This window comes from Podarcis liolepis (genome assembly GCF_965112155.1).
Source record: "Podarcis liolepis genome assembly, chromosome: 1".
Classification (NCBI taxonomy): domain Eukaryota; kingdom Metazoa; phylum Chordata; class Lepidosauria; order Squamata; family Lacertidae; genus Podarcis; species Podarcis liolepis.
Window position 1 is genome coordinate 90,343,860 of NC_139554.1, and position 286,156 is coordinate 90,630,015.

Genomic DNA, 286,156 nt, shown 5'->3' on the forward strand with positions numbered 1-286,156 from the left:
GACTGCCGCTGTAGCTGCAAAACTAAAGGGGAGGGTGACATTAATCTCTTAGAATCATAGAATCTTTATTCAGCAAAGAGAGAGTTACCCATGGAATAGTGAGGAAATGAAATTGTATAAATTGGCAATGTGTGGATCTGACTCGCCAGATGCAGTAAATTCCAAGCCCACTTTTCATGTTCTGAGTTTTATGAGCTATATCACAAGCCGGGGAAGAACTGCTGCATCTGGACAAAAGCAACATTGGATATCTGTGGAGTGCTGGTGGGGGGTGGAGGTATATAAATAATACATTCCCCCAGCACATGACATCCATTCAAAGAATTGGGCTGTGACTGAACTGAGCTGTTAACATCTGGCTGAACTGCTAATGACCCTAATGGGAATCCAAGTGTTGCAAACCCACCTGTGTATTGCAAACAATATATTTATGAAGCACATTGCAAAACAATCACAGTCATGTCATAAAACAAAACAGTCAAGCCTAAACCCCTTCCCTCAAACCCGGTCCCTGTCTTGGGACACACCCCAGAGCTACATTCTTGCCTCACCCCCATCTCCTGTGCACCAAGTACACAAGCCCACCTGTCAGTAGCCAGAACGGAAACCCTCTTTCCCTTTTGCCAAGCATGCAGAGGTCACCAGCACAATTTAAAGGGTGGAGAGAGGAGCCAAGTCCTGCACAGTGAAGCAAGTGCAACAATTATGTGGGAGGGAAACCTTGGAAAAACAAACTACCTGTCTCTAAGCCTCCAATCTTTTCAGACCCAGAACCCACATGTAACCCAAACATGCATTTCTTAAGCTTTTACCATTTATTTGCATGGTGGTAATGCTGCTGTCGAGATTCACCTTGGATCAGGGCAGACGACTCATTAACTTTCTGGTAAAGCTTCTGATCATATGGACTGGACCAGTCCTATCATTAGGCAGACTGAGGCAGTTGCCTCAGGTGGCAGATTTACATAGGCAGGGAGCGATGTTGGCAGGGATGGAAGAATCTATCAGTTTTTATTTCTCTTGGTTTCTCATTTTTCTATCATAAGTTCAGTTCTACACATTTCTAAATCATTTTTGGGGGTGGGGTGGAGAATTAAGTTATTGTGAAAATTTGTCAGCCTTCTAGATTAATATTAATCTGTATATGCCTAACCTGTACATTTTGGGCATGTATTTTCCCCCTAATACATTTGTTGTGTGTTCCTTCACTAGTATGTGGGTTCTTATGCACATTGCCCCTAACAAGTGCATTTTCACGCACATTATTTGGTTGGAAGACTGCATTGCAGATTTCAGAGAAGTGTGACAGAGAACTGCATTTCATTTTGCCTATTCAGGAAGTTCGGTTTTGGTGGGTTTATAGTAAAATGTGAACCACACTGAGTTTATGCCCCATCCCGCTGTGTGCCCCATGTCCCATAAGCTAGTTTTCAGGTGCAGTGGAGAAACAGATCCCATTACCAGTGCTGGCAGAGAATTAAACTGGCAGCCCAGTTAGCTTTTGTGAATGGAATGGGGGAGGACTCAATCTTGTCAGCCCTCCAGTCAGAGTTTTTAGCTTTTGCATCCTTCCTAGACAACATTTCTTTCTCTAACAGATACACGTAGCCATAAAGGTACATCCTAGGGGAGGGTCCAGATCAGGATGCTCAGAATGGTCCACTGTTAACCTGGCTTCTGATTGGCTCCAGCAAATCTCACAAGTGGTCAACACACATTGATACATAGATTGAGGGTGGCCACAAGTCCTGCTTTACTGAGGACAGCTCTTTCTTTGAAGGGCTGCCAGACAGCGGGCAATCCTTTCCTTAAAGAACTGTCCAGTCCAGGTTTGGTTTAAAGATGAAGAACTATGAGATGACACAGGAGGGGCAGTGAAGTTGTCCATCAACAGGCTGAGGTCACCTGGTCAGTCTTGGCAAGATGTATTGCATTTCTATTTAATTATAGTAATTTATAATTTTGCATCAATACATATAAGATGATTTTGTGAAAATCTGTGTCCTCTTTCATCCTTTCTGAGTGACCAACTTCATGTTCAGGCCTTCAATCTGAGATGTCCATATCAATGAAACTTACAAGAATATCTTCATGTGCTAATTGCTGCCTCTGAAGTCATACTTTTCTTTTGACACAGGGAAAGATGCATGTTGTTTGTTTATTGCTGTAACACTTATGTTTTCTGCAAACAACATTTCATTTATTTTTCAAAATACAGTACACTTTTGGAATATTTTGTCTTCTCCACTAGGTGGCAGATTATCATAGTACCTTGACTATTAGACTCTGAAACGTCCAATTAATACAACCATTTCACGAGTGTAAAGGTAAGAAAGTAAAAACAAAAGTGGAGTGGCTTAGCAAACAACATTTTAATCCAAGTAAATCAAATTCCCAGGCTCAAGTTAATTGAGAACTAAGCATCACTGCATTTATGTCAGTATTCATCCTTCTCTCTCTCTCTCTCTCTCTCACTCACACACACACACACACACACACACACACACCTCCATTTACCTAGGAAATACTGAAATATATACATACACTGAAATATATATATGCTGGAGTTACATTTTGGAGATAGTGCATAAAGCCAAAATGGTGTAAAGTCAAAACACAATGGGTGCAATGGTGGGTGAGATTGCCAAAGGTTTTATTATTATTATTATTCCTTGATGTTCCTCTCCTGCTGCTCCTGAAGGATGCCACGGTTGATGGTATCGAAAGGTGCTGAGAGTTGAGGAGAATTAACAGGGACACATTTCCCCTGTTTCTCTCTCGCAACAGAGGTCATCATATAAGGGGCCCAAAACAGTTTCTGTCCCTAAACCCTGATTGAAATGGATCTAGAAAACCAATTTCCTCCAAGAGTGCCTGGATCTGATCATGTTTTATCATGCATATTTTATGTAAGTCTTGTGTACATTTTGTAAGAAGTTGTGGTATAAATGAAATAATAATCGCAACAACAACAACATATTTATGTTTCACCAGTGGTCATGGAATAGTTCCAACATTTGTTTTACATAGGACCACATTGTAGCAATCAGAGTATGTTTCAGAATATACTACTAGTGGTATTTGGCCATGTAGCAAACTAAGCAAATGAGAGCAATAACTTGGATCATTCGTTTGCTGCTCTGGCCTGTAGGAGTCATTCCATTCTGCAGAGGGAATCATATGTTTCCCAAGTGTGGCATCCACAGGCTTTCCCTCGCTAAAGTCATGTCCCTTATAGCTTTGTGGGTTAATTGACAGTGATTTATCATCACTCCCATGACAGGATAGAATTCCTCTCGTCTTTTGATGGCCGGGTAATGAATTTAACAGTTTGCAAGGAGGCTAATTAGAATCTCTTTACAGCTTAATTGATCTCCGTTGCTATTAATATGCTATGGAGGCTGTAACAAAGTCTTTCGGGACAGAAGATGTAACGTAACAGACCAACACCCTCAGCTGAATGGAGAGCAGCTCTTGTGTCAGAATTGGGAAACTCTCAGTTTTTTATGCGTTGCACAGTTGTGAACCATCCTGGAAAGTGTTCTCAAAGGCTGGTATATAAAATAATTTTTTTTAATTGTGTGTGTGTGTGTATATATACACACAAACATAGATATATCACAAACATACAAACTTTATGAAGGAAAGGTCCCAAAATAGACACAAAGGAGACCACAGAGGAACAGGATGGAAGAATAGACAGCAGTAATCAGGAGAACACTTATTTCTCCCAGTTTCACTTTCACTTAAGGGAGAGTCACATGGAACACACACACACACACACACACACACACACACACACGGTAAAGCATAGCAGTTCAGCCAGCGTGCCATTTCCCTTATCAGTTATAATGGTTCTTATAGGAAGGAAGAAATTCAAAATGCAACTTTTAAGAATAATAACCCTAGAGTACATTCACATGTGAATAATGTAATCACATCGGCTGAGGTATTCATCCCACAGGATGGGGACCTTGTCACATGGTAACGGTCTCTATGCCACATGGGCATGTCTGAAGGGGGCCTCATTTAAGAGGATTAAACGCTGACACACGGAACATAGCACTGAAAATATGCATCTACAGTTACCTCATTGGTTTTGCATGCCTGTTGTTTTTATGTTTTCTGGGGTGGCATCCACACCATACATGTGCTTTAAATTAAAAAAGAACCATGGTAACTGTAGTTTACCTTTCAGAAGTCTACAATTCCAAGCACTCTTAACAAACTACAGTTCCCAGGATTCTTTGAGGGAAGCCATGCACTTTAAATATGCTTTAAACATATGATATGGATGTGAGAAAAGTGAGGATTTGGCTTTCTTGGATACAGAGTTTAATTATTCTTAAGTTGACGTAGAGAATGAGTGGGCGAAATTATAGTATGTGAGGGTGTGTGTTTTTTAAGTTGGCTTCCAAAAATTCATGAAATGCATTTATGTAACATAATTATAGGAAAAAGAAAAACACAAAGGGCCATGACATACAATTCTGTTTTACATAATTGAAATTTAGGTTAGACTGGCAGCTGTGCTTGAGGTTTATTTGGGAACAGCAGTCTAAGGATGTTTTCACACGTGAAACTTAAATCAGCTCATGCTTCAATCAGCTTGGGAAGTCTTCTGTTGGCAGAACACTGATTCACATTACAAAGCACCACTCTTGCCACATCAACAATGATTGGAAGATTACAATAATGCTTTAATAAATAACCAGCAGCGGGAAGGGGTTTCAAAGGTGAGTTCAGCCTCATACATAGACACAAAGTTGAGCAAAAACAGGGCAGGCAAGGGACAGCCAAACATGAATCCCTTAGGGTAGTGCTTCATAAAAGGAATATTGGACAAAACTCTGGCAGGAAATGAAAGTTTTCTGTAAAGCAGCACTAGTTTGAAAGCAACAAGCAGGCACTTGAACTGTCATCAAAAATATTTAGGTACCCACAGGAGCATCTATTAAAACTCAAGACAATGGAATAAGAACAAAACCAAGAGAGAAATATTAGACATGCACAGCCAACACATTACAGCTTCTCCTTCCTGACAATAACCCAAAATGTCATTTGCTGATGGAAAAATGGGTTATCATAAAAGGAACTCCAGAAATGACCTGACACCACAATCCCAGCCTTCTGTATCACAAGTTGGTGAGAAATGGCTTCTTTACTGCCTAACAATTCAAGGAATAATGACCTAGCCATGTTCCACTGTGTATTGGGGCCAAGAGAGAGATATATTCTTGCAGGGAGCAACAAATAAGAACAAACGCTCATGAACAGCAAAGATGCGTAAATCCTCCAGCACACCAGAGAATTCCCATGTTGTGACAGAAGCAATCTATAAACAATATAACCAATCTGAAATATATTAGACATGATTGCAAACATTATTTGTCTCCTTGGCAGAGACAAGTGGAACTCTGATTGGCAGAGGTGCGTTAAGGGCAAAAATAAGTAGGTGACAAGGGGCTTCCTCGTGTTTACTGGGCATTGATCCTTGTTGCTTCAAGGAGAACTGGGAGATGGAGTATTGGGCTGAAGGGAGCTTCTTCTGTAAGCACAGCAGTTCCTCAATGAGAGCTAGTGTAATGCAATAGCTAAGAGCCAGGAAGGTCTGGTTCATATCTTCTATTGTGAATTCTATAGGTTGTCTTAGGCATGCTACTAACAACCAGGTGGGCAGGGTGTAAATAATAAAATTGTTATTATTATAACATTGCAATTATTTACATGTCTGTTCAGATGTAACAACTGGGCTATAGATGCTGAACCACTGGGTTCAATAGGGCTTACTCCATCTCCTAGAAAGTGGGTGTAGGAATGATGGCATTCTCATTCTCATTCTCTTCTACCTCCAGTATAATAAATAGATAGATAGATAGATAGATAGATAGATAGATAGATAGATGATAATAATAATAATGATGATGATGATGAGATAACAATATTTTTCCTTTAAGAGTTGTTGTAAGGAACGTCTGTGAAAGAAACACTCTAAAGCAGAGTTGGATAGAAGATAGACTGGGTTCACTAGACGATCACTAGACATCCTGCAATAAATCAGCAAGAGTTTCTGAATTCCAATTGTTTTACAACAGCAGTCAGGAAACACATTCCCACCTCCCGCCCCCCACATGGCAAATTAGGCTGTTAGAATCTTTGGATCAGTATGCAAGGAAAGTGAAGAATTGTATACAAAGATCATTTCATACAACTGGAACCTGCAACACGATGTTGCAGTGTGGAGTGCTCCTGTTCACACCCTCTCCAGGGCATTCTATCCCATTACCCCTCATCCCTGGTTCCCATCCCCCTGCTCCAACCACCAGCCAGTATCCCATGATCACTGTCCTTTGACTGTTTGGGGCCTCCCCTTTTAGTCTACCCCGTCCCTTTACTTCAACTTCTGGTATTTTTGCAAACCTAGGGATTCCCTATATCTTGCAAATGCATTCCTTTTGTGAGTGGATGGTGCCATTTGGGGTACACAATGATCTACACTCAGAGAACCGAGTTTGTTATTGGTGTAGAGGATGCTGAGTTTCAGAGTACTGCTTGAATTGAATATGCAAAAATATACTGGCTAAAGGCTGACTTATGCCATGATTGCCTTGTCTCTAGGACTGGATTCACATGACGCACACAGAATTGTTTGGGGCATTTCCAAGCATTGCTGGCCCTCAGAGAAGTATGGCACTGGTGGAAGATCCACATGTTGACCATGGTTTTAACTATGGAAAGGCATCATACAAATAAAATGATGGTGATTGTGATAATGGTGGTGGTGGTGGTGGTGGTGAAAATGGAAGACCCTACAGGAATAATCTCTCCCAAACGTGCATCATTAGCATAAAGGGTAATATATGTCCTCAGTTAAACATTGCATAACTAAATAACAAAGCAGGTTCTGCATCTCTTTAAAGTTTTGTCTTCAGCTGGTGTGTCTGGACCCAAAAGAGCAGAAGTAGAGCCCTGCAGGATCAGACCAAAGCCAACCAGAGTCTTCTGGGAAGTTCACAGGAGGGACCTGAGCACAATAGCCCTCTCCCACTTTTATTCTCTAGTATCTGGCATTTGGAGGTCTCCTGCCAATTCTGGAGCTACTATACAGCCATTGTGACTAGTAGCCATGGATAGCTAGATCCTCCACGAATTTGTCTAATTCCATTTTAAAGCCATCCAAGATGGCCACAACCATTACATCTTTTGGGAATGAATTTGACAGTTTAAGTAAACTCTGTGTGAATAAGTACTTCCTCTTGTCTTTGCTGAATCTGTCACCATTCAGCTTTATGGGATGATTTGGGATTCTAATTCTATGGAAGAGAGTTTTTTTAAAAAAAAAATTCCTCAATTTACTTTATCCATTTCATTCACCTCAGTCATGTGTTCCTGAACGTTGCAGCCTTTCGTCACAGCGGAGTTGCTCCAACCTCCTGATAATTTGAGTTGACCTTTTCTGCCCTTTTCCACTCTACAATTACCCTTTTGCAGTCTATTGCAGTTCACAATAACCACACTATCACCATACAAATATATGGTTAAAAAAATTAAGAGGTGGGTAAGACTAAATATGGTTCCCAAGTCAGATAAGCTTCTACACACACACACACACACCAGCAGGGACATTTTGAAAATTATGTAAAATTATTATTATATTGAATTATTGGGGGGGGGGTTAAGAAAAGGTTTGTGAAAGGCTCCCCACCACCAGCAGAAACTGTACTTGTAGCAAAATAGATTTTTCTTGAGAATATCACAGTATGTATGCCTGCTCCATCATTCTGTCTGATCCTCCTATGCCAATATCCCTGTGACAAGCCTGCTTTAAGTCTACCTAAAAGGGTGGGGTATATTTGTTCTCTTAACAGCTTCCTTATCTCGGTCATATTCCAACTACAGTAGCAAAGTATGTTTAGATTAGTCTACCAAAGGTAAATGTTGTTTTCTCTCTCTCTCCAATATTTAAATTACACAGATAGATATCAAACTTTCCCACCCAAGGCCACATTCCTTCTGTACACCATGCATCATCCCCAGTATGAGGGAAGGCATTCAATATCACACACTTCTGGTTGTTTAGCCAGCGCAAGCATTTGGGCTTGCTAGATGGAATGGTTCCCCCTCTTCTCCCCACTGACGTTCTTCTGACTGTCCCCAAACCAATTTTGAGGTGGGGGGGCACAGAGAAGAAGGAGAAAAGCCCCATTGCTCAAATGGAAGTATAATACCCTTCCTCAATCAGGCACAAACCACATCCTACTCTAAGGGATATGAGCTAATGCTTCTTTCAAACCTACCGTATTTTTTGCTCTATAAGACTCACCTTTTCCCTCCTAAAAAGTAAGGGGAAATGTGTGTGCGTCTTATGGGGCGAATGCAGGCTGCACAGCTATCACAGAAGCCAGAACAGCAAGAGGGATTGCTGCTTTCACTGCGCAGCAATCCCTCTTGCTGTTCTGGCTTCTGAGATTCAGAATTTTTTTCTTCTTGTTTTCCTCCTCCAAAAGCTAGGTTCGTCTTGTGGTCTGGTGCGTCTTATAGAGCAAAAAATACGGTGATTTATTTTGGGGTGAAGGGTTCCTTTGGGTACCAAGGAAGGTCTCTGCAGGAACATGTGTGCCCACAGCTGCCACCCTGGCAGAGGAGAAGGCTAAAGAAACTACTCATTTTTTAAAAAAAAACAACAAAAAAACACCCAAAAGGTCTGAGTTAAACAGGCTCCCTGCTTTTTTCCTACACAGAAGGGTGGGATGTGCATGCATGGAAAAATAAATAAAATAGAAACAAGCCCCTTGGAATGAAGTAAACATAAAGAGGAAACAACCGTGCTCAGATATTGTTCTTGGCTGTGAATGTACACGCATCCCTTCCGACTCTAGCATTCCGCATGGACAGTATTGGTTGCCGGTTGAGTATTTGTAATGTGGAATGGGAGCTTCATTTATGTGACAGCTTTGGTTTCATGAGGGTCTGCCCAAATGAACAGGCAGCTCCGGAGCTTAGGACCAGCATTCTACCACTGACAGCCATCCAGCTCCAAGTAAGTGGTGAAGCTGAAACTAACCTCTGTATGGGATACTATACCACATCCATATTGCCCAAACAGTACATCTGTTGTGAGGGGTGGGAACTTAACAGCTGCAGTTTCCCAGCATTTTGGAACTTGAGTGAATGTGGGAAACCATTAACACTACAGGTAAGACAAAAGCAGTTTTAATTTGTTGGTTAAATTGAACACTATATGGCAGGGACTATGTAAGTGGTTGGTTTTTTTATTTTCTTCGTTTTAGCCTTCTAAAATATTTGGTAATCGCTTGAGCCATGGAATAATGGCATAATGGTTGTATATACTTTTATTTTCTCCCTTGTGTTGTTTGCAATCCGATAAATACTTCATTTACAATTTACAATTTTATTTTAAATACACTGGAAATGATGTCTCTAGTCTGTCAATGGCCCCCCTCTGGTCATGTTTAGTTTCTAAATGTGTGTGTGTGTGTGTGTGTGTGTGTGTGTGTGTAACACACACATACAAACACAAACTTATGGCCAGAGAATTCAGCTGCTGTTTTATTTCCTTTCCAGTCCTATGAAAATACAAATTTAAAGAAAAAGGAGAGGCGGGAACAATGTTCCCCTGGAAGCAAATATGCCATTGCACAATATGGAAATGCTTCATTTATCCCCAGAACTGTGTCCTCAGTCAATGGAGCAAGCGGAGGTACAAATGGTCCCATTTACCACTTTTGGGGGCCTCTGGTTATCTGCGTTTTGTCATAAGAGTAAAAGAAGAGCCCAGCTGGATCAGATCAAAGGCCCACCTAGTCCAGTGATCCAGATGCCAATGAGAAGCCCACAAACAAGGCCGGAGTACAAGAACTCTCTCCTCACTTGTGAACCCCAGCAGCTGGCATTATTGATATGCACACTGCCTTCCAACACTAGAGGTAGAACATAGCCATCCTGGCTAGTAGTCACTGATAGGCCTCCATGAGTTTTTGTCATCCCCCTTTAAATTCACTTTAGAGTTGGCAGCTATCGCTCCATTTCCAGTGGTTATTTTCATAGTTTTAACTATTGCTGTGTGAAGAAGTACTGCATTTCATTTGTTCTGAATGTCTCACCATTCAGCTTCATTGGAGGACAATGGATTCTAGCATTATGAGAGAGGGATTTAAAAAAATCACTAGACCCAATCACTAGGCATATTCATAGATCCAGTGCGACTCATGCAATACGTTGGCGATTAATATACACAGAACAATAAGTTATACACTCTTTATCAAACTTCTGAGAAAAATACAAAGCATTAAACAAAGCCACAGAGACTTGCGAACTACCCAACCTAAGATGAACTTATAATGTCTGGTTTCAATAGATTTTTCAAATGCTTAACTCAGTCTTTTAGATAAGTTCATGGAAATACCAACAAAAGGTAAGTGCGGTGTTATTCACAATACCGAGAGATGCTAGTGGAGTTGTAGATAGATGTTAATGAAGTTGTAGACGACAGGATGCTGGCGTTTTGCACCTGTTTCGCCCTGGCAGTCCAAGTAATCAAGAGGCCACTGTTCATCCCCAATGGGGCCCTTTTACTGGGGTTTGCAGGTAGCACACTCCCAAGATGGTTTTCTGGGCTTCTTCAGTGGTCTAATCTCAAAGTCTTGATACGTATATTGATATTCAATCTTATAGAGAATACTCTTTCTTAGCTTAAGCTTACGAGACTGATTTGCTTAGCATATTCCTAGATCCAGGCAGAATTTTATATATATATACATTTCCAGTATGATGTCTTTGTCAAAGAATGTTGACCAACACTCTTTGGTCAAGATAACTCACACTACCAGCCCAAATTGTTGGAGGGTGTGTGGAGGTCTAGGTAGTACATTTTACCACATGTAATGGACCTACCCAATGACTGAGAAGTTTTGGTAGAAGTTTTTTCGGGAGCTCCAATTAATTACAGGGCAGCTGTTGACAACATATACACTTATGGCACTGTTGCCCATTTTGGATGATGGAGGCAAATAGATGCTTTATAAGAGTTCATCAGCTTCCTTAAAATATATATATGGCCCATTTGGTGGTAGCATCCAACTGGGAATTAGTAACAGTTAATTTGGTGAAGGAGTGGTATTCTTAGATTTGATTGGTGGCCTTATGGGAAAACTTACTTTTCAACTGAGGGAAAGGAAGAATCCAAGGAGAAGAAAAATATGTTTTATGTGAAATTGTGTTGTTTTATTAAATATAATTCAGTCAAAGAGCATGATTGGCTTCCTCTGATGCGGCTTTATGGAGTGATATTATAATAGGCTGACTGAGTTAATTCTGTCGTCTTTTTATTGCTTGGCTAGCTGATTATTTCTGTGATGGTTCCCTGATGGCTTCACACAGTATTTATTTGTTTGAGTGTTACAGATTGTATATTTGTGGGAGATTTTCTGATGTCTGCTTGTTTAGCTCTTATGTCTGCTGTAACCAAATGTATATGTGTATATGCTCCGAGTTTATAGTGTGTGTGTGTGTGTGTGTGTGTGTGTGTTTGTTTGCTTGTTTTTTGTTGATATGAAAAGTCTTAATAAGCTGTTCTTAAAAACAAAAAAAGCATGCATATTCATTGGTTTGTAAGGGATTGGAAAGGATTCTAAACCAGCTTGGCCAGCGCTTGTCCTTCTTTAGGAAGACATGCCCCATAGTTGGAAAGTTCAAACTCCCCAGTATGTATGTTTGTTAGCCAGTGTGAATTACTAATGGAGTTAAATTAAGGATTGAGGACCTGTGACCATCCAGATGTTGTTGGACTTCATCTGCATGTAGACCCAGCCAGCATGGTCAGTAGTCAGGGATGACAGAATTGTAGCCCAAAAACATCTGGAGGGCCACAAGTTTCCCATCCCTAGGCTACAGGGATGTGAAACAGGGTCTCGCACTAGCAGACCATGCATCTGTTGAACAGGTAAAGGTAAAAGTAAAGGGACCCCTGACCATTAGGTCCAGCCGTGGCCGACTCTGGGGTTGTGGCACTCATCTCGCTTTATTGGCCGAGGGAGCCGGCGTACAGCTTCTGGGTCATGTGGCCAGCATGACTAAGCCGCTTCTGGCGAACCAGAGCAGCACACGGAAACGCCGTTTACCTTCCCGCCGGAGCGGTACCTATTTATCTACTTGCACTTTCATGTCCTTTCGAACTGCTAGGTTGGCAGGAGGTTGAACAGTTAGACTACAATATATTTCAAAAACTGAAGACCCACTTGGGAGCATTAATGTGCTGAAATGGTCTTTAAAACACAACACATCATCAGGCCTCATTCATAGTAGAAACTAAACTGAATATTTTTTTAATGGTTCTGAGTATGAAACATCATGGCTGCAGTTCAGCTTAATTTACTTGCTCTAGCTTGAGAGACATCCACAGCAATAGGAAAATCAGAATTTTACAGAAAAGAAGGTAACAGTTAACAGGGGGTGTGGTGATCTGGGGGCTGAAAACAGGAGATCTGGATCACATTTAGATGTTGGTCCCAAAGCATACCCTGAAGGCACATGACGCAGCAATTTTGCTGAAGTCAATAGAAGTGGCTGGTGAAAAGGGGTGGCCCTCAGGAACTGGCAGTGCAACAGGGGAGGGGCAATGGTACGGTTTGGTCTCACTGTCAGAAGCACCAGATTGGGTGCATTAGCAAAGCCAATCGGCTCCAACCTCACAGTATATGGCTGTGACCCCAATGTTGGGGGCCAGGTCTGTAGCAGCACCCCTCCCCTCAAGCCACTCCTAAAAGATAAACAGTTTGGAGCCCCGTCAATGCCTGGACAAAAAACTGCTTTGAGCAATATGATGGGGGGAAATAGACAGGGTCTAAACGAAATAAATAAAAGGTTATGAATTTTGCCATATTCGAAATAGTGGGTGTCCGATGCCCTTCAGACTCTGATATCCACATTTGTACTCCAATTGAATTTATTTCATCAAATCACAGGGTGTGTACATTATATACCTTTAAAGCACATTCAAAGCACATTTATCCTCCCCCCGAAAAAAATAATAATATGTGCACTGTAGTTTGTTACGGGTTTCTGGAAGTTGTAACTCTGTAAGAGGGAAACTATAGTGCCCAGTATTCTTTTAGGGAAAGCATGTGCTTTGAACATGCTTTACAGGTGTCCGCAGTCATAAATGACATCTAGTCCAATCCCTGCTGATGCAGGAAATCCACTGCAACTTCAGCATCCCTCTTAGGTGACCATCTTAGAAACATCTAACAAAGAAGTCTGTTGCACCGTTGGACAGTTCCTTCTCTCAGGTAGTAAATTCTTCTTCCTATTGAGCCAAAAACCCTCTTTCTTGTAATTTGACTCAGTGGTTCAGGTCATACCCTTGAGAACAAGAGGAAATAACTTTGTTCCCATCCAAATATTTGAAGATGGCTATCATATCACTTCTTGGTATTCACTCCAGAGTCTGAAATGTCAATATGCTGTGGTTGAACTACACGTTGGAGATGTTGGCTTCAGAGATTAACAGGTAGGGAAATTTGTTGAGAGTGGGTGATTTTAGGAAGGAGCTGGTGGGTTGGGGATCTTGATAGGTTGTTTTTAATACAGATAAATAATACCAAACAAACTTTAAAAACAATGGAGTGGATTGAATTCAATTATATAATAATATTATAACAATGCTAACCTGATGCATCCCCTTTCCATCTTTGTTTTAACCTGGCACTGAATGATAAATAATAGAATCCTGATTAACTGGTAATGGTTAATGAGGGGCAATGGTTAATCAGAATCTTGGAAGAAGAAAGTGGTTCTCCATTTTGGGAACTGTAATTTTGGGTGCTGCTGTTGATTTGGAGCAAAAACTGATTTGGGACTACTTGTTACTATATGCTCATGCTTCTTACTTGCTCAACCTGTACAGCTGTAAATAAACACCATAAACATCAATTGATCTCACACTAGGCACTGATACTGTAAAACAACCCCAAGCTTTCTCACTGCTTAGGAAAACACAACATGATATAAAATCCTATTATAAATTGCAGATTTTGAAAATAACAGTAACAATAATGTGTTACCTGGATGGGAATCAGTACCTTCATCTTTGATCTCAACACTAACATTTCTAATTCAATAGTTCACATCCAACTCAGAAGGCACGGCACTTAGGTTTAAAACAGTTTGATCCAGTTTACAAGAAATAAGATAGAAGTTAAAAGTGAGAAATTTAAAATCTGAAGGGAGGTGGATTTATCTGTCAATAAAATCATTTTCCTCCTATCAATAATTTTTTTCTTCTAAAAAAAAAGAGTGAGTGATGAATGGTTGATTGAAATGGCAAGATCTGTTGCTCGCTTCTTTTTCAGTTCTGACACTCTTTCTCTGATGCCTGCTTGTCTCTAGTCCTCAAAACTTTATCTGCAAATGCTTCAGGTCTAATGCTCTTTGCAGCAGCGTTAGACTAGAGGGAGGGGGAACATGGCAGCTCAAGGCTTGCCCAGCCTCATTCCCATGGCACTAAACTATGGCCTAGGATTCTTGCAATAGAAAAGCAACCATCACAACAACTTTGAAGCTTTTAAATAATCCCTAGAATGAAGCCAGGTCAGCCTGACAATTTAATGAAGCTTGATTTTAATAGTTGCATGGCAATGTATATTTTCAACAACAACAACAACAAAATCCAGTGGGAGACTTCCATGTGTGCAGCCTTTGGGGGAGCGTGTTATCTAAAACTGGTCCCAGGTGATCATAGGTAAACTCATTTTACATACCTAATCAGGCTCAGTACAAATGCCTTCAGTGGTCAGCACCACTGCAAAAATGAATGAAGTCCACTGAAGGGAACTTTGGACATGTATGGCATCTTTTCGCCTCCACACGATAACCAGGCTCTAAGTGCCTGAGATCAGATAGAAGATAGTGAGTTGATTTGATCCATCTTCTTTGATCTGCTTCTGCCTCACATACTTCTGTCTTCAAAGTAATTATGTAAGAGTCATTCCCTATGGCCACTTCAGTTCAGTAAGTATGGTAGCTTGGAAGAGCAGGTTAACTCTAGAAAAGTGGCCTTTTTATGTGTGCTTTCCATCCGCAGTACGAAATATGGCTTGGGTTTCCCATGCTATGCTGTGACAGTGCATCATAAAGAAATTCCACACAGTGAAGCTGCAGCAGAAATAGCACAGCAAATTGTCACCATCTGCAGCCTCTATAGAAGCATAGAATTGTGGAGTTGGAAGGGATCCCGGGGGTCATTTAGTCTGCCCCCTGCAAGGCAGGAATCCTGCCCACATCTGACCCTAGGTGGGCTAAAACCACAACCTTCTGGTTAACAGCCAGACACACTGACCCATTGCGCTACTTGATGTAGGATAATTAGTTTAGCCCATGTTGAGCTCACATTGAATTAGAATAATAAAATCAAAGAGCTGGAGGGGACCACAAGGATCTTCCAGTCTAACCGCCTACCTGCACAAGACATTTGCTGTCTCAGTATCCCCGATAGGAAGCCCTCCAGCCTCTGTACAAAATCTAATGAAGGACAGTCCACCCCTTTCTGAGGCAGTCTGTTCCGCTGTTGGAAAACAAATTTGCTCTATCATCTGACTCATCTTACTATCTTCACGTAGGTGAAGCTGCACTATCTTCACGTAAGTGAAGCTGCACAGGTACACAACAAACTGGTTAAAGCTTTGCACAACTGCAGCATGTGTCAGAATAGCCATGCTTCCACCAGTGACGTTGATGGACCATCTCCACTGGGCTGTGATGTGTCTGTGCATTCAAATCAAAGACCACTTTATTGGTCACCACCTGAAAGTGTTAATCTGGCTCCTCAGTTGCTCACCATTTCCCACTAGTGGCAGAAATCTCCATGAATCAGTTTGATATGGTTTGGGCGCTGCACATCTTTGAGAATCTTTGGGGTGAGCTTTCCATATGGACTGGCCTTGGATTGCATCAGGGGGATGAGGCATCTTTTTCAGTCCACAGGCAACATCAGCCCCTGGGCAATCTTGGGGTGGGAGCACATGCCAGTAGATAGTGGACCAGAAGCAAAAAGTGAGTGGGGCTGAGGCAAAAAGTGGGAGGATGAGTCTTTCTGACTTACTTTTGTACACTAGGACACCTTCCAGCTACACAAGTCAAAGGTTTATACAGTTGTGTGTGTGTGTGTGTGTGTGTGTTGTTGTTGTTGTTGTTGTTGTTTGTTGTTTAGTCATTTAGTCGTGTCCGACTCTTCGTGACCCCATGGACCAGAGCACGCCAGGCACTTCTGTCTTCCACTGCCTCCCGCAGTTTAGTCAAACTCATGCTGGTAGCTTCAAGAACACTGTCCAACCATCTCGCCCTCTGTCGTCCCCTTCTCCTTGTGCCCTCCATCTTTCCCAACATCAGGGTCTTTTCCAGGGAGTCTTCTCTAGGGGTACTCTAATTTCCCTACTCATTGAAATGCTGCCCCTCAATGAGGCCAAACTTAGATACACAAAATGTTTAGGGGTGTGTGTACCCCTGCGTGTGTGTCCCCCCAAAAAGCACTGGGTTTATATACACCCACCACACACACATCCTCCAGCTAGCAAGAAAAATGCATTTATCGCAGGTCAAGCCAGGCAAAAGCACTTAAGGAAGGACTGTTCAGGGTGTGGCCTGGGGATGAGGAGAGACAGAGGCACCAGAAGGGACACATTTGGCTGCAAACCTGAGGTTCCCCATCTCCGGATTGCATGTTAATTACCCATGCCAACACCACTGGCTCATGACTGGGAAATTCTGCTTTGATGAGAGTATGGAATAACGGGATCAGCCACTCCTCATGGAAGGCCAATTCACACATTCCGCGTGGTGTTCCAGCAGCACAGACATTTTACTACCAAAGGTCAAGATAACACACACACACCCTTCATTCCTTGTATAGAAACTGAATGGATTGGTATTTGACTCTTGAATTGTAGAGCGGGGGAAGCTTCAGAAAAGGAGTACAAAAATGATATGGGCTAGAGCTATGAGGAAATGATACAAAATGTGTGGGCTTTTTAGGAGAAGGACAGTAAAGCAGAGGTGTACTGCTTTACTCTCCTTCTCCTAAATGGTGTACAAGACTATTCAGTTTGGAGAAAGTGGGTAGAGTTTTTCTCCCTGTCTCATAACACTTGAACCTGGCGCCACTAGCTGAAACCGAATGTTGGAAGATTCTGGACAGGCAAAAGGTGTAAAGTTAAAGTATGGAATTCCCCCTGCTGCCACTGCCCAAGACAGGCTGGCCACCACATCGGATGACTTTAAAAGGGTTTTAGACAAAAGCATAGAGGATAAGCCTATAAATGGCTTGTAGCCATGATAGCTATGTCCTCCTTCAGGTGCCAGAGGCAGTATCATTCTGAATACCAATTGCTGGGCTCCCCATAGGCCATCTGTAAGGTCAGGATGCTGAAGTAGATGGGCCATTGGCCTGATCCAGCTGGGCTTACTTTCATCTGATGTTCTCCTCTCACTTCAGAAATGGAGGCGGAACAGCATCCTCCACCATAATTGCAGGTGCAGGGTAAGCAATGTGGCACACATGGAATTGCCATCTGGCAGAAGGGAGTACATGGGAGTCAGAAGGAATGGCTGGGCAGGTGGTGGTAGTGTTGAGAAACAGTGGCAAACAGACTCCCCCCATCCCACACCAGCATTCTGGCTCTGACTGAGCCAGCTGCCCCACTGTGCCTAACGGGAGGGCCTGCCCTGCACAGAATTCATTTCAGCAGCCACTGTGCCACTACAGGCATGCACCACTTGGTCAGTCTGTTCCCCTTCACATGTTACTCCATGGTGGGCTCCCAAGTAGCCAGAGCTAATACCTACTTGGGCAGGACCCTTCCTGACACAGGAGCTAAAATGTGTGCCTGTTTATGGGTTGTGTGCACACGAAGTCTCCAGCTGTGTGTGCTTAACACTCATCACCTGCATCCCTTAGGAGAGATCAACCTGCCCAGCTGTGATCACCTCTCTGCTCCTTCCAATCCAACCCCACTAGCTGCGTCCCGCTTCCAACTTCGGTTATGTGGAAAAGGAAAAAGTAAAAGCGGAAGGAGAGAGAGAGAGAGAGAGAGAGAGAGAGAGATCCCAGCCTTTCTGGAACAGCTCATGGTGCAATTGACGAAGGGCGGGGAGAAACAGGAGGCGCAGGCGTGGATTAGAATGAAAACAGATCAGTCAATGGATTTGGACTCCGGAGATCATCTGACTTGAGTTAACAAACCCCAACTGGATTTCGAAGTGTGGGAGAGAGAGAGGAAAAGTTTCTTTCCCCCCTCCACCTCCTCTTTCTTTTTTAACTTTCCTCCACTGGCGGCGGCGGCGGTAGTGGTGGGGGAAAGCAAGAACCCTCCGCTCTCGCGCGCTCTCCTCCCCCTGCTGCGTTCCTTAATTTCTCCCCGAGCGTGCGCGTCCGGGGATGTCCTACGCTGGGATGATGGATGGCAGGAGGGCAGAAACGCGGCGGCAGCCGAAGAAGCGCCCAGCACTTTTTTGAACTCTCCCTCTCTCCCTTTCCCGGACGATCCTCAATGAGCCTGCGAGAAGGAGGAGGAGAAGGAGAAAGGGGAAGCTTGCGCTCCAGCCGGGATTTTTGGTAGCGGCAGCAGCAGCAGCACCATCAACAGCAGCAACTCCCGCTTTTCAAGAAGGGGTAGAAAAACGACGCACAAAAGGACTGCAAGCGGCAACAACCCTCCCTCCCTCCCTCTCCCCAAGCTCTGAAGTGGACGATGGGGCGCTGGATTCGCAGCCCTCTCCTGGAGCCGGAGCAGCCACTGGCCCTGTGAAAAAGCAAACAAACTTCTCTTTGGGTAAAGTTGCTTCCCTCCGTTTCCCTCCCCCTCCCCACCCCCACATTTTGGAATGCTTTGGGATTCTAAAGAGAGGTGACTGTCCTTCAAGTGTCGATTGCCCTCCCCCCCCCACCCGTTAAAGTGTGCTTGTTTGCGTCTTGGAGCAGACGAGGGGGGTCCGCGCGCTCTTTCCCGCCGCCGCCCCCCCCCTTGGTGGGTGTGACGGTAAAAGTTGGTAACAGGCGGATCGGTACTGCTGTGGATTGATTGATCTGAAGCAGGAAACCTGCGCACGTGTGTCCTCTCTCTCTCTCTCTCTCTCTCTCTCTCTCTCTCTCTCTCTCTCTGTGTGTGTGTGTGTGTGTGTGTGTGTGTGTGAGAGAGAGAGAGAGAGAGAGAGAGATGCATTTTCAGGAACTGTGGCAGTGCCTTGACTTTCCTGCTACAACTAGGCAGGAGGGGAGGAGCAGCAGCAGATGAGAGATTGACCAACGTTCGGCTTGGAATGTTGGGAGAATTCCTCCCCCACGGGGGTGCGTGGGTGGTGGGGAAGGTGGGGGCTGCCCCAATACTAGTGAGGCTGCCGCTCCTTCTGGGGAGATCCGTGCTGCTTTCTCTCCGCATCCCCCCCAACCTGTGTGTATCTGTTGATTTGAAATCTCCCATGTCCGCGGAAGACGGGCGCGGGGGTGCCTGGGTGGGAGACAGTTCCTTCCACAAGAAGCGGCTTTCCTTGCCCTGCTCCACTCCCTGCAGCTTCCACCCACGCGCCCCAACTTTCCAGGAGTTTGGCGGACATGTGACGGGCGGTGTTGGTTGCTTTTCCCCGCTGCACACCTTTTGGACTTCAAAGCGTGGCGCGGATATTTCATAGCGGTATCTTACGCATAAGCCAGATATCCTACGTTCATCTACCCCCCCCCTCTCTCTCTGTGTATACCAATCCCGCAGGGATGCGTGTATAGGCATTTTCCAGAAACAAGACGGTAACCTGGCGCGGGCTGTGAGCCTGCGATTATAGCGGGGAGTGAGTGATCACTTATTTGAAACTTAAATTTTGGTGTGCGCGCCATTCCCTAAAATCTTTTACAGGGAGAGATGGAGAGGCTCCTGGGTTTGACTTAACTCCTCGCAATTGTCTCCCTCTGGCCACTTATCCACCCCCCCCCCCACTTTCCCAAAGCAATCTTTCGGCAAGTATATTTGCGAAGGAATTTCAAAAATCCACCCTGCAACTTGATCCCTGTGTGATGGGGAGCGGCATGGAGTGAGCTGGGCGCCAATCCTATTAAGGATTTGGAGAGCTGAAGGGGTGCTTACCCCCCCTCCAAGAACTCAAAGGCTTGAAGACAATTGTGGAAGGAGGGAGGGAATAGTTTCTTCTTGTTTTCCTTGTTACCCCCTCCCCAAAAGAAATCCTCCACACATACTAAATTGCTGTCATTTGTTGAGATTTTCCAGGTGCACCTTTGCCTAAAATAGTTACCTGAGTTTCAAACTATTATGCTTGTGTGTGTTCAGATTCTGGCATTGAAGATGTGTTGTTTGGCCTGTGGAACACTTTCCATCCAAGTTGCACGGGCAGTCAGTGTAGAGGTTTTCAGGCAGCATGATAAATAATATAGCCAATAACAACTTTGGAAAGGGTGGAAAAAATGCAGAAGTTTCACATAGGCTATCTCTGGGGTGGGGTTGGAATACAGGGGCCCTTTGGAGCTGTAGCACTCAACCAGATAGGTGCTGAGGATCTGCAATGTTCTTGCTGCTTATGGTCCATGAGAGTGTAAAGTTGTTAGGATATTCCTCAGTGTAACTCACTGAGAGCACAAGACTACTTTTAAAAGACTGTTGGTCACCTTTTATTGCAAGTGCCACAAAAATAACATTGCACTGGCCCATCAAAACACCACTCTTAAGGGGTGTAGAGACTGGCAAGATAAGTCTTCAATTGTAGGGGGATTCTAGCTTTGTGTGTGGCTGTATGAGGGGGAGATACCTATGGCCAAGATCCTCACAAAGAGAAGCACTCTAAATGCATAGGGCATTTGTCTTGTACTGAGAGGTGTGGTGCAACCCAATACATGTTTACTTGAAAGTTAAGTCCCGCTGTGTTCAGTTAGTTTTACTTCCAGAGAAATGTATGTGTAGAACAGCAGCTTAGCAGCACAATCCTATGCATTTTTACTCAGAAGTAAATGAAGTTGTATCCGATGAGAGCTTTGGCTGGATTGTGCCAATTAAATACAAGTAAAATGCAAATGCATAAAGTAATACATTGGTTCCTTACTCTTAAAAAAAAAAAATCGACAATGCACATAGTCTGTTATGATCTCTCTTATTTTATGTAGTTTTTCAAAACCTGCACATATTGGGGTACCCTTTCCACAGCTGAAGCGTTTTGAAGTTTATGTATTATTGACTGTTACAGATAAAAAGAGCAGTTGTAAAACTTTCTCTCCTTTTTATGCAATAGAGGTCTCTGGGGATGTCCAAGAATTTGAAAGTAAACGTTGCACTCGCATGCTGCATAAAATAGCATTTAAACAAATATTGTATTGGCATGTCCCACGGACCCAGTGCCAAAAAAGTAGAGTAAATAAACGGCGAAATCCAAAATATACAGACGTGGAAAAGACTGATTTCTTGCAAAGACTTACTGATTTGATCTGTTTGTTCTAGCTACCTTAGATTTAAGAGAGAACCTTAAGGGGGGGGATTAAAAACAAATTTACGTACCTTTTGCTGCAAGGAAAACAAATTGTGCTGCCTAATTTGACCTGGAAAAGGAAATCTTTTAGATATATAGTACATCATTTACAGCTTTGTAAAATGCATGTTGATTGTTGCATATTGCTCAAGCAGTAGTCGTTGGGGTTTTGTATTAATATATCTATATATATCTTGATATTTGCCTGGAGTTATTTATATTTTGTTCAGAGTGCCAGGAAACTTTGACACCTGTCAAACTTTGACTTGCCCTCAACATAAATGGCATATTGAGTATAACTTCACATCTGGTTTTATATATATATATATATATATATATATATATATATATATAATCTCTAACAAATTACCCACAGTGGAACTTTTTGTGGGGCAATTAAAAAATAAGGCATAAGGCAAGTTTCCAATTTGAAAACCCACCCATAATTTTGAAAAGACAGAAAATCAACTTATACTGAACTGTTTCTCTTTGGTGAACTTTTCAATCCTCTGGGGTGTGTTTGTAAAAGAGATAATCTTTAAAGCAAGGTGTGGGGGAAGATTCACTTGATGCTGAATCCTGTTGTTGCCTTAAGCGCATAACTTTGAAGTGCCCAGAAATGTAACCACTGTACTGCATAGGAAAACATATCCCGGGGACTCTTTCCAACTTCCTTTTAATGTCTTTATTTCTTCATGCCTCAAAAGGGTTGTAGGTTTGGGCGTATTCATATGGATAAAAAATGGTTGCAGCTGGACATTTGTGTATATGGTATGTGCGCTGAAGGCTGGGACATAACACTTAGTTAAATCTGATGATTTAAAAGTGATCATTCTGATTTAAATCTAGAGGCAACTTGGAGGATATTTCCCATCTTATTATGAAAAGCTGTGCGGGCATATGCTAAGCAACTGGTGTCAAATTCGTAGCCTGTTTTATGTGGGAAGAATCTTGAGAAGCATCCTTATTTGAGCCAACTGGTGCCATTTTAGAAAGGGTGGGGTGTAAATGTTTAAAATAAACCAGGCTAGAATTTATATCTGCCTTTAATGTGACAAAGTTTGAAATGCTATCATAAATGATTGCAGAAATCAATTGCCTTTTGTTCATGCTAAACAAAATTTGAACAGCAACAAACGGTATAGAATATACTTTTTGTCAATATAAATTGGAATGAAATATTTGAGATACTTGACAGTATTTCCCCCCTTAATTCAGATTTCTTAAAATTATTTAGTTAGTTGTTTAAAAAGCACCTGACGGTGGGTTGGGTACCGTATGTGGGTAAACTCAAAGGAGGCATCTGTCCGCTGACTTATAATCAAACATGGCACAGGTAAAGGGAAGAAGACATTTATTCTGAAAAGCAGAGCCAAAATAAAGAAGTAGGTTTTAAGCCACTGGAAGAAAAGGTAAAGGTGACAGCAGCAGAGATGAAGCTGCATAGCTGGTTCAGTCCGGCCTTTTAAAACCTGAGATGTGCAGCCCAATCTATGCACGGCTGTTTGAAAGTAAGTAATCTGAATTCAATGTGGCTTAGTCCCAAGAAGTCATGGATAGGACTGCAGCCTTGCAGCCCAATCCTATACTTCTTTACTCAGACATCCTACTATGAGGGGTGTTACTCTCAATAAAGAGTGTATACAGCTGCAATCAAAGGAAATCACTCATAAAGATGGTAAAATAATGTTGTGCTTTTACAGTACTTTATTTTAAAATACTCAATTTCTGGCCCGGCATACTGCATTGCCACATTGTTACCAGTGCCTCATTGCTATTTAGGATCAGGATGTTAGGAAAAAGGCTGTTCCAAGGCATTCTAACTTTAGATTATTTTGGGGTTTGATAGCGTCTTAGAATCACCCTTCACACATTCCAAGGTGCATCTTTTACACAGACAATCTCTTTCCCAAGCACATAAGCGTTTTGTAGAAAAGTGAATAGACATTGCTACCCCTTGCTCCCTCAACTCCTGGTGGCCTACTGTAAGCCAGTTGTTTGCTCTGCATCCTGAAAGATACACAAATCCTTCAAGCTTTTTGTGCTCTCAGAAGTGCCTTGTTCACAATGGAGTTTCCAGTACGGATTAGCGAAGAAAGCAAATTCAGCCAGCAATCACACACAAAACTCTATATTTATTTGTGTAGCAAACACCCATCCATTGCTGTCCTTAGAATGAGTACACTTAACAGTCTTACTCAAGTTGAAGTAGAGGGCTAAAAGGAGAAAGAGGTGATTTTGAATGGTTTGGGGTTTTTTTTGTTTTTTTAAATACTCTTATTCCCTAAATACAGCTTCTCTAACACTTCTCTGGACTGTTTGCACTTGAGCTACTTGTTCTGTTATCTGAATTTCTATGAATGAAGTTGACTGCACTGCAGTGTGTTAATTTACTTGAGCAGTGTTTGACATACACTTGAAAGCAGGGTAAATATAGAAAAGAACTGGGGTTTATTTTGTTAGCATTTCGAAGGAAAAGCAGCAACCCAAAATTGAATCTTGAGAGTTAATTACTTCCTTTAGCCACACTGCCACAGTGCAAAAACATCTTATTTAATGGTCTTTGGTTAGATACCTGCACACTTTGTGAATTCCCATTGGACACTTACAGATCTTATATAGGGCAATCATGAAAGCTCGGAACCTATGGCTGCCTATGTAGAACTCAAGGGTAAATTGCTGGAGATGATCTCTTCACTTTATTTGGAATACCCAATGAATGGGGAGCCAACAATAATAACAGTTTGGATAATTAACAAAAACTCTGTGTTTTGTCCAGAAATCCACTTGAAGTATACCAGAGTTAAAAGCTTTATTGGAACCTGAAGGAATGGCAGGAAAATGTCCCTGAATCTGTTAATCCTGATGCAGTTGTTAGGGCTTTCCATAAATAAATGAAAAAGTGCTAGGAACTGGAAAACAATGAGCCCAAATTGCAACTGAAAAAGAGGGGCCTGATAATACAATCCTATGCATGTCTACTCAGAAAAGGTCCCGTTGAATTTGATAGGACTTTTCTTCAACCTTAGTTGGTCACCAGGATCTGTACATACTAGGCATCTGGACCTCAATCCAGAGTCTACCAATGATGGTTAGAAGCTTTGTTTCCACACACCACGTCCCACTCCTTCCCTTCCTTATTTATTATATTTTTTAAAAACTGGCCATTACTATTTAAGTTCTTAAGAACTTGAAGCAAAATAATACAGGCCAGAGTACTAGACACTTGCTGCTGTGTATCATTTCTGTTCCTTTCCCACTTTCAAGGTCTGAAAGGGCATTTAAAAGAAGCCTTAGCCCAGCTCGAGACTTTTCTCCCTGTTCCCTGCTAGAAAGGGGGAGAAATAGAGAACCCACATTAATTTTGTGCATCTGGGAGGATAAGCTTTTAAAGCAGGCTCTGGCGTTTTTGGGTTAACTTGAATAGGTTAATGTTTAAAAAAAAGAGGGGGGTGGACACATTGGTGGGGAGTGGGTTTTAACTGAGTACCCAATCCCATTCATTCATTAGCATAAGAAAACCAGTTTTAGTGCATTTACTATTGTATTGAGTGAAGAGTTCCAACAGTCAGGAGGAGAAAGAAAGTGAAAAGCTGCAAAGAAATGATGGGCTATTCAGATTATTCAGCAAGCCCCCCTCCTCCCCAGCTCCGGTCATCTGCCTTCGAGATCGGGGAATCGGGGATCTCACTTTTATCTCCCCCCTTCACTTTCGCCTTTCTTTTGCCTTTTTCACACGTTCACTTTTGTCAAGGTTTATTGATCACGTTTTTTTCTTCTCCGCAAATCTGTGGAAAATTTAATGAACCAAAAACAACAGTGACATAAAAGGAACTTTTAGCACCAGGGCTCTGAATTCATTCTCTCTCTCTCTCTCTCTCTCTCTCTCTCTCTCTCTCTCCACATTTCAGCTAGAATTCTGCCTCTCCTCCTCATTGTGTAGTTACTGTAGGAACATACAGTAGAAACTGGGGGAAACAGCTGCACTGGTAACTGTTCATTGGGGGGGGGAAGTTTGTATAATGCGTGTGACCTGACAGAAAGCCCAATTATGAATGCCTTTCTCCTTTGATACCTTTGTGAGGGTCAGATGCTAGACACTGCTCCTGCTCCTGCTCACAGGACTGCATCTGATAAAGTATTTCCTTTGAGGGGAGAATGAAGCCCATTAGTTGCCTGGCATTTCAACCCAAGTCGCAATGATTGCGGATTACCAGTCCTTATTTACAGCTCCCTCAATTGTTTTAGTGGCCTGCTCTTTGCTCGGCCCACATCTGCCCTGCCTCTGTGCTGTCTTGGCGTGTTTTATGATGCAAATGTTTTTTTGTTGCTTTACAAATAGTTTCAGTATCTGGATGATCTCAGGTGGCGTAGCTGAAAAGCAGCTTCTTTTCTCCCAGTTGGACTCAAACCCTGTAATTAAGCGGGGCTTCCAGGGTGATTATATATTTGGTTCCAGTACCCTTTCGGAGCAATTTCCCTTTAGGAAACCAGTTGAACTTTCGGCTCATTAGGATTCGCTTGTGGTTAATCTGAAAGGCTTTGGACAATAGCAATTCTTAGCCCTCCTTCTCCACCCTACTGCCTTTTCTCTTGATTGCATGAGTACCAGAATAGCGGGGAAATGGAACTGAGCATATTTGTGACAAACCACATTAAGATGCATTCACCTGGATATACTGTAGTTCTCTTGGAGCTGTTATCTTGCTTGTTTCACAATAACTTCTGAATTCTTGTTTAACTTCTTACTGTGCTTGGTCTTATACGCTGTCTCCCCAAATGTGAATGTATATATTCCACTTGCATACAAGCACATATACTCCTACTGTTACAGATCTAAGCTAGTGAATGCTGGAGAGTGCAGCTGTCTGTCAACATTTGCTTCTGCCTCTCTGAGAAGTCTTTTCAAGCATTCACAAAATTCACATGGGGTTGCCTACATAAGGGACGGGTAACCTGTGGCCCTCCATATGTTGTTGGACCTCAACTCTCAACAACTTCAGCCAACATGGTCCCTGTTCGGATGATTGGAGCAAGTATTTGAAGGGCCACAGATTTCTTCATCCTTAGTCCACATTCACATGTTACCAGTTTTTTTACATTCACTCTCATATTAGTCAGTTTTCCAGCTGGATTTTTTTTAAAAAAATGAAACAAAGGGAGAATACAGGAGCCCAGGAAGCTGACTTATACAGAGTCAGAACAATTAGTCCAGCAGTTTTCCAAGGTTTCAGGCAGGAGACATTTCAAGCTCTTTCTGGAGAGGCTGGGGATTAAACCAGAGACTGTATGTGAAACAGGTAGCTAAGAATGGAATGAAGGAATATACTATAGTGGTACCTTGGGTTACAGATGCTTCAGGTTACAGACTCCGCTAGCCCAGAAATAGTACCTCAGGTTAAGAACTTTGCTTCAGGATGAGAACAGAAATCATGTGCCGGTGGTGCAGCAGCAGCGGGAGGCCCCATTAGCTAAAGTGGTACCTCAGGTTAAGAACAGTTTCAGGTTAAGAATGGACCTCCAGAACGAATTAAGTTCTTAACCCGAGGTACCACTGTATTCATTGATGAGCATATGTTGGGGACGGACAAAGGATATAAATCTCTTTACAATGGCCCCACTTCTTAGCTTCCCAGGAGCATCTGGTTGGCTACTGTTGGAATTACCGTGATGGGCCAATAGGTTACCCTTTGGTCTGGTCTAAAAAGGGAATAATTACTATGGACCATAACTTCTTAAGATAAGGGTTTGAAGCCAGAGGCTTCAGAGGTTCAACTTTAAAACCTACATCAATGGTAACAATTACTTTCAATCCATTCATGAGTGGGGCTAGGATTCTTCCCTGGAACAAATGCATAGCAAGAGAACTGGTACTAGCAAACAAAGCTTTCACCACAGATCAGACTAAGGATGGTGGAATCACACCACCATTTTATGAGTGTTTGTGTGTTATTTGCATTGATATTGTATGGCAAATTGAACACCCTTCCCCAGGGAACTTTGCTTAACTAACCTGTCTTGTTAATGGTCCAGGATATGTCAAGACCAGGATAGCCAACATGGCAGTATCCAGATGTGGATGGACAATTCCCATCTTCCCTGGCCATTGGCCATGTTGTCTGCTGGGAATTTATTTAATTGAGCACCTGAACCAAGCCTGAAGTTCAAACATGGACTGTGGTGGGAAAGAGGAGCTAGGAAGCTGGCCCAATTTACTGCACCAGAAGCTCAAATTTCCTGATCAATTCACAGTTACCTCACTACCTAACCACTATATAAATGATGCTGGGGAAAGAACAAAGATTTTAATTTCATAATCACTTTGTTCAGTATTTCAGTATTTCCCTCCTTCCCCCGAGGCCTCAAAAGGTGGCTGTCAAAAGAAACTGAATGTTCTACAGGGCTAGACAAGTGCTGAAGTTGAAAATGAAAAGAAAATGCTCTTTTGCCTGTATGTGTGGAAAGGAAAAGAGGCTAGAGCTCAAGGAGTAGAGCAGACGCTTTGTATGCAGAAGGTTCTGAGGACAATCCAGTTAACAAGAGAATGAGCAGTCCCTGCAAAGCCATGGCTAGATAGAGTAGACCTCTGATCACCATATCAGATGCTAGAAGTCATTATTTACCTAGATTAATTAGGCTATTAATGATGGCTTTTTAGGAGACACCTCTTCCTCTCATAGAGCTACAATTCTCAGAGTGGTTTAATTAGTCAGTCCTCCTTCCCGGAGAACTCTGGGAATTGCTGCTTTTTGTCACTAGGGGCTGGGGTCCTTAACAACACTCAGAATTCTGAGCAAATTTTTTAAAGTGGTTTGATACTGCTTTAAATGTAAAGTGGAGATGGGGGCATTGGATTCTATGGATGAATGTAAATGCCTTTTTTCATCATCCTGCATCTGCCCTTAATATTTATTTTTCTGCATTCATCTGTGAAAGGAGGCGTGGGATCAAGCCCACAGGCCTCACCCCTCACTTGCCAAACTTTTACCCAAACGCAAGCAGAGCCTAAGGGCAAGCTGCGTGAGTGTAGGCTCTCCTTAGAGGTTCAGGTGAACACTCTCAAGTGGTGCCAGCAGGCATGATCTTGCTCTCTCAGTATTCATCTTCTACATGAATGAAGATATGGCCCTGTAGCAAATGGTTCTTTGTACCTCCTGCATGGCAGTTCGAGGCATTCAGAGATGTGGTCAGTCTTCACTAATGGCCTATTTGGATCATTTTTTCACCACATAGACTGATGACAAAAAATGTAGGGGTAGTCAAGTAAGTTTTACTCAGAGTAGATGCACTGAAATTAATAGACCTAACCTAGTTGCGCTTATTACTTTAAATGGATATACTTTGACTAAAACTTACTTAAGCGTGTCCTTTGTTGTGCTTTTGTAGTGCTGTACATGAAAGTCATCAGAACCGGTAATGAGTGATTTGATTGACTGATGTTTATTTCTGAAGTTCAGGGCAGTTTATGTGGAGAGGCCATCTCCCAGTCCCATCCAGAGACCTTTGATGCTGAAACAATAAGACTGTTCAGAGACAGCCATGCGTTCAGCTAAAGCAGCAGTAGGCAGGGCTTTTTTTCAGCCAGAACTCAGTTCTGGAACCTTTCAGGTGGGCGCCATTGCCATTATAAGAGCAAGGGAGGCGTTCATGGTGAGTTCTGGCACCTCTTTTTCTAGAAAAATAACACTGCCGGTAGATGACCATGTTTCTTGGGCATCATTCACCTTCGGCAAGGTGCATGGGCGCAACCAAAAGAGGGTAAGGCCACAAGGCACTTTCCTATGCACTCTTGCATGCATGCACACACACACACACACACACACACACACACACACAGGCCACAGAGAGCCCCTGATGTAGCAAGTTAGTCTCCCCATGTTAAAGCATGAAGGGGAGCAGGATTAGATCCACTAGTCTTTCCTCCCTGAAGTCTTGGCATTAGTCCTCTCAGTGATGAGTGTACAGCTGCTAGGCTGTGGTGCATTGGCACAATGGCAAGTGGGCACGATTCTGCTGGATTCACTGAGTGCATGGGAAGCATTCATGTAGATAGCCCTAATGATTGGTCTCATATGCTCACAGACCATACTCTCTTTAGATTGATCGCAAATATTGCATAACACTAAAAAAACCCAAAAAACCCACTAATTTTATTAGGCTTTTATGCTGAAAAGTAGTTTGATGTCACAAATGAAAAAACATTCAAATAGCCATTCCACTTACCCCCACTCTACATGAAAAGAAACCACATTAATTAACACACACACACACACACACACACACACACACACGGAGTAATCTGTGGGGCTTTATTACAGCCCTCCTCTTCTTTTTCTTGGTAGCTGAGAAAAAAGAAAACCCTGTTGATTAAGGACATATCTGTTAAAAGAACATCAGTTTTAAAAGACTGCGGTTCCTTTTCAGAGGGACCCTTAGCGAGCCCTTTTTGTGTGCGGAGGACAATGCAATAAGTCAGACGGGACTTTTTGAGCTGCATCTGTAAGGAACTGTAAGGGCCCCTGAAGTACACTTGTGTTAAGTTGAATTGATTGAGATTTAATGGCCGTTAGTGGCTATGAATGGTAATGATTTTCTTGAGTGTCTTCAGTGCGCTTGACATTAATAACTGGTGGACTTGTATATGTGCATGAACCAACTGCATGATTTACTTATAGAGATGCTTTCGCCCACCCTCCTTTTTCATAATTTAGTTGTTTTGATGGTTTGTTGCGTGTGTTTTTTGTAAAAAACAACAACAACATTGGCTTCAAGGAGCATGTACATCTTGTCAATTTAATTTTGTCCTCTTGATATTTCACCCGCTTTCCAGCATAAATCAAGCCATTATATAGCCGGGTGTGATGAATTTGTTTTACATGCCATCGTGAATTAATGTTATGCAAATGGAAGCTTTACAGGTACCATGATTTACTTAATAACAAGTTCCAATATTTAGGCTCATTCATTTTGTTTTGAAGGTTTATAGGTTGTATGCGTGTGTGCCTATGCGTGTGTGTGTTTGCACACAGGTACATAATTACTTTTTCAAATGTGAGATTTGTTTGTGTTTGGTGTGTAAGCCCATATTGATGGTTGTGAATCATGGTTGCAACATGCTTTGCCTACCAAGGCATTTCAAAGAGAATATTCAAATACTGTGTGTGGGTTTGAGAGAGAGAGAGAAATGGCACCCGTGATTATTTTAGGTAACATTATGAAGAGGCGTCTCTTGTATATCATTTGAAGCTTTTCTTGTAGGTCACTTAGGTAAACAGCAGATTTTTATTCTTCTTTACTCACCATGAAGGCTAGCCTAAGACAATCCATGGAAGTGCCATATATTCAGAATGCTTTGAAAAATCTGCAAGAGCTCTAAGAATCTCAGTCCAAGGGTGGGTTGTCTATATTATTGCAGATTTTCCAACTGATCATACCCCCACCTGTTCTTACTCAAGGTTAAGGACAGTGGAGAGTGACACCTGACACATAAATACACCTCAAATTGCTGAAGATGAGAATAAATTTTTAGCTTTGCTTTCAAAAAATTGAGGTCTTGCAAATCCAATGATTGACAGTCTTTCAGTCTGTCATTTTCCTTCTCCAGGTATACAGACACAAGGCACCTTGGCTTGATACATTGGTCGTGTTTGGGCTTGTGACAATATATTCTGGTCTTGATATTTCAGTGGCCTCAGGCTCAAGGTTTTAAGTCTGGTTCTCCCTGTCCATCTAGTATTAAGTCTGTGACAGTTTCTAAAACTTGCAATAAAGTTAAGAATACAAATAAAGTGAACAGTTTGTAAAATTCAGGACAAGAGTCCAAATCAGTCAGCAACTTGACCAATAGAAGCCCAAGGAAAATGACTGAGGGTTGTCTAACAACACATCTTACCATGTGCTCTGCTTTTGAATGCAGCATTTGTTCCAGGCGATTTGAGCAGAAATGGATCCCCGTGCATTTTGTCTGCTGTTAACACATCAACATTGGGCGCATGTGATTATGAATCATACCTATCATCCAGATGCTCTGGAGGCTTGTCTGGACCTGGAACAGGCAAATGCAAACTGGATGCTGGGGGGATACTTGTAGAGCAGGATACTGTAATAAGGCAGGATGGGTGATCACTAAATAGCCTTAAAAGTTATACAATAGATTTAATCAAACAATAAGCAAAAGAACATACAAAACTTGTGAGGGGGAGGGAGTTGCACCGTTGGAAACTGGCTATTTGTGTGCAAAAGGGAGAGTATAGGAAAACTGGCAGTTCTTAAATACAGCAAAATATTGCTTATCCGTCTAATCCAAACACTTCCTTGTTCTTTATGGACACACTTCACTGCAAACTGTCCTGCTTTATGAACCCTCTTTTGGACATCCCGTTGTAGCAGACAAACTTCATGTTCTGCCCGCTCTCTCCCTCTCCCTCACACACCCCAAGGACATCAGGGATTTCTATTGCAACTTGTTTTGCCCTTCACCTCCGAGGTGACTACCCTAGAGTAGATGTAGTGCCTTATTTTCTTCCGCTGCGTGTCATTACTTGCTAAATTAAAAGCTGTGTTTCCTATACCTTCTGGGTGTACTAAAACCACCCATCCTTAAGAACGGTTGTGTAACTCTTGCTGTGTATGGGCTGGAGGAGCGCTCAACCCCTGGTGGAGAAGTTCAAACAAAGTGCATTGCTGCAGGGGCCGCTGCTTTTATTGGCCAGCTTATGCTCAATGTCACACCTTCTTTGTTCCTTTTTATATCAGTTGCGTGATACCATCACACAGGGACGTGGTGGGCACCCTGTGCTGCTTCGCCATCTATTTCCTCCTGGCGATTACTCTCTCCTAAGCATATTTGCATCAAAGACACAAGTTGGCATTTTTAGGTTGCAAAACTGCAGCGTATGGCATCCCCATCTTCTCACCGGCTAACTACATGACAAATTAGGGGTGTCATGTTATCGCATTATTTGTCCTCCATTGAGTTCTGCTTTGGCATTATGTTTATTCTGGGCAACAAATGATTCCTAAAGGGCTCATGATCTAAGGAATGAATGCACAATTTCCTGCACTTACAGGTAATTGAGGGTCTCGGAGGAATCCCGGGGAACTTAATTCATTATCAACTGATAATACTTTCTAGAGTCAGTATGCCCAGGTAGGTCTTAGGTGCATCATTACAAATGCATCCCAGTAATCACTCGAAAGAGTTCAAACAACTGCTGAGTTGGAGGCATCTGGGAAACATGTGGGATCATTGCTGGGCTTAGGCTGGCACCATCCAAAGAGCAATGAGAGAAGCTCTCAGGTGCAGTGAAATAGCATCCCGCCATACACTTGTCATCAGGGCCACCGGAACCCTAGATTTCTATATACTCAGTGGGAAACTGATTTTATTTTAAAGAGAATCATGGAAGCTGAATAAACCATATTTTTAGTGCATTTGTGAGCTTCTCTCTTCTGATCTGATGCCTGTTCTCCTTTTGTCCAGTATTTGCATTGATGCCATTTGTAAGAAGAACCTGCACTTCTTTCAAGATGCTATCTATATGTGTGATTGAAACAGCTCAAAGTCTGAGCACAATTGCGGAGGGCATATAAACACTAATAAGAGATACCGTAATTGATTTTCAGACCCTGTTAAGACTTAGTGACTTAAAATACAAGTTACTTCAGGGGCAACTGCTGGTCTTGCAACCACAAGTAAATTTAGAGGTGCCATTTGTGAGAATGGGCACCTGTGCCTCCGTAGGGATACTGTCTTCATCAACACAATCATGGGAATGAACTTGTTCAGCAGGATGGAAAGCCCCCATGAGGATGTTCTGACACCAATTCCACATCTAAATCCTTTTTTTAAAAATCTCATTAGATGAAATCAGAAATTTTAAGCATATCTATGTACAGTTCTCAGATGTGCCCCATAACAGACCCTAAATTTAGCCCCCCTCCCCTCTTTTTGACTACATGAGGTTTTTATCTTCTGTCAAAATTCACAGTATTCTGTATTGAATTACGTGTTTATTAATGGGTAAATAAAAACCTCATTCGAAAAGCCTCGGACTTGAAAAGTGCTCATAGCTTCCAAGTGTTGTTAAATCAGAACGTCTTCACCCAGCTTCCCTTCATTTGCTTACTGCCTACATTATGTCTCTTGGTTTCTCACACCACCAAGAGCTCCCCAGTCCTCACTAACTTCTTTAGACCTGCCCGTGCAGCATTGTCTTTTCAGATGAACCTGCCAGCCTTCAAATCAGCCAAAGATCCTCAGTCCTGCAGCCTATCGTTAAGGACTCATGTGGCAGAAGCAGCACATGTTCAGGTTGTGTTTTTGATTAACTCCTCGGCATTTCTCAGAATGCCCTTGTAGAACATTCCTCCAGGATGGCAAAGGCCAGTGTGGATTATGTATGTAGTATGTCAGTCAACGTCAGTTGCCTCTGACACATCCACAACTTTACACAGTATTGACTTCTGATTTGGATAAACTGGAGTTCTGTAGAAAGAAGAAGAAGAGGAGGAGGAGGAGGAGTTTGGATTTGATATCCCGCCTTTCACTCCCTTTAAGGAGTCTCAAAGCGGCTAACATTCTCCTTTCCCTTCCTCCCCCACAACAAACACTCTGTGAGGTGAGTGGGGCTGAGAGACTTCAAAGAAGTGTGAGTAGCCCAAGGTCACCCAGCAGATGCATGTGGAGGAGCGGAGACGCGAACCCGGTTCCCCAGATTACGAGACTACCGCTCTTAACCACTACACCACACTGGCTCTGTGAAAATGAGGTTTTTATTCAGAGACGCCCTTTCCAGCTAGACAACAAGCTATTCCCAGAACTCCAGGATAATTTGAGAAAGGTCTCTAATGCAGAGTGAGGAAGTGCTGATTGGAACTGGAACTAGGGAGAGGCCTGGTGGGGTCATGTGGGTGGGAAACTGTCATGTGGGTGAGACTCTTGGATTTGTGCAAGCACACAATGAATGAACTTGCATACCTGGGAGAACCAAATGGGACAACTGAGGTTTTAAATGTGCATGTCGGAAAATAGGGTACTATTAAACTGTCCCATTATACCTTTTGTAACTTTATCATGCTGGGCACGCTGTGCATATCAAAGCCACCTGAGCAGTGCTCTTTCCCCCCTCCCCTCCCCACTTCCTCAAGTTCTGATGACATCTGCTAGTGACAGATGCTTTTTGATAAAGCCATCAGATCAACATGCCTTTGGAGATACCAGGCAGGCAGGTCTCCATGTTGGTACTTGCAGACTAGAGAGGGATCCAAGAGTCTTTCTTTAATCACCTTCTCAAGTAGAGAATTAAGCTCTGCGTTTCAATGGCTGTGGTGCCAAAAGGCTTCTTACGACAAGATCTAACATAGTCCCTGTGTCTTCTTTTCTTCTCGTTTTAAAGAGCCCGTTTCATTTTAATTATGTGAAAAAAGGAACTGGAGCATAAACTCAAATGAGAACAATGACTAATATCATATATGGTACATAAACTTGGATTTTATAGCCCTTCCCTTCAAATGTTATTTGGAGCTTTTCGGCTCCAGCGTTTGTGATGATTTCTCAAATCAAAACCAGAAATCCGAACTTTTGCCAGACCACAGGCTCCTTAGCGCCAGACTTGGGAGACAAGCACCACATGTTTTGGTATGATTTGAAAGCGGAACATGTGTTATTTTTAACCCTCCCCCTTCCCTTCCCATTCCAGCTGCATAATCCCTTCCCCTGCTAATCCAACAGATTAGCTTCAGTGAAAGCATTGATGATTTTTAACAACCCACTCCTGAGCTGCAATGGAAAGCAGCCTCCGTGCAAGGGACTGTTAGCCTGATTGTATGATATCCCATCAATTGCTCAGGTAAAGATGAAAACTCTCTGTTGGGTTTTCAATCTGCCTTGAGCAGGACGGAGCCTCTTCTGCTATTAATCAGAATGGCGTCAGATTCATGTGGGAGCCCATATTGTGATTTAAGATCAAGAACTCCCAGAGAACTAAATGCATATTATAATTTTCTCTTATGGGATATAATTTGTTCCAGTTTGGCTTTAGATCTGCTGTACTATTGTTTTCTAAGTTCCATGTGAATGTTGCAGTTGGAACAACTATATTGTAGCCCTTGAGGCTGGAATCCTATACACACTGACCTGGCAGTAAGGGCCCTTTGCACCCAGTGGGGCTTCCTTCTGAGTAGGCAAGTAGAGGATTGTCCTGCCCATTGAACTCAGTGGGGATTACTTCTGAACAGGCTTGTCTAGGCTTGCAGTAACAGTATCTGAGGTGTTCATAAAAGGCGCAGGTTGTGTCTTGAGATACTTCTCTACCCACCCACCCCTGTTACTCCATCTGTTGTGAAATAATTTAAAAAAAACCCTAAATACTCAGAAATCCTTTAATATCTCCAGACCCAAAATTTATCCTGAAGCAATGTGGTTACAAAATGCTTCTGCCTAACTTGTACAACAAGGCAAAAGCTTTATATTTTTATGCCAGCATTAAACCCATGCTGAATATTCTCATTTTAGGGCATAAACTGGAAATTTTGGTGGGAGAAACCACCAAAATTGTTCCTGAGGGGAACAAAAACTTAATTTTTCTCAATCCAGTTTACTTCCATTACTCCCCTCTTCTGTGCTGTTGGGGCTTCCTTGTGAGTTAGTCACATGAGTGATTCTACCAAGAGGAGGTCATGCAGTACATAAGATGACATCACACAGTTATGTAACCAGTCAGGTTTGTTTACATGATGATGTCACTGTTGGCAAGTGGGCAAGTCAGAATGAGGTCAAGTAAATTAATAAGCAAAAAAAGGGGGGGAGGCGTTAAAAAATCCCCATGCAAGTAAAATGCTTTTTAGTATTCCCAATGACGTTCCTGAAAACTGAGTAGTTTTGGCTTAGCTTTCACCAATATCGCTGTAGCTTAGAGACCAGTGGCTAAGAACTTTTGTCTGTCACACCTTACTAGTGTTGGGCATCAGACAGTGGGCAACAGTGCCTGCTTCATGTTAGTAAATAATTATAGGCCTGTGGGGGCCAAGTCCCGCCCCCCCCCAATATGTAGTTTGGGCACAAAGGGCAAATGTCATATGTTCTCAGGGAAACAACAAGCGTGCAAAAAGACTGTGATATGTGGCAAGAGGTGGGAGAGAGGAGGGGAAATCTACCAATGTTCTGTGAAAAAAATGGTGGGAGATGCAGTAAACCCCAAGGCTGAGCACTCTTGGTGGAATTTCACTCTGTTGGATGCCCAAGCTGAACCTGCTGGGCATCCATCGTAGATGATCTCATTCCTTAGCAATGTCAGTCTGGTGCAACCGCTTTCGCACAGCGAGCAATTGTTTAAATTGTGGTTTTACAACTCATGAACTATTTTAAGGACTGTCCCAGTAATATTTGTTCAGATCACTTAATTAAAGCTAACATGTAGCAGGACTTTTCTTTTTAATTATTATTTTTACATGATGGAAAAAGCGGCTAGAGATTTATGACAGGCCAGGTGTTGGAGATATTCCAGGTCAGGTTATGAGCTTACATTATGTGCTGTTCTTTTTATTTTTATATGGCCATTAAGCAGTTGCTTAATAAGCAGGTAAGTAATGTAATGAACTGTGTGTGGATCGAAACCTGCACCTGGGGGTTTCATGGCTCTCTTGGTCCACTTTACACATTTGGGGCATTAATAATCGGAATTTTCCTTAGGGCAAATCAGTACCCGGGAATGACTAGGAGTGCATGAAAAGTTGGTTGTGCTTCAGCCTTATCAGTATCAATGGGGCAGGTTAGTAATGATCAACTTAAACCCTATTTAGTTGGATATATGAAACTGCCTTGTACTCTATCAGACCACTGGTCCATCTAGCCCAGGATTGTCAACTTTGACTAGTAAGAAGCTCTCCAGAATTTCCAGCAGAGGTTCTTTCCCATCCCTTGCTACCTGTTTTAAGTTGTCAATTTCCAGTCTGCAGCAACTTCACATTTGTTCCTTCATGAATCCATTCTGTCTCCTTTTTAGCACCTCTGTTTTTCTTTTTAAAAATGCACAAAAATTCACATGAGTTTTGTACATATTTGCAAGCAATGCCCTCCCCACAAAATTCACATTTTATATGCTTTTTCAGTACTTTTTTGAGCTGAGAACTGCAAAAATCAAGGGATAATTGTGTTCTGCTCTAGGAGATGTGGATCAGGTTCATTCACTTAAATATGCAGACTGAAAACAATCCTCAGGCATCTGTAGCTGTAGTCCTCTTCCTAATTTCAATGTGCCCTAAATGTGACTAACTTTCTTGGAATCAAAGCCAAAATGTTTTAGTGAGAATGATAATTAGTTTCGTGACAAAACTTGCAACACTACTAGACATTTATTTTTTTGTTAAGCACACAAATATCTTTCCAAATTCTGCTTCTGGATGACTTTTTGAAGACCAGACATCTTCTTTCAGCTAGTTTGGAGCCATTTCATATTAATAACTATAAAGAAATCATCACTGTAATTAATAAGAGACAAGTAATAAGCCAACACCCTAAAATTTGAGAGAAGTTCAAAAAATCTGGATCCATTTGCACTCAGAAACAGGATTTTTCTTTTCTTTGCGCTTGCTCAAAGCAAGATAGCACATGTCTTATCAGGAATCCACTTTAAAATATTATTTGACTTTAGGGACTTTGGTTAGAATCCAGGATTATTTTCCCCATCAAAAGTCTGCAGAGACACAGACAGACCTAAGCACTCTTGCTGTTGACACTTCAGAGCAGATTTCCTGCCAAAGGCTAATGTATTGCTATCAATATTATGCACTGTTGAGACTTAAAATAATCGGCGGCATTGTGCAGTGGGACTTTTTGTCTTAACGTAGATATATGAAAGGGCATGTCAAATATTGTACATTACTGGCTTCCTTACACTGGCTCTACATAAGCTGGTGAGAACTGCCCACTGGAATAGACCATAAGAGAAGCTTCTCTAGGCTCACCTAGTCCAGCAACTTGTTCTCATGGTGGCCAACCACATGTTTATGAGAAGCCTGCAAGCAGCATCCGTTACCCTGCGTCAATCAGCAGCCATTCAGGATTTCATGGATAGCCAAAGAATGCGCTGAGAAGCTACTATGAACAGCACACAGCTATAGTAATGCCTTGCTTGCGTTACAAAGCTTGTTCAGAGTCCTAAGACTGGGCATGTCTACCATTCTCTAGTCTACCCACTCCTAAAAGCTCCCTGTTTGACCTCTATGTAACCTTACATATGTAACCTTCCTGAAAATGTGCCACCTGACAGTCATTGTATGGGCTGTTACCCCCTCATGCAGTACATGACTTTGACCATATATGACCACTCATTATTTACAGTGCCAACAGAGCTGCTAAATATGGCATTTAACTGTGGCTTCCCTGCTCCCTCCTAATAAAAAGATTCTCTCTGAGTAGGGGAAATAACAGATGTTGATTGATATCCCGTGCAAATGTGTGTGTGTTTATCCTGTAAATACACAGGCATGGAAACTTCCTTACCATGCTTTCCCAATGGAAACCCTTGCATGTTTCCTTTGCCCTTTACTTCAGACAATATCATGCACATCTTTTCCTCGATGCAGCTGAAAGTAACATATGAAGTGACCTCAGCAGAGCAAGTAACACAGATTTCTAAGTGAAGGCGGGAGACAGCATGTGTGGTAAAGCACAGGCAAAGCACTGAAGTAGACAACGTATTTAAAACCCATTATGGAAGACAGTTTTAGCTGTGGATCTAATTTGTGATCTAAGCCAGCCGACACTTTCATGTTTGTTTGCCTGTCTCCCCCCACCTTTCTTTTCATGGAAGAGCCTGAATTACTGGTGTGGATGTTAAGAGCTACGGCTGCATTTGTTTCTCTAATTACATGAATCTCCACCATCCAGCTTGTGCAGAAGATAAACTACCATTTTGCCAGAGATGCTGTAGCTTGATTTAGATCCCTCTTTTTGCCTCATTTCCTCAGTTGAGGTTTTCAAGATATGGAAAAGCAAGGTGCGATCTAGGAGGCACACTTTGGGGCTTCCTGGAATCCAAGAAAGCAGCTCTTCCCTTTGGCCTGCACAAAGGATGTTTTAAAAGGACTGGCAAGGGGTTATGGGCATCCTGTAAGAGAGTGAGCCTTTGACCTCAGTTTGCATTTCAAGTGGAGCGAAAGGATATTGAAGCAATGGGGGTTTCTGAAGCAAAAGTGAAGGTACTGCATTGTAGGTTTCATAAAAGACGTGGGGCTTGTTTGTCCCCATTTCTTTGAAGCAAAGTGGAAGATTCCTTAGTCTGAACAAAGAGCAGAATGGCCCTCTTTGATTCCTCTTTGCTCCAAAAGTGCCAACTGAACTAAACTCAAAATGGCAACGGTAGAATACCCCAGTGGCCAGAAGTGCAAGATCTGAAACCTTGAAAGGCCCAGATCATTATGTGGCTGAAACTTTTTATAAAGGTGAGGAGGGGAAAAAGCAAACTCTTGGGTTCCTTTTTTTTTAAAAAAACTTTTACCACCAAGTTCTTCTCTTTTTCTCCAATGTCATGAAATCCTCATTTCATTAGTGATTGTAGTTTACTACCCTTGTTCTCCTGACTACCTCAGGCCAAATGAAGAAAAGAGGCGCCAAGCTTAAACTGAGAAAAGGTGTTGATTGTCCTTTATGATTACATTTTTATCCCACCTTTACTCCAAGCAGCCAAGGTGGCGTACATGGTGCTTCCCTATACTGCTTTGTCCTCACAACAACCCAGTGAGGTAGGCTAGGTTGAGGGATTGTGACTGACCCAAGGCCACCCAGTGAGCTTCATGGCTAAGCGGGAGTTTGAAGCCTGGTCTCCCATGCCCTGGTCCAAACACTCTAACCACTACACTAACCACAACATCAATGGAAGTTGGCAAGAAAAAGCCTGAGTGAGCCAGAAGAGTATTTGACCACTAGGACCATGTGTAGAGCAGTGGTTTTCCAGCTGCGTGCTGTAGAATAAATGTGCTTTGAAGTTGCGATAGGGGGGTCATATGTCCTGTTTTACAGAGGATGGTCCTCTATTTGCAGGTGCCCTCTATTTGAGGACTGTTCAGTCCAAGTCTGGTATAAACAAGGAACCTATGAAGGGAGAGTGAGCAGGAACCTTGAAGTTGCCCATCAACAGTTACAGGCAGCTGGTCAGCAGATAGAGCAAGTACAGAAGTCATCTGGTGACTTCTTCACTGTAATATGACACATTGTATTTTTTTTCTATTTAAATTGTTTCTAAATTTGCATCTATACATAAAAATAATATGCAAATTTTATGCAATTTGTTTCCATTTTTTGGCCTCTTTTTGTGGTGCAAAACTGGGCACCATAATTTGAGGGAACCTTGAGAAATCCATCAATTAAAAGCTCTTGGTATGTCCCTTTTCCAGTGAGCTTTGTTTGGAAGAATGGCTGGTGCAGAGGCAATTAAGAATGAGGTGCCCTACAGGCAAGACTACCTACCCATTGTCTCTGTGCATGAGTCACTGTCCGGGGTATGCCTCTTTCCCGTTTTTGTGTGTGAGTCAAGTGTGCCTCCAATTTTAATTCCAAGCAGCAGCATGCCTCTGTTTAGGGAACACTCTGTTGTATACAATGGAATCATGCTCTGGGAGGGACTTAAGCAGCATCTGGAGAAGCATCTGGCAGGCAAGCTTTAAGTAAGGGATGGGGAATGCACAGCCCACAGGCCAGATCCAGCCTGGGAAGCAATTTTGTCTGGCTCCTAATGAAGCTCAAGTTTTAATCAAGATGTGAAAAGTGTTGTCTGCATTTTCACCCCGCAAAGAAAAGAAAAGAAAAAAATCTTTTTTAAAAGTTTGTGAGAGATTCAATCAAGTTCATGCACTAATCGTACATCTCCCTGTGATTTTGTGTGCAAGGCTGACATTATGGTAGAGCTTGACTTCTCATTTAAAGGCTGCATTGTGCAGCAAAGACTCTCTTAGTCCCTGGACCACTGTCCAAAGAGCCAAGTGACTCTTGGCTGGACAGCAGTTGGTCGCTTTTGATTTCTCAGTGCTTTGGCCAATTGGAGGGCCATGTTAGCAGAGGTGAAAAACAGTGCACACATTTGACCCACAGAGATTGGCAAGCCTGAAAGAACATGTCTGACCTCCAAAATTACAGCCAATTATAAATGGTTTATTGATTTGTTTTATGTTTTGCTTTCCTCAACTGCTTCTGTGGTTTTTAAAGAAAATATAGCTATATTGATGGAAATGTTGTTTGTTATTTTTAAATGGGCTGTAACTTGGTTTCTGGAAAAGTGGCATGTAAATATTAAATCAAATTGCCTATCTGGCTCAGCTCAAAATGGCGAACACGTTAGCCTATGCCTTGCCATAAAACTACGTGGGGAATGGAGTGTGGTTGTCCCACTTGTATTTGCCACCCTTTGCTTTGTTTTGATTTTGGGGAGGTCTAATAATAGGATTTTATAAGGTATAGCTAGGTCAGCAGTTCTCAGAGTGGTTGTAGCCTGGTGGCCACAAGTATAGTCAAAGTAAGATCATGGTGGCCACAATTCTGAAAGATGATGTGTTTTCTGTATGCCTGTAATGGGACATTCTTGGTGTTTGGAAGCTTGTGGATTTTGCCACAACCTGATAACTATCAGTTTGTAGTAAGAGGTTGGCTTTTTCATGGGCGGCACCAGTGTTGTGGAATCCTCTCCCTGCTGAAATATGAGAGCCCTGTTGGTATTGACATTCTCCTGGCTCCCGAGGGTACACACCTGCTTACACAAGCATCCCCCTGATCTCCTGACATGAAGTGCCTGTTTTAATTGTTGTTTTAACTGTTATACCGTTTTAATGGGCTTGTTTATTATGCCTTTTAATTATGGATGTTTTACTGATGTGATGAAATCGTTTTACTATATATTTTAATTATGGGTAGCTATATTTTTATAATTGGTTTTATACTTTTGGTTTATTTTTTGATGTTAGCTGTTACTTGTTTGGGAATTGCCTTGGTATTTTTTCTCTAAATGAAAGGTTGTATATAAATCCTAATAATAATGTTATGAGTTTGTGGGTGCCGGCACAATCCTAGCAAGTGTTAAAAGCTATTCAAGCCAGGCTAGCGTCCTAATGAGGTAACCGTCTGGGTGATGGACCAATAAGAGAACAAGAGGGAGGGGCAGCAAGTTAACTCCTTCTGAAACTACAACCCATTCTCTTCACTCCATTAATTTGGATGAGATGGGAGAACAGGGGAATACACTGAATACGGGGTGCCAGGGTGTTCCTCACAAGGGTATTTCCCAGTTGTAGCTAATTCTTTTGCCTGTAAGTCAATAGACCAAATGAAGTCCTCTGAAGATCAGGGGGAAAGGTTTGACATTTGCACGAAATGCCCCTGGTGAGCACATTTGAGAAATCACCATCAAGGTTTGAAAGTAGAAGTAAAGATTCGTTTACCCCCATTGAGTTTCCTAGTTGCAAACTCCCAGCACATTGAAATGCCAGCTAAAGTGACTTGTGAGTTGAGGAGACAACCAGGAACAGCTCACCTGGTGGGGTGGAATTGCAGCAATACCCTCCCATCAGAAGCGCCATTTCTGCTTACCAGGAGGAGGAGGACAGTTAGGAGTTGCAAGATTGGGGCTGCATGGATGTCCTGGTGGAACCAGTCTGGTGCTCTTACTGGTGCATCCATGCAGCTCTGATCTCAGTGCTGCCACATTCCTCCTCCTCCTCGTAAACAGCAGTAATGCTTCTGCTAGAAAGCTATTGCAACTCTACCCCACCAGGTGAACCACAATCCAGTAACAGCTGGGAGTAAGTACAATTCAGCTCCTAGGAACTTACCTCTGAGCAGACATGTATTAGGATTGTTATGTAGGTTGTGTTGAAAACTATGGGCTTTAATTTAGTCATGGTCATCGTGTTCCAACAATTTCAGTCCACAGATAACCTTTTAGCTGGACTGGAGCGCCTACCAACAACTCAGATGTGTGATTAATGGGATGCTCTTGAGAATAAAGCGCTGAAGAATTCAGCACAGATACCATATCCTGGCTCACATCAGATTATTATCTATTTAACACTGACATGATTCCTTATTTGGCAGTGTTATTCATGTTAGAAAGTTCCACCCCCTGAGTAAAATATTCATGAAACTATTCAGATGTCCAAGTATGATGTGTATCCAGACCTCCCTTGTTCTGAGTAAGATTTTTTTTCCTTCTCCCCCTTCTTCCTGTGGTTTAGACATTATGAAGCCTGAAACCAGTTTAAGCCAAACTTTATGATGTGAAAATTAAGTTTTCTCTTGTAAGCTGCAGTTTGTCAAAACAACAGCATGCATTCCAAGCCAGGGCTGCAATTTGGCAGGCTAGGAAGAGTTCTCCCTCTCCTGCTGAATATCTCTACAAAATGGAAACCTGGTCTCTTAGCTCTTTGTCAGTTTTGATGCATTCCCCTCAACAGCTGGGATCAGCTTCTTGCCATTTCCCCTTTTGGAATTGTGACTCACTGCTTTAACACTGGCCGGTTATCACACAGGATCCTTCCCTGCTTCAAAGCTCCTCTCTTTTGGCTAAAGTCTTTGGGATCTGTTCAAGGACTTTGTGTGTCTCCCAAACAGATTAGATTAGAACATGGTTGCCTTTTGTATCATGGCGGCCAACCCCAAATATTACAAATAGTCATGAATCAGGCACTTTAAGATGATTCATTCAGCTTTTCAGTGGTGTAATATTTTTTTAATAAACAATTATTATTAATTCTTCATTATAGTTTGACTTGCACTTCCAAAATAAAAAGAAAATGCTGCAGAGTCATGAGGTTCTATCAGTGATCATAAAAACTAGTCTTGCTTGACTTAGGCTCCATCTGCACTATACTTTTTAAGCAGTATGATAGCCCTCTAAACAGTCATGCCTTCCCCTAAAGTTTATTAAGGGTGTTGAGAGGCACCAGGAAGGTCTCATTCTCCACACAGAACTTCAGTTTCCAGATAGAATGATCATCAGAATGCTCTGTGAAACATAACTCTGTGAGAATAGAGCAGTATCCTAAGAATTCTCAGGGCCCTTAAGAAACTACAGTTCCCAGGATTCTTAGGGGGAAGCCATGACAGTTTAAAGTGCTATGGTACTGCTTAAACCATAGGAAGGAATGGTACATTTGTAGAATCATTCAGTGAATAACATCCATGGGCACTGGGTAGAGAATTGTGTAAGGGCATCAGAGTGCCAGTTCTTTGCAAGCTCAATTTGCCAGGGTGTGATTGAATCCCACCGGCAAAATAACAACAGTCTGGAAGCCCCCTCAGCCTGGATCCAACCCAACATATTTCACATCACACTGGAAACTGTAGTATCGCACAACGTGGGAACAGCAGAAACCACAATTTTTACAAGGAACCGCTGCATTCCCATTTGTGCCCTTTGCCATATGCTTAAATATTTTACAGTAGAGTTAGAAAATGGTCTATTGTGCGTTTAGGGAAAGTTACAGGCTTAGCCAGATGAGCTGTCAGCAAAGTCCTCTGTTATTAACATTTCATTGAGACCTGGGAGAAACATGCTATGTCATGTGTAGGAATGAATTACAGGCTGTGGGGCTCAGCAACATGCAAGTTACAGTAGCTTCGTGGTGCTGTTTTACCTTCTTACTATTGTGCGAGGGTTCAGAAGTTCACTGGTTGTGCAGTTTGTGGGGCGAGGGGGGGGGGCGGAGGAGAGAAGAAGGAGAAGTCTGGTCTGACTTATTTGTCCTGTTAATAATGATGTCTGGAGCAGAATAACCCCTGGTGAACTTGTATCCTCCAGCCCAGCTGCAGCTCTTCAACAAAGACCCATCACTAAATCCAGGAAATGGACTGGCGTGTGGGTGAGTTAATGACTCCACAATCACACCCTTTCGACTGTTCCTGAGGGGATGGGGCTCATCCGTTATAGATCACCTGCAAACAAGTGTGTGTGTGTGTGTGTGTGTTGTATAAGGTGTGTGGGGAGATTCGTCAAAGTTTGTACACATCACTTTTAAAAACATTCCCTTCCTGTTTGGCTATTGTGGAATTTTCTTATTCTTTGATATTTATTCTGTTTACAAGCTCAAAGCAAACAGCTGTATATTTTCCGGAAGGCTATATTTATAGACATAAGAGGACTGCACATACTTTAAAGGAAGCTAATACCAATTTTCAACATCAGCATTTACCTGGAACACTGGGGGTAAATTTCCTTCTCTTTGATGATTCTCAAATATTTAGCTTCTGGTTGCCCATGTAACTGCATCTACACAGTACACACATACCCCTCCCGCAACATAGAATTATGGGAACTATAGTTTACCCCTCACATAACTACAATTCCCACCACCCTTAACAAACTACAGTCCCTACAATTCTTGTGGGAAGGTGCTTTAATCATATGGGGGTGTATGCAGCCCATGGCACCATCTTTTCTAGCTCTTCTCTCTCTTGGTATGCCTGCTCTCCTATACTGACGAAGATTGAAGGAAGTGTATGCTGAGAGGTTGGCTTGGACAACAGTAACTGGATTTATTCTGGCAGAGAAGAAGCTTCTTTTCAGTGTTTGGGAGGGAGGAATATTAGTATTGTTGACTCAAAAATGCCAAAGGATTATGGTCAGTTGTTTCCCTCCTGGGGGGAATGCAGTGAATACCAGAAATGGGTTTCATGGTGGGGAGCTTAATTGGTTTTTGCTTCACCTATCACAGAGTTTCTTAAAATTCCTTCTTCCTTCCTCTAATAAAGCTTAGAATCTCTTCCTTGGCATCTTAACAATGTTTTTTTTTTTAAAGAATGCTCTTGATTCCTGCCCTGTCAGTCAAAGACTGGCCCACCTATTTCTGGTGATTAACTTGTGCTAGTTCTGTGTGGGCCAACTTGTATTAAATCAGTGGTTCACAAACTGGTCTTTGATAGGTGCCTAGGATGTTAGTGTGCTACATTTGATTCAATCAGGGATGGGGAACCTATGGCCCACCAGGCGCCAGTTAGCACTGCTTAATAGCCAAGGATGATGGAAGCTGTAATCCAACATCTGGAGGGCTCACTGGTTCCCCATCCCTGGAACCTGATCATCTTCTTGGAGGTAGAGGATGACTAGACACTTTGCTGCACTACACTACCTGGTCTTCCTTCTGACCCTCCCTCATCCCAGTTGCAACTTGGCTGGGGTCAGGAAAAGGCCTCCTTTCCATCTCCCAAACATCTAAAATCCCATTTTTATCTCATCCTTCTTCCAAGTAGACCAGGGTCACACCTAGAACACGAGTTCACCTGGGAAATAGTGATGGGCCCAGAGTCATCCAAGGAGAGCTTCATGGCCTAGCTGGACACCATGGACAAGCGGCTGCCACTCTAAAGCATTCACAGCAGGCGTTGTAGGCATCTGCTGCCATCTTGGGATGTGGTTCAGTGGCAGAGTGTCTTCTGTGTGGAAGGTCCCAGGTTCAATCTCTGACATCTCCAAGTAGGGCTGGAAAAACCTGGAGGGCCACTGCTGGTCAGCATAGACAGTACTTAGCTAAATGGACCATTAGTCTGACTCAGTAGAAGGTAGTTTCTTATACAAATAACTAGTGGCGGAGCAAAAAGGTGTCAGCAGTGGATTTATTTCCAGAAAGTCTGCCTTTAATCTCCCACCCCAAAGAGCAAGCTTTTAAAATAACCTAGTAATTAGAACTCAGGGCAGAAAAGGGTTTCATGTTGGAGTGATTCCCAATACCCACACCTGTATCTGCATTATATCACGTCAAATTCTTTACTGAATGATGTTTCCTGCCTTGTCACCTTTATCCCAGATTAATGAATCACTTTAGCAGATCAGCTTAGCGCTGAACTGAGCTCAAAGGCCATATCGGCTTTGAGTCACGCAGGGGCCTGTGCCTCTCTTGGTAGGAGATGCGCTTTGCCGTTGCTGATACTTGATCCACTGCGTTTCATGCCCTGCCACCAGTTTTCCCTCTCCTCCTCCCTTTCTAGATATTAGTGTGTGATTCACCTTGAATGTTCCATGAGCGGCTTTGCAGGGAGCCTCAAGTATGGAAGTGGCACTGGTACTGGAAAATCTCGGCACCTTGTAATTAATTCAGAGACGAAAGGAAATGGTTTTGTGACAGCTAAATGGAGACCAAGGAATGTGATGTAATGAAAGATAAGTTTAAGTGGGCTGAATCAGAGTTTGTGGAATATTTAGTGCTTTGGGGTAAGATGGATGGTGTGTAAAGAAAGCACTTTGGGGAGTCCAACTCTACCACAGATTTTTTAAAAAGCAACCTGACATGGGGGTATGGTACAAAAACTGCAAATGGCCAGTTAATTACAGTATAACCTGAATTAGTCAAAGTAGGGCCAAAAGATACCCAGGAAAATTGTTTTACTAAAACACTTTAACCCTAGGCTGGAATTTACAATTCACTGGTTCTGGCCCAAAAATCGTTAAGTTTCTCCCAACAATGCTGAAAGATTGGCATCACTGCCTCTTGGCGGGGGGGAGTAGCTCTAAGCAATTTAGCCCTCAAGTACCTTAAGGATGCAGGTGGCACTGTGGGTTAAACCACAGAGTCTAGGACTTGCCGATCAGAAGGTCAGTGGTTCGAATCCCCGCAATGGGGTGAGCTCGGTCCCTGCTCCTGCCAACCTAGCAGTTGAAAAGCACGTCAGACTGCAAGTAGATAAATAGGCACCGCTCCAGCGGGAAGGTAAACGGTGTTTCCGTGCACTGCTCTGTTTCGCCAGAAGCGGCTTAGTCATGCTGGCCACATGACCCGGAAGCTGTACACCAGCTCCCTCGGCCAATAAAGCGAGATGAGCTCCGCAACCCCAGAGTCGGCCATGACTGGACCTAATGGTCAGGGGTCCCTTTACCTTTCTACCTTAAGGACCACCTGGTTCTTTAGGCTCCACCTAAAACACTAAGATTTTCTTATGGGGTACTTTTGGTGGTTCCTTCCCCCTGCCCCTGAGGTTCAAGAAGGTGCGATGGCCACCAGCTTAGATGACTGAAAGAGGATGAGGCAAATTCATGGAGGATAAGGCTATTGACAACTCCTAGCAGCAATGGCTATGCTCTCCGTCCACTGCAGCAGTATGCCTCTGAATGCTAGTGGCTGGGAATCACAAGTGAGCAGAGTGCTGCTGCGCTCAGGTCCTGCTTGCAAGCTTCTCATAGACATCTGGTTGGCCATAGTGAGAAGAGGATGCTGAACTATTGGCCTGATCCAGCAGGCTCCTCTTATGTTCTTAACACATGCTGTCTTAGAAGCAGCTCATTTGCTGCATTGTTATTTTTATTTTTTGTCCTAGGACAACACAGCATCTAGACCAGGAATGGCCAATCGGTGGCCCTCCAGATGTTACTGGGTGACAAATCCCATCATCTTTGGCCATTGGTCATGCTGGATGGGGCTGATGAGAGGTGAATAATACCTGTAGGGCCACCCCTGCTCCAGGTTTTCCTCAATGGGATATGGTCTGTTGTGCTACATAAGAGAGGACAGCATCAGTATTTCTAGGAATATAAAAATGATACTGTTGGGATATGTATAATGCAAAATTACAGGAGATGTGGTTTCTTTTCCTAGCCTTGATTTCAGATGTTCCAAGAACCTCTGTTTTTGATTTGCCTGCTTTCCCAGCAGAGATCTTGCAGTGTGGTTTGCTTTGGTCTAGCAAACACTGGTTTCAATGTAGCAACTTGACCCTCGGCGATGTGTTATCACAATTGCTAAAAAGAAAATTGTTCAGGAAGATTCCCTTAAGAAATGACACGTGCAGGCGCAAACACATATTTACAAGCCCACACACTCCACAGGTAGATTGTGAAAATGTTTGATTGCTAAGCAACATCCCCTGCACACCTGAGATAACAATTGTGTATTGGTTAACCAGTCCTACACAACTTCAGTTGTGTATTGTGTGTATTGTGTTAGGTCAGGCATAGGCAAACTTGGCCCTCCAGATGTTTTGGGACTACAACTCCCACCATCCCTGACCACTGGTCCTGTTAGCTAGGGATGAGGGGAGTTGTAGTCCCAAAACATCTGGAGGGCCGAGTTTGCCTATGCTTGTGTTAGGTGCTTGGTATTACTCTGGGGACTGGCATCAGGTTTGAGAGGGGCTCTGAGCAAGCCCTTACATATCACTCCAAAGTGGGAATGGGTGGCATGTAAGGGCAGGAACAGAGAAGCAGGGCAACTCCAGACATCTGGCAGTCCTTCCATGGTAATGCTGATGGGGCAGCTGCAGCCATCACCATCTTCATTTCCTCAGAATGTCTCTGGGCTCTGACATAGTGTGCAACACAAGGCTTGGAGGAACTAGGTAGTAATGAAGATGGCAGCTTCAGCCACCATCTATGGCGATTCTCTTCTCAGTGCTGGACCCTGAATATCTGAAACAAGGAAGAGGAAAAGGAAGGAAGGTCAGCACCACCTGCATTGGGTCCTGGCATTTGACCAACTTAGTCATGAGCAGACTTCAGGCCGGGTTACTCGGTTTGCATGCAGCAAACCTTAGGCTTTGAGAGCCCCTAAAAAAACCTGAGCCAGGGTCCCCAGTTGCACTTACACAATCTCTGTTTGAGATGAAAAGAAGGCTGTTTTCTGCTTCTTCAACTTAACCCCTTCATTGGGTTAACAAATCTGAGAAAGTTCCAAAGCTGCTACCCCATGGCAACAGTCCATATAAATATTTCCAGGGGTGCCAAGTGAGCGGAGGGCCAGCCCCCCCCCCAGATATTTTAAATTAAGGGGCCGGGCCCTCTCAGAGTTCTGCACTGGCTGTGTGCACACACACTGGGGGGTGTGCTCATGTAATGCGGGCAAAGCCACAGGGTGTCTGCATGACACGTCAGCATGCCCCGCAACATGCACACATGACATCAGCACATTCCGCGGCGTGCTGAAGTCACATGGCCCTGGCACCCTCAATTTTTATATATTATTTATTTATTAAATCGATTGAAGGGGGCAAGACAGTGCAATATTTGTTTTCCTTTTCTTTCCTTTTCTTTTTTTGCCAGTTATTTGTATTTCTGTTTCACTTCCACTTTCCCCATCTGTGTCTGCTGCTGCTTCACTCTTTCAGGCACCCGTAAAAGACAAGGCAGGCTGCTTTTTGAGTTCATCAGCTTTAGCTTCCTGTGATTGAATCTGCTGCAATTTAATTTTAATTGAGACACACACTGCTTAAACAGGTGCAAGACAGCTCCAGCTCATGCTAATTAATTTTCCTCCAAAAAATGACAACATTTAATAATTATATTCCACATCATTTACATTAGGTATACAAGGTTTAACTCTGGAAATAGTTTTAAAAGGGCATCAGCTGTGAAAGAGTAATATTGCTGTGACTAGATAGGATCTTTATTATGATAGGACTTGTACAGTGTATTTGGTACTAGTTGAGACATCTTGCACGCTACAGGTATAGGTATGTTCCGGGTTCCCAGTGCCCACTCAATCAACACAAAAGGGGAGCTTTTTAGCCACCGAGAAGAAGGCATCTTTGTGCTCATTGGAGCTAATCAGAGTGAAAGGACACATCAGACAGTCACTGAGGATTGGCTCCTAGGGTCACTCTGGAGAAGGTGCAGAGGAAAGTGTGGTGTTCCAGCCAGGTTCCTCTTACCAGAACTTCTCATGAGTGGAGCCCAGCTAACATGTAAGAGGTCACCAAGCAAGTGATGTGGTGCACCTCTCTCCCCTATGCAGGTTGCAGTTTTGCCCTCCGGGATGTGTATCTCCTCTTTTCCCCTCCTCAATCTGGCCAAAAGGGTTCTCTGGGCCCACCAAAACACACTCTGAAAAAGGGTGAAGTAGGATCACAGCAGGATCACACCAAAATTAACCAAGTTGCAGACTTGAAGAAATAAGGCAAGCAAAGAAGGAGGCCTGTGGGCTTCCTTGGGGAGGTTTTCCCAAAGATATTGGCTCACCAGAGAAAAGGCCTTGTTTATGAGTAAGACTTTTGAGAGCTCAGTGGTGTGAGAAAGCCTAAAGCAGAGGCGGAGCTAGCTGCGCTGGCACATGCTGTGCCCCCAGGAGTGGGGCCATGGGGGTGGGGCGAGTGTCCCAGGGGGTGAGACACCCGGGGCGGGGCGGAGTAAGCCACCCATGGCGGGCTGCTTCCTAGGTGGGGGGGGTGGGGGGGAGCCGTGCCACTTTGCCAGCAACCTTCCTCCCTTCCCTCTTCCTTTTGACAGCTCGGGGGAGGCACCCCCCCGGAAGCAGCCTGGGAATGGGGGGCAATGGCACGCCACCCGTGACTCCCAGGCCTCCCCTGAGCTGTCAAAATGAAGGGGGGAAGGTCGCCAGCAAGCGCATGGCTCGGGGTAGGCTTGGGAGTTGCGGGTAGGTGGCATGCCGAATGTCACCCCCTCTCTGTGATGACACCCAGTGCGGACCGTCCCCCGCCCCCTTCCTCTGCTCCGGCTTAAAGTATACGCATGTGGTGCAGAAGTTCTGACTCGTACTTCCCCCAAGGTGAATGTAGCCCACTAGCGACGTGCATTAGCCCAGTAGAACTTTAGGAAGTCCCTTCAGTTTTCTTCCTGCCTGAGACTGCAAATAAGAGAGCTTGTCAACCTGGTAACATAACTGGAAGGCTGCACTTGACCTGGGAGTTCACAGGTTGCACAATCCCATCCTAAAACTGTTCCCTAATCAGTTACAAATAAAGTTGCAGCAAATATGTGGCACTGGCTGTAATTCCAACAGCTTGTTAATGAGACTTCACAGAAGTCACACAGTCCCTTCCAACTGTGAAATATCTGTTTTTACTATTCTTATTGTCCCCTCTAGAATGCAGGATGAAATGTCTCATCGGCCAAAGAGGCTCCCTGGGTATTTGACTGGTATGAGGTAAAATGAAGACTAAATGAGGAAGGAGGGAGGGGGCTCAGCTAGTTTGCAATACTGTTATAATGACTTGGGATCAGATGCCAAATGGCTTCTAGCCAACTTTGCTTTAAGTTGGAAAAATGCCCTCTAGGGCTGTTGTTCTGGGTTTTTGTTTGAACAAGGGTATGTATTTATGTGTGAGGGGTGCAATGGAAATACTGACAGAACTCCTAGCCTCAGAACAGAACAGCTCATGAGGTGAACAGATCCAATTACATAATGGGCCAAATTGAGATATTTTATGAGGGATAATTCTCTGGCCCAATACTCTCCTTTTATGTGCAAGTAAGTGAAGGCACCTGTGTGCGTTTGCTTCTTGAACAATTCTACTGAAAAATAAGCTTTTGGAGCTTATGAAATATGGTGTAATGGACCTCTCCGGCTCCTTCTCTTCTTCCTCCCACTTCTAGACAATTCCTGCTACATCCTCTTCTCTTTTTCCTATGTTAAAACTTTTGTTCAAGCAAAGAATCATCTCTTATTAAGAATACTGAACCCTCCTCTTCGTTGGCTTTCCTACCAGTCCGCTCTTCCCCCATCACTTGATGCCTCAGAACAGCTGTGATAAAATCACCTTTCCCTCCCATTGCTGTAATAATTGTGTAAGATTCATCCATCACAAGATCCCATACTGATTGTGGCTCCCCAGTCATAGATCTTCTCATCCAGGTCAATCTTCTTGCAGTTAGGACTTTCAAGCAGAAGTAGAGCCATTCATGAGGACACAGGAATGTGCTTTGCTGGGTGATGGAAGGTGACTCGGGGGTCTTGGGAGAATCCTCTTCAGTCGTTCCTCAGGTTGCGAACGCTGCGGGTTGCGCGTTTTTGGGTTACGAACTGCTCCGAACCCAAAAGTACCAGAACGGGTTACTTCCAGGTTTCGGTGCTTGTGCATGCGCAGAAGCACCAAATCGCACCACACGCATCACATCACACACAATACTCTGCGCTATGTTCTCTGGGGGAGAGCAGGATTGAGGCCTGAGTGCTGAAAGATTTTCTTATGAAGAAACTCTGTTGAGGCATTTATTAACTAATGCATAATCTATATTAAAAACTAGCTTACGGTCCACTGCTATGATGAGCCACGACTTCTGATGGCCCTGAACAACCTTCCCCATTCATATGTTTTTGTCTTCTATGATTGCCCAGTTTCTCTTGAGGCCATTGGTTCAACATCTCTGATGTCACATAAAGTTTGTATTGGTACATGTGGGAAAGGGCACATTTATAAATGTAGTGTAGTGAAAAGCTTTCTATAACAAATTTAGTATTTTGGGTGGGAAATGGATGGGAATGGTGACTTCTGCTTACTGTCTGGAAGTGATGAGCAAACTTTTTCTTTCATAAGCACAATTTGCCATTGGGAAGCGGAAAAGGTGCAACTCATTTGTCCCATGCTTTTAAAAACAGTGCTTGATTCCTGTCCCAATTCCTGATAGGCAGGGTGCATGGCGATCTGACAGCATTTCACTGACTGCAATCTTAAGCTCATTCAGAATGGAATCAATAAGCCCCCTATGCATGTGCGCACACACTCGGCACATGTTGACAATTGCACAGCAGTTAAAATAATGTCAGCACTTCGGTTTGAGGAAACACACACACACACACACACACACACACACACACACACACGTTTTATACCTGATGGGTGTTCACTTAGGTTGACAAAGTTGCTATTATGCAGCCCCTTGTCGTGGGAATCCTATTAGTGTCAGTAAAACTCCTCTGGGGCAAATGGTTCCATTTCCAAGATGCAGGGAAATCCTTCAGTCCATAGCCCTGAGCAGGTATTCTAGGCAGTTTTGCACAAGCCGAGCAATAAGAGAGAATCCTCCGTTGCCTCTTGTCATAATAATGTAGAGCTTAATGGGAGGTTGGTAATAATGATGCATGGTTTCAGAGGCTAGCTTGCACAGCTTGATGGTAGGAATCCTCTTAAAAGCACACATTATATTAACCATATAAATAAATGAACAAACACCAAAGAGCCTGCCCTCCCTATGAATCCCTGCTGGTCTGCTCCCTCAAACAGTAACATAGTGTGGTTGCCATTCACCCACTGCTACACCCAGAACATGGAAAGCAGGGGGGAAAGCTGTGGCTTCTGGGGTGGGGTGGGGAAGCACCAACCACCGTGGGTTACAGGCAGAGTATATTCACCACCACCACTAAGTGAATTGCTGACTTCCTCCTTTAGTTGTACCACAGATTGCTGCCCTTTCCCTCAGAGAGCTGAAAAGTTTTACATCTGTTGAAAGAGAGCAGGATCATGCAAGTTCCTCATCTCCGTGGTTTTCCCAGACTTTACCCAATCCCCTCAAGTTTCAGAGGTGTTAGCATATGGTGCCTTTGCTATCTAGAAAGCTAGATTCCTGCTGTATTTTGGAAATGAAAGCCAAGGTTCTCCAGAAAGTGTGTATAGGTGACAAATATATGGTCCACTTCACCATTCCAAACCAACAGTGAAAGTTGCTCACAAGGTACCATTGCATAAGACTGGGAGATGTATCAGGAAGGGACTTATATCTCCCAAAGAGCAATATACAAATGTCTTCAGAATACACTCAAGCTTGGCTTCCTGTAGGCACCAGAGAGGAAGGAATTTCATACCTGGGATCTATTGTAGGGAACATTTTCTATATGTGGCATGCCAGTGGTCTTTGATACATCATTTTTGATGTGTCCTAGGCAACACACTGCTGTATCTCTTCAAGGCATCTTGACCTCAGTTCCAAGAAACACACCAGCAACCTTGGCTATCTCTGCTTTGACAGTTGTTCAGCTTGAAAGAATTTTGCAGGGGAAGAATCTTTTATGATTAAGGCATACTTCTAAAAGTACAAGTGTGACTTTGTTTTTCCCCGTGTTCCATCACAAAAAGGCCCTTTCCTGCCTCCCTGTTCTCCCTCCTCCCCAACAACCTCTCACCTCTTCCCAAGAAGGGAACAAAGAAACTCCAAAAAGAGAAGCAAAAGTTGTCCCCCCTCCCACCTTCCAAGCCTGCAAGTCTAGGCAAGGACCTTGGCCTAATCTGTGTCTGTCTCTTGAGCCTCTTTATGTCTGCTCATAGGTTGAGATGATTTATTGCTATAGGTTCAAATCAGCATGTGAAATATAATTTAAGATCACAGCTTAATGCCAGCTTCTCAATGGTAGTTGCTGACTCAAGCTTAAGGCGACTTTTCGTTTGTTCTTGGTTGCTTATTCACATAAACGTGCAGATCAATATATGGCTCTGATATTTGCGTAAGAACTCCTCTACTTTCTAGACATCATGCCTTTCACCCCATTATTCAATATTTGTATTCTTTATACATGCAAAAGCTTACATCCTCCTCAGTTACAGTTGCTGTATTGCTTCCTGGAGGAGACTGTCATTGTATACCTTTGAATTTCTTGATGAATCTTCCCTCTCTGAGCCAATCATCCTGCACCTCTCCTGTCTGCTGTAGTGAGTAGTACATCAGGATTGCTGCAAAGAGGGATTGGACTAAAGCACTAAGCTTCAATGCAGTGCATGATTCAAGGTATAGCCTCGCTTTGGCATACAGCTAATTCCAGCAGTCCTTACACCGCAAAGTAGAGGGCAGATGGATTGTGGGAATCAGTTTATGTGTCCATACAGATGTCCACAATGGACTCCACATATGGTTTCCACTTTAAGTCTCCATTTTGGACATTCTCCACACATAGAAGCTATGTAGAATGCTTCTTTCAAGCCTAATTTCATCAGATGGAAAGGCAATGGGGGTGATCTTGTGGGCATCCACAGGAAGCCTCTGTGGGCACATGTGTGGCTGTGGGTGCCATATTGGAGAACCCTTTGCAACATCATACATCCACTGACTTACCTTGTTTACTGTTGTGAGAGACAGATGAGTCAATGAGCATTGAATACTTTACCTTCTTAAATAACAAAGGCTGTAGCTTTCAAACAAATCCCAAAGAAGTCAATGAGAACCTTCAGCATACATAAGCATGGTGAGGGTTCAGGGGTGTTGTTGTTGTTTTTTATAAAAAAAATGGTACCTAAATTTTCTAAGTTAGTTTAGCCATCTATAAACTTCACTGATAAGGTGTTTGGAAATAAACACTGACAGGTTTACCTGAAGCCATGTGGTCAGTCCCACCATCTCAATCTCTAAATTTTAATTTAATACCTAAATTTCCCAAGTTAAGAACAGTTTTCTATGAGTTTCAAAATCAGCAATATGGGAATAAGCAATGACCACTGAAGCCCATGTGGCTAGCCACTCTCCCACCTAATCAAATTTGATAACACAGTATTTCTGGGATTAGGCATTAGAAAATCCCAAATCACAGCATTTTCCATACTAATCTCCTTGCCAGTCAAACATACTCCAGCACAATGCCTTAATTGTTTTATTTTGCATGAGGAAAAGACCCTGCTGGAGGTTGTCATTCTTCATATAGGACTATTGTGCTGGTCACCATAGGCTGATCCTTTCTCCATCTCAGCATTGCAAGTACACTTTGCTGTTAATATGTAAATAGAAAAAAGAGTCCTGTTTTGAGGAACCCAGTAGACGTTGCTAAGAGAAATCTGTGAGGTACGATTCTGTTACATTGTACCAAGTTAGATTTGTTTTTACTTCTGCAGTGTAGCTGGCATTGCACAGAAGAGTGAGATGAAGAAACGGATTTGGTTCTGGAACAGGATCTTACGAGTTGCAAAAGATAGCACAGCAGTCACTGTGTTGAGTCAGTGTTAAAACACTTGGCTGGAACTTTGTTTTATTCATAGGAAGCTAGAGAAGTATGGCAAGGCCATTTCCTCTTATAAATAGCCCCTGGAAGAGAGCAGATGAAACAGAGACGCCTCATCCTTTCATTTAATTTTTCAATGAAAATGCTGTTTTGGCATCACTGAGAGTTATAGCTAAAACAAAAATTCCCTATTTATTATACTTTTTAATAAATCCACATTGGAGGAAGGAACATTAGTCTTGATACAAGGTACGATGAGCTAAAAAAAATCACAGAATGTTCACATGTCTTGAAAAAGCTAGATAAAGTTGGCCTGGAATATGTCATATTTTCCAAAATTCACATGAAATTATTGTCAACATGACCTAATCACTGTAGGAATATAATACCCCAAACCATGGTCTAAAGAACAAGCCCTCCATAGTTTGGAGAATTATACGGATGCAGCCAGTGTATGCTGGTTGAAACAGAAACTCATGGATTCATCCATGCCTAAGCATAGCTTTGTTAAAACTTTGTCTCTACGAAAAAGGGACTGTTACTGAGGGATGGGCAGTGTCAGACTAGCTGTACTTCAGCAATAATTAAATTGGTTCTGATTTTGTGTCTATGCTGTGTTTCAGATATCATGGTTCTGTACACTGCTTAGAATATTTTTCATGAATGGGCAGTATGAGAATATTGTAAACAAATAAAAGACTCCTTTAGCAGGCAGCACATGCTGTTTTGGACAAATCCAAATGACATGCATTCCTCCTAGGATGCTTGTTGCTCCCTAAACTTGTGATTTGTTTCCGTGCTCAGAAAACAGTTCTGGCCATTATGCACAGACCAAGTGGGATGTGCTTAACACTCTTTTGTTTTCCTCAGAACGTGATTCCGAGTTGTTTTCTTTGAAATCCCGTTGGGATATCTCTCTTTCATTATATATAATGCAGCTGTTAAAATAGCTGGAGTCATCCAGGGCAAATCATAAAGCAGTTTCCTTATTGAGATCTCGGGCATTTCTGAATATTTTAGCATCACAACAGATTTATATATTGCAGCTCCAAAATGCCACAATCACTCTTGGTGTCAAGATCAAGTGCCTAGCTTTCTTCCTGCAGAGAAAGTTATGCAGTTGAGCAGGATTGGTAATGTGGTTAAGACTTTTTTTAAATTTTGAGTAATGACTGAGGAAAGGGTTGTGTCTGAATACCACACAAGGTCTTCTGCTAAGTAGCTACTTCTGAATTACCTTTACTAGTAAATAAAATGAAGCTTCCTTTTTGATTCCCCCCCCCCATGCTAAATGGCTCTCTGTAGGCATAATCCATCAGTGGGTTTATAAATTATGTTTTACATATAGCAGTGGAAAAACTTGAGGACTGAGTGCATAAAAAGCAATGTGTGGGTAGGAGGAGGGATGTTAGAAAGGTTTTTTTTTTGTTTTAAATAAAACTCCCTCATTAAAAAGATACATTTGGCATCCTCAGAAATGTAGACTGTGGTCTGATTTTGCAAAAGACAACTTTGTACATTCTTCATTAACAGAGAAATTTAGTCACTGTAATGATTGATAATAAAGCTGCCTTAGTATTTTTATTAATAAAGCCATCACAAATTTAGCGTCAAGATGTCAGGCAAGATGAACAATTTTAAAGTCATTTGATGCGTCCTGCCATGAAAAGGAGAAATGGAAAATCCTTGACACGTCAGCTGTGTCTCATCGAAATCTGCATGCTTGTCATGGTGCCACCAATTGTGGGGTTGGGAGGCTTCATCAAACAGTTGGCATGTATTCCTTCTCCCAGTATAAAGAAAGCAAAGCAAGACATGTGTCCAGAATTTGGGGGAGGGAACCTGGTTGTGTGCAGGCTTGTTGTCCTGGGTAGCATTCTGCCGACAGGTGGACTTTGTTTCAATCAGTTGGTCAGGGAAGCCTATGGAAGTTTCAGTGAGCAGAATTACAGCGGTACCTCGGGTTAAGTAGTTAATTCGTTCCGGAGGTCCGTTTTTAACCTGAAACTGTTCTTTACCTGAAGCACCACTTTAGCTAATGGGGCCTCCTGCTGCTGCCATGCCGCCGGAGCACGATTTCTGTTCTCATCCTGAAGCAAAGTTCTTAACCCAAGGTAATATTCTGGGTGAGTGGAGTCTGTAACCTGAAGCCTATTTAACTTAAAGCGTATATAACCCGAGGTACCACTGTATATGATTATCTGAAATCTGAACTCCCATTCTATTCCTTAAGAGACTCTGACATGGATTTGATAGTATTGTTTAGCAAAAAATAATCTCTCACAAATATATCAACGCCACCTCCTCTTCCTCTTTCAGGCCGGTATTATAAAGTATAATAAATAATTATAGCTTTGGTCAGGATGCTAAAAATTGACTCTTTAAAAAATTGACAGCATAAGCAGGCAACAAACATCTTGACTGATTTTGATATTTCCAAAAGTAATTTCTGAAGCTCCCATTCTTGATATGGTTTTGTGATGAGTGAAATATCAAGGATAATTTCAGTGACACAAACAGGAATGTGGAAGGCCTCCGTGACTGGCTGCTTTCCTTCAGATTGCAGAGTGGCTCAACTTGAGGCTCATTGCAGCTGGGTCACTCCTTGGCCCATCGCTCTAATTACTTTCAGTTATTGCTTCTTCGATGGGGCTTGGCTGTCAGTTGGGAAGAACTTTTGGTCATTACTGACTTGCTGACCCCATGACCTAGAGGTGAAAGACCGTGTATTCCCTTTCTAATTCGCTCAGTCAGCCAGTACCCTTAAATCAGCAAATAATTATAGACTTATGTATACTAAGTCGCTTAAATCCCAAAGATTAGGCGACTACATTCTTTATATATATATTTCCTTTCAGTCTAGCACTTGAGAAGGATTTAACTGTTAAATGCAAATATTTAATAATCACTTTATTATTTCTTGATTCACATACCCTGCGCACACTTGCTAAAGTCAGTAAAGACATTTATTCATTTTTGTTTTTTAAAAAACTACCTCACCTCTTTCTCAGAAGAGACTCAAGAGGGCTAACAAAGGATAATGCAAACAGATTAAAATTGTTCTGTTTGTTTTATAACACCAGAAAAACCAGAAGTATATACTCCAATTAATAACTAATTAACAATAGCACTAACAAATAATTCTGCCTATGTGTTAGTAGCTCTGAGCAATCAATTCTTTATGGCCCAACCTTGATGGTTTGATTTTCTTCTTATTCAGCATGACTTGAAATAAACTCATTTAGGACTAAACTGAAAGATGCTGCTCTAAGGCAATCTTGCATCCCCTACAGCAGCAGTTGGGGGGTGAATCCTGGCAATCACTTGATGGTGAAGGACTTGAAGAAACACAATTGGGGCTGCAGCTCAGTGGTAGAGCATCTGCTTTGCCTTCTGAAGGTCCCAGGTTGCATCTGCAGCATCTTCAGGTAGGACTAGTCATGACAGCAGCCTGGAACCTGCAGGGTAGACAATACTGGACTAGGCGGATGAATGGTCTGATTCAGTATAAGGCAGCTTCTGATGCTCTGGGGCTTGAGATCATTATGCAAGGATTCACCTACCCTGTATCAGCTCTCACTTCTTTTCAATTTCCTCCTACAACAAAAAACAAAGAAATGGAAGTAGGAGGTGAATAAATTTCTTAAGAACCGTATCTTGTATGTTCAGCATACTAACCACAAATATAGAAGAAGGATGTCATTTAGACAAATATTCAGCTGAGAAGCTTGTGCAATCGTATTTCTGCGCCAACATCTTACGGCTTGTTTAGAAGAGCTGATATCTTTTCATTTGGAGGTTAGAATGGCCTCTATGAAGGCTTGCTAATTGTTTAGGAACTAATATCCAGGTGTTAACTCTTTGGATCTTTTTAGGGGTTTTTTGTTGTGGGTATACCAGAAACCACAGAAGATTGCAAAGCCGTGTCATCTTTTTATTGTGCTCTCAGGTTTTGCATCTCTTGACAGTGAAAGTCTCACTTATTCCGAGTTACTTTGTGTGCTTTCCAGGAAGCATAATGAGTTCCAGTCCTAAGGATGTCTAATGTACTACTGATGTCCTTGGCTAAAATGTGACTCTTAAGAGTCGTGTGTGAAAAAGGGGGTGAAATGCATGATCCATTTTTAATAAGAAAAAGACTCTTCTTTATCTCTTCAATATAAGAAAGAGTGAAGTGTTTAACAAATTTGAAGACATGCACGGTTCCTTTGTGATCATGAGTTTTTGATTAAGGAAATCAGGACAACTCCGCCTTGCTTAGTATATAGTGAATTACTTTGCTTTTTTTAATACAATATTTATTAATCTTTCCATTTTAACAATCCAATAAAAACCACATTAAAACATTCCAAATTATAATACAATCAAAAAAGCAAAATATTCAATGCCAAATTATATATATTTTGGGTGACTTCCCATGCTCTGAAGTTCGGGGGGTGATGATCTAATCTCATACTGCATTTCTTAATTAGTGCAAATAGCCCAAATAAAACATTTCCTATGTTGATCCTTCATTTTATAGTGAATTACTTTGAGTGGTGTGTTTGTTGCTGCTCAGTTGGTAGCTTTTTTTCCTGTTCATGCCAGAAAGGAAGTTAGAACCTCTATGGCATCCACTTTGTGAGCACTCTCTTGCAACTTCACTGAAGTCTTTGTAGTTGGTACAAACTTTGGTAATGAATATGTCCTGTGCTCCTCATACTATTGATTGGGGGAATAAAAGGTAATGACAGCAGAGTATGTTAACCAAAGAGAATATTTAGAAAGCAATGCATAGCAAAATGCTTTTGGACTCATACTATCATGCCTGAAGTCATAACTTTCTGTAGGAGTCCAGCATTCTACAATTCTACCTCGGGTTAAGAACTTAATTTGTTCTGGAGGTCCGTTCTTAACCTGAAACTGTTCTTAACCTGAAGCACCACTTTAGCTAATGGGGCCTCCTGCTGCTGCTGCCACGCCGCCGCCACGCGATTTCTGTTCTCATCCTGAAGCAAAGTTTTTAACCTGAGGTACTATTTCTGGGTTAGAGGAGTCTATAACCTGAAGTTTCTGTAACCTGAAGCATCCGTAACCCGAGGTACCACTGTATAAGTTCTTTCGAAGTGTAGTTCCTTATAGCTAGTCTTTTTCTGTCTTTCAAATTGTACAGTGCTGGTAGCTGCCTCGGTATTGTCAGTGGGGATATTCCCATGTCCTGCCCCTGCTTGAACCTGGATACTGTCTCTTTTGAGGTTTACATCATGGTTGCTATTTTAATATTTGCAGAAGCAGCATCATTAGGCAAGAAGAAGAAGCTTTCATCTGGCCCAGGAAGGTTCTCCTTCAGAAAAGTGCAGAGAGTCCACGTCTGGCAGCCACTCTCAATAAGTGGCCTCAGAGATCACTCTAAGCCTCTTATTTACTTGGTGGATGTGCATGTGTCTGTTAAAATAAAGAAATACATTGAGGATTCCAGGGAGGCAGTATCCCCCACCTGAGAGACCCATGAGTATACTCAAGAAGTTAAATTGCCATTTCTGTTGTGTGTGTGTAAGGTTGTGTTTTCTGGGCAGGATTCACCAGAGGACTCCCATTCCACCTGTGCAGGGGGGCTTCACCCTGCCCACTCTCCACCCCCTCACGTCTCTTGAAATTGACTCTGAGGGGTTTGGGAAAATTCCCAGAACAGCACACAGTGGGAGGAGAGGCAGGACCAAGCTGGAATGCTTGTGCAGATGAAACATTTGTAATAGCGTGACATTGAATTCCACCCCATGTTGAGATGCAGAAAATTTTTTCACATTGTATAATAATTTAGTACTGCCATCTCTCTCATATGCTGAAATGTATAAGGCGTGAGGATCCAGCCAAAGTTAAGCAAATTTGTCCTGTCAGGGTTGGCCAGCCCATGAAGCAGGGTGAGGCAATTGCTTCAGGTGGCAGATCTGCCCAGCTGCAATGGATTTGCTACACCACTGCATCCCCACTCACCACTGTCTGTCTCATTTTACTCCCCTGGCTGCCTCATGTGTGCATATATACAGCAGCATTTTTAGTTTTGCCTAGTGTGGTAAAACGTCCTAGGCTGTGTCCTGTTCATTCAGTGGGAAAGTTAAAGTACAGCCTCAGTTGAATTATAAGATCTAAAATGCTTAAAGTTGGCAGAATCATGTGCATTGTTGTTCTCCCTTTAAAGTATAATAAAAATAACAAAACAAACCGACAGTAAATTTTATTTAAGCTCAAAATCAGTGGACGTGGTTTCCCAGAAGTGTATTTTCTTTACTAATATCATTAATTCCTGCAATTTTATGCAATTGCTATGGCTGCGGAAAGCTTTGAGAATGGACAATTTTCAAAGAATCCCCATTGAAGGATCTAAAATGTTTTAAGATTCTTAAGTGATGTTACCTATGCAATTTTTAATAAATAGTCCAGACCAAAAGCTTTTTCTTTTTACCTTGGCTGCTGGCGCACAAGGCAACTTTAGATTTACAAAAGTAATTTTTTTTTTTTACTGTTGGCAGGAAGTCAACTCTAAATTATTATTATTATTTTAAAGTTGAAAGCTTGGCACTTTTGGGGATTCGTGCTCTTTCTGGTAATAATTACAATAGCTTAACGAAGACTTGGTGAGCAATTAAACAGATCTATGAATGTTTGTGTTTTTAATTATTTTTTGGAATGGGATCAATCGTCCTCCATGAATCCAATTTTTTTGCATCTTTCACAGAAGAAATGTCTGAACTGCTATTTTTTTTCTTTGTTTTTAAGGACTGGGGAGCTGGAATATGTATGTCTAAGATGGAAACATCCACCTCAACTGCTGCTGGAAAGAAAGAAGGGAAAAATGCCCTTCTGGAAGGCAATGGTTTTAATGAAACAACGAAGAAAACAACTCCTTTAGGAGCAGCAGCAGCAGTGACACAAGGAGGTACTTTTTTCGTTGTTGTTTTGTTTCCCACACTTTGAAAGCAACAGGGGCTCTTTTTCATTAGACTGTTAGGTTTTAATATGAACAGAGGCATATGTTCATGTGTGAATATGCTGAGTTTATTGGGGCTCTTGGTCTTAGAAAGTTAAAGCAACTGGAAGTTGACAGACTGCAGATCCCATGCCTTCACAGAGAGTATATGTTTAACGAAGCAACCTGGACCTGTTTTGAGACGCATGTGGCTTTTGCATTCAAATTAACTCTAGAGATAGTACTGATTGTCAGTTGTTGCTGTTTCCTGGATGCCTGTGTGGAATGAACAGAGTAATTCATCTTCAGGAGGGGAATGCAAAATGTTCTGTCTTCCAGCAGAGAACACTATAATTTACAGGTTTTGTGGTTTATTTTGCTATTGTCCTGTCCTGTCCTGTCCTGCAGCAAAAATCGAACCATTCACCCAAACAGCTGATTGTTGTTTAATTTAGGTGTGTGTGTGTTTTTTTTAAAGTTATAGTTAATATAAAAGCATAAAAGGAATTCAGATCATGATGGCCCCATGCTGACTAACGTGAATCAGAAAGAATATGGGGAAAGGGGCTAGCCTGAAAGGACTAAAGACTCTTATTAACAGAGGATGATATCCAAAAGATCCATTGAGGTTAGTCCATTGATTTAAATGGCTCAACTCTGAGTATGACTTACATCAAGGGGCTCACATTCCCTTAGGAGCAATTTTCCACAGGCTGCATAGAAATAGTTGTCGTAGCAAAAGTGAGTGTAGCCAGGCACACAACTCTCCACCTTCCATCCTGGCAAGCAAAAGATACTATGACACTTGAAGGATACATTCCAGCCAGGTAAAACGATTTGAGGGGAATGCAAAGCAGGGCCAGTAATGGTTCTGGCCCAAAAAGAGGGCATAGCCTGGGCAGAGTACGGAGGGCCGGTCTGAGAGGTCTGGGGGGCTACATTTGGCCCATGGGCCTCATTAATTGGGTATCTCCCAGAGAAACCTAACTCTAGTAAAAATGGGGTTTTGCAAACCGGAACTGCCTGGGAATATGCTACGGATTGCTCACTGAACCCTACATTTGTGTATAGCTGACTGGGAACTTGTTGGTATTTGCTGTTGTAAGAGAGAATCACACACAGCAAAATCAGAGAACGGTTGCTTGCTCTGGTTAGACACCAACCACTCCTTGTTTTCCTTGCATGGGACAGAATGACCTCTCACAGCAGGAAATGAAGGAACAAATTAGCTGAGACTTGACCGGTGGAATGTGACAAGTGGCATTTCCAGCTATATAAACTTTTTCAGCTGATTTTTGGCCTTTCAAAAATATTTCTCATTGCTGGACAAGACTGTGTTTCAGAATATATCTTTGCCTCATTCTTTTGACACTACATAGTCCCCTGAACAGAAGAATGTAGGAAAAGTTCCCCACCTCCCTTGCCATCAGCTTTCTTTGTTTTCTTGGCTATTTGGTAGATAACATGGGCTTGCCAGGGGAAGTGAGAAAGTTTCCCATCTCTTTCTTTATAACTACTTACAATTTCAAAAGGTGTAAGTCTATATTTCACCTGTTGAAAAAGAAACCTCCCAGTTGTTGTTTTTCTGTGAAAGCATCAAATATGCAGGACAACGGTTAAGGGGTGGGCAGTGGGGAAAATCTTTTAGAGATCACTGACAAAACAGAACAACAGCAAATGTTACTCATAAGCTCTGGAAAGAACTTTATTGAGAGATGTCTCAAATACAAGATAAAACCATTAAAACCAGCCACACAACTGTACACCATGGGTTTACTCAACATAGTTCTAAGGCGAATGTTCCATCAATGCAAGGATTTCTCCTTGTGTAGCAGAAAGTTTTTCCCCTACGTTACCTGTCCCCTGAATCTGTTCTGGGGTTCCTCCCGTCCTCTGGAGCAGATTTGTGGACAGCGCAGGGGACAAGCAGAGGTGGGAAAAGGAAGGGAATCACCTTGCACTAGCACAAAACATTTGCATAATACCAACCCATATTTTTGAACAACCACATAATACTGCTATGGTACAACAGTGCTGTGCTTACCACCCACTGCCCTAAGGGAAAGCAAGGCCCAGCTCATGATGCTTTATATTGGTATAAAAGCACTGAAATGTTTAGTGTGGATTATAAAATGACAGCTTAAAATTTCAGGTACAGTGGTACCTCGGGTTAAGAACTTAATTCGTTCCGGAGGTCTGTTCTTAACCTGAAACTGTTCTTAACCTGAAGCACCACTTTAGCTAATGGGGCCTCCTGCTGCAGCTGCGCAATTTTTGTTCTCATCCTGAAGCAAAGTTCTTAACCTGAGGTACTATTTCTGGGTTAGCGGAGTCTGTAACCTGAAGCCTCTGTAACCCGAGGTACCACTGTAATTGGAAGTTTAGAAACAGTAGCGTCAAAACACCGATTATGATGGCCGTCAGTCAGCAACATTTCCCAGATCTTAGTTGAGGGCTGTAATATGCCTGAGAGACTCTCACCAAAAGAAGTCAAGAAGAATGACATCTGATATTGCAGAAAGCATTGCTAGCCCTGCCAATATGGTTCTAGGCTTCAAACTTACTTTGAAAGCCATTTGAAAAGGATCGCTATGTCATACTCACCAGTATCTGGTTGGTATTTAGTAGTATTTGATGGCTAATATGTAGTAGTAATCAGTATTTGACAGTTCATATGTGAATTCTGTCAAGCTCAAAACAATCAAGAGATACCATATTAAAAGCATTTATATTTTGAAGTAAAAGAAGAATCATATTCAAAATATAAATTTGAAATTGAAATACCTTGTTTTAAAATCTGGCTGGTCAAATTAGAAAATTCAATGAATGTTGAACGTTTGTAAATATTTGTTTCAGCTCTTAATTGAAAGTGTCAAGTGCCTTATCGTTAACAGTATGCCCCCCCCGAACCCCACAATAATGCACACCCCTCATGACACAAATACCAGCTTGGAGAATTGATGGTGTTTACGTTGGCAGCATTTCCCCCCTGATGTCTAGCTCTGTCAAGACTAATTTTAGCATTTCTAAAGCTGGGTAAAAATATGGCCTCATTACTTTGATGTCAGAGCATGGTTTACTATTAGTATATTCTGGGGTTTATCATTTTAGTCATGTTTAACACGGCTACAGGAGGCATGCACTATTAAATCTGGCTTATTTTACATTCCTGTCCAGGATTATTTATTTGGAACAATTTCCTCTCTATCAAAAGACACAGCTAATGCTGAGTTTTAATGTGTTATTTACACACAAAATAACCTATTTACAACTTGGTATCTGCCGGAGGGAGAATGAATGGGCTGGTGCTCCCTCCATTCTGTTCTATCGGAGTTTAACAATCTGGATTGCTAATAGAACCATTTATCATGGGGTGGTAATTTATTTTATGTTAGTTGCATAGGTCTCACTGCCTCTGATCTATGGAAATACTTCGTGTATAATGAAGTCCAACAAGTCATTTGGTGTAAACATGGGAAAGCCAAGGTTGGAGCCAGTGAAAACCAAGATGTACTCTTTACCCTAGGTAATATTTCTCAGAAATTAATGCCTTGGTTGATTAAATAAAAACCCATCACCTTGCACATGTGCTTTTAAGTACAGAACTGTTGGAATGGAATATTGTACAGGGTACATTAATGCTGCAGAACGAAGAATATTCTGTGTGGGTTTTTTTTTAATTTGAGGCTCCAATAGACTACTTCTTCAGATCAAGGGTCTAAAAGCCTGTTGTAGATGAGGTCAAGAAAGCATTTTCTCCCATGTCCAATTGATTTGATATCCCAATTGAGTTGATATCCAATGGCATGCCAACGCCCCCTAATAAAATATTTGAGGGGGCTGGGCCCTCCGAAAGTTGATGGAGATTGTGTGCTGGATATTATATGCATTGGCTGACTTCAGATGCACCATCACTGAGTGGACTGGATGACCAGCATGCCAGTTGGGCAGTGGGAACAGGCACCTCCTAACTCAGCTGCATACAGTGGGTCTGATCTGCCAAAATTATTGTCCAAACCTTTCCCTTTGCTGGGCTGAACAATCAGCCCACAGAAATGGAGTGGGTACCCTAGGAGACTCTGAACACTAACATTGCCTGAGGGGAGGCTGTACATTTCAGGGGGACAGACAAGCTTTATTTCAGAAAACCTTGCCCACCATTACCAAGCTTCTCATCAATGAACCCCTAATGTGCTTCTAAGGAATTATCTAGTTTTGTGGGACACACAGTTGCAAAATGGCTGCAGTAAACTCTCAAAGAGCTCTAAAATTATACCCAATGATAAACAGACCAAGAGAGACACTTAGAATCACCTGTTCAGCCTCAGTGATACAGTTGGGGCTAGAAGGAAGCAGCTTTTCCCACTCTGATTCCCAAGCAGTCTATGTAAGCAACACAGATTGAATCGTCCCCCCAAAAGTCATGAGGATTGACAAGATAGATAGGTGGGTCAGCCATGAGCATGGGAAAGAGAAGGTAGAAGGAAAGGAGAATCCCAGCAGACCTCATATAAACAAACCAATAAAAATGTCAACTGTGTGTGTGTTCCTTAGAATTAAAGGAATAAGAAAATAGAAACTGCCACTTAAAGTCGCCTAACCTATCCTCCTTGGCAAGCCAGTGACGGCTCTAGAGAATTGTTTGCCTGGTTTCGCCAGAAAAGAGCAGCAGAAGAGATACTTATATATTGCAAATTACTTCAAATTCTAGGCCTCTAAAATTCTTTTCTCCTTAAGCTGTTTTCTGTTGGAGTAGATTGGAATGTGTTAGCCTGAGAAAACTGTGTGAATAAAGTATTCAGATCTCTCCACAGGGTTCACATTGACTAACATTGTTCAGGCCATCTCCTGGCCTTTCCCCCGACCATCTTTAGGTTCCTGAGACCTCTAATAAGCAATGTATGCCATCTAAATTCATTTTTCTCTTATTTTTTCTTATGATGGGACAGCCCAGAGAACCAGGGACTAGGACAAACTACTGAATCAGGTGCTCCCTACCTCCTGCCCTGCCTCTCCCCTGAGAAAATTTCTTCCTCCTACCTCAGTCAAGGTGTCAGTGCAAACATTAATTCAGGTTAACCAGGCTTTCGGAACTAGCTAAAGATCTGCTTTAATTGCAGCACTTGATTGGTTTTAACAATGAATCCCTTAACTGCACTGCAGAGGAAATTCATTCTAGCAAAGGAGCACTCAGTCTCGTGGCTTGTTCCTAAACTCTTAAACGTAGTTAAGGGAACCCCAGAGTTAACATCGGCACAGGTTCTTTCCCCAATTAACTGCATAACAGATGTAGCTAATCATGGCACACTGTAGAACAGAGGAAATGGCTACAAATTTAGACCAATTCCTCTGGTGTTGAAGTCATGGAAACAGACTGTAGTGAGAATGCAGGATAAGGAGATACACTTTGTGAATTATTGGCAGGCAGATGAAATGTTGTTTGAAGCTATCTATGTGGCTGTAAAGTGGTTTAACTGATACCCATCCTAGGTGCATCTCTGAAGGCTGAACAGAAATTTCCATGGCCTTACTAAATGCCTTTTCCATCCATCGTCTCTGTTGCTTTTAGTATGTCCATCAGCAGCAACATCCTAAAGTGAAGTTCATTCTGTATGACGCATATTGCAAAACATGCCCTTGGCAATTTGGAAATGGACACTCCTAAAAAAAGGTGTGTGAAGTCTTGTTCCATGGCCTAAGACACATTCAAAATGTATGATTTCCACTCTAAGGGTTTATAATCTGCAACTGTGCATTGACGTGTACTGGATTGCCATAGACATGATGAAGCGTTCAGCCTCCCAGTGGAAGAGAAGCAGATGCCAACACTCTATGGATCTTGGCTGGGTGTGAAGACATTTTTATTTCAGCATGAATGGGGGGGGCATTAATTTTATTTGATTGCACATAATACTTTCTTGTTGTACCTATGATGTTGTCATGTATTTTAGTTTGTTAGAGATTGTAGATGATTCATAAAATGTTGTAAGTTACAGAAATGTTGTAAGTTAAAGAAATAAATTAGAAAAGTGTGGTGTGGAGAAGTGCTATGGCTGCCATATGTCCGGAATACTGCAGCCGCAAGCAAAAAAAAAAAAAAAAAGCTCAACAACTTCTTTTCTGTCCAGAATTTCACTTTTTGAAATATGGCAACCCTAGGATAGACAGAAGTTTTTCTCCTTCTCTTATAAGACTAGAAATGGGGACATGTGATGAAACGGAATGTTGGAAGATCCCAGAAAGGCAGAGGGAAGTTTTACCTCCATTGTCAGAGACAGTATGCCTGAGTACCAGTTGCTAGGAAAAGCAAGTGAGGAGATTGCTGATGTGCTCAGGTTCTGCATCTGCTTGGCCACTGGGAGAACAACATGCTGAACTAGGTGGGCCTTTGGCCTGATTCAGCAGGTTTCTTCTGATATTTTTATTTTTTTACTGCCAGGAGAATTCCATTAACAGGTAATGTAGAAGAGGGAAGAGTGTACAGTCATACCTCTTGTTACGTTCGCTTCAGGTTACGTCTTTTCAGGTTGCGACCCGGAAGTACCAGAAAAGGTTACTTCTGGGTTTTGCCACTTGTGCATGCGCAGACGTGCACAATGACATCACGCGCATGCGCAGAAGCGGTGAAATGCGACCCTCGCATGGGCAGATGCGGGTTGCGTTCTTTTCAGGTTGCAAACCAGGCTCCAGAACAGGTCCCATTCACAACCAGAGGTACCACTGTAATAAGAATGAGTGAGCAGTGAATTTTGCTGTAGATCTATCCTATCTAATAACTACAGTATAGACTTGGGGGGTTCCTTTTCCTTTGCAATTAATCTGAGGGCTTCTAGACCTTGTGAGTCTTTCTTGGTAGAGCACATACTTGTCACATGTAATGTCCTAGGTTCAGTCCCTTCCATCTCCAGTTATTGGATGTTAGGTAACAGAGCTGGCGAAGATCTCTGTCGAAGAACACACAAACCTTCCATCAAATGGAGTATGCAGTATTGAACTACCGTAGGTCAGGGGTCAGCAAACTTTTTCAGCAGGGGGCCAGTCCACTGTTCCTCAGACCTTGTGGGGGGCTGGACTATATGGGGGGGGGGAATGAACGAATTCCTATGCCCCACAGAGATGCATTTTAAATAAAAGCACACATTCTACTCATGTAAAAACACGCTGATTCCCGGACCGTCCACGAGCCGGATTTAGAAGGCTATTGGGCTGGATCTGGCCCCTGAGCCTTAGTTTGCCTACTCATGAACTAGGTTGTTCTTCACCAGCATGGTACCCTTTCAGGTGTATTGCACTGCAACTCCCATCAACCCCAGCCAGCATGGTCAAGGATGAAGAAAGTTGCAGTGCAAAGCATCTGACACACACCACATGGGGGGATACTGAACATACGTTAAGACAGCTCACATAATTATATTAATTATGACAAAATCAAAATAGGAAGAGCTCTCACCAACCCTCACCCATGCTATTTCAGCAATACCCCTGGCTGAACATATGAGCTGGAGGCAATTTTATTGAGGACCAGTGAAAGAATCTTATATGGCAAGTTGGTCCTGTTAAAACATCTTCATCTTAAAAAATCACAGGTTACCATGTCCTGGATATCCCGCCCCCCACCTTTAAAGAAAACAGATGCTTTTGTTTTAGTCAGTTTTGCTTCACTGAAGTTTACTACGTTTCTTAGTCTGCAATCCTAAACCCACTTACCTGAATGCAGTAGGACTTACTTCTTAGTAGACACGGGGGCAGATTCAACAAAACCAGTTGCACTGGCAGGAGGTCATCGCAATAAGTCCCACTTCCACCCATGGTTAGGATTCGCACTGTATGTTAAGTTCAAAGTTCAGTTTGGTTTCTAAGAGCGGAACTTAATGGTTTAAAGCATTTTCAGAGGCAGCCCTTCTACAAGCTACAAGTCTTGCAAAACCTGAGCTCCTGGATAAAGTACAGCTCCTTGTAAGACCACAGCTCCTTTGCAAGTTAAGTAGAATAAACTCTCTGAAACCACAATTTCAGGGTTGGGATTTGAGCAAGAATATGGCTTGCTATTCTTTTGGAAGGGCAATTCTGTTATTTCTGTACCGGTAGAGTATAGTCACTGATTACTCCCTTGGATTTTCTCCAGCTGTACCATAATGTTACTTAAGGACTGCTCCAGATGTTCAGAATTTCTTCAGTCTCCAGAACTCTGAAGTTGATGTTATGCAGCAGGACAACTCGGGGGCTCTTTGAGATTAAACGTGGATAAAGAAGATTGACTGTGGAAGTTGCCACAGTTTAAAGAAATTATGGGTGCCTGCCCATACACTGTGTTCTCCATAGCATGTGAAAGGCATACATGTATTTATTGGGTATGGAGGCCTAGGACCAAGTGCCAGTTTGCAAGATGTGTTTGGCATCCCTTTTTACCTGCTGTCAAGTATCAGCATGTAGGTAAATGAAATGTCTTATCTGCTAGTTTTTGTTCCATGTGATGCAGACCTTAACATCCACCACCCTATCTACAGATGGATAACTCCCATGCATGGAATAAATATTTTAAGGCAAAGTTTGAATGAGCTGTAAGACTTGTATTCCCCCCTCCCCCTTTAAACAGTGAATCTTTATTCGGGGGGGGGGGGAGAGAATCAATAGGGACTTAGTGGGTTTCCCCTTCTCCTATTTAAAGGCTGCAGCAGATAAAAATAACCCGAGCTGAAGGAAGGCCGCTAACACAAAATAAATAATTACATTATGGAAAAGGCCTGGAGAGATTGCTTGTGTAAATCACTTTTAAACGAGAACAAGCTCCAGATAAAATCCATTCTTTTATCACACAGATTAAGTCTTTTCCCTTTGACGCTAAATAATTGATAGGGTTTGGCAGAGCGTTCCACAGCTGCCTTTGCGGAGCAGTGGGACTGCTCTCGGGGTCAGGCGAGTGGCAAAGAAGAATGCTCTTAAGAAACGCTGCGCTTCCACTACTGACACCTAGAAATGGGGCTTGAATTCCCCACCCTCCTTAAAGAATGGCCGCCGTGCCTTGAAAAGACAGTGGAGCGCCAACAGAGCAAAGGGATGATTGTGCTACTTCCTTGACACCTAACGGCAAAGCCTGAGGTGGATTTGGTGTGGTTCTTTTTACCTAGTGTGTGAGTTTAATTAAGCACAGTGTAACACCTTGCATAGATTTTGTATTTCGTGTTTCTATTAATGTCGTACCATGTGATCTCTCTCTCTCTCTCTCTCTCTGCTTAATGTGGCTCTAGACAAGGACTTGTGGGACCCTCACTTCAAGGTCAGAACACTTGAGAGGATTTATTGAGAATAAATGCAAGTAAGCCCCTCCCACCCGCCGGCACTTTCCAGTTTCAAAAGTGGCCAGCGTTAACCATTACACAAGCCACACTCCTTCCACTGCCACTGCTTTTGCTACCACTGTCTTCATCGCAGCAGTGTGGAAACAAATAACTGAGCAACAAGTCCCAATAAGGGGAGCTTTTCTGACACAACAAAAACTCGTACAGCTGCTACACAGCTCTGTAACTTTGACCCCTTTGCAGTCAACTATTCCAAAGTGAGTGCTCACACGCGATACACCAGTTGCCAAAGTGTGGCAGAAAGGAGTTTGCACGGATCTATCTAGGCCTTTGGCCCTCTAGATGTTGGTGGACTGCATCTCCCACCATCCCTGGCCATTGACATGCTTGCCAGCACTGATGGAAGTTGTAGTTCAGCAACATCTATAGGGCCAAAAGTTTCTCATACCATCTCTAGGCCCAGATAATTCTCATTCTTTCCCAGGTCCTGCTTTCTGTCTTCTCTGGTTAGAAGCCTACACAGACAACTGAGCTACACTGGGGATTTATTTTTTTTACCTCCCATCAGGTGCAAATGTGTTGTAAAATGAGTGGCAGAATGGAAAGTAAAATGGTAATCAGTATACACCCTGCTTCCCCCAACAAACATTCATTTCAGCTTTAGGTAACTCTTTCTCAAAACACCAGATGGTCTTGGTTGTCCTCTAAGCAAAACCTAAGCATTGTTGCCTACAACTGATGGCAAGTGTTTCCTGTAAGACAGAAGGTATTGGGGCCTTCCTGCATCAGAGTCAGAAAGCAGCTCTGGGATTTTTGTGACAGACCCTGTTCCTGGGACAAGTGGGAGAAGAAATAAAAGAAAATTCCAGCTCTGACCACTGGCAGAGTCCGCCTTTCTCTCTCCACTCAGTAACTACAACCCCATCCTTCACACATCTGAGGTTATGGCGAAAGGCTCACAGGCCAGGAATGCCTCAGCAACCTCATTTTACAAATAAGGTGATGCTGTGAGCGATGTGATATTAAATACTCTTTCTGCAAAGAACCAGGTTGACTGAAGAGCCCCTTGTCCCAGTACAGTGGTACCTCGGGTTACATACGCTTCAGGTTACACACTCCGCTAACCCAGAAATAGTGCTTCAGGTTAAGAACTTTCCTTCAGGATAAGAACAGAAATCGGTCTCCAGCAACGTGGCGGCAGCAGGAGGCTCCATTAGCTAAAGTGGTGCTTCAGGTTAAGAACAGTTTCAGGTTAAGAACGGACCTCCGGAACAAATTAAGTACTTAACCCAAGGTACCACTGTAATAATTTCCTAAGGGTGGGTGGAATGATTGACACTTCAGTGCATAACATTTTCTCAAAATGGGGAGGGTGGAGAAGAATTTGGTAGACCAACCTTTGCCAGCCTTGTGCCCTCCAGATGCACTGCCTGGGGCCGTTGGGAGTTGTGGTCCAGAACTTCTGGAGCAGGGGTCAGCAAACTTTTTCAGCAGGGGGCCCGTCCACTGTCCCTCAGACCTTGTGGGGGGCCGGACTATATTTTGAAAAATATATATGAACGAATTCCTATGCCCCACAAATAACCCAGAGATGGATTTTAAATAAAAGCACACATTCTACTCATACAAAAACTCCAGAGCAGGCCCCACAAATAAGCCAGAGAGGCATTTTAAATAAATGGACACATTCTACTCATGTAAAACACACTGATTCCTGGACCGTCTGTGGGCCGGATTGAGAAGGCGATAGGCCTTAGTTTGCCTATCCATGTTCTGGAGGTTGGTGAAGGCTGATATATGTAAAGGCTGAATGATCCTGAAAGTTTTAGAAAACTGGCAGGAGGCGCCCCGTGATCTGGTTCAGTGGAGGCTCTGAGGCGCCTCGTGGCTGTCTGATTGGCGGGCTGCTTATTTATGTAAACAGCTTCAAAACTTTTTAGCATCTTTCTGTTTTCACAGAGTTCCAAGGGGAATTCTGAGCAGGCATTCTCCAAGTAACATCCTGAGGAGATCAGAATGCTGTTTGTAAAAGAGCTTTTCAGTCTGGCGATCCACAACATTTATTCCAAAAGAAGCTTTCTGCCACATGAATTTACTCCCTGCTCTGAAACAGATCCAAGAAATGCTGCTCAGAGCAGATGCGTTTCTAAATAAACAGCTAAAGTCAAGGTTTTGATAACTTCCTTTGTATCACTATAGAAGTCCAAATGTGGAGTTTAAAAACAAAGCATGCCGTACTGGGGGGGGGCGGGCAGTAGAGGGCTTTTTTTTCTCCCTCTCCCCTTCCCTTGAAGCTTTCACCCTCTTTCTGTTGTGCTGAAGACTAAATGGACTAAAAGGTCATAGAAAGTTAAAACCAGACGTTAGATATTTCTGCACATAATTAAATTATCCGAGCCTAGCTTATGTCTAAAAGGCCCAATGCTGTAAGTGGCTTCGTAGTTTCAGATCGGTTTGTAGACATAAAGGAAATGTCAAATCATAACGATGAAAGAGGTCAAAAGTCATGTAATCCAAAACATACGCGCCACCACTGAAACCAGAGATCCACAGAGCTCTGGATCAGGCTCCTTAGATAACAATGTGCTGCAAACAACCAGTAAGCAAGCTTAGAATCAGGGCCCCAACCCAATGCAGAAATACGTTTTAAGCCCAACTGAAACCAATGGGATTTAAGCGCCTTTAATTCTGCTTTGGCATTTGGCCAGATTCTCTATTAATCTGTGTGTTCTGGAGGAGTGAATAAAGGGAACAGACTGCATTTCTACTTGCCTTTATATTCCTTCAACAATGTGCCTCTAGCTACAGTCAGGTAAAGCATTCTGAGGTAGGCAGGGCTTTACTTCATCTTTTGAATGTGTAAGTTTAAACTAGATCTGTTGAGTGTCCACGAGTCCCAGCTTCTCGGAACTAATTTTTCAATGTAAAATGCAAAGGTTAGGTTTAAATATTCATCAGAACAGTCCTGACACCCATAATCCATGCAACTGGGGAAGGGTTAGAATGCAATGGAAGACCTTTGCTGGTCAGGGTCAATACTACTGTGCAGGCTCCCATTTCACTAGAGTGGTGTGAGCTGTTGGCAGCCTGGTGCTACAGATGGTAGGTAGACAGTGTAGAGCTGGGCCAACCAAGGATCATTTAGATTAGGGCTTCCCAAACTTGGGTCTCCAGCTGTTTTTGGACTACAACTCCCATCATCCCTAGTTAGCAGGACCAGTGTTCAGGGATGATGGGAATTGTAGTCCAAAACTGCTCAGGACAGAAGTTTGGGAAACCCTGCTTTAGATCCTCAGCTTGCCCAGCTCCTGGAAAGGAGCCTGATCTCAGTCTGCCTCTGCTGCATCAGCCTGGAACTGGTTCATCAAAAATCAAATACTGTCTCCCAGCCACACCATCTTCTATCCTGGCTGGTGCAAATGGCAGCGCGGCTCCATTCAGCCCTGTTGTTCCTTGAGTTAGGATTGCTTCCTTAGATTAGGCAATTATCTAAGAATTACAATGGTTCTGAGAACGATTTTGCCCTTAGTTACTTTGTACTGCTAGTTTCATTCACAGATAACTGGAGTGAATTTGTGTGCCATCATATTTTACGTAGGCTCAACCTGTTTTAACCAAAGTGAGCAACATAATACAAATTGGTCGGTATCCTGTTTTTGCCAATGGGGACTTGATTCCTCCCACTGTTTATTCAGGTAACATGTTGCATCTTGGCGCTGCTATTCATCTTTGCTTCCTTTCGCATACAAGGAGGAATACACTGAGACAGCTTGCTTGCTAGAACAGTACTTGGCACAGGAACTTACCTCTCTAATGCTGGCCTGTAATTAGAGCCACTGGTGCTCTCTCCAAAGTGTTAGCAGCTGGAGAAAGTAGCAAAACAAAACAACACAAAGGTGATGATTTTGCTAAGTGTTGTTTTTTATTGGTGTGTGTATGTGGGCTTTCGTGAAAGTATTATGACGTACTCTCTCTCTAGTAAACTTTCCTCCTTTCCAGAAGTTTGCTTTGGGAAAGGAATCAAACTGCATTTGGATCAAACATTGGTGATACTTGTTGTGTTACTTTTTGCAGCTGCAGGATGTGAAGCCTGTTGATTTTCCTGTGTCATCTGTATGCACATGAAAATGTCTTTTTATATATAAAAAAGAAAAGTACAAAAAAGTGCTGTTGGCTCTCTGACAGACTCTTGGTTGTTCAGTCAGGCTCACAATTCGCCAAGCTGAGTGAAATCAAAAGCACTGTTCTGCGTTAACAAAATATGTGTTTTTTTTAGTTAGTTAGTTAGTTGTGATCCACCTTTCCACAAAATGGTACAGAAGGTGGCTAACAATAACAACACTTCCTGTCTGACTTTCCGGACAAATCACATATAATAAGTTTCCAAAGGCCAATCGTGGGATCAGAACAGTGGAACATGTAGCTCTCTTAACACCAGTTTGTTTCCAGTTGTATCATTAATATGAACACTATAAGAGCAAGAAAGATCTGTTGACCTCAACAACAGCAGATGACCAGAACTAAAGGCAGCACATAAGGTCCCTGTATGGAGTTGTACTTGACGCCTAAGAATTTTTTCTGTAGAGAAGCTCAGCTCCCAGGTTTTGCTTTGGTGGTTTAATTATATACCTGACATTAAAGCTAGGTTCACCAAATGATTTGCTGAGGTTCCTGAATATAGGCAAACCCGGATGAGCATATGGTTTTGGGGTCAAAACCACATATGACTTTAGCTTTTAAATGAGGCAGCATTTAGTGGTTGAACGTGAGTTTTTAGTGGTTAGACAGTCTGAGCAAATGCATTAAGGTGAGCATGTTACTTTGAGGGAGAGATGTTCAGAAGGTCAGACCATGTTCACCTTTTGCCAACTCTTTTCAAAGCCAAGTATGAACAGCAGCACTTGATACTTTATCTTTCCATAAGGACAAGGACCTGACAGTATTATCCTCCCCTCTCCCCAGAAGACATCTGACAGATTTCATCATTTAAACAATGCCAAGATTTAAGTAGGCCTTAATCCATATTTGAGGATCCTGGAAGAAAGGGCATGCTGCAATGCTGCCACTACTAGTACTGCCCCTATTACAAATATTGTTAATAATTGCTAACACATAATTATGAAAGACCACCTGCATCCATACACACCTGTCTTAGCTTTATGCACTGCCCTCTGATCCTGTGTTAGGCTAACAAGTACCAAGGACAGGACCTTTTCAGTGATGGCCCCGCACTTAAGGCTCACACTTCCTCAGGAAATATGACTGAGGAACATAGGGGTGTTTGGATTTTTTAAAAGAAACTTTCAAGCACTTTTTAAAGCACTTTTATTTCAGTCAGCCTCTTACTAATTGCTGTTGCATTTATTAATTTCTGCTACGGTTCAGTTTTAAGGGATGATAATGTGGTTTTCATTTGATGGTTATTTTATAATTTTTTAGCACCATTATTCTACTTTATGAAATTTTGTACATGACCTTGAAGGAGCAATTGTGTCCAAAAAGGCAGTGTATCAGTCACATAAGTAATAAATGTGTAAGTGGCCCAGGATGGAAGTATCCTGGGAAGCAAGTCTGGGCATCAGATTTTCCAGGGCGAGCTTCTCTCAAGTCACTTACTCCCAGAATCAAGAGATGGAAGGTTGTTTGTAATGAGCACCACAGATTCTTCCACAGGGGAGTGCTCCAGTTTAAAGCCTCATTTTCAAATACTCAGTTAATGCATTAATTAGGACAGTTGTCTGAATGATTGCATTCAGTTCCACAGATAAACAATATTTATAACGAACTGTTTGAATGGAGCAGGACAAAGTGTGCTAAGGCCAATTTGATGGCTGCCTTTTATAGAACCAGCTACTAAAACAGTGCCTAAGCAACATCTGGAAGGCAACAGATTGTCACAGAGTCACTAACATCTGAATCAAACCAAATTTATTGCTGGTTGCTAAAAATATATAGAGGAAAGTAAAAGTTCCAAGCATTAACTATGTGCATTGTAAAGATAAGTAACGGCTGCTATAAGATCACTTTAAAAAATTCCCTTTGGGACATGAAAGAGGTCTTTGAAGGGAGCAAGTTTTAATGCAGAAATGTTTGTGTCATAAATATATATTTGAGATGGACGGAGTGGGGAAAATATTGTTCTTATTAAAGTGAGGATGGGTTTCCTTTTATGATAGGCAGTAACAGCTCTTTAACCTATGTATCATTCCAACAAGCTAGCCTGGGCATTAGAGTTTTCCAGAAGGCCCCATGTCTCTTGTTTCCATCATAGCAAAACTACAAAGTCAGTTACTAAGATGCTTTTCTGTACATTATGCTTTGATATAACCAAAATTTTGCTTACAGGGTATGAAGCTTATTTTGCTTACAGGGTATGAAGTCTTGAATCACTAAGTATTTCAGTTTATTATTATAAAAGGTGTGTGCATGTGATGTATTTGAATATTTGTGTGAAAAAGCAATAAGCATGCATAAGGACATATTTCAAGTGCACAAAGGTTATCTCATGTATTATCTCAGCTTTAATCTTTACAAGAGCCCTGCAAAATAGATCAGTATTAATATCTCTACTTCTGGAAACGTAGCTGCTATGCTCAGCGTAATTACAGTGGTACCTCAGGTTACGTATCCCTTTAGATACATAATCTTCGGGTTGCGAATGCGGCAAACACGGAAGTGTATACTTCCAGGTTTCGTCATACGTGTGCACACAGAAAGGCGCTTCTGGTTACAGACTTTTCAGGATACGGCCGGGCCTCCGGAATGGATCCCGTCCATAACCAGAGGTACCACTGTATATTGTTAGCAAAGAGCAGTAACAGATCTATTGATTTCTGCCTGTGTCATTTTCCCTTCATGAAGAGGACGCTAGGGAAAATAATATTGCAATCTGATCATAGACAATGATCCATTCCTCTATGGTCTTATGTATCCAGCAAACAAGCCAGAGAATGGAGGGGGGGAGCCACATTGGAGCAAAAAATATACAGAGAGCTATATCCACCGAAATAGGAAATGTGAACACACAAATTGAAGAGGAAGAAAGATCACCCTAAAAACAGACTATCAAAAGATATGAGCTGTATATACTGTTACAGAGGGAATCTTTCCAGCTGTTTATATTAAACTCTGTTCAACCCAGTGGACCCACTGAAAAAATATATCTTAATTATTTGCTTAAATGCAAGTATTTGCAGGATCAGTTATTCATATACTTGCAGGATCAGGACAATATCACTCCTTAGAGTTATAAGGGTGGCAACTTCTGCAGTATCTTTAGCCCAGTCCTTATGAAAGTTGCAGCATTGATAGTAGGTAGTCATCCTACACTGTAGAACTTACTGACTAGTAAATACCTTAGAATAACTTTGTGTTTTGGATTTTAACTCCCTGATTATTGTTTATTTGTTCTGATAACCTTTCTTTCATTCTTCAAATCATCTCTTCGGTGGTCTGTATTCTGCAGCCTCCCTAGGTGCCCACTTTTACTGGGGGGGGGGAGACAATGAACATTCTCATTTGGTCTCAGTGTGTGACTTCAGGGAAGTGCTGGCAGCTGGATGGAGGCAGCTGGCAGCCAGAGGTTCCTCACGCCCACTGTAAATCATACCCATAAAACTGCAGTCTGTGCTCATGGTCAGATCATGCCATCTAAACATGTCTGAAAGGACTCAAGTGGGTTCATTCCAGAGCTCATGCCCCTGTTTGGTTAGAACCAGAAACATGCAGAGAAAACAGAAAGGGAACAAGAGAGAGGCAGAAGCTACCACTGGATCCTGCCCATAGGAAAGGCTACAGAGCAATAACACGGAAAAGCCAATTTACTGGCGTGGTTTCTAAGTATATGTTTTCAAAATCTGTTTGTGACTAAAAGGATTTTTAAAGAGGATGTCATCTGCTTACGCTGTAACTTCTGTGTGGCCTGCAAGTGGTTTCAGATTCTTAGCCAAAACCAAGTAATCTCTCCTCAAGGAAAATTTAAAAGTATGCTCATGTTGCAAAGAGTCTCAGATTGAAATGACATTTGTTCTCCCTGCCCTGTTCTCTTGCATGATCATGGCACTTTTTTGTTGTTTGTTTTTTGTAGACCTTGCAGAGCTGTGGTGTGTCTCTTGGATAGCATTCTAGAACCATGATGTTATGATTTGCACTTAGCTCAGATAAAATATAGACTTCACCAGATTGTTTCCCCCCAAAGTGCTAATGGAAGAAAATGCCCAGATATATGTTATGTTTTGGAACGTAACAGGGTGCTTGTAAAAAACAACAACCCAACCCCCCCCCCCCCATAATATTTCACATCAGAAAAATAACAGAATGGGGCAAACTTTCTAAAAGGAATGAACATAAAGATAAAGTTGAAATTTATGATAGTAAGGCAGATTTCCAGTGTAAAGCTTTGATGCAGGGATGGGGAAGCTGTGGCCCCTCAGATGTTGTTGGGCTTCCATCATCCTTGGTCAGTTGCCATGCTGGCTGGGGTTGATGGGGACTGGTCCAACCACATCTGGAGGGCCACAGCTTCCCCATCCCTACTTAATGCCTAATCCGCCTTCATACCAACAAGTTTATACATCTTGTTTGGGTTGACTAACACATTTAGGTACTTGTTATATATTCATATTATAAAAATCACAGCACCTAGTGGGCTCTGGTTGCTATTTGGACCTTTGATTCTAAATATTTTAGTAAATAAATTTCTCCACAGAACATTGTCTTTTCTCAGAACCTAGTTATGAGATCTTTGTAATGTTCTGTTTTGGGGCTGCACAGCAAGGAACAGGCACACTCTGAGATTGCTGAGGAACAAAGAATGCTTTACTTTGGGACATTTTACATAGTTCTGGTATCACTAGAAGAAGAAGAAGAAGAGTTTGGATTTGATATCCCGCCTTTCACTCCCTTTAAGGAGTCTCAAAGCGGCTAACATTCTCCTTTCCCTTCCTCCCCCACAACAAACACTCTGTGAGGTGAGTAGGGCTGAGAGACTTCAGAGAAGTGTGACTAGCCCAAGGTCACCCAGCAGCTGCATGTGGAGGAGCTGAGACGTGAACCCGGTTCCCCAGATTACGAGACTACCACTCTTAACCACTACACCACACTGGCTCTCAACAAGTGACATTAACTGTAACAGCACTTGCTTTACAACTACCAGATCCCATATATTACAGTCTCTTCACTTCCTTAATCTGGAGGTTGGTTCTGCTTGTAAATCTAGACAACTTGTCTCCTCCAGTAGCTTCATCAGTGGAAGCCCATCCATTTCAATTGAGCTTCAACCACTGTATTATTATTATTTTATTTATTGAATTTATATACCGCCCTATACCCAGGGGTATTTGAAGGTTGCAATAGGGTTTTTTGGGAGGGGGGGGAGAGTAAGAGTTTTCTTGTTCAGGGATTTCCCTGATTTATTTCCCTGTTTCATTGTAAGCAGAGCATATACTTTTATGACAGGGAGGAATATGGAAATCTTTAATCTGGAAGCTTTTCTAATATCTTCCCACATATTCGCTCCCACGGGAGGCAGTGATGGTCATCAGCCTAGATTAGAGGATAAGGAGAGGGCTATCAATGACTGCTAGACATGATGGCTGTGCCCACAGAAGGGGAGAGACCTCTTGTGCTTGAATCCTGCTTGCACAGGCATCTGGTTGGCCACTGTGATAACAGGATTCTGGACTAGATGGGCCATTGGCCTGATCCAGGAGGCTCTTCTTAGGTTCTTGCGTTCACAGTTATTGAAAGCTAAGAAAATGGGCTGGTCCACAAAGAACAAACCAACCAAACTAGTCTCCTTAATATGACAAGGTTTGCAAATGGATGTCCCATCCCATATTCTTCCCAAATGACTCAAGTTATTTATATTCCAGGTGTATCACTTTTTCAAAAGCTGTAGTTTTGCCTGTGTAATCTTTTCGGTATGCCATGTAATCCCCAGAGTTAATGAGTTCTGCAGGGATGCACCACGGTGGCTAAAGATCATTTACCTGAATTGCTTTTTAATTTCTAGAATGTGAAGTCACTTGTGCAGCAGTATAATTATAATATAATTTACAGCAATCCTGAATCTATAAATTTAGTCATAATGGGGCAGTGGAGGAGGGTGAAAAAATCCCCCTTTATTAAATTATCTCACATTCTGAGGTTGATGTTCCAAGAACTTGACAATAAAGTGAGGGCAGTAGGAGGGATGGAGAGGCATTCCTTTAGAAATCCTGCGTAATAAATCATTCCATGCAGCCAAAGAGCTTTTGCAGTGTGGCTGACAATGCAAAGAAACAAATGTTGCAAAGAACTCAATCCACACATCCATATTGAGGTAATACATAGAAATTACAGCAATGATTGGGTGAAGGTCCAGACATGGTTGGGGAACCCTTAAACAGTGTGAAGGGTGGTGCAGGGGGAAGCTGGAAGTCAAGAACTGCACCCCCCATCTGTTACATTAGTGGACTTCTCTACCAGATCAAAAGCCATTCTACAAGAGGAATCATAGCATTTGATCTCAGTGGCTGTTGAGTAGTGTGGGAACGATGACGTAAATGCTACCTATGACAAACTCACTGGGCATTCACCCACAGTAGATCTGTTTCCAGAATTGCACAAATCAGACAAACTTCACATATACATCCTGGCGCACCATGCTAGGTCTCCACAAAGGCTCTGGTGTATGCCAGTGATCTCATGTCAGGACCTGGAGCTTAGTGGAGGGCGGGTAAGCAGTTTCCTAAAATGTTATCACTGCACATCATGCTTACATAGCTCATGGTGCCAAGAGGAACTAACAAAAATACCACAGGCATGTGCCTGTAGACTCCCTCCCTTGAAAGTAACATGTCTGAAATGAAGGTATGGCAGCTCAGCAGTGCATGATGCCTGATGGCAATTTCACCTGAGCAGCGCTTCAGGAATTGAGCCATGAGTGCCCACACAAGTGAACAATGCATTCTCTGGCTGCTTTAGGAAGGACTGGCATTGCCGCCTGCTCCTACGAAGACAGGACTTTGTGGCTATGGCTGTGAACAAGAAAGATCATGACGGCAACAGAAATGTTTAATTGCACGTTCTAATACCAAGCACAGGTGGTACGTGCCAACAAATGAGGTCAAACTGGGTCACTGGGAAACAGGAAGAATTGGCATGATGAAGCAAACTCTGAATACTGAAAACTTCTTTTAAAAAGACCCAGAGAAGGCAGATTGCGCACACCTATATATGTACCTGCGTGCACACAATCTATGGATGTTTGAGCACACTCACTAGCCACATAATGTTGCAGGGGGGAGGTACCAGTATGGGGTGGCCTTCTCTGCTTGGAAGGAAAACGAGTTGAAACCCCAAAGAGCAGCACTCCTGTTAGGAGGTGAGGATACCCTCTAATATTTTCCTTGCAGCTATTAAGGAAGACCTTAGATGAATTCACTATGTTGCCTTTTTGATTTGTCATTCAGCTTTGAGCTTTCTTAGATGTCAAGGCAAATGAAAGAAGCTAATCTTGTGGCTCTGCAGAGTACAACAAGGGCACGTTCCTACACCAAAGCACAGCAGGCAGTTGCCTAGGGCAGCAAAAAAGGTTTAATGAATGTGGCCAAAGCAGGCTGTGCCTTTTCCGGTATGTCTAGAGAAGCAAAACTATACAGCCAACACTGGCTGCTGATGACTCTTTGGCATCTGTTCCTTATTCAGCTCTTTACAACAAGAGACCAGTGTTGGAGATGCCACAAACCTCACTCATCCTGGAATTTTGAAGCCTGATCCCTTGTTAAATAGAGACTTGGACTTCTGTTGATGTTTTTCTTGCTTGATGATACTTTGGTAGAACATTTGTTTCTACTCCCCCACTGTTACTTTGCAGAGTCGCCAACTCCTGGCCCTGAAGGATGTACCTGGACCACGAATAAGTTAATATGGTGCTGCTTTCCCCCATCACTTCAGTTCTTTTGCTGAATGTGCTGCACCTGTTGAACTTCTCCCACCTTATACCTAAAAGGGAGATGTCTTTTATTAGAATTTGATACAGTTTGCCAATAAAGGTCTGGTTGGCTGGGGAGGAGGAGTCCTCTGTTTTTGCAGAAGACTGTACTAAGTGTTGGCAAATTCCAAAAAAGAGAAGCTTTCTACAAGAGACAACAAAAGCCAGTGTGATGTAGTGTTTAAAACATTGGATTAGGAATGGGCAGATCCAAGTTCAAATCCCCATCTCAAAGTTAATTAATTTGCTGCCTGGGGCAAAATGGCTCTCCTATTCCATGTGCAAAAGCTGACTCAGTTGGTAGCTGAATCTTATTTCAACACTGGCAACAGGACAGCATCCTCCACTGTACCATAGGAGGATATCTAGGAAAGTGTAGGTCATACTATCCCTGTCCACCAACACCTCACCACTGTTCCCCACCATCCCGCATATGCAGCCTGAGAAGGTTGTCTCACTCTGCCAAATGGTAGAGCCGGCCCTGGTTGCGATGATAATATGAACGGGAGAACAACGTACACTGATGTGGCTACTTTGAGAAAGGCTGGGATAAAATGATGCTTGCGATCATTCACACTTATACCAGCATTATATGTACTAGTTTAATTCTCATGATTTTCCTAAAGAATCTTGGAAATTTGTAGGTTTTTTGGAGAGCGGATTGCCTTCACTCCCTGTATGAAAAGTGTAAACATACTTGCCTCTTTACTCCCCTGCGTACATGCTCCATAATCTCTGAGCATTGGCCATGCTGACTGGGAGGGCCACAGATCCCCCACTCTCTGTACAGAATGCTGATGCTGGTTTCTGCATTTCTTGGAATCTGGAGAATTTAGTGAAACTGCTACAGTTCTTAACAGGCACTTAACAAAAATTGCAATAGGATCCTGTGGGATCCTGTGAACCTTTGCATCAACCCTCTTTGGAATTCTAACAAAACACACACTGGTGAAACTGTTACATCTCTCTTTCAGGACAAGCAAGAGGCCAGATAATTCAAACACACTTATATGCCGTCCCTTCATTTGTTACATCTCTTCCTTGTTTTTGTTACCCTCTATTCATCTCACAGGAAGGAACTGCGCTTCAGTGTACATTTTTGTTTTTCAAAAGCCGTGCCCACCTTAAAACTCAACAGCATTTATTTTTCCTTTTAACCACAGCTACACCCATGATTTCATTGTTTTGAAACGAAATCACTTTGTTGTATTTGAGAAGGATTATGCTCTAGCATGAGCTCATGAGGGCATATGTAGAAATACCAATTAAATCCTCTCCCAGTCTTAAGGGCCTCAGCAGCATGGGTGAGGTTTGTCAAGTCCACTTCTGCTTTTTGAGAGAAGTAGCATTTTTACCCAGGTGTTGTCATTTGTACTAATAATGAGAGACCTGTTAAACTAATGAGACCTTTAATGTTATGAAGCAGGATTTATATTAGCCTTTCCCAAGCTGATGCTCTACAGATGTTTTAGACTCCCAACTTCCATCAACATTGACCAGCACGGCCTAGAGTCAGAGATGATGAGAGTTATAATCCAAAACTTCTGGAGGGCACCAGAAGGACAGCTGCTTTAGATGGACAGAATGTGGAGATGTTCAGCGGTATATTACCATTTGGTTGTGATACAGATTTAGTGTTGCCAATTTCATAACTATTGTTAAGAAATCTAGAGCAAACCAGGGTCTTGTGCTGGTTTAGGGTTACTTCTGCAGTAACAACAGCCACTATCAGTGATACTAACCAGGGGACTGATCAATGGTCTGGTCTCTGCAACCTCTTAAATTTGACCCTCTTGTGCAGAACTTCCCCTGTGTATCAGTTCTCCTGCCCCCCTTTTTGGGTGGTGGTGGGTTAAACGGGTGCATATGGGGCATTAGGGTATACTGCAAAGTACAATGGTGTCAGAACCCCAGACAACCATCTTAATTTTCAATTTTTTGTGCCCCTAGTCCTTTAAGTATCCAGCAACACCTCTGAATTGTATTTACCAATTATACCTAGTCCTTTGAATTATCATATGTTAGGGTTTGTTTGTTTGTTTGTTTGTTTGTTTGTTTGTTTGTTTTAAAGGTACTCTTTTCAGACAAAATAATTGAAAAATTCCTTCCAGTGTTACCTTAGAGACCAACTAAGTTAGTTATTGGTATGAGCTTTCGTGTGCATGCACACTTCTTCAGATACTATTCTTTTCAGACAGACTTTTTTGTTCCGACCTGAATAAGAAGTGCAGGACTTCAGAAAAAGACTCTGAGGCAATCTATTACATCTCGATAGCCATGTGTGACAGCAAACTCCAAAGCCAAAAGTGCTGGCAATGCATGAAGACTACCCATACTTTCTAATGGCTCTATTGCATCGCTGCAAGTTATGCTTAAAGTTATGCTTAAACTAGAAGTGCATAAGCAATAATGAGAGTCAGGGAATGCAAGTCTGCAATTTTTATAAAGGATCACTGAAAATAACCTGCAGCTCGCTGAACTATTAACAATGACCAAATAGTTTATTCAGAAGCAATGGCATGGAGTTGTTAGTGAGAATGAAAACTAGGCTCATTCATTTTGGTTTTCATATTCATTTAACCTCTAAGTGCTATACCTTCTGATCCACCAACATTTAGAATAAACGATTCATTATTTTTTTTAATTGTGTATGCCAGAATGCTGAAAAATGTAATAAAACTGATGATGATGGGGGAGAGGGTCAGGAGACAGGATTTAATAAAAGACCAAAAGTGATTCACTGATTTTAAAAAATGAAAGTCCCATTCCTCTCGAACCAGGCAGAAATTACTGCATGCCGCCAGCCTTTGAAATGAAGCCTGCCTTGCTTCCTTAACGTCCAGATGGGGAATTCCAAGGGTTTAGCCTAATCCAGGCAAATCTGAAATCTAACCCTGTTGGGAGGAAACAATGTGGGAAACAGATTCATATTGAGATCTGCTTTTGTGCCTTAAAAAGTGATTAAGATAAACTGTTGAGTGTCCTTCAATAGAGTTTGCAAACTCAACAGTGCTTATATTTCAGTTTGGTCACAGCCCCTGAAATATCAGATGGAGCTGATCTGGTTACACTGCTAATAGTACCATCTCCCCCACCACAATCTAATACTCATTGTTGAAAATGCTGTTGATTTAGATTTGCAGATCATAGAATTACAGAATTATAGAGTCGGAAGGTACTCCAACGGTCATCTAGTCCAGCCCCCTGCAATGCAAGAATCTTCCCTCCCCCCGGCGTGAGGCTGAAACACAGGACCCTGAGATTAAGAGTCTCATGCTCTGCCAACTGAGCTATCTTGACCTAATTCCAACCCCTGCTATGTTACTTCAACCTTATCAATCCCTTCTGAGATACGATGGGAGCAAGTCCTCCTCCTTAACCATTGCAACACTGATGTGGCCATCCCGTGGCAATTTGCATTACAAATGGACAAGCACAAAACATTTTGCTTTCTAAAGTGTTTATACTGCAACTCACTGAAGCACAAATCGGCAGCCAACAGGTTGAATGGGGACGGGCACAGGTTCCCCATTCTCTTTATACCTTTTTTTAAAAAAAGACATGGGAGATGTCTTTAAAGGGATGTTGTAGTTTTAAAAAAATCTAAATCAAGTTAGTGTAAGCTATCTATTAATTTCAAAAATGGTAGCTCCAGTTTCCTGGTAGTATAAGACTCTTTATCTCGGGGTTGAATGAAATATTAATTGCACATCTAAAGAATGGTTTTAATTGTTTTTAGAGTTTGTTGGAATGGTTTTAATTGTTTTTAGAATTAGTATCATAATTTTATTCTGTTGTGTTCCATTTGGATGTTCGAACCCCACATTGGGTGGAAGATCCCTGCATTGCAGGGGGCTGGACCAGATGACCCTCATGGTCCCTTCCAACTCTACAGTTCTACGAACTGAAGCGTTGGATATGTACTTAAATATCTTAGTTTAGATGGGCCATTGGTCTGATCCAGCAGGCTCTTTCAGTGTTAATGCAGCACACATGGTTCTCTCCTCTAACAACATCTGCTCCTCATGCTACCTAATGGTAAGGCCAAGCCTGTCTCCGCACAATCAGTGACCCTACCTTCCCAGTTGTGCAGAGAGAGGTCTCCCCCTGTACACCTTTACGTACAGGGGCTCTCAATAGATGCTCTAATGAATGTGAATAGGTGTGGGGAGAGTCCACTGGTGCTGCAGTAGCACTTCTCTCACCCCCCTGCACATCTGTCGAACCCAGTTAAGAGTGTCTCTAAGGAGCTATTATGTGTGCTGTTCTCAACTAGTTCCTGTTCTGTGTGACACTCAATGAACGAAAATCAATGATAGGAGAGTGGCGTTTTATGAAGCAGTTCAGCAGTGTCACAACTCCATGATGAGGCTAGCGGTGTCTGCCACAAAAGAGCTATGCATACACAGTACACAAAGAGTTGAACAGTAAGTGGCAGAGAGCTTTAAAAATATTTCTTGTACACTGTTTACTGAGCCAGCGAGAGCAGGGGGAGACTGAAGGGCCAACTAACTTCTCTTGCCCTCTTGACTCCCCTCTGACCGTCTAACTTCTCACAAATGATTTTTAAAAAAGAAAAACATGGTGTGATTTGCTTGCCAAATCTTATAGCTACATTGGGATCAGTAGACATTTATTTTTTTAAAACATTTCTATACATTAAAAAAATAAATTCCAGACTCTTCACAAACACTAGAATAAAATTTGAATAAAATCAACACATAGCAAGCCATAAATACAGCAACACCCACAATAAGGATTACATATAGTGATTTCACTGTAAGTCTGCTTTTGTTCTGTTTGGATGCAGACTCCAATTATATTGCCTGCAGACAAATATGTAAGCCTCCTGTTAATGTTAATGCCTTTCCTACCATTTTTTAACGGAAAGTGGTTTCATGAGATGTTCAGTCTATCCACCCACCCCAAGCTGGTGGTCCAAATGGAATCTCAAGCAGAATATGAGGACTGGTTTCCCTCTATGCTATATTTGCACTAGTCTGCTATCACACTATTTTCATTGACTGTTTCCCAAGGTTCTAAAGGTGGGAGGGGGGGTAGGAAGAAAAAATGGGGAGATTTGTCTGTAGCAAATGACTGTGGTATGATTAAGGGAAGGTTTTGGTGTTGGGAAAGAAGGGTTTCTCTCTGTGTTAATCCTCCAATGACAGGGGGAAAGGCAGATGGAATTGGTGAAGGGGCAGGCGAAATATGTGTGAGAATATGGGAAGTAGGGAGGAAGATAGGTTTGTGTGTGTGTGTGTGTGTGAGAGAGAGAGAGAGAGAGAGAGAGAGAGAGAGAGAGAGAGTGTTTTAGGACATGTGATGGGGGAGAAGAAATCTGGAGAGGAGCTGGAATTGGGGGGAGGTGGAAATGGATGGGGTTAAAGGGGGCACTCGTAGTGCTGTGGAGGAGAAGAGGGGCCATTGGGAGAAATCAACAGGAATAGGCCAGAGATGAGCGCCGCAACCCCAGAGTCGGTCACGACTGAACCTAATGGTCAGGGGTCTCTTTACCTTTACATATGTGCAAAGGAGAGTGGAAAGGAGGAGAAAGTAGGAAAAAGTGAGTGCTGGTGATAATGATGTGTGTCATAAAGGGAGGGCTGCAGAATAAGGGAAAGGAGTCAGCATGGAAATGGAGGTGTTTGTACAAGGGGGACTTGAGAAAAAAGGACCCTTGAGAAAAAGGGTGAAGATGAAGATGGGGGTGTGAGAAAGGAAGGAGAGGAAAGTGTGGGTGCAAAGGGGGAATGCAGAATAGCAGGTGGCGGCGGCTTCATAAATGGGCAGAAGGTGAAAAGGGTGCTCAGTAGGTATAATGTGTGGGAGGAGGTAACTGGGATGTGTGTGGCCTGTATGTCCGTGTGGGGTTGTGAAAAAGGAGGGTGAGGAAGAGACATGGGGATGGGGTGCAAAGGTGAAGGTGAAAATGGGCGCAAAGGGGGATTGCAGAATAGAACAGAGAAGTAGCTTCAAAAAAACAGAATTGGAATTTGACAAGGGGGTTCATGAGGTGGGAAGTGGGGGGGTGTGAGAGAGAAAAGCAAGCAGGTGACAGAGTCCTGCCTAGTAAAGACCATACAAACAGAGTAAAAACGAATGATCACAGCCAACAGTTACATATACAATAGTTACAAATCTATTTAATCCTTGTCACTCTTATCTTTATTACCCCGGATAATTAGGGCTGCCTGCAGGTGGTAGAAATGTCTGTCAGTTTGTGTTCTGCAATTTTGCAGTCTGCAGTATTAAAAGCCTTTGCAACAGCTGCGCAACCCCAGCTGTACCACCATGGAAATCCAACGCTTAACCTAATTAGACTGGAATGCTTAGATTTAAATTGGTTATGGTCCCACATACTTCAGTGGGAGCAAATCAGTTTAAACCTGAGGGTTAACTGGATGCTGACTTGATTAAGAAAGGCAGAACTTATGGATATGGTAAACCCAATGCAGAAATAGCCCCAAACAAATTTTATCTGTATAATTCTTTATTAAAATATTCTTAGAATGCGTGTTTCCTGGGAAGATCGTTCCATAAGCAGGGGGGCCACCACTGAAAAGGCCCACTCTCATTTTGCCACCCTCCAGAACATCCATGAAGGGGACACACGAAGAAGGGCCTCAGATGATGATCTTGGGGTCCTGGTTGGTTCATGTGGGGTGAGATGATCCTTGAGGCATATTTCCCAACTGTCTCTACTTTTCAGAAAATAATGTTGTCAGCTTATTGGTTTATACAACCAGCCTTTATTGCCTCACCAATATCACATCACACTTTGGGCTGTTGAATTGTTATGTATTTAAATAAACAGTTGCATGTATCAATCTTTTTTCCTCAGAGAGCCTATAACAAAGTTCTGCTTCCAACCAAGGCAAATTAAGCACTGGCAAATTGAAAGCCAGATTTTATTTTCCCTCTGAAATAAAATTTTCATTTTTACATATAAATTAGCATATGCATATTTTATGCAAATTTGTGCTGTGGGCCTATGTTACGTTCCCTGCCCTGAAGACTCTTCCATTGGTGGAAACCAAGGACCTGCACCCGGAATTACCCAGAATTATGCTGTCAGTTTCAACTGGATTCTGCTGACCCACACCTCACACATTTCAGCTGGAGATGTGCTGGCACCATGCTTTGAAACTAGAGCATCCTGCTGCTATGGAGCCTTTAGAAACTTCCCTTAAATGCTGGAATGTTTTCAGAAAATAAAATGAGCAGCATTGCTTGTGCACGCACTGTAAAAACATGTCATGGTTCTTTGAAGAGCATCTGTGTACCACATTGCTCACATTCCTATGTATGCTTTATTTTCTTATATTAAGGACTTGATTTGCACAGAAGGCTGCATAGTAGCCATTTGCATTTAATATGCTTCCACAGAATCCATCTTATTCCCACAGTACATGGTTTATATGGCTGGTTCTTTCATCTGGAGAACCCGCTTGGCTGGAAGGCGTTCAGGTTCACAGAGTTCCGAATTTTGCAGAGCAGAATCCCACCCCTTGCATAGTAAGAACTTCAGAATGCAACCTGCTATTTGTTCTATACAAGATTTGTTTCACTTGCAGTTGTACATCTTGCTCATCAATTGCTGCGGGATCATTGAAATCAAATCCTTATGAAGAAGACTTTAGGCTTTCCATGAAAAGTCAGCTTAGCGGTTTTATTAGTTGTTTTCTACCACGAATGACTCCTATAAAGTTCATACTTCCTTTTCTTCTTTAGGTGGAGGAGGGTGGGGAACTGGGAATCAAATATATATTCCAGAATATATCATTCCAGGGTGTAATACTTTAGAACTCACCAAAGGGACTCATTTTTCAGGATTACGATCCACATAAAATTGGAAATCAACACCAGCCTCTTCAGAAGCTATTCATGCAGACTTCCATCTGATGGATAAGAATTCATCATTAAAGTTAGTGTAAGGGGGGGGCATATTACCACCTGTGAGGACATCACCTCTGAGTGCAAAACAGTGTAAGTGGAGGTGTTGGAAATAAAATGTTGTAGTAGGATAAAACATCCCTCTCCACAACCATTTGCACCATGCCTGAATCTCTTCTTTTAAAAAATAAATAAATAAAGCCTTTCAGCTTTTACAAGGTTTATAGAGCTACGAACAACAAGAAAATCCAACAGCCAATAAAAGAACAACTGAGGTCTAGAGCTTTCCACAGCTCTGACATGTACCGTTCATGCCATGAATGAATGCAACAAACAGCAGCCCTTCCAAACAGCCCCCGTCTCCAATGCTGTGGATTTGTTCTACCCACCTCTGAAGCACATGGCAATTTAATGTAGACCAGAGTTGAAATACTAGGTACCTATTTCTGCCTAGTCTGACTCATCATCAAAGCAGCAGAGCTGTTGGCCTGGTGATGCTGGAACTGGAGAAGTACTGCAACCTAAACAAAATAAAGAGCTAGAGGCTGCAAGTGGGGGAAACCACCCTCTGACCTGACTTGGCAAATCCCTCTGTAAGAAACCTCTCTCCCCACCACCGCCACAGCTTAAGCCACAAGGCCTCCCAGACTCAAAAGCAAGAGCAGTGTTACGAGAACACTCGGTTGTTGTTTCCTTTCAACGTGATCCAAGTGGGACCATAAAAAAATGCAGATTATAGCTAAAAACTAAAGCATAATGTAATTTCAATTTTGCTTTGCTGTCAGCTTGCCTATTATGACCTTTTACACTGCATACTTGCAGTCTGAGGTTATGTTTGCCATATTGGCATAGATTTCTGGCAGTATGTCATCCATTCTCCATTGATCTGGGAGTCAATTGTGTTCACTAAATGTTACTGTATGCCAAGAAGCCATACCTGTGAGCTTTCGGGTGTAGTATTTATTCTCACAATGAGGACTAGACTTTCCATATTGCTACTTTGAGCTGAAGTACAAAGGGATGAAGAGTGGCCAGCCAATCAGGACTACTTTGTAATATGACTACTGTAGGTCAGCTGGTAGCTCAGAGTCAGAGCTGATATTGGCCAAGAACCCTTTTTCAGCAAACTGTAACCTTCCTCTGACGATCAATATTTATCAGTTCATCCTGGCAGGTTTAGGAAGATGAGTGTTGGAATGGAATGGAAAGGAAAGTTTAACTTCATAAACCTTTTCAGCACCATTGATGACAGTTGCCTCATGGGGCATAAGAGTTTCCTGGATCAAGTCAATGGCCCATCTAGTCCAGCATCAGCATCTTCTCACAGTTGCCAACCGGATGCCTGTGTGAAACCAGCAAATAGGACATGAACACAAGAGCACTCTCCCCCGACTCTCATGATTTCCAACAAGGATCTAGGAGTCTTGGTTGACCATAAACTTGACATGAGCCAACAGTGTGACGCGGCAGCTAAAAAAGCCAATGCAATTCTGGGCTGCATCAATAGGAGTATAGCATCTAGATCAAGGGAAGTAATAGTGCCACTGTATTCTGCTCTGGTCAGACCTCACCTGGAGTACTGTGTCCAGTTCTGGGCACCACAATTCAAGAAGGACACTGACAAACTGGAACGTGTCCAGAGGAGGGCAACCAAAATGGTCAAAGGTCTGGAAATGATGCCTTATGAGGAACGGCTAAGGGAGCTGGGCATGTTTAGGCTGGAGAAGAGGAGGTTAAGGGGTGATATGATAGCCATGTTCAAATATATAAAAGGATGTCACATAGAGGAGGGAGAAAGGTTGTTTTCTGCTGCTCCAGAGAAGCGGACACGGAGCAATGGATCCAAACTACAAGAAAGAAGATTCCACCTAAACATTAGGAAGAACTTCCTGACAGTAAGAGCTGTTTGACAGTGGAATTTGCTGCCAAGGAGTGTGGTGGAGTTTCCTTCTTTGGAGGTCTTTAAGCAGAGGCTTGACAACCATATGTCAGGAGTGCTCTGATGGGGTTTCCTGCTTGGCAGGGGGTTGGACTCGATGGCCCTTGTGGTCTCTTCCAACTCTATGATTCTATTCTATTCTGACTATGGAGGCAGAGCATAGCCATAATAAGTAGTAGCCATTAATAGCTTTATCTTCCGCAAAATAGCCTTATCCTCCATGATAAGCTTTCTGACTTCACTTGTGGTGTTTTGACCCTTTTTGGTCTCTGTGGTCTTGGACTTGACTACATGTATCCTGATAGGCAAAAACTGAGTAAAAGGAGGAGATGAACCGACAGTTAATGTATCAATATATGACACCTGAATTTCAACATGTACCCCAAGTATATCCGTTCAGCCATGAATTATACTTGGAATACACGTTGAATTCAATTATCTTGTTCATAACAAGAAGTTTAGATGTGGAAGTTCCTTATTTAGACTTGCTTACACTGGCTTGGGATTATTCTTGGTAGTCTTAATGAGATATCTAGCTGCTGGGCATTGCAAAAACTTGTGCACTTGCAATACCACTTACAGCAGGTAAGCTAGCCAACCTAACAGAGTTGTTCCCCTGCACATTCTGGAGTCAAGGTTTTTTGACCCAATAGTTTTCATATTAAGAATTCTTTTACACTGTCAAAGATATTACCGATAGCAAATATTCTTATAAACAAGAAAATTAACACAGTGAGAAGCCAAAGGAATCATCTACTCTGGTTTGTGGAACTACGGCTCACAGTGATCTGCTCCTGAGACTGGTTTGCTGAGTGCTTAAAAAATATGCTTGGCAGAAAATAAGTTCTCAGGTAGGACCGGCCTGAGGCTGATTTGGCCATGTACTATTTGGCCAAGATTGCTCATCTATGCTGGAAGTGGAAAGAGGGAAGAAAATGTTTTTTTATGCTGTTACAACGAAAATCACAATTGCAATGAACATCTGATGTAATACTTCTAGCTCAAACCTCCAGATGCACATCATTGCAATCCAATTTTCCAAACGTTCTTCAGTGCTGGGATGTGTCTGTATCCTTTAGCTAATTTTATTTAAAGCAGCTCTGGCCAGAAACTAGCAAGATCTGTTTGGCTTGCAACTGCATTGCCTTGTAGGTCCTCTTTTTAGTGTAAAAAAGGAGGAACTGAAAGAATCAGTGGGTGTTGTTTATCTCGTATTTCCTGGAGATGTTTATACAGGGCAGGTCGCCATTGCTTTTGCGCATAAGATCCAAAGAGCAGCAGGTTTTACTAACCAGAGGAAAGTAATATGAATAATGCAGTATTCTCTGTATATTTACTGACAATGTCTAGGCAACTCCCACCAGTCCATTTAAGGAATAAAAGAAGAGGCTTTGAGTTTCTTCCTCTTTGCAGCTTGTTGTAATTCAGGTGCTAGAGCAACTTGCAGACTTCTCTCATATGTTAGTGAAGCTCCAACCTTTGTCGTAATTCAGCTATGACTGGACCACAGCACCTGGACCTCCAGATTTTCCACCTCATTCATTGCGATATTTGCCACCTTCCTTCGGGATATCAATTCCCAAGTTGTAATGCATCCAAGTTGCGAAAACAGAGAGCAGCTGCAACCTCAGTGCAAGCCGCTAGCTTAATGGCTTCTTCACAGAGTATAAGCAGTTACTGGATAGCTAAATGCTTCTTACATTTGCAGTAGCAGTGGGCACTAACAACACTGAAACCTTGCAAGAAAACCTAAAGGAGAAAGTTCCTGTGATGGGAAACACTGATCTAATTGGTTGATTCCAGAGTATTTGCCTGAGCTCCTTCTGCTGTTTGGCCCATCTTTTTTCTTGTCGGCTTTCAAGTCTCATTTTTCTTTTCAGCCAGAATATTGTCCTTTTACCATACCCTCTCTCTCTTTCATATACCTCCTCGCATGTTGTCATTTATTCTCTTAATTGTGTGAAGCATTTTAGTCTTCAGTTTGCATGGAGGAAACACTTGCCAAATAAAGTTTGTGTCGTATATGTGACATTGTGGTCTGTAATTTGTATTTCCTTTGCCGTAAAACTCCCAAGATTTATTCAGATAAGGAAGGCATGTTGCCTAGCAGAATTATTAATATCAAGTAGACACTGCAATTTGTTTTTTTATGAGTTCCCCTTGCCAATCCCTCTTTATTACTTCTCTAGCTCCCTGGTGATACGGAATGCCTGATTAATTGCATTGTGAGTATTGTAGATATCTGTCCAGTCTATAGTAGTGAGAAGCAGTTTAGACAGATCATTGCCAAACATTTATTGCCCTGACTAGCCAGCTCCTGGTGGAAAAACTCTGGGGGACACCCCCCCGCCACCGCCCCCACCACCTCTGCAGCTTTCCCTCTCCTTTTAATTTCCCTTAAATATTCTGTATTTCTGAAATGGTCTTAGGTGGCATGACGAGTTGGGAATGTGATGGCCCATAGAGCTCATTGCTATGGCATGCTGAAGCAACTTTTGTTTCCTGGGGCATTCTTATGACTTGGTGACCCTGACGGTACCCCCGCTAAGGCCTCTGATCCCTGTTCTTTGTTAATGCGGTCGGGGAAGTCATTAAAATTAAAGTCATATAACTGTAATGAAAAGGTTATTTCCTCCTCATGCAAGTTAAGCTCTATTCACTCTTCCTTTTGTCCTCTCTATGTAGAAGCTTCATTATTTGCCTGACCACAGAGGAATTGGGGGGGGGGGAGTGGAGGGAGGGAGGGAAAGAGGAGGAGGAAAAGGAGTGAGGGACTGGACGGGATAGGATGTTTTTTGAGAGGCAGATATTCTGGCATGAGCTATTTCACCACAATCATATTTTGTCAATTTTTATTGATGAACAGTACCTAATTCAATATAGATCTGTGGGTCAAGCTCAGGTAGTAACAACGGGGACTGCATCTGTTGTTGAAAAGACCCCTTTCTGCCCCCCACTTTCCCATCTGAATGTTTTAACGATTTCTCTTAGAAGACATACTCTTTGACACAGAAGAGGGGACAACTAGGCATGAACAGGAGTCCTTGTTTCCTTCTGTCTAGATCAGCAATACATACCACATACAATTCACAAATACCTAGAAGCAAAACAAAATCATAGATGTTATTATCCAGCTCTCTGGCTGTCAGTTTAATGTCCAAAAGTCTGAAGCATGGAGCTGTTTTCTCCCCTGTGAGCCATGGGAAGGATTCAGAAATCACTAGCAGATGGGTAAACCAGGGTCATAGGAATTTGGAATACAAAGAGGGATTAGGACTTTGTCCTGCTGTTGGCCTCTGAGATGGTCCAGACACAAAGTTGAAATGTGTTTCCATTCCAGGGAAGGCTTCGGTGGCACAGCTGTACCAGGCCTGCAAAGAATTCTCCATAAATGGAAGCTGGCATGGGAAACCATCAGGAGCAAGAGCCGTTAAGGGCACTGCCAGCCTGTCACTATTTTGTGGGAGGGATTCAAGGGTATACTGAGAAATATAGGTTTGCACAAGTAGAGTAGAGCCCTCTGACGACCTAACACTACAAATTCATTTTTATAGGCTTTTTGCAGTTAGGAATGTGATGGGGAAATGCATGGAAAAGTGTAGAATGAACAAATGATTAATGAGAAGATGTATAAGAACCCCCACTAGCAAATGAGAATGAATTCTCATTGTCGTATAAGCTCCCTGCAAACAGATCAGAATGAGCGCTCAATAACTAGGTCATCTGGAGGAGTCCCTCAAAGATGGATAATGAGGTAGGGAGCATCAGAAGGAGGGATTCACTCTCTTTAGGTATCAAGGAATAAAACCAGAATAGTTTGGTATTAGCTTTTCTTCCAGATCCCACAAGCCAGGGTGACCCAGGTGGAGAGGCAAGCAGCCACAGCTGTGGAAGTCTTGTGCAACATTTAAGTTGGTGTTATTGACAAATGGTTTGTCAATCCTGGGTTTGTCAATAGGTCTCCAATTCAAGCAATACAAAGTTTAAGCATGCCCCATATTAATATAACCAGTCATTTATCAAGCAGTGGGGTATCTTCAGAGCTATAAGCTATTTTCCTGTAATGTTTGGTTTGCTCCGTGTTGCCTGTTTTGCCCAAATGACTTGTAATGTGCACCCCGGAATGATCACCAAAAATCTTCATTAGACCAGAAGGTTATCTCTGAATGCCTGGTTCTGTGATTTTTCTGGCTGTTGTTTTGAAGTCTGCTCCCTTATGAGAAAGTGGTAACTTCTGATGACAAAAAAGTGGTGTTGAAAGTGTTGAAACAGACAGTCATAAAGCAATCTTGTCGCCCCTTGTAAAAATATGCAGTAAGCACAACAACACAATATTCCCGAAGTCAAGGTCTCCTTTACGTTAGTGAGTGTGCTGTTCCTAAAGCTTTAGCTAGCCTAATAAATGATTCATAATAGCCACACCTTTGTGCACAGACATCCACTTGATGTTCAGTCCATCCTGCTACATCAAGAAGGCGTGTGCATGTGCTCTACAGTTCCAGTTCAGCCACATCTTCCCAGTAACTGTAACAGAGTGAGAGGCGTTGGGGTAACAAATGAGAAGTCAGAGAAAAGGTTTCTCTCCTGCCTCTTAAAAGTGCAAATTAGCAATGCTCCTTTGTACTTTCTGTATAGCCAGAGCAAGATGCAAGCTCATGAGAATTGGGATTTTGGAGGGGAGGCGGCAGCTCAGCTTATCCTCGGAGAATTCTAAAAGTTATGGAAAGTAACCCTTCTGTTTCCCCTACTGCCTTGAAAAGCACATGACAGGATTTTCAGCAAATAGATTTGCCAGATAAGGCTGTTGCCAAACTCCAACTGTCTGTTTCATTCCCCTCCTCTGCTGCCATTACGGTCATCTAATAGGCAAAGTGTTTTGGGATCTGTACAAAACACGGGAGCTGTTTTACAACCCACAGTGAGCAAATACAACAGAGATGAAACAGGAAATCTGTAGGTATACCCATGGCAGGAAATATGAGGCAATCCTGGTTGTTAATGAATCCTCCTGATATCACTGGGAGATGAAAAAGGAAAAAGCATATTCCACCAACCTGATGCCCACTGGGTGTTTTGGACTACAATTCCCATCAGCCCCAACCATAGCTAATAGTCAGTAATAGCTTGGAGAGCACCAGTTTGGGGAATGCTGTTCTACAATTTGACCAGACAAAGCCCAGCCCCGTGATCATTTCCTGAACGAAACGTCCTCCAGGCAAGCGTACACAGGATTTTGTCTTACAGTGCAATCCCATAGAGGGTGACTCAGAAGTCCCACTGAGTTCAGTGGGGTTTACTTCCAGTTAAGTGGCTGTAGGATTGTCAGCTGTATCAATGCACAGGGACACATTTTCCCACAGCGTTTTTGAAGGGCATGTGAGAGAACTTTTGCCAGGTTGGAGGGCTGAATTCTGAAATGCTCCTCTGTTGCTTTTCTCCATCTATTTATTCATTCATGAATTGTAAGCATAATATAGTTTTACAAGGACAGGTATAGAAAAGTCATTAGAGACTGCCATGCATAAGAGGCATAGCTCAGACTTAGGTGCTTCCAGTTTAAAACCAAAAACAATTTTCAACTACGGAAAGTATATATAATTTTTTTCTTCCTTGCAAGACCAATCACAAACTTTTGAAGCATGAAATGATTTTCACTGGCCCTTGGCAATAAGATTCTTCCCCCTGATACTGTCTTTTTCTGAAATGGCTATAATATTTTGCAAGTATTGCATGAAAGCCTCCTTTGCAGTCCCACCTAACATTCTTCTTACTGACTGATGGTGTATTGGTTTTGAAAAGTAAACCAATAGTGATTGTGAAGTAGCGATCAAATAAGTCATTCTGGGATGATGTGTCTTAAGTGGTAAAACAAAAACAAAAAACCAGAAGGGGAAAGGTTTGCAACTGATCCGGTGTGACATCCAAAAATAGTGAAGATTCTATAAAATCCTTGTTAAATTAAATTGAACATTGAACATTTATTTTTGTGCATAATTAAATATTCATCTTGCAAGTTTGGAGCCTACCTTTCAAACCTTTCAATTTTACTTCCTTTTTAAAATATATTATTCAGCCTTCCTGGTGGCACTTGGATGGGGAACCTGTGGCTCTCCAGAGGCTGTTGGACTCCAACTCCCATTAGCCCCAGACAGAATGGCCAATGGCTTGGGATAATGGGAGTTGTAGTCTAACATAGTCATGGATTTCTCATCCCTTCTTTTGTCTCAGGTGAGTTATAAAATAAGTGTGTATCTTGCTCCCTTGACATTTGGTGGTCTCCCCGTCCCATCCCACCGCTCCTTCCAGAAGCCTCATGTGTTTCTCTGTGTGGGATTTTCACAAACGAAATACACCTGTGAAAGAGGAGTATTGTGGCAAATGCACTTTACCTCCCCTTCCAAAAATGGGGAAGAAAAGTCAGAGAACCAGAATTTGAAGTCTGATGTGCCTGACACTTCATTTTGTTAGTGAAAACTTTGAATTTGTTATTTATATAGCACCATGAGGGTACTCTGGCACCATACAAAAAAAAAAAAACAACACACAAGAGAGTAATGGCTGGTCCAGATGATCATCTGTCTATTGTGATGATAGCACTTATTACAAATTCCAAAAGCAGTTGTCTTGCAAGCTACTAAGATGCAATGTGGTGCAACCACCCATGACTTTGATGCTGACCATCTGAATTGCCCAAAGCAGGGTAGACGAGATCTAGTTTTATTAATTCCTGATACAGGTGGTAATTCCTTATTCAAGTGGTGTCATCAATAATACCATAAAGACCACTGCGTCTTGTTTATTTCAGTAGCCCAATGGGCCAATTGGCTTGAAATGTGTAAGAGATTGCAGGGCTAGTCCCCAGGTGCTAAGCATTTCTTGGCGATCCTGTAGTTAGTCAATCACCAGGGTAATGCGATACCCCCTCTACTTGCAATTCAAAGTGAGATTCGTTGGGCAAAGCCTTTGTTGTCTTGTCTTATAATGAACCTTTTTCTTCCTGGCCTGGATTTGGTGCTAATCTTCACACCGTCAAGCCAGCCCTGATTGGTGGGAGTTTGCAAAGGGCCCCTTTTGTTCTCGTTGAGTATCTAACCTCTAAATCTATTTAATACTCTTTCCGTGGTTGTCCATCATTATGACACATGATTTTCCAAAGGATTTACTATTAGTTAGCGGCACGGGGCTTTCTCCCTGGGGTAGCAGCTCCATGCAGTGAAGAAAATGCATGTTCAATGTAGCAATTTGTCTTTTTTATATATTTATTATAAGAGTAAATGAGTTATCATGGGGGGACTTCAATATTATTGCAAATTAGGTGCTACAAACTGAGCTGCACACATTTGTTATGTCTCTAGACATACGCAGCTTGCATAGTCGCTCAAAAATCAGCCGTTGTGAGCAGTGTAGGTCCCTTCCTCAGAAACTATGCAGGTATCTGTGGAGTGGTGTTCATTTTTAAACCTGTCAGAGCTCCAAATAGGGGAGGAACAGGGTTTATAGAATCACAGAAGGGAAACCGAGAGTTATCTAGCCCAACCCCCAGCAACGCGGGAATATCAACTAAATCATACATGACAGATGGCTATCCAACCCCTGTTTAAAAACCTCCAAGGAAGGAGAGTCCAGCACTTCTTGTGGGAGTCTGTTCCACTGTTGAACAGCACTTACTGTCAGAAAGTTCTTCCTGATGTGTAGTCAGAATCTCCTTTCTTGTAAATTGAATCCTTCGGTTTGGGTGCTGGCTTCCGGAGCAGGAGAAAACAAGCTTGTTCCATCCCCCGTGTGACAGCCCTTTAGATATTTGAAGTTGGCTATCATGTCTCCTCTCAGTCTTCTCTTTTCCAAACTAAACATACCCAACTTTTCCTCATAAGGCTTCATTTCCAGACCCTTTTTAATCTTGGTCAGTGAGAGTACACTAATGTACATCATGCTGTCTTATCATCATGGTTTTATTAATTCTTTTCTGCTTTGCACCTTCTCCAAATGATCCACTCTTAATTGTCATGATTATTTTCTTTCTTTCTTCAAGTGGTCTGCATTCCTCTTATCTTTTTCAGCATTATTGTTTTCAGTACAAGAGGACAGTTGCCAGTTCCAGATGGTTAAAAGGGTAACCACTATCTAGTGTTGGCAGTGATGAAGGCAACCTACAGTATTTAAACCAGTCAACTGGAAACATTTGCTTGCACCAGTGCATTCAGTAATAACATTAGTTCACCCTGAACTCATCACTTTATGACTCTGGCATCAGGTGATACTATGCATGTGTGAAGGAACCATCATGGATCAAACAGAGAAGACAAGAATCTACTTCTACATCGCCTCATACACAATGACTGGAATCCAGTTTGTGGTCTTGCACTCAGGTAAGGGCTTTTGATCCAGTGGAAACATCTGCAGATAGAACAGGAGAAGTGGTTTTTGTTGATTTTCCTTCCAGCCTCCACCCCAGACTACTTTTTCATCCTGTTCTGTAGAGTTCCCCAATAATCAGGAGCTGGTTTTCAGGGAAAGAAGAAAGGGGAACTGAGAAAAATTACTTCTCCGTGTCTTCTATTAGTGGACATCTTCACTAGACCAAAAGAGCACTAATTGGATTCCACCCAATGCCTATCAGTCAAATCAGTTAAAACGCTTAGTTGTGACAAATCAAATGATGGAAAAGCATGTGATGCATGTGCATATGTAAACTAGCCCTAAGTACCACTCATTATTTGGGCAGTATTCAACTACCACATCCCATCAGTGCAAGGAGGAGCGGAGGATAATACTCTGTTGCACAAGTAAAAATCCTTGCACTGACAGAATATTGAGGTAGCACTATGTTGGATTCAACTCTTTACTAATTGTTTTCTGATATTCTAGGAGTCCTTGAGCTGGTTTCGAGCTAGCCACAATAACACCCCCTTGTTTCAGGTGGTATATTGCTATCTGACAAAAATCTGGAGTGTATCGAGATTTCCCTCTTGCTCTTATTCCTCAATTACATCCATCTTTCAGAACTCTGCATTTTATCCATCTCTTTTGAAATACATATCTTCTTATTTAGTCCACTTCCTCGCCATTAAATATAAAAACTGATTAATATTTTGCATGGGAGAAGGCATTTAGTGGAACTGAAATCTGTTGGGTCTCTCAAGCAATAGACTGATTCATTGGAAAAGCCCACTTCTTCTTGTCTATTTCACTCTCCTCCTCCTTCTTTTCCTTTTCCTTTTTTAAAGCCTGGGTATCGTATCTCATATTTCATGTAACACTACTTACATTTATCATAGATGACCTGTATCATTTGTACTTGTTTTTTATTGTCTCCTGACGTGCATTGTTTTCTCAGCGTTGAAATATAGTGCATGTAATGAGGTAGCTATCTCTTCAGATATAGTCAATCAGTTCATGAAAGATGCTTCTGTAAGCCTTGGACTATTTTTTTTAAAAAAGCCAGCGTTTTGTCAGGTCTTGTTCTACAAGGACTACATTAAACACACACACACACATAAATACAAATCTACCTTTTTGTAGCCAAAGAACACAACTTTTGCAAAACTTAGGCTGCTCTAAACACATGTAGTAGAGGGTCCCCTCTCTGCTGTGTTTTGGGGGGGTTCTCCTGACTAGTGCCAGCATGAACACTGACGCTGGTGGCTTCTGCCTGGCCACCCCTTGGATGGGTGCACTGGTATTCTCTTTGCTGGTGAGGCTTGCCTGCCAGTCACAGCTTCCTTACAATGGAGGCTGGCAGCAACAGTCAGGAAATAGGGACACCCCACCTCATCCAAACTTCCTCCAACATGGCGAGAAGCAGAGGTGTTAGATTGCTCTTCCTGCCCTACTGAGCACAGTCTTACTTCTGAGTAAGCATGCATAGGATGGCTCTGTTAGCGTGTCTGTTCTGAACACGATGAATTTGAGCTGCAATGTTTGTAATTTCAGCTGCACCTAAAATTAGTATGTCTTTATTTCAGTTAAAGGAGCAAGAAATAGAAAACATAGCCTGCTGGTTTGTTTTGGATTTGGGGATTGATTTCATTTTGCACAGTTGTGGGACACTGTGGCCAGAGCCATGCACTTCTGAGGTCCACTGATTTCAGTGGAACTGTTACTCCTGAAGACTGCCCAGAAGCTGAAGTTTAGGACCCAGATACATAAAACAACACGTACCAGCTCATGTTCTAAGATCAGCAGAGGGGATGCTACTTCTCAGCAGGCATTTATCTTTATTTAATTTCTGTACTGTGCTTCATCTGAAGAGCTCAGGGTGGTTTATATTATAAAAACACAAAAATATATAGCATAATAACAATAACACCACCTGGCCTGACTAGTACGTGGAGACATGGGACAGGACCTTCTCTGTGACTGTGCTTGATTGTGGAATTCCATCCTAGAGGTGGTATGTCTGTTCCTTATATTGTTCACTTTCAGATGTCAGGTGAAGGCATGTCTCTTCTCCTAGGCATTTGGGAGATGGATCTGAATCCAGCAGTGTCAATATTGTGCTGTTGTACTATATTGGCCATTTAAGTTGTTTAGCTTCAAATCTTTTAATTGTTGTAAATGTTTTTTCTGAATTGTGCAGTGCCATAGGCTCCTCTTGGAGGAAGGGTGACATCATCATCATCATCATTCATTTGTTGTTGTTTTTCTACATTTTGTTCATTCTTTCAACAATTATTATCAATAACCAACAAGACTCCAATACAAATTCACTCCATATCACAATATTATGCAAATAAATGCAAATTAGCACATTACAATTTTTCTTCTAAAAATATTCAAAATTGGCTTTTGCAGGAGGAAATTATTTTCATGACAATATTGCACAAAGGGCAACCAATTTCCCCAGAATTTATTTCTCTATGCATTTGCCATTCTTGCTCTGAAATAAGATTTTTATTTTTTATTTTGCCATTAGAGTCAAATCCTACTCTTTATTAAGCCATTACTTCCAGTGAGGGAGCAATGTAACTTTCCATAAAATATACCATACCGCACTGGTCCAAAGGTCTCTTCCTTTGGCTGAATTACCACTCGGGTTGCTTTTCCCCTTTTAGGGCAGTGCAGTTCTGAAGATGGGGAGAGGGATAAGGAAGCTGCATTTGTCACATTCTTCTATTGACACAAGATGATGGATACGGCATAGCTGAATAAAGCAGTTGATGCTGAAGTGACAGGATTGATATGTTCAGTAAGAGGAGCTTCAAAGAGCAGCAGCCGGGAAGAAAAATGAAAGGGCAGCGAACAGCCTTGAAAGGCGGCTCTATAGTATTGTTTCAGTATTGTTTCAGCTGAGATCTTAAGAAGGCAAAGGCTCGCAGGCCCAGAGAAAGAGAGTGAGTTTGTACAGTCTGTCAACCTCCCAGTACTAGCATGTGAAACACCTCTGCGGCTTTTATTTCCCAGTGGGATAGGGACTAAACTGCAGTACACAGGGCCTAAGACTGCAGCTGCCGGCAGTGTTAGCTCAGTTGCTGCTTCTCTGTTGCAAGGCACCTCCAAGACAAGAAGGGGGCATTTTGTGGCACAGAAGCAGCAGTTATATAGAACCCCTCTCAGCCAAGAGGCTGCATTCCCTCTGGTTGAGGCCAGAGGGGGAAATGGGCAGAGCACCTTTCTGTGTAGCCTACATTTTAACCACACCAAAGTCAGGGGGTTGTGCACACATACACACGCATACACGCGCACACAGAGGTGTCAACTTGTGAGGGAGATTGGGGGCTGACGTTGCGCACGTGGCGCTGTGGCATTGGAGGAGCCAGGGAGTGGGACACAACAGCAACACAGCTTCAATGGCCAGCGGCTCCTTGTTGTTGTCCTTCTGCTGCTGCCACCTTCTGCGACAGGCCCTGATTTTTTTTAACATTGGATGGCCAGCCCTCCCCCCAAATATTAGCCCCCCCAAAAAAAGGGTTGGGCCCCCAGGAGTTGACGCCCATGCACATAAACCTCGCTTCACCCTCCATCCAGGCAAGAAAGAGGCATTGCCACAGTTAAGGACACTTTCCAGCTAGGCAATTTTTTTCAAAGAGGGTTGTCTCTACCATTGCACCATCACCACTTTATGCTGCCACACCCCTGTTGAGAGGTAAGCAGCTTGGCACCACCCCACTGCGCTGGCTTCTGCTGGATGACGGGCTTTCCAGAGGATGATGGACTAGATGTCCTTTGGTCTCACCAAGCAAAGTTATTCTTGTGCTGTCAAGTAATTATTCTACTTCTCATTCCTTACCTTCCATTAGACCAGTGGTGGCCAAACTTGGCCCTCCAGCTGTTTTGGGGCTACAGTTCCCATCATCCCTGACCACTGGTCCTGTTAGCTAGGGATGATGGGAGTTGTAGTCCAAAAACGCCTGGAGGGCCAAGTTTGGCCACCACTGCCTTAGACTCAACATTTAAACAGGAAACTTTCTCAAAAACACTTCTTTTTAGAATGGTCATTTGGACCCAGGGTTTTTAAAAATTATTTTCATAATGTGAAAGGCAGGGAAAGTATATTTGTTCCCCCAAGGAGTTTAGGCTCACACTGTGAGGTTGCCCACCCTAGCCATAATCCTCACATAGTACAGTCAAACCTCGGTTGTCAAACGTAATCCGTTCTGGAAGCCCATTCAGTTTACGAAATGTTCAACAACCGAGGCACAGCTTCCAATTGGCTGCAGGAGCTTCCTGCACTCAAGCAGAAGCCACATTGGATGTTTGGCTTCTGAAGAACATTCAGAAACCAGAGCATTTACTTCCGGGTTTTCGGCCTTCAGGACCCTAAACTTTCCAAAATGGAGGTTTTTGGGATCCGAGGTTTGACTGTAACTTCTATAGTTGAATGGGGATTCGACCCTTGTTTTCTCATACATCTAAAGCCCAACCATCTAGTCACTGCACCACATTTTGCTGACTCTTTTACTGGAAAAAATAATCTGTTGCATATAAGTTATTGCTAGATAATTTGAAGGTTGTGGGTTAAGCAATCACAAAAGAGCACTGCTCATTCAAAACATTGATCTTTAAGTTGAAGGGACTGACTGACTCTCACATAATTACTGCTCTCAAATACTCTCAAGTATTTCTCTAGACTGTCTAAAGGCCAATGTTGTTCAGTTCTGTAAGTAATTTATCAGTCAGTTGTAATTAAAAGGTTTTGCTCTTCATTTATGGCAACTCATTTTGCAATGTTGAACCTATCTTTTTGTCAGTAGATCAAACAAAATCTGTCACATATTATACAATAGGCTCTATGTAGCCACTTCCCCCCATTCTGAAATCCACTTTGTGGATATATACTTTGCCCTTAAATAATTACATTTTCTTAATTTCTTTTAACTTGTTCATACTGCTTACTGTGGAGGTTGTGATATTATTGATCTTAAAGGAATTACTCTATATAGCAAAGTAAGGGGAGAATAAAAAACTGAAATACCATATTGTAATTTCTTTACCAAATGTCTTAATTTGTAAAATATGCAGTAACAATTTAATTCCTGTGGTTATTGTGAAAGTATTAGGAACTCCCAGCATTCTATATTATCCCAGTCTGTTATTTCATCCTTTGTAATGGACAAAACATGAAGAGCTGCCTTCAGTCAACCCAATATGTTGCTGGGAAGCACCTGAAATAATAGAGTGGTTCTTTAGACATAAATGGCTTTTCATTCAGGTTCCTGACTTTCCAGAGAAATCTGATACTCTGCTTATAATTAGCAGCAAGGAATGTTGCCCCATAATCAGTTTGTCACTCTGAAGTCCACTTAGCTTTCTGAACAAAGGGAATATTCATCACTGTGAAAACACTTTGCAGTTTGATGTGAATTGCTCAAAACAAATGTTATTGTACAATAAAGGATCATCCCCAACTACAAATAAAGTATCCCCACTATCATCACCAAGATGACCAAATAGAAATGTGTCCTATTTATGGTTTCAGGAAGGCAGATAATAGGAAGTGTAGGACCATGCATATTTGGTTTCTAGTGTAGTGAACATGATTTAATATATAACCAGTTCTCAGAATACAGAAACTGTTGGCTTAAAAATAACTCTACAGTTCCTGTATATTCACATTTATATCGGTGGGCTAAAAATATGGTATATACATTAATATTATACATCTGCATCTAAGGTGGGGGTTATTACTAGCTTAAAATGTTTAGAGCTCAAATTACTGGCGTCTTGTTTATAATGCAAGTTAGTGTGGTTCAGTGGGTAGAGCATGAATGGGGAAGCTGTGGCTATGCAGATGTTGTTGGACTACAAGCCCATCATCCCTGGACCCATTATCCAAAAGCCATGCAGGCTGAGGCTGATGGAAGTTAGAGTTCAACATAATCTGAAGGGTCATAGGTTCCTTATCCCCAGGGCAGAGGGCCATGCTTAAATGTGGAAGCACAGCCCCCCAGAAAAACCCTGTGCTTCTGGTTGTAGCAAATATGTTCAAAGGGGAATTGTCATGGATTCCCAAGCTTTATATGCCCGTCCAGCAAAAGTAAGTAGTGTAACAGCTAGAAGGTTGGGCTTCTGGATGGGCTGCACTGGGCAACATCTGAAGTAGGGTGGCCACATGCAGGGTAGAGCCCAGTATTTGAACAGCTGTCAGAGGACAGTCCTCTATTTGAGGGAATCCTCTACTTGAAGGGCCAACAGGTCTGGTCTAGGTCTGCTTTAAAGGTAAAGAACCACCTGGGCAGCAGACTGAGCAAGTATGAAACACACCTTGTAACAGTCTTCCTCGCTATGATGAAATGTATTTCTGTTCTTTTTAAAAAAATTATCAGTTGGCATCTATGCATATAAATCAGCATGTGGAAATGTTTTGCAAAGCTCCGTCATTTACTCTCCTATTTTTGGTGGTACATTCCCCCTCAGTCTCTCAAAGGGAGTGGTGGATACCCATATGTGTAAGTGTCTGGCCTTACTTTTGAGGCTTAGCTGGCTGCTCTCAGCCTCATTTTTCTGTCTGAGAAACAGCAGTTATAGCAACCTACTTTACCCAATGTTCTGAGGATAAGCTCCTTCTTCTTCTTTAGTTCTTAGAATATTAATAATATAAATTCCCTTGCAACATAGAAATTGCTGTATCATTTTCGTGTTTCAGATTATCCCTTTACCTTTCTGTCTCTTCAAAAGGCAGCAAATAGAGATTTTGGGAGCTTTTTCACCCTATGAAAGAGAGAGCTTCAATAGGTCATACATATTCCATTTTCTTTGGACCAGATCCAGGCTGTCTAGTCTGCTTTCACGAAGGTTATGCCCCTAGGCATGGATTTTACTGACTGGCATGTGGAATATGCATTCTTGCTTTTAATCACACCCTCCTCTCACTTCAAGTTGCCTTGTGCAATCACACCCCAAGGCCTCATGCTATTTTCTGGAACATTTGTTAGCCAGACCTAGTAATGATTCTCTTGTCATAGCAAGTTTGCTGGAAACAGAAAAGAAACAGGAAATTAATTTACTGTCCGTTTTTTTCTGAACTTCAGAAAGTTGCGGCCCTGTAGATCTCACGTGGCATTTAATTTGGATTGTGGAGGACTGTTTATTCATTTTTGTCACCCTTACATATCTAGGCAGACCTTTACAACCCATCTAGTAAAATCATTAGTAGTAATAGTAGTAGTAGTAGTAGTAGTAGTAGTAGTAGTAGTATTTATTGCTATATCACTTAATGCCCAGATGGCTTCTAAGTGGTTTACAAAACATATAAACCAGTTCCACAACATAGTTAAAATACAGAAGTGTTGAAAAAATAAGCCAAAATTAAAATACACACTTAAACAACCCCAGTAGAACTTTAAAATATAAATAACCATGATAAAATATGTTATGGAGCACATTACTCAAGCATGGACACCCGTGTTCCTTCCCAGTTTGGGGAATGGGGAGGTTATTATACCTGCCTATTAACCTGCATTTGATTTCCTGGATCTCAAGTTCTACATGCCCAACAGAGAGGGATGCCTTCACTGTTGGAGGCAGTTTGCAGTTTCTGAATACCAGTTCCTGGAAACCAGAAGAGGGGAGAGTGCTCTTCAGCTTGGGTCCTCCTTAGGGGTTCCCATAAGCATTTGATTGGTCACTGGAAGAACAGGGTGCTGGGCTAGATGGCCCACTGGCTTGATCCTGCAAGGGGTCTTCCTGTTGGCTATTTTCAAGTGTTCACTGGAAACATAAAGTCTGGGTGACACGGGTGTGTCTTTCTGTACTTGTGTACACAGAGTGGAGAGCCAAAACCCTGTGAAGATTCTCAGGTGAATATAATAAACAGGTTTGTAAAGAAGTTGTTGTGTGCACCCTCTACATGTTTGCTGAAGGAAATGCCAGTGTGACAGTCATACTGATCTGATAGTCTAGCTTTCTCCAACCTAGAATCTTCCAGTTGTTGTTGGACTCCAACTCCCATGATCCCTGACTATTGTCCACGCTGGCTGGTGGTTCTGATGGGAGTTGGTGTCCCAACAATAACTGAAGGGACTTGCCATTTGGACTACTAGATGTTGGTCTGGTCCTACTGTGGGTGTTGGGCATGCAGAATTTGCATGACTAGCCCACTCGGGGGGAAGAACTCCATCTGAGAGCACTGTTACCAGACAGAATACTTTAGTCAATGGGAAGTGCTTGGTGATTCATTTTCTCCAGGACCTCTCCGCACACCACATGCAAACAAGATGAAATTCCCTCTACCCCCATCGCTTTGGAGAATAAAAGAACTTAATTGCGCTGAGGTTTAAGGGGTGTGTGTGGCTAATTTCACAATCTCCTTTGACTTTGAAAGCTCCCTTCCACTTTGTTCAGATCTTCGTGGCTTTCACCCAGAGACTTAGCTCTCATTCCAAAAGCATCCTTTTAATTAAGATCCATCTCCCACATAAACAAGAATCCCCTCCTCCTCCTCTCTTAAAGCCCAAATTAAAACAAAGCCTAATTTCATTTCTGTGTTTCATCTGGTCACCCCTCCTTCAGTTCAGTTTATGGCTTTGGTTTCGTGATTTACTTCAGGGGGGGATGTTGCAATTATTCTCATATTCCTCAGACATGTGATGCTGGGAGGCAATGTGAAGCAAAGCAAGGGAAAGGAGATCTTTCTGTTACAGGAAAATGGCGCCAGGTTTTGTCCTTTTGAAACTGGCATCGTGTGCAGAGCACTTAAAAGCAGTGCATCATAGCGGAGGTGTTGTGGGGTTCAAAAATTTCTATACGCAACCAGGGTTAATAGATCTGCAAAAACAGTTTTAATGGGAAGTGTCACATTAAATGGTCTGCATTTTGCACACAGAGAGACACACACATAGTGCACATTTGATTAGCAAAGTACAAGGACAATAGTTTAATAATAGAGCACATGCTTTTCGTGCAAGAAGACTGGTGTTTCTAGATAGGGCTGTGAAAGACCCTGGAGGTTGAAGACCCTGGAGAGTCACTGCCAGTCAGGGTAGACCAGGGTGGAGAACCAGTGGCCATCCAGATGTTGTTAAACTACAATCTAGCAACATCTGGAGGCCCATGGCTTCCTCACCCCAGTGTAGGCAGCAGTGCTTTAGATCAGGGATGAGGAACCTCAGGCCCGGGGCCAAAAGTGATGCTCCAGGCCTCCATCTGGCACTTGGAACTCCCCTTATGCCACACACCCCTCTCCAGGTTGCATCTCTTACCAGCCCTGCTTTGTCTGTTTTCAGGGGAAGACATGCAACACTTTGTAATGCCTCACTCCATCTTGAATGATAAATTTACTCAAGAAGCCAAGAAGAGGTGAAACTTCCATGGAGATTGGCTGTAGCTTAGTGGCTGAGCATCTGTTTTGCGTTCAGTAGGTCCTGGCATCTTCAGGGAGAGAACCTATTCTGAAATCCAGGAGAACAGCTGTCTATCTGTGTAGTCAATACTAAATATGATGGATCAATGGCTTCACTTTGTATAAGGTTACTTCCTATATTCCCAGTGACCTCCCTGTTTTTCATGACACAGAAAAGGACTATTGCAAATCAGTGATTTCCTGTGTTCTGATTCTGTCTCAGCATACCTGCCTCCAAACCCTGTTTGACTATTCAGTTCCACACTCTTGAATTCCTCTTTATTGCTTAGCAGAACTTAGCCATCACTTCAGCTATTTAGTTCTTGATTCAGTATGCTTTCTTAACAATGCCTCCTGCTTCCTAGGTCACGACTGAAGTTCTGCTACTCTTCGGCATGGAACATGTAAAAAAGGAAATAGTATTAAATTCTTCCCCCCTAAAAATGTTTTATCTCCACATTCTTTATTCATCTGCACTTTGCACACTTTCCCACAGCAGTAAAATGTACTGTAATGATCACCAGGTTTCCTGAATCTGAGACCACCAATTCGTGTCTCCCTGCTCAACGTGATAATGAAATCAAAATGGTTCTGTCTGAGGAGCTCTGCAACACAATAGTCATAGCTCTGCAAGCATTGCCTCCTTATTAGCTACATGGTTGAAAAGATGACACAGATGAAGTACTTGAATACTCCCCTTCATCATTTGAACCTCCTTTCAGGCTGCAACTGGTTCCAATATGTTTTTGGTGGGTGGGAGACATGAGCATAGCCAGGGGGGCAGCTGCCCCCCCCCCCCCAGATCAAGCAAAACAATAGAAATACTTAACTAATTGACCCATCAAGTCAGTTCTGCTCCCCCTAACAAAAGTCTCCCCCCTCAACAAAAATCCTGGCTACGCCCATCGTGGGGGATGTTCTTTTTAAACTCCGCTTTTAACTTGGACTCCTTTAGAATATCTCCTTGAAAGGGTTTCAAATTGGGATGCAGTTGCCTAGGTACTACTGCGACTAATTATATTAGTATACTATTATAATTGGGTTGATTGCCCTTGTGATTGTTATCATTTATAGCAACTGCATTTGTTAGCATCTCAATGTGTCCCTGGGTTGAAGAGCCCAAGCACTCGGCAATATAATGTGCTGCCTGATATTCAGCCGCCGTCCTGGTGTTGTTAAAGGATTCTGCGTCCAAAGAGAAAATAAAAAGGCGGATGTGTCAAAAGCCCCTTTCAGGTGTTCACTGCAAAACACAGAACGGATCTTTTGTGGGAACGTGCAGGGTTGACTGCCCCCTGGAGTGGGAAACAGATGTGCAGGCAATGCTGCCAGCATGATCCGCCAAGTCTAAAGTGGGCTACAAATGGTTTAGACTTGGTGGATCACTGGCTTTTGGGCTTCATTGGGCATTGCACATCTCCTACTACTTTTGCACTCTAAAGAGCTCAGAATGTGGCTGAGAGTCTTGTCAGCCTTTACCAAAGGTGTCATGGGCTTTGAAGACACTCGAACTCAGGACGCAAGGGAGAAACGTGCTAGGAGGAAGGCACGCTTGTCAAATCCACACCGTGATCAACTCCCGTCTGGAAACCAATGTCCCCACTGTGGAAGGACTTGCGGATCCAGAACTGGCCTCCATAGTCACTTACAGACTCATTGTTAAAACCGTGTTTATGGAAGACAATCTTACTCGGCTACGAGTGATCACCAAAGAAGAAGAAGAAGCTGACGATTGCTGCATTCATTACCAAGGTCTGCTGTACCACATTTTTATGCTATGTAATTGTGGAATAGGCAACATTTGGTTACATTTACTCTAGGACATGAATATGTCAAGAGGGTTTGATTTTTTTCTTTCATCAGTGGTACCTCCTCCCTACAAAAAAAGGGGCAAAAAAAGAAACATTGTTGGTCTCTCTGAATATCTTTTTTTTTTTAAAGCCTGCTGTTTGAGGCTAGCTCTGAGTCAACTTTTTACCGTTTACTTTGGAGCATTTCAAAGGGAGCACACACACCAGAACAAGACTGAAGGAGAAGTTTGAATGTGTACACAACAATCATTATTGAGGAAGTCCTTCTCCTTGGGAGTACATTATTCCTAAGCAGCATCGCTGTTTGCCTTGTTTTGTCTAGTCCACAATTTGCATTCACTTGATGGATTGCCAGGGTCGGAGGTGCAGCGCTTGGAAATGCTGAAGTGCCGTCTCAGCAAACTCTTAAGAGGAAGGGAACACTGATACAAGCCTTTGCCCAAACTCTTGAATCTTCTTAGGCTGTGCTAGATCAATATGACAGTTTGCTAAGAAGCCTGGACACACATGCATAAGTGCGTTCTGCTGGATTACCTGGCGTGTGATTCAGAAGGCAGCCGGCCACTGCCAAGGGCTCATTCACCTGCAGAGCCGCTAAGGCCATATATATAGCTACTGCCTGCTAGTTATCAAAAGCCTTCAGAGATTTACAGCGGCCGCATAAGAGAGAGGACACAAAATGGACAATGGGTATTCTGTAATTATTTATAGGAAACCCACTGAGAGAGCATTTCAGAGCACCAGGGAAGTACCTTGGGTGACCTTATGCTAACTAATTAAAACAGCACAATTTAAAACAGAAGTGGGGAGAGGGTTTGGGGGTTTTTTTTGCTATTAGAGGCTGCATTTCCTTGGACAATGATTGTTGGAGGATTCCAATCCTTTTTCCTGGAATCCTTATCCCCAACTGGTAGTGTAGGGCATGGGTAGGCAAACTAAGGCCCGGGGGCCGGATACGGCCCAACCGCCTTCTAAATCCGGCCCGCGGATTGTCCGGGAATCAGTGTGTTTTTACATGAGTAGAATGTGTGCTTTTATTTAAAATGTATCTCTGGGTTATTTGTGGGGCCTGCCTGGTGTTTTTACATGAGTAGAATGTGTGCTTTTATTTAAAATGCATCTGTGGGTTATTTGTGGGGCATAGGAATTTGTTCATTTTTATTTTTATTTTCAAAATATAGTCCAGCCCCCAAAAGGTCTGAGGGACAGTGGACCGCCCCCCCGCTGAAAAGGTTTGCTGACCCCTGGTGTAGGGGCCATATAGCTGTGGCAGGTTAGCTTCAATGGAACTTCAGGATCCTTGAAAATACTCTATTTTTTTCCTAATTCATGGTGATTTCGCTCAAAAGTGCCCACAAGCGCATTGTGACAGTATTACGTTAACACAAGTCGCAAGCCGCCACCTATGGCTCCCCATGGAGTTGGTTTTCGATATCTTACTTAAAACTTTGAATAACTCCAGTGAAACATTTCCTCTGCAACCATATAGGCAGTCACATGCACACTATACATTTGAAGCACATGGCCTCCATTAAAGAATCCTGGGAACTGTAGTCGTAGTCATCCTGTCCCCTCCCCCACTCCAATTTCCAGCACCCTTAACAAGAATTATTTCAGGGGAGCCATATGCTTTAAATGCGTGGTGCATGTGATCAGGGTCCTACTAAACTTATGCCTTGATCTACATTCAAGGTTTTTGGTGGAGTTTTTCTCTTACCATTTATGTGCTAATACTTAAGTATTAAGGAAAGTGCTTTGAGCTCTGTTGGGGGGGGGGATGTGCGTAGACAGAAAGAGAGACCGAAAACTCTTCATCAGACATAGCTCTTTTAGATGCTAGCAGTCTTTCTTAGCCCAGCAGCAGAGAAGCTACCTCTTTCCTATTCCTAACACTCTTCAGCAAATACTTCGGCATTTATGTGACTTTGTGGGCATTTGGCATGAAATATTTGGGGGCACCGTAAAAACCATTCCGCATTGTATCAGCCCTGCCAAGGTCTAAGCACATGTTGAATAAATTTTGAGGTGGTGGCTGCGGTGTATGTACCTTGGCTATCATACATGTGCTTGCTTTTGCTTTTTTAACGTTTTATATCTCTGAGGAGGGTACCAGCTGTGGAGAATAGCTCTCCTTCCATATGGCAGGAGGAATTTGAAAAGTTGTTTTAAATCATGGCTGCCTGCCTGTGGCTGAGTTCGCAAGGAGGCATTTTCAATCAGAGGTCAGGGCTGTGGTCAAACTTCTACAGTTGTTGTTTTTTCTCCTTTTTTTAGTTTGCTGTAATTTTCCCTCAGACCATGCCCTCCGTCAGGCTCAAAAGTATCCAGACACTCTCTGCACCTAACCTTTCAGGGCCTTTTAGAAAACTGTCACATTTTCCATTTGAACTTGCAGCTAGACTGTGGATGAAGAAGCAGTATCGTGTGTGTGTGTGTGTGTGTGTGTGTGTGTACGTACGCACTCAGCTGAGCTGAGCTGATAAATATTTTGTCCTATAAGCCCCTCTCACCTATCGTGTCCTTCAAAATATAATTGCAAAGAGATTTTTTTTTGTACCAGAATTCTTCAGCATTCAGTTTTGAAGACAAATATATTTATCAGATTAAACTAGTCACAGCATTTTGAGTTTTACAGTATTCATGATCAGAATAAAGGATACGGGAAATATCTATTTTCTCATTCAGATTGTACATTCTGGATTCCTAGGATGTGGAACCGCAGGCAAGCTTTCTTATGTGGCCAGAGACACAGCAACCGCTTCCCATAGCTGAGATTATTTACTACTTTGTCCAAAAATGGGCAAATCTATTACCGGTAATTGATTAGGATAGCACAGTTAGTCAAGTCAGCAAAGGAACTGGAAGACTTGCTTGAAATCAGTGAATTTCATTTCCCACCTGTGGGTAGTTGTGGCCAAAACCCCAATCTAATTCCAGGGGATTTTCAGAGATCCACTTTTCAATTCATCAGAGTTAGTGCTTGGTGTCAGGTCCAGAAAGGCCAGATTTGGGCAGGCAGGGCAGAGTTTTTAAATGATTTTAAAGCCCCTGCATTACACTTTGCCTGTCAGAGGAGACACATGAAGCATACTTGACAAAATGGCATTAATTAAAAGGGAGTCCTTTTTTCTTTTCTTTTTCATCAGAAAGGAAGAAAATTCAAGGCTAACAATATCCCAGTGACATTCCTTGAGGGATTTAATCCATGTCTTTCATATTGTTCTGGGGGAGCAAGAAATCATAAAGAAGACTAAAAAAATAATCTGTTTTATTTTAGTATGCATGTGTGTGAGAGAGTTTTAAATCTAAACTACTAAAAACAGATATTACTCAATAGGGGCTTCTTGGCAACTACAGACAATTTATATTAACTGGACTTTGCCATTCAGAACATTGTTATTAACCCCAACACCTTCATGATAAAGAACCTTAAGAAAAGAGATAAAGGACCTTGAGGTTGCCCATCAGCCGTTTGCACCAAGACAGCAGATTGGGCAGGTGCACAGAAATAATATTAAAAATGATAATATACCAGCTCATCTGAGTGGGTTGTCCCAGCCACTCTGGCCATTTCCAACATATATAAAAACATAATAAAACAGTACACATTAGGATATTGCCTGCTGTGACAAAGTACACTGTATCTCTGTTTCTACTTTCATATTTTTGTAAACTGCTTAGAGTGGGATGGTTGTTGCCCCCCCCCCCAATCAAGCAGTACATAAATTGTGTTTAAATAAGTAAATAAAATTTGTTATATCTAAATCTGCAGATATACACCTAAATTAGCATACACAGATTTTCTGCAAATCTTCTTTTTTTCCTGGTCTAGGCCAGAAAATGAAGAATCCAATATTTTTACATTGCAGGAATGTAATGTCCTATATCCGAAAGGATGGTTCTCTTGAATACGTGTGATGCTTGTGCCTCTGGAGGCGGAGGCAGGAACAACCGCTAGACTGAGGCATAGAAATAGCTAGTAAACAGAGACAGCGTCAACAGTTGGCCTCTTTTGGCAGCTGCCAGGGCCCAAAATTCAGGCAGGACCCATGCGTCTCTTGGGCCTTCCTTAATTCATTTTTCTAGACAGGTGCTCCATGCAGCACCAAGGCAGTTGGATCTAGTCACCCTTTTCACTTCCTGAAACACCCCAGGGCACTGTGGGAAATGTAATAGGTGGCTTGATCCCGCTGCCCAATGCTGTTTGGAGTGCTGCCACTGCAACCAGGTAAGCCCATGAGGGGCCAAAGACAAAGGAGGAGGATGCTCACCAGAGGTCATTTTGCGCAGTGCCCCTTTAAACCTGGAGCTGCCCCTGCTATTAAGGACCTTAATTTACCTGTTGCAGCTGCCACAAAGAACTTCCACATGCCCACAGCTAATGCGTGCACCTTCCTGCAATTAACTTTTTTCTTCTCCTGTGCTAAGAAGCTTGTTCTGCCCTCTCTCCCCAAACCTCTTGAGGGAGGCCCCCGAGAGCTTGTGTTTCTGTGGGAGGCAGATACATTATAAGAGATTTCTTATGCCTGACTTCACCTGTAGAAAAGAGAACTTGCTAGCCAATGTAGTTTGAGGAAGAAACTGAATTAGCAGGAGCAAGTACAGGCTAAAGGAGGTCGGAGAGGCTGAGAATATGGCCTTGCTGATTAAAAACAACCCACAGAAATATTGAATTGCTACAGTTCAGAAAACTATGCTGGGGGAAAGGGCTAGAGTCTCCTGGATCCTAATGGTTTGCTCCAATTTTCCTGTCTTCTTCACATACACAGACACACACCCCAATTCCCCTGCAACTGGAATCTCTTTTTCCTTTGGTCAAGTTGTTAGTTTTGCATAAGCCGCCCAAGTAATAACCCAGCCTTGGGCGAAAAAGAAGCTCAAGAGTGGAGGACAGCGGTTTGATTTAACGATTAGCCACCTGACCCGATGACACCTTTTGGAGCCTTAACTGAAGAATAAATTCCCATTCTTCTCTAAACACGGCCTGCATGTTAATCACTTGGAGAAAGGCAGGAGGGCCGGGGGTAGGGGGGTGGGAAGGAGATTGCAATAGGGCCATTGTTTGCAAGACAGGGCGAAGTCTTGAAAAGAAAACTGGCCGTCCCTGCTGTTTTGTGCTGGCTTCACGCTGAGTTTTGGACACTCGAGTTTCTTTTGCTGGGCCTCTGTGCCCCTATTGATGCACTGCTTTCCAGTAGGCAAAAGTCTCTTGAGCGCCTTCATGTCCCCTTTAATTATGATTATATAGATTTCCATATGCATGGTTGAGTTGCTGCTAAAAACCGCTGCTTCATGTCAAATGTAGGATTTTCTCGGGGGGGGGGGGGTGCACGCACGCATGCACACACACACACACACACTTATTTTTCTTGTAAAGTCATGCCTTCCCACACAGAAAGCAGCATTTTTTAAAAAAATCATTTCATTTTTAAGAGGGCTGCTGCATCAGCATAGGGATTTTGAAGGGAATTGTGCCAATTAGAGGAAGCTCGTGCTGCTTTGCCCCTTCCCCCAAAGCGTGGTATTGTGTTAGTTCTGTAATCATACAACTGTCTCCGCCACTCACTTTCTGAATATTAACTGTAATCATAGCTCAGGAGAGCTTCTTGATATATCTAAGGAAGGAGAATTATAGCAGACCTGTGAGGGCATTTAGCAAACACCCGAACAAGTATCCTGGTGCTTTGAAAGTATAAAACATGGATCAGACTTGTCCAAAGAAACTAACCTTCTGGTCTTAAATTTGAAGGTGGCAGTAACTAGAATTGTTCAGTTATAAGAGAAATGCACTCTGCACATGCTCAGAAATACTTTATTATAGTTGCATTCAGTTGTGGAACTCCTTTTCTTTGAAGGCCCGTGCGCCTGTTCTCCCATCAGCATTCAGTCTCCGTCCAGTGTGGCAAAGCTGTTTAGATCTCAGCCATCTTGAGCTAATTTATGAGGAAATTTGTAATGAGCTCACAGCAACTTGGACATTTCCTTTCCAATTTTGACATGGCAAGTCCAGTGAATGTTTCGAAATGTGGCAGGATCTCAATTTATTGCACAACCTCATTAAAACTAGTTTTCTAACAAGCTGCACTTCCAGACTGTTGCTGTTTTCAGGTGAGATTCAATCACATGCCAGGAAATTCAGGTTTAACAATTGCTTTTGAAGTTTTGTGCAAGAAGCCCGCTTGCCCCAAATATTAAACTTTTGCAACCAGGAAAGTGACTGGGAACCGCGCTGAAAAATGTGGGATAACATTTGCTTGATGCAACATTCTGCAACATCCTTGCAAACAAAACAAAATGAATGCTTGATAAATATACAATGTCGGCTAACTTCTCTGCAAACAAATCAAGACAAATGTTCAATAAACAGGTTGTCTGCATATGATCAAGTTTCCATAAAGGGATGAATGGCAATATCTTCTCATTCATAAATTCACCATTAAAAACCCTACGGAATAATACTTTGTGCTTATTCCACCGTGTCAACATCTTGGGTCCTACCCTCCAGAGCAGGTGAAAACTGGCTTGCACCATCTTCCATATGACAGCCCTTTAGATATTTGAAGATGGCTATCATATCTCCTCTCAGTTTCCTCTTTTTTGAGCTAAACATACCCAACTTCCTCAACTGTTCCTCATAAGGCTTCATTGCTAGACCCTTTATCATCTTGGTCACCCACCTCTGCACACCTCCAGCTTGTCCATGTCCTTCTTAAACTGTGGCACCCAGATCTGGACACAGCATTCCAGGTGTGATCTAACCAAGGCAGAATAGAAAGGGACTATTACTTCCCTTGATCAGGACACCATCCTTCTGTTGATGCAGCCTAGAATAGCTTTTTTTGCTGTTACATCAACACGGTTGCCTCATGTTAAGCTTGTGGTCTACTAAGACGCCTAGATCCTTTTCACATGTACCGCTAGTAAGCCAGGTGTCCCCCATCCATCCTATATTTGTGCATCTGGTTCTTCCTGCCTAAGTGCAGAACCCCTATTGAAATTCATTTTGTTAGCTTGCACCCAATTCTCCAACCTGTTAAGGTCATTTTGAATCCCTATTCTGTCTTTTGCAGCGTTAGCTACCCCTCCCAATTTGGTGTCATCTGCAAATTTGATCAGCCCCTCTATTCCTTCATCCAAGTCATATTTTTTTTTATAAAAAAAATAGAATTGTCCATTCCTCTGTTTTGAGCATATTGGCTCTATGCCACACACTAGTGTATTGCAGTGAGAAATTCAATAGGGGCAGATTTTCACAGGCTGGAGATGTCTTACTCCAAGGAGTTCAAGGAGCTGAGGCAAGACATACATTGCACTTCCCCATCTGACCTACACAGCAACCCCGTGAGGTAGATTAGACTAAACAATATTGGGGCCAAGTGAGGATTTGAACCAGAGTTTCCGCAATCTTGGTCCACAGTCAAAAGCATCACACCCTATTGCTTTTGGGGGGAAATCTGAAAAAGGGAAGAAATGCACTTGGCAGTGGGTGAAAGTAAGAAATGCCTTCTAGTCTAAATGGCCATCCTATTTCAGACATTTTAGGTTCATACTGGATTAACTTTTTGAACCCATAAACCAGAGTCAGGTCACCAGACTGCAAATATCAGGTTGCAAAACCCAAGTAGAATGGAATCTTTTTGGGGGGATGCAAACTTCACATATCCCCTACTTCTTCCATTTTTGAAATGTTTGCAGTAATTTGAGTGCAAATATTTAAAGGGGCAGTAACCTTTATGTCCTTTTCTGCCCCACAGGTGCAGGCAGGATATAGAAGACAAGAAGTGGCCATAATAAAATGGTTTAAAGATGGCTAGAATGCTGTGAATTGCACCTGCTGCTGATTTCTCAGATGAAATTGTTAGCAGCTGTACTCACAAACGGCTCAGTTGTGTATGTCAAGGTCCTGGGTTATTGGCATGCTTTGAAGCAGTGATGGGGGAACTTTTGGCTGTCCATATGTTAATGGACTGCAACTCCCATCATCCTTGACCATTGCCGATGCTGGCTGAGGCTGCTGGGAGTTGGAGTCCAACAACATTTGGAGGTTCCCCACTATTGCTCTCCAGAAGTTCTAGAGGAATCCAGTGTTGGTAATGAACGTGCACAGTGAGTTGAAGAAAATGTCCTCTGCAAGTGCACATGGCTGTCATAATAAGGAGAAAGGGAGAGTCAAAATTAAATATCTATACAACCATACGCGGGTGGCGCTGTGGGTTAAACCACAGAGCCTAGGACTTGCCGATCAGAAGGTCGGTGGTTTGAATCCCACGACGGGGGGAGCTCCCGTTGCTCGGTCCCTGCTCCTGCCAACCTAGCAGTTTGAAAGCACGTCAAAGTGCAAGTAGATAAATAGGTACCGCTCTGGCGGGAAGGTAAATAGCGTTTCCGTGTGCTGCTCTGGTTCGCCAGAAGCGGCTTAGTCATGCTGGCCACATGACCCAGAAGCTGTACGCCGGCTCCCTTGGCCAATAAAGCGAGATGAGCGCCACAACCCCAGAGTCGGCCACAACTGGACCTAATGGTCAGGGGTCCCTTTACCTTTACCCTTTTACAACCATAGAGCTTCAGAACTGTTCCCATTCCCTCTTCCCCTGAAGTCTATTCTGCCAATGGAGTACTTGACCAGGGAAACAGTTGATTGGTGGGAACCATCAAAGACCATCATTTAACTTACACTTCTTCCCCCAAAGTGCAGTGCTGAATATTTACCCTATGTCTTGTGCCACAAAATCATCTAGTAGACAAATACCACCACCACCATCAGAGGATCACAGGGCAGTTCACAATATAAAAACACAAAAATACATAGCATAGTAACAAAAAAAAACAATACCCCCACACAGTTTAAAAGGCCGTGGATTGTTTAATTAGCCAAAGGCCTGGGAGAAAAGGAATGTTTTTACCTGGCGCCTAAAGATCTGCAACACAGGCGCCAGACAAGCCTCCCTGAGGAGAATATTCCACAAATGGGGGGATCCACGACATGCCATTAGGACATCAGGTTTATTTATTCATTTCATATGAATTTGTATTTTTTTGGTGGGGAAAACCCTTTGTCCCCCCCCCCCAAAAAAAATACAATGGAGGGGTTCAGGATCAATGTGATTTTTGTGATCTTGTTGATACAGGGCAGATCTTGTTGATACAGGGCAGAAGCCTAGAGGCTGCATTCCATCATGGGCATCCTTCTGGGGCCACATACCAATGGTGGGTGTGGCCAAAGTAGGTGTGGCCAGTCCCACGCTGCTCTCCAGCCTCCATCAAGGCGACGCATTCCAGGCAAAATCACAAGAGGAGGGTGCAGTGCAGGGTCAGCAAGAAGTGTAGCCTGGGCAGAGTCCTGAGGACCAGATAGCAATGACTGGAGAGCTGCATTTGACCCCGGGTTTTGAGAGTCACATGAAATGTTTTCCTTTGGGCTCCTTTGCGAATCATAGCTGTTGTTCCCTATTAGAACTGGGCATTAGAAACATGGGAGGGGGTTGTTGTTCAGCTGTGTTAAGCAGATGAGCAAAATCTCTTGGAAAGGTTTCCAGTTCCTGACGTCATATTCGGTCCATTGTTTATTTACGGACAGTGTCTTCATGGCTTTGCTTAGGTCAGCACATATCACTTAGGTTCTTCTTCTCAGGTGGTCTTCATATGGACACACACATGGAATTCTGGGCCTGCACTTGGGCTAGGTCAATCTGTCAATTTAACTTTCAGTTTTTCTTAGTTTTAATCTTAAATTTGCTTTACCACATTTCCATAATAGGTTGCAATTTTTATTTTTAGCTTTAAAAAAGATGGATATTTCGGCCTGGTTCACTAAATGTCCTGTGCACCTTCTAGAATAGTGCCTAGCGCTTTCATCCTGTGATGAAAGGCTTAATTGTTTGTCACATTTCCTCATAGTTTGGAATCAGTTTAAAGAGTTAACCTGCTGTTTTGAATAGGGTAACAGCACCTACAGGTCCACAACAGAACATAAGACACATTCCCCTCACTCCAATACCCACTGTATCTTTTCCTGACTAAGGCTAAGTAGAAATTATAGCAGGGGTGGCCAACTTTGAAACATTCCATACAAACCAATATTGGTGGACTTTAACTCCCCTCAGCTCCCCTCAGCATGGCCATTGGTCTGGGAAGATGGGAAATGTGGTACAGCAACATTAAGAAGTTGCCATTTTAGCTACCCTACCCTTGATTTATAGGAATAGCCTGGAGGTGTGTCCCCCCCCCTTTACAATCCATAGTTTATTATGCAGACCCAGACATTATGATAACAGTTATATTTCACTGAAATTATTGCAAGACTTTTCTGTTGGCTAAAACTATAGGGCTTGCAGCATCTTTCCTATACGCAAAAAGTTAAAGATCTCCGATGACAATCCCAGAGAGGGAATCCCACATAAACTGGCAGAATGTTGCTTCTCATTCATTCTGTGCTGGATTAAGAACAGTTGGGACAACAGTGAAGTAGGAAATCCTCTCCTTCCATCAAGCAAAGAGGTTCCACACAGGCTGAACAAACAACAGTTGTTTGTTTTGAGATTCATGATTTCAGTAGCATTGTGTGTGAGTGTTAACCTCCATGATCTGATAGCACATTTGGTTTGTTTAGCCAGCTTGCTTGTAGGCTACACACTCATGCTGAAGCCACGGGCCTGTCCAACATCCATGATCCAAAAAAAACAACACACTTTGCCACTGGGGGAGGGGGGGGATGGCCAAAGCTACATTCATTCATTCTCAAACTGGTGTTTTGTTCCAGTGAGATCCCTTCAAAGGGGAAACAGGTCTGTCATGGTTCAGTGGGGTTTTTTGTGTGAAGTGCATTAAATTTGCATGGAATTCCCTTAATCTGTCTTTACAGGAAAATGCCACCTTTTTTCTTGAGGGAAAGGACCGTTTTGTGGGTGTAGCCAGAGGGGGTCAGCCCCCCCCATCAAGTCAATAAAGAAAAATACTTCACTAACTAAACAACTGAGTCACAGATAACTCAGTTATTGCCCCCTAACATTAAGCCCCCCCCCCCCAAATCCTGGCTATGCCAGTGGACCCTTTGGTGCTTCTATTGTTGATGGGAACATTCTTTAAACTTGGATATCATTTATTATAAAAGATCATGGAGTAGGGCAAACCAAAGGTACCTTAACTCAGATCAAGGTTATGGATTCCTGATAACTTGTGATAAAATGCGAAATATGGAGAACTTTTTCTGTTTAATTCAAGCAGGAGCTACAGCTGGCAAATAGATACCCTCCAAGCGCCCCAATTTAAGCAGGACATCATGGATTGACACAGAAGCTGCCATGGCTACTGTTCCCAATCCTGGATGTGCCATTTTGGTTTCCATGCTCTGACCGTGCCGGAGCGCAGGACCAAAAGACGAGCATTTTTTGATTCTGCACTTTGGCACGAATCTCTGGGCTCACACCAGAGCACAGGACCAAGAAATGGAAGGGAAACCCCACACGTTGCCACTCTTTTTCCTTCATCCATCACGGTGTGTGTGACCTAAATTGCCCTCCCAAAATGTCTGCAGTGCCAGAGGAAGAGGAGCAGCAGGCCAGCACAGAGTCTCCCAATGCCGAACAGGCCAACGCAGCCTCCCACCAGGCACTGCCAGTCCCTGTTGTGTCTTCCGGTGTTGTGCAGGTCGGTGTAGCCTTCTGCTAGGCCACGCCAGTCTGCACAGCATCTCCTGATGTTGCATAGGCTGGTATGACCTTGTGCCAGGCCATACTAGTCCTGCGATGTCTGCAGGCGCGGTGGAGGCCGGTGCAGACTTCAACTAGGCCATGCCAGTGTGCAGGCTGAGTATGTGCTCCTTAATTCTGTGTTCCCTGAGCTGCTATTTTGCACCTGCCTTTGATTGTTGTGTATCCTCAGGGATCTAGTGGAAAAAGCAAAGCAGTTTTCACAGACCTGCAGTCTAAATGTCGAGTTGCTATGATTCTAAAAAGCTACTTTGAATCCCATTGTGGAAGAGAGGTGGGATATCCATGCAATAAAATAAATAGTAATAAAACAAATAGTAATAAAACAAATGGCATGCAGGGTACTCGTGAAATGAGAATATAAAAAAAGCCTGCCAATGCCCCATCTAATCCAGAATCCTGCTTTCACAATGGCCACCCAGATCCCTATAGGAAATCTGCAAGCAGGAGCTGAACACAGGAGCCCTCTCCCTTCCTGTGGTTTCTGGCAACTGGTGTTCAGATTATGGAAGCAGAACACAGCCATTATGGCTAGCAGCCATTGACAGCCTTATCCTTCGTACAACAATACCTCTTGAGATCGTCAGAATTTGGGGACAGAGGCTGGATCTTCAATAAGATAGGATACTGCACCAGTTAGATCAGTGGTCTCAAATTCCTATGGTAGTATACACATTCTTAAAAGGATTTGCCTGGTGTTTTGCTTTACATACACTCAACAAATCCCAACTGCTTGCTGTTAGCCTGATCAAACAAACTCATTCCAGACCTAACTTGGTGAATGTGGCTTTGCGTGGTTCAAACCCCGCTCACCACACTAAAAAAAGGGGGGGAGCATTTGTATCCGGCCTAAGAGTCAAGGCCCCAGGAGAAGCCTCAGCTGCATATCAGAGAATGTGGTGAAGGAGCTGCATGAATCATCTGCTGTCTGTGGCTGGGCTTGGTACCAAGCTGTGCTAGGATAGGAGGCGTTATCAGTCACAACTGAAGATAGGGTTTTGGAAGGGGGGGGAGGTTTTTTTGAGCCCGAGCTGGGAAGTGAGGAAATGTGCTGTGTGCACTCAGCTCATAAAAGCCTCCTTGGTGTCAAAAGGTTTCTGGCAAAATGTGTGATGTTGCTTGCAACAGACTCCCAGCCCAAGACGATGGGATGTTTGTTTGTTTGTTTTTTAAAAAGGGTGGATGTTTATAAGTTTACAAAAGGATGCAAGATGGAAGAATCTGGAGTTGTTTTTTAGGATGCTGACGAAACAAGCAACCACACACTCTTCAAAGCATAGCCCTATAATTGCTTAATAGACTCCTTGCAGTTGGGCCGAGCAAATGCAACCCGAGCCACATTTTCTCTTTAGGAACTTTGAGACAATAATGGCACAAGTAATATCTCTCTCTCTCTCTCTCTCTCTCTCTCTCTCTCTCTCTCTCTCTCCCCACTAGCCCTATTTAGTATAAAGTATCTAATCCCCATTAACAGATAATCTTCTTCGCCTGCAGTTCAGGGTACTTCACCTAGTCTCCCTATTTCCAGTGAAGAGTTCTGCTGCTTCATGGTATGGATTGTTTTCAGGGATAGGGAACTTGTGCACATTCAAATGATGTTGGTTTACAGCTCCATTCATCCCTGATTATTGGCCATGTTGGCTGGGTCTGATGGGAGTTGGAGTCCAACGACATCTGGAGGGCCACAGCTCCCCCATCCATACTTTAAAGGCAATGGTATGCACATTAAAAAAATATCTTGCTTAACTAGAGTTCCTGCAAGCTGTGTGTCCCCTTCTCCTTGTGCCCTCAATCTTTCCCAGCATCATTGTCTTTTCCAGCGAGTCTTCTCTTCTCATGAGGTGGCCAAAGTATTGGAGTCTCAGCTTCAGGATCTGTCCTTCCAGTGAGCACTCAGGGCTGATTTCCTTAAGAATGGATAGGTTTGATCTTCTTGCAGTCCATGGGACTCTCAAGAGTCTCCTCCAGCACCATAACTCAAAAGCATCAATTCTTCAGCGATCAGCCTTCTTTATGGTCGAGCTCTCACTTCCATACATCCATTTTCTGCAAATCTGTGCCCTCTTTTGGCTTCTTCTTTGGCAATGCATAACTGACTATTGATGCGTTATAAGGGCATGTGGTTCTGGTAGGGTAAACATTCACACACACACACACAGAGAGAGAGAGAGAGAGAGAGAGAGAGAGAGAGAGAGAGAGAGAGAGAGAGACACACACAAAAGTCCTAAGAGAGATTTTGTATATCTGATCACATCTCAGTGACAGGAAAGCAATCCATCTCTACAAGTGCCAACCTGCTTCCCTCCCTCAGAAGGGGCTCTTAGGTGTCTAGCTTCATGGCACCAAAGATTACATCCACCTTACAAAGAATAATATTTGTGAGTCATATGCCACAGAAAACAGTTTCAGCAGTTTTCTCATGGGAACAAAATATCCCTACCAATTCAGGCAACATTGAAAGCAGGTTGCATTTCTCCCCAGCAGCCTGATACCACTTGATGTAGTAACTGGGCTGACACTAAACAAGTCTTGTTCTGGGTAAGGGCTGGTTGGAAGACCACCTATGCAGCCATGGATGCTTTCTTCGGAAACAAAGGTGGGATACAAATGTAATAAATGGATAAAAACAATAGGTTAGTGGCTCTTCTGACTTGATGGCTCTAACAGGATTTTTGTTTCAGGAGTTGTATTCTGCTCCCTCCCTGTTAAAGAGATAGGCACAATCTCTGGGTTGATACCTGAGAAATGTACCCCAATCCAGATTTGAGGGGGGGGGGGCCTGTCTTCTGATGAACCCTCTCCTCTGTCACTAGGTGAGCTTACATGGCTGCTCTGACAGCAGACCACACTTTTTTCACAATGCCCAGAACAACACTTGGCCAGAGGCACTGTGGGAAATTGAAAGGATGGCTAATTCCAAACAGATCGGCATCTCAAGTTCAGACACTGGCTGTACCAGTCAGCTTGTAACAGCACAACTGAAGACGTTAATGAGCCAGGTAAGGCCGCTGTGAAACTCAGTAGGACCTTTTCAGGGCCTGTGGGCTGAGTTTTTTAGTAGAACATAAATCAAAGGGTTAAACAGATAAAATATTGTGCAACTGTAGCTGTGAGGGTCGTAGGAAAATTGACCCAGGTCAGCAAGACTCTTAATGGACTTAATAGTCTCGTCTTCTTATAAATCTCTTGCAGGCCTTGTTGGCTGCTCTCAGAATTGTCTAATCTTTCACGGAACACATTCTTTCACTTAAAAACTTCAGCATGCACTATCCTCTGCCATATTATGCATACACTGAGGGGTAATATGAGTATGTGTTACAGCAGCCTAGTGGCAAATGCCAATAAAGTGATTTTGCATGTCAGTATTTGGCTGCATAGACACCATACATTTCAGACACACACACACACACACACACGAATCTTGGGAATCCTCACAGAGCTACAATTCCCAGCACCCTTAACAAGCTACAGTTCTCATGTTTCTTTGGTAGGGGGATGTACTATATACCTATGGTGTGTACACAGCTTTAGAATAAAAGCTTGGTTTAATTCAGGACTAGGTTGCATGACCAGCTTTTGAACTGTAAGACTGTGCTGAAGCAACCCCAATTGGCATTTGTAGTCCAGTTTGGAAGAGAGGGTTCCCCAGATTTTGCCTGTGTAGTTTGAGATTGATTTCATCTTTCAGGAATACTCTTGCTCTGCATGCAAAAACGGACGACAAAGGGCATTTTTCTATCTCTGTATATTGATCAATTTGTAACTAATAGACCACCTTCTGGATTAGTGCCACAGGACTTCAGTTTTTTGCGGCGAGCAGAAGGGAGGGGGGGGGAACGGCAAACTTACTAAGTTGATATGCTCCTGCTCTCTGTGACTTTATTTATTAGTCCTTTCAAAGAGGGTTGCAATCACTGAACCTTTTGCATATGAATTTAGCACTTGGCAAAATAAATAAACCATCAGGGAGTCACAAACTTCTACAGTGGCTCAAGTAATGTGATCTCTATTCAGCCTGTTGTGTGTGGATTCCAGCACAGTTCCCAGGCATCTCTTTTTTTTTAAGTGTTGTTCAAGTTGCCATTTAGGAGAAAACAAGTGGAAGTCTGTGAGAAATTGCAGATGGGATTGTATACATATGCCTGTGTGATGGGAGGGGGAGTTAGTGAAGGTTGGAGATGCAACATGGAAGGAGATGGCAGCCTGGGCTGCTGAGGTTCATTCATTTGCCATAGCTACAAAAACTAAAACTGAACCAAACACGCAACATCAAATAGCAACCAGGAGATGTCTTGAATGTGTGAACCTCCCCCCACTCTTTGAATGTACCAGACGGAGCTCTATTTCCACCTTACATCATCTCAGACATGAGTCCTTTCAACAGAGGGTTCATCCACTCTTACTTTTTCTCCTCACTTTTTAGGCATAGGTCTGGGCTTTCCAAGTTCTGAGTAGTGTTGTTCTTGTTTTTCCAGCATTTATGCTGGGAAACCTGCCTTTCACCACTGAATTGAAGCAAACTGCAAACTGCAGAAAATCCAATTGCTGTTTGCTCTGTTTCAACGGTAAAATGCAGGTTTTTCCAGGGAAAGCACTAGGACATAAACAAACAAACCCACTTGGACTCAGACCTGGAAAGCCCAGGCCTGTGCCTAAAAACGCAGCACAAAAGGAACTGTGGCTGAGCCTTGAGACAGTTTATACAGTCAGACCTGCGCTACGCACTCAGTAGAATCACGTGGTGGAGTCCTTCCTAGAGTGCACATACTGCAAAACTCATTTCTCATAGCTCTTCAGTTTTCAAAGCTCCTTAAGAAAACTGGAACATTAGGAGAAAGGTGACCCTGATGTGCTAATTTCCAACAAGCAGAGAGAATTTTGTGCTTGTTTTCTGGAACGATATCATTCACAAAGGAATCTAGCAGGTGATTTTTGCACAGCATGTTTTGCACAGTCAACAGCTGCAAGTCACAAAATGGTATCAACAAGTGATGATACACGTATGTGAAACACAAATTGACCATAGTTCTGAAGTGGGGAACTTGTGGCCTTTCATATGTTCCTGGACTCCTCCATCCTTGATCCTTGGCCATGCTTGCTTGGGCTGATGGGAAGTGGAGGGCCACAGGTTCTCTATCCCTGTTTCAATCGCAACAAAGTGCTTGCAAAGTATATGGAACCATAGTAACAATAGAAGCAACAGTTTGTGCTAACCACTGGCTGTCCATAAGCTATATGCCTCCTTTTGCAATTAACTCTATCATGTTTTTAAAACCTCATTCCAACAATGTTTTTGTTTTTAAAGTGTGTGTGTGTGTGTGCATGATGGGAGAGAAATCTCAGATGATCTATTACATGATTTCTCCAGCACCCATTCATTCATCAGCAAAAGACTTAAAGATAATAATTTTTTTTTTGTTTAAGGCAATTACTTAATCTCAGCAAACTCCTGTGTTAAGCACGGCTATTAACAGAGCAGGCCATAAATCAACACCCAACCAGGTGGGTGATTATTCTGAACTGCAATCACTCTTCGGGACCTTCTCAAGACCCCTCGCAGTCTTAAGCACCCTAATTGCATTGCACAGGCAGCATGCTAACAACCAGCACTTTGCATGAGCAGCAAGGAGGATGTGCTGTAAAAGGCGCCAGGCCCATTTTTAATACCAGTCAGAACATTTACTTACCAAGGCAGGATGATACATGGGGGTGATTAGCTAGCACCAAAACCACAGCTGGGTGCAACTGATAACTCCCTCATTCTCTCCTCTACGCCAAGACCATCCTGGCTGTCTTATGCTCATTATAAAATGGCCACAACTCCCTGTTCTTAAGATTTGCATGTACTTCCTGGGGGTGGGGTGGTAGGGAGAAACAACATGGCCTTTACCATGTGGCTTCAGCAAAATGAAGTGGTTCCCTATGTGGGGTGATCCCAGGCCCAATCTCATGCCCTGTCTGCTGAGTACATGCGAGTCAGTGATGTGGTGCATAGGGAAAACTGGATGCCAAAAATCCTATTGTCCCATGCAACTCTCTGAATATGATATCAGCCTTTCCCAACCTGGTGCCCTCCAGATGTTTTGAACTACAATTTGCATCTGTTGGGGAATGCTGTATTATATCTATTGCACCTTTGAATTTTTATTAATTATGCCCCTTCAACATTTATGGTCTGTTAACAGCTCTTAGCTATAATAGCGGCACATGTCATCATGTGCAGAGCCATTGCAGCTTTGAATACCAGGGGATCAGCAAACAATATTGTAGGGAATGCGGGCAAAGGTACTGTTGCTTTCATGTTCTGCTTTGGGCTTTCTGAAAGGATCTGTTTGGCTACTGGTGGAAATAGGATTGTGGACTGGGTGAGCCTTGATCTGATCCAGCAGAGCTGTTCTTATTGTATCAATAACACAGGAAACTGCCATCTACCCTATGGGTTTGTCTAACCCAGTATGGTAGTGGCTGTCCTGGATTTTAGACAAGATTCTCTCCCAGCCTTACCTGGAGATTGAAACTGTGGTACTTTGCCCGCAAAACAGATGCTCTTTCACTGAACTATGCCCCTTATATGCTCTTACATTTCATGTGCTCCTATTAAGCTGGACAAAGGTTGGGTTGCACACACACACACACACACACACACACACACACAATTACGCTGCTGCTTTGAATGGTGGCATTCCCTTTGCAATTTGGGACAGATTGCCCCAGGGGAATGATGTCATTTCTTTGTCTAACATTGTTCCCAGGGACATTCTTGGGACTAGGAGATGGCTTCTCCCATTGACCAATGAACCTTGCTTGATGCAACAGTAAAGTTTTCTCTCTTTTTTCTTTTTTTGGTAAACTTTATAAACTTAGTTTATATATATAAGCAATAAGTTTATAGATAAGCAATAGCAGAGATCATTCCATGTGTAACTTAAAGGTTAATTCCGATCTTGGCAATAGTCAACTAGCCAAGGCAGCAGTGGGTGGAGGTGTTCCTTAGCAGCCAGCCAGAGTGGCAGGATCTTCACTGAGGTAATAGGGATCCAATTGCCCTAGAAACAGACAACAAGCGTCCATCAATTATTCAGAACAGAATGGATTCCTTCCATTGATAATGATATTATGAGCATGAATTATGAATCTTTTTCTCCAACTTCCATGACATATTTGACTTCAAAAGTGGTGCTAGGGCTTGTAATATCTCTATGCCAAACCACAGCAAGTAAGTTTGCTTTTTGTATGACTACAGCATATAGCCCAAGTCTAGTAAAAGATACCAAAACAAACTCAAATCAAAGTTTCTGCTATAGACATTGGCCTTCATATGTTCTCCTACAGTAGAAACCTCTTTTATATTTTCTTTAGTATGAAAGAAAATGAGAAAACATGCTTGAAATCCTACCTTGCTTGAAGTTGTGCCATTGACACGGAGTGTGTGAATTCCTTCATAGATTCATTGGTGGTAATGAGTGAAATGCCTTCATAGACCTAAAGAACTGGACCATTTACTTTTAATATACAGGGCGTCAGTATGTTTTTCTTCTGGTTCAGTTCAGATTGTTTCAGCTCTAGTCAAACACTGGTGTGATTCCCTAGCTGAAAAGAGCTGCAACCTATCCGTGCTGTAAGTAGTATTCTGTGGCATTCGGTTTGACGTTGTCTTGTGGTTGTTATAATGCAGCCCTCATTCCAGGTGATCTTGGCACTTTATGGAGTCAGGCCTTGCGAACAAGGAGGGCATCTGCACAAGGATGAATTTATTCTACATGTCTACAATTGCACCATGGAAATATAAAATGTAATACATGGCTCTGTGGCATTTAGCATCCTCAGTTTGCTTTTCAAACAAGACATAGATTAAAAAAAAAGTTTAAGACATAAAGGAAAAATCCGGTGAAACTTCAGAATCTTAGGGAGCCTGAACATTCCAATTACTGACAACACTCAGGGGTGGATCCCAAAGCTCTCAACAGCAGCTGTGTATAAATATTAAAAAGAACCAGCGGCCAAAAAGGAACAAGTGGTACCTTATATAAGACTGGTAGCCAACATGGTTCCCTCCAGATGTTGACTGCACTACAACTCCTTTCATCCCTGACTGTCCGCCTTGCTGACTGGGGCTAATGGGTGTTGAAACCTATAGTACCTGAAGGCACCATGCTGGCTGCAGGGAGTAGAGTTAACTGTGTGCTGAGGCCTATCCTGTGGAAGCAACACTGCTGCCAATGAGACCTCCCCAGCTGTAACACATCTCAGGAGTTCTACAAGGATTTGATGGTAGGCTGCATCACAGCAGCATATTGAACCTGAACAGTTAAACTATCCCTGTCCATCTCTACATGTGGATTGCTGACAAGGTAGAACAATATGTTTTCAATCTTAAACCCATTTTTTTCTGGCATGGGTCCAAAAAAATCCACCTCATCCCAGAATTCCTAGAGCTGTGCCACCACAAGGGTAGACAATTTGGGACTATAATTCCCATCATCCCTGGCCATTGTCCTTGCTGGCTGAGGCTGATGGGAGTTAGAGTCCAACATCACTGGGAAGGCCACAGGTTGTACTCCAATCATTTTGTCCATGAAACAGCCTGGTAAGTATTTTCTTCTGTTTTACCAGTGGCTCTGCAAGGAAGTGTGGAATCATTTCCCTGCATTGACGAATTGCATTGACAAATGGCTGTACTGGCAAAAATGGGGAGTTTGCAGGGAATGTTTGAAAAGGTGCCCTCAAAGTGGGTGAGCCAGTCATGGTAATGAGTGAAATTTCTACACTCCTCTATTCATTAAGTTATGCTTGGCTCTAGGGCATCTCTGCAAGAATGTATTCCTTGGCTGCCCATGCTTCTCCACTGTAAAAGCCCATGCTAAATCCTTTATAAGCAGGTCATTGATTTCAACCAAAATGAGAATAAGAAGGGGATTGTGGCTTAGCCCATCTGAAGAGGCCCATTGCAGGATGCAGACTAGGTGCGACTCTTGCTTTGATCCATACATGCAGCCCATTTGCAAGTGGATTCCAGGAATGCAGCTTCCACCATGAAAAGCACTTGGCTGTGCAACCCCAGGAGACTGCCAGTTAAGGCCTTGATCCTTTTGACTTCACTGAGCAGTTGTTGTTTTATTTCAACAGTACCGCTGATCTGGGCCATATTCATACTGTACATTAAAGCACTGTTATAACCCTTATTCCCTTGCAGAGCTACAAGTCCCAGAGTTCCCTGTGAAGAAGGTTTCATTGTTAAACCACTCTGGAAACTGTAGCACTGTGAGGGTTTCCTAACAACTCTCAACACCTATAACAAACTACAACATCCAGAATTCTTCCATAGCTGTCAACTTACAGATTTGAAAATAAGGGACCAGCAGCCTTGAAAATAAGGGACCAGCAGCCAAAATAAGGGACCTGCAAAATAAGAGCACTCCAGTCTTCCTGTCCTCCTGCAGACTGGTCAAACTCATGCTGGTAGCTTCGAGAACACTGTCCAACCAACTTTGTAACCAGAGGTTCAACTGAATAGAATCTGAATCACATGCACCACAAGGCCTATGCTGTCTCAACTTAAGATGGCTCCCTGGCCTGGCTTTGCACTGCAAAGTTTGCAGCAGCACATGCAACAAAATGGCGTCCAGCATTCAAAAAACCCCTCAACTTGCATTAACTAGCCACACACAAGGCATGCAAGCTCCACCCCCCAGTCGTTCTTAGACTTCTTATTAGGTGAGCAGCACAGCAAAGCAACACAGTTGGAGCCTCCCTCCTCCCTGGCCGGCAGGGAGGGAGGGAGAGGAGCTGCTTCCTTTGAAATTTAAGGGACATCATTTAAGGGACATCCATCAATAAGGGACAGCAGCGGGACATGGCACTGGAATAAGGGACTATCCCTTCAAATAAGGCACACTTGACAGCTATGAATTCTTCAGAGGACACCTTCACTGTAAAGAGGTGTAACACTGCTCTAAATATATGGTGTGAATATGGACCTAGAAGCATCTGCCAGAAATGCAAGCACTAAGGCCTCACACAAAATGTTTGTAATTCTGGGACCCCAGATTTGCACTTCACCTACCTATTGAGGGTGGTGCTGTGAAACAATTCATTTTGTTTATTGAATGGACACAACGGAACAAAGTATGGAACATTCATCAGGTTCCATACAGATCTGTGCCATAAGATGGCGCTCTGAAGAATCACCAGTTGTGATGGGTAGATACCAATGGTCATTTGAACTGGCCTTATGACCTGATAAGCTTAACGTTTGATCAATATTTATTGAATGTAATAATATGTTCAGAAGCAGCACCATGATGGCACATGCCTTCTGCCTGTCTGGTGGCCAATTGTGTTTTGATGCTGTATGCTTGCGATGGTAGAGGACAGAGTGGGGCTCTTTGTTTTGATAGTTTAAAACATGAGGAGATATAAATATTATATTGCAGATATTCACTCTCACACTGCACCAGAGAGAGAGAGAGAGAGAAATACTCCATATGGAAACCTTTCCTGTCAACCTAAATTCAGCAAAGGCTGTTTTAAAAGTACAGATTCAAGTTATTTTATGTTGCCACAACAACCCATTCTGGGAACAAAAAAAAGGTTGATAGTAAATCTATATAAAGTGATTTTACAAACTCTGATGGAAACAAAAAAGAAAAAGAAAGAAGTGCTTTCCTTTTTTATTCTTTTTCTTTTTGGGGAAGATAAAATCAATCTTCTTCCTTCAATAGTTTTGATTCTTCAATTAAGGGATTTGATCCACTTTCCCCATTATCCAGCACACTCTTAAACCTCCACTAACATTTGCGTGTTTTTGACAACCACCTGCCTTCCCTTTTCATCTTCTCTTCTACCTTGGTTCACTCCAGGAGTTTTGCTACCCAGTTGGAACTTCTTTCTTATTATTTCGAAGCAGCTGTTGGACGAATGAGCCCTGGATTCCATCTGGTTCTTTAAGTTCAATAGTCTTCCACACTAGCTTTCTACACTAAAAGACAGCAACCTCTCTTTACACAATGGCCACATTATATAACAGTGACTTCCCAGCAAAGCAAACTTCCTTTTATTCGATTGTGTCTCCCTTCTCTCTTTTAGAATTGCCTCAGCAGTCAAGCTCACAATATGTTTTCAGATCTGAGCTAGTCTAGAGGGCCTCCCCCAACACCCCTCCAATTGCTTTCTGGAGGAATTGGCAGGGGCCTGTATTATTAGGACAGCAGCCAACTTGTTCTAGTGGAATTTCCTGTCTGATTTTAATCCTACCCACCCCCCAGCTTTCATTTTTTTCCCCCTCCCCTCCTTCAAAGTGAGCCGAGGAAAGCTTTTTTAATTACACTGCCGTGGGTTACTCTTTCAGGATATTATTATTCTTATTAAGTACTTCCTCTTGGGAAGAAGCAAAAGAGCGGAGCCTAACAAGGATGGTGGTACAGTCAAGACTTGTGGCCTTATTGTTCCTTAATAACTTTCAGATTGGAGGGGTGCTTAGACATACGTCTTGGCATGACAGCCAAGCAATGGAAGTGATTTCCAAGGCCCTTAGCACTCTGCAGCTCTGGACTTGTGCAATTAGCAAGCTGCTGATTTAAAACCCTCCAGGTCGACTTTCCAGCTTCTCTGGGTTTGCAGTTCCTTAACAGCTCACGAAGCCATCCTAGGCATGTTTGGTAAGTCCCATGGTATTCAGTAGGGCTTACTCCCAGGTACATGTGCACAGGATTGCAGCCTTGGATCCAGTACAACAACCAGAAGTGAATTTAAGATGTTCTTGTGGTATCCCATGGGTTTGGGAAGTGTACACCCTGTGTGAGAAAACCTCACAGTGAGTCTGCGCTAATACTAGGAGGCAGCAGAGGAGTCAAGAGAACTTCAATATTTATGAACAACAGAAAAGAAACTCAGCATGGCAGCTAGGACCTGTTACCCAGGCAAGACTAAGGTTCAAACTAATTCCCACTGAGCTATGAAGGGAACCACACCCAGAGAGGGGAGGGGAATTTCTATTACAGACTAGGAATCTTGGTTAAAGATACAGGCCATACACGCATAGGATTTCCAGGTCATCAGCCAGAACTCATGCTGTCTCTTTAATAACCTGGCAACCACATCATGAGGATGAAACAGCTGCTTCTCCTCCAAAATCCCATCTTCAACATTCCCCTCTTGCAAGCTGCAATAAGCAGGACTCACTTCTTGTCCCTACAGCAGTTGGAGAAGGGTGGCCTAGGAAGTTCAAAGACAATGCCTGGCAGAGGAAGGTGTGGCCCTCTAGACATTGCTGGACTACAACTCCCATCATCCATGACCATTGGCCAGGCTGGTTGGGGCTGATGGGAGCTGGAGTCCAGCAACATCTGGAGGGTGGCACTTTCCCCGCTTCTGATCTAGATTGTAACTTCGTTACAGAAGGGTCAGTTCTTGCTCTGTAAAGCCTTGTGCACATTGATGGCACTATATAAACAATAGATACATAATCTAAGAAAACCAAAGCTCCATCACATGGCTCCATCATGATTCATAAGAGCTTTTGCTTCTCCAAAGGCTTCACCTTCCGATATGCTTCAAGAAGTGTGGTGATACCACACTACACCATTATGAATTATTTAGCTTCATGGGGGTAGAACAAATTCAGGGGCACCTTTGCATCCTTTCCTAGCCCTCCCCATAACTGAAAGCATCCAGAACCTCTAGTAGAACAATAGTGCTCTGTCTTTCTGCCTAGACTTTTACCAGGGGGTGTTCAAGCAGATTATAGGCCAGAGCTAAATTTCACCGCACCTCCAGTGAAGGTTTTATGACTCCTAGTTTTACAGTGAGTCAATGGCATAGCTGAGGAATAAAACCTAGAGGTTCAACAGAAAAGATCCAATTTTTAAAAGAGAGTATTAACACTTCAATTTGCAGTAAGTGGGTCTGAATTAAAGTGTATCACTGACCCTCAACCGCAGGGGATGTTAGGAAACTGTGTAATGGGGACATTATTCTCTCATTATTCATGCTGGCATTTCCTGTGTGTCCATCAGAAGCACAGGCTACCAGGGCAGAACGATGCCTGCTTAAGCTGTCTCACAGTGATGTCTCACAGTTTCCGGGCAGGAGTTGATCATGGTGTGGATTTGCCAAGCGTGCCTTCCTCTTAGCACATTTACCCCTTGCGTCCTGATTTCGAGTGTCTTCAAAGCCCATGACACCTTTGGTAAAGGCTGTTCTCCAACTGGAGCGCTCGCAGGCCAGTGTTTCCCATGTTTATACTACTTTTTTTAGATTTGCCTTGAGACAGTCTTTAAACCTCTTTTGTTGACCACCAGCATTATGCTTTCCATTTTTAAGTTCAGAATAGAGTAGTTGCTTTGGAAGACGATCATCAGGCATCTGCACAACATGACCAGTCCAACGAAGCTGATGTTGAAGAATCATTGCTTCACACTGGTGATCTTTGCTTCCTTCAGTACACTGATATTAGTTTGCCTGTCTTCCCAAGTGATGTGTAAAAATTTTCGGCGACACCGTTGATGGAATCTTTCGAGTTGGAGATGACATTTATAAGTGGTCCATGTTTCACAAGCATATAGTAAGCTTGGTAGTACAATAGCTTTGTAAACAAGCATTTTTGTTTCCCTGCGAATGTCCCAGTCCTCAAACACTCTGCACTTCATTTGGGAGAAAGCCACACTCACAGAGCTCAGGCGATGCTGGATTTTGGCATCAGTGTTGGCCCTTGTGGAAAGATAACTGCCTAGGTAGGAGAAGTGATTGACATTTTCCAACGTTGCACCATTGAGTTGGATTTGTGGCGCTGCAGAGGGGTTATTTTGTACTTGATCATAGACTCTGGTGTGTGGAGCTACCTGAGTCCCCTTGCTCACTTTTCAGATGCAACTTCAACTGTTCCAACACAAGCCTTGGAGTGGTAGCTAAAAAGGCAGCATGGGTGAATTATGTCAGAGTGGATGATGCATTCACATCTAATTTGCAGCCCCATATAAGGCAAATCCTTAGGGCAGCTCCAAATATTATAATTATTGTGGGTAAACACTGATGTGTCCTGGAGCAAATACATGAAGTGTGTCTGTCTCTCACATGCATACATATGTTTGCACCCCTAAGCAGCAGTGAATGAATACAAGTCCCACAACTCTCAGCACCCTTAACAAACCACAGTCCCTGGGATTCTTTGGGAGAAAGCCATGCATGTTAAAGTGGTATAAGAGTGCTTTGAGTGTTCAGTGTGGATGTGACTTAAGGTTATGGAATATAATGACATCAGTATATGGGTGACATCCACCCCTGTTTATCCTTTCCTTCAGAACCCTTCAGATTGTCTAAAATATCCTTTGAGGAGCCAGCCATTTTCATGATTGCTTTCTGTTGCTTTTAATTGTTCTTATGATGCTGTACACTGCTCTGATGGTTTGTGGGAGGGTGAGATATAAATACTTTTAAAAAAATAAATATAAATCCAGTTGAGCACCCTGAGTCAATGCTTGCAGTCAGTGATGAACTGGATCAGGGAAACTAAACCAAAACTCAATCCAAAGAAAATAGAGATAATGATGGTAACTGGTGATGGATGCTGAGATTAAAATGGAACAGGCTTGTTCTGGATAAGGTCACATGCCCCCTTAAGGATCAGGTTTACAGTTTGGGAATAGGCCTGGGCCAAGCATTTCTCCTGATTCCCAGAAATTTGCTGTGACCCAGAGTACTTTTGCCAACTGAGGTTACACCCCCACTGTTGGAGGACTTAGTAGGAATTTGAAGGCAGTCCTTGACTTCCTCCCTCCTGCACCCATTCTTCCATTATCTCAGTGGGTGAATGCAAAAATGGTACCTTATCACACTCTCCCTGTCCTCCTATGGTAAACTGGTTCTCTGTAGCATCCTGCCAAGGTGCAAGGGGAATTTTACAACCTATTTATTTATTTATTTTAAAAACCTCTCTACTTGGATGACAGGCTTATCAAGGGATTGGATTCACATCAAAGTAAGTTACCATTTAAAGTTGCCTATAATCACCCAAGAAATAGGGGAAAGTGGGAAAGTAGTGTATTTCAACATTCCTCTTGGCAAGCAAATAGAGCCGAACACTTATTTACTAAGTTCTTACAAACACACTCTGGTAAGCTTACCACTAGGTAAATTATTACCTGTAGTCATCCTGGATTTGTTCCCTTCTGCTCCCTCAGACCTACTCACACCCTCCTACTGCTTCTCTACTCCTCTTCCCCTGAAGCCCTCCCTGGGCACTTCTTGGCTTTTAAATTTCGCTGTCCATGGTGGCACCTAGAAGGGCTGGAAGGGGAAGAACTACTGCAAGCATTGCATCTTCAGCTGTGAGAGAAAAGAGAGGTCAAAATGCTGTAAAGCTTTGTGAAAAGCTAACAGTTGCAATCCCCCGTTTCTTGTCCTGCCATGCCATTTTAATTTCTGGGTCTATGCAACTGAACATTTATCAGGTAGTAACTTGCCACGTAACCCATATCATCTCCATCTCAATGAAGTACCCTTGGTAAATGATAAGAGATGGGATGCAGCACGTGCCCTTGCACTCACAGGTGGGCTTTTGTTCCACTGGAAGCACCCACTAAGAGAAGAAGAAGAAGGGAGGGGACCCCCCCTCAACATTCCCTGAAAATCAGCTCCAGAAACAGGGTGGGAAGTAGCATGGGAGACAGTGATGGAAAGTGGGAATTTGTATTTTTAAAAAACAACAACCCTCTCCTCCTCTTCCAATAGTGATGCCTCGCTGGATCAAAAGCCCATCCCTGCATGCAAGGAAACCAACTCCATTCCACCCGTAGCTTAAAATAATGCAACAGGAGGCAATGCAAATCTCCAGATGGTTAAAAAAAACAGCAACAGTAGTTTTCTCCAACATCTTTTTGTCATGGATGATTAAAGCATGAATGATCTGTAGAAAGCAATGCTGAGAGTGCGGAATGCATCACACATGGTTCTCTGTGTACCTGTATCCTCTTTTGTTTTGCTAGGAGGGTGGGGTGGGGATGAGGGGGGAGATAATTCCTGCCACTGATGCAGCAGCGCTGGGGGGAGGGAACTATAGCAGCAATTTGAATGAGGCTTTGTTTTATAGCTCAAGTTACACATTCACCTCTGGCTTTAAAATGTGCAGACAAAGTGTAATTAGCAACCACATAATTACCTTCTTTGGCACAGAGTGCATTCGTTCTGCACTGGGCGTATTTTGTAAACTGCTTCAAATAAGTCATCTTACTTGAAGCGCTATTAAATGTAAGCCCTTAATGGAGTTTTGATTGCAGGTTAAGTCTGAGCTACTGTAAGTTTGGCTTTCTGCTCTGCTTCTCACCCACCCCCTTAGTTGGTTGGGGCTCCTGCAGATGACTTTCCCAGCACGTTCCAATTCTGTGTGGTAGCTGTGACTTCATCTGCGGAGAATCCCACCGGCGTACCCATAGGATATGCTCTGTCATGCTTGCTGTGACCCAGTTCCCCCCACCCCCTGCTCTTTTGTCTCAGACCTTCTCTGACCCCTTCCCTATTCTCTCCTCTGATAATTCACCCCAGTCTATTATTAACGGTGCATTAAGCTGGAGGTTGTGGCGCTTTCAGGCAAGAGATCTTTCTTCTGCCCATTCAACTCCCTTAAACAGCAAGATCATTATTCGGATGACATCATAAAAACACTGATAACCTGGGGGCAGTTTGCTATCTAGGATTCTGATTGAATCACAAGTTCCTGAACTCTAAGGGACATCAAATGAAAATGAGGCCCGTGCCACCAGCTATAACTGCTTAAAGAGGAAGGGGTGTGTTTCCATTTTGTTCCTCACAGCAAAACTAGATGTTATAAAGTGAAGTCTCTTCTCTCCCCACCCCATAACGTCTGTAAGAGTTTATCCCACGCCTTGCATTTGATGTCATTAGACTTTTGTGTTTGTCCCCCCACACCACCAGCAGCCAGTAATGTGGACGGAGAGTGGACAGCCCCCTTCTTGCATTAATTACATAAAGGAGCTCCACACAATTAAAGCGGCAGTGGGGCCATGAACCCAATGTTGTGCAGCTCCAACAGCCATGTACTGAGCATAATCATCTGCAGTGGGGAAAGACTGCACACACAGACTCCGTTGATGTTGAAACCGTGTTAGCACAGAGTTACAACTGCCATGGCCTCCCCACATGTACTGGTGTCAGCTTACACCACTGCACTCAACATGTGGATGTGGGAAATGTGGAAATTATCCAACACCAAGGGGGCAATATCAGGGTAGTAGTTCAACTGCCCCTTTAATCTCATGGAGTTTTTGAGTTCATTCACTTTTAGTATTAATCTGCATGTCCTGCTTAGCAACCTGTAAATTATTGTGCTGGGTCTCCAAACCTATGCCCACCTAGCTGGGAGTAAGGACCATTGAACTCAGTGGGACTTACATTGGAGCAGACGTGTATAGGATTTTGTTGTAAGATGTCCAGCATGGTTCCCATTCATTGCAGTAATATGATGTGTATTATACAATATTCTAGATAGGAAAAGGCAAAATGTGTAAATAAACTTAAAGCAGGCCTTCTCAAATGGTGCTCTGTGGACCACTTGGTGGTCAGTGAGCTTCATTTGGGGAGTCTGTAAGTATGTCTGTAAAAATACAATTGAAAAGTACACAGCATGTAGCACAGCAGATTACAATTGCTAAAACTGGCAGAAAAGTCATTATGTGGTCTACCAAGACCCTTAGCCATTTTCAAGTGGTCCATGGGGGTGGGGGAGTTTGGGAACCACTGGTTTAAAGCTCTCCACTTCAGTCTTGTCTTTTTCCCTCATTTATTTGAATTCAACATTCAAGGAAGAGACACCAACAAGGGCAACTTAAGAAATTGCATTTTCTGTTTAGACTGCTGAAAGAGATTTCTCTCTCTCTCTTGAAATGTATGCTTACCCTTTGAGAAATTAGGCAATTGTTTCTGTCTCCAGAAAACAAAAATAAAAATGCTGATTCTGATAGGGATTCCCATTCTGTGATTGGTAGTGCATGGAGATCATCTTTATATTTGCCTTGTTCTATATCCCTTCTTTGTCTGAGGCTAGTGTTTACATGGCCCCTGGAAAGTTACAGGTAACAAGGTTGCAATCTTCCTAATACACGAAATATTAATAATGTGCTCAGGCAACCAAGGACAAGAAAAAGAGGCTTTTCTACAGTCAGAGAAAATGTCCACATTTTCAATAAAAATATGAGATCCTGTGCTTGTTTGATTTCTTAAGTACAATCTCTCTGTATTCTCCTTCCTTTAATGCAGAGGTAGCCAGATGTTGTTGGACAACCACTCCCATCAGCCCCAGCTAGCAGGGCTATTGGTCAAGGGTGATGGGATTGGTCATCCAACAATATCTGGAGCAAACAATGTTGGGTCTTCCCATTTAATTATTATGGGCTCCTGTAAACTCAATGTCCATGCTACAGTACAATTTATTTTGTCCTCTTTATCCACGTGACCTCATACATCATCCCACACACCAATACCAGCTTTCTAATTATAATATCCCATATTTATTTGTTTGTTTGTTTGTTTGTTTGTTTGTTTGTTAGGTAGTTAGTTTAATTAAATTTAGATTTAATTGTTTTAGATAGATTATATCTAATCTTGCTCTTCAAATGATCCCAGGGCCATTTATATACTAAACTACAATAAAATCATTTCATACACAGTTCATCAACATCAACAAAAGATCAGCAATCACACTAATAGGCAGAAATACGCAGTGAATGACCATAGCAGAACCATACTAGAGGGTCAGACCCATCATTTCATAAATAAACTTGTGGGGAAGTAAGTCTAGACGGATTTCTTGGGAGCTTGCTTCCATGTAAGTCTTTAGTTCTTTATGTACACTGGCTAGAGGACAAGCAAAAAATGTCTTTAATAACTAATAATTAAACATTCCAAGCATGTCCACCTCTTTTAACCCCTGTGTGTATAACTATGTAACTGCCGCACACCTGGTAAGAATACTTGTCCATTGAGTACTTATCATGAAAGTCTTAGTGAAAATGCCAGTCAAGAAGCTAGACAAGAACTTTATTGTCACTTTCACTCCAGCAAGAGCAGAACAGTGACAAGAAACTCCTGGCTCCATCCTGATCCAACTAATGACTAATCTATGTCATGACATGATCCACATAGCAGCATCTATCCAGGGTTTCACCTGAAGCCATTCTCATCACCTCCTACCTCTTATCCTTTTGACTGGAGGTGTCAGGGATTCAACCTGAGTTCCAATGGCTACAGCACATGTTATGTTTTAAAATGCATACTAAAGCAACAAATGGATGTTTGCAAACATGTGTGATAAAGGTTCTTTCAGCATGTATATGGAGTATGTAACAGGTGTTTGCCAATACGTCATAATGCGTGAGCGAGCTCTTACCTCCATTTCCCCATTGGGACTTAAGCGCCAAAGTTTGCCTTGACAGATACAAAAGATGGGCCAGTTTCTTTAGTCGCCGATACTCAGTTAGGCATGGTGCTGGCCACATGTTAGCGTCCCCTAAATCAATGTGCTGGAGTTTAGCTTTCCAAAGCTGGGTGTACCGCTGAGGTGGTCACCCAGTATGAGACAAAGGCCTTGTTTGCACAACTCTTTCCAGCGAGGGACTCCCCAGCTCACTTCAGTTGGAAAGGAAATACATTCTGCACATGTTCTCTATTGTTGATTCTCTCAGGGTTAAGCCTTGGCACTGAAAACTGTTAAGTGCTTGTGGACTTGGCATCGAGTTGGACAGAGGTTGGCACTGAAGAGTCTAGCGGCTATAAAACTGGAGTGTGAATGAGATTTTGTTTTCATTTGAGACCAAACAGGGTCATGATGCCCTTTCCACTTGGGTAGACACTAGCTGCATCTTTATTTAAAAGATTCCTACTACACAGGCCCTTTGAGCAGTGTCAAATCAATGTTTACATAGAACCTGGAATGGCTGGGGTTGGGGAGGTGGTAGTGGACCCATAATTCATTCATATTAACTCCATAGTTGTTGTTGTTTTTCTCTTTGGAGGTTTAACAGTTACTCTACTGTGTGCTGACATTGGCCAGGCTGCAAAATAGCTGCCAGGATTCCCCTGTGACTCTTAGAACAAGGCTGCTATGGAACCTTGAACTCTTTCTACACCATCATCTCTGATTTTACTCCTCTCTCAACAGCCCTGGCAGCCAGGTGGTTTTCAGAGGGATGGAGATAGATGATAGAAAGATAGAAAGAAAGAAAGATAGATAGATAGATGATAGATAGATAGATAGATAGATAGATGATAGATAGATAGATAGATAGATAGATAGATAGATAGATAGGTAGATAGATAGATAGATAGATAGATATAGATAGATGATAGATAGATAGAGAGAGAGATGATAGATTAGATAGATAGATAGATAGATAGATAGATAGATAGATAGATGATAGATAGATAGATATAGATGATATAGATATATAATCTTCTGTATTCTTTCATTTTTGCTCAATGTGTAGTTCAAGCAGTTTCCAAATATTCCTCTTGTGCTGACAAGACCACAGTGAAAAGAAGGGTTGGGGATGTTCTATAGCTAAGTTTTTATTCCTCCTAATAAAGTCAAAAGGGTCAGGGAGTGCCCAATCCCTCTTGCGTTTTTATTTACATTGCCTGGACCCACCTTTAATAATAATAAAAAATGCATTCAGGGACCCATTTCCTAATTTTTGCACCATATTATATTTATATTTATTATATTTGTATGGTGGTATGGCTTCTCTTGCAACCCAACTTAGATCAGACTGTGACCTGATCGTGAGTTTCAACCCACCAATGGAAGACTGGTGTTCTAGGGCATGGTTTGAGGGCATTAGGCTACCATCTTGTTGAAGCTAAGCAGGTCTGGGTCAGTTGGTTCAGTGCCTGTGAACCACATGTATGCTGCTTTGGGTTTCATGGCAGAAGGAAAGCAGGATCTAAATGTAGGGTTGAAAGGTCATACAAATGCATTAGTCAGTTTATCATTTGTGTGCAGTGAATTTCTCAACTGCTTTACAGCTCTCAGATAATCACACTGTTAACTTTGGGGACTGGCAATAAATACCAAGGCTTGTAGCTTTCAGCCACTGTAGGTGTCCTGCGGTCTTGCAGACCTCTTTAATGAAGTGGAAACAAATGCACATCAGTGGGGCCACAAATGATGATAAGTAAGGGCTATTAAGTCTCTTTCAGTGGGACCACAGCCACATTTCCTTTCCAGTTCTGCTTAAAGAGTTCACATTGGTTCTAACCCCAACTAAAGAATCATGGCAAGAAAAAATGATGGACTAGGCAGAACTGGCAAAACTGACATATAAGCTATGGAACAAGGATAACTGTGACTTTAAAGATGAATGGGAACCCTTTACAAAGTATTTGAAGACACAACAAAGCGAACTGGACTCCTTGGCTGGTTTTGAATAAACATTCACAAACTTTTTATTGATAATAATCAGCTAAATAGTTTGAGGATCTATACAACTTTGTAACATGCAGAAAACAGCATTCCCAGAGAAACCAAAGACTGGAATTGAGGGAAGCCGGGGGGGGGGGTGTGGGAGAGTGGGGGGGGAGGAAAAATGGGGGGGGGAGAGAATAAGGATGATATGTTTTTGGATAATATGTTTTGTTTTAATTTTGAATTAATTTTTTTAAAAAAAGAGTTCACATTGGTGCTTTGCTTGCCTGTTCCACTCTTAGATAAATATTTCCAAGTTGGGATGTTTGTGTATATACCTTAGGGAAAGGTGCTGCTACTGCTGACAGTGGAAGCAATTCTGGTCTGGGTTCCGCCAAGCTCTGTCGACTCTGATTTGCACTGGGATCCGAGTATTCCTTGGTGCTTCCTATAATCTCCCTGAGTTCAAAGAGCGCTTAGCTGCTTGTCTTTGTCAAAAACCCTGTTGGAGATCTTTTATGTCGAAGATGTAGGATTTCTCCAAATGGCTTTGATTATTTATTCATTCTCCTTCTCTGGTGTACGATAGTACAGATATCTCGAAGACCCCCTTGTTTGGCTCTGCACTTGCTCTGAAATGCATGGAGCTTTAGTGCTTTTGAAACTGTTTTGTGGGGCTCCCCCCCCCTCTTTTTAATAAAATGAAGGAAGTTTTTTGAAGCTGTTTTTCTTCTTTTTCCTTCCACAGTGCCACAGCATCTTTTCCCAGCCTTCCATGCTCCTTTGCCAATTGACATGCGTCACCAGGAAGGAAGATACCATTATGAACCTCACTCTATCCATGCCATTCATGGGTAAGTTTTACCAGTTTGCTCTGGGGCTGTAGCCTCCTCCTTCCTGTGCTGGACTTTAATGACAGGAAAAAGAAAGAAATATGCTACAGCATATATAGCAAGGCCTTTCTGCAAGGGTAAGCATTCTATTCTTAGCTTCCTCAGAATCTATCTCTTTTGTCCTCTGTATAAATTTGTTAACTAGAATATTGACTACTCTACAGGTGTTACCAAATCGCAGAAATCACAGAGGTGTGTATCTTTATAGTTTGCCATTCAGCTGTGTAAATAGTTCCATTGCTGATCGTCACAGCTCTATAAGGTCCTTAATTTGCTCTTTCCACTTTCCAACAGAAATGGAATAAATCATACAGAAATATGCCAGAGAGATGGTGTGCTACAGCACATGCAACCATTCTACTCACTTACTTGGGAGTATGTCCCATTGGTCTCAATAGGACTTACTTAGTAGACATGTGTAGAATGCTGTTAGTTGGCTTTCTTTCCAGCTTCTCAGATTCCAGGAGGTGCTGTTAAAGACTAGAAATCCACAAAAGAAAGAAAGAAATTTGCCAAAGAAAGGCAGAAAACTGAAATTCTCAGGAAACTGAGTCCTGTGCTTTGGTACCACATTCTGCTATGTTTTCTAATCCCAGCTCAGGAGAAAGGTGGGAGATAAATACCGTATTTTTTGCACCATAACACTCACTTTTTTCCTCCTAGAAAGTAAGGGGAAATGTCTGTGCGTGTTATGGAGGAAATGCCTACGGGTGGCATGTCTACGGATTTTCCTCCTCTAAAAACTATGTGCGTGTTATGGTCGGGTGCGTATTATAGAGCGAAAAATACGGTAAATATAATGATAATGCTAGTAATAAAATGTTTTTCTGCTCTGCTGCTGCAGAATCTTGGCACACACACACAGGTATCTTTGTTCCTCCACTTCCAGTCAAATACAGGGCTTCACTGCCTTTCATAAGTATTTTCAGTAGGCCCTCCTCTGTGTGCACCCCAGAGGCACAGCTACACTTTTAGGTGTTCATACTTTTGAAACTTACTCAGCAGCCAGTGATAGACAGCAAGTTACTCACTAGAGATGAAAATAAGACTTTGGAGAAAGAGGAGAAAATGTCTCTAGAGAGGGGTCAAAATCCTGCTCTGGCTGTTTCCAAATCCAGCTGCAATCAGTGAAGAGAAAAATATGCCGTCTCCTAAGGATGTGATGAAGAGCAGCACAGCTGACAGTTTCCTCCCCCTTTCCTCTTCTGGAATGCCCTGTTTCCGGATATCCCCCTTTTTAAGCAGGAGAAGAACTGCTGTGAGGATGAACGCGAGTCTGAAGGTCTGACAGCTGGGCAATTTCATGCAATGGGGAGTTGCGGAGGTCTTTGAAAAGGGTATTAACTGCTTCATTGTTGCCAAAAAATACCAGGCACAGCGCCTGGGACAAAATGTGCCTCCCTAGCTGGCCTGGAATATCCCTCACTGGATTTATCACTGCATGATCAGCATGTTGATCACTGTAGGGAAATGCCCCCATCAAGGGGAGCTGAGGGGAGCAGTTCAATAATAAGACATGGCCACCTCTATCATGTCAGTCAGTTTTAATGCAAGTCACTTTGAGTTCCCTTGGAAGCAACCGGCAAATCCAGTAAATAATAACAACAACATCCATGGCTTCTGAAACTAAAACCTAGGGGTTTCATAGTAATGGATTTGGAGCGGCAACAGGAAATGCTCTGATCTTTCAACTGTTTAAAACAAAGCAAAAACTATACATTGCTCTGGAGTTTCATTCCTTCCATGCAAAATGAAGCATCTAGGGTGGCAGTCAACTAAGAGTGGTCCCACTGAAATGAAGAAACATGACTAAGTTTGGTCCATTACATTCAGTAGCTCTCATTTGAGTAAATCTTAGTCAAATACCAATCATAGCATTCTAGGATAGCTCTCTGCTAGTGGGAATTGCAGGTTCTACAGCATGACGGTGAATTAACAGGTGTAACCCCTCATGGAGTCAAGTGGGACTTACTCCCAGGTGAATAAGCATAGGCTTGCCACCTAGGTACTTGTAGATTGGGAACCACTCTGAGCTTGGATCTGCCCATCCTCTGGATCATTCAAAAGAGCAAGGTAACACGTGCATATCTAACCCAAGCTGAGCCAATGCATAGTACTAAAAAACAAGAGTGCATGCATCAACCTTGGGTCTTGTATTCAGTATAAATAACTCCTGTCTTGAGTTTGCCCTACTGCCAAGAAATGCCCTCATATTAACCTCTGTACCTAAGACTGTCTTAGACCAAGGTGATCTAAAGCAAAGAGATGGATGCTGTCCTCCAGTATCTTCATCTGATTGGGATCTTAGACTTTGGTTTCCTTTTTGCTGCTCTTCCCCCCAGCATCCCAGGGGTCAAGGATGCTACTAGATCCCCTGCATCCCAGGGGACAAGGATACCCTAGATTAGAGGGTTAAGTTATTCCATCATCACCACTTGGACTAAATCACCCTATAATTGAGCAGTTGTTTTTCCACATGCTGGATTATTGAGCTGTGTGGACTCTTTACTACCCAAAACATTGGGGCCTGCTAAATCAGGCCAGTGGCCCATCTAGTCCAGCATTGTGTTCTCACAGTGGGCAGCCAGATGCCCAAGGGAAGCCCATACATAAGCAGGACCTGAGCACGACAGCACTCTCCCCACCTGCCATTCCAGCAATTTGTGTCCAGAGGCATACTGCCTCAGACTCTGTGAAATCAGCAGCAAGATCTACCTGGGTTGCATCAGTGATAATCCTACCAGCTGCCAGCCTCTGACCCTAACCCAACTCCCCAGAGGATTATACTGTACTCTTTCGTAGTAACTGACTTGGTTGAAAGAACAATCAAGGGCATTAATGTCGGGTAAGATCAGTCTTTGCTCTCTGAAATCAAAACACAAAGGTTTGTTTAAACAAGTTTATTATTTTGCAGACTTAAAATTGCAGCCTTTATCTTTTTTTAGCAACATGTTGTTTCTAACTTAATACTTCCCTACGTGACATAGAAGTTTACAGTTTATTTTGCTACTGGACAATCCATAACAAGAAGCAGTGCTTCCGGAGTTTAAAGTCAGAGGCCTTCTCTGTTTCCTTGGCAGAAACCTCTGGTGGAAGTGAGGGAGTGTAGCCTTTCTGGTTCCACATTGAAAACAAGAAGAACAGACTTATGGGCAAGGGTGGCTATCCTGTGGCCCTTCAGATGTTGTTGGACTACAGCTCCTTTAAATTGTGGGTTTCAGCTCTTTTTTTTACTGATAATTATATTCTTTTTTCCTTGAGGGTTTATTATGATCAAGCGTTATATAAATCTTGTGAAATACATATCTGCACAAGTGCATTTCTAAATCCCGAAGCACCAATTTTTTAATGCACCGTGGTATGTTTTGTGAGCCAAGAACTGCCCTATAGAATTCAGACTAGTTTTAACATTCCAATATGCACATTGGTCTGGGGTGTGTGGATCAGGTCAGCCTGAATCAGAATTCACTGAAATGTAATTCCACAAACCTCGATAGCCACAAATGGCACAGGCAGAAGGCTCTGGTGGTGACTTAGGCCTTGCATAGTCATATGGAAGGCCTTCTCCGTGGTCAGAGATGGTTTGAAAGTAGTGTGACCACACTGGGCACCAGCACCACAGGGGGCAACACAACAGTGATGTAGAACAGAGCAAGAGAGGCGGGGCACCAAATTTTAGTGGTAGTTCCCTTGTGAAATTATCTCCTTTTGGAGGTGCAGTAGGCAAGTGCTGCCTTGCTGTTTCACCACTGGCTAAAAGCACATGCGTTTACTCAGGCATTCTCAGATGGTCAATCCTGAGTATCAGATTTTACTAAACCTTTGGATATCTTCTTCTAAATTTTAATTTGTTACAACTGTATCCGCTTATTTTTGTAAACTTGCTAGTTATAATTCCGGTGAAAAGTTGTAGATAAGCGATTTCAAATAGGCTATCAGTGAAATAAATTAGCGGTTGTGCCTGTTTTTGCAGTGTCATGTCACTGTCTCCGCAGGAGAAACCTCCTTACAGTATGTGCAGGAAGGAAAGAGGGCTTACTATCTATTATAGTGTACACTAATACCATCCTGTGCTTTAGATCAGATTGGTAAACAGAGTGGCCACCACTGTGTAGGTTTTATGGATGCTACAGTAGGGGCTATTCTTGTTTCCTGGTGCCATGAGAGACAATAGAATTCTGCTGCAGAATTGATAGGACTATCCTGTGCTTATACAGTGTACAAGAAAATCTCCTTATTCAAACAAAAGGAATATTTCTTATGATTATTCTACTTTAAACACAACAAGTGTGTGTGTGTGTGTGTGTGTGTGTGTGTGTGTGTGTTTACACAAGAATTCTAGTTCAAAACTAGCATATTTTCCCTGTGGAAAAGAAAGTAACAGTGCATACTCGGAAGAAAAATTGAGTCACCAAGCTTTGGCCTTATGATTAATATGATCAGAGCCTGACAGAGGGTCCCCCAATTCATCATGACCATATTCTAGCTGTCTACTTCCTTGCCTGTACCAAATGTATCTAATTACATGAACACTGCACAGCAAATTAAGTGTAGTCTCATTTGTTGTCAACCACAGAGTCTTATTATCTGCCTGCTGCTTTGTGTCAAAGGTTTGTTTTCTGACTGCTCAACGTGACACGGCTCTACGTTCCCTTTCATCACTGTTTGCATATAACCTAATGAGCACAGGAGTTAGTTCATCACAGCTGTTGGGGACAGGAGCAGCGGGGTTCCAACAAGCGAGTCTGGTCGGGGACAGAGCATAAGCATAGAAAGTTGCTGTCTGGGCTTTTGTGTATCTCTAAAGTGACCCTAAACTGGGACAGTCAACATGGGACACATTTCTTAGTGTGCAGTATGGGGTATGAAGTTAACAGATTTGCAAAGCAGTATCTTCAGCTGAGAGAGAGAGAGAGAGCGATATGGTTTCCAGAGTTTCCAGAAAGCATCTCTTAGGCAGGAGAAAACTATGAAGTGACTATTTCTGTGCCCAATGAGCTGGGCAAATGAATGTCTCTCTTCAGACATTGTTCTATGCAGGCAAGTAAACACACATGGGGAACTGCCATGGAGAGTTTCTTCATGCATGCAGTTGAATGCATTGTAATAAGTTTCACTGTGTAATAAGTTTTGCACTTATTACAAATTCCCGTGTCACAAATGCTTTTCAGGCCCATCTAAAGAGACCGCTGAAAATGGTAGGCTTTCCCTTGACAGATACTCCCTTGACAGTATCATGTCCGTTTAATTCTGTGGGACTGCCCCTCTAAAATTCATCCTAGACAATTTAGAATTAAATGCCTCCAAAAAGCATGAAATTATATCAGGATCTGCCGAGGTAGCCTTGGGAGCTCTGTTCTGTCCCTCACTTTTAGTTTGCGTTTCTTACTCAATTTCATTTGTTCTCCTGTCCCACCCACTCCCCAAAAAACTTCTGAAGAAAAACCCCTAACTCAGCTATTTAAAGAAAAAGAAAAAAGGCTGCTGACAATCCTGGAGCCCTGAGGGCTCAGGCGTCTAAGCTCCATGCTAGAGCTTGACTTAGCAAGAGACTTCTTCAAAGCAGCTTCTTTCCTGTGGTTAAAAGTTGTCAGACACTATGAAATGTAACAAGAAAGATAGCATTGTGTTTTTTTGGGGGGAGCAGGTGGGAATTGATACCCTGGCATGTTTTAGGATGCAGCCTCAGCACTGTTGTTTTTATTCAGACGGAATTACAAAGCTGCAGGGGTACATACATACCTGGTAGAAATCCTCATTCGGTGGTGGGGAGTCCCTCAAATTTCCCCATAGCTTTTCCTCTGTGCCACCCCACCCCAGTCAATAAAACAGCTGTGCAAGTCAATTAATATAAAAAGAAAACAGACAGGGATTCGTCTTTGAACATGTTACCTTGGCTTTGTGCAGGAGAAAAGTGGAAATGGGGAGGTTATAGTGGTATCTCGGGTTACATACGCTTCAGGTTACAGACTCCACTAACCCAGAAATAGTGCTTCAGGTTAAGCACTTTGCTTCAGGATGAGAACAGAAATCGTGCTCTGGCGGTGCGGCAGCAGCAGCAGGAGGCCCCATTAGCTAAAGTGGTGCTTCAGGTTAAGAACAGTTTCAGGTTAAGTACAGACCTCCGGAATGAATTAAGTACTTAACCTGAGGTACCGCTGTATATGTTTTTAACAGAGACTTTGGGGGTCAGTGTCTTCTGCATGACAATGTTTTACACACACACACACACACACACACACACACACACACATACACAAGCTGTAAAGAAGAGCAGAGGCAGCCCAAAGGCTCCTCCAAGTAACATGTTTATTAAGCATTCTCCCTGATTTACCTGCCCAAAGCTTGCACAGAGCTTAGGAGATGTTTGCTCTTTATTGAGCATTCAGATTTGTTAGCAGGGATGTTGTACAACAGTGAGCGTTCATCTAGATTCGTTTGTACAGAGGCCGTACATCTCCCATCAATTGATCATTATCTCAAACATCTTAGTGCATTTTGCCACCAGTTCCTAACCACAGAAAAATCTATTTTTAAAAGTGCAAAAGAACATTTAATCTAAATTTTTCCTCAAAAGAAAGTGACAGCCCTGAGGTAACCTGAGACATTTTGCTGCCTGAGATGCAGCACAAATGGCTGCTCCCTCCCAGCTAAGTCAAGATGTTTGGCATGCAAGGCCAGCCAATTCCCACAAAGACCTCTTCCTTTCCCTGGAAGCAACAATATTTAATAGTAAGAATAATAGTAATAAATAAAATTACTAATAATTCACTACAATGTCACGACATCCAAAATCAGCCACCTGAGGCAGCTGCCTCACTCTGCCTAATAGTAGGGCCAGTGCTAGAGAAGAGCAAACAGCAGAGCAGATGAGTTGGAGTGATCCAAGAAGGCCATGGGATTCAAATCTCAATAAAAGACTGTGCAGTTTGGGGATGAGCCATAAGTGTGAGCAAGCCCTAATGTTAGACTGCTGAAGAGTGCCGGGGGGGGGGGGATTGTGGGTTATTCTCTAAGTGTTACATTCCCTAAATAAGTTTTGGGTGTGGTTTTTTTCTGTACACAGTCTCTACAAACTGAGTAGCTGAGGAAAGGGGGAAGGTTACTCTATATAATTTCTGAATAGTCAAACTCTGTGTGTCAGATTTACACCTGAGCCATTCTAGTCTCTATCTGCAGTTACAATAAGAGTACAGCAGTGTATTGCCCCAAGCAGTCTGCTGAACTTTGATCTGAGGGAGGATTAAGATGCAGCCCTGTGCACTGACTAAAGGAATAAGCTCCATTGAAGACTGTAAGTGAATAATATTCTACTGCTTAACACAAAGACATGGATCTGTAAACATGAAGTGGGCACACACTACTTTGAGTGCCCAAGAATTTAGAGATACACAGCTACCTTTCATGTCCAATGGGAAGTCAAAAATTCCTGCTGTATGGGTGATAGATATGACTACCTGTAAAAATGTGCAGTATAAAGTGTGATTCCCAGGGTGAATGCTATCTCCAGATACTGTTAACTGTTCTGCTATTGTTGTCTTGTCCCAATGTGGCAATCTGTGACCAGATTCAGATGTAATTCTAAACCATAGTTTTGTGGCAGATGAACAAACCTCAAGCTTTCATACTCCCGCCCTTTCTTCTTCTCCAGGGTGGCTGCAAGGAAGAGATCAGAAACAACCACTTCTATATTCAACTGACCACTGAATGTTGTTTTGACCAAAGTGAGGCTGCTGTTAGTTTTAATAAACCACAGTTTGATCTTGAATTGTTTGGACAAACTATTGTTTAAACTAACCATAGCTTTTCCCATTCAGTCAAATCACAAACTGTGGTTAGTTGAAAGTGGAAACAGTTGCTTTCAACTTCCTCTTCATGACTATTCCAGAGGAGGAGGTGATCGGAAGCATCTGTTGCTCCTTGGGGCTACAACAGAGAAAGAGTAGGGAGATGTATTGCACACAAATCACTAAACTATGTTTAATGTTATGTCCGATTGCAATTATATTTGATGGAAAAGATATTTGTCATAGGGAAAATGAACATATTTCAGAGCAGCTTCTAATGTTAATTTTTGTCATATTCATCTTTTAAAACCTCTCTTCAAATCATAAGCTGTTTTCCAGGCTTCTCTGAATAAATGCCCCAAAATATGGAATTAGCACAACTAACATGTATGTATCTTATGGTAATGACATTGTCTAGGCTCTTATGACACCTCTTACGATCTATATCAGCAAAAGTTAATTTAGAAGCACTCACTGTTGAATTATTTTTCTTGATATTGATTCAGTGTTTTATCCAACTAAGATATACTCAGTGTAGATTCATTGATATCAATGGACTTAAACTAATCTTGTCCATTAATTCCAACCGGTCTACTTTGAGTCAGATACAGCCTTTGAAATAGTTTCCAAATTATATCCTACGTATTCTGAATTTTTTTTTTGTGTGTCTTATATGGGTGATCCAATTGTACACTTGATTTCCATTGTGTGAGGGAGAGTGGGAGGTGTGCTGCCAAGACTGCCTCTCCCGCCCCACCTCACCCAAGCCTCCTCCTCCTCTCTTCTCAGTCCTCCATGTATTGGAAAGCAAAGGTATGAAGCAAGGGGCCTTATTGTGTAGAAAGGGATTTAAGCAAGGGTCAGCAAAATTTTTGTGGCTTGGGCCGGTTCATGGTCCCGCAGACGCCACAGTGGGCCAGAGTGTGTGTGTGCATGCGCATGCACAAACACTATTCTGAGTGCGGAGGAGTCATGCACAGCTTCCCATTGGCTGCAGGAGCTTCCCGCAGCCAATGGGAAGCCAGCCAGCATCGCGGAAGGCGGTTCCCGCTCTGCTCCGTGCTGGTTTAGTGCTGCGCACAGGAGCCGACCAAGCAGGCGGCAGGGGTCCCCGAGCAGACCGCGCAGGTCCACAGGCTGGTTAAATGACCCCCATGGGCCACTTGTGGCCCAAGGGCCTTAGGTTGCTGACCCCTGGATTAAAGAGTAGGCTCCCTACTGCATACATTCAGACTTATGGAGAATGAGCAAAAAGAAGCCTGGGAGACAGGGCTTGACAGCACTTTCACTGGTGAAAACAAAAACTCACATACAAACTGAACACCCAAGTAGGGCTATGACATCTATCCTCCCCTTTTTAAAGCCAAGCAACTGGCGTGATGTGAAGCACTTTCCAACCTTATTGATTTCAGCAGCAACTTTGCACACTCCTCCAAGCTGAAATCAATTTCTGTAACAGGATCCTTATGATCTTTGCTTATCTACAAATTATATCTGCATCTGCATGTTAAATTGGCTAAGTAATTTGTATTTTGAAATAAATTTCCAGGACAGAAAAAGTCCCTCCCCCAGCATACTAGACAGGCGCTTATTCTTACTGTGTTTGTTGTGTCACCGTATCACTTTCAACCTCTAGTGGGAACTTTACGTTACACCAGTCTTCCTTTCTAGCTGCCTCTGTTCATCTTATAGGTCTCTTTTCCCTTCCATATGTTGGGTGTACATTACTGCTATCAGTTTATCGAATGGTATAACTAATAATTGGGCAGCATTCCCTATTATGATCTCCCAGATTTGGTCTGTGGGGACAAACCTTATATTTGGCAAATTAGGTTACAATTAGCACATAACCTTGTACACACAGGCTTTCCTTGGGAAAAATCTGTTTGGAGTTTTTTGTGTCTAGTCCATTACATCAAAAGGACATATTTCTGTCAAAAAATATGACTTATCTAGTATCCACAGGCAGATAAAAAAGGAACACACCTGTCTTTAAAGTCACTTTTTATAAAATGAAACTTATAAGCCAGTTTAACTTCATAACGCACATTTTGACAACGCCACAGTGCTCACTCTTATGTACCTTTCTACAGGATTTGCTTTTAAGTCTTTGGCTTTTTTGATCGATGTTTCTTTGCTTCTTTAGAGCTGGAAGTTCATCCAAACTCAAAGTTAGCAATTGAATGTGCAAAGAGTTGTTTTCTTGTAGCTGTTTGGTCAACCTCATGACATTTGGTAAAATCTACACCACTCACTAGGGCTTTCTATGAAGCTGCCATTAGATAATGTAGACTTAAACTAGTTCTGCTACCAGTTTCTCTCCCTAGGGACCCCTGAAATTGTAGTCCTGAGAGAGAGAGAGAGAGAGAGAGAGAGAGAGGGGGGGGGGTCTTTAAGAGATAATTTTTTGCTCCATGTCATCAAACTACTATTCTTAAGCTTTTTGAGGGGAAGCCTCAGCCATTACAATGGTATAAATGTTATCTAAGGCTTCACACCTCACACTTACCTGGAAGTAAGTCCCATTGAATGCAAAGAGACCTACTTCTGAGTAGACATGCATACTGTAAGTCTGCTGTAAGTCTGTATGATAAATAGGCCCATTATCGCTGTTGTTTAATCTTTGTTTACATTACTCATTTAGTAAGGGCGAGAGTAATGGAGAACAGAAGTTAGATGACCGATAAAACCAGGGAAGTACCTTGTGACCTACATGCAAATATCATTGTATGTACTGCATTTATTGAGAGTTGGAGTAAAAGGAAATAAATTGTTTATGTGTATTTCATTGTTATGTGATCTCTATTGAGCTCTGTTCCATCTCTGACTTAGTGCTAGTAGCTATTTGGTAATCCACTGGAGGACATCTTTTTTATTATTTCTTTCCATTTATAGCTCTCTCTAAAAGCACAAGTTCAGAGTGGCTTACATTTTTTTCAAAAAGTAAAACAGTAAGATAAAATATACTAGAAGTATAAATATACAGCTAAAATGACCCTTAACATATGTCAGTACACTAGAACGTAGTCTAAATAACAGCCATTTGCGTTATTGTACAGGCTGATTTGATGGCTGCAAAGTATATGAGATATATATATATATATATATATATATATATATATATGAAAGAGAAAAGATGACAGCCAACCTTCCAGTGATAGGAGAAAAAACATTCATAGCTACTGCCACTGCCTACATGGGATGTTGCTGTGGTTCTCATGGTATAATCAACACATATAGTTCTAGCTGCCCATGTTTTTTGTTCTGTGATCAAAAATATAATGCTCAAAACAGCTTACAACCATTAATAAATCACAAAATCACAATCATAATTTCACAATAACCGCAATAACAAAGCAGCAACATACAGCAAATGTAACAGCATACAAAAAAAAAAGCCCACCATACGCATACTATAAATGTAGCAATATTACATATCCTGGCAGTAGCAGAAATATAAGGGGAGTCTGAAGAGTTTGATTTTCATCTCAGGCAATCAAGATTCTGTTCAGGGAAGCACAGAAAAGTTTCCCCCACTTCAAACATCATGTTGACCACAGTAATAGTATTAGAAGGGCAGGGGTAACTGGGCATCCCCAGGCCAACACACTTGCCCTCTGTACACAAGTAATGTGCCAAGAGGGGTTCATGTCAGGCCACAAACCAAAGCAGACATATTAATTTGTGTGACATCAGAGCTCATGTAGACCTGTGTGGTATTAAGTTCTGTGTCCTTCAACTATACTTCTTTAATGGATACAGTGTCTGTTTTCTATGTATGTGTACAGATTGCTGATTTGTATTTTTGTGTGTGCCAAATACTGAAGCTTATTTGCCTTCTACACATATTTCTGCAGAACAAAGTTTGTTTTGAGAGAGGGAAAGCTCACAATTTGATTTAGTATGACTTAGTTGGTTTTTTTAAAAAATGAAATTGTTTTAGAATGAGATGTTGCTTGACAATTAGAAATATACAAACAGAATGTGAAACTAAAACACAATATTTAGTCTGTGTTTTAGATTTGCAAAGATGCTGTGTTGGAATTTGGTGGAGTTATACCAACAGAAATGGTGAAGTCACTGGAACCCATGGTTCAGTCAATAAGTGTGCAGTCAATCACAAACAGAAGAACGTGGTCTTCTCCAGAAGATCCCCATGCAGTTCCATGCTTCAAAACATCTGAAAGGAGGAAGAGATGAGTCAATCCAATTAGACTATGTGGCTTGAAAGATCCTACAGGCTGCAGTCTAGTGCTGGGCCACCCAAGTGGTTGTGGTTAAAAGCAGGCCTGATTTGGCAGAGGTCTGGCTCTGAATGCTCTGCCAGAATTTCATTGAACAAAACATGCTCTTGGGGGAAAAATTAAAAACAGAGTTGGGTGCCCATCAGGCTAATCGTCTCCATATCTGCACTATGTTTTGGCTCTTCCAAATGATTTCAAGTGGGTGTCTGGAGGCCTCTAATTTGATGCCAAGCCGGAGGTGCATCATTGTACATTCCATGCACCAGATACTGATTAGGCACAAGATAGTGCCTTTAACTAGGTACTAGATTGCTATTTTAAGAATTGATATGAAAATGGGCTAATAACACAAAACATGACACATTTAGACTGCACTCATAAGCATGCTTACTTGGGAATACATTTCATTGAAGTCAGCAGAACTTCTGATAATTGGTCTGAGATTGCTCTGCCGGTCTATTTCTTCTGATATTGTCTCCTGTACATAGTTGGCAACCTTCCCTTTTTTGCGGGAAATTCCCTTATTCCAGCGCTGCTTCCCGCTGCTATCCCGGATTGTTAGATATCCCGTAGACTGTCCCCAGGACAGGTGAGGCTGCTGGTCCCTTATTTTCGAGGCTGCTGATCCCTTATTTTCAAATCTGAAAGTTGACAGCTATGCTCCTGTAACAGCTGCTGCATCCATTCAAACAATCTTCCTCAATATGGTTTCTTAAAGTTCTTTAGATGCTTGTTCTGTACAAGCCAAATGAGGGCTAGGGAGCGGCTGACCAAGCACCTCACTTAAAAAACCTCTAATAAGATCCCACAGGGTGACCACATGTGCCAAATGATTGCTGGTAGGGATGCAAGGGATGCAAACTTGTGGTTAATAAACAAATAACATAAAGGGCCACTTTTGAAGTTAGTTTTTTACTTCACAGCTAAACTTTAAAATCTGTCTCTTTGCTTCTTCATCATTGTGCTTGCATCTCCTCTTAGCTTCATGGGACTCTACCATGTGTTAAATTTCAGATTTAACAACTTTAAGGATGCTTTTGTCACTGTATGCTTTTAGGCATAAAATAACTCATCATGAATATTTCTCATGACAATCATAAGAGAAATGCATTGCAAAAGGCCATAAGAGTAACCATGCCCATCAGACCAGCATATTCTCTCTCTCTCTCTCTCTGACTCTCTCTGTCTCCGACAGTGGCAAGAACTGGGTACATTAAATTAGAAGGTGTTCCAAAAGACCTAGCTGGCTTATCCTGCCAATTTGGGCCTGCAGAATATAGTCTGCAATGAATCCCCTCCACAAATGATGAGTAGTGCAGAGGAACTCCATGCACAGTGGGCAGGAAATCAGCAGAACAAGGAATGAATGAGAAGAGATGGGTGGGGGGGGTGTTGATTGGCTAGCCTGGCTGCCTAATTTACTCCACTTCCTCTTCCCCCAGCTCATTCACGGCATTTGATGGGTGTGCTCCTCCCCTGAGCAATCCAGTGGCCCAGACCCTACAGGCAGCCTTTTCACCCTAGGACCAGGTTGCTAAATGCAGCCAAGGAATCAGCACATGCACTCAACATGCATCATAACTAAGGAAGGTGAGGGTTATTGTGGAGTAGGGCAAAAAAAGCCAACCATCTCATTCCTCCTTACTTGCCTTCATTCTACCCTCCAGGCACAGGAGAGATGGATCATAATATGGTTTTATTATCGTTTTCTTTCACTGGACACAATCCAGCCTTGGTGAACCATTTTAAGTTCCATTGGTTTAAACTGTAGGCGGGAAGCCTGTGGGGCTCCAGATGTTGCTGGATTGCAGCTCCTATCATTCCTGACCATTGGCCATGCAGCCTGGGCTTGATGGGAACTGCTGTCCAGGAACATCTGGAGGGCTACAGGTTTCCCACTCACTGTTTAAATTAAGTGCAAAGCATGTTCTCAGTGGGAAAAGCAGCCCTGAGAGTTGAGGGGGGAAATCCGCTGATGAAAAATGGTTATGCACATGCTAGGAGGGTGCATCAGTTCTCTGTGTGGGCTGAATAATGAAGTGAATTGGGGTTATTCAGCGGTCTCTCACCTCCTCCCTGTGTGAAAGTAAATTGCCAATAGCCACTCCCCTCCAGCTCAGATCAGGGATGCCATGAAGCCTCGTGTTACTCTGTTTCTGTGCTTTTCTGTGACATTTCCTATACACTGCTATGTTTCTGTAGGTCTTTGGGCTATGTAATAAGTGAGGCTGTCCAAAATGTTGCTTGAAGAACACTGAAAAGCTGTGGATGATGATGATGGTGATGGTGATGGTGATGATGATTTATTATTTGAAGCCCAGCAGCAAAGGATTTTTCTACAAGTTAAAAGCTTCATTTAAAAAAAAAAAAATCCTATGTTGCTCTGCTTTGACAAAACAAAATTCAGAACTCTTCAAAACTCTTCAGCCAGTGTTCTAAACAGCCTCATATTGTAAGTTCTCTTGGAGGACACAAACAACCTTTCACTGGAAAGAAGGGCTGGCATGAAGCTGCAAAGTTTTTCTCCCCCTTTCTTAAAAAAAAAAGAATATGCATCACTCAGATACTCATAATTGTTTTAAGGTAAGAATGAGACAAGGCCTTGTTCCCTACTACTCAGAAAAGAGATAAGGGAGGGAAGAGAAACCATTTAACTTCCCCTGATCTATTTGAAATTAATTTGGGAGGCTTTATCCACTCTGAAGGGCCTTATGTGCCTGTAAATTTCATGCACTTTGACCAAAAAGGGGAAAGTTTATAGCCATTTCTCAGTCCCTCGTGATAACAGGAATCAGGAACACAGAGCTTCCTTTGATACAGAGCAACTCAGAACCCAAAACACAGATCAAAGCTGAAAGAGAATAGAAATAATCAGAAACAGAACACAGATTTTAAAAATGCAGTTACAAGACAAATCTTGGGACTCATGCACTCTCTCACACATGAATGCATTAACCACCCCTCAGTTTTATAGGTTAAAAAGAGGGGGGGCCCTAAAATAAAATACTGCATTTTGATTTAAAGGCTCCGTATTCCACCCTTGTATGTTCCTCAAGGCCTTTGTGCAATCTGATTATTCATTAAGGATCCTTTGAACTTTATCCTTTCACTTCTCATACAACTATTCATGGAAAATCTGAGCTAAGTTCATCTTCCTAGCCATAAGTTTGCAAATAATCTGATGATGCTAAATGTTTGCTCGTTTTCTCTTGAGACAGGGAAAAAAATGTAAGGGCATCCAAGTTCAGCATTCTTTTAGAACTACTCCCAAGGTGATTGCAGAAAATTGTACTGTGGAAGAAGAAAATGGTACAACAAATGCACCCTACGATTCTAATTTTGGCTGGTTTCTCCCAACCCAAAGCCAAATCTCTCATTCAGTGTGGACTTTAGTACTATGCCAGGGGTGACAAACCTGGTGCTTTCCAGATGTTGCTAGACTCCAGCTCACATCAACTCTAGCTAGCATGGCCAATGGTAAGAGATTATGGGAGCTGAAGTCAAACAACATCTGGAGGACCACAGGTTCCCCACACCTGTCCTTGGTAATACAGTGTTGTGGTCCTCATGTGCACCAAGCCATAAAGGTTGCTCCCATCTCCATGGTTCACTATGGGCTTGTGTACTATGGTCTATGTACAAGGTTTTCCTGCATTTAAGAGTTTCAGGTTCCCCAATTTAATTTCCCCCGTCCATGATCACTCTTGCTAGATATAAGCTACACACAAAAAGTAATCTTCCTGGGGTTTATCGAGTGCTAAGCACTCTTTGATTGGATTAGAGTTTCAAGTTAGTGCTCAACTGAAATGTAAGAGTTCATTTCATGAGCATTGTCCCTGTCTGTGAAAGGTGCCGCCTTTTTTTGGTGCCTACAACGGCATTTCCTCCGAAAAATAAACAAAAGAACCAAATGCTGCAAAATATTTGCTGTCTTTTCAGTGACTAAAAAAATGTGGCCTTTGGGATGCAGTCCAATACCAGTAACCAGTGGTCCAGAACTAACTCTATGCAGCCCTCAGACCAACTGCATAAATTGTCTGCATGCTATCAGTCTCAACCTCTGGCAAGAGGGACCTACCCCTCACCAGCAGCCTACTGGATGGGAAGAAAGAAAGAGAGAGAATGAGGTGGCAGAAAGAAAAATAAAATGGAGTGGCTCCAACCACTCACATGTGGCCTCCAGCAGATTTCCTCCAAGGGAATGCGGCCCTCAATAGAAAAAAGGTTGCCCACCTTAGCTATACCCACTTACCTGGGTTGAAGTCAATTGTATCCAGTGAAATTTTACACAGAGTATACCCTCTGAACTTAATGGGCCTAAGTTAATCATGCCTATTCATTTAAATGGGTCTCCTGAGATTATTACTAAGATTGAATACAACGTATTGTATTCAACCAAGGTTACTCCTGGGTTGACATCTATAGGATTGCCCAGTTAAATTCAGAACTCTGGTGGATTCCACAAAGAGACCCCTGTTCTTTATAATTTAATAGCCAGCAACCCAGTAGTATTTAACGCTCTACTCCTTATAAACGTCGATTGGGTTAATGGCTTCTTTCCAACAACCTCATTTAGGGAGCTCCAGCTGGCCTCCTAGCCCTGTTTCCTGGTATGTAAATGTGGGTTTAGGGCTGATCCTCACCAATCTGCCTGAAGGCAGACAGGCACCTTGTTAGGCTTTTGTTCATTGGGGGGGGGGGAGTTTCCCATGGCAGTAGTATTCCACTTTATGGTTCTTGGAATCCAGTACAGCCTTATTATTTTCATTTTTTAAAGAAAAAAAGCCAAGCCAGAGAGAATGATTGAATAAGAATGGTATGCATAGGGGTTAAAAGTAATTATAAACAGGTTTGCAAAACTCCAGTTACTTAGTTGCCATGGATGCCTTTACAATTCGGCCCGGCAACCAGCCTGCGCTAGTTGGAAGGAAACAGCGCCAGCTCCACAGATCGAAGTGGCCAAGTGGCCATATATGTGGTAAGGTGGCCCTGCCAGTAAACGGCTGTCAAGGTTTTGGGTTAATAGTAGCACTTGGTGCTGTGGCAGATTGGCAGCCAGTACAGATCTCTGAGCAGAGGTGTCGTATGCTGATAGGGTCTCACTCTAACATGCCGCAGAGGAAAATTGGGACCTGTGTGGCTTGCGTCTTTCGCTAAGAGAATCATAGACTTACAGAACCGTAAAGTTGGAAGGTCTCCTGAGGGTCTATCCCTTGCAAGGCCAGAATCTCCAAGTTGCAGGTTTCCTGGAGACTGAGAGTGCACACTCTCTCCTTAAAGCCAGTTGCCAGCGAGGAAAGCAGCCAATCAGGAGGCAAAGAGGAGGCATGGAGGAAGCTGGAGCCTGCCTTCTTCTCCTCTAACATTGGACAGAGGTAGTGGCTCTTTAGGCACCGCTGCCACTGCCACTCAGGGACTGTGGGCACCCACTGGGCAGCTCACCTCCCAGACAGGGCAGGGTGCACATCCCAGCCGAGCACAGTTTGCACCACTGCCGCACACTCCTCTCTGCTCACCCAGCATGCACCCCACCACCATGCTGAGGTGATTGGCACACTGCGCTCTCAAGGGTGCAAGGGGACCCAGGTGCCCAGCAGTGTGCTGAGGAGTTTGGCGGTATCTGCCAACATCCAAAATTCAGGGTGTCCCGATTAAATCGAGACAGTTGGCAAGTATGTGGCTGCAACTTCTGAATCAAGTGCAAGGGAAGTCTCACACAAAGTGCCCATGTTCGGAAATATACCAGCAAGAGGATTGAAGAGGAATCTTTCTATACTCCGGTTTCCATCTCTCCCTCTCTCTGAGCTGGCTGCTCAGAAATCTGGCTTGCTCTTATGTTCTGTAAAACTGTAATACATATAAAGTCTTTTATTTATATAAGTACTCTTTATATAGAATTTAAATAGGATGGTTTTCAGTAACTGGCAAATGGCTAAGCTGTTAGGATTGCAGCCAAATGTCTCTTTTTAAAATGAGTCATATTTTACTTTAAATTAGCAAAAATGAATGTATTTTCTTTGCACTCTAGACTAAGCATGCCTTTTTTTAAAAAAAACTTGCTGAATGCTTTATGTATAGAACAAATAATATCTATTTGGCTAGCATTGGGACTTACGTCATGCTACATGCTGACAGCCTACTGTAAACATTATACTGTGTATAAGTAAGCCTTCTGTCCACTGCTAAATGGTAAAAATCATATGCCATACATTGCAGAAATCTCAGATCATAAAAAGAGCCCTAGATTTGGCCAGTTTTCCACTACTCTTTCAAGCATACACAGTCTTAAGCGCACAGATTCAGGAATGAACATAAAAGACTCGTTCTCCTCCAACACGTCAAAAGATCTCTTTTCTTTCAGTTTCCATGTTCAGACATAACGATAAACCACAGGGTGGCATCCAATTGGTGTATTTACACGGATGGAATACACCTACCCATGAAATGGGGAATGAACCTCTCTCTTACAGTTCCTCACCCTCACTGAATCTTCTCAGAAGGATTGGAAGATCCCCCAGAGCAGATAGAGGGGCAAGGGGTTGCAGGGGAGAGGAGGAATCACTGAAAATTGCACACCAATTGGACATCACCCTGTGCTTTATTGTCAGGGTTAAACAGGGACACTGAGAGAAAATAAATCTTTTGACGTACAGTCATACCTCATGTTGAGTCCGCTTCAGGTTGCGTTTTCTCAGGTTGCGGACTGCCGAAACCCGGAAGTACCGGAACGGGTTACTTCCGGGTTTCAGCAGTCATGCATGCGCAGAAGTGCTAAATTGCATTTTGCGCACGCACATAAGCACCGAATCACACCCGTGTGTGCGCAGAGGCGGGTTGTGAACGTGCATCCCACATGGATCATGTTCACAACCCAAGCATCCACTGTATTGGCTCACACACTCCCCCTCTCTGGTGCACCCAAGTATTTCATATTGCGACCAAAGCAGGCCATCTAGCCTTATATAAGCAACACCATATCTATCTATCTTATCTATCTATATCTATCTATCATCTATCTATCTATCATCTATCTGTCTGTCTCTCTGTCTATATCTATAATCAACTAACTAACTAACTAACTAACTAACTAGCCACCTATAGAACTCACAATTCACCTGTGTGGATGGTACCAGATTGTAGTGTCTTAACAAAGTCCATCTGTATGAGTCAGTTTCTCTTTCTAGAAACAATTCTATAACTTAATTTCCCTACCAAAACACCAGTGTTTACTCAGTACGAAATCTGTTCTTTGTCAGCTTAAAACAGCGATTTCTTTATTACTGCTCCGCAAAGGGAATGGCATTCTAGGCCTGGCACTGAAGCAAGTCTGGTTCAGCCTACAACAATGTTGTAATGGAAGCAGGGTGATCTTGGGGTCAAGCAGAATGGGATTTGTGTACAGATATGTGTCTGCATAAGAAACAGAGGCATGTGCTGAGAGAATGAGAGATGAGGCCTGGCGGAAGCCTCTGCTTAGACAATGGAAAGCTGTTACCTTTATAATGGAAAGCTGTGATTGGCTGGTAGGTAGGTTGCTTTTCTCCTATTGATTGCTACAATCCAGCCACAGATAAGCATTTTTTTAAAAAAAGTTCTGTTGATTTCAATGAGAGGGTTAAGCACATAATTATAAGTATTCCTCTCTGGGGGTGCATTAATTTCTGCACAGTAGTTTTAGGCAGTCTTGGCACTTACAGAAGCATTTCAACATTATACAGGGACATGATAAGAGAGTCCAGTCACTGCTGCCTAGTCTCTTCTTCTAATGATGTGCAACTACAGTGGTCACTTGTGTATTTGACAGGCCTAGAGCTGTTGCTCCTAGGTTGAAGACGTGTTTCATGATACATGATGTATGCTTAGTCTAACTGCCCCCTTTCTTCCTGCACCTTCCTCAAAACATTCTTTTATAATTCATTTTGCCAAAAGCCTATAAGTCCAAATGGTATTTTACTGCCATTAGCCCATCTAGCCCAGTATTGTCTGTATTCACTGGCAGAAGTCTCTCCCAGCCCTACCTAGAGATGATGGGGATTGAACTTGGAATATACTGCATGCAAAAGAGATGTTCTACTACTGAGCTTTGGCCCTTCCAAAGTGCGGAGGTCCTGAATTCACAAGCGCCCCTTGGTGGGGACCACATACTCTTTTTGTACATTGGGGGGTGGGGTGGACAGAGTCCATCACTACTATTTTCAGAGGTGGGCACACATACAGTAATCTAAACAAGATTACCAGAGCATGGATACAGATACAACTTGAGTTCTCCTGTATAAGTAAAAGGTTCTCATTCATTCCTCTGGAGAAGAAATAAAGTGCTTCACTTGGGGTCATAATATGGTGGCACCTGTCTTCCTGTCCTCCTTTGGGGTGGCCCAGTCCCAGAAGCACCAACTTCTCCACAATCTCGCTGGGTTAAGAGTACAGCCTTAATCATTCTCGTGTGACAGAATCTTGGGAGCTGGCTTTAAAATGTACTTACAACTTTTATGGATTAAAAAAGAAAAACATTCTGCTAAGAGGAACTTGTGAGCCGTCAGCTCAACTCTCATTGTTGCAGAAAGGTTTGTTCCAAAAAAAGTTAGGGCTTGCTGGACTTAAAATAGAAAGAACATGTAAGTATGATAATTAGATAAAAAAAAAGGATATTAGGACCTGAAGCAGAATGTTTACTTCCTTTGATGTAGCATGGAAACATATGCCTGTAAAAGTGGGTTGTGAGGCATGTTAAACAGCAACAAAAATCACCATTATTAAGTTTGAATCAAAGTTCTGTCTTTACCGCATTAATTTAATTTGGTTTCAGAGGTCCCCATCTCAATTCTAATTTCTGCCTTTGATGTTTGCCTAGGAGGGGCAGGGCTACGTATTTGAGGTTCACCTTCTTTATTTCAATGATTTAGCCATACACTATTGGTTATAGCAGTTAGGCCTGTCACTGCCTGTTGAATTTCATGTGCTAAGTTTGATGAGGGACAAAGCACAATCCTATATATGTCGACCCAGAAGTAAGTCCCATTGTGCTCCATGGGGCTTCCTCTCTGGTATAGGATTGCAGCAAAATTTGCTATCTTGAAAGAGTTTACAAGTATAGGTACACATAAGACCACACAAATTGTCACCCATGGTCCACCAAGGCCTCAGTAAATCTGCTTTTGTTGCTTACCTTTGACAGCAAAAATAAAGGGGCTTTCAAGCACCTATCTGGTCATAATACATGCCTGGTGGGCTGCAATCGGCATGTTGGAACACAAGTTTCCCCAAGCCAAAATAAGACCATGCACTCATCACCCTAACTTAACTTCGTGTGATGTGAAAAAAATGGCTCTTGGGTATGGTCTGCCCAAACAGCAGAATGCAGTGGGAATGAGATGGTAGCGATATGAGCTAGGAGAATGGATTTTTCCATTTTGGATTGCAGGTGGTGGGCAATATTTTAAAACAACAATTCCCTGCAAACAAAAAAGGAACATAGCAGCGAATGAGTGGGGCTATCTTCCTATTGTGTAATTCTTTCTTTCAGGGTTTTTGATGGAGGACCATTCAGAACTGGTGGTCCCCCGCTTCTCATCTAAAAAAAGGAACAACCTACAATAACTATCTCAGGATTGTTATCACCATAATACTTAGGTGCACAAGTAGACCAAGCTGGAATTCAAACTGCAAACGGCAGAAGGACAAAATCAAGATTCACATTAAAAGTCTCGTGCCTGTTAAAAACTTAATCCTGCCAAACTAAAAAGCTTTACAATGATTTTTGTGTTGAGCTCTGGTGCAGTGAAGGGCGTTCTATATTTTGGGAGCAGACACCAGAACACTTTTCTACATTTTCTCAAAGAGTTTCCTTTGTGAAGGCACAAGGCAAGCTGAGGTGGATCACTACGTCCACATCTATGTGTGCAGTGGGGTTTCCTTCCAGTAACTGTGCTTCCATATATTGCTCTTGGTGTTGCTGCATTTAATTTTCTGACCCAGGAGGCAGTTTTGACCTGCTCTACTTCAGCATATTTGACATTGATTAAAACATGGGTTGTATCCAGCAAAGTCATTCTGTTTGCTCAAGCAGAACTTCCTCTGCTCCCTGTATGCACCCCCCAAATCTGTTCTGGAAGTTCCCTCAGTCCTCCAGAACAGTGTGGGGTGGGCAGGGACGGGAGAGGGAGGGAAGTGATGTCACACAAGTGAAAGTCTTTGCGCAGGCAAGGATGGACACAACCCCATACATTTACTCTGGTTTTCATTGTGCCCATCAAAGAATCCACAGCTGTTGAGAAAATTAAGCTTGGCCTTAGCCCACAAGGATGCAGGGAATTGATTGCACTCCTGGAAACAACTGAAATTCCTGAGGTCCTGCTGATTATATGTGTCAGGTGTCAGGTCCTAATATATCTTACTGGCAGTAGTACACTGTTCCTACACCCCACCACATCCCAACTGCTGAGATCCCTTAAGACAGCAGGGTGGCTTTCAACATTGACAGGTAGCTCAGAATATGGCACCAGCAAGGGGAACTATTGACAGCTGGTGAAATGATCTGAGATCTCTTCACGGCTGCAAATTATGCTCCAAGAAAGATTGCTCCTTTCTCCTTGTGATCATTCTCCCGCTCTTCATCTCTCCCCATCATAGATGCTCCAAGGAGAGACTAAAATAAGCCCTGGTGATTGAGGGGTGGGTGGGGGGAATTAGTAAAATTTGCCAAAAAATATCCACAACTGGTGCTGATCCTCACTTCCTAGTGAAAATGTAAAATCTGGTTATTAGGTTGTGTCTAGTGGAGGCATTGCACTTCCACTCAAGCACTCCAATCCCCATGTACCCCTGAAAAGCTGTTTCTGAAGGTAGGAACTTGGCAAATGTTTGAGATATGGCACAGAGGGCTGTAGTAAGTAGATGGGGAAAAGGGGCATAGGCGCTGACTCCATGGGGCCCGAGCCCCCTCAAAAATTCGTTTGGGGGGGCTCCGCCCCCCCAATAATCTCCAGCGCCCCTCCAGCAGAGCGCCATCGCTGCCCCTCCCCCAGCCCAAAATGCACAGGGTCGGGCTGCATGCCTCCTGCCCTCCCTCCCGAGCAAAAGCTCCACCCAATTTCCGCTCCGGAGCTGATTAATAGGCGCAGCACGCTCTCCCCTGTTCGCTCACGAGGAGGCGGCGCCACTTTATTTGCATATTCATGAGCTTATTTATTATTCATGACCTTTCCCGGGGCGCCGCCCCCCAATATTTTTTATAAGTCCGCGTCCCTGGAAAGGGGTTGGTGTAAATTAGGACTCTGGTTTGTACAAGCAGAAGCATTTATTCTAGCACAAAATTGCCTTTGGACAGAACTCAGTGCATTTTATTGTAACAGGCAGTTTTCTGGAAAAGACTGTTATTGGGATCCAAGCCAATATTCACAAGTTTGAATCACTGGTCATCAGAGACAGGCATCCAGCACCACAGCCGTAGCCATATAAAATTAAAACAAGGTTCTGATTCCTTAAGTGATAGTTCAATTTGTTTACCACAAAACAATTTCTTTCTGTCATTACAAATACATACTTCACGCTTAATAAGAGTTTTATATCCGTAAGATTGTCATGGCTCCCCCTGCCAAGAATCATAGGAATTGTAGTTTGTGAGGTACAAAGTATTATCTGTTAGAAATCTTCATAGAACTACAGTTCTCAGCATTATGCCTGGGGCATGAATGACCAGTTAGGTATATCCTTCATTAGATTTAGTTGTACCATATGAGCTTAGCCAGATTTCCTTTTTGGGAAAAGAAAAGACTTAAGAAGTAAACACCCAAAGAGTAGGTGCTCTTAAATTTTCTCCAGTTGTTCTATAGTTTGTTCTTCACTGGCATCCTTCCCTTAAGAAGCCCCCAGGTGTTGTAGGTGGGAGATGAAGTGGCAGCCGGTAAATGATCCATAAATACTTAGGCTTGGGAGCAATTTGGTTCAACAGTGGAAATGGTTTAGGCAGTAATTACATATTAAACTTACTGATGCTATTAAAATGGGTCTGCTTATGACAGCAGAGACAGAGATTAACTCCATGGTACACCTCTCCTTTTCACATGAAACTATAAGCAATAATTATATGAAAGTGGTTTTCAGTTGTATTAGTTTGTGCTGTTCACACACCTCCTGCTCATTCTGTTGGAATGCCTTAGCGGGAAGGGCTTTAACCCAGTGGTAGAACATCTGTCTTACAAGCAGAAGGTTCCAGGTTCTATCTGGTTTTTCCAGGTAAATTTGGGAAAGACCCCCGTCTGAAACCTGAAGAGCTGACTTCAGTCAGTTTAGACAATACAGTGGTACCTCTGGTTACGAACTTAATTCGTTCCAGAGGTCCATTCTTAACCTGAGGTGCCACTTCAGCTAATGGGGCCTCCTGCTGCTGCCCCGCTGCCACCGCACAATTTCTGTTCTCATCCTGAGGTAAAGTTCTTAACCCGAGGTACTACTTCCGGGTTAGCGGAGTTTGTAACCCGAAGTGTTTGTAACCTGAGGTGTTTGTAACCCGAGGTACCACTGTACTGAGCTAGACGGTCTGACTTGATATAAGGCAGCTTTCTATGTTCAGTAACGGCCAGTGTAGATTGTTTCATTACATCCTTGGTGGTGCTCTCCCTTCTGAGGACAGAGTATTCATAGTCCTTTTTGTAAATAAATTAGCTGGTGGGGTCATCTTGATTTTTCAGATGTTGTTGCATTCTCCATCTATGCTGCATGTTGAGGTGTTGAGCAGGTGCTTCCAATTTCAGTGTAAACAATGACCTTCCAAAGTGACAACAAAATATTTAGGTGATGACACCCCCGCCTCCCCTTATACACACCCATTACTTTCCCTAATGTAGCACACATTCCAGCTAAAACCTTGATGCTGTCATCTTGCATCCCCATATTTAGCCGATGCAAAAAAAGTTTCAGTGAAGGACTCCACTTCCCCGTATAAGCTTTGGGCAAAAATGAAAAGCAAGCCCTGGGTATTGTTAATAGGCTTTAGATGCTGGCCTCCTAGTTTGATCGGAATGGACTCAAAAGAGTCATAAACCAAGTAATACATAGTTCCAAGCCGGCATCAAAGGCATTCACAATCCTGTTGGGAGAAACTGAGTATTGATGAAAGGGGAAGCTTATTGTGTATGTAAGAGAATTTCTTTCGAGGCTTATGCATGAAGGCAGGCTCCGTGGGTCAGGGTAGTCTGGGACTGCTTTTAATTTACATCCCTCTCCCTCCTACTCCCACCTCCCCAATGTAGTCACACACACTTGAATTTAGCTTCCTCAGCATTAAAATGTCAGATGTTTTCTTAATGACATCACTCCTTTTATTTTTAATCCTGTTTCATTTTTTCCAGATGGGGCTAGAGATTATTTGTAACGATCTCAAGCCAAATCTGAAACACAGGCTTTGATTCGCTTTTCTCTTCCCCTGCCAGCCCTTTCTACCAATATGAATTGAACTGGTACATTTTGCACAGTTGCCTCATTATCTCCAACCTTTCCTGAGACAGGAAGCTTGCACCCTCATAGAGCTTTGCACACACAGATCACTGGGGTGGGTGATGTCATCACAGCCAAAATCCCAGAGATGCTAGCAAGCTGTGTGCCACACCATGGCATAAGCAGGCCCCAAGTAGGGAAGCCTTGTTCTATTCCCCATGTAACAAAAATTACATTGTCTTGCAGGTAGAGGTTGGGAATCATTATATAATGATAATGTCTGTCCCCCGCCTCAAAAAATGTTATTTTAGAATTAGGGCTCCATTTGTCCTATTGGACCTAGCAGGACCCTGTAGGAACATACAAGTAGCCTGCTGGATCAGGCCAAAGGCCCATCAAGTCCAGCATCCTACTTGTCACTGTGGCTAACCAGAGACCTAATCAAGGCAGTGTGGTGTAGTGGTTAGAGTGTTGGACTAGGATCCAATAGACCAGGGTTCAAATCCCCACTGGGTGACCTTGAGCCTGTCACTTACTCTCAGCTTAACTTTCCTCAGCGTGTTTTTGTAAAGATAAATGGGGGGGAGTGGTATGCCACCTTGAGCAACTTGCAGGAAAAGTGGGATATAAATGTAATAAAAAAGATACCTAGTGGGCACTCGGACATCACCAGGTGCATTGTCATCCCCAAGTTGTCTGAAAGAGAATTAGTTAAAACAGGAGGTTGCTCAAGCATGGAGCACAGCGGCCATGTTGTCCCTGCCCAGGAATGGCTGTAGCCAGTGTGTTTTTTTTCTATTTAAAAAAACGTTTAGGGGGTACTCTCATTTTCCTACTTATATTGAAATACTGCCCTTCAATGAGGCCAAACTTAGAGTCACAAAATGTTTAGGGGTATGTGTACCCCTGCATACCCCCAGGAAAAAAAGCACTGGCTGTAGCTAATATGCAGAACTATGTGCATGTAGTCACTTAACTAACTAATCAGCCGAAAGGCATTTAAAAAACATTTAATCAATTTACAGGCCTTGGCTTGTACTGTGTAGAAATAAGACACCTCGATTTTTCTCTGCCTCAACAGATGATCCTGTGGCCATGAGAAAAGGCAGCGTTGGCTAGATTTGAGAATGGTTAAGCTGGCTTAAATGTTCTGTCTTAACTAATATTTGTTTTGGTGTTTCACAGTATGCTAATATACCCAAAATATGCTGAACAAAACTCCCCACTGACGGGACTTCTTTCTAACTCCTTTGCAGGCCTCCTACTCTGAGTGGTAGCCCTGTCATCTCCGACATCTCTCTCATCCGCCTTTCTCCACACCCTGCGGGGCCTGCAGAGTCGCCTTTCAACCACCCTCACGCGTACATGAACCCCCATATGGAGCACTACCTCCGCTCCATGCACGGCAGCCCGACCCTCTCTATGATCTCAGCAGCTCGAGGCCTCAGCCCAGCTGACGGTAAGTGGGGGGAACACAGGCTTGGCTGAGCTGCCAGCTGAAACCTGTTCCTGTGTATCGATGCACCTCAAGGGTAGTCTCCACAAAGGGAGTTGCCAATAGGCAAGGGCAGTTCTGGATGAAGTAAACTCTCCATTTGAAGCTTTTGAAAAGGATGTGTCTTATGTTATTAGGTTGCTTCCGCTTATGGAGGAGGAGAGGTAAAACACCCATGCTGTGTGAAGGGAAAGGTTGATTTTTAAAAAGAAAAAGAAAATGATGCTTGGGAATGCTGCTGGCCTTAATATTCCTGGGCGCTCTTGGTCCTCATCATCTATTCGTGTCAGTGGTAAATAGGAAAAGACACTATTAGGTAAGGTAAAGGTAAAGGAACCCCTGACCATTAGGTCCAGTCGTGGCCAACTCTGGGATTGTGGTTCTCATCTCGCTGTATTGGCCGAGGGAGCCGGCATACAGCTTCCGGGTCATGTGGCCAGCATGACTAAGCCACTTCTGGCGAACCAGAGCAGCACACAGAAACACCGTTATCTTCCCGCCGGAGCAGTACCTATTGATCTACTTGCACTATTACGTGCTTTCGAACTGCTAGGTTGGCAGGAGCAGGGACCGAGCAACGGGAGCTCACCCTGTCGTGGGGATTCAAACCGCTGACCTTCTGATTGGCAGGTCCTAGGCTCTGTGCTTTAAACCACAGCGCCACCTGCGTCCCTCACTATTTTGTAGTCATACCAAAAACCAAGTTCAGTAGGTAGTAGCCACCTGCCTAAATACCTACATGCAAATGCTCAGATGACAGCTGTATGGCCCATAATCTGTAATAATTGTCCATTTGTATTATACATTTGATGAAGCCCAGCATCCAGGCTGTGCAGAATCAGAACTAGAATCTAGCCTGGCAGACTTAACCAATCTGGTAACGCCTGGCTTTTCTGTTGCTGCTGATTTGGTTTTGCTGGTCCCAGAGGCCTCTAGCAAGTGTTAAGATTCCAAGTCTCTGCTCTAAGCAAACTACAGATGCATTTTATTGCTCTTCTAGTCTTTCTCCCTCTTGCTACTCCCGAGCCTCCTTCCTGCCGGCAAAAGAAAAATTCTTATTACTTGGCGTTAGAAAGGGGCCTTTGTGTTGGCTTTCGGTTTTCTTTCTTTCTCCCTCCCCCTCTCCTTCAAGCCACAATAAATAAGTTAATGGAGAGCGGACGGAGAAGCAGGTTTGAAAATTCACAAATGGGCAAAAGTGAGGATAATTGGTTCTGGCAAGCCAAATGGTTTTCTACTGCCAGGCACTAAACACACAACGCCGCCCCCCCCCCCCACTCTCCGTATTAGAACCCTGCTTTAATTTTCTTATGCTGCTTCTCGTTAACTGGGCCGTGTTTGTCTTTTTCTTTCATAATAGCCTGGGATGTTAATTCTGACAGCGTTACTGCACTTGGATCCCTCACCACCTCCCCTCCTTTCTTCCATTTCTCTCTTTCTCTCTCTCTCTTGCTCTCGCTGGTGAACTCTGTGTTCATACAGAGGGATTATTAGAAGGGGGCTGGAAATGAGAGATTGTTTATAAATTTGCGGAAATGGAGGAATGTGGAGGGCCCCAGCCTGGTGTCTTTTGTCCACAGAGAGCACACACGTCCTAAGCATACGTCAGAGTTGTAACTGCAACCTTTTGGCAGGGAGAGGGGGAGATTCTAGTGTCACGGCAGCGGTTTTACTCTCCGGAAATATTTTATTCTTGTTGTTTCTTTCTCCCTCTCCCTCCTCTTCCCCCTTTGCTCTTTCTCCCGTGCAGTAGCTCACGAGCATCTGAAAGAACGAGGCCTCTTTGGCCTGCCCCCTCCTCCTCCAGGAGCCAACCCTGCGGACTACTATCACCAGATGACGCTCATGGCCAGCCATCCAAATCCTTACGGGGACCTCCTTATGCAGAGTGCGGGAGCAGCCAGTGCAACGCACCTTCATGATTACCTCAGCCCTGTAGATGGTGAGTAAGGAAGCAGAAGCCTTCCCGAGGGCTCACCCAGACTTCCCCTTGCCCGGCCACTTTCTCCTGAGGAAATTTGGTCTTCACCTCTGAATCGGAGAAAACGTCAATCGGGCTTTCTTCTGGTTGACGTTTGCTCCAATTTATTGCTAAAGAGTGGGCTTTCCAAAGGAAATCAGCGGGGCAAGGACAAAACCACTTGAAAGCATGGGGCAAGCGGAAAACCATCCGGACCCATGCTTTTCAGGCACGGGACAAGCGCAAGTCTGGGCGAGCCCTTGGTTGTGTACACCCTGAGGGCATTTTAGTCCCAAGGACTGTTCCTAGAGCAGATGGCAGCCATCATGCTCCTGATGACTACAGGGAGCACACTTAGCACCTGTAATTAGTAGTGGATTTCACGATAGTGTCCTCGCTGTAAAAGTGTGTGTGTGTGTGTGTTTATATTTTTGTAACAGGAAGCTTTGTACAGGGTGATGGATTATCCAGCCAGGCCTCTCTAGTTTTTGTGCTTGGCTGTAGGTCCTTTTTTGTGACAGGCACAGATGGTGAAACCAGGGCAGCAAAGGGCCCCACCCTCATTTTTTTTTGAGATTGTCTATCAAAAGCATACAGCATACATTGCAAACACTCCGGTGCTGTTGCTAACAAAGCACCCTTCATTAGACTCATCAGGTACTGTGAGGCTTCAGAGTATGAGTTGTAAGAACTTTGTACTGCTAATGAGGGAAGGCCCCCATCAGGCTTTACAATATGCAAACCAACACAGGACAACCTCCTCTCACAGAGAGAGGGGGTGGAAATAGTTGTAGTCCAACATTTTGCCTGCTTTGCCTATTTAGGTTGCCTGCTTTGAAGCAGCGATGGCCCTTCAGAACAGTTAAGAGGGTGAAGAATTAATTCGCCGGTTTTGTCATAAGTGTTTTCTCCAGTTATTGAAGTCAGTGGGGTTTTGTTTGCCTGCTTGCTTCTTTGAGCACAATATAGCCTAAGTTGAAGCACTTGTAATCTGGGCCCTGTTGATTTCAGCACATGCTTTACACTTCCAATGAAAGAAATGGGACTTAAATGTACTTAACCTTGTCTGGATTGGGCACTTGGTATTCCTGCTTTTTTTACAGAAGCAGAAGAGGTGGTTCTGACTGAAAAATGAGACAACAGAAAGAAAGAAATGTTTGGGGCTGGAACTGTTCACCTCTGAAACTTGAGTAGCTTGTATCCTGAGTTGCTAAGTGATTACCATATTTGGTCTTGGGTGGAAGAAAGTTTACCACAGATTAGCCAGTCAAACTGGGTAAAAATACCACAGCAGTCATTGCATTGCCATAGCTGTGTGGTGCATTTGATGGAGTCCTTTAGGGAAAAGTCTTTGTTGAACAAGATGTTTTCTGTGGATTTATTGGTACATAGGGGCAAATTGTGGCAGAGTGACTATATCGTGGCATGTGTTTTGGTAGGCACTGCATCAGTTCCATGAAGTGAACTGGAAAGATGGTGACTATATATGCACATATACAGGTTCAGTGCACATGATGTTTAATAGAGGAGAAAAACACAACACTTTGTTTTTGATGTTCCAGATTGTTGAATAGCCAGCCTTATGTTTTCTTCCTGCATCTGTGTGCACGCCACCGCTTCATTTCACACTGCACATCTGTTGAAGCCAGATCTTGTCTACTGACGCTCATGCCCACAATAAACTAGTCAGCCTTCAACATGACTCTTCTCAGGAGGCAGCTCTGGAGTAAAATTTCCAGTTCCTCACAGCTGCATTTATGTTAATGTCACGCAGAAGGACAGAACTTTGGCAACCTCCGGAGAATGAGATCAGCTTTTAAGACTGCTCCTCTGAGGAAGCTCTTCTGTAACCTTTCATGGACTATTAGCAGCTACAAGAGGCTGCCAGGATCACTGCCTTTCTATTCTCCCTTTTCTCAATTGTTCAGTTCCACGCCATACATTTAAAGCACTCTTCTACCACATTCAACCATCCTTGAGAAACCTGGGAACTGTAGTTTGTGAAGGGCACTGGAAATAGCAGCACTTGTAACAAATTGCAGCTCCCACTCCATCCAGCTCCCATGTCAGTCATCCAGAAGGGCAGCAGTTGGGTCGCTGTCATACGGCACTGGCCTAAAACATTTTCATATCTGAAGCAAACAAGCAAACAAAAGTATATTTATGTCTCTTTCCCAGTGGTCTAAAGTTTATTTGCAAAGGACCTAGAAGAGAGTACCTGAAAAAGAAAGAGTGATTCAAAGAAGGAAAAAAAGTCCTTCCATGAAAAAACACATTATTTCGTTTTGATCCTGCCTTCCATTCAAGTTTCTCATGGTGGCACACATGGTTCTCTCGTGTCAGTTTTGTGCTCACCATCACCCTGTGGGCTCAGTCATGCTATGTGTGGGTGAACCAAGGTTTGAGTGATCCAAAGTCACGCCGTGAGCTTCATGCCTGAGTGGAGACTGTACCATGGACTTCCCTGTACAGCCGACTCAATTTATGCAGGGGCCACGTTCCAGGGAATAGCATGTACAGTGGTACCTTGGGTTACAAACACTTTGGGTTACAGACTCTGCTAACCCGGAAGTAGTACCTCGAGTTAAGAGCTTTACCTCAGGGTGAGAACAGAAATCGCGCAGCAGCAGCGGGAGGCCCCATTAGCGAAAGTGGTACCTCAGGTTAAGAACGGTTTCAGGTTAAGAACGGATCTCCAGAACGAATTAAGTTTGTAACCAGAGGTACCACTGTAAAGCCAAAAGCGTACATAGTCAAAACACACTGAGTTCAGTGGCAGGTGCGACTGCCAAAGTCTTTCTTCCCAGACAACTACCCTGATTCTGCCCCCTTTTATTTATTTTTTTGCCGAGTGCATAAAGCTGAATGCATGCAACTTAAATTTCTGCAAATTGTGAGCTGCCTGTACTAGGCTCACTAACCAATACACTAATCTGACTTAAAAGAGTACCCTTTATAGGGCGGGGGGTTGGTGGAAAGGTATATTTGGAGGTCTATGGGACGCTTAGGTGGCCAGTCACCAAGTCCTGTTTCCACAGCTGCCAAAAAAACAACACACACATACCCTTGGATTGGTATCTGGAATCAGAAGACACACTTCAAGGGTCAAATTGCCTCCAATCACCACAAGTTGCAGATCTTTACCCTATGTCATCATATGTGTGTGTGTGGGGGGGAGAGAGAGAGAGAGAGAGAGAGAGAGAGAGAGAGAGAGAGAGAGCAGTCTGTAGAAAGAGTCTCCTGTGCAAGTTTTATCTCAGCTTGGCATGTGCAAAACCCCTTGGGAGATTTCACTAGTCTTGCCAAAATCCATTTGCCTTTTCTTGAAATTCCTCAGATGTTTCATCTGAGGAAGAACCAAAAATTTTGCTTCAGATTTTATTTGAAGCTAAGCCTTCAGGGATGTGCAGAAGTCCCTTTAGAAACTTCACAAGTCTCAACAAAATTCCGCAGCTAAAGTTTCGCTTTCAGTAAAAAGTTCACTTTCATCTTTCCTGCTTTATCTTGTACTTGCTGGGGACAACATAAGCCCTCAAAGGGGACCATAGTCCCAAGATGCAAATAAAAAACACGTTATGGGCATCATTGTTCATGCATGTGATTTTAAAATACAACTTGGTTCTTATCAAATTCAATGGATTCTTCCTGTGCTCATTTGAAAACAAGATTTACAAACTGAAGAGATAGCCCCTGTCTGCAAGAGCTCTTCCCTCAGATCTTTTGACTAAACTTGTGCTGAATCCCAGGTTCCAAACAATCCCATTTACTTATGCTGGTTTAGGGACTCCTAGACAACCACTTTTGTGGATTGTGGAACAGAAAGCAGCTTTCTTGTCTCCCAGCAAGGATCTTAAATATCTTGAAATGCAAAGCTAAAGGGGCCCTCTGTGCCGTAAGAAATAAGGCGTCTAGGACATCACCTGGTGCCAGCACAAATGCTTGGCATTTGCAGCAGTGTAAACAAGACATGAGGAGATGCCACAGTACAGAAAAATGCTAATAAGGAAACAGTCCAGTGAGGTTGGTGGCAGCTAATTGCTGCTTAGTGATAAGGGGGCTGCCTTGTGCCCAACAAAACTCCTTTTGACGATATATATTTGCCACTTTTGCATATGAGTGGATGTCAGAAAGATACACTTCTGGGCTCTGCATCCTTTGTATATTTTTAAATAAAGTTGGGGTGTGGGGTGGAGTGGAAAATAGAATATGTTCTATGGTTATTCTAGATTCCTTTTCCAATTCAATCACCAGGAACCCCGGGCAGGGCTAAATAACAGCAGGTGGCTGACGTGCTTACCTTGAAAAATTCCATGGTTCATTTCATTTCCTCACTATGGAAAGTAAAGTGTTTTAGGAGCAGGACGGTCAGAAATTGGAGATGGGAGCCTAAGGGGAAGGGGGTGTTGGGTGGAAGAAAAGGCCTAAGTCAGTCTGAATCAGCAGAAGGTGTAATATAAGTAGGCTAGGTTGCTTAAACCTACTTAATTTTTTGTTTATATTATTAATGAAAAGGGGGGATTAAGTACCAAACACCACCAGTTTGGAACAAGGTGGGAACAAATGGGAAAGTGATGTGTGGAAACCCCATTAGAGGAATACCTACGAGATGTATGTTAAGCTGATTGTAACTTCAGGTGTTCTGCTGCTGAACATGGTCAGGAAATAGACTTCCTGCTCCTCTGCACAATGTCATTTTGCAAACCCACATTCCCACACTCCCATGCCCTGCACTCCACATCTCTCTCTGAGGAACCTGAACATGTCTCAGGAGAGGGAAACGCAAAGGCTGCATTCCTGCCTTGATGTTGTTGCAGAGGGACAGGAAGCATGAGGAAGCAGGCACTCTCTGCTTTTTCACCTGGGAACCAAACCTTTAAAGCCACCTTAAATGCAGAAAGACCCAAGAGGAAAGCTTTTAAACTTGCTCTATTTGCTCACCTCTCACCACGACAAGCAGCCTGACATTGTTTGTTGCCTCTTCAGCTGTCCAGCCATCGCAAGGCAAACCTGAGAATGTTCCATTAAAAGGGGTTGGAAGCAACTTACTAGTCATTAAGCCTGTGTGTGCAAAATGAAGATTGTCTTGGAAAGGGTGTGAGGACCAACTGGATTTCAGAGGATGGGAAATGAGAGCACTAAGCAGAAACTTAAAAGAAAAAGAAAACACTAGCAGATATCCCCCCAAAAGCAAAATTATCCAAACTTTCTAATTTGCATACTTTTCATAACATAGAATTAATTTAGCTTTGGGGGTGAGAGAGTTTTTAAAGTGTAGAGAGAATATACAAAGATTAGACTGTTTTAGGCTGTGAGACTTTATTCACATTTTGAGCCTTTCTCAAAGGCTCTTTATATGGTACTGTGGAAGATAAAGTGATAAATATTTGTAATCCAAATTGGCATTTTGGCCAGCATGGTTTGTACCATATTAGAAAGTTGATATGATACAAGAACCTCATGTGTGGTGGGGAGGGGGGGAGAACTCAGAACTATGTTCAGATTTTATGTGAAGGAAAACAAAGCAACCTTCCTACTAGCTTCCCTTCTTCCTTCCTGAAAGAAAAACGGAACCAAGAAAGAAGAAGTAATTAATCTGTAGAATAATCTGAGGGCAGCCTTGTGATTTCAGCACACACATGAACTCATCATAACAGAGAGACCCATGTGGAGTTGCTGCATTGAAAACAGAAACAGAAACCCCCGTCCCTGCAGAAATATCAGAAGGATTTAAATTAGAGCAGGCAGTATTAAAATGCATATTACTATATTTGTACTGGAAGAGTCCCAGGCCAACCTGCAGAATCTGACAGCTTCCAGCAGAGTTTTACACCGGGGGGGGGAGGGGAATTACTTGTGTGTGTAGCAAAGGGGTGTGTTAGACGGCTGCACCAGGCTGCTGTTGGACATCAAGACTTCTTCCTTCATCAAATTAATGGGGACCAATGGCAGAGCTGACACTGCGGGCATAAATCACAGGAAAGAGCAACGAGGAATGAGTACAAGGCTTTTCTTTCTATTTAGTAATTTATCAAGGGAAGTGGCACATTAATAAACAGATCTCCCTTGAGGTGTGGGAGTAACAGAGACAAATATGACTGTCAAACCCAGTCTGCTTCCTCCTCTTAGCAAGATAGGCGAGTGGACACAGAGAAAACTCTCTCTCTCTCTCTCTCTCTCTCTCTCTCTCTGTGTGTGTGTGTGTGTGTGTGTCGTTATAATCAAAATCAGGCGTCTTTGGTGCAAGATGCTTCACAGTGCCTCATTAGCTCATAACCACTGTTACCCAAGGGCACATTCACACCAAAGCTTTGAAGGAGGGGGGCAGATATACATTGGAAGCTCTCCAGCCTCTGCAGCTTCCTGAGATGCTTGTACTGTACTGCTGTGGCCCACAGAACCATGCCACAGATGGAAGTGATTGCTGGATTTGCTACAATGGTATTGGCAGCCTACACTGATCAAATTTGTTAGCATGGGAAATCAAGGGGGAAATGAATGCCTAGTTTTTAAAAGGAGATATCTGCTTTAGTACTGTTGGTTCAAGGGGAAAAATGGGTATAGATATTTGGAAGTTCCTTCCAAAGTTTCCCATTTGCCCTAGCACAGAAAAAGGCCACACGTTTGGTAATTTAAAAATGGTTTACTTACCAACTTTTCATGTGCTTTTCTGTACATTAGTAAGAATGCACAGGCAGTGGTGAAAGTTCCTAAATTATTGGTATAGAAGCACAATAATGAATTGTGAGAGCCATGCGGCTAGGCTGGAGCAACCAGCTTAGCTTCCTCACATGCTAAGTTTATCAGGCAGACTGGAGACTTGATTACTCATTTCCTGCCAAGGTAAGGGGAAGTGACCTTGCTAAGCCTGGCAGGACAGGTTACTCTATGGTATTAACCTATCCATGCATTAATTAGACTTAAGCATGTAGATTATAATGAGGCTGGCTATTCTACAAGCCCTTCTATGGCAGATTAGGTGAACTCAGCCATACTCCATGTTTCTTCCATGCTGCCGTTTACCAATCAGTCCCATGTAAATAGCACCCCCATTCATACAAGTAATAATCAAATCAAATGTTCTGATGCCCTGTAGGGCATTTCTAATAAATCATGATTTGTTACTGCCTTAAATCAGCCAGAGTGTATAATTGTAAATCCAGTTTTTTTGAATTTTTATCATACTTATGTATATATACATAAGTGTATTAGGTTCAAATGTTTAAAACACATAGAATGCAGGGTGTCTGAGCAGTGGGTAACCTGTGAGCCTCCTTTGTGGACTGATTCCTGTCTAAGAGGGCCCCTTTTTTAATTGCAGAGGTGATGAAAGAGTCTGATCGACAGCTCTGCCAAATGAATGTCTCTATTTATTCTGTAAAAGTGGTATAATCTTTCTTCTTTAATAACAAGTATTATATCCTTCCCCCCCCCCTTCCCCACAACATGAAATTTCCCCTACTTTAAGGGAATCCCTTCCTGAGGATCAAAATGCAGTCCAGCAAAATGGATGACCAGTCTAGCTAGACTTGAACATTTTCTTTAATAAGCAAAGCAAACACCCCAACTATTAATTAAATACCAAATACTTACTGCATGGAGTGAACAGAGAAAGACAGGCCCAAAACGAAGGGTTTTACACTACCTGCCTCCTATGACTTTGCTTATTTTCAAAACAGGAAAATTCTTTGAAGAGCATTAAACAGCCCCTTTGAGAACGGTGGATTTGCACATACCTGCCAGAAAGCAAAGAGTCTGGCCTGCTGCACAAATAGTCCCTGACTGCTACAAGCCTTGATGCTTTTTTAAATCTTGGGTTTGCCCCTAACAATCAGGCATCTGACCCTACGAAGCTGGTTTCCTTCAGTACCTGGGCTGCTTGGTTCCTCTAGCATACTCCCATGCCACTTAGATTGCCAGTTTAGCTTCACTAAGGAGGAAGAAGCAGTTGCTAGAGAGGAAGGCATGCCCTCTCCCTCATGCGCACACAGACACAACCTAGTCCAGATTCAGTGTGTATGTTGACTAGAGTCCATTGAGTTCAGTGGGTCTGTTCTGAGTATGACTCAACATTGGATATCACCCTTACAGTGTACTTCTGTGCCTATTTACTCGGACGTAACCCCCAGCATGTTCCTTGTGTGTTTCCAATTACAGCCAAAATGTTTTTAATTTCCTTTAATTATGCTAAAATAACAACATAAAACAAACATTTCCAGCTGGATCCACAGCATTTCCCTTTATTTCCCTTTCATATAGTGTCAAGATTCTCCAGTCCACGAGTGACTCCAAGACTAAGTCGAAAGCGAGCGCTTTCTATATCTCCGTTGTCCGATGCCAGCATTGATCTTCAGACAATGATCCGGACCTCGCCAAATTCATTGGTGGCATATATAAATAACTCCAGAAGTAGTTCTGCAGCAAGCGGCTCTTATGGGCATTTATCAGCGGGGGCAATAAGGTAAGGGAGGAGAGCAGCTTATGCTGAAACCCTCAGTTCGGGAGGTGGGGTGGGGAATTCATTACCAAGAGTGGTAATGAAACAAGTTTGCAGCCATTGAAAGAGATGTGGGTCCCTAGTTGTACCTAATGACCTAGAGTAACCTGTGACTCCCAAGATGCCTCAGCAGTATATGAACAGTTAGCTTTGGTTCACTCTGAGTTTTGGACCTGCCAATGGGTAATTCGTACTCTGCCAGTGCAGCACAGGCAACAATGAAAGGCCAGGCCTAGTGAGGCTGTCGGGTCTCGTAAGAAAATAATAGAAACTGCAAAAGAGGGGCACTTGCTCTATATGGAACTCATGGGGAAATCAGCAAGAGGGGAATGTAATAATCTAGAGTTGAGATGCACCTTTGGAAGTCCCCCCCCCCCAATCTTTTAAAACCACAACTCCCTCTCCCAGCTTTGTTGTGTTTTCAGAAGGCATACTCATGAAACAGCATCCCTTGAACACATCTCTAAGAGGAGAAAGAAACTAAGCAATATTGACCTTGTCCTGGTTGCTTCATTATCAGGCTGCTTTGCCCTTAACTAGCCATTTGGAGCATCCCGAATGTTCTCACTGCATGCTGCTATATTTTCTCCTTCTGATGTTCTCTCTCCAGCCCAGCATTCACTTTCCCTCACCCAATCAACCCAGTGACGTACCAGCAAATTTTGAATCAGCAGAGAAGCTTGAGCTCAGCATTTGGACATACGCCTCCTTTCATCCAGCCATCGCCGACGTTTCCTTCGCGGCAGCATGTGGCCGTCATCTCTGTCAATTCCACTCCGGCTCAGATCAGCAGCAACTGTGTCTCTGATTCCAACCAGGTAGGACCCACGTCTGCTTCTGGCAGGATTTTAACTGGGCTGGTTGCAGACACCTTTACAAAGGCCCACTGTGCCCATTGCAGCTAATCGGTTTCAGTTCCCCTGTCAGTTTCACTCTAAGGATTCATTGCAAGGTTGGGTGTTCACTTTAAACACACAGAAGGCCACAGCTGTGAAACAGCAGTCTTCACATCTCTGCTCATTTGATTGCACTGATCTCTCTTAAGCCAATGTCTCCAAGATCATGACACACACACATCATGCAGCAAGAGCTATATGATCGGTGTGCTTAGCTGAAACTTGGTCTTCCACATAATTCAGATGATCAAGGAAAATTAATATAATCTGCGTATTTGCCCTATGAGATAGCATTCAGATAAGACAGGGCCCTCTCCCCCCCTTTCTTTTTTCTTACTTGTGAGAACTATTTGAAACTAGGCATATTTGCACCCATTGCACAAATGACTCAAACACTATGAGCTCAGATTGCCATCTTGAGTTCCGTGAACTGGGTGGGGAAATCCACAGAGCTTAGTCTAATCAGCAATTTGTGCATGAAACAGCTGGTTCAAATGATGAGGTTTCCATGTGCACATTTATCAAATGAAGAATGTGGAAATAAACCTTGAAAATGATTGTGTGAATCTGCAGGGTGTTTTTTAAAAAAACAAAAAAACTGGGAAGCAAATTCACTCCTCAGTAACTATCAGTTGCAGTCCACCGACAGAACAGTGATTCCTTTTTGGGAAGTGCCACAGTATAAAGATGAACAAACAAGGATGGAAACACATAAGTAAACAAATAATGGCAAAAAGCACTACATTTTAATACTTTAAATATTTATTAAATGTGTTCCAACTAAGATCTCAAGTTTTAAATCACAAAGAGTGAATTTGCTTCTCAGGTTTAAAGAAACAGAAAAGAAGTTTTCCATCCCCATGTCACTTTCTCCTTCAAATGTTTATCCCCATTGTGATACACATATGAACATACATGTACCTTTTGCTAACATGGCTTGAAGTGGATTGCATTCTTCAACATGGCCCAGTTTGCAAAACTGACATCTTTTTCAAAGGCAAAAAATGAACATTCTCTCTGAATTAATTCTTACCCTGATCTAAACTGTGTCTCCTCCTGTTCAGTTGCTGCTGCATTGTAAGTAAAAAAAAAAATTAAAATGCTGCTTTTCCTTTAAAACACTGATATAACCTCCCCACCTCCCCACTGCCCCTTTTTGTTTCCTCAGAGCAAGCAGAGCAGCGAGTCAGCTGTTAGCAGCACGGTCAACCCAGTCATTAATAAACGCAGCAAAGTCAAGACTGAAATGGAGACTCTACCACCAGCTTCCCCGCCCACTCAGGTAACTCCTTGGTGCAAACCTGTCTTGAACACTTGAGCTGATGGACTCCAAAATTTTACCAACAAGAACAAATTATGAAGACTCTTTAGAGAGTAACAGGGCAGCAGTTTCTAATGCTATTATTATTATTATTATTATTATTATTATTATTATTATTATTAGCTTTGGAAAGATGGAAGGCCACAACTGTGTCTTCACATCTGTGTCCATTTGGATGCTTTTCTTTTAGGGCAGTAGGTGGCTTGTGCCCTAAGGACATTTCATTTGGGGAAGATTTGGTGAATTGGATTTTGCTGGTTCTAAGCTGTACCCTTACATATTATCTCTGTGGCCTGGTACATTCCCCTGAGGTCAGTTCCCCATGTCTCGTCAATAATATCTGAAGTGCTTAGATCACATGGGTTCTTCCTTTGCCAGAACTACACATCAAACAAGGCTATTTTTGCCTGGGAAGTAGCAATATGCTATAAAAATGAATAGCAACCACACTGTAAAGATAAAGGTAAAGGGACCCCTGACCATTAGGTCCAGTCGTGACCGACTCTGGGGTTGTGGCGCTCATCTCGCTTTATTGGTCAAGGGAGCCGGTGTACAGCTTCCGGGTCATGTGGCCAGCATGACTAAGCCGCTTCTGGCGAACCAGAGCAGCACACGGAAACACTGTTTACCTTCCCACCGTAGCGGTACCTATTTATCTACTTGTACTTTGAGTGCTTCCGAACTGCTAGGTTGGCAGGAGCAGAGACCGAGCAACGGGAGCTCACCCCGTCGCAGGGATTCGAACTGCCGACATTCTGACCAGCAAGTCCTAGGCTCTGTGGTTTAACCCACAGCGCCACCCACGCCCCCCACTGTAAAGATAGTAAGGTGTAAATTAGACATAAGAGGTTTCTCCTGGATCATTAGGCAAAACGTTTTGCTTAACTCTGCAACATGTGGTTTGGCTTCTTTGCCTGAGCCACCTGAAGCTGATCAGACAACTTATGGTGCTATCTTATATTTATGTACTCGGGTAAAAGCCCAACTAAGTTCAATGGGACTTGCTGTCTCTGTTAAGTTTGTTAAAGTTGCAGCCTCAATAGCTTCAGCTGCACTTGCCCTCCAATGGAAGTGAGGAAACTGTAGTCTGATTTGCCCAGACAGGTTCATCTGAAGAGAGGTCTGTGAACAGATTATTCTGCCATGCAAAGGGAGAGGGAGAGAAAATGAGAGTAACTTTGGGGGTCCCTTCTGACCAAGAAAAGAATGCTAACACTGGGGGGAAAGGGGAGGCTCAAATTTCTCTGCCACATGAAGATCAAATGGGAGCATGCACACCTAGAACAGCTCCAGCACATGACCAAATCTGCAGTCCACAATTTGTAAATGATAATGAAAAGAAAATTTAAACTAAGCTGCTGTGTTCCACTTTGAAAGATGCATGGGTTTGGGGGTGGATGGGTTGTTGGACAAAACAGATGAGCGGGAGTGTTTGGAGGTAATAGATTGCCTACTCTAAGTCCCAGCATGATGGGTAGGTGCTGGTTTTTTCATGAGTGATTGGACTGAGACACGCTGTGGGTTCCTGGGTCATGGAATCCTCCTGCTGGCTTAGGCAGAAATGCCATATTTCAGCCAGATGCCTTTAAAAATGATGTTTGCCACTTGTAGACTGCAAAGCAAGCAGTAATGGTGTCTCAGAGCAAACATAGATTACAAGGAGATCTTGTGCGCAGCTAGGAAGCTCTCCAGCAAGGAGCTACCCCTATTCAGGGAGGAATTGCTCACAGCAGCATCCTTTACCTGAATGACACCACATTTGACACCCACAAGAGCCCACCGGCTTCTGTGCTCTTGTCGGAGCCGCACACTTCCAAACTGCTTAATGGCTGGCAGTATCTATCTGACCGTTCTTTATCACAACTGTAAACTATTGGGAGTGCTCTGGGCACTTCATTTTCATGAAATATGAGGCGATGCTATTGTCAAGCCAACAGAAGAGTTTATGACAAATTTCTCTTTCAGCTCCAGTTCAGAAGCGGGTTTTGGCATGATGCATGGGGACAGCAACATGCGCAATCATCAGGGGGCTGGTAAAATTGATGAAGATAGCATATCTGGGAAAGATAAACATGCTGTAGTCAGCACGATTAGGGCAAAGAGGCATCTCTCCAGAGCTTTGGGTTTAGGAACACCTCAGCACACAATGGCAGGAAGCAGCACATGACGTAGAATAACCAGCCTGCTTTACTCCCAGCTTAATCAGGTCACGGATTGTGGTCTCTTACCTGGAGAGAGTGCAAAGGGGGATTTCCTGAGGTTAGGAATGGGGCAATATTAATCCAAGTGTCTTTTAGGTAATTCCGTATGTATCTCTAAATTTTGCCCTCCTAAAACCCCATACCTAAGATTTAAAATTTATTTCAATGTAAAGCCTTCTTCACTTATGGTTGTTGTTGTTGGTGGTGGTTTATAGCTCACCCTTCACCATAAGGTCTCAGGGTGGGTCACAGAAATGTTAAAATACCAGGTAGAAGTCAATGTGCTACAGGGATTTCTCCCGCTTCCAAATGTTCTGTCTGTGCAAGCAATGATTCCCCACCCCCTGCTCCTCCCTCTGTGTGCTGTTTTGGGGGTTCTCCACCCCCAGCCAATTTCAGGAGACAGGCAAGAGGAGGAGAGGGGGAGAAATCCCTGTTGCACAAATGGAAGTGCTTACGCCATCCTTCCATTGACAGGGTTGGTTTGGTGAATTCTGCCCACAATATTTAAAAAAATGGTTTAAGATTATGTTTCCAGCTGTACACTCACAATATTCTTTATGTACACCTACATAATTTTCTGACCATGGCACACACCGCAAATGCATGTTTCACACAGGTACATTTTTGGGGAAAGATGTGATTGTCTGAGATTTCCTGCTGAGTACAAACTTAGCAGATTTGCCACTTTTTGACATACTGAACGGTCCCAAGTCCCAGTTGAATTGAGGCTGGGTGTGTTTGTGGATGGGTGTGGCACAGAAAGCGAGAGAAAGTAGGGAGGGTGGGATCTGGGCTGTGAGTGAGTTGATACAGACTCTACTCTTTGCAGTATAAAACATGGAAATCATGCAAATCTCTTCTAGCCTCTATGGCAGAGTAAACAGGTGGCCATCCAGATATTGGACTCCAGCTTCCATCAGCCCTCCAATTTGGGAGGACTGGAGGAGAAACCAGTTTATAAAGCATATCAGTAACTTAAAACAGGACAAAATCAACCGTTCAGCCAACACAGAATTAAATTCAGTACTGCAAAAGGAATAACCTGGACTTAACTGCTTAAGCACAATGCAAAAAGAAACTTAACACAGCAATAAATAAAGATCTAGGTACTGGCCATACTGGACTCCAAGGAGCCTCAACAGTGTGGCTTAAATACAGTTTAGAGGGGTAAGGGACTGGTTCCCACCAGGCTAGACAATTTGCAGCTGGATTCCTCATCTCTTCCTCCCAGGAGGCTAACAGCAGCAAAATGGAAATCTCATGGGGGGGGGATCAATGAGGGTGAGTCCTCTTCCCCAGCTTCCCAGAGGTTCCAGCTGCTGGTGCTGTCCTTTCCTCGTTTTGCTGGCCAGGCAAAAATGTTCTTATTTACCTAGGCATTTTCAATCATTTTTTTTCACCATCTGAAATACTTTTTAAAACTCTCTGCCTTAAAGGGGGGGGGACTGTGCCAGTTGTTTTCTATGCATTTATTGTTGTTTTCATTTATGCAAACTGTGTCAAAATCACCAATCTAAAAATCTCGCAAGTGTCTTGAGGTCATCAGTGAAAAGTGGTACATAAGTAAGGCCAGTTGCTTGGCTGCTGGGGAGCAGAGGTGGCCTGTGGCACAAGTCAGACCCCCAGGGGGCTTTATTGTGGGGTCAGTGCTCATCACACAATGAAGGGTTTTTATTATTAATAATATTTTTTTGCAGTTTATACAGAGTATGGTTGGCAACAAAATGCCAGCCTGCACTTCCCACCTCCCATCTGATTCAGAGTGCTTCCAGACAGGGGAAGCCTGATAAGTAAAACAGGGGAAAAAACCTACAACTACTGCCAGAGACCTGTCTGCAGTATCTCAGTGACCCCTTGGCAAACAAAGCCCCTGTCTGGAAGCACCCCAGATTTCTATATTCAGTCACCTGGTCTGCGTGTAATGCTCAGCTCCTCGCTTAGATGCCATTTCTGGGCAGACCCTTCTGTGACTCGCCAGCAATGCTGTTGCTGTCGCCCTGCAGTGGTGCTTTTCTTTCTTCCACAAGCACCTGCTGTGTAATCTATGGGTGACTGAGGAGTTCAAGCAAAACCAGTCCATCTTACGCAGAGTGCTTTGTATCTTGCAGGAGCATCTGACGGACTTGAAAGAGGAACTTGATAAGGACGAATGCAAACAGGAGCCCGAAGTTATTTATGAGACCAACTGTCACTGGGAAAGTTGTGCGAAGGAGTACGATACTCAGGAGCAGCTTGTCCATGTAAGTGGTGTCAGGGAAGAGACACTAGTCATAAATTTCAGGGGAAGGGGGTGTCGTCCTCCCTTCCTATCATGACGCTGTGCAGCCAGAAGTCATGCAGCGAGCTACTGAAAGGGGCCGGTCAGGGCACAGCATATGTAAACCCTGCCAAATCAGGTCAAACTCCCAGAAGGACCGAGCTACTGACTAGCTTTTGATGGATTATTTTGTATTTTTCTCAGCATTCCAGCTGCTAAGACTGAGAAACCCTGGTAACGATAAACAACCTGCCTAGATAATTATAAACAACTGTTGCCTGATGTTGAGGCATTCCCAACCCTTATTGATAACTTGGAAACACTTGTCTTGCTTTGTCTGTTCCCTACAAAATGATGCTCAGGCTGAGGAAGTACATTGGATCTTGGAGCTTTGTCAGCATAGCTTTGGCTCTCTGAGATCATGCAGGACCTGGATGATTTCTGGGCTAGAGTATTGGTTGCCCAGCTCCTACAGACTGTGGTTTCCACAGGGTTTAAGCCCTGGGACCCCTGTTGTATTCATGTCAAAAATATTCTCTGTGGAAACAACAAAGTGAGATAAAACTGCCATTTTTCCTTCTCTCCATTTAGCAGAGATTGGGTTCATCAGCTTTGCAAACTGACAGTTATCATCAATTTTAATAATGGGTGTAATGGTAAGAGGAATGGGGGTGGGGATAGGATGCACATCCCAAACATGACTGGCTTTTCTATTCTTTTTAAATCTGGCAAGATAAATCAGCATTAAAGCTAGCCTGCTTAGGGTGGATCTATTCTACACACACACACACACACACACACACACACACACACACACACACAACTTCAGCTTCCCCATTCACCACCTCACTGTGGAAACAATCTATGGTCTTTTAAACCAAGGGAGGGCAATTGTTTTCCTTTGTTACTATGGTATGCATTTCTGTGTTTTTATATTGTAAGCTGTTCCATGATCCGCAGATGAAGGCTGGTGTGGAAATTTAATAAATAACAATAGCCTGCATTTCCATTCTGGTTGCTATAGAAAATGTGAAGCCATCATGGAAAAGCAGTCCATTAAGCACTTTTAGGAGGCTAGGTAATAGAAAATAAGCAGACTTGACCCCTTTTCTCCACCAGTCTGCTTGGTTTCCATTTTGGTTGCTGAGAAAGATACTTTTCTTTCTTTGTGGCTAGCATGGAAACAGTCCTCCTTTGGGCTGGCGGAGAAGAGACAGCGATGCATCAGTCCACTCACAGAACTGCTTGGAATTCCATGTATTTGCTGGAATGAAGCAAGATGAGCCACTGTTCTTTAATGCCCTTTCCCAGTAATATGTATTCTGTGGGTCTTATTGATGGAAGGTTAGAACTAAGAAGAGCTCTTCTGGATCAGGCCAGTATCCTCTTCTCACAGTGGCTAAGAAACATGCCAGTGGGAAGCCGGCAAGTGAGATGTGAGCACAACAACCCTCTCCCTTTCCCCCACCCCTTGTGCTCCCTGTTCCCTACCAACTGGCATTAAGAGGCACATTGCCTGGGATATTAGCAGTAATATGTAGCCTTTATAGCCTCCTCGTCCAGCAAGAAAGTGGCGCTGTCTTCCTTCTTCTTTTTTTAACAGCCTGACTACTACTACTTCTTTCCTCTCCTTCCAGCATATCAATAATGATCACATTCATGGGGAGAAGAAGGAGTTTGTCTGCCGTTGGCAAGAGTGTACGCGGGAACAGAAGCCATTCAAAGCACAGTACATGCTGGTAGTGCATATGCGAAGGCACACTGGGGAAAAGCCACACAAGTGCACGGTAAGATACTGACACCATCAACATGCACACAGATTGATGTGTTGGACTGGTCGCATCATGTCCATTTAAGCGCGGAGTAGAAATCAAGGTGGGAATCTTAAGACATATATACCTGCTTGGTAAAATGTATAAAGCCTATGTGTGCTGGTCTAGCCCTGCCTTCCCCATGTTTGCATACATAGCATGTAGATTCCTGCACATGCATGCCCAATATCTTCCCTACAGAGGATGTGTGTGTGTAAAAAAAATGTTTATTGGATGTACACTACACTATGCCCATGCGTAGTGCAGGCTTGAGCAAGGAAGTATGGTGCTTTATCCAACACAACAAGCACTGAATTCCTGCAGACCCACATAACACAATTCAGACCACAGATTCCACAAGCAGACAGCAAATTGAATTGTGAAAGGAGCGTGCAGCACAAATATCACCCAATGAGCAGGACTCCAAAACTGCCCTTCTCCTGTTCTGGTGGATGAGCAAGCTAGTTCTGTCTCTGATTTACTTCACCCACAAGGTATGGTGTTTCCTTGAAAGCCCCTCTGAGTAATTTAATCTAGGGATGGAGGCAATCTCCTTCTGCATTCTGGAAAGTTGCAGTCTAGCCAGGTTATCACCTCATAATCACTTGGCTACTACTCCTAACTCCCGAGTGAAGAACTCATTCCATATAGTGCCGTAATGTAAGTTAAAACCTCATCTGGTGGAGAGTTGGCTGTCCAGGTTCATTGTGTAGTGATTTCTCAACGTGTGCTTGGTCTTTAAAAGCAAACTGAGATGTGGAACCTGATTCAAACTGGACCAGAGACTAGGCTGGGGTGTAGTTTTTTAGAAACATTCTTTTTGAGAGAATTTGTGATGGGGTGAAGGAGATGCCTAACAACTTTTCAGATCTCAAATTTTGGGTACTTAGATTAAGATCAGAGCTGCCATTCATCCATATTTCTGCTCAGAGTCGTTGTGTACTGCTTCAAAATGGCTAAACTACTAATTATCTCTATCCAGTAAGATACATTTTTCAATGCAAAGAAATGGCACCTCAATGCACATAGAATGCCAGGGCAGCTCCACAGTTAAAGTGGCAGGATCTGTTGCCACTGCTGCACTAGGGATGTACTGGTGTTTATTGCAAACACATGAAGCATAGATAAAATACTTGTGTCACTAAATTAGGGCCTTCAGGCACATGTGCATGGCAGTTCAAAGATACAAGTGTGTTTACTATAGGAAACCCTAGTGTCTCCACAACTGTCGTGCCTGCCGTGCAGAGAGTGCCTTAAGATAGCCATACAGAGTGGGCTGTGACTAAACATTCAGGCCCTCTGCTTTAAATCAGCTGCCCAGATTATGTGCAATGGGGGGTGGGGAAGCCCTTTACCCCCACAGCCTGCTCTGGAAAGATCTGCCTAGGAAATAACGTTCTTCAAGGAGGTGAAGATTGAAACCAGATGAGATGGAAAAATGCCTCCAGCTGATTAACACTCCTCTTTTGTTTTAGTTTGAGGGTTGCTCCAAAGCCTATTCGCGGCTAGAGAACTTGAAGACACACCTGAGGTCTCACACTGGTGAAAAACCTTACGTCTGTGAACATGAGGGCTGCAATAAGGCCTTTTCGAATGCTTCTGACCGAGCAAAACACCAGAACAGGACGCATTCCAATGAGGTAGGTGAAAGCCTTCACCAAGACAGGTAAAGGTGTTTTGTTTTTATTTAAATGCTGCTAATAATATATTCTTTACACACTTGGAATTTTTTTTGTGTGTGTACACACACACACACACACACACACAGCAAATTACTACCATAATGATACACAGCTCTTTTAATATTTGCTGAGCTGCAAATGTAGACTATGCTAGTTTGATATTTATGAATGCCAGCCAAGAAACCACCACACCATTGAACAGACATCCTCCCTAGCTTTGAGCCCACAGCCTGGTTTTTGCCACATCCCAAGCCCTTCTTAATCCGAGCAGCTCCTCGTGTTTGCTGTTTTGGAATGAAGCCCCACGAAGCTAAGATCCAAGCCTAATGCAGTTCCTGCCTTGTGGACACGCAAGGCTAGAGCACAAGGCAAATGCTTTGTTAAGCCTTGCTAATGAAGATCCGTTATTAGGAGCTGGGGGGGGGGCAGGAAATTGCATTTATTGTAAAGCATGTGATGGTCTACTGCAAAAGGCTAATGCCGAGGTTGAAATTTATATTACCACTAATTAAGAAAATGGCAGGAAGGTGGGGTGCTCCAAAGTTCTGAAAACAGCTGTGACCGGGCCAGGTTTAGCCTCTAGCCTCATTTGTAATGATTAATATGAATTACTATGAGTAAGTAGACTGGTATGGGTACAGGACTTTTAAAGTGACAACCTCAGCCTAGCCAACTTTGGGTGGCATCATGTTAGGGATCTCAGACTAATATGCCTCTCCATCTATTTTTAATCTCCTCTGCAAACGCAAGAGTTTCCTTTCGTACAAATATGGCAGTGTGCTTGTTTCATTGCACAGGAGGGCTTGGAGGCAAGGTAGAGGGAGGATGGTTTAGAGAAAGAAAAGGGTTACAAAGGTACTGGTAAGAAACGTGGCATACACTGTGCCAGTATGAGGAGGGGGAACTGAGGTCTGTCTTTATTTTGAAAAATTAAGGTTGCAAAGTGATATGGCCATTTCAGAAACAGAACATATAATTTGCTTCATTAAGTAGTGCTGCATTTGTATGGAATGGATTTGTTCCAGGCATGGCAAAAAATTTTGTTTGAAGTTTCTACCCAAATAATTTGTATTGGTTTTCATGTAAATACAAGAAGTTTGAATGGGTGGAAGGGGACTTAGAGACGCTGCAGGTTAGAAGTCAAGGGTAGGCAGTGGGGAGCTCTGTGTGAGCACGTTTTGTATTTGTCAAACCAGCACACACACACACCCCAAAACCCATTGTGTATTACTTCTGGTCAGCACCTACTTTTGCAATGTTGTGGGGAACCTCCAAGCTGCAAACCCAATGCTGTCCTCTCTGCCTCTCTATTGGGGCCCCAGAATTCTCTCTAGGGCACTGCCCCCTTCCCCATGCCTCCTCTCTCCATCCCATACCTCTCAGCCACCCTCCTCCAGGCACTCTTTGAATGTGGCCTTGAGATGCAATAATGCCTCTTACTTGTCTGGATGGAGAGAAATCTGCATTGCAGGGCATGTAGAAATCTCTGGGTTTCCCATAAATGGAACGCAACCTGCTATACAAAAGTCACATTCATTGCTCATCATTGCCTTTTGGCTCTGGAGCCCATGAAGGAATGAGTGAAGGAATGCAGCCCTCAGATTCCCCACTCGGGTTTTACAAGATGGTCACACGGATGAAGAAACAGAGTGGCTGGACACAAAAGAGTGCCAGGTAAAATTCTCCCTCTTGACAATTGGCTGGACAGCAACTGTTACTCATCAGGGGAACTTCGATACTCAGTTCCCAAAAAGACCAGAGGTAATGGTCAGAACTAACTCTGGAGGACTCTGCAGAGGGGAAAGTTCAGGAACTTTCTGGAAGGAGTGGGGGTGAATTGTTTTTGGCAGAATTCCCAAGGTTGGCCCTAATGATGTGGTGTATGAGTGACTAATGAAGTCCTTTATTTCTTGCTTCCGATGCAAACCATTCTTCAGGCTTCAATCTGTTACCCTCCACTGATCTTCCCCTCCACTTTTCAAGCCAAACTGTGCAGCAGCCCACCTAACGTAGGAGGAGATAATAGCGCACGTGAATTATTCTGGGTAAAAAAACATAGGAAGCTGCCTTATACAGAATCAGACCACTCACCCATCTCAGTATTGTCTACACTGACTGGCAGCAGTTGTCCAGGATTTCAGGCAGAGGACATACCCAGTCCTACCTGGAGATGGTGAGGATTTAACCTGGGGCCTTCTGAATGAAAAGCACAATGCTCTGCATCTACCAGGCAAAGAGATACATAGGAAAAAGTAAATGTTCACTTCTTGCTAAAAGTGGAAGAATGTATACCTGCTTATTCTTTGGATGGACCGCTTCCAAGGTCCCAGTGGAAAAGTACTTTAAGCAGCTAGTTAGCCTGAAATGGCATTTTAAAATATGAATTCAGCCCTTCAGAAACAGTATCTCAGGGGCTATCCTACTCTAACCGCATTTGTGCAAACGCACTCTGGATTTGGGAATAGATAAATTGCTGGCAGGGAGGTGAGGGGCAGGATACCTTCCTGTTTTCTTACTTCTCTTTCCAGCTGTGCAGTCCTTAACTTTGTTTGTGTTGTGGTTATCGGTGACTCATAGCTCCAATAGTTATAGCATTATCCTCTTCAAAAGCACTGCATGTCTGTGGATTCTACCGTGCAGCAGTAACAGCTTACCCGCCTGACAGGTGATGGAGATGTGAGGGAGATCTGATGGCTTGTAAATCCAGTCTGGCTTGTCTCTCTGGCTCTCTGTAAAATAGGGTGCCTCTTTCCCTCCTGCTGGCCTCCCAGGCTACCATATTTCAGCAGAAAGGTTTCCTTGAAGAGATTCCCTGTGCATCTCAGCCATATCCCATGCTAATCCTTGTTAACATTCCTGCGGCAACTGGAACAAATGCAAATCAAGCAAAATACTATTAGGCAAGGTGTTAGAATATTTTGGGTTGGCACCCTAGGACAATTTCATCTATCCATCTGTACACACACACACACACACACACACCCTTCCTTACCAGCAGCCCAGGACACATCAGTCCTAAGCAACTCAGAGAAAGAAACTACATCTGGGGTATGAGAAAAGTTTTTCGGCACAACTGCATTTCAATTGATTTTTTCAGATCCAGACTAAGTAATGCTAAAACTAGCCCCAATGAGGTTAATGGAACTTAGTAAGTTGGTCACTCAAAACTGAGTTCATTATTGATTTTGGTGACCTGCTTTAACCATGACTAAGCGCAAACCAATGAAACTAGTCTGTCAGAGGGAGATCTGCACACAGCAATCACAGAATTTGCTGTATGTTGGATCAGTGCTTGCAAAAACACTGCCTATTGAGAAACGGCACATTCAAGCCGCTCCCATGTCCGCTCCAAATTCACACCAACGTTGTCATTCAAGCAAAATTGTCATTGAACTGTGTCTCGTATATTTCTGTCTGCTTCAGGTGTCTAACTTTAGATGTGTTCCCATTGGCAGAAACCCTACGTCTGTAAAATTCCGGGCTGCACAAAGAGATACACAGACCCCAGTTCCCTCAGGAAACACGTGAAGACTGTGCACGGGCCAGAGGCCCATGTCACCAAGAAACAACGCAATGACGTTCACCTGAGACCGCCTGCACTGAAGGAAAATAGCGACAATGAAGCAAGTGCCAAGCAGAGCGGAAAGGCTTCAGACGAGCGGGCTGAGGCAAACAGCACCACCAGAGGCATGGAGGACTGCTTACAAGTCAAAACAATAAAGACTGAAAACTCTGTGGTAAGAGATGCACTTGCTTTGAATTGCTGGTGATGTCATTTAATGTGCCAAGTGGCAAATGAAGTTGCCCAATTTTCCCTACCATCATCTTTTCAAATCTCCCAGCTCAGATTTCACTAAGGCCCACCTACGATCCTATGCATATTTTCTTCTCTATGTGAAATATTCCAAAGGGTTGCAGCAATGTTGCAATGTTAATGAAGGCATTAACTGCTGTAAGCATTTAGAAAAGCATTCTCTCACACACTCTCTCCAGCTGGGTTTAAACTTTTGACATCAGAATTCATTCAAGATTTGTCTATGCGTCCTTTTTCCATAAATCAGAGCTTGCTCTTAATAGACGGCACTCTCAATACCTTGCATTCAAGCAAAATATACCATGCCCAAAACATCCTTGTGATATGACCTCTTGCACTCTGTAAAGTGCTGTGCACACTGATGATGCAATAGAAATAATAATTAACCATGTCTACGTATTGTATTTTAAGAGGCCAAACGTTCATTTACCTGTGTCGTGGATGTTGCTAATCTGCCATTATTTTTTTGGTTCTCTCCATTGCTCCATCCGTAACCTTGGCCCTTTCCTTTTGTGCTGTCTGTGTTCTAACAACCTGTTCTTTCTCCTCTCTTAACTTTCTCTACTCTACTTCACAAGGACAGTCGGTACTAAGGTGAGCAAATACACTGTCTTTGTCATAGTCTCTGTACAAAAGACATAAAATGTGCATATCTTTCCAGGTGCCAAAGTAGAATGTGTAGGTGAAATAGCCATGGTCCATATTTCTTTCTACTTCATCCTTTCCATACTGGCATTTCACTAATTACTCCTTTTTATGGCTTGCTTTCAGTTGAGGGGGCAGGGTTAGGATAAAGCGCAGGCTGGAGCCAAATTTATCAAGGCACAAGACAAAGCTGATCCATTTAATATTCCAAGCAGTGGCAGCAATTATTAAATAAGACTTGTGTCGCACCATTAGCCTGTGTTGCAAACATAGCTGTTCTAGTGTACTGCTGTGGCATTACAGGTCATAGATTTAATGCATGATGACAGTCCTATTCTGTTGTGCCTGTTTGAGTTTACTTTGCTACAGATGGCATTGCCAATATCTCCTGGGTAGCATCTCACCACTTCTCTAGTAAATGTGGGGCTCTAAGGAGCCCTGTGACCTTCTCTTTTCACAGCAAATCTATTGTTCTTAGGTGGGCAATGGAAAGAACGGTCCACCCACTCACCCTGCTGTATTTTGTAGAACTGAGATGTTGTGAAAAAGAAGGAAACCTTTAAACCAAGTGTCATCTGGTATTCCAGCTCTACAGCCATCTAGGATCAGCAATCGTAAATCATCATTCCATAGCCTGGACAGCAAAGAGCCTTTTCTTTGAGCCAGCAGAAAACATTTAACCTTTATTGCAAATAAATTACTTAATGTGAAATATACCTCCTAATAAAAAAAAAACATTTACCAAACCTAAGCCTGCAAATCATGCCCTTATCTGTCTATAAAGACTGTCGGACAAGCATGTAAGGGTCCTTTGAACCACGAGTCATGCACTGTGCCTGAAGCTTTTTGGGCTTGATTCTGCTGCAGACAAACAGGCACACTATAGAGTTTGTGGAGCGGGGAAGATCTTCTAATGTTCCAGGTTTATCTCAGAAAAGCATCAAGAGCTTAAGTTTCTTGAATGAGCACATACAGTTCTTCCAAGTTAACAGAAAAGAAAATCCACCCACAGGGCTTTTAGCTCCCTGATGTTTACATACCCTTGCTTGAAAAAGGCATAAAAATTAGCTTAATCACTTATCTTATGGAAAACCTTTGTCCACACTACAGTGCCATCACACTTGTGGGCAATAATGAACACATTGGCTTTATCACCTAATGAGGATTTGTTTACACAGAAAACAGACCTGGTTTAGTTAAGTTTGATTGAAGCCTGGGGCTGGGGTGACTGCTTGGTATGGCTTTTAATTCTTTTAATGTACAAAATTCCAGTGATGCAAGATAGACACTAAAAAGTTCTACAACTGCTTCAAAACTGATGATTGCTAAGTTAAACATTACCATGAGCATCCCATTTTGTAGTACTAGTTGTATAAATAAATACAATACAAAAGACACTGGAATGAATAATACACATTTTAAGTATATGCCAATCCACAAAGCCCTTTGTATAGGCCAAGTGGTGAAAACAGGTTACCCAGCTAAAATAACCAGTCCCAATCCCTTCAGTCGTGGGGAGCCTAAGCAACAACAAAAATAAAACAAATTTTCACAATGAAATTATGCTCTTTAAAAAATAAATTAAATGCAGGATTAAGTTGTACAAGTTTGCCTTTTAAAAGGTTTGTTTTCATAAATCCCCCCAAGTGCCTCTTATTTTTAAGTACTTTTTGATGTTCATTTCAACACTATTTTTCTTATTCGTATTTGAGTAATTTTGTCTCACTGGAGGGAGACGAATATTACATTATAGAAGTTATGAAGGTCTTTTATCTTTCTTCCTGTAATACTGATTCATTATTACAGTGGTACCTCGGGTTACATACGCTTCAGGTTACAGACTCCGTTAACCCAGAAATAGTACCTTGGGTTAAGAACTTTGCTTCAGGATGAGAACAGAAATCGTGCTGTGGCAGCAGTGGGAAGCCCCATTAGCTAAAGTGGTGCTTCAGGTTAAGAACAGTTTCAGGTTAAGAACGGACCTCCAGAACGAATTAAGTAGTTAACCCGAGGCACCACTGTATTATCATTATCATCAGAAGCTGCTTTGGATGAGTTCTGCCCCCCAAAAGCACCATATAAATATTTTAAAATAAATATTTCTTCCCTTTGCTGTGATCTAATCCAATAGGTTTAGATCTTGTGGTTTTTGCCAGCAACATTGCAAGATCACATCTGATGTGATGATGTCATGGACACCTCTAAACAAAACCATGCTGGTCACCATGGCTAATTGGAGTAACGATGTGGGCAGACTATGGCAGAAGGCAGGGGTGAAAAGGAAGAGAATGCTACAATGGTGCAGAGAAGGAGGAGTAACCACAGGAAGGAAAGGGTGGTGGAACAACAGAAGTTTTCAGAAGCTTATGCATTTTTTCCAGTAATTTGCTTGCCTTGCCTTGATCCTGCTAGTTTAGTGGATGTGAACTGTGAAATGAGAAAATTTGGTGCAGCCGTAATAGATGTTAGCAAAGCAAAACTGATACTGGGGAAGAACCATCACATTGATACCAACCTCCTCCTCTTTCTTTGTTTTCTCTAAGATGTATCAGTCCAGTCCTGGTGGCCAATCCTCATGCAGCAGTGAACCATCACCACTTGGGAGCACCAACAACAATGACAGTGGAGTCGAAATGAACATGCACAGTGGGGGAAGTCTGGGGGACCTGACCGCGTTGGAGGATGGCACTCCTGTTGTAGACTCAACGGTCTCATCTGGCAATTCAACCGTCAGTCTGCAGCTGAGGAAACAAATGACAACCATGCAACGCCTTGAGCAGCTCAAGAAAGAGAAACTCAGGACAGTGAAGGATTCTTGCTCGTGGGTGAATCCGGCCCCACAAGTCAGAAATACCAAGCTGCCTCCCATCCCAGGCAACGGTAAGTCTGGCCACTGTTTGAGATCTGTCCATAAGCATTAACTCAGCTGAGTTGGTTAGAGCACGGTGCTGATAACGCCAAGTTGCAGGTTCGATCCCTGTATGGGACAGATGCATATTCCTGCATTGCAGGGGGTTGGACTAGATGATCCTTAGGGTCCCTTCCAACTCTATAATTCTATGATCTCACAGCTTACCTTGCTAGTGTTTCAAGGACCTGCCATTATAATCCCCTGCACTTTCTCCCTCCCCACTTTAAAACAAATACAAGGGTTGAGCTGGGATCCAAACCCAAACATAGAATATGCAAACAGACTTTCATTAGTTTCCTGAACTCTCCAACTCAGATATCATATTGCAAGGTGGTTGTATGCACTTCCTTGTCTCCCTGAGAAACTGCTGCTGAACCTGACACTACTATACTACAAGAAGGCTCTTGCCTTCCCAGGCAAATTTCCTTCCTCTCGCTCTCAGTTTTTTCTCCTAGAGTACCCTGGGCTCAGAGGGGAAATCTAAATGATCTATGAGGAACTGTTTCTTTCACCATGAAAATGGCATTGTTACATTTTTGTGGCGTATATTTACAAACTCGGTAAGTGTGGAGTCCCAGGAGTATGCTAAGTCAATAGGAAAGACTGGACGTGGGAGGTCCAGTTGAATAGCACTGCATTATAATCATCTCTGGGTAGGAAGTGACTCCTCTTTGTAAATCTTTGAAATCATTCTTCATAGCTGATTGATGGTACTTGTTTAAAGGAAGCTGTGCCCATCATATTTTTCATTCTGACACAGTATAGCCCTAAGACATTCTCTCATAGCTGTTTCGGTGGTAATTTAATGTGTGACTCTGCAATAGTCACTGTATTGCTTTTCGATGCCCAGGTCCCTGTTCTCCTTTGCAATCTACATTTCCTTTTGCTGGGGAGAGACTGTTGTTTCCCTCCCCACCCCCTTTCCAAGAGCTAAAGCTGATATGACAGAGCCATCCTATGTGCATTATCACAGATCAAACCGATTTGCTAGCACTTCAAAAACCTGGAAAACCTATTTGACCAAACTTGGAAGCCAAGCAAAGGATATGTGTGTGTACAGCAATGGGCAACAGTGGCTCTGTCACACCATCTTCAGATGTTTTCAATACTATTTGCTGTCCCCAGCACATGGTAAGCAACCCTGATAACAGCCTGAATATGTTGCACGTGGTAGATGCTTGGTAATATGGGGAAACGGGGAGGTAAGATGAGTTCAAGTAACAAAGTACTAGCAACCAAGTTGCCCTCTCCACTATGATCACTGAATAACAAGCCTCTTTTCTCTACCACTCTTCACCAGGCTGTCTACTGGACAACATGGGTGGTGGTGGTTCTTCTGCAGCGCTGCCTAACCCAAGGATAACAGACCTGTCCATCAACGAGGTCACAATGCTGAACCAACTAGCAGAACGTCGCGACAGCTCAACCAGCACCATCAGCTCTGCCTACAGCGTCAGCCGCAGGTCATCAGGGATATCCCCTTACTTCTCCAGCCGCCGTTCCAGCGAAGCGTCACAGTTTGGAACCCGGCCAAACAACACAAGCTCTGCTGACTCCTACGACCCCATTTCCACGGATGCCTCTCGCAGATCGAGTGACGCCAGCCCGTGCAGCGGAATCCCAGGTCTTCTGAACCTCACACCGGTGCAGCACTACAGGCTGAAAGCCAAGTACGCTGCTGCCACAGGGGGCCCTCCACCTACCCCCCTGCCTAACATGGAAAGGATGACCCTGAGGAATAAAATTTCCCTTCTGGATGGGCCAGAGCCTGCTCTGCCTTCTTTTCGCCTTCCTCCTGGGCCACGGCGTTGCAGTGACAGCAACGCTTATGGGTATGGTGCGTCCCTGGGATTTGCTCACGATGGGCCTGGCAACAATGCAAGACGTGCAAGTGATCCAGTGAGGAGACCTGCTGGAGAGCCAGTTTCCCTCCCTAGAGTCCATCGTTTCAACAGCACCAACAGTATGAACCCACTCCACCCTCCTGCAGACAGAAGGAACTTCGGCCTTCCAAACTTTGCACGTTCTGACGGAAGCCTCGCCAGGCACATCTATTCCCCACGGCCTCCCAGTATCACCGAGAACGTTGCCATGGAAGCGATGTCTGGCGAGGCCGATGGCTCCGTGGGAGATGATGACATTGTGCTACCTGATGACGTAGTGCAATACATCAAATCGCAAAACGGTGTCATGGCCGCAGACAACTCTTCCACAGGCTATGGCAATGAAATGCAGAACTTCCAAGTGAATGCAAAAGTGCAACACAGCAACCTGGGAAGCCAACTCAGCAGGGTGGCTGCTCCAGATGTGGGTATGAATCATGCAGCTCCAGTGATGAGTGAGTGTCACATGAACTTTGGAGCAGATTCTGACTTGAGCAAGAACAACATGCCTGTCCAGTGGAATGAAGTCAGCTCAGGTACGGTGGACACATCCTCTGCTCAAGCAAAGCAGCAGTTCCCTCCACGTAACTTAGCTGTGGTTCATCAAAAGCACAATTTTGGCCAGTATCAGAACTTTAGCCATCAGCAGATGCAGGTGGGTCAAAACAACATGAATGGAAACCTGCAACAGTTTGTGCAGAAAAACACAAGCATAGATGGACAAAGGTTAAACTGCATGCACTTAAGGCAGCAACAGGTGAATCCGGGACCCAGTAACAATCCAGATTTGAACTCACATGAAGCGTACCATCAGGTTCATCAAATGCTGAGCCCAAACACAATGGGGGGTGACCTCAACCAGCTTTCTCCTCCCTGTAACAACATGATATTGAAGCCTGCATCCCACGCTCATCCTCAGCAGATAGATATTATGGCTGATCCCACTTCAATGGTTGACAGTAGCAGAGAATGCATAATGCACAGTCAGGTCACACAGGAACCAGGACATCAGCAGGGCTTTTCGTCTCAGCCAAATCATATGAACTTTCCCATGACACAGGAGGTCTTCCATCAACCTTCTGCATTAATGACCTCCAGTCAGCAAGACTTTGAGCCACAACAGGATATGATAGGTACCGTTGCACAGAACTTCCCTTCTGGTCTAGTTCAGCCTCATCCTCCACCTAATCCCAGTCCAGCAAACAGGCACCGAGGGACGTGTGCTATGCAACACTTGGGCTACATGAGAATATCTCACCCAGCCAATGATGTGAGCCCAGGGCAGGAAAGGGTAGAGTTCACTCCCAAGAGAACAACTGGTGTAGCATCATCGCAGCCACAGCAATACAATAACAGCATGGGGGGAAACCATTTGATGCACTATTATGGCCAAATACATATGTATGAACAAAATGGGAATTTTAATACCCATGCAGACTGTAGTGTAAGACAACAGCAGTGTGCATTGAACATCAAGCCAGCCACAATGCCATCTCCTGGGGCTAATCAAGTATCAAGCACTGTGGACTCACAGGTTCTGGAGCCTCCTCAGATAGATTTTGATGCCATCATGGACGATGGGGACCATTCAAGTCTGATGTCAGGGACCCTGAGCCCTAGCATCCTACAGAATCTCTCCCAGAACTCTTCCCGCCTTACAACTCCCCGGAACTCTCTGACACTGCCATCCATACCAGCTGGAATTAGTAATATGGCAATAGGGGACATGAGCTCTATGTTGACAACCCTAGCAGAAGAAAGTAAATTTCTGAACATGATGTCTTAACGCTTAAAGCATAACTGTCTAGAAGTATCCAAGAGATTACATGCTAAGCAATTTTATGATTCTTTTTTAAAAAAATAAAAAACAGGTTTCCATAGAGTAGACCTTTCTTTTTTTTTACAAGTATTAAATACATTAAAGGGATTCCAAACACAGGAAAAATGTCTTTGTACAAACATGTATAAACCTCATAAAAGAAGTACTGAAAGGGTGCACCTCTTCCATTATTTTTGTGCTTGTTTTTTCAAAAACATTTATCTAAAGTGTCCATCTTTGTAAAACAATGGCACATTTGGCATCATTTTTTTAAAAATCTGACCATCACTTCCACTATTTTCCCTTGTAGTAGGCTGAAAGTCTCATAGGTTGCAATCCAATGTAGCAAGCCACACTCAGCTCAGCTTACTTCTGAGCAGGCATCTATTAGGATTGCTTCAGTAGTTTCTCAACCCTTCAGCTACAGGAAAAAAGATGGGACTTGTCCAGATGTGGAACACTAGAGAGTTATGGGCAAAAATACTGAAAAGCATTGTTTCATATGAAGCTCTGCTTTGAAACTGCACCTGTTTTGCCATCTCCTTTTGGTTTCCCCTTTATTATCACTGCAAAAAGGCGGTTTCTTGCCCACTTCAGTCACAAATGGATGGGTGCAGTTTTGACCCAAACCCAAAAGCCATACTGTGTATGCTTAACGCTTTGCTTTGTGACCAGATGGTGCAAGCATACACACACATGCATGTGTGAATGCACACATACACAGCATTGTTTATGCAGCCAATATAGCTCTTTGTAGCTTGCAGCTTAGCCAAGAAGCATCAGCTCCTGAACAGTTTTGCAGCAAAGTGCCTTACTGTGCGTTAGTTGCTGAGTCGTCAAGGCATCTCTTGTCCATTAACGTCAACTAAAGTGTATCTTAAAGCATATATAAAATAAAGATGCATTAATGTAAGGCACTGCAGTCTATAATAAGACATTTGAGAGGGACACATTGATGGGGAGGAGATGTGAAAGATGGATGCCCAGTGTGGAATTGTAAAAATTACCCTCTGATTAAAAAGCAAACAAGTTGGTTTATATCACAGATAATTTAGTGGAGGTTTGAAAACGCCACTAATTTAAAATCATTTCTACGCTAGTAGGATAAAGTTCCCTGCCGTGCATAACACAAAATGGTAATTAATGACTGTGAATCACTTTCTAAACATTGAAATTGAAAGCACAAAGGGGATGGCCACATCAGAGCCACATTTATCACTTTGGGGTACTTTTTGATTATGTTATAGGCAGAAGGTGTTTGCCCTCCATTCACTAGTCTCTCCATGTCTGGTATATGGTGCCACTGAAAAGGAGCACAGTTATCCTTACAAGTTTTTGGCATGGCAGAGTTTTCAAGGAGTAGATTTTCACATCAGTTTTGCATTGGTTACCCTTCCCCCTTATTATAGTGGAATTTCCATACATCCTAAATGCTAAATCTAATCGTACAGGAGCAGAATCAGCATGTCAAAATGTCAGGAAAAGATCACTTTGGTCGTGACTTTAATCACATCAAAAAAATTAAGATGAGAATTAGGCATGAAGTCCCACTGAAATTAGTGAAAGATTTCAAAATTGCATTCTTGATTATTTTCTCATTCGCAAAGGCTAAATACAAGACCTTGGGGGGAAGGCAGAGAATAAAATCCACAGGATTTTCTGGGTTTTGCAGTATCATGTGTTCCGTCATTGCCTATCTAACTGTGAAACCAGAATGTAATCAAAAATGGTGAATGAACTTCGATCAAGTGAATTTGATGTTCATCCTTTATTTCAAACTGCAGTGTAACCTGTTGGCCTAATCAAGACTGGTGAGCCTCCTCACAGGGCACGACCTTCAAGGGATAATTATAAAAGGGTTGCAGAATGGCTTGGTTGTGTGAATCATGATCATTGAACTTTTCGTGGAATTACAATAATCAAGAGTGTTAGTGGGCCAAGTCCATTTCAGATGCCCCTTGAATTAATGGATCAGAACTTTGCCTGGTGGCAAGCTGCCATCTTCCATGGATACATGGGGGTGGGGGAGTCACCCACTTAGTCGTTGCTTTCTTCAGCTTTACAAAGTGGTCTTCCTGCCTTTACTGTATTAGTATTATAACAACAATACTGGCTTTGTATATATATTCTGTATATTAATAAGAGTACTGTAGCTGAATTGTTCTGTCTTTATACCTTCAGGACCTTTTTAGCTGTTTTCTACATCATAAGGATTGCAGTCACATGCTGTAACTGTATATAAATGTTTTTGTACATTAAAAAAGTAATTTTTTTCATAATTTCCATTTGTTGTTACTTTTTTCCTATCCAGGCTGCAGTCACAGCAGAAGCCTTGCTTAAAGCACAGTGCAGATTCCTTGATGGGCCACTTCATACACTATAGAGTTAAGTGCATAGGCAAGATGTTAAAGTTGTACACCTAAAAATGTAAAGTGTGAATATGACAAACATATTTGCAGAGCAGGGGGCTGTGATTAGCTACAGCTTACTAATGAGTGGACTCTTGGAGAAATTGGCATAAGGTGTGAGATCATGGCCTTGATTCTTCTGGGCCAAATCCTGACCATCAGAGGCTACAGCCAATGCAAGGAAAACTGTACTCCCTGTTCCCTGATGAATGAATGGCTGCTCAGTTAAGAAAGGGTGCCACAGCTGTATCCCTTAAATGGGCTAATATACGGTATGCTTGCAACCTCTATAAATGGTGCAAATGGTTTGGCACTAGCAGCTTCATCCTCAGTGTTGCTTGGGAATTCTAAGAAATTTAAAAAAAAAACACCAATGCAGTTTAGGAAGGTTCTGTCCTCCATCTTGATTCAAAATGGCACCCAACTATATCCAAACATTGATGAAAACCTGCTCAGGAACCACAATGCAAAATTTGATTACACTCTCTTAAGAGATGTCCAAATGAATAGCAAACAAACAGCTTTGCATACCATACTTCCCATGCATATTTCTTTTGTCCGACTATTGTTGCTCCTTGCTGGAACAGACTCCTGGTTTTTTTAAACCTGCAAAAACCAGTTTCTCAGAGTGGCTACACCACCAGAAGTGATCCCTCTCATATACTTTCACTATACACATTTGGTTAAAATCTGTACAATTTTAAAGGTTCTGTCCATTACCTTGGATTCAGACGGCACACAGTTCAAACGTAGATGAAAACCTGCTCCTTGATCTCAGGAAGTTTGTAGCCATTTTTCGGTCCTCGGGAAGGGTGAATTATTCATCCTGTTTCTGGAGTGACCAGATGCAAAGAAAGGGAAAGAAAGATCAGCTGCACTGGGGATTTCAGCAGGTGCAGAATATCTTACTGCTGCTTGACAAGCTGTAGTTGCAAAAAAAAAATGGCCTTCTACAAAACTATTAAAAGGTTCAGGAGTCCTTTTCTCCTGTGCCTCTTGTCATCCTGAGAGTAGCAAATTCTGTATCTGCATAATATGAATGTGGAATTATGGTGTATGCACAGCTCTTCTTTGTTCCTTTTGATGTCAGCAAAAACAAATGACCTAGGCAGCAGGCATTTTACTACTCATCTGGACAGAAGCAGCAGGAGGACACTGGACTTGGCTGCCCAGGCCTCTAGTCTTGCTTGTCTCTCCATTGGTGGGAGCACTGCTAATACCAAGCTAGTTCAACAAGTTAGCAACCAAAGCAACCACAAGGCATGGGAGAGGAGGTAGTTGAGGAGCATACAAAGCTGCCTATTACTGAGTGAGATCATTGGTCCACAATCTTGTCCTGTGTCCTTTGCCTCTCCTGATTGGCAGCAGCTCTCCAGAGTTTCTAGCAGAGGTTAACTGATAAGTTTAATTGGAAGTACCAAGGATTTCACTCGATACCTTCTTCATGCAAAGAAGATGCTCTACTACTGAGCTAAGGCTCCTCCCCAAAGAGGAACTGCCATCTCAGATTTTAGATTTGACATGTAGCCCACGGTGCAATGATAGAAGAGTTTAGAGACATCCTTGCAAAGCATGTTGCCAGGATGTTAAGGCTTGCAGGATGTACCATTACCAGAAATTGAAAGTTGATAAGCCAACATCCACACAAGAATCTCTGCTTTGTATTAAAGTTATTCTTTCTCATTCATTTACTGGTTCTCATTTGAAACCTAAAATCAGGACAACACATTAGCCAAAAACACTAGCCACTGTCCTAAAAGTGGGACATTGTCACGCTCTATCCATTCCAGTGCCCCCCTGAATGGTCTCAATCTTCTACCAGGAGTGCTTTTGTTCTTTAGGGACTGTTGGATCCATTTGGAAGACAAGCTGTATTATAAATCAACAGAGCAGTCTGTATTATTGGGATGGCAATTTATGACCAACCAAGGCCTCTTGCTGACAGCTATTTAACGTGTGAGTAAAATGGCCTAACAAAACAAACCTGTCCCTGTAATGGTAATTTCTCTCTCCAAGATTTATGTTTCATGTAAACCTGCAAACTGCCACTTTAAATACGTGGCTGTAAATGTAAGATAAAACAAACAAGACCAAAGTTAAGCTCTTAAACTTGGGGTTGATCTTGTCTCCTTGGACTGCATCTGCAAGGCACATCAACTCCCCCTGTTTACAGACCCTCTCTTCCAGTCCCTTGTTTTGCCTTCTGGGTAGATGCTGTGGAAGCATTTTGAAAGTTGCAGTGGCTTGCAGATAAAGGACTTTTGCAGCTGCAGCTGCAGATGCCAGGGACTGAGCCTGGGGCATTCTGCAAGAAGAGCATGTGCCCTACTACTGAGCAGCAACCCTCTTCTGCAAAGTGCACTGCTTACCTTCCACCACCAGCACCCAGAAAATCAATGCAAATAAGAAGGGTGATATTTCAATTACAGCATGCATATCTATCTATCTATCTATCTATCTATATCTATCTAATAAGTTATGAGATTAACCAACTAAGCATTCTATTAAATTTCTTTAAGTGTTCTGAAGGGAACTACTATTCTGGTAAATAACTAACAGTCCGTCCTTTAGAACCCCTACAAGACAAGCTAAGCATTGTAGAGTAAATGAATACTGTGCACATGATGCACCAAAGTGCCTCCAGCAATGTGTAGTGGGGAGAACTGAGGAAGATAGTGATTCTTAGTGTGAGAATAGAGTATCAGTTTATTTCCATTGTGTGTCAATTTTGCAGGTATTCATAAATCTATCCTATCCATGAATCCACATTAATTGAGCTTTCTTTTTTTTAAAAAAAAATCAGTATGAAACTTTGTACTCAAATACATGGTTTTATTACAAAATTTTAATTCTATCCAAGGAAGTCATCCCATTAGCACATGGACTTGCACCTATGCAACTGGACTACCTCTCCCTTGCCTCTCCCCACATGCTCTCATGCTCCCCCCATCTACTCCAGGGGATTGGGGGGAAACCTGGAACAGATGGGGAACATGGGGGAACACAAGGAGATGGAGAGGAAGTCCCATTGCACAGGTTGTTGCACCAATGGGACAACTTCACTAGATTCAGCCCAGTGTTTTAAAATACATACTTTATCTCAGTGTCTGCACTTCTAATCCCATTTTATCTTTTTCTAAAAAAAAACATTCTTGTATGTTTTTTGAAACAAGGATGTTATTGCAAAATTCACAGAAGTGAGCAGTCCAAAAGATCTGAGCTGTGTATTAGTGTGGGAGGTTAAAATTAGGTTTGCATAAAGAATGTAGACTACATGAAATTCTCTCCCATCCTTAGTTGTGAGTACTCAAGAGTGTTCCAATTTTCACCCATGAAATATTGGCTGGTATGGTAAAAGTAGTAGAAAATTAGATCCACCAAGCAATGGAAAAAGTGGCTTCTAGACTGATGCTACTGTGAAGGCACTGTAGGAAATTAAATCAGTGGTTTCTTGGCACTCTTGGTTGGAAGAGGGCCCTAGCCATTGGGTGAGCTTAGTGGGGAGGTTCACCGGTGTAAGAGGGCTCAACTCTTCCAAGGGCCTCCCCAGGCCTTAAGCTGGCCCTGTGTCCTCACAACCTATTCTAGGAAATTCCAAAACTCATTCAAACCATCTCTCTCTACTGCCCACAGTCACACTGTACAACGTGAATCCCAGTGTATTGGCAACTATCTAGTGCCTGACTATATTAAAATCTACAGGGTGCAACCCATGTTGAATATTTCCCCCACTCAAAAAAAAAAGTTCACACCCCTCCAAAAACAAAAAATCAAAGTTTACAACAGTCCCATCATTTTTTTTCATACCATAAATATATGATGTCAGTATGACTGAGCTACAAGCTAACACTGAAAACACCAAAATCTGGAGCTCCAAAGGTTCTCCACCCCTGCTTTACACCTTTACCAGAGGTGAAATCCTATTATTTATTATTTAATGAGAGTGAAAGAGGAGAGCGCAAAATATGGTCTGAAGCTCAACATCAAAAAAACTAAGATCATGGCCACTGGTCCCATCACCTCCTGGAAAGTAGAAGGGATGAAATGGAGGCAGTGAGAGATTTTACTTCTTGGGCTCCATGATCACTGCAGATGGTGACAGCAGTCACAAAATTGAAAGACGCCTGCTTCTTGGGACAAAAGCAATGATAAACCTAGACAGCACCTTAAAAAGCAGAGACATCACCTTGCCAACAAAGGTCCGTATAGTTAAAGCTATGGTTTTCCCAGTAGTGATGTATGGAAGGGAGAGCTGGACCATAAAGAAGGCTGATCGCCGAAGAATTGATGCTTTTGAATTATGGTGCTGGAGGAGACTCTTGAGAGTCCCATGGACTGCAAGAAGATCAAACCTATCCATTCTGAAGGAAATCAGCTCCAAGTGCTCACTGGAAGGACAGATCGTAAAGCTGAGGCTCCAATATTTTGGCCACCTCATGAGAAGAGAAGACTCTATGGAAAAGATCCTGATGTTGGGAAAGATTGAGGACACAAGGAGAAGGGGACGACAGAGGACGAGATGGTTGGACAGTGTTCTTGAAGCTACCAACATGAGTTTGACCAAACTGCAGGAGGCAGTGGAAGACAGGAGCGCCTGGCGTGCTCTGGTCCATGGGGTCACAAAGAGTCAGACATGACTAAACAACAACAAGTGTGTGTGTGTGTGTGTATGCGCGCGCGCAATACCCCACAAATTTTCAAAGAAACTCATACAACTCAGTAGGGCTTACTTCTGAGTAGACATGCATAAGATTGCACTGTTAGACAAGTTCCTAAGCGGACTCCTATCAAAGCATTAACCAGGCTGAAACCTGTCTCAACTCAAGAGTGTAATTACAACCAGTGCTTTCAGACCATTGTCAGAATTAGAAGCCTTTCAGAAACATAGAAGCTTGACCACTGGTCCACATAGATCAGTATGGTCTATATTGACTGACAGTGGCTTTCCAAGTTTTCAGACTGCAGTTTCTCCCAGCCCCACATGAAGATTCCATGGTATTGAACCTCAGGCCTTCTGCATGCCAAGCAGATGCTCTGTCACTGAGCTATTTCCCCTGCAAAGTCATACAGAGCCAAAATTGGAACGCCTCATAATCTTTCTCATTCTGCTTCCAGTTTGCTAGGCAGAAAATGACACTGGTAAGGATGGAGATCAATCTAGAGAAAATATGTCAAAAGGGAGGGGGTTGTTCCAAACAAACGCACACCAAATCCTACTTCTGCAGAGGCAATTTATTAACCTTTTACTTATAAATTAAGCTCTGATTTGAAAATTAAGGCATTGTAATTTAATATTAACCCATATGTCATAAAGTAATGAGACAAACTGCAGGGGAAATTGCATTCCATATTGCAAAAGACCCTTGTTATTTATAATGACCAGGATTACAAGTTATGCCAACATTGATGGATCATACTCTAAAAATCTTGATAGCTCATTCATTTCTCTAATTGCATTTATTACAAATTAAATAAGTTGTGCACACCCTCGGTATACAAAGAGACAAAATTAATTTGCAAATCAGTATGAATCTGCCATCAAACTAAGCAAACTGGTAGCTACTTGAGTACAATATGGTGTGCAAAGGATTTTGCAGCATGTGTGTGTAGCACAGAGGCATTTAAATCAGGGTGGCTAACCTGAGCCCCTCCTCCCAACGTTGTTGGTCTCTGGTTCCTATCAGTCCCAGCCATCCTAGCCAATGGTCAGGGATGATGGGAGTTGCGTCTGGAAGGACACAAGTGAGCCACCCCTGATTTAAATGAAGATCTTTTCATCCTGCGAAAAGAGAGGAGTTCTCAGACGGGACAAAGGCTTCAGTGTATGAAGTCAGGTGTTTTACCTTTTAAAATAGCACAAATATTACTTTTCATTTGCATTAGCAGAGGAGTGTTGCCTTTTTCCTAGCCTCATACAAACTTGAAAAAGGATTAGACCACACAGCATGAAGAGCAAATCAACGCTGGATGAAAGCACTTTCTTTTTTCGAGCCCAAAAGAGATGGGAACTGTCCAATAATGATGATTTTCCAAAGAGGAAGATGAAATCGAGAGGCTCACAGATGTGAAATGAAAAGGAGGTCAAGGCAGAAAGATGGTATAGAGCGAAAGTCTTGAAGAGTCATGACGTTGATGACTGCAGCTGCGTGCAAGACTGATCATCGCTCTTTGGCAACCATTGTGAATTGGCACAAGCTCTTTGGTGACAGGGGAGTTACTGAAAAGAATCCCCTACCTTTTTCAAAGGACACACGCAACCCAGCATGATCTTATATGGCAATCTTCTACAGCATCCTAATAGTTTTGTGCATCTCAGGGGCAGTTCTAGGGGCAGCTATTTACATGGGTAGTTGTCCTCGTATGGAGACAGTGGTGGAGCAGTAGCAGCAGTACAGAGGCAGAGAACTATATTAGCCCCAGACATCACATGGCCAGTGGTCAGGGATGGCGAGAGTTATAGTTCAGCAACATCTGGAGGGCCAAAGTTCCCCACACCTCCAGTAGCATTTATTCACCTATAAATATGGACCTAAGCACAGGGGAAGAGGAAGTCAACTTGACAAACAGTGCTAATTTACCCAATAAGGTAAAGGTAAACTGACACCTGACCATCAGGTCCAGTTGTGACCGACTCTGGGGTTGCGGTGCTCATCTCGCTTTATTGGCCGAGGGAGCCGGTGTACAGCTTGCGGGTCATGTGGCCAGCATGACTAAGCCGCTTCTGGCGAACCAGAGCAGCGCATGGAAACGCCGTTTACCTTCCTGCTGGACCTATTTATCTACTTGCACTTTGACATGCTTTCAAACTGCTAGGTTGGCAGGAGCAAGGACCAAGCAACGGTAGCTCACCCTATTGTGGGGATTCGAACCGCCGACCTTCTGATCAACAAGCCCTAGGCTCTGTGGTTTAACCCACAGCGCCACCCACGTCCCTTACAATTTACCCAATAGTATAACCACTCACTGCATCTGGCTGCCAAACATTTTCTAAGACCCCCAATCCAAGCAGATGAGGTTTGATCAGCAGCTACTAGTCAAAACGTTGCACTCAAACATGCATCTTCTAATCACTGAGGAAGCATTGAAGAAATATCCTTAGCTATTAACAGTACAAAAGGCTAGAGAAAAGGTCTTAGGACTATTCCGTCCTTGAACAAGGGTGTGACTCTTTATAAAGCAGTGAACATTTTTTCTTTCTTGGCTGATCTTTAAGACATTCACCGGATGCAGAACTTTCATCCTTCAAAATGTGTTTGAACATACTGAGTTTTGCTTTTTTAAAGAAGAAATATGTGTGGGTTTTTTATAATTAAAAAAAAGTGTTTGAATTACTGTGCTTTATTTAATTTTGCAAAAGAGTCAAGCAATGTGGCTTCCATTCTTGAACAATCTAGGAAAGGAAGTAAATCCAGATGTGATTCCCACTTGCACATTTAGTGACATTCTATGCATAAGTAGAATAGTCGCCAAAGAGACATGCCATGCTTTTGTACAATCTCACACACACTTTATGCTATGTATTGTCTCCTTAAAAGAAAGATGCAATTCTAGTATTTTGGATCCAACACAGATACCAATTATTATTAAGAATCTCCACTTAAAAGGTTTGTTGAAAGTTTCATTCATTTCATTATGCTGCTTCATTCTTTATATTCAAAAGGCAGAAGCATAAATAACTATTCTGATTTTCCTGGCAAGAACTGTAGCTTTCCAATGTGTAACATGCTGTCCCTTCGGTCAGCTTAAACTATATGTCCATCTGTTATAGTCTATTCTGCCCATTTCATTCAAAACAATATACAGAGTGATCAATCGCAGGTAACATACTGGAAGCAAACCAATGCCATACAACATCACCAACAAACAGATTTTCAGCATGCTGGTAAATGCATGGAAATATTTTCAAAAGTTTCATTTTGCCCAATGTTTACTACTGTTTCAAAACATCATTTTTGGCCGCAGAAGATGACAGTGGAAAGCCTGCAATGTATTTGCATAGTAGGTGACACTAAGCTACAGTGAATTTTTGTACAATTTTGAATATGAGCAAAATTTCAGTATTTGGATCTTAATGAAGTTGTCATTAATAAATTGAATTACTATAATGTAAAAAATCCAAATGGTAAACATATTGCAAATATTGCCCCAAACTGAAATTAAGATCATATACATTAGAATTCTTGGAAGCAAAGTTATGTATTCTTGCGACTGTCTCCCACATAACTGCCCAGTGATCCTCAGATGAAGGGAAGTATATAAATTTAATAAACAAACAAAATTTACCTATAATATGCAATAAACATGAGATTACTAACACTGACGCACCTAAAGTAGAATCACCAGAAGCAAGAAAATAGTTTAGTGCTCATATCCTTTGTTCCCAAACAAAAGATTGCTAATTCCACATGCAGCAGATTGCCAGTGATAACCTACACAGAAACAAAAGCTTACTTAGGGTTGCCATACATCTGATATACACCAACAACTGGGAAACACTGGCCTGCGAGCGCTCCAATTGGAGAACAGCCTTTACCAAAGGTGTCACGGACTTTGAAGATGCTCGAATTCAGAATGAAAGGGAGAAATGTGCTAAGAGGAAGGCACGTTTGGCAAACCCTCACCATGATCAACTCCCACCCAGAAACCTATTTCCCCACTGTGGAAAGATGTGTAGATCCAGAATTGGCCTCCACAGTCACTTATGGACTCACTGTTAAAACCGAGTTTATGGAAGACAATCTTACTCAGCTACGAATGATCACCAGAGAAGAAGAATACATAGCTGGTATTCAGCCCATGTAAACAGTGCCCGGGTGGAAATCGCAGGAGTATCCTGGAAAATCCAGACATATGGCAACCCATACATATGTCAGAAGCGTAGATTTTGGCGAATTTCATTAAAAGTAGCTCAAAAATTCATTTTATTTTTTGGAGATTTTTAAGAGATTTTTTTGTGGGGGAAGCTCAACAACTTTGCCAAAAGAACACAACTTTTATGTTCAGGTTTTCTGGTTGAACTACTTGAGGAAAAAGTATTTTCTCAGACTGCACTTTGTTTGTGGAGCTCCCTACCACAGAGGGAAAGCAGATGATATAAAGAGGATAGGGGGAGGGGGAACCCTCATGGGCTAAAACTGTGTGAAATGGAGCAATTCTGTGTAGCCTTGTCCTGTTTTCCCACATGTACACCCCAGTCACATGTAACAGCTGTTGGTGCAAAAAAATAATAATAATCACAAAGTATGCAAAAAAGTAAAGCATGGAAATATAGATGGTTAGACCTTTAAAATATGTTTCTCCAAGTGAGTTCCAAAATGTTCCCTTAAAAAGTTCATTTCCACACGTTTGGCAAGTTTAAAAATGATTTACAGTGGTACCTCGCAAGACGAATGCCTCGCAAGACGAAAAACGCGCAAGATGAAAGAGGTTTCCGTTTTTTTAGTTGTTTCCTTTTTCTTAAAGCCGCTAAGCCGTTAATAGCCGCTAAGCCACTAAGCCGTTAATAGCCGCTAAGCCGCTAAGCTGTTAAGCCGCTAATAGCCGTGCTTCGCAAGACGAAAAAACCGTAAGACGAAGAGACTCGCGGAACGGATTAATTTCGTCTTGCGAGGCACCACTGTACTTACAAACTCCCCAAAGGTCAGATTCATGTGCTTCAGAAAAGTTGCATAGGCAGTAAAACATAGCTTTGTAAATGGAAAGTGGTAAAAGTTTCTAGATTATTGGTATAGGAATTTAAGTGTGGCTTGTGAGAACCATGCAGTTGAGCTGGTGCAACCAGCTCAAACCTCTTCACATACTGAGCTTTTCAGGTGGGCTGGGGGGGGGGGACAATAGGTTTGATTGACCTATTTCCTCCCAAAGAAAAGGAAGTGACATAGCCAAGCCTGGTAGGGCAGCTTACTCTACTAACCCCTTCGTGTTCTAATTAGATTTAAGCATGTTGGTTATATGAGGCTGGTTATCCCACAACAGCTGCATGTTCAGAAAGCTTAAGAAGAGACCCTATCCACATGCCAAGATATGCACAAAGAGCAAATGTGGGTGATGCAGATCCTGTTGGCCCAGAATCCCTCATTGCATACGGGGAAAACATTGGCATAGGGCCCTTTCTCCTGCTCATCAAATGCGCAGTCAGCAGGGGGCATAAGAACATAAGAAGAGCTCTGCTGGATTAGAGCAAAGGCCCATCTAGTCTAGCATCCTAGTCTCACAGCAGCCAACCAGATGCCCATGGAAAGTCCACAAGCAGAATCTGAGTGCAAGAGCACTCTCCCCACTCATAATTCCCAGCAACTGGAATTCAGAGACATACTGCTTCCAATGGTGGAAGTAGAGCATGGCATGACAACATGCATGATCATGGCAGGTGCAACCCCATTCTCCCCCTCCATAGTTATGAACTACCCTAGCAATAGCAACAGCAATTCTCAATGTTGCTACCTTGGTAAAAGGCCAGACTGAAACCATGTGGGCAGAAGATGTTACCAGACGAGCGTGAGAGCAACTCAGCAGGGGAACAACCATACCAGAGCTTTTAATATGGAAAAGGTGTTTTAGACTCACCCAGCAACTCTCTCTTGCTAGCAATAATACTAAGAAGGCTTGTTGATTCCAGTCTCAGCCTGTCTCAATAAGTGCCATTTTATCTCCTTTGCAGATGAAGCAAAGTCTTTAAGGCATCAACTGAAAATGGCCTGTCATTGATTACAAAGTTATTTAGTTACGGGTATGTAACTCTAAACTGCAGAGCTACGTATTGCACTTTATTAGTGAATGCCGGCTGCTAAAGGATATGGAGAGATCAATAGGATATGACAGGGTGGCTGGGGCGATTTTGCTTTCATTCAACATGTTGCAGAATTATGGATTTGCAAAATGCTTCCCAGATGTTATTAAGATTTGCATCTGCTGTGGAAGAGGCTGGGCACTAAAAAAAAACCAAAAAGGGGGAGGGATATTAGTTTTTCTGCATTTTCACAAAATGATAGAGGACAAAGAAAGCATTAGCAGTGATTAATTTCTTTAAAATATATATAAAATATTGTCCAGTAGCACCTTAGAGACCAACTAAGTTAGAGACCTTAGAGTTGGTCTCTAAGGTGCTAGTGGACAATTTTTTATTTTTTTAATATATTTTGACTGCATCAGACCAACATGGCTACCTACCTGAATCTACCGTAATTTCTTTAATGTAAATGTGTTCAAAATTTTCACATTATTGAAGGGTGGGGGAGGGACAGAGAAGCCCAGGATCTTGGGACTGCTGCTGCAGAAGGCATATTGCTTTGGTTGTTCTGAAAATGTTTGTAAGGGGTTTTCAGGATGGCCAGCACATAACAGGGAAAAGCAGAGCCACACATTCTCTGTTAAAGGGTAAGGTGTGAAGGAATAGCTTTTCAAGGAACCAAGAAACTTGGTCTAAAGTCACAAGAAGCAGACACATGACTGAAACTAAGGAAGCCTGAATCTGATCCAGTCCTAGATGGGAATACACCTGGGGAATTGCCTTGAATTTGATGGAGGAAAGTTGGGATTTAAATGAACTAAGATTGCAAACCTACACATATCTAACTAGGGAGTGAAACCCAGTTCAACACACTGGGACACAATTCCAGCTAATCATGCACTACACATACATAAATAGGGAAGGTGGAGGGAGGGGGACTTGAGAGAAGCACCCTCCTACTCAGAGCAGAGGATTGTTGGGAGGGAAGGAGGAGCCAGGTTTGGTGGAAAGCACAGAAACAGGAAGCAGTGGGGTAGTGAGGGAGAGGGAATCTCTGTTAGCACAGTCAGTGAAAAGAATATTGGGTACTATCATGGCAAATATGGGATCTGGGCATCTGGCAGTGACCTGGAACAGGAATAAAGAGCACAGGACTAATTGGCAGGGACTGTGTATGACAACAAAAAGTAGAATCTGTAAGCAAAGGTGGTCAGAGACAGATTCTTCAGAACCCTGGACAGGACCCAGGGAAGAGAAAACTTGTTCCAGAGAAATGTTTAAGGGCTCGGGAAACTTTGTCCCTCTAAATGTTTGCTGGACCATAACCCTCCATCATCTCTGACTGTAAGCCTGGGACTGATGGCAGCTGGATTCCAGCAACATCTGGAGAGCCACAGGTTCCCCCAAACCTGCCTATGAGTCCTCAGCCTAGCCAGGCCTCCTCAAACCCACCTCCTTACTGGAAAGTGGAGATCTATGGCACACCATAATCTCGCACTGGGCACACTGCCAGCTGAGATGAGCAGCCCTGGTGGCACATGAGGCCTTGGTGGCCTAGCCCCTCACTGGGTTTCAGCTCATTCATGGTAATGGACCAAGGTCTCTAATTCTTTCAATAATCTGTCAGCATTTCGGTAAACTGTGCCCCTGGACATTCTGACTCTGCGGACTCCCTTCTTTCGAGTAATTGTCCAAATTACTAATATTAGTCTGGGCCATGTTATGGAGCTTATGGAAAGATTTTTACTTGAGGGTTTTAATCCCTCATAATTTTTGTGGGGGGGGTGGTAACTGTTACCTGCTTCAAGTGTTTAGAATACCATTGCCTATATAAGATTGTGTGTGTGTGTGTGTGTGTGTGTGTGATGTCTCTCGGTTTTGTAGTTGGGAGTCACTGAAAACATGGGAAAGTGGAGGGAAGGAACAACCTATTGGGAATGCCAAAGGACATTTTAGCTTTTCACCGAAGAGGTCTAACACCTCATAACTCGTGGGAGTATGCCAAGAAAGCCAGAAGTAAACCCTGAAATACCTTTCCTTAATGTGTAAGACAAAAACCAACCCAAAGCACATTACCCTTGGCTCATGTCTCTCTTGGAACTTCTCAGGTTTGGGACAATGAATGGCAGCAAATGCAGAAGGGGGATGATGGGGCCTCCCTTCCCTCAGGAAGGCCACGTGAACTACATCTAAGTTGCCAAGAAGTTGTTTTTAATTCACCTTTCTGGAGCATTTCCTTCAAAAGAAGTGAAACACGTACATTCCTGTTGAAGCAGACTAATGCAGCCCAGACAATAATACCCTATAAATATTCATGATTTTGTTTTAACATTAAGATAACATCTGTTTGAAAACATCTGCAATCTGTTTTCAATGCTTCAGTAACATTTAAATTAAGTGTAACTAATACAATAAAGCTCTATTAGGGATAATGATAATGAAAGATGCCCATTAAGAGACATGAATAACATGGACTGCAGGCCACAGCAGGGGAGCAGGAAACAGACTCAGGCAAACTTAAGCTCAATCATTATCAAGGCTCTTCTCCACCACCACCACCACCACGGTGGATTACTGGTTAGAATGGTCTTTGGCAGCTTTTCAGTTATCTTGAGATGGCAAGAACATAGACACATCTTATATTCAGGTACTGATCAGATCTGCATTCCCATTCTGACAATATTCACTTGGAAGGGGCCCTGTGTATTTCAATGGAATGATTTCCAAAGTAGGAGGCTTGAGGCAGACCTCCGCAACTTGCGACTTGCCACGATGAAAATTAGCCCACCAGCCACGCATGGCAACCCACCTTGATGGTCATTGCTCCCCGATATGATTGTAAAAGCCCACAAAATAATGGATTTGTCAAGCACTCAGCAGCTCAAAACACCTGGCTAGTAGGGTTCGATTTGGTTTGGTTTGGTGTGCCACCACTTGTGTAGGGCTGCTTTAGATTCTTAGCCTTACTGTATTTAGCTCAGGCTCAACTGTGATCTTTGAACATCTTCCTGAAGTACAGCCGCTGTATCAGAAGCCTGGGACCCTAATATCGCACAAGGCACATTTATGTACCACGTCATAGGGCTAAACAATATAGTTGCTGCTCCCTCTAGTGGCCAGACATAATTTGATTTTCCCTTAGGAGTGGTCGCTTGTACCAACCTCTCATCTCTACGATTTTTGCGATGCATGGCTCTCTTGATGCATTATGGTATTATAATATTTTGTTGGAAGCCGCCCAGAATGGCTGGAGAAGCCCAGCCAGATGGGTGGGGTATAAATAATATATTATTATTATTATTATTATTATTATTATTATTATTATTATTACTACTACTACTACTACTACTACTACTATTAAGAGTTCCCCAGTAAGCAAGGGACATGTGTATGTTTTTGTTGTTTTACAAGTAGGGTGGAAAATAAAACTGGATTATAAACAATACAAGTAATCACAAAGGGACTGCCAACGGGTAGGTGTTGCTTATTTCAATTGTGTTTGTTTGCAAGCAATGGCCACAGTCCACCTTTTTTTGTACCAAGAAAGAAAGAAAGAAAGAAAATTCCATTTTTTTAAAAAAAATGTGGCCCCCAAATCACGAAACCTCTCTTGAGGTTCCTGAAAGCTCAAAATGCAGGCTGAAGTTCAGGAGCAAGAGCACGGAGAGATTTTAGCAGCAACAGCAAGTTGTATATCATTTATTATATATTATCACAATAATTTTTAAAAACAAATGTTTAGAAGAGCAAAGAGAGCTATGCAAACACCTGCACCAGGTTTCCCTTTAAAGTCTCCAAACTGCTTGTTTTATGTTCAGGTGCGTTGAAAGAGAAGTTTGGCAGCTCTGAAGGACACCTTCTGAGAAAAGTGTCAGATCAAAGTCTGAAGACCACTGGTAAAGTCGTCTGAGATCAGCACACATTAAATGTGATGCAGCTATTAAAGTGTGTTCTCATGCCCACCTGGAGATGTAAAGCATTTCCTTTTCAAGTACAGTGTTCCATGTGAAAGCAGAGCTCTGACCAAGTGATGGAAGTCCACATCGGCATGGACTCAACTGTAAACCCGTAAGCCATTATTGCTACCTGTGTGTTCTGCACAGAGCCAGGAGCGCTTGGTTTAGTGGGAGGCAGAATCAGGCTGCAACCACAAGATTCCAGCCAGGCAGATGCAGAAAAGAAAAGCATTGGTGGAATCTGAGTTTATAAAGGTTTATTAATCTAGATTTCATATTATTTATAGCACACTCCTCATGGACACATGTGAAAAAACAGTACTAACAACACACAGTCCTCCAAGCATTGTAGACAAGCCACAGCAATCCCAGTTGCACCGCTGTGCCCAACTCTACTTAAACTAAGCAAAGTCAAGACGCAGGCAGTAAATTGCTCCTTTTTCTTTTGTGTGCGTGTTTGCATGTGTGCGCATGTGTGGTGATGTTTCACAGTTTGATTATCAGTCATGAAAAGACATTACTTAAAGCAGCAGTGACACTGTCTAATCATTCTTGTGAAATATAGACTTCTCTCTCCCCTTCAGACAGAGCCGGCATTAATACACATTTATGCAAAGCAGAGACAGATCTGTCACAGGCTAATCTTTGCAAGTATGATAGATGATGTTTATTTTCCGTGATGGAATGAAACACCCCGGCTGACAATAATTGTAATAAAAAGGACAGATCAACTTCTATAAAATGATTGAATTACCAAGTCTATTGCATTAATGCCTTCTCTCAGCTGTGTCATAAACCTGCTTTAGCTTTGTTCCAAGTTACGGTGCACTGGGAAGCATCCACCTTCAGCGAGACATCCTGCCCTTGACCTGCACTAATCAGAGGGCAGCCGTGTTTGGATGCCATTTCTGGCCATGGCTATTTGTATTCATTTAGAGCATGAAACAATGTTTCCCAGTCCCTGGCAGAAAGTAAGAGAAGAGCACTATACTCAAATTTACAGGGGTTAGACCAGAAAGTCCGGAGGCGATTAATATGGTGTCCAAATTCCATACATTATTTGAACTCTAATAGGACATCTTGCACTGTGTCGAATGGGAAAAAGGGGGGTTATCAATAGTCATCTCTGCCTGCTAGATATCATGCCAAGTGCAAGGTTGTACTGCTGGCATTTAAAGCCTGAAACAACTCGGGACTAGCAGACCACCTCCCTTAGTACAGATCAATCTTTAAGATCTTCCACTGAGACCCTGCTGGCTGTTCCATGGCCAACTTGATGACAATGTGGAAGGGGATGTTTCTCAGTGATAGCACCCACCTCCCAGAATTCCCTCCCATGAATAATAAGCAAGACAGAGACAGGAAAGACCTTTAAACACCTCCTAAAAGCAAATACCCATATTTTTAACTCTGTCTTGCCCAGTTCTATCACACACACACACACACACGCACACATGCACATGGAAAGAGAGGGAGGGAAGGGGAGAGGAGAGGAGGGGCATTCTCAATCTGCCAGCCCAAGGGCTATTGCAGTAGCAAATGGGACAGTTCTACTGCTGCACAACGGAAGAACACAACACAACAGTTCCGCTAGCAGAAACATATTTCGTGGGAAGAAGGGCTGCTTGCTAAACCACTGCAGTAACTGTTGCTCTGGGAAGGAAATATTAGGTCTCCTAAATACTCTCAGCAAACTACAGTTCCCAGGATTATTCTGGGAGAAGCCATGACTGTTTAAAGTGGTATCATAATCTGAACATGACCTTAATCAGATTCAGCTCATATATGTCAGAAGCAACATGCCTTTATGGATTTTATAGCATTTTTAATGTTTTGTTGAGGAACTATTTCATTTAGCATTTTGTATAACCCATCTGTGCATCTGTACTATGTGGACGTCAACACAATCTCACTCCCATCCCCCCCATCTGTCCCTGGATGCAGCAGTGACACAGGTAACCAGAAATCAGGTGACACCTGCTGCACCACCCCACCACCCACAACAGTATGGGATAGAGCAATCAATTGATCGATCGATCGATCGATCAATAGATAGGCAGATCTGTTATCTTACCCAATATTAACGTGAGGGTTGCATTTGCAGTGTTGCTCATAGTACTACTATTTTTAAAAGTGGTGATCATTCATACCAAAGTTACAACTATTACTTAAGAGATGAAATGACCCACTACTGGAAGGGGTTGGCATTAACATGTTTAAAGGGAGAAATTACATAATTTTTACACAACAAAAAACCATCGAAAAAGTCTCTAAGTCTTTTGCCTCATATATCCTTGAATGTTTTTTCCCCTCCTCACATAACATTTCTAAGGCATTCCTCCAAACATTTCATAAATATTGCAGAAGTAATTGGGGTTATAATAAAGGCAGAGGAAGCCTGAGCTCTTCAGCTGGCCTGCATATGCTAGCCTGGATTTCTCCAGTGTCATTTGCTTCCCAGCCAGTCCTGTTTAAACCCGATACAGCCTCGCCTTTGAACACACAAAAACTTCCAAGTGCCTTGAAGTGCGATGAGAGGCTTGGAGCACTTAGAGATTCAGGCATCTGTGAGACATTTTGATGTCTTCCCCAAGCACTGGGGTGCTTTTTGTTTCTCTGTTTGTTGTCACCACTTTCATTAAACTTGCATTAGATCTGAAAGTGCAGTGGACTCTACCTGAGATTTTTCAGAACTATGTTATCATACCTTCCTTGAGTTCTTCATGAAGAACCTTGGCAGACTCGTGTCTTCCAAAGTCCCTGTAGACCCATGCATAAGAGGCTGGCATGAGAAACCTCCAAGCAATCCTGTTTGCGTTCCGCACCCCTGTGGATAAAAAAAGGAATGTATTATTTTTTCTGGAAGCTGAATGTTATGAAAATTAAGTGCGTAGGTTGTAGGAAGCCGCATGTAGACAGTGCTGGGGAAAGAACTTGGGACTAAGGACCTTTCAAATGTTTGAGAATGTGCAGTTGGTTTAGTCTGGGTCCAGGGAAAGGTTGTGTGAGGTCTGGTGTCAGCAAAAGGGGTTCCTATGAACCAGAAGAGTGAGGAGGAATAGGAACACTATCAGGAAACTTCAGTGGAATAAGTTTTGTTTACCTTGCATGCTGAGAGGTTTGCACCTGCCCTAGAAGATAAATCAGATTTTCCATCTTGTGTTCCTCACACTTCAGTCTGAAACTAGTTCACTGGTCTCTTAGAGCTAAAGTATATATCAACTTCACTACTACTCCAATTAGAGGAGGCCTATGAAAAGCTCCATTCTATTCTCTCACCACTTTGATGGCAAGTGTGTTTTCATGGGTCTTAACAACATAAGAAAGAAAACATATCTTAAAGTGTCAGGAAAAATGTGTGGTATTCATTGATTTTTTTAAAAAATAAAATAAAATGCCCAGCTTGTTTTCATTGGGTGTTGACACAGACAGAAAGTTTCCCTGTCCCACTCCAGGAAATTGGGGCAGGGTTGTTTTCTTTCCCATTTACTGGCTAACATATATAATTTTTTAACTTTTGGCATTCTGAAACCTGTGAAGACAGTTTGGAGGCCAACACATTTTCCTCTTATAAGTCAGGGCATTCCTGTTAGCTTGCTTCTTTGAGTTAAACACACCTGCTGTATTGCTGTCAAAGGGGTGGGGGGGTAGGTCTTCCAGAGGAAGCACCGCAAGTGGGTTGGTTGCTAAGATGGTGTGAATGGCTCTCAGATTCAACCTCCAGCCCAGTTCTTGAATGCATGTTGATTGGCTGATTGACACAAAGTGTGTACAGAGGAGTGGAGTAACATTTTCATACCAATGGGCAGCCTCCCTGGGACCACATGACAGTGGTGAGTGAGGACAGAGGCAAAAATGGGTGGATCAAGAGATGTGACTCTTACCGTTGCATGATAGGCCACATTCCATCCAGGCAAAAGCCCAAAGCTTCCATACACAGAGAGACAAACACATATCTCTCAATCCTCCATATGGTGTGGGGAGGGGTATTTTTACAGTACTGTACAAGGACACATTTCAGCCTGGCAAAAGTACTTGAGGGGTTGCACAGCAAGCTCAATGGGCAGTGTGGTCTGAGAGGAAAGGGTGAAAACTTGGGAAAGTCCTAAGGGCCAGACAGAAATGTCTGGAGGGTCACATTTGATGTTCAGGCCCAAGATTCACCAATTCACTTTGATATTACCTTACCCTGTTACCCATGCCTTAGGTCCAGGCTTCCAGTGTTCTAGATCCAAACTCCCACGAGATGACTGGCTTTCCCAGCTGGCTTTCCCATGGGCCTTTGCCATGAGTGTCTCTGCATGTTGGGCTTTTGGTCTTGTTTTAAATGCATTTTTTGTTTTTTATTATCTTCTGTGTAAATTGCCCTGATAGTGGTTTAGAAGGTGATGATAAAACAGTGGTAAAATAAAATAATAACCCTAACCTCATGGTGAGTTTTCACCCATATTTTCAACTTTTAGAAACACTCACTTTTCAAGTTACACAATGCCCATTCAAGATTAATGGTGGGTGCCAGTGAGTGGAAGGAAACAATGTGATTACTTTTGCTTCACACGGTAAGATTTGTTGCTATTGCAGCGCATGAATGGAAACTCACCACAAAGAAACAGTCTGAGTACAGAGTAGGTAACAGCTAGACCAGGAGGCCTTGCTTAGCTTATTTAGTCGAATCCTGAGGAGGAACTCCTAGGGAGATTCCCCCCGGAGTACCCGTGGCTTTCTGATTGTAGGATATAGAGCCTGGATTGCACAGACTGATCTGTGGGACTAATGAGAGACTGGTTCCACCTTTGACTCAGTGGCCTTTCATTTCTTTCCAGCTCCTTAAGTATACCGGTGAGGGACTGCAGGCTGAATTCTCCTTTGTTTGGAAACAGCCCTGCTTGTAAGAAGCTAGCTTGCCCATTAATGAGGGCTCAAGCCATGACTTCTCTCTGATGTGCCAGCTTTCTAGGTGCAGAGAGAGAGGACATAGACATACAGAGAAGAGTAAGAGAAACATGTGGTTTTCTGACCCATATGGTTGTACCATATGATGTTCCATGTTTGTAACTTGGCACTGAAGGCTTGATTTATGAGATGCAGAACTGCCACTCTCCATGTGTCTCACCCTGCTCTTACTTGCAAATATGTTGCAGGACATGGTGTCAAGCCAGCTATGCATTGTCCCACCTCCAGTGTTCGAAACTCCCACTGTTCTAGGCACATTTTGCAACAGGGAATTTCATTAGCGCAAGCAGTTTCTGAGCTCTGGGCGCAGTACTCCGCCTAAGATTTCAGATTAAAACTGGAAGGAAAGGAGGGCCTTTTTCTGCCTCCCCACTTCCAGCTACTCTCTGAAGACAGGAGAAAAGACCCTCTTAAGAATATTAGGGGGGTGGGCAGGGGAAGGACTAGACCATGTGAAAAATGAACCTAATATTTTAGCTGCAGTTCATTCATTTTCAGCTTTGAATTCTTGTTATTAAAAAGTGTGCCTAGACATTCCGTTGTTGCGTCCATAACCTAGGCTTAAGTTGCCATTTAGCTCCTGGCTTTCATATCTCAGTTCCTAACACTGCCCACCTCACATTACTGACTGACAGCAGTCAGAGTGAGGCAATGACATGGCCTGTATTGTGCTTGTCTAGACATTGCTCAGAGGAAGGATGGGGGAGGCGACATGAACAAAAAGAAGTTCCATGCATTTATAATATCAAGTAAAGCCCCATGAAGCATGGACTGTGTGCCTCCTGCTTGTTGAATAGCCAGTGCTATAACTTCTATGGAACAGAGCATATTCCTTTGGTTCTGAAGGAGACCCACAATGGGCTCTTGCTGAAAAAACAAACTACTGTATGTTCTGCTAGCCCTTAGTGTTGCGTTCATGATTGTGTACAGCCTTAAACAGATTACTGTAAAGATTCCCCCATCACCGCTAGAATCAATTATCTGGGTCCCAAGAATGACTCTGTTAATATGATACAAAACCTAACCCATATTAAATTTACAACACATAAAAGAAAGCAATGCTATACCACAGTTAGAATGAGGATGCAGAATGGCTAATGGAGGTGGGGGACATGTTCTATTGTAAGCACACAGACCAGCACAAAGTAAGGGATACTTAAACTCCATTTATGCCATTGGGTCATAAGCACATGTAACTAGGCTGGCTGCTTGAACTGGATTGCTGAAGTGGGCCAGTGCATAATGAACAGGTTGTTATACTCCAGTTGTCCCGAGTGCCTGGGGCAAACCCAGTCAGATGGGTGGGGTACAAATAATAAAATAATTGTTATTCCTGGCAGGCACTGGCTGTTTCTAATACAAACTCTTGTTTCGCTGATCCCATGCACTTTGTACTAGTGGGGAAACATGGCTAAATTGTTTTGGTCTATTACAGATAATGTAAAAAGGTAAAGGTAAAGGACCCCTGACAGTTAAGTCCAGTCGCGAACTATTCTGGGGTTGCAGCGCTCATCTCGCTCTACTGACCGAGGGAGCCGACGTTTGTCCACAGACAGTTTTTTCGGGTCATGTGGCCAGCATGACTAAGCCACTTCTGGTGAAACCAGAGCAGCGCACGAAAACGCTGTTTACCTTCCTGCCGGAGCGGTACCTATTTATCAGTACAGATTTATCAATACAGATGCTATACTGATACACAAAAGGTGAGAGCACATAAGCATCCCTATGTCTTGGGGTCTGAGGATGACTGATCTGATGGCCTGGGCTAGGCATCAGCAAGGCAAAATAGCAGTCGCAATTCCCATTTATTCCCAACATCTGGGTGGATAGGGGTCCACCCTTTCTAAATATGGAGCCTGCGTTTCATGTTATTACAGTGAAAAAGACTCAATATAATTTTATTTCATTCAAAGGCCTCGCTTTTTGCCCGCTTCTTAAAACAAGCATTGTCAGCACAGAAAACGAATCGCAAAAATATCAGCTGCCCAAAACATTCTTTTTAAAAAAGAAAAGTAAATGTTTGGTGATACCTGGCTTCTTGAATCTAAAAGACAGATTCCTTGAGAGCATAAGCTGGAGGTAAGAAAGTTCTCTGACAATATTCAATGCCATTTCAAAAATATTAATGTGGAATTGTTATTATTAAATAGCTAATAATAAGTAGCTGTTGTAAGGATTACTGATATAATGCTTATGAAGCACTGTATCAAGTGGAACCAAGGTGGTGTCATCCAGACACTGTCGAGTTACATGGGACATACTCCCAGGTAAGTGGGTGTATAATTGTACCCTTAGTCCAGATCCAATTGGCTCTGCAAATGTGTATTTTCCAATGGAGGATAAGGCCATCATTGACTACTAACCCAGACGGCTATTTTCTACGCTTTGCGATACCAGTTGCTGGAAACCGCAGGTGGGCAGAGTGCTGTTGCGCTCAGAACCTGCTTGAGGGATTTGCATAGGCATCTGGTTGGCCACTGTGAGAACAGGATGCTGGACCAAAGGGGTGACCGACCTGATCCAGCAGAACTCTTCTTATGTTCGTAAATTTATGTTAATGTGAGTATTATCAAAAACACTCACATGGAAGAAAATGTTACAGACCCTGACCCAAACCAAGGTGAATGATGTTGTGGCTGCCCCCTCTTAAACCTCCTTCTCTTTCCCCCTTCCTCCCTCTGGTAGCATAAAGGGAAATTAGGTCCTCAGTTTCCAGCCTACCCACAAAGTCCTTGAACTAGCAAGAAACGTTAGCAGATGTTCATTAACGCACAGGCAACTGGAGGATTGGAGGCGTTTGCTAGTGATCCATGTTATGAATAAATGTTTGAAAGTCTCTACAGGGGAATAGCAATTCTGGTTCACAGCCAGTTGGCTACATATTACCGAAGGGCTGGGTGGGAAAGGGGTTAGGCTGAACAGCTTTGGTTTTGTAATTGTAATTGTTATTATTATAAATCTGAAAAGTAAACTGCCTAAAACATATGGAAATTTACATGCATTAACCCCCCAGCCGCCCTGAACATATGAAAGGGAAATACTTGCGTGAGAACAATGATTTCAGGTTAAAAGGGGGGATTTTGTAAAGGTAAAGAGTTTCCAATCCCACTCTAAATTTGTTGTCAATTTGCCCTGTTGACTCAAAGGCTATGCCTTATTTAAAAACACTACCAGCGCAATCATAAGATTCACCTTTACACATGACAGCCTTAACTTGTGAGTGGGGAAGAAACATTACTTATTTACCCCCTAATTAGAACAACAATAAGAACTTTTTGAAGGCCGCTTTGCCTAATGTAAGTGGCAGAGTTTGGAAAGAGGTGAAAAGCAGATGGTTATGTCTGAGGAGATTGCAACTAGTAGCTTCTCCTTTTTTACACCTATAGGTTTAAGAGACCTAGGTAGATTCATCCTTAATGAAGATCAAAATAAGCTGATGGATGTAAAACATTCCCACCCAGCCACCTTACAAGGACGTACGGTACATAGCCCTTAGGCAGATCACCTCCATTCTAAGAGCCATTGCATTATCATGGTTAGTGTTGGACTAAGACTTGGGAGACCAGGGTTCAAATCTCCACTGAGCCATGAAGCTCACTGGGTGGCCTTGCGCAAGTCACTGCCTCTCAGCCTATTCTACCTCACAGGGTTGTTGTGGAGATTGCTAAGGAGACTTGCATCCCTAATTAACATTTGCCTAAGCAAGATGTGAATTGAACCACAGTCATCCTTCAAAACTTGCACCTCTCCAAGTTTTGCAATTTTCCAGTGAAGTTATATGTGCAAAATTGCACATATGAGTGTAAAATGTGCATAATAAATACATATATTAGTAGAAATAACACACCAAATTTCATAATATAACAGAAAAATGCTTTGCACAAATGTGTATATTAGGCAAAACTGCACACATAAATGTGCATTAGAAGAAATTCATGCTAAAATCTTACAGTTTTTCATGAAGACTTTTTTTTTTTAGATTGCAAACTGATGTGGAAATTTGCAGAACTAAACTTAAGATTGGAAAAATGGGGGAAATGAGAAACAGAGAAACTGAAACTGACATATTTCCCCATCCCTAGTTATTTCCTCATATCCCTGACATGGGTGGATCTGAGGTCAACAATTAGAAAAATGCAATCCCAACCAAACTGACATTTGGCTGACCTCGACCAACCCAAATCAGCATGGCAATGTAGGAATCAGTATTTTGCTCCACCCAGAGAGCATTCTTTCCCACCATATGCTATATTGGACGGCAACTTGGATAGCTGGACACTTACCTTTTAAAGTTTGTCCATGCAGCATTTTGGACTTGTATCTGCCTCCTTCAGAAAGGGCCCTGAAGGCTTGGCTCGTATTATGGACTAGGGAGAGAAAGAGAGAAAGAGACAGAGAGAATCAAAATGATGCTATACAAAAGCAAAGACCAAACAAACAAACAAACAACCTTTTCACTTTCCTGTTTTAATTATCACAGTTGCCTGTAAAATATAAGAGAAATGTACCATGGGGGAGCTGTGGGAGTCTGCTTTTAACTTGTAGCTCAAGGCTATAACTTAAGCTCACCGTCTGCTTAGAGTAAAGTGATAGATTTTGACTGTGAGATGTGATTTTTACACACAAGCTAGGGCAGGCTGAATGCCACATCCGATCAATGCATATGGTTAAACTGATTGCAGTCAGATGAGCAGGCCTTAGAGGAGGGGTGGGATTTTACATGGAAAATCCTCAGCAGCACCATTTTTTAAAAAAACTGCAACAAGAAAAATAAATGAAAGAATGTAAACTGAAATAAATTGGGACATTTGGAATAAGCTTATGCAAATGTGTGTGGCTTTGAATTGCAAAATGCATTTCCGGGTATGCTATTGCTATTGTTTCAGAACAGGGTCCCAGTTCAAAAACTCTTGACACAATGAATAAAGCGCATTCACACAATCACACTTTCCTATCCTGGAAATATTTTACGCTGGATCGTTACATTCAATGCTGATACAAATGGATGGAAATGGGTTTTGTAGTATGGTTATTTTCCAGTTGTGCGGGGCAAGGAATTTACATGGGAAATTTACAGCTGAAAGATACTTGGAAACCTTTTGGTTTCTTGAAGTTCCACACACAACACTGTGGTATTAAACTTCACTGGGTGGACAGAATGTTCATAGGAGTATACTTGTTCATTCTCGCACTGCTCTGCATTTCCTGTTTGCAGCTGGGATCATCCCCTGAAGAAGCTGTCCTTGTGGTCTTTCTGGCTAGGAGGGAAGCATAGCACAAATTTCCTTCCAAGTTTATTTTCCAGAAGCAGGCTCAAGAGAGCTGGAGGGATCAGAGATGAATCCAAATGTTTGCAAGCTTGCCTAAAGCCATGCTGCAGCTGCTTGGACATTTCCAAGGCCAGACATGGCCATTTCCTATTGAACACATGGCTCCACTCTAGTCAGAATGCTCTGCCTAAATGACCCAAGTTTCATCATGAAGTTCAAGATGAGAAGCTAAGCTGTTGCTGAGAGAACACATGTAATTTCTGGCAGGAGGTGAGTTATGGGGGCCAACATGTCCCACCATAGCTCCTATGGTGCCTGTGAAAGTCTTGGTAAATATCCCCTCAAAATTCCACAATACTCAAGAGACTGTTTGACCTTTCTGTTTAGTTCCTGTTTGCACTACCTCAAGCCTTTCCTGCATGAAATTCACACCCTTAAACATGCCTATTTTTCATTGGATGCCAGAATTGGATACCCACCCTCCGATCCATTTTGAAGAGAGAAGAGCTGTAAAGAGCTTTTCTCTGTGAAAAGTGGAACCTTTCCCCCCCATTGATGGAGAAGCTGATGAGAAAGCACGGGAGAGCATTTAATCTCTGCTTATTTCTGCTTTTCAGAGGTGGCAGCCATTTTGCATTATGCCACACCCCATAGCAGTCTCTTTTGTTTGTTTGTTTTTAATGTTTTTTTAACCGAGTTTGCAAACATGACAAAAAGAAAGAATAAAAATGTAAACCCACAGAACGTCACAGTCTGAAAGGACAAAAGTACAAAGATACAGAGCAGCTCCAAAGGGATACTAAATTATTGACTCATGCAAAGATTTCCTTTACAAATGATAAAGGTATATAAAAATATTCACCAACGGCGAGTTCCATCATTATTGAAAATAAAGGTTCTATAAAGTCTTAGATGAGCCACATGTTTGCATATTTTGGTGACACTGAGCAACCGTGTGCCTCAATATTCATGTAAGAAATAAAATCATCCCATAAAGCAAAAAAAAGGGAGGGTCAGCTGAGCTCTGCTCTTCAGAAACATTCAGTTTATGATAGATTTTTTCAAGGAAGCTGATTTGTCAAACCCTAAAGTAACAGCAATCCAGATTATTAATATTGAACATAGCAGCCATTTTTATCAAAATTCCAGGTGTGCCCACCGGCCCCCAAAGGTTGGTGAACCCTGAGTTATAAGGAAATCTGCTAATAGAGACTAAATCTGCTAACAGCTGACTAAAGACCAATCATGCAACCAGATTGGTATGTCATTCATTCATTCATTCATTCATTCATTTAATAAATAAATAAATACCAGAGATGGAGAGCCTGTAGCCCTCCTGCTGTTGCTGGACTACAACTTCCATCATCCTTGACTTTTGAACATGTTGGTTGGGGCTGATGGGAGCTGAAGGGCCACAGGTTCCCCATCTCTGTTTTATATGAAGATTTCTATCCTGCCTTTCTCAAGTTCATAGCCCGTTCAGGGCAACAAACAATGAAAGCCAACTATATGATGCAATGCATGTATACAAAGATATCCTGTAATATAAACAGAGGTAACATACAAAACAAAGGCATCAGATTAAAAAAAAAAAATCTGAGAAACCAAAAGGCCTGCCTAAACAAAGAGGGTTTTGCCATATGGTAAAACAGTATAAGCCTCTCTGAGCTAACCTTGACTTGTGTTTTTTATGATTGACTGTAGTTCAAACTGTATTTTTCATTCCATCAACACCCTACTTTTGAGAAATTTATAGTGCATGAGGGCCGAGTTATGATCTGGACTCACAGACAGAATCACATGACCACATTTCCGTGAGGCCATCAGCTTTGATATAAATCCACTCAATGTCCCTGAATGTCAGGGCTGCTGTCCCAAATGCTATGACACAGGCTCTTATGTACAAGCAAGAGAGAAAGCTTTATTCAAGGCTTAGAACCAAACAGGTTAGCCCATGGCATGGCTAGAGAGAATTTGAGAACAGCATCGGGGATTACAGACCAGACGAAAGCTTCAAATATGTCCCAACAAATGGTCATGCCCTTCTTCCCAGTTTTAAAAGGTGAGACATAGTACATTCACTCATGAACCTCTCCCTACAAGACTGGTGCACTTGAAGATGTGGGTCTGTTGCCAATGGCAGAGGTGCTGAGTTCTTGATGATAGGATAGAAGTCAGCCCCCAGCTTCTCCTCCTCCTCCAGCTGTCCAACCACTCCTCCTGGATGGTTGACACTCTCCTATGTTGCTAGGGAATCTCTCCACTCCATGGAAGAGGCAGGACCGAGAGCTGGTGGAACTTCTCCCTCTTCCTCGGCATCTAAAGGCAAAGGAGCAAGGTCTCTTCCTCCCTCTCAGGTTGTTTCCCACCACTGGGGTCTTCCACACCCTACTTCCTCATCTGAAAACGACTGGCACACCAACCCTGTGCCATTCTGGAACATAGGGCTCACAGCTCTGAATGCCAATTTGATTGTACCAGCCTTTTGAAAATTGTACAGGCAGCTATACAAGGGCCAGTTTTGCCAGTAAGGAAATAAAGGACTGGATAAATGAGCAGTGTTAGGTAGAGACGCAGCAAGTCTGATACATCTTTTGATCATCACCCCAGCCTGCCCCCCAATGACCGTTCTGCAAGCAAAACAATCAAAACCATTTTGAAACTGCAAATTGCTTTATAAAGTGAAAATGGAAGTGAGGCAGTCGAGGGAAAGAAGTTAATTTCAGGGGGAAATTATAAATGCAATGAAGCATGTGAAATGAGCAAGTTGGATGTAATGCCATTATGCACCATGAGTGAAGCCATAGGTGTTACGTCTTCAGGAATCTGGAAACCGTTTGAGTTTGCAGTCACTCCTTGCAAACTGTGTGCGTGTGTGTGTGCACGCGCAAAGTATTTATAATGCATGTGCAATTAAGAGGCAAAGCCTAGTTCCACAGCATTTACTGAGACGACTCAGAAAAGGCCATAAAATACTCACAGGTGACAAGACAAATGAGCAACTTGCCTCTTTTAATGGCTGCATAAAGAGTTGATATTGCAGACAGAAACTGCTGCTGGCATGACAGTTTAGCCAAGTAAGAAGATTAGAATTGCATGATAGTGAGATGCTGATGCCCACGTTCCTGCAATCGTCGTCCGTCCCCCCCCCCCGGCCGCAGTAGAGATGATGCATATGACAAACAGCCGTTCCCCATGGAATTTCCTCCAGAATGCTCCCCATGTGGAAAACAAGAGCAGATCCATTGCTCTGCCTTCTGCAGGCTGATGAAATCCACAAAGCATTCCACCCAAGGCAACCCATTTGGGCAGGCAAACAGAACCTGCCGTTCCATTTCCATATGTGCACGTCAAAATGAGTGCAGTGCTAGGCAGTTTGCCCTCCAGTCAAAGAATCATGAGCAATATATTTTTGCATGTGGGTGTCTCAAGTTCATACACTCTAAACAACCAAAGAGGAACCGTAACTCAGTGGCAGAGAGCTCCTACTTTGCATGCCCCAGTTTCAATCCTTGGCATCTCCAGGAAAGGCAGCTAAAGACTTCCTTCTGAAAACCTGGAGGTCCACTGCCAGTCAGTATAGAAAATATTGAGCTGGATGGCCTGATTCAGTATAAGGCACTTTCCTATGTTACCAGAAACACATGTTATGCTAAGAACATTCCATCTAAATATTGAATACAGTGGTACCTCAGGTTACATATGCTTCAGGTTACAGACTCCGCTAACCTAGAAATAGTGCTTCAGGTTAAGAACTTTGCTTCAGGATAAGAACAGAAATCGTGCTCCGGCAGCACAGCAGCAGCAGGAGGCCCCATTAGCTAAAGTGGTGCTTCAGGTTAAGAACAGTTTCAGGTTAAGAATGGACCTCCGGAATGAATTAAGTACTTAACCCGAGGTACCACTGTAATTGACTCCAGATGCAATTGGACTACAACTCCCATCAGCCCTGAATATTTGTCATGCTGGCTGTAGCTAATGGGAACTGGAGTCCAACTATATCTGGAAGATCACAGGTTAACTACTCCTTTTTCATCCCCAGGCAAATGTGTGTACTGAAAATGTTAAGAACACAACAAGACCTGCTGGGTGAGGCCAATAGCCCATCTAGTCCAGCATCCTTTTCTTACAGTGGACAACCTGACGTCTGCAAGCAGGACTTGCATACAGCAGCGCTCCCCCCCCCCCCGCCGCCCCACTTGTGATTTCCATCAACTGGTATTCAGAGGCATACTGCCTCCAACAGTGGAAGCAGAACACGGCCATCGTGGGTAGTAGTCTCCGAAAAAATTTACACATCACTTGGGAAGACAGGCGAACTAATATCAGTGTACTGGAAGAAGCAAAGATCACCAGTTTTGAAGCAGTGATTCTTCAACACCAACTTCGTTGGGCTGATCATGTTGTGCAGATGCCTGATGATCGTCTTCCAAAGCAACTACTCTATTCCGAACTTAAAAATGGAAAGCGTAATGCTGGTGGTCAACAAAAGAGGTTTAAAGAGTGTCTCAAGGCAAATCTTTAAAAATATAGTATAAACACTGACAACTGGGAAACACTGGCCTGCGAGCGCTCCAGTTGGAGAACAGCCTTTACCAAAGGTGTCATGGGCTTTGAAGACACTTGAACTCAGGACGCAAGGGAGAAATGTGCTAAGAGGAAGGCACGCTTGGCAAATCCACACTGTGATCAACTCCCGCCTGGAAACCAATGTCCCCACTGTGGAAGGACGTGTGGATCCAGAATTGGCCTCCACAGTCACTTACGGACTCATTGTTAAAACCGTGTTTATGGAAGACAATCTTACTCGGCTACGAGTGATCGCCAAAGAAGAAAAAGAAGAAGTATCTTGCATAAAATTTGTCTTATCCTCTTTTAAAGCTATGCAGGTTGGTGGCCATCACTACATCTCATGCACACAAATTCTATAGTTTAAATGTGTGCTGTGTGAAGTACTTTCTTTTGTCTGTCCTGAAGCCTCCAATACTCAGCTTCACTGTATGACCCTGAGTTCTATTAAATATTGAGTTCTATTAAATATTCCAAGACAGCAACCATCTCCTTTCACTTCCTTGCTGCCCAAACCTGAGCTGCTTGCTTGCTTAACATGACATAACTGCCTCTGGCATCCCATGTATGACTGAAGGGACAGTGACCAGAATGAATGGGGTGGTGTTGCCTTTATTCCCTTACTTGTGTCTAAAGCAGTAGGAGAAAAATTATCTTCAAATAGTGCCACCTTGTGGGGACATGCCATTTTTAACCTTATGCTAAAACTACAGGAAACTTCCATTACTTTCCAAAGTTTGCAAAGAACAGGTCACATAGCACTCAAATCACAAAAGAGCTCCAAGAGCTGCATCCACCATGCCCAAGTTTCCCCTTGGCCATGTAATATCTGAATATCAGTTCAAACAATCCTGAGACAGCTCAGCTCTCATAAATAATCATTGATTGTGGAAGTGTTCAGACTGAATGGGTGAGTTGAGGAAGGTGAATTGCTTGAGATGGCAGTAGGTCCACCTCTCTGGGCTTAGAAAGAGTGAATATGTCTATTCTAATATTACACTATTGTTATTTGCAAGAGTTGGGCTGGTGTGGAGGATTTTGTTCCATCTGAACTGGGCCTGAAGCAGACATTTTAGTGCCTGGTACACATAATGAACAAAGTAATAACTGACAGCCTTTTGTGTTTAGCCCTCTAATCTGGCATCTTAACTGAGACAGACCACTTCAGTCTACCTAATGGTAGGGCTGGCCCTGATGAGATTTTCCTCACGAAAAGAGGCACTTGAGAGCAGTGCCCCATAAATTTCTGGGAATGTAAGTTGACTGCTATTCATACTGTGGTCACTGTGAATCAGTGTTTGTGCATTCGGCTGTGCCATCATTTACAACACGTCTCCACTGGCTCTGCCTTGTCATTCCATCGAGGCTCATTCTCAGCGCAGCTTTACCACATCGAAGAACAACACAACCAAAAACAAATACAGCTAAAATCACACCAGTCCAGCAGAAACATACAACAGCAGAGCTCATCAAAATCTTGTGACCTAGTGAAGTCGGTACAAGAGCAGAAGACCTGGTCAAAATCCTTGCAGCTGCATTTTATTTATTCAGTAAATTATCAAAACAGAAAAGAATTTATAAGCACAGGATACAGAGGAATTTATATGCCCGTGAAAACACAAAAGGATACTAAAAAGAAGGTGAAACAAATGCTTGCCTTACAAAGAAAAAGTGTTCAGCTGATGATAAAAATTATCAGCGAAGGGGTAATATAAACCCCTCAGGGCACTGAGCTCCTTAATTTGGGTGTTTCCATAGAAAAGGCCCTTACCTTTGTTGCCACTGGCCTCATCTCTGTCAGTGATGGGGCATAAAAAATTATTATTATTTAGTAAACAAAATGTATATACCACTGGATTCTTTTTTAAAAAAACCTCTAAGAGGTTTACAAAAAATATAAAACAAAACTTTAAAATTATATTAAAAACCAGTATTTAAAATATTCAGAAGACTGCAGTACTTTTTATTAATAATATTAAGTCCATTAATTGATTAGCCTTCTATCCTACTCCGAAAAGAACCCAGGGTAGGAAACAGCCAAACAATGCAGTTTATACAATAATAAAATATACATTTAAAAACATCTGAAAACTTTTTTAAAAACCATCTCATCTTCACAGCTAATAAATTCAAGGTGCCAGAATGCTTATATTTCATTCAGTCCTACTATTAGACAGGGTGAGATGACCACCTCAGACGGCAAGGATGAGGACATGGCAGTGGCAACCCCCTACCTGTTCCCCTCTCTTGGAGAATAAAACTGCCACATGGTCTAACCTGGGCCCCTACTGCCTCAGGTGCAGCGGAGGATGCTATCTCCAGTTTTGAAGAAAGATTCAACTGCCACTCAGGTTGGCTTTTGTACATGGAATGGGCATGGGGCGCCATTTTGTTCTTCAACTCAGGCAGCAGAATGACTTGGGCTGGCCTTATATACTTCTGGAAAAAGAGTCAATTGGAGAAGTACCTTAGCAGAAGTTATTAAAGCATGGGCAGGCTGGAGTGAAAACAGCTCCTCCATCTGGTGTTTGAGTCCTTCAAGAAGTTAGAAACTCAGATACATAAACTAGGAGCCAGATGGCACCTCAAACCTGGGTTATGGTAACCACAGCAGAATGTCTATTTGCCAGGGGCTTGGGCTAGATGACCCTCAAAGTCCCTTCCAACATTACAATTCTATTATCTCAACTACGTTGCTTGACTGAAGCTTGCTTTTACTATTCCCTTGCCCCAGTATGCAAGAAGGAGAAACACACACATGGTATTAACAATGGACTAAGGCAGAGGTTTTTATTTATTTATTTATTTTATAAAATATTTATTGCAATTTTATAAAGAACAAATAAACCACCAAACATATAAAATACCATCACCATACACACAGAAAGTTGAAACAAAATTAAGAAATAAATAAAGAGTAAAAGAAAGATACATATAGAATACAGTTTTCATATATCATATTTTCATAATCTTTGGACTTCCTCACATCACCCTTCCCTGTGTTCTCAGTTACCAAGTTATAGACAGCAATTTATTAACTTATTTCAATTCATATTATATAAGTTTCAAATATTATGTCCCCAATTTCAAATACCTTTATCCTAAATTAAACTGCTTGATTTAACCACAATATTACTTCAAATTTCATCACTTCCTTATAGTCTGACTTATTCTCTTATGTCTTACAACAAGATTTGCTGATGCCATGTTACTTTCAATCGTGCATTCTCCTAACATTCATACAATTTATAGTGTTTTTGTAGATAGTCTTTAAATTCTTCCAGTCCTCTTCCACCGTCTCTTCTCCCAGGTCCCGAATTCTGCCAGTCATTTCCGCAAGTTCCATATAGTCCATCAGCTGCGTCTGCCATTCTTCCAGTGTGGGTAGATCTTGAGTCTTCCAGTGCTTTGCAATAAGTACTCTTGCTGCTGTTGTTGCATACATAAAGAAAGTTCTGTCCTTCTTTAACACCCCTTGGCCGACAATGCCCAAAAGGAAGGCCTCTGGTTTCTTAAGGAAGGTATACTTAAATACCTTTTTAAACTCATTATAGATCATTTCCCAGAAAGCCTTGACAGAGGCAGAGGTTTTTAAACTGGCTTGATGGAGATGTCAATCGCCAGCCTGGTGCCCAGAATTCTCCACGTAGTCGCAATTGGACCCATGCCAGTAGCAAAATGTGCCTGGCACCCCGGGAATTTCTAACGCTGCCTTCAAGTATTTGACATTTTGAATCCAATGAAGTTTTTGAATGTGCTGAGGGGGCCCACAGTGGGAGCGCCTCCTGTCTCCTACCTTGCCACTTTTAAAATAGCTCTGCTTCAGTGATACAAAAGGCACAATTTTAAATGTGCATATTTTCAAACGAATTCACATACATGTATAGCATGCCGCTTTAGGGAGATCCCCTGAGCTTTCAGCCAGTGACTAAATACTTCAGAGAAAACACTCTGGTCTGGTTCTACAAACAGTCAGGCAATTATCTTACATGGCAGATGATGACGGTCAGGAAGAAGTGAAACCCCGCCCCTGTCCTCCTTCCAAACATGGATAGGATCAAGCTCCAAAACGAATTCCTCATGTGTAAATGCAGCAAAAAATGTGGGATAAAATAGAGGACTATACTGTCTTTTATATTTCAGTGTTTGGGTTTAAGGAGGCACATTTTAGGAAGGAAGGCAAGGTGCATATTAGTATAAAATGTGCCTTGTAAGTGCTTAATGGGGATGATGGGGATGTTTGCTTCCCCTAATACTCTGAAATAAAATGTTACTTTCAAGTCAAGTCTGCTCATGTACTAGACACCATGACTTTGTGAGTGGGGGCACCATTTGCTGCTCTGACTCAGCCACATCACATTCATGCCATACATTTAAAGTGCAGGATTTCCTTCAAAGGATCCTGAGGAACATAGCTCTTGGGAGGGGTGAACTACAGTTAACAGGATACTTTGTGGGGTGCCATGTGCTTTCAATGTATGCCATGGATGTGGACTCGTTCAGCAAAATGGTTTCGGCTGGGTCTGGACATCCTGGGCAACAGGAAGATGTCGCAATTCCAAAATTGTCAGGCTTAAGCCTTCTGCAGGCTAGGTCTCCAAGCACTGCTGAGGAATACTGCAGATCAGAGTCAAAGTCCCTGATGAACCAATCTCTATGTGCCAGGGCAAGGGCAGACTGTTGTGTAGAAAATTCTCCCTAAATTTTTTTTTGAGGTGTGCCTACATGACCTCTGGGGTTCTGGTCCAAATGCCATCCAGGCCATAAAATCCTGCATTAAGGTGGGGGGGGGGGACACACCTCCTGAAAGATACAGCAAACTTAATTTCCTGCCCTGAACTCTGGGCAGAGAATTGCCAGCCATTTCCCCCCACTAAACAACTACCGCCGGCCACCCCTGAGAGAGAGAGCTCCATTGCTCAGGCAGGTCAATGTGAGGTCTGTGTTCACTCTGTACAGCACTTATGAGTAAATACACTAACCATGCAGTATGGATTATTCTGTCTGCTTCACTTTGTACAGTTGTTTAGGGGTTCCTGGTAACCTGCCAGCGCTGCTCTTCTACAAGCAGTCATGTCCTATCACTAGCAATAACTGAACGTCCCCAGACTGTAAACCTAGAGGCAGCGGCTGGAGGTCATTTACCCAAAGGGTTAATGATAGGGCTGCAAGGCATTCTCTTTGCAGTCTTGGCATGCCTGTAAACTGGTGGTTGTTAGTTTTATAGGGGGTGGAAATAGGATTTTCTTTATGGCTTTGACAGGAACTCCCATCATGGCATAATTATAGAAGTAAAAGAAGGTTGAGAGTAATGAATACCATATGCTCCAGTAAAAATGAATAGCTAAGAGGTGTGTGCGTGTGTGGGTGTGTGTGTGTGTGTGTGGGTGTGGGTGTGTGTGTGAGAGAGAGAGAGAGAGAGAGAGAGAGAGAGAGAGAGAGCGCTGTATGTATCCATGTCATAGACAGGCAATCATGGAATTATATTTGAAATTTTAAATCATGGCTGCATAGCAAAAATTAATAATGAAGGGTTGGGTATTTAAACAAATGTAAGATGCTTTAGGGAAAGGCTGTAGCTCAGCGGTAGACCATCTGCCTTGTGGAAGGTCCCAAATTCAATCCCCAGCATCCTGCCAAAAGAAGAAGATGCCCTGCAAAGCTCACAAAAGATACAGCAAAAAAGTTGAAATTCTAGGACAACAGACTGTATCTGATGACAAGAAGGTGGGGGAAAGGGAAGAAAAGAACCGGTCAGGAATATATACATGGCATTTTATTTAGAAATGTACATAGGATAATATGTATAACCTGTATAACTTACTTTTTTAAAAAAAATAAGGACTTACTAGAGAAAAATAATTGCTTATGTCTTCATTACCTATATACACTTGGCACCAGCAGGCATTTAAAGGTTAAAAAAGAAGGAACATGCTGAATCTCTATTGGCAGAGCATCCCACAAGACTGGGCTGATGACAGGCTCAGTTTCTTGTGGCTGTCAGATGAGACAGATTCCTCCTATATTCCTAGGTGGCAGCTATGACGCTCGCTCAAAATTCTAAATATGCCCACAGCCCGGAAAGGTTAGTGACCCTTGCTCTAGGGATAGCGCAAGTCAGAAACTGGCAATTAAACATCAGACAGAGAAGGCTGCAATGGCAATGCGCCAAGTGCATGAAAAAGGTCTAGATTAGAGAACAACAAGCATGTTGTGGGACAGAGAGCTAGCATCAAATCTGAAAGCAAGTAGTTTTTGAAGTCTAGTGGCAGAAACAGGAGTCCTCAGAATAACTAAGGAATAGGTTTCAACTTCCAATGAGGTACACACGTGCTCCAGAACATGGACATGGAAAATGACAGGAAGCCTGGAAGAAACACATTCTCCAGCACTTGCCCCCACCTGATCAAAAATGCTAAATTTGGATAATAGTTAAAAGGCAGCCAGTAATTTTTCCAGCAGTGGACACTTCTGTTTATATAAAAATGCATCAATCATTTTCCCAGAAAGCTCAAAATAGTAAACAAAAATAAGTGGAATCTAAAAACATGATTAAAAAAAAATACTTAAACCTGAAATTGTTTAACTTGTGATGCAAACATGATGTAAAATGGTTAATCATCACACATAAGCAGAGCAGGCGAACACATGTAATCATCATCATCATCCAGCATAATTTTTCAGCACCACCAATGGAAAATGTACAAACACTGACCAAGCTTCTCCCAAATGAATCAAGAAACAGAAGGATAACATGAACAAATAATATTTTACATAATGAAAATCTTTCTCATACCATGGTATAGTCTGGAGGTACATGAGGCTAACAGCTTGCTACAGCTAAGCAAATCCAGGTCTGGTCAATGTTTACATAGGCGACTGCCTGAGAACCTCATGTGCACTAGCTTAGGTTCCATGAGCAAAGAAAGGTGTGTGCATGTACAGTGGTACCTTGGTTTAAGAACAGCTTAGTTTATTAACAACTTGGATTAAGAACGCTGCAAACCCGGAAGAAGGTGTTTTGGTTTGTGAACTTTGCCTTGGAAGCAGAACATGTTCCGCTTCCTGCTGAGTGTAAATTGAGTCCCCCGCTGCTGTAGAAAAGCATGCCTTGGTTTAAGAACACTTTGGTTTAAGAACAGACTTCTGGAATGGATTAAGGTACCACTGTAATTACTAAAGTGAATTGCCTCCTCATCTGCAACCTGCACAAGAGGAGAGGATCTCTGATGGTTTTGGTGTTAGGCTATTCTCGTAAAATAATCATGCAAAGTTCAAAATTATCCCACCTCAAACCTCCAAAACTGGATCTGGTCATGGATGTTAATGCATACTTTACTTGCTGTTGGAGATATTCCCCTCAGTGTAAAGGCACTACCTCTTGAGCAGGGAGAGGTGGTCAATAGTATCAACTGAGTGGGAAATGAGTACACTGGTACCTCGGGTTAAGTACTTAATTCGTTCTGGAGGTCCATTCTTAACCTGAAACTGTTCTTAACCTGAAGGACCACTTTAGCTAATGGGACCTCCTGCTGCCGCTACGCCGCCGCACGATTTCTGTTCTTAACCTGAAGCAAAGTTCTTAACCTGAAGCACTATTTCTAGGTTAGCGGAGTCTGTAACCTGAAGCATATGTAACCTGAAGCGTACGTAACCTGAGGCACCACTGTACAGCATGTTTCTCTCAGAACAGAACTATTTTATTTATGTTTATACTGCCCTACACACATAATCATACACATTTTTTACAAATCTAGTTCTGTCTACTGCAGGCAATGGAGATACCAAACCAATTTGCAACCCTTTCCATCTGATGCCTGCTCCATTTTACAGGGGCAGGCTGCCAGGATTTGTGATGCGATGAGAAACAGCGCTGAGAAGCAGCACAGTGGGGGACGTGATGCAGGGAATTTTCATGGGCTCCCATAAACATCTGAAGATTTGCCTTGTGGAAGATAGCTGTCATGCTGAGGCATAGCACAGGTGCGAAACACAGGCACTGCTCCGCAGGACATGGCATGTGTGCAAAAGTGACCTCTTCCCTTTGCTGGTGTCTGCTAAAATCCATGCTTCCCATCATGCACATGGTGTGTCATTTCCCATGAGTGCCTGCCTGTTTCTGCCATCTGCTGTGATTTATTGAAAATGGGCAATGATTAATAGCTTAGTCAATGCCGAATGAAGCCATTTTCTTTCATTTACCTGCTCCCTGACCTCCCTCTGCAGTCCCAGACAGGAGCTAGGGAAGTGTATTAATCATGCACTTAAAAATATTTAGAAAGGGAGATTGGCTTGGAGCCCAGTCCTCTCCCCCCACATACTTCCCTTAATGGACTTGCTTTCTACTGAGGGTGTATGCTAATTGTCAGGTACCAAAAAAAGGACTCTTTGAAATGTAAACGAGTCACTGGAGGTATTGCTTTTTTGATGGTCTAAATCCAAGCTCACTCTGGGACTCTCTGCAAAATATATGTTTTAAAAACAGTGACAAACAGTGGGAGGCAGTCAAATACAAACATGCATACGGAGTTTGAGACTATTGGGAGGTATTCCAAAAAAGTGGGGGCAAAGACCAACGAGGGTGGTTACGTATGGGATAAAGCTGGAGTTGATTGAAAAAAGGCTTTGAGGTTGTTGTGGATAATCAAAGTGAAGTACGTGATGCTGTGTATTAAATGGAAGATCCAGAGTTATTACACTTCTCTCCCCACTGCCCACCTGGGAGTTGCCAAAGAAACTCCCCCTGCAAAAAAAAAGTACCATTGGGGCTGTAATAATAATAATAATAATAATAATAATAATAATAATAATAATAATTTTATTATTTATACCCTACCCATCTGGCTGGGTTGTCCCAAACACTCTGGGCAGCTTCCAACAAAATATTAAAAACACAATAAAACCTCAAACATAAAAAACTTCCCTGTACAGGGCTGCCTCCAAATGTCTTCTTAAAGTCATATAGTTGTGTATCTGTTTGGCATCTGATGGAAGAGTATCCCCACAGGGCACAACTACCGAGAAGGCCCTCTGCCTGGTTCTCTGTAACCTCACTTCTAGCAGTGAGGGAACTATCAGAAGGCCTTTGAAGCTGGACCTCAGTGTCTGGGCTGAACAGTGGGGGTGGAAATGCCTACCAAATGTTCTGCAGGAGTCAGGCCTATTTTAACTGCCAAGTATATGGCTCCATAAAGTTGCTTTCTAAAATTAAACTGCAAGGAAAAAGGAATTTTGCCTCTTTAAGAAACAAAAAATGACTGCAGAGCAATAGCATTGGTGGATGAGTTGAAATGCAAAGTTTACTCTTGTTACTCACATCTTTAACAGCAATAATGATGGAGCAGCCATATTGGTGAAATGGGAAGGTGCCAGGCCCTTCCTGCCACCTGCCCAAACCAAAAACCTCATTTATTGGGATCTTACAACAGTGGCTTCCAGTGAGATCTCATGAACTCTTGCAAGATCTTGCCGGAAGCATGTCCTAAATGAAAATACTTTCCCCCGTCCACAAAAAAATTGTTTTTACAATGTTTTTAGGATTTTGTTTTAAATATATTTTTTATTGTTTCATTACTTATTTGTCAGCCTGGGCTTCTTTGAAAGGAAGGGTGGGATATAAATTTAATAAATAAACAAATGCATATCAAGGATTTTATGCATAATCTTCTCCCTGTTTTGTTGCCTGGGTCTACAGATAGGGAGTTCATCTGATCTTCCAATGCATTTCAGTGTGATTGCCTTGTCTTTTTCTTCAGAGTTGATAACCACTGGAGGGCTATTGGACTGGTCTTTTGTAAGCTGTGCCTGTGTCCACATGTCCATTTCTCAATGGCAGTCTCCACATCAGCCACAGGAGGGGGGGAACCCCACAGAATATTCCCTGCTTGTTGGAGACCAAAGCTTTGTTGACAGCTTAATTAACTGTGTTCGTAATGAATTTTTTAGCCACATGTGACTGAGTAATTATCAAACAAGCCCTAATCTCTTTCCCAACACATCAAAGTAGTACGAGCTCAAATAACTGTTTAGACCTATCTTAGATAGCATTCTTTGCATGCTAATTCTAATATAATTAAAAATAAGTCAGGGCTCAGGTAATTATGGAAGGTGCTTACGCAGCATAGCAATACAACATGAGCCTATGTTTTTCATGATTAAGGCATTAAGATCTTAGTTAATCAAGAAAGTTTCCAAACACTTTTGGGGGGGGGGAGGGGATAATAATAATACAGCCTCTCAGCGGACCCTTGAAAGGTTGTCAATTGCCCAAAGTCAGTATTCCCAAATTTGTCACTTCATCTAAACTCATAAATTGTTTCTGAAAGGGGAGAGGGAAAGGTACTACATTTTTCTAATATTGCTATGGAGGCTGACCAATTTTGCAAAGACCTGACTGGTCTAATACTGCTTTGTGGTATGTCTCCTTTGACGAAACCACAGGGGACCAGATCAAACATCTCAGAGAAGACACACACAAAGCCCAGTATCAGAGTTCCCAGGTTGCATTATAATGAGCACTCTTAAACTGAAGAAGCAGCAACCCATATTTCTGTAAATGTAAAGTGGTTAGCTTTACCATGTCATTAAAAGGGGGGGGGGCATGATCCAGCCCAAAGTCAAGTACCTGGGGAGCCTCAATTATTTCAATAACAGAGAGGAAATTGTGTGCTTAAATCTCTCACACTGAAATCAGTGGGGCTTAGAAGTGCTTAACGTCCCCAGGATTCAAGCGTAGTTCATTGGCCCTCATCCAGTCCATCACTGCATTCGGACACCAATCCACAGGTTCCACATGTGCCTGATGCAGCAAGCTCTTCTTACATTCTTATGCTTGCAGGCAGAATATATTTTATTTATTTTATAAAATGTATAATTTTATAAATTTATAATACTACTTTACTGCCTGAAAGCCCAGAAGCAATGCACAAGTTAGAAATGAGATACAAAAAGCTGCAAGTTCTAAAAGCAATTAAAACTGTTCCTACAAATTCTAGAAAGTATAACACCATTTCTACGGATGTACAATAAATGTTCAATAAGCAACTCATTCTGACATCATCAGTACTCAAGGGTCACTTCCGACAAATTCCGCTTGAAAAACGATTATGTCCACGTGGAGATGGCAGTATCAAATCTGCAGCGCATGTACTCCTAGCTTGCTCTCTTTATAAAGATCTGCTTAACAAGGTTATTACCCCTCTTCTATCATCCATACCAGGTTGTTCATCCACTGCCACAGTGTCCTCCCTTCTTGCAGACCAAGATTACCAGGTGACAGCAAACATGGCAAAAAAATCAGATGGGGCAATTAGAATTAGATCTACCATCTGACTAACCCGGTTAATGCCTAGTAAAGAAACCCACTCATTCATATTTTTTACTTGTGGTCAAGGACAGTTATTAACTCCCTTATTTGTAAAGTTGTAAATTTTCAGAACGCATTTTGTATAGCCAACCATCTAGCTATATCTGTATTTGATTGTATTTGATTCCTTTGCTATGGGCTCATGGCTTGTTAAACTAATTTGAAAGCCTGTAGTCCAAGTCAATGCCACAAAGTACATAGAACCATTGTTCATAATGCCACACACTTAATGAAAGTGATGTGATAGTCAGTCTGCAGGTAACTGGCAATTGGAGCCAATAATTACTTCTGATAGGCTGGGGCAGGGGAGACAGGGTCCTTGTAGCTGCTGCTTCCCAGGCCAATGGGTGGGATCAGGCTCACCTTCCCCTTGCTCTGATGTTCCATGTGGAAAGCAAAACCTACCGTTGGCTTTGGTCCCTTGACAAGGGCCTGGAATGAGTACTTCTGGTGTTTTTGAATCACAGTATGATACATTTCCTGATTTTAATTTTTTATTTGCAATGTATTTTTTGCAAAACGTATATCCTCTGTCACTTCATCAATATACTACTTCATTGTGCCAATTTTTTGCCCTTTGCTGCTTTAACAGTTCCTCTTATGACATAAAAAAAATCAACCCCCCCCCAAAAAAATAGATAGAATTAGGAAATAATTAAATACACTCCTTTTTGAGGCAGCAGACACATTTGGAATTTAAAGAGAATGCCATAAACACCAGTCACAAAATGGCTGCCATGGAGGCAAGGCATAACACAAAATGGCTGCCACATCCTAAAGAGCAGAAAGAGGGCCATGATGACAAAATAATGCATGCATGCCTCCACCATAACACCACACACACACACACACACACACACACACACAATGAATGAAAAGGGGGCACCTACATGAACCACCACCACAATCATTCCCAGACAAAAACAATGGGCATCCAATCCTGGCATACAGTGAAATGTTTTAAGGCAACATGTTCAGTGTACGAGAGGTCAGGTCAGTGCATGAAGGAACTGAGCAGGAAGAGCAAATGTATTGTTAACTTTTGAGGGGATATTTACTGAGACCTTTGGCAGACTCCATATGTGGTATCGGCAAGCACAGTAGTCCTGAGGGAGACTTTTATAGGAAATGGCAACAAATAGAAAACAACCCCTGAATAAACAGTCTGAATGCTTATAGTGCATGCACTGTACTTAGCAACTTTAGCCCTAAGGTACCCAATGACTGAATAACATAGGAGCTGTCGATCAACTTAGCTGGGCATAAAGCTTACTGTGATCTCCCACCTATACAATATATCAAGCTCCCCGGAAAGCAGCAACTTTGTCTCATTTTGTGTAAGTCTTTGCAGGTGCCTTCAACCTATTTTCCTTCCACATCTGTCTTCAACAACTACATGTAGGGACACTTAAATACTAAACCATGCCCAAATCAAAACCTGGTGGGCAACCAAGAACAGCATTTTTATTTTTGGTCTTCACCTTCTTTCAGGTTGCAGGATTTGTTTATTTGATTGGAACGAAAAGTGTCCAAGGCAAAAATTCTGGTCTATGTGGCTTTGCTAAACGATTGGGACTATTTCTCCCTCTTTCCCTGCATGAAAAGGGGATAACACAGTCATCATTCTGCTGAAGCCTGCGAGAAAGCAGGGGGTTAACCTGTATTGGAAAGAGGGCACTCAAACCCCTGATCGTGGCTTCCACAGATGTCAGGGCATATGCTCCTTTTCCCTCCCAGCTGCTGTAACTCCACTCTTTCCTGCGGCCTTTCGAGCCATTTGCCAACAGAGAAGCTGCGTCTGAACAGATTTCTGCTATGGCTTGACTTCATTAATCAAATCATTCCCTGACATGAAACCATTCAGGACTTGGTGGAGGTGTGAGGCCAACAAGCTTGGGATTCGCTGAATAGTTCCATGGGATGCGTCAAAAGTGACACAGAGGCACAACTTCTGTGAGAGAGCTGGGCTTCTATACTTACTATTAAACTATATCGCAAATGGAAGGGCTAGAACAGAGAACCGTGACTGTGCTCCACTGTTTCTGTTAACCTCTATCTTCCTCAGCTTTTGACCCAGGCAGCTACAATGGGTGGAACATAAACAATCATTTACTCAGCACCCAACCTACCATGGTATAAAATGCAATTGTTAGTTCAGCTGTATCATCCTACCAAGTGCTGAGGAGGATTTTACCACATGATGCCTCGCCTGGTTAGAAATCTGGAGACACAGACCAGTAAGGTTCATTTGGTATAATAGCACAAACAAGTGGCTTTCAAAGTAGTCAGGTGAACACAGTGGTCATGCACAACTGGCAAATTGCAAAATACAATTTACTGCACTGGTTTGTAATCTATTTCTGAGCTCTTTTCAAAGTGATGGCACTTACCTGGGTCCCCAGCTATGTGGCACTTTTTAGGCCTTTGAAAGAATGCCTTCTCCCATATTAATCTGCCCATGTATTTCCAGTCATTGGTTGAGGAAGACTTTCAAGTGCCCAAACCATTGGTAGGAAGACAGGTGGCCCTGGTAAACAGGGAAATGGCTTGTTGTTGTTGTTGTTGTTGTTGTGGCGGCACTATAGCTGTAAAACTCTGCTAGGCTCACAGAGGAAACAGGTAGCATCCAAGGAAGTCAAGTCAAAGCAGGTCAAGGCCAATCAAGAAAGACAAGCTCAAGTCACAGTAAGCAAGGTCTGGAATAGCTCAGTTGGAAGACTTTTAATCTCAGAGTTGTGGGTTCAAAAGATGGACAAAAGATTCCTGCATTGCAGGGTGTTGAGTTAGATGGTCCTTGTGGTCCCTTCCAGTTCTACAATTCTACGATTCTAAACAAGCCAGAAACTTTCTAACAGAGAGAACAGACCAGTGCCTTGGATAGTTCCAGGTAGCCCTGCCTGAAGCTTTCTCCCAATGCGAGCTGTAGGAAGCTGTTGTCTTAGCAGGGAGCTAAAATCAACTGTAGGCTTATGTAGGCTGGCAAGCCCTGTAATGTGGTTAGCTCTGCCTCCCTATAGGGGGTGATTTTGTTAAACGCCTTGGAAGATGAAAGACAGCATATAAATAAATTGAATTACTGAGGTGTTATGGGCTATGGGTTTGGGGCATAATATTCAGTACAATTCTTGGTTAAAATTATGGATCCAGAATTTAAAATTTACAGCATGTATGGCCTTAAAAGAAAATGTAATGAAAATGATGTATAGGTGGTATTTGACCCCAAAATGTACAGGATGAAAAATAAATTATGTTGGAAGTGTAATGATAAAGATGGAGATTTTTACCATATGTGGGTGGACTTGTGATAAGGTAAAATCATTTTGGGAATTGATCTACAATGAACTAAAAAAGATGTTAAGATATACTTTCCCCCAAACAACCGGAAGCATTTTTGCTCGCATTGATGGGAGAAGAGATAGCAAAAGTAGATCAAAAACTATTTATGTATGCTACCACTGCAGCAAGAACTTTGTTAGCCCAAAGGTGGAAATACTAGGAATTACCAATGACTGAGGAGTGGCAGATGAAGATGATGGACTCTACGCAGAGTTGGCCAAACTGACTGTGAGGATCCGGAACCAAGGTGACCAGAAATTCCAAAAAGATTGGAGTAAATTTATTGAGTATTTGAAAGATCATTGTAAGAATGTGAAGACACTAGCAGGATTGATATGAATCCTGCAACTTAACGTAAAATAGTATCTGACCATGGATAATAAAAGGACTTGAAATATATGAAGGACAGAAACTGGCAGCTGAAATGCACATATAGGTAATTTATTAGGAAATGAGAAACAAGTTGAAGAGAGGGAGGGAAGTCACGAGCTCGGTGGAGCAAATGCAATTGATTTGTTATTGTAATATTGTTATATTATATGTTTTTGGTTTTGTTTTGTTTTGTTTTTGATTAAAGAAAATAATAAAAATTATATTTTTAAAAAAGTTTTACTGAGGTGTTAGACTCACTCAGCAGCCATAGAACCCTCTCCGTTGAGGAGAGACTGCTTTCTTGAAAAAACAAAGGATTTAGAAAGCATCTCCTAGGCTCTGTGTATAGTGGGCAATGTAGCAAATCATGAGGAATATATTTTACTTGTGGTTGCCCACAAATACAGAGTCTGTCTGTGGATGGGATCTTACTATACCACCCATCCAGAACAGCTGAGGGCATTGCTTGGAAATGTAGCTCAATAAAGGCCATAGTTTAGACAAATAACTGAATCAAACATGTGCCATTTTTAAGAAAACCATAGAAAACATTTGGAGGATTTAGATCCCATTCGGACTCTGTCCCTAGACTGATAAGTAGGAAGGCAGGCAAGTTTGCTGAGGGCAGACTGAGTTTGGTGGGGCAGTGCCCCACTCAACCTAATAGGACAGCCTCTAATGGGGGCAAGAGTGGGGGCTCAGCATCTGGAACTTTAGTTTGTCCACTACTGCATTAAACCTACCGGTACTTTACTATTTTTACCCTATAATAAGGCTAGTATTTCTAGTAATTCAGTTATTAAAGGGACTCTGTAGAGTGGTTTATATTGTTCAGAGTGACGTGATGACTTACAAGTAACATGACTTTTGGGAGGAGTCTTTTGCAGAGGTCAAGGGTGCTTTAGGAACTGAGTTGATGTTAAGATCTGAGAGTGGGCAACAGCTAACCTGAGCAATACATAGGCAGCTTAAAGAGGAGCAATCTGCTCTGCCTTAGGGCCCTCTGGTGGCAAGAAGATTGAAAGCATCTAGTTGTTAGCCACACAACGAATGAGACAGGACAGCAAATTAAAATCCAGTCTTCTCAAAGTCAAGGCAAAGTGTTTGTCTCTCCTTCCAGCATAACATTGACATGGGTTAGAATTTAACTGGTGGGCACCATTGAACAGAAAGCCTCCCCCATAAGGAACATCTTGTACATGCTGTGGAAATGTTACAGATAGGTAGCCGTGTTGGTCTGCCATAGTCAAAACAAAAAAATTCCTTCCAGTAGCACCTTAAAGACCAACTAAGTTAGTTCTTGGTATGAGCTTTCGTGTGCAAGCACACTTCTTCAGATACACTGAAACAAACATTGGACAAACAGGTCAAACCTTACGCCAAAGAATAAACGGACACAAATCTGACATCAAGCATCACAAGACAGAGAAACCAGTAGGAGAACACTTCAATCTCTTAGGACATTCTATACAAGATCTCAAAGTAGCTGTTTTACTACAAAGGAATTTCAGAAATAGACTGGAAAGAGAAGCTGCTGAATTACAACTCATTACCAAACTTAAAACCATGGAGAGACCTGGCCTGAACAAAGACATTGGATTCTTATCTCATTATACATGACAAAGCCATTTCTCACCTTCTCACCCCTTGCTTTTTCCTGTAAGACCTATTGCAGTCGTTAAGAGTCGTCAACAGGCTCATCTCAGCTATCTGCCAATCACCCATTCCCACCACCCTTCTGAGTAATACCCCTCCCCACCTTCTCACTATATAGAAGGATCTGGCAACTTCTGTTTCAGTGTATCTGAAGAAGTGTGCTTGCACACGAAAGCTCATACCAAGAACTAACTTAGTTGGTCTTTAAGGTGCTACTGGAAGGAATTTTTTTGTTATGCTGTGGAAATATCACTAAAATAAATCAAAGAGCAAATTTGCAAACTTTAGAATCCTTCCCATGCAGATTTTGAACAATAGCAGGGAACTGATTTGTTCACAAACAATACATTCTGGCTTGAAGACACAACAACATTGAGTGGGACAAAATTAAAATAATCAAAAAGAGCATTGATCCTAGACTGATCTTTCAGTTCAATTGCAGGTAACATCTCAGCAAACATTCCTTATAATATATTTAGTCATTTTACTCTTTGTAGGGGGAAAATGTGAGTCCTATTATCATCAGTTAGTTGTACTATGCTTATCACTATACTAGAAACCATCCAAATGGTAATGGAGACATGTCCCTTCCTCAATAATAAGACATACAAAGAAAAAGGGAAGAGGGAGAATATGCCAAATGTCAGTCAAGAAAAACAAGAAGAGTCATGTAGATTTCCTACACAAATTGTAGGGAATGTGAATACCACTTTTGGATTATTTTAATAATTATTTTGGCAAGTTATACACACTTGCCAAAGATACAAATGAGGCTCCAACTCACATAATTTGTTGAAGGATATGAATATTGACTCCTTTCCTTCCCCTGCTTTATCTCCCTCTTTTAAGTCTGCATTTGCAACAGCTGCCCTGTAGTGCTGTTGTTGGATGGAGACGAGGAAGAATAATGTAAAATTAGTAATGTGTTAAATAGGATTCTGAGACACATCAAGACAGGAACAGTAGGTGGTGCTGCAGACCAAGGATTGTAAGGATGAGACCCTGGAAGGCAAGATGTTGTTAAACCACATCTGTTTTCAAAGAGTAAAGTTAAAATGGATTGAGTAAGAATTGTCTGCCATATCCAGATATACTTAAAAAGCATTATACATATATATGTCACTAAGGGGAGAGATCACATAAAGACAGGGTTGGAAAGGACAATTAACACCACACAGATTAACCCACACAACCCAGGCCTTAGTCATCAAAATACTTTTCACTAGGTGCCATACAGGTGAATTTCATTCAGGGTCAACACTGACTTTTGGTGAGCATGTGATGGCTGCTTACAAAGCAATACACAACAGCTCAGTTCTCTTTCTCTTCCAGTCACATGTCTCCTCTACCCCTACCATCATCTTTACACCTATATATAGCAAGGTCATCCCAACTGCACATCATCTTGCTGCTGATCATTCTGTTGATTTGGTAATGGAAGCCTGTTGCAATGGCCTATTCTGAGGGATGATAGCATGTAGGAAGAAGCACCATGGAAAATCGGAACAGAAAGAAGAATAGGATCTGGTGCTTACTGTATAAGACTTTTATTTTAGTTCTACGTGCTTCAGAGTGAAATACTCCTTCGGGAGCTTGATACGCTTGCAAGTTCAGAAGAGGCACCTTGCTCTGAAAATCTGATCTTAGGAACCGCCTTTGAACAAGCTGCAAGGCAAAGTTTTCTTTACTCCATATATCTCTGCCATATTTTGAGAATCTCTCTTCTCTACAGCCATATTCCTATTAACCTGGGGTGGCCAGGGGCTAATTGTGGCCTCTCTTCCTGCCCCTTGGGACTCTCCACAGCTGCCACACTCCAGTGGGTGCACTCAGGGGCTAAGGTTCCAGCCACAAGCCTCTCACCAGAGTACTCACCAACTTAGGCAGGACTTCTGGAGCAATGCAGACCAAACAAACCAAGGTGAAGGACAGCAAATCAATTTAGGTTCAAACATGATCCAGAAGCAAGGTCAGGAAATGGTTCAAGGTCAGTATCACAGGAAGCTCCACAAGAAACACCACAACAAAGCCTGGGAACAAGACCACAAGGGGCCAGAGGCCTATGCCATGTCCAGCACCTGGAAGGCTCAAGAGTGAGACCTTATATACCATGGTCTCCTAGAACACACTCTAAAACACCAGCTTCTGTTATTAAAACAGTTAGAGGGATTGCTTACTCATAAGAACACCCCTTACACATGAGCAGCATGTTCATTCTGGTTCCACAGATACATGTTTTGTGGTCACTCTTCTGGGCTTGAGCATTGGTTTTGAGCTATACACCTCATATAGATGATGCCAACTGAAGGGAAGGAAGGTCAGCCAACTGAATGACCTCCTAGGTCTTCTTCCATCCCCAGAGACTCTGGAGATTCTCTCACCTGCCCACAAGGCCAATTCAGCTGCTGCTGTTCACTTCAGACAGCAGGTAGGAACTCACATGACTTCTCCATCCTCCATGGAGTGAGGGTGGCATTCATTCTTTTCAAGTTGTGCCAGCCTTGTACACAAAATGTTTTAAACTGAAACACTTTGTATGCAAAGGTTCTGGAAACAAGACTCTTATTAAGAATCATAGTGTTGTTTACGCTCATTCAAAAGTTTTCAGAACGTGCATTTTCCATTAGGGTTTGTGAGGCAACCATAATTATTTGAGGCTTGAGTAATGTATAAATAAGAACACAGTGCATCATGATGCGAGGTCTGAGGGAGGAAGCAGCCCACCTTTAGGGGGGAAAGCAGATGCTCTTGCTACAAAGTCATTCAACGACCCACTTCACTGTTCCTTTTATGCTGGCAATACAGCACTTTCCCAGAACTGGGTTTATTCTTTCTTTTTTAATGCTTGAGCTTCTTTTTTTAAAACTCAGGGAAATCTAAAGACAGCCGCAGGCCCCACTTGTACTAAACTCTGCACACTATTTGAGTTACAGTTTAACTCCCACCTGAAAGTAGGGGCCAACAGGTGAAGCGTGCAGGCTGGGGAGCAGCAGTCCCCGTAGATGGAATGCCATTAGCTGCCATGCTACATAAACCACCATTCTTCTCTGAATGAAAGCTTATGACCTCACACACACACAAATGGCAAGTGGTAAATGACATCCCATGGGGATGATAGTACAAAATGTGGTCTCTTAACTCCACATGGAGAGATCCTTGTATTTTGTTTTGTTTCCAGACACTGCTCAGGGGAAGCAGTAGTACTAAAGAGTAGCTGATCTGTCAACCTGAGTCAAGGACTGCCAGGATCCTCAAATCAGATGCTGTGTGATTTAAGGTAGTTTAAAGTCAGCCGATATAACCAGGTTGCAATTCTGTGAATGATCCCTTGGAAGTCCCGCTGAGCAAAGTGGGACTGACTTTTGCAAACACTTTAATAGGCTCAGGCTGCATGTCAATTTATTCCACCTTAACTTTGGAAAGAATCTAGCTGCACCAAATTTCCAATTATTTTTGTTTCCTAATGCTGTATCAGCCCCATGGGGTTGTCAACTACGAAGGTAAAATAATGACTGCTAGGGGATTAGGGATGTTATGCTGATGCTAGAAGTCAGGGTCAGGACTGGACCAAACTGCAACCTTTAGCACGCTGCAGCCTTTTCCTGACTTGTTGAGTGATAACAAGCAGCTATTGCCCCTTTAAGTGGGAGGGGAAACCACTCTTCCCCACACAAAAAGACTGCAAAGAAGTATTAAATGTCTTTTTGTGTGAATTATATGAATGTTTGATCATTTCTTCTCAATTTTAGTAATCACAAATAATATTTATACTATTGTTGTTATTATATTTACACCCTGCTTTTCAGCAAGTTGGACTCCCAAAAGAGCATGCCATTTTACAATTTTTAAAAAGCATACAATGAGCTGGATCCAGTTGTTATACACAAAGAAGGCTCACATAAATTAATAAATTTAAATTAGTCGTGTCTATTATTTCAGTGTGTATGACTCAGTCAGGCAGAATCCAATGTATTGTTTATGTATAGCATTTATTTATTTATTTATTCATTCAAGCAGTATAGCTTCATACTCATATTCCTTCATTAGTCCTGAACTATCTTATATAATTTAGAAGTTAATAATATTTTTCTCTGTTTATACCACTTTGATCTTGTAATTTTAGCACATCACCTGATATTTCTCTGAACAAGATTAAGTTTTAGAGTATCAAAATAATAACAGAATTGAGTGAAGAATAATCTGAAATGCACTAGAGTAGGCTAGAGGCTGTAGCTTCATAGTGGATTCTGAACCACTAGCTGAAGACCAATTTATTTTATTTATTATGTTTACATCCCACCTTTCCTCTGAAGAACTCAGGGTGGCATACAGAGCTCCTCACGTCCATTTTATCCTTGCAACCACCCTGCGAGGTATGTGAGTTAGCCTAAGAGACTATGAGTGGTCCAAGGTCACCCAGTAAGCTTCATGGCCAAGCGGGACTTGAACCCTGTTCTCCCAAATCCTAGTCTGACACTTTCACCATTACACCATGCTGGGTCTCCATGATTTAGATCCAAGTGCATCATTTTTCCAAGGGCTATGAAATTCACTGTGCATGCTAGCTAAGAACTCTGTGTTTCTGATGCAACGTGAAGTTATTTGTTATGAATGTCAGAGGAAAATACTGGGGATGAATACATGAGATTAACTCCCTGCCCTGCTCAAGATTTTTCCTTTTCTTTTCTGAAGAGTAATGTTAGATGAGAGCAGATATGGTCTAAGGCCTGCACTGCCGCTGAGGGGGACAAAGAGAGGGCATGGCTTCCTGAAGTGCTGATCTATTTTAAGAAAAGAAACCCTGCGGTCAGATTGCCTATCCTCCCTTTCTCTTTTCAGATCTCAAACTTTTCGGCCGCTGTAGGCAAGGGAAAGGAAAGTAGATATAATTAGTACATACCATGACTAATATGAAGATAGATCTCTCTTGAGTTTTATAGGTCATCAAGATACTTTTGATAGTGCTTTGCCCCTGAGTTCAAATACCATAGGAAGATCACACCATACACGCTAAGGTCACCTTCTCAGCAATCACCATGCAACAACCTCTTCCTGAGTTTTAAACCATTTTAAAACAGATCATTTCATCTAAGTTCCCAATTCAACCGCCTTTGACAACCTGGTGCCCTCTAGATGTTTTGGATTACAACTTTTCCCTGTGTCATTGGTGCATAGGAGACAGCAAGCTCATCTATAATGTTGGTATTCATTAATGTGTGGTTCCAATCAAACACATCTATGTCTCAGAAAGGACTGCATTTCCCCACCCCCACCCCGTGCAAGGTTATCAACTAGAATGGGGAAGAACTCACACAGGAAGGTCCCCCATTTCTACATAAAGATTCTGATTGATGTGGAAGAGGTTGCAACCCTGCCAAGATTTCCAATCAGTGTGCACATGCTAGAGTTCATTTAGGCCTGGAATGCAAAAGAACCAGTTACAAGGAGGCACCTGGGGGATATTTTGGTTCCTTGAACCAAGAAATGGCACATGAAAAGGAATGCCATTCACTGGATAGATATCTTTGAACAGGGCTATGGGTGCAAACAGGGTAGTTAACAAAACAGATTCCCATGATTTAGGAAGCATATTTAAAAACACACACACACACACTTGTTTTAGGACACATAAATGGGCATGACTGTTTAGCAGGGGCAGAGGAAGGGGTGTGGCGGGAGCGGTCCTCTCCGGCTGTCACCACTGAGGGGGTGACAAAATGCCGGACGGCACTCACTGTGGGGCCTGCAATGCGCTCGAGCCATGCGTTTCTCCTGGGAGAGACATATGGCTTGGGTGTGTGCAGGCTCCGCACTGCCCAAACGGTCTGCCCGCTGCCTCCCCCCCAGCTGTAGGGTGGCTGAGTGGGAGGAGGCAGGCAGACTCCAGTGGCCCCGTGGTGCGCCCTGCCCCTGTGAGGGGCTTGCCCTGCCCTCACCCCTATGGGAGGATCACTCCGCCCCTATGGGCGTGTTGCCCCAGGCGCCCGAGTGGTTTCCTCCACTGCTATTGTTTAGGATGTGTCCTGGAGACACAGCCTTAGCTGCTGATTGCTTGTACATATTTCATCTCTTCATGGGTGAAAAACAAGTAACTATCAGCTTATAAGGATAAGCTGTTCATTAATTGCTAAAGGTAGAAAAGGAAAGAAACAAACAAAAATATCTTCCACATGCTTGCAATCAGGAGGGCTGGGTAGAAGGTGAAACATATTGCCCACATGTTATTGATGCATGTTCATGGGGCAGCTGATACTGGCTGGCTAAAACCGCATGTGTGCCTGCTGCTAGGTAAATCTGCCAGTGAGGGTCACTAATGGAAAGGCACCAGCAGCAGGTGCTTTGCCCAAGAGTCCCCTTGAGCTTGAAAACTTTTCAGCAGTAACCAGAGGTGATAAGAGTATATATGATCCATTTCTCTATATATGTCACTGCTGACCTCCAGCCAAAGGAGGAACACACCTTGGAGGAACAGTACAGATAGAATGCAACAGGCCTTGCCCAATGCCCACTCCAAGAAGTGTCTGGTCAAGGATCTCTCTTCCCTCTAAGCAATTCAACTGTCCTCCATTTGCTTCTCTCCTCTGCCACTTTATCTCCCCCCCCCCCCCGGCGCCAGCAGCAAGCCATGGCTCATATCTCCGCTCACGAGGCATGGGCCCTATGTGATATATCAGCAAGATAAAGTTGTGCATGAAAACCAAAATAATGATTCTTCCTTTCCATGGTGGGACCATGGCCAGTTGAGCACTGTGATGGATGATATGATAGGACATAACCAACTTTTTATAGGAGAACTGGTTTAACCGTAGCTGTAGATCAGCCAGGTGCAAATATAAATCACCTGCTTCAATGTACTTCTGTATATATAAAGGTTTAAAGGTGCATTAAATTCTCATAAAAGGAGGTGCTTTTCAAGTAAACTTTTGCATGTTCTCTAAGCAGTTTGGTTAAGCATGATTGATGGGTTATTTATTTTTTATGGCCTTCGGCTTGGAAGACAATGTTCAGGAACCTTTTTTCACAAGGCAATAGCACTGCAGGAACCATGGCAATCAATATCCAATGCAAATAAAAGTTTCAAACACCTCCAGAGGACAATTTTCACGGTATTTGTTCTGCGACTGAAACACACTAATGTGTAAAGATTCCTGGAAACATTTGCTTCCTGGAATTCATTCTGTTCATCACTTTGCTTATGCACGTGCTCAGTTCTTCTAAATACTCTTTCTCCAACCTTAGAACTTCATAATTCCCAGACAGCATGGCCAGGAACAATGAGTGTTGCAGTGTTCTGTAACTCAGGGTTACAAAAGACAACCCCAGAGGCAGATGTCATGGGTGCCATGTTGTCCTGAATCCTAATTTGAACCTAGTAGGATGTGCTGGGGTTTTACAGCATTTGTTATGAGGCTAGGGGTTGAAAAATTAGCTACTTTCTCTACTTGGTGGGACATAATGTGGGACAGATTATTTTCAGTGAAACCCGGGACACTTTTCAGCTTCAATGGATTTTGTCAGGAGACTGATTTGTAAATCCGGGAACTGTCCCCAGGAAATGGAGACATCTGGTAACGTTAGCATAATGTTTCCCTGGGAATGTTAGGAAGCACCCCTAAACTATCAGTGTTTGCTGTGGTAGCCCGCACCTGAGAAGAAAGCTTGATTTTGGCCTGGAGAGACTTCATTACAGGGAGTTGGGCAGACCACATCCCAAGCAAGCTGAGTTGCAATACCTTCTTATAAATCCTTCTCTCTCTCTCTCTTCACTGTAAATCTCTGCTGTCCTCCCTTCTCATTTGTAAATTTAAAACAAATAAAATAGCATCACATTTCTTCTGGAATTGTGAAACTGAGATATAATCATCAGCTTGTCACTCCTTTCAGTTCATCCCTCCCCATAATTACAATGGCCTGAAGCTCCTTCCATTGGCACCCCAAATATATGATCATCTCTTTCCCCTTTACTCACCAGGGTAAGATCTGTTTTTAGAGGCTATTTGTAGAATATATTAGACAAACTGTTCTTGACTTTTAACACCCATTCACTGCCAGGAAGACAACATTTGTGATCTTTGTTTGTATGTTAATTTTCAAGCCCAAATTGAAAATTGTAAGAAGTGAGGCATTTCATCATGCTTATGCTTAGAGAATCCCTAGTAAATTTGCTAATTCCCCCTTTGATATAATCAAAATTACTTTTGATGAATCTCTTCCCCCCCCCCCCCCGTCAACCCTTGGGGTGCCAGATTCTGAAGGGTATCCTGGTATCAGTGCCAAAAGAGCCCTAGAACTGCACATGAGAACTACAGGCTTGCCAGCAAACTGCACATGTCAGAACAGAAGCATTTATGCCAAACTGGCAAACACTGATTTCCCCCACCAAGAACATCAGGGTTACCAGATCGCCATCTTGCTCAAGCAACATTTAGCAGAAGAAAAGGGGATAACTACTCGTCAGTTTACCGCAACCAAGTGGGATAAGCAAGCAGCCAGGTGGCAGCCTTGCACTTTTTAAGATTCGCCTGAAATAAGTCACAAGGTCATTTGTGAGCAGAAGATTTCCCTTACAGTATTTCGTATGAAGCCAGATTCAAAACAACAGGAAACAGTTAATCATTAGAGAAGGGAAAGGCAAGAAGTGGTGGGCCATTGTGCCAAACAGCAGTTCATTTGGACATTTGGCACACATAACACCTATACTGTACTGCCTTTTCCTTTTGGGCACAAATTAAGGTGCTAGTGTTGACTTAAAAGCCCTAAAAGTTTGTGACCAGGTTATTTGAAGAACCACCTCTAACCATACAAACCTGCCTGAGTCTTAAGACTCAGAGGTCCTTTTCCGCAGTCAAGAGCCATTCAATTGGTGGTCACTAGGGGCAGGGCCTTCTCAGTGATGGTCCCCATGCCTGTGGATCTCCTTCCAAGCGGATGTACAAGGGGTGCCCAGAGTGGTTGGGGCAACCCAGTTAGATAGGTGGGGTACAACTAAATTGTTGTTGTTAGTTAGTTAGTTAGTTTTCAAAAAGACCTTAAAACATTTAAATTTCTAGTGTCTTTTATTAGGTACTCCCAGCCTCATACCCAGTATTACTCAGGAATTCTAACAAACAAAAATCTGTGCAGTTTTGCAATCATGGGTTAAAATCAGAGCAGTTTTGAAAGGTTCTTGATTCAATATGACATCCAGTTGAAATCATAAATGGTTCCTGCTCTTTTATCTCAGGAACGACCATTCAACCTTTGGTTACAACATCTTAAGAGGTGTCCAAATGCATAGTGAACAAACAGCTCTCCAAAATCTATAGCAGATCATGCGAGCTGGGCTATAAATTGTTTTTACTGGATTTATTATTATTAATATGGGATTGTTTCTATGTATATTTTTAGGACTTGTCCTATGTTTTAAGTGTTTTATGTAAGCTGCCTTGGGAGGGTGTGACTCTGAAAGGCAGCAAGTAAGTATTGCAACAAATAAATATTGTCAGTGATTTTCCAGAGAAGATAAATATTTGTCTTCAAAATCTTCAAAAGACAGCAATTCACTTATATTCATTACATGGTTCAAGGTTTTGAGTCTGACATTCAACAAAAAGAATACTGTTGAGTCAGCACAAAGATGTCATCTGATATTTTTATATGAATCATTTTTTAAACTAAAAATCCACTGGCAACCTATCACCAATAAAGTTTTGAAGAAGATGAAATGATTTCAAACCAAGTGCTGGCTGTTTTCAAATTTCTGTGAAAATTCCCATGGCCATACAGTGGTACCTCTGGATGCAAACGGGATCCGTTCTGGAGCCCCGTTCACATCCAGAAGCGAACGCAACCCACGTCCACATCATTTTGACCATCTGCGCATGCACAAGCGGCGAAACCCGGAAGTAACACGCTCCATTACTCACTGCAGCACACAACCCGAAAATACTTATCCTGAAGCTACTTCAACCCGAGGTATGACTGTAATTCCATTTTATACGTTTCATTTTGGCAGCTTTTGCATTGTTGACTTAATGCTTCCTTGTTCTCTAGGAGTTCATCAAACAATTTTATGAGACCACATTTACAAGCTGCATGCACTGTATTTCCTGTGTGACGCACTTTTCCAAACACAACAGATGATCTTAGAAATCGTAAGAGTGGTTTTTATCTGCTAATCATTTTGTACATGTAAATTAGGTGAGTGGCTCTCTTTGCAAAATCAACACTCACTTACCTGAGGGACAGAATGCAAACGTTGGAATACCACAGAAATATTCACAGAACATACATAATTGTATGTTCAGACTTGGGCATGGGGGGGGGGGAGAGAGAGAGCTGTCATTTTAGTGGCATCATCAAGAGGCAACAGATGGAAGGCAGGAAATGGTGCCTAAATGCCGCAGCAAGACTTTTCAATGTGTTGATTCTACCTTAGGGTAAGGAAGGTTTCTGATAAACCAAAAGAAACAATTGGGCAAAATTATCTACCCATTCCTGAATTTCGAATCACTATTCCTGCTTACATGTACACACACACCAGTGACTCTGACTGGTATAAAGTGGCCAGTAAGTGGCTGTGTGTACACATCATACACCTGGAGCACATTTAAAGCACATGACTTCCCACAAAGAATCCTGGGAACTATAGTTTACATCTCACAGAGCTTCAATTCCCAGCATCCTCAGCAAACTTCCATTCCCAGAATCCTTTGGGTGATGGGAAGTCATGTGCTTTAAAGGTATAGTGCATATGAAGCCAGAAAGTTGTACTCTAACTGGGTTCCCGATCAGAAGAAGGATTGTAGTTGCATTTAGCCAAATACACTCCCAACCCCCCTTGAGATCTCTTCCCCACCCCTGCCAAGCCCACAACCCCTGTATGGAAGAATTTAAGAACGCTTGAACAGGTCTTTGCTCACACATGATTTTGCCATACCCTGGGGTAATTTTAGATTGAATGTGACAGCAGTAACCTTTGTGTAGATTTGTTGGGGTTTCCTCTTTCCACACACTCCACCCGATATGGCCAATAGTAAACTAGCTCTTTTAGTGTGGTTCTAAATTGGGCTGTACATTTTTTTTTATATATAACATCCCTCAGTCAGCTAAGATGTCTGAAGGATTAATATGCAGCTTTGAACTCACAAAATAAAGGTTTATACAATGTGATACTGCAGGGAGTAAAGAGCAATTAATAAATTAATATCATTTTTGACCAAAGTAACTCCTACACCTATTTGTTCCAAACCCCATCAACCAAAAATGAACACTGAAGCTGTAAATGAAGATGCTTATAGATTAAATAAACAGGAAAAATCTATTCAACATGTATCACTGCATCATAATTTGCTTTGCAGCATCTATGGGATGTGCGAGGGATGTCAGCATGCTGTAGGAACCCACTGTCGTAGGGGCAAGGTGTGTACACATCTGCCTGCCACATCGTCACCCAAACATTATCTCATTCATCTTTGCAATAACCTTCTGAAATAGGACACCAACATCCCCATTTTGCAAATAAGAAACTGAACCTGGGATCTACTGACTTCATTGCTTCTGAGGATGGGTTTGAACTCTAATTTCCTGAACTGAAGCACACTGTCCACATATTCAGGCCGGTTCTCCCATTCCCATCTGCCTCCCATGGGGATGTTGCAGTGTTCTGTGCTGCCCTTTGTTTATGCCCTTCACACAACCTTGCATTCTCTGTATAGCATAGCATGCAGAGGCGCATGATGCTCGGGAGCATGTGTGCAAAAGAACAGAAGCCCCACATGGTGTATCTGTTGGTGGCCTAAACTTAAATTATAAATTTCCCCCATTCTTTGTTAATCTTAAACAGTTAAAATTGTTAGTAGGATTGGAATAACACGTGACGTGCTAATTTTGCATATGTGCAGACATTTAATCCCCAGCCTGGAGCCTGAAAAGGTACCAACCCAACAAAAACGTCACACCAGGCTTCTGCTAGTTTGTTTCAGCTTACACCCAATTATAAATACAGACCTAGATCTTCTTGGACAGAATTCAGTTTTTCCCTATCCTTTCCCCCTGCTGTGCCCACCCCTCTGTCCCTCCTCCCTTTCTCCCAAGAGCATACCATGCTTTCAAATTAGTAATTATGTTTGTAAGAAAACTGGTCCCATCCAGCCAAAGCTGGTTAAAATACAACTTTTCAATCAGAGCTATCAGCCTTTTGCAGGTGGGGTTGAAGGGAAATGATCCTTGAAAATGTCATTCTGGATGGCTGTGAAAAATATTGTAGTGGTTTCCAGCTCTGCAAAGAGTGACAATGATTAGAAGTTGCTTCTGGATGACCTTGCTCCCCAAAGTAAAATGCTTTACTTGGGCGGGGGACAGAGGGGTGGGTTAGAGTTGCTATGTGTGGACATCACCTATCTTAAAATGCTAAAGGAGACGTGTTCTTAACACCTGATGAAGTCAGTGGCGTAGCGTGGGGGGTGCAGGGGGGCCGGCCGCACCGGGCGCAACATCTGGGGGTTAGGGTTAGGGGGCGCAAATCCACGGGTTAGGGGGCGCAAATTACTTGCCTTGCCCCGGGTGCTGACAACCCACGCTACGCCACTGGATGAAGTGTTAAAGTATAATGGTTTATAAGTTTAATTTACATTCATTACAGGCTATTAAAAGTAAAGATAGGATTTCATATGAGGAGATCTCTCTGATCTCTCCCCCACAGCCCACTCCAAATTCTCTCATAGATTTCTATCAGTGCGTTTTTAAATTTGAAAAATAACCCCATAACATGAGTTAGCATTAAAAAGGCAGAGGCACAGTTCCCTGGGAAAGTCATCTGGAAAGTGGACCCGAAAAGCAAACAGACCAAGTTTGCTGGGCATTGTGCAGATCACGGAAGTGACCTGATCCTTGCCCAGAAAACCTTCAATTAACCTTTACAAGGCACAAATGGGAGAAGAGGTCAATGAGCAGCAGGTGGAAGCAGAGGAAACATAAATGACCAGGAGGGTTTGCTAAGAAAAGAAAAGAAAGTGAGTCTTGAAAGAGGAAAAGGAAGCGTCTCAAGGAAAAGAAACTTGCTCCAAGGATTGGAAATAACATGGCAGGAGAAGAAGAGACAGGATGTGAAAGAGGGAGAGACATAAAGGAAGAGATTCAGTTTGGGACAAAGAGGTGCAAACTTTTCACAATAAGGTCTAGAAGCTTAGTGTTGGCATAGGCTGTGACACATAACTGCTGTAAGGATGAGGATCACGCAGGATGTGCAGAATCTCCCCCCTGACCCCCCCCCAAGCCAGAATGTCCAAATTTGAGATGAAGTTTTTGATCCTAGTAATGGGAAGTGAACATGAAGCTTAGCAAAGTCATTGTGAACTGGATTGGGGCAACCAAGAAAGACTTGGTTATAGACATCTACATGTGACCAGAACTTTAGAGTGTAGGGAGGAAAATATCAAGTAGCAGATTTTGTGACCCCTTAGATGTGAGAGGTCTGCCATGATATCCTAGCACTATGTCTGTCATAAAGATAATAGCTTGCTGCATTTCCACACTGAATGTGTTTCATAGTACCATGCTAAAGCATCCAATCCTAAACCTACTAAATCTGAGCTGTTAGCCAAACAACAAGAGCTGTCACCAAGCAACAGACTTCACTGTTGTATAACACTCTTCGTGCTAAGGAAGCACATACTGTCCCAGTTCATTAATTCATACCATAAAAACCTTTTTCAGTTCATATCCAGAGGGCCTAGAGATAACCCTTTCCATTTTAATCCAATAATGCCAATTTTCCAGCTTGTTTTGAAATTCTGCATTTGAGATAATAACTAGTAAGTAAACAAGGGTCAGTTATGTATGTCTGTAGAGAAACTGTAATGAAGTTTTGGGGTCCCTGATAAGGTCATCAAAATAGCCTTTCCATCCCTGATAGTAGCCACCTGGATATGACAAGAAGGGGGACTCTAAGCTTAGGAAAGACACTATATGAAAATAAAAGTTGCACTAGGAATTGCATACGCAGTTAGACAATTTTGATTCCACCTCTCCCAAATTACTGGGAGTCAGCCTGTGAAGTCATCAAACTCCAGATAAACTGCTTTCCTCATTAAATTGTCCTGAAAGGCCATTTCAAAGCAATGCAAGGAAAGATTACATATTAAGTTAGATTTCCACATGATGCAATTTTCTACACATTGTCTTTCCCAGACAAAGGTTCTTATTAAAAAACTATTGTCATTTATCTTGATGGAACTATGGGAACAAATGATTACTCTGGCACTAGAAGCTGGCACCTTCTTGAGGGTATATATGCTTGTTCTTGGCCACTCTTCAACATCTGATAAACCCTAGCTGCAAGTTGCCAAACTTTATTCAGGAGAACCCACGCAGCCTCTGGCACCTAGACAAACATTTCATAACAAATACTCTCAGCTGTAGTGGAGAGACACAAATATTTTCACCCACTAGCTTACCTGACAGGGTCTGGGATTTAAATTTATTTTACATGTAATACAAACGTTTTTATCATGCATGCACCAGGAAACTGGTTTGCTGACAGAATCCCTAGTCTAGAAACTGCCAACCTGTAGTCCTTTGGATGGTGTTGGACTTTGACTGCTATCATTCCTGACCATTGACCATGCTGACTTGTGGCTGTTGGGAGTTGTAGTCCAGCAACACCTAGAGGATCACAGGTTCCCTATCCTTCCAAGACAAGAAACGAGGCTGCTCCTTCCTCCCTTTTTTGCTTTCTTGCATTATGTTGCTCCGTAAAGTGCCTTGGACACCAGGGCCAGTATATTATGCATAAAAAACGAATAATAACTTGGACTGCCAATCTATTAAAGAATGCGAAGCTGAATAACCATCTGCCTTTTAACTAAAAGGTTATTTAAATAAACCAATGCTGATCCTTTTTAATGCGACTGAGGAAGATGTGCCCATAGATTTGAAATAATTGATGAGGATCTTGCTTAAAAAGCAGCAAAGACAGTGCAGGCAAGAAAGTGGCAAAGTCAATATTCCATCTGACCAGGACTGGCTGTTAAAAATGTTTAGAACTTGTGGTAAAGGATAAATGAACTGAATTGATTCAAAGGAGAGAAGGCAGGTGGTGGAATGTCCACTTTGCTGAGAGATGGACATGTTTTGTAAATTGCCAAATGAAAGACATGGGAATGTGAGACTGGAATCTATTTCTGTCAGTGACCAGAGAGGAAAATGCACTGGAAAGTGTGGGATAATACTTGACATCATCCAGCTTCTCCTCAGACAAATCAGGATTAATGCTCACTAAACAGGTTGTCTGGGAGCACCCAGAGTTACGGAAAATAGATACCATCTTTACACTCATATGTTATGATACAGTGGGGAGCCAGAAGGACAAAATAAATGCTTAGTACCGATATTGTATATCTGAATATGAACCTGTTGATCTGGCAGTACACTGCAATCATTTCTCAGGTGCAGAACTGTTCTCAGGTACATTTTGTTAATAAAATTGTGTCCTCTGTCACACTGGCAATTACACCGGAGACTAGAAACACTTTCCCAGCTTAATTATGCCATTGTCCTCTGACAGTCCCAAGTGCTTTCAATGGCAGTTTGGGGAAAACAAGGAATGCTCCACGGTATGGGAATGGAAAGTATAAAGAATACCAACCAGCCTTATCACTCTGTGAGCCACAATAGCTGTTAGTTGAGCAGGGAAGGGGAACCTGGTGCTTGCTGGGGTGGAAAGCACAGGGCCCAACAGTAGGGAAAGCCAGAGCCAATGGCAGGCCCAACCAACATATTAGCAGGAGGAGGATGGGGCCAAACTGAGTTCTTCAAGGGCAGCAGTGAGACTAAGGAGGATGAAGCTGACAGTCTGGGACTGAATTTAAGTAAGAAGGCAAGACAGGCAGGAGGGAGCTGGCTAAGGTTGACGGGACAGTGCCCCCTTTCACTCTAGTGGACCAGCCTCCACTGGCCAGAATCCGTGAGGTACCTTCCCCACCAAATTATACTGTACTTGATTACTCATGATATCTTGACATATTGTTCTCCACTGAGAAGAGCAGTTATGAGCAATGACCTAGAAGACTGTATCTCATTTGTACGTCTATTTCCATGTAACCGACAACATTCACATTTTGTACTGCCCCTTCTAAGGTGCCACCATACATCCAATAGTCAACATAAGAGCAGAAGAATGTGTTAAAGAGGACCAGCAGTGGATTGAGCACACTATTTATATAATTTTGAATATAGAAATATGCAGGGGTGCCAACGCTATGGGGCTGAGGTGTCTTTGTTCCCCCCACTCACCCAATATATGTTGGGAGGGGGCTGGGCTCCCTCAGTGTTGACATGGCAGAGGAGGCCAAGGGTAGAGCCAAGTGCAGCACAGTTTCAATGGCCGGCTCATCCTGAGCGTGAGAGAGGAGCCACCAGCCATTGAAGCTGCTCCGCACTCAGCCTCCTCACCAAAGATGTGACATTGCACATTGTGTGCACAATGTCACATGCAACGGGCGTACGACAGCATACACATGTGACACGCACTAGGTTCCCTCAAGCTTGGGTGCAAGTCAGCACCCCTGGATAATATGCATGATTCCAAAAAGCCGTGAAAGGCTAGGACTAAGGAAAAAGAATATTTATATATTATAAAATTATGGATGACATGGAGAAAGTGGATAGAAAAGGGTTTTGCTCCCTCTCTCATAACTCTCATAACTTGTGGGCAGCCAATTAAACTGAATTCAGCACAGATAAAATAAAGCACTTCTTCACACAGCACTTTGTGAAACAATGGAACTTGTTATGCAATTGATAGAAGTCATAAGTTTTATAAAAGTCCTAAGATTTAACAAGAACTGCTCTCATGTAATAATTTTCAGCCCATGGGTATAAATCGCAGAATGACAGCTGGCATACAAGGGCACTTTAATCTGCAGTCAGTCAACAGGTTTGTACAACAGTTTCAGGCCTTCTTCCTCTGCTCCAACATCTGACTTTAGGTCATGCCCACAAATTAAAAGTTTCTAAAACAGGATTGGTTAGTCACCCAGATCAGGGAATGATTCTAAAATTTTGAAGTATCACTTTTGAGGACTTCAGATGATACTCTACCTCAGTTAACAAATCATCCAACCAGGGGGTAAGGGGGGCAGCTGCCCTCCCCCATCAGGTAAATAAATAAAAATAGTTAACTAAAAGTTGAAATAATCAGAATATTTGAAATTGAAAATGCTCACTGAGGTCACTTGGGTGATGTTGTGGTGCATTCTAGCAGCGCATCTGACAACCCAACTAAGTGATAGGTGTGGCTTCTGCCAACTGATCAATCGTATCGCAGGTAGCTCAGTCCTGTCCCCTCCCCCCATAAATCCTGGCTATGCCCAGGAGCCCCAGCCAGCCATGTTGCAGGATAGGGTCCAAGCTACATAGGATCATGGGAAGCTACTTTATATTGTGTCAGGCCATTGGTCCATATAGCTCAATATTGTCTACACCTGAGTAGCTGTAACAGATATTGTGCACACAATGTATGTATGACCCTCAGAATCTATGCACTTGAGCCAATTCAATACATGATTGTCACTCGCCTGCCCACAGTCCCACAAACAGGCCCTGTGGGACACTGGGACCAGTGCAGGCTATACACTGCAGGGGTGGGCAAAGGGGTGCCCTCCAGATATTGTTTGACTTAAAATTCTCATCATCCCTAACCGCTGGCCATACTTGCTTGGGCTGATGGGAGTTGCAATCCAGCAACATCTGGTGCTTTTGTGCTTCTTTCGGGTTTGTCTTCCTCACACATTTTTGATACAATAAACCACAGAATATGACAATACAGTATGGCAAAGAATCTTCTGAACAGCTTAGGTAGGGATAATTGGAGGGGGGGGCGATCACCAGAAATAGGGAGGAGGCACTTTCTATGGGTGGGTTCCCTTTGTGCTAGGTGACTCTGCCTGATTTGGTGTGATTCTCCCTTTCTTTAGCAGCAGCAGCAGCAGACCCTTCCCAAACCCAAGACTTGGGAGGAGCCCAGGTGGAAGCACAAAGGTGGGCAAGCTGGCAATGACCCCCCCCTCCTCCTCCTCCTCCTCCTCCTCACAGTTCTAATGATCTAAGCTAGTAACTTTAAATTGTTCTGCAAGCTCATTTATGAAACTATGCTTTAATGAGTATTTTACTACTGTACTTCTTGTAAGAGAGAGATCCTTACTGGACAATTTAGCGCCGTAAGAACACAACCATGAATTGTAAATGCTAGGTTACTTCTTTCACGTGCAGCGCAGTGAAAAAGCACAAGCGTAGCTGGTGCACAAACACAAACTAGCACAGCTTCAGTTTTAATTCTCCTCCCCACTCCCAGCTCTGCTCTGATGGCTGAAGAAATTGAATTTCATATGACTGAGCATATGACCACCTTGTAATAAAGCAAGATGAAGTGGTTTCAATGAATAGACCTACCCGAACGAATCATGATTTGCCATAGACTAACTCTGAAACTGGGTCATTTCATTCCTAACTTATTTGGAGCTTTGCTTACCTTATGCTGTCTTGTCTGTGAGTCTTGGAAGACCTGCTCCCTGCCTTGCAGAGCTTTTTCCATCTGGCCTGGAAGGGCGGGGCCCTGATTGACCCCAGCTGCAAAAGCTGAGGCCCTTGACCAGGCTCGCGTGTGTGTGTGTGTGTGTGTGTGTGTGTGTGTGTGTGTGTGTGTGTGCTGCAGGCTTCTGTTGCTGTTAATATTGTTCTAATTGTTCCATTTTTTTCAAATTGTTTTTAACTGCTTTTTAACTTGTTTTTTATGGTTTTTTTTAATTAAGGGATGTAATATGTGCCTGGGAATGCTATAGTTTTGTGGTGCAAATAAGGACCAACTCCCAGAACTCTGAACAAACTGCAATTCCCAGGATTCTTTGGTGAAAACCATGACTCTTAAAGTGGTATGATACCGCTTTAAACAAATAGTGCAGATGTGGCCTAATTAATTTCAGGAGCACAAGTGGTAACAGCTCCCACCTTACACAGAAAGCAAAATGAGCCTGTTTGCCCAGAAGCTGGCAAAATTAACCTAGGCAATGTTGCAGTGGGGTTCTTGCCTTTTTATATTGGTTTACAGCACAAACAGACCTTCATAGCCACCCTGTCCAAAAATAGCCCTCTTCGAGCCTGAGCTTGTAAAACTAATAAACAAAGTATGTCAGGCACCCACCAGGTCAAGACACAGGGTCAGTTACATTTTAAAGGAAGACAGACAGACAGTTTGCATTTGGAGAGCGACAAGAACAAAATGTACAGATTAAATAACCTACTAAGCAAAAAATGTACCTTAGGCAATTGGTGTTCTATCCTGCTCCAGTACCCTTCAGGTGAACAATGAATGCCTTGCTTGCCAGGAAAGGAAAAAAATCTGATGTACTGTAATTTCCCTCTTAGGAACACGAGAGAGAGAGAGAGAGAGAGAGAGAGAGAGAGAGAGAGAGAGAGAGAGAGAGATGGCAACTAAGAAAACGTTGAAGGCAGTGCTATTTTTCTAGAAAAATAGGTGCCGAAACTCACCATGAACACCTCCCTCTTTCTCTTAGAATGCCAATGGCCTGAGAGGTGCCGGAACTGAGTTCCAGTGAGTTCCCCCTAAACAAGAAGCCCTGGCTAAAGGGAACTCTTTTGTGCTCCTTCCAAATCACTAAATATCACTGAGGTTGTCTGGAAACTTCTGAGGTAATTTAAGAAACAAAATTAAATAGGCATTTCAGTATTTTACAACCAAAACAGTATGGAGCTGTAGAAGAGTACTGAAACTTCACCTCAGAAAGGTGGTAAGAAATCAGAGATTTCCCCCTGCCCCTAATTTTCAAAATAAGACTGAGGTGCATTCATAATTGTATCAACAAATAAAATTTGCATGTTATTTAATTCAGCTAATATTATTTTCATGTTAAAATAAACCTTCCCTCAACCCCATTCTTTTGTGAGTATAGAGGTTACCTCAGAATAATTACATGAGAATGCTAATGTTTGTTTGTTTGTTTTACTAAATTTGTACACTGCCCTTCATCCAAAAATCACAGGGCTGTTCAAAACATAAAAATAGAAATGAGAACACAAAATACACAAGCCAAGCAATAAGCCCCTTCCCACAAGCACATGTAAAAGGCCATAGATTTTTTAATCAGCCTAAGGCCTGGTTGAAGAGGAACATGTCCACCTGGTGCCTTAAGATATGTAATAAAAGCAAGCCTCTCTAGGGAGAGCACTCCACAAACTGGGAGTCACTGCAAAAAAGGCCCATTTTGGTGTTGCCACCCTCAGGACCTCTCACGGAGGAGACACATGAAGAAGGGCCTCAAATGATTATCACAAGGTCTAGGTCGGTTTACATGAGGAGAGGTGGTTCTTGAGGTATTGCAGTCCTGAGCTGTTTTAAGGCTTTATTGGTCAAAATTAGCACTTTGAATTGGGCCTGAAAACCGATTTGCAGCCAGTGCAGTCAAGCCAGGATTGGTATTATATGTTCAAACCGTCTTGCCTCAGTGAACAACCTGACTGCCAAATTTTGCACCACCTGAAGTTTCCAAACCATCTTCAGAGGCAGCCTCACATATGGCACATTGCACTCATCTAACCTAGAGGGTTACTAGAGCATAGAAGACAGAAGTTAGGCTGTCCCTGTCCTGATAGGGGCGTAGGTAGGCCATCAGCCAAAGCTAATAGGAGGCACTCTGTGTCACCAAAGGCCACCAGAGTGTCAAGCAACAGCAATAAATCCCAAAGTACTCCCAAGCTATGCACCCACTTTTTCAGAATGGCAGAGGAAGATTTAGGGGAGCGTGATAGGTTTGGTCACATTGAGCACGTCAGGGGTGCCACACAGGATTCTACAACTATTATTTAAAATGGAGGGCGAGAGGCAGGGGCGCTGGATTTTGGTGTCACTAAAATTTGAGACCCCAAGTTCCAGGAGGAACTGAGAGGAAGTATAACCCCATCAAGAGCAGGTAACCTCCCATCCATTGGGATGGGGCTGTTTCAGCAGTTGGACAATCAAGATCCCTGTTTGTTAACACAACAGAGCCTCAGGGCTTCCATTTAGTTATAATAGCCAATAGTTGTGTCTATTGTTACAGTCACAGACATATTCTCACTGAATTTATCTAATCCCCTTTTCTCTTAAAAGGAACTGAGAAAAGTTAGCATTCCTTGATGGTGTTGTCTCAGTTATCATTGCAATGTCAACCTGTTGAACGGCATGTGTCCTTGTTGACACAAGCCTATAATCAGATATGTTGTAATGACAGAGAAGACTGATTGATGACTATACATTTTTTCTACAAAAATGGTCACAATGAACATCAAGCGTTTTGCATGTGTACAAATAAGCACCACATGTATTTTGCTTTGCTAAAATGTCTATTCAACATGCACAAAACTTCCTCCTGCCCCAAATAAGTGGTTGTGGTTCGAGGACCCGATCCCCGCAGAGTGGAATGAAAACACAAGGGCACGTGATATAAGGTTAATGGGCAAGAAAAGGCCTCAACTTTATTGATTACAACAAGTGAAAAGGTATTGGCTTAGGCATTAGATTACGTCAGCTGACTCCACCCCCTCAGAGAGGGGTGAGTCTAAAACAGGGGGGTTTATTCACCAGTAGATGGAGCCTGTTGATGCTAATCCAACTATAAGCTCTCCCCTGATGTCACCGAGGTCGTGCCATGGCCTCCTGCCAAGCAGGCATCGGACGGAATACACGACCGCCAGATTCCTTTAACGGAATAGCCAAAAACTGAAGGCGCAGGCGATGGCCACACCTAGCCCTTTGACACACCACAACACATTATTCCAATGCCTAACCTACCCACCAATACCACAAAAGTTGTGACGATTGCTACGAGGTAGGCGAAAAAACCCAAAAGCCTAATGACAAATGGAAAAATTCCTACCAGGCCCCCCGGACAACCAGGGCGACCAACCTATACACACCCCCTCGCAGGCACCTGGTTGGGTGCCTGCCCGTGGGCATGGGCACCAGCCAGGTGAGTGGGAGGCAGGGGGCTAACGCTCCCTGCTTGAGGCGGAGTCCGGCTCCCGACCACAACCACTCCCCTCTCTTGCAGGAGGAGAGTCTTTCCCAAACTCCACCCACGCCCATGTAACACTTGAAAATTGCTGAGGGTCTTGGCAGACCATGTCATGATTTTTATGCCTGTTGTAGCAATTGCATTGTGCTGTGCTGGGTGCTGTATGGCTTTTAATTGTATTCCATGGAATTCAAATTGTAATACAATAAATGCAATAAAAGTAGCAATAAAAATACAATTTGAAATCAATATGCCTATTTAATGTGACAAATCCAAAGACACACCTGAATGAAGTTTGTGCACCACAGGTTGGGAACCATTCATTCTGTCATTATTATTCCATCATGTATACAGTCATACCTCATGTTACGTTTGCTTCATGTTACATTTTTTCAGGTTGCGTCCTGCGGCGACCCGGAAGTACCAGAAAGGGTTACTTTCAGGTTTCACCAATCACACTTCGCACATGCGCACAAGCGCCAGAACGCACCACACACCTGCACAGATACAGCGCTTCAGGTTGCAGGCTTTTCATGTTGCAAACGGGCCTCCAGAATGGATCCCGTTCGCAACCAGAGGTGCCACTGTACAGCAGATCATAGAAATGCTTCTTCTGGAATGCCTTGGGATAATTTACAATTCCCATTTTCTTTCTCTGGTCTAGTAATTCCATTTGGACACGATGATGTGGATCCAAATTTTTAAGTTTCTTTGTATTTTCTCAGTGATACAAGTTAAAAATATACATTAGGCTACAGTTCTAAACAGACTTCCTAGAGCGTTAGCCCCATTGAAGGCAGAAAGCATACAGAGGACTGCCCTGTTAATCACCCAGAGTTGTAAAATCCCGAGGAATAAAGGCTGCTTGTAACTGAAATATCTGTAATTCAGAATATTCTCATTTACACTTCTCTGCATGCCAGTTCTCTGAAGAGCCTCAACCAGCTCTCAGGTAGGAATTTAGCAGGCAAAGCCTTTCCCACTATTTATCACAATGTCAGGAAAAAAGTTTCATTGCTATACTGATGCATGGCAGGCTGCTACTAAAAGCACAGCCTCAAGCCAGCAAAAAAGTTGGCAACCTTAACAGCTCCTCACATTCTGAAGCATTTATGAGGAGACGGGATGTCCCGTGCCAAGACACCACAAACACGATCTGTATTCGATGGGGCGAAAGGTGTTTTCTGTATACCTTGCCCAACCATTCTACCCAACAATTGGTTAGGGGCAGGGTTTATATTATCCAGACATTCCAAAGTATGAAATTACCCTGAGAGAGACACCTAGCTATATTTGCCCTCAGGCCTACTGGTTTTCCAGACTGCTGCAGTTGCTTAATCCACACTGGGAGCCTGTGTCATTCTGACCTGAATTTGACTCCTGTGAGGAGGTGAGAAGAGCCATGTAAAATCTGCATTGTTGGGGGAGGGGCATAAACCCACCAGCCTCAGGAGGGCATCCCCCCCCCCCAGTCTACTTTTCTCACTTCATTTTCTGAGATTCTGCCATATGTACCTCATTGGTAAATTACTCCCAGTATACCTGAAAGAGCGTCTCCACCCCCACCATTCAGCCCAGACACTGAGATCCAGCGCTGAGGGCCTTCTCCTGGTTCCCTCACTGCGAGAAGTGAGGTTACAGGGAACCAGGCAGAGGGCCTTCTCGGTAGTGGCACCCGCCCTGTGGAACACTCTCCCATCAGTTGTCAAGGAAATAAACAACTATCTGACTTTTAGAAGACAGCTGAAGGCAACCCTGTTTAGGGAGGTTTTTAATGTGTGATGTTTTATTGTGTTTTTAATATTCTGTTGGGAGCTGCCCAGAGTGGCTGGGGAAACCCAGCCAGATGAGCAGGGTATAAATAATAAATTGATGATGATGGTGTTGTACCTGAACTTAGTGAGGTTGCTTTTTGTGATCTACAGGGTCCCATCACCTTTTGCTGTTGGTTTAAGTTCTCTCTCTCTCTCTCTCTCTCTCTCTCTCTCTCACACACACACACACCTTTGCAAAGTAGTCCTAAATTAGAAAATAAACCTTGGCAGAGTGTTTGCAGCAGGTCCAAGTCCAGCATCACTGATCCTATCTAGAAATAACTGGTGAGGAGAGTTGGCACTGCACATCCAGCATCCCTGTGTGCAACTAGCCATCCCAGAGGAGGAGGAGCAAGGCGGCAGAGAGGTTGGTGCTGTGTGGTCACATTGGCAAGCGTGCCAGATTGGCTCTGCCAGTGTGCCTGCACAGCACTAAACTCCACAGCCCATTGCTTTTATTTTTATAAACAACTTAAGATATTTATTTATTTACAATCAAGTGTTATATTGTTTTTGTTAAATTAAAAAAAAAACAGTGGCAGTGACTCTGCTGTGGTGAGGCCTGTTTCAGGGCACTGTTTCTCCTCACCAGTTGGTCCTGGCTGGGGTGAAGGATGGGGTATGTGGTAGTTGCGGGCCTCCCCGGGTGTCAACACTGAGGGGGGTGACAAAATGCTGGGCAGCACTCACTGCTGGGCCTGCAGTGCACCCGAGCCACGCATCTCTCCTGGGAGAAACGCTGTGGCTTCAGCGCACGCAGACTCCACGCTACCCAAACAGTCTGCCCACTGTCTCCCCCTGTAGGACAGCTGAGTGGGAGGAGGAAGGCAGACTCTGGAGGCGGCACGCCCTGCCTCTGGGTGCACTGCCCCATGCGCCCGAGCGGCTTCCCCCACTGCTGGGTCCTGGCCCTACTTAGCCCTGACTTGGGGCCAGACACTGCCCTCCTTAAATGGTGCCCCAGTAGAAGCATGCAACAGGGAGCCAAGGTTCAGCCCAGCTCCTTGATAAATGTAAACAGAATTAAAGGTCTCAAAGCTGTCTTATACATTGTGGGAGTAGAAAAGGGTGCACGTTAACTATTTAAGATGTGTTTGCTTTCACAGTCACATCAGAAGCAGCATGAGAACTCTCTCTACCAATAACTAAGACTGTGTTTGCATGGTGCCTGATAGAGACATTTCCATCCCTATTACCAATTGTTTAATTTTCTTTATAAAAATATATATTCAACAAACCTTGGTAGGTTACAGCTGCCACATATTTCTATGAAGCAGGAAACACTTTGAGGTTGTTTCTTTTTTTACAAGCAAGTGGTGTATAAATTGTATGAACTAAATAAAATAAATGCTCATTCCATATTTGTAAGAAAACAATCTTTTAGTGTGGCAGCACCCATCCTTTTGGGGGGGAACCCACCATTATTGATGTTATAAAAAAATTAAGGTCTTTTATATATTTGTATGTGTTTGCTTGTATATTTTACATATTTGTATGTGTTTGCTTGGTACATTTATAAACATCTTATATATATATATATATATATATATATATATATATATATATATATAAGATGTTTATAAATGTACCAAGCAAACACATACAAATATGTAAACCACATGTCTGAAACCCACAGAAATGTCCTGAAACCATTTTCTCTGTCCCAAAATGACCTCAAATATTTCTCTGCAAGGTCAAAGGAAATGGGAAATCTCCCCATTCTCTCTTTCACAAATCCTGTCTTAAGGGCACATTTAAGATATGAATAGGGTGTGAGCCTGTGACCTGGAATCAGGAATTGAGTAGTTATAACAAGAGTGGCCAGGATGCCCAGGTAATCCAATCAGGTAACCTGGCAGACAGGAAGAAACAACACACCCAGATTTCCGCCCCTTCTCTGATGTATTAAGGGGGTGGTCTTGGGTCACACCCCTTCTGTGATGTATGCATGATGTTTCTGGGGGTTGTCTTGGACTCCAGGGCAGGCAATTTAAAATGTCTATGTAAGGGCTTGTGCGCATGGCTCGGGGTCCCTCCCCCCCCTCCTGTGTGTGAGAGAGAGGAGCACCCTGTTGCAACAGCTTTAATAAAGATCAGGCTTACCAGCTGCTTTGCTTCTCAATATTCTCTGGTTGTTCTCTGTTATTTTCCCCTACCAATAGAGAACCTACAAAAGGACTCAATATGGGCTCTTGGGTACCCCATAAGGGGAAAGGAGCAGTTTTTTTTCTCATAACATTGACATCTGTCAGGTGCCTTCACTGCATTTTTTTTAGTACCTACTCAAAACCTTTTGTTTAGGCAAGACTTACCCAGATAATGTAGAATGTCGACATATGTTTTTATCTGTTTTTAGCTTATCACTGATTTTATTTTTATTTTTTAATGTTCTAAATAGCTGTTTTTATTGGCAACTATTGTTTTATTCTTTTTGTAAAACTGATTTAAGGGTGTTGTTTTTTTACAATCAAGTGGCATAAATTTTTAATGAAATAAATTATACACACACACGGACAAGATTAATAGAAAAGATTAATAGTGGTGGACAACTGTCTTTGCCATTAATGATCTTTTCGTTGAGGAATTCCTTGTAAGCTTCTGAGGAAATCATTTAAGTAAACAAAAGAATGTGGTGCCACAGTATGATAAATTCTTAGGTTGTTACTTACGTTAATTGTGGTGTAAATATTGCGTGCACCTTTCCTTTGTGAAAGAGTATTCATGACTCACATCATGTTGTTGAAACAGTTAGTCTTTCTCCCCCATACTGACCTCAAACAAAACCCATTTTGTGTTTTTGCAGCAAAATCCAGCTGTAGACTGCATTGATTGACTCAAACCTATGACATGTTTACTGCACCCAGAGGTTTTTCAACTTGATACAGATATATTGTTCTCCAAACAAAAATTAAATGAAAGGGACAAATTGTACAAAAATCGAACAACCCTGAACTAGTGCTCAGAAGTAAACTCCACTGAGCTCAATGGGACTTCCTCCCAGGTTGCTGCATATAGGAGATTGATGTAATCCTATACTTCTACTGATAAGTAAATCCTGTTGAGTTTAATGGGGCTTCCAACCCACATAGGCGGTCTGCAGGATTGCAACCTATGTTAATAAATGGACATGTGGCATGTTAATTACAAGTACATCTCTCAGACACATTGTGAAAGTAGAGTAAGCTGGGGTTACCCCAGAGGAAGAATAAATATGTAGTTAGCCTTGTTTGTAAGGTACATTGGTATGTACTGCTGTGCTGTTCATCAATTACTGTTGGCTGTGTTACTGACCCTTAATGAAAAGCTGTATTATTACAAGGCGAAAAATCAAGTTTAAAACATAGCTTCCTTGCTGTGTAGATTTAAAGCAGATTAGTGGAAAGGTTTGGCCAAGTTGTTCTAACCTCAATATTTCTTTCCTCATTTTATGAAGGATTCTTTATAGTAAGAAAAAAAATTGGTTCAACTTTAATCCAATTATAGCCATTGGCTTCTGGTGGCTTTCTAATGTATCCCCCCCCCTTAAACCCACTGTCAGAGTTTGGCAAGGGCATTTGTTTGCTTCCATGGCATCTTGAACCATTTCTAAACCTCATGGAGCCAAAGAAAGCTGTCAAATGCCCCAACAAAATTGAGTTTTACTGCCTGACACTTCTCAGTACTTAATGCTCAGTGAAATCATGGACACTGTATTCTAATAAGTATTTGGAGTTAGCAGCATTGTGAATTTGGGAGGCAGGGAGGGACTTTGATGGCTGCTGTGGATTCTTACTCTTCTTACTATTCCCTGGGTTGTTTTTCAAGTGTTCTTCTTCATATTGCTACAGCTGCTGGCCAACCATTCCTTGTAACTCCACTCAGGGGATGCTCCTGCCACTGGGAGTGAGGTGTTCATCCAACACAGTGATAAAGATGGGTCTTCTGTTGGTTGGAACTCTGTTTTCCAATGAGATGCTTATAAAGGCCAACACTTCTCCAGGTGGGTGGGTGGGTGTATACAGAAGAGAGAGATCAAGGGAGGGGAAAATGGGCAGTTTGGAAGGCAGAGACTGTACACTATCAAAAGTTGAAGCACTTTGGGAGGTCATGCTGCCTCCAGAAATGTTCATGACTTGGGGGAGTGAGCATACAGTGGTACCTTGGGTTACATACGCTTCAGGTTACATTCTCTTCAGGTTACAGACTCCGCTAACCCAGAAATAGTGCTTCACGTTAAGAACTTTGCTTCAGGATGAGAACAGAAAAAGTGCTCCGGCGGCGCGGCAGCATGGGAGGTCCCATTAGCTAAAGTGGTGCTTCAGGTTAAGAAGTTTCAGGTTGAGAACGGACCTCTGGAACGAATTAAGTACTTAACCTGAGGTACCACTGTATAAGAGTATTTCGTAAGCAACCTTTTAAAGCATGGGTCAGCAAACTAAGGCCCACAGGCCAGATCAGGCCCAATTGCCTTCTCGATCTGACGCGGGAATCGCCGTGTGGATCACCAGCGCATGCGTTCTTTCCCTCTCCCTCCCTCTCACTCACACGGCGGCACATCCTCCCTCCCTCCTCCTGGCTTCTCCCCGCCCCGCCGAGAAGAGGAAGGGGGCTGGGCTTTGTTTGTGCCAGAGCTGCTGCCATTTTAAGCAGCCCCTCTCTGGAGCCCTTTCACATGCCGCTCATTGTCCTGCCGCTCGCAAGACACAGATAAGCAGCCACCGGGGCTCGTGGTGCTCTTGCATCATTTCCCCCCCCCAAAAAAATATAGTCCAGCCCCCCAAAATGTCTGAGGGACAGCAGACCGGTCCCCTGCTGAAAAAGTTTGCTGACCCCTGTTTTAAAGAGTACTGTGAGCCACTACAGAAGTAGAAACATCAAAAACAAGTAACAGCTGTGCAGCCCAAACCTGCCTAAATTGAAGCCATTTCTTTTGACTGCATGGGACTAGGGCTACTTGGTGGTGGTGGAGGGGAGAACATTATATGTAACAAAACATGTCTCTCCTGCATCGGTCTCTACAGCCACAACAGGCACTGTAACCTTCCAACAGCTTGACTTCACTCCCAAATGCTTACTCCTCCATTGTCTCCTGAGACAAGACACCTGCCGACCAGCTGCTTTGTCTTCAGCAGTTAAACCTCATGTGTGCTGTCAGGGGTACAGGGACAGAGGCACAGGGAAGGCAGGAAATGGAGAGCGATGGAGAGGAATCCCAGGAGAGCGAGGAAGAGGATAGCAATGACGCAGGGGATTCCATGAGTCTCTCCAGCGAATCAGAGGATTCCCAGAACGGGGCGCCTGTGGTAAGGGCAAGGGGAGCCCCAGGGGGAAAGTGTCAGGAGCGGGGGGCCAGCAGGGGACCCCAAAGCGGCAGCTGGGAATCATGGCCAGCCTCCCCACCAGAGCGCAGCGAGGGAGGGGGAGGTTCCAGTGTGTCAGAGGGAGCAGCTCCGGCGACAGAGAAAGGGGAGGGATCAGAGCAAGCCGTTCTCCCGGAAGGGGAGGAAGGCAGTGAGGGGAGTAGCATAACTGTCAAAAGGAAGGTCAGAGGTTGGGGGCGCGCGCCAAGTTCAAATGAGGAGGCGCGCGGAAGAACAGGGAGCCCGGAGGAGGAGGAGCCAGGTCCCAAAGCCCGCAGGAGGGGGCAGGAGCAGTCTGGAGACTCCGCTTCAGGAGAAAGGAGGGGGGGAACCCCGGCGGGCAGAAAGACCCTGCGGAAAAGGAAAGAGAGAAAAAGGTGGAGCAGCGTTAGCTTATTAAACTGGTGTAGGTGAGGGACCGATTCAGAGGGGACTTCTAATGTCTAAGCTTAAGAGACGCGGGGCTGTGCGCCTCGGTTGTGGAACCAATAATGAACTGCAATAAACATCCTTGTATATAAGAAGAACTTGGCGTTGGTCTTTTGTGAGCTGAGACCTGAGGCAGCCCTGACATGTGCCTTCACCCCAGTCACAAAAGAATTATCTCTATTTTCAGGGCTGAAATTAGTCTCTAGAGGAGCCAAGGCCAAGCAAACCATTCCTTATTATGGCTACAATAATAGGGAGTTTTCACAAGGACATAGAATAGATTGGAAATATGGATTATTAAGGACTTTGTATAAGCCAGGGTGGCAATAGGTTTGATTTCGAGGTCTTTGCAGTTTTCAGGCTAAAAATTTTCCATAGCTGGTACCAGATTCTGAGGAATATGCCAGTCACCATGAACATTTTTTAATGACCTGCTACAGCTCTATGGGA

At 42.8% G+C, this 286,156-nt stretch overlaps 1 protein-coding gene and 1 long non-coding RNA gene across 2 annotated transcripts; one reads left to right on the forward strand and one right to left on the reverse strand.

The window, feature by feature from the left end:
• The first annotated feature begins 18,181 nt into the window (after positions 1–18,181).
• GLI2 (GLI family zinc finger 2) lies at positions 18,182–209,743 on the forward strand. The gene is made up of 14 exons (XM_083488595.1): positions 18,182–18,842; positions 63,910–64,069; positions 148,663–148,768; positions 175,529–175,731; positions 177,518–177,709; positions 185,984–186,185; positions 186,832–187,039; positions 188,286–188,399; positions 192,751–192,882; positions 194,537–194,686; positions 196,186–196,350; positions 199,848–200,129; positions 203,395–203,731; positions 205,063–209,743. The coding sequence occupies exons 2-14, from the start codon at positions 63,931–63,933 to the stop codon at positions 207,429–207,431; spliced, it is 4,599 nt and encodes a 1,532-aa protein (XP_083344721.1). The 5' UTR covers positions 18,182–18,842; positions 63,910–63,930; the 3' UTR covers positions 207,432–209,743.
• LOC310701312 lies at positions 196,365–233,879 on the reverse strand. The gene is made up of 4 exons (XR_014522999.1): positions 233,794–233,879; positions 227,265–227,384; positions 210,593–210,704; positions 196,365–199,257 (listed from the first exon to the last, which is right to left on the reverse strand). It is a non-coding gene; the product is annotated as an uncharacterized lncRNA (long non-coding RNA).
• Positions 233,880–286,156: the final 52,277 nt, after the last annotated feature.

Bases quoted from the DNA above. Each gene is read 5' to 3' on its own strand.
- GLI2 (XM_083488595.1), top strand. From the start codon at position 63,931: ATGTCTAAGATGGAAACATCCACCTCAACTGCTGCTGGAAAGAAAGAA. The intron at 177,710-185,983 runs GTGAGTAAGGAA...CCTTTCATATAG, and splicing joins TTACCTCAGCCCTGTAGATG to TGTCAAGATTCTCCAGTCCA. The intron at 194,687-196,185 runs GTAAGATACTGA...CTTTTGTTTTAG, and splicing joins AAAAGCCACACAAGTGCACG to TTTGAGGGTTGCTCCAAAGC.